We start from the raw sequence: 254,013 nt of genomic DNA, 5'->3' as shown, positions 1-254,013 counted from the left end.
TAGATTTATTTGGGTTCTCTCTCTCTCTCTCTCTCTCTCTCTCTCTCTCTCTCTCTCTCTCTCTCTCTCTCTCTCTCTCTCTCTCTCTCTCTCTCTCTCTCTCTCTCTCTCATATTAAGCTGTTCTTAATTATATTGCAAATAATTAGATATTTAGAGTTTGTGACAGGAATTATTCTCAGGAAATCTGCAAATGTAGTGCTTGTTTTTGTTATGTGTTATAATTCTAGGAATTCAATGATTTTTGAGGGGTTCTAGCCCCTCCAATGCCCAGCTTTGTGTGTGTTTGAGCATGGAATGTGATGATTTGATTGGCTGATGTATGATGACGAGTGTGATTCTTCTATAATTTGATTGTTTATTAATCCATCTTGTGTAGCCTACAAATTGAAATTGAAACAAAACTCAATTTAAATCAGTGGAATTATAAATACCATTCGTAATTTCAATAAAATATGGACGAGTAATGCAATGCAGTTTCGATGAAAGAATTATCTTCTGACATTGCACCTCAACACATGCATCCAGCCCTGCATGTTAACACAAGATCTGTGTGCGTGTGTGTGTGTGTGCGTGTGCATAGTCCTGAGCCCTGATGGTCCATGTGTGTGTGCACGTGAAATGTACATGCACACACACGCACACGTGTGTGTGTGTGTGTGTGTGTGTGTGTGTGTGTGTGTGTGTGAGTGCGTGCATAGTCCTGAGCCCTGATGGTCCATGTGTGTGTGCACGTGAAATGTACATGCACACGCACGCACGCACGCACGCACGCACGCACGCACGCACACACGCACACACACACACACACACACACACACACACACACACACACACACACACACCAAGGTATGACTATATACCTTTCTCTAACAATCCATTCAACAAGAGCCCAAGAGCAAGAATAAGTATCCACATTTTTCTTACTTGTCCAAAAATGCCCTGACAGGTTTACCGTTTTAGAACTAGGTTACCTGCTCCATATAAACTGAGGTGCATAGGAAAGAGAAAGAGATACTTTAGACTTTAGACTTTAGTGTGCAGAAAAACTGCCTGCCTTGTGAAAATGATTTATTTCTGTTTTGCTTTCTGTGCAGTTTTTGTACTTTTTAAACTTTGTTTCCCATCTGTTAAAAACAAGGATGCAAGCCACGGGGAATGGAAGTAGCGCCTAGAACCAGGACAATTAGGATTTGTTAGTGGGGACGAAAAGCACATTCAGTCACAGACTGTCCCCGGGCACAACATAAAGAGACTTGGATAGTCCTTTGTGCCAGTATAGCCATCAAGCTCCTCAGCCAAGGCTGACCCCCATATGTTCTGTTCTGTTCTTGGATTACTGACTCGTGCTTGATTCTGGCACATTCACACATGGACGACTAGGATGTACACCGATAAACCACGCCTGTTAAGGATAAGGTTTCATTGTTGATAGACTCTATTTGGCAATGATGTTCTCTGTTGATAGACTTTACATTGTGTTATCCAGAGACCCCTGCTGTAGGCCAGCTGACATTGTACATATAATATCAGTCTCAAACAGTATCAATTCATAGTCAATTATATTTTACTGTACTTATAACTGTTAAAAGAATATGCATTATGTTAACTCAGTGCAGACCAAGTGTAGATGGCTAGGGTCAGTCTGTCTGACTGTCTATCTGTCTAGGAGTAGAATTTATGCCACACAAATGGGGCCCTGGGCAGTTTAGACGAGGGGTTCTAAATGTTTGATGTTCCCAAGTGAACTCCAAATGGACTTTAATTAAGCAAAGCACAAGAGTTCTTAAAAAAGTTCTATACCTTGAGTCAATGTCACTGTGGAAGGAGATATAAGGTGGCGAACTTAAAAGAGGGTCCAAGGCAGCTCTGTCCAGTTGAAGTAGAAATATTAAAAACAAGGGTTAAAAACACGAACAACGCGTTTCGGGCTGCATGGGCCTTCATCAGAGTCAACTGACATTAATTAAGGCTTGGTCCCCATTTCAAATTATTCTGTCCCCCAACATGAAAATCTTTTTGAGGGGCTCTAATCTAAGCCCTCCAACATCTGACTTTCAGAAATGACATCACGTGGCAGCCAAGTCTATGGACATTTAATGTTTGTCTTTAAGCATGCCTCCCCCACAACGGAGACAAGAACACAATGGAGACAGTGCTTCTTTCACCTGACAAATATCACTAAGTGATACATTTTTTGCTGTTCTATCGTCAAAGTAAATTGAATTATTCAAATAATATTTGAATAATTCAATTAACTTTCATTATAATTCAATTCACTTGACTTGAGTTTATTATACACTCATTGGAACCACTCCGCGGGGCCACGAGGGCCCACTTCCAAACCATAACCTTAGACCATATGAGGTACAAAAACTGAAAGAAAAAGAGACTTTCAATTAAATAATTAGCAAAACTACATCAGAGAATTGTACATCATTATCATTAAATATAAACAAACGGTAGCAAAAGAACGAAAAGCAATTTATCCATTTGAAACCCAAATGGAACTAAATGCACCATTTAGGGTCCATTTGGTTACCTGTACTGTATACACCCTCAGAGTTAACATTGAGGATTTTACAGTGTATAGGTGCTATGGTTGTAATTATTAAGGGATACTTAGTAGACCAGGGTCCTCCTCCTAATCCTATAGCAGCAGTTTTGCAAGGCCGTGTGGTCGGCAGAGACTGATATAAAGTGGCTGGTAATGCGATGTAGATCAGTGGAGACTGGGACTGTCACAGTGAGTAATGACCTCTGCACTACAGCAGACCCAGGCAGGCGAGATACTCAGCCATGATGTTCAGCACAAGGCCAGAGGGAACCAATCTCATCGGAAAACATGGCGTTGCTTTTGTTTTGTGTTTTATCCGAATTAGAATGCTCGGCAGTCCCTGAAGAGACATTATTGATGGCTGAAATTTAAAAACTATTACCCTGCCATCGATCTGTTTTCAGGCATAAATATTCAGCGAAGAAATGTATACGGTATGCACGTGGCTTCTGTTAATTTAAAATGGTTCACAATTCCTTGGCAGCTTGATCCGCTAATGGGCGTCTGCCATGGGTGGCACAGAGGTAAGGTTCCTGCCCACGGCTATGGAGAATGGGGTTAGAATCCTCCATGGTGCCTCCGGCTTGGCAGGACGCTTCAACGATCACATTTAGCCAGGTTCACGGGTAGCCAAGTTCACTGTGCTACAGTGCTAGTGACCCTTACAGGTTGGTCGGGGAGCCTGTTGTTCAGCAGGAAGCTGTGTGAGGAAGTGGTATAGGAAGTTCCTCCACATGTGTTACTCCCTCCCGGTGAATATGTGTGTGTAGACCTTATTAATCCAGCTGATGGCTGCTCAGATGGTCATAATGAGCCATGTGGTGGAGCAATTATGGTTAAGTGTCTTGCTCATGGACACCACGACAAATACCCATAGGGTTGCAAATCAAACCTGGGACTGTGGGACCTTCTGTTTCCCATTAAGCTATGGCCGCCGGAAATCCCTCACAGGCAAAGATGTGGCCAGTGATCATTTTGATTAGAGTAGACATGGTTCGCTGCACCTTCCACAAGACCAACTAGTAGAGGTTGGCAGCCTGAAAGACACCTATATGGTTTTCTATATGGTTTTCTGGGCATAGAGGGGCTAAGGCTGACCATATCCCGGCTATTGGTTCACCAACCCCCCCACCCCTCTTTGCTCCCGACTCCACACAGCGGAGAACACCACCTCTGCACTCTTAATGGTTAACGGAAATACAAGGTTCTCTTTGGTTCACTCCGCTCATATGCCAGTTCTCATGCATCTCTCGCCCAGGCGTTCTTTTCTCCTTTGAAACAAAACGCCTGTGGTCTCCGAGGCTATAGGTTGGCAGTGACAGGGACTATAAACATGGGGAGAAAAGTAGAAAAATGTATAAAGTTACATGCATTAAGTATCTAGGATAGGATAGGTGTTTGTATTATGGACAGTACTGCATAGCTGCCCTTTATTTTGTTAAAGCGGTAACATTTCGGCATATGGTGCGCAGTCAGTCAGTTGATGTTGATGTTGATATTTACATATGATATCACATGACCTTATCTGAAGGCCAACTGAAGAGGTTGTGGAAACACTTACAGTCACAATGCTCTGGTTACAATCTCGGCCCCCAGTTGTCATGTGCATCGTTCCGCCCCTCTCTCTCCATCTTGTCATTCTCTATTCTCTCTATGAAACGAGACGAGCACTCATGCCACTAGTCTGGCAGCAGAGATGGAGAATAATGAAATAGGCTTCAGATACAAGCACCGACGGCCCCCCATCCCCCATGCCTGACAGATGAAATGCAATATTCTTCAAGTGCTGTGTAACATGAGCTCCATATGCAGATATCAGATAGTACTTTACGATGCCTCTATTACCATCCACAAGCCAACGCTTTGGGCAATTAGGCTCTCTCCAGTTACGCTGCCCTACGTACGTACATAAGCCCAGGGCCAGATAATAAAGATAAAAGCTCATTTCGCTTTTGTAAGGAGCTGGCCACTCTGAATGCCCTCAGTCACATATATTGTATTTTATGGCAAAGTGCAGATTCTTGAGACACCGGAATTTAATTGGAATTCACTCTGAGAAATGCAAATTCCTGCAATTCACTGGAGCATAAATTAATTGCAGGCCAAGGAGGCTTAACTTTAACATGGTCTCTCACAAATCCCTTCAACAATGTGGGAATAAAACGTGGACAAAGACAAAGACAGCTAGCCCTGTGGTTTAGGGGTCCTTGTTGCTCATGATGATTAGAAAATTGAGGCATTGTCAACCTACAGGTCCTACTCATATATTGCTCTAAGACTCTGATCACCTGAGCACTGCTTGGTATAGTTCAGAGCATATCATCCAAAGTATATATAGTGCAGACTTGTCTTCAGAATGATAGATTGCCTTATTCTGTCACTTATCCTTTGTGAGCACATGCAGGCCCCTGTAGGCACTGTAATCAATAACCGATCTGATATATACTCAACTCGTACGCTACTCAGAAACTAGCCCTGGGGTTCTAGCATCAGTACACTGGAGCTGCAGAACAACAGATACATATCCATAGGTAATGATGTTTAGGAAGAAACACTATCATGGGGTTTTTCATGTGTGTAATATGTGTTTTTAGATATTTTAGTCATGGCGCCATGTTCATGACCAGAATTTGTCATGAACATGTGGTCTCACGTCCCTCCTGGACTACAAGTCACACCTCCATGCAGCCTCCCCCTCTCCACAAGGAGGGGAAGTGCACTGAAGCATTATTATGGTCATTGTAGGAATTCAACAATCCAGTCAAACCTATAGTCAAACACACAGACTACATTATGTTTCTGGCCATAGGGTGCAAATACTACAAATACTATTAACATTGACTGCAGTTTCTTCCAGCGGTGAAATTACCCTCTAACACACAAACGTGCTCCTCAGAACAAATTATTTCCCCTGAAGTAATTCTTTCAGCCTGGCACTTTATACTTTCCCTTATTCCTATAGCCTGATTTGTCACCTTATATTCCGTCTCCCACTCTCTCCCCCGTGACTCAATTTAAGCTGATTTCATATACATTCTTATAGGCTCTAGGCCCACTGTACATCACAGCAACAGACAGAAAACTCTGCAATCATGTCTGTGGAGCATTGTTACTATAGTGCATGTCAGGACACCACAGTACAGTACTTTGTTGTTTAAAAACATTGAACTTCACACATAAACGGCTTAAGACTACAAGCTCAGGAAGCTTCAAAGGCACATACGTACACGTGCGTGCGTGCGTGCGTGAGTGCGTTCGTGCGTGCGTGCGTGCGTGCGTGCGTGCGTGCGTGCGTGCGTGCGTGCGTGCGTGCGTGCGTGCGTGCGTGCGTGCGTGCGTGAGTGTCTGTGTGCCAGAGAGAGAAATGAACAAGACAGAGCAAGCAATGTGACTAAGCCGGTACAAAGACAAGCTGACATCTGCAGTTTCCTTCATGTTGTGCCCATGAGCCAAACATTCAGATATCTCATCATCAACAATGATCCTGAACAGTGCTGAGGGACACAGGGCACATCACATATAGTGGCCACAGTGACAGCCTCTCTGGAGGCCTGTTTCAAGAGGGGGAAAACAAAAGAGAAAATAAAAACCAGGGATTCAAGTTGGTTTGCATCCATAATAGCATATTTTCTGCGTACTTTCAGCACCATGGACAGCTCAGATTGTAAGCTCCCAGATTGCCCTGCCTCCATGTACCGCCCATGGCATGCTTTGAGAGACTGTTAACTCTAGTCCTCATTATTTTTCTTGTTTATCATGCACTGTTGGTCTGGTCGGAGTGATAAATAATTGCTTATAGAATTTTTTTAGACAGAGAATTTACTAGTTTGCATTAGCTGACACTGTTGGTATATAGTGTTTGCACTTTGCAGTGAAGTAGAATTGATAACCTGCCTATACCGTTTCGCTGTGAATGTTGAGTTGCTTACTGGTTATAACGGCATTTAAAGCTTTGAATGAAATAATCATACAGTATAGCGTGGGTGAGGTTCTTCAATTCTTAGTCAGAGGCCCTCTGGGAGGATAGTGGTATAGTGATATCACAAACGGGAAAGTATAATGTAAGTCAGTTCTCATACAGACTGCACCCACAATGCAAGTGAAATAAATATTCATCTCTTTGTCGAGATCAGCGGTGACCTCTTGGCAGTATGTGTGTGAACTGGGAAGTGTCTACATCTGCGAGTAGATAATGTGTCCTTCGTAGCCGTTGGCAGCAGTAGGCTCTCTGACACATGACACAGAGTAATGTTTCAGCCCCAGTCTTGGGACGCGCTGCGCTGTCTCTGTATGTGATAACTGTTGGAAGACGAGACTGGCAGCATGCCGAGACAGAGATAAGCTGAACCCTCCCCGGTTCAATAATTCTGATGGAGACGCCGGCAACCTAGTGAAGTGTAAGTGTGAAGAGGCCTGGAGATGACAGGCAGCTGCAAAGTGACAGCCAGCCCAAAAGCTTCAGTATGGTAATGAGCATCAGCAGTGAGAATCTTCTCATCCCCCCTACGGAACGATGACAACTGAATGGAAGAATTATAATTGCATATCGTGATTCGTGGCACCTGTTTCATGCTCCTCGACCTCGTCCTGTAGTACAGCACATATGATACTTGTCAATGTCGGGAGTGAATAATATGCCCTAACTACTATATGTCGCAGACACCATTAGAGAAGACGAGAAGTGTCAAGATCCCAGCATGGGAATACCTTCAGACGCGTATATACACTCTGTGCTGCTTGCCTTGAACTGCCTCGTTTAACACGAGACAGCCGTTCACATTCAAAACTATAAAAACACCACTACAGCAACAAAGGAAATCATATTCAAGCTCAGGCACGGCATACTGACTCTGCTCTCTGGTGATGATAAGAAGGGAAATAAGACAATTATAGCCTGGAGTGGGAAGGAACCTGTCTCTGCTCACCGCAGTGGGAGAGTGATGGTCTTTGTTGTGTCCCAGTGATGATTCCATCACAGGATAAATGTTTTATACCTCCGAGACTGAGAGTAATGTGAAGAGCACTGGGAATATTCAGAACAACCAGACAGTGGTGTGGCGTTGGTGCAGCGCACGTCTAGACAAAAAGGCACAATACACAAGACGTGAGTAAGTAAAACGATGTGCATGCATGCATACCATATATAGACATACAGTATAGCCATATATGAAATTGCTTGCATGCATGCACACATGCACACAGAGCAGGGCTATTGGGAATATCTCTTGGAATTTCATCTTCTTTGGTTGTCTGGTCTCCATATTTCTGCTGAAAGATATAATGCCATGGTGTCCTGGGGGTATGTCTCCCACACAAACATATTAAGACCTTCACCCGATAGGCAATAATCAGCTGAAAACCAATGACACACGCACACACGCGCGCACACACACACACACACACACACACACACACACACACACACACACACACACACACACACACACACACACACACACACACACACACACACACTGACACACACACACACACACCCAAGTGCTTCCCCCCTTCCTGGCCACAATTATTGGACCTTTATGAAAAACCAAGATGATATATTTCTATAATATATAGCATGACTCCCCCCCCCACAAGGCAGGATCATATTATCTTTATATTTGGCCACAAATATCCTAAATGGCTGCACACAGCCACAGCACGGCTGCTCCGATGCACCCACGAGGCACACGGAAGAGACATGGGACTGTGTGAATTGAACCATTTGTCTCAGCCATGAGTGGGAACAGATTGCCCCGTCTTTAACATCCCCCCATTCCTACGTCTAGCCATATTTTATGCAGAGCTTCCCTGGAGCAGGCACAGCAGGCTGTCAGCGCAGTCAGGGGCCTAAACACCCAAGAGACGACCTCCAAATCTAATGTTTGAGACGCCTGACCAACACTTTGGTCCCTATTATTATACTGTATCTTGAAAGGAACAACATGATCTCTAGGGGGCTGCTATTTTTTTATTATTTTTGAGTGTACTACCAGGGTTATGGTGCATATCAGTGGACCCCCCCAGGGGTTCATTAGTTTGCTCATTCATTGATCTCTGTGATCTTCAGTGACAATCTTGTGAGCAAATGATGATGCCATGCCTGTAATCAAGAACCGGCATACCTTCAAGCAGCCCTAGGGTATGATGGGAGACAGCTCAGCTGCACCAGTAGTTACGAGGCATTGTCCAGAAACCGATTCAGGAATCCATTATGTATGACACAAGCACATAGTGACACCCCAGAAAACAGCTTACTCTTCACCAGCTTGCACAAACATTACATGTGTGACATTGTTTTTGCACATGCTACAATAATCACATCCCCAAGAGTCGTTATGTTCGTTGTTGCTGATTTGTGGAATATACAAAAGAGCTTTTTTAGTTTTAATCTTTTTTTGATTGATTTAAAAGTGGCTTGGGGGCCCTCTTTGCTCAGCCGGTTAATGCATGGACCATTTGCTGGGGGACCTTACAGGTCCATTTGGTTTAATTTTACACTCTCAAGAGTTTGGTTACCAACTCTCATTTAGCTTTATCATTTAGCTTTATCATTTCCTGATATCATTCCATCAGGAACCCCCTCAAGGACCACTGGTGGTCCCAGATCAGAAACCCACTGCACTACGTCTAGGAGACACTGGGGGAAGGGGGTAGGGGCGTGTGCACAATTTATTGATGACGTGGGCTTCTGCAGGTGGCTATAGATTCTGTGTCTGTGAGTGGCTGCTACATGTATATCTGCCTGTGTGTTTGTCCAGGATCAACTTCTGGAATGTTAAGCACACGTCTAGTAGGCTAAGCAAGTGGCTCCTAAAAAAATCTTTCACGTTTCATATTTTTACATATTTAACTTTCATTTTATATTAGTCAATGGTGGTCAGAGTGTGGGCTGAAATCGTTCCCAAATTTGAAGTCATACATACAGTACGGTCATAGATGTGGATCTGAGCTTCACATAATTCTATTTTAGACATTATGAATAATGAATGAGCCATGTGTCCTTGTGTCCTGCACACTCCACAGTCATCCAATCACGTTTGTTTTCATTTTGACCTCATGTTTGGAGTCATCCAATCATTCCTCACGGGTGATTCTTTGTTTATTCCTACTAACAACAACACTATAAGGCAGTGGGTGCTGAAAGGTTCTGCTGTTAGCAGAATCATTATCATGTCTGTAAACCAGGCATTGGCATACATTGTTTCGGGACACTCCGGCTGCAGTTACAGTTATAGTGCTCAGTGTGAATGGCCCTTTTAGGTCACCCAGCGGTATTGGCTGTTTCTACCCCAGACAGACAGATGTTGTATTAGACAGCTTATGTCTCCCATAATATGTCACATTGTTGTTTTAACTTTAATCTCCAAAACGACAAAGGCAGACGATGAGTCTAGGATTTACAGTTGTATTTACACTAGAGGTTCACGCTCCTTTTGGCGCGCTCACGGCTACAGTATAGCTTAACAAAACAAAAGAAGAATAATAACAAAATAATAACTGTCTTCCCATCGTGCATCTGTAACAAACTGCTCTCAAAGGGCACTTACGGACGGCTGCAATTCGAAACTGGCCCCCGTAAAATCTGAATCCCCCCAACCCCTTTTTCCCCTCACTGTTCCCTTTTTACCTCCTTTATGATGAATTCCTATTCTGTTCTTTGACTATATAGAAGTGTTTATTTGTACGTCTCTAAATGTTTTGATGAATTAAACAAGGTGGACCCTCTTGTAAACAAGTGTAAGGCTTAATTGGGTCGTCCACTCACAGTTAACAGTCTTTGTATTGAGTTTGTGCTTGAAATGTACTGTAATTCTGCAAACTGTTAATAAATATTTCAATCAATCAATCAATCAAACAATGCTAGGGGGTCATCTACACTACAGCCTTGACAACTCGCCGCCCGTCTCAAATGTGAAGATAGTTAGGGGGTTACCTAGGGTGACCAGGGACAGTTGTTATTTAAGCAGGCCTATTTTGCATACAAAGAGGTGCCACAGCCCACAGGCAGCTATTGTTTTCTTACTGACTCCCTGAAATGACTTTAATCTTTGGTTGCTATCAGAAACAGCCCTCAGACGTTTTGGTGTCATTTAAAACAGTGAAAAGAAAGCAGGGTTCGCAAATCTCACTTAATGATGCTCCAAACTTTGTTTAGCGACAAAAGTTTGGAGCATCATTAAGTGAGTTGCGAGCCCCTGCTTTCTTCTCATTGTTCACTGTTCACTGGAGGATGTGCGTTGCTTCTCTTACCCTGTCATTTAAAACAGTGTCATTATTATCTGTGTGTCATTACACACATAAGTGTAAATACAACTAGTAAATCCTAGACTCATCGTCTGCTTTTGTCATTTTGGAGATCAAAGTTAAAACAACAATATGACATATTTGGGAGACATACAGTAAGCTGGTAACAGATACTGTACATTGTACAGTATCTGTTACCAGCTTACTTACAGCTTACATGCAGACAGATGTTGTACAGTGTACAACATCTGTCTGCATGTCTGGGGGGGGTACAAACAGCTGCAATACCGCTGGGTGACCTAAAAGGACAATTCACACTGAGCACCGTACCTATAACTGCAGCCAGCCAGCCAGCCAGCCAGCGGTGTTGTTGAGCATGCAGACTCCACCGCTCAGTTCACACATTCACGGATGGCTGTGGAAGACTTAAAGAGCCACTTCACCACTTTTGCAACCAGATCTTATTTTAATGATGTTTAAGACAGTGGTTCTCAAACTTTTTCATGTCAAGGACCCCCAAATTGACACTACATTTGAAAAAGATATGCCAGGGACCCCCATGATTTTTACGCCTCTAGCAGTGATGCTGCTCAACCCGTTTTAATTTCAAGGACCCCTAGTTTAGGAAAAGAGAAGGGAACCTGCACACTCATATGCTCCAAAAGATCAATTTATTTACGACGTTTCGAGCCTGTCAGTTTGACCAGATGAAGAGCCTGGAAAATGTGTTATGTTTACCAACAGTTTTGTTTTTCAAACTCTACTTCTACATTTGATTATACTGCCGTAGTCAAATAAGTCCCTCGAAACGTCGTCAATACATTTATCTTTTGGAGCATAATTTGACCAGATGAAGAGCCTGGAAAATGTGTTATGTTTACCAACTGTTTTGTTTTTCAAACTCTACTTCTACATTTGATTATACTGCCGTAGTCAAATAAGTCCCTCGAAACGTCGTCAATACATTTATCTTTTGGAGCATAATTTATGAGTGTGCGGGTTCCCTTCTCTTTTCCTATATGTCACTTTTTGAACCCAGCACCTCCACTAAGGAGGAGTGCGTATTTTACTATAGTTTCTGAAGGACCCCCAGTTTGACATTAATTAGTCTACGGACCCCCATTTACTGGCATTTCTATCTCTGGGACCCCCGATTTATATTGTAAAATCAATGTTAATGTAACTCTGAGAGTGTACAAATGGAACCAAATGGACCCTAATGGTGCGAGATAAAACATGAAATAAAATAGCCTTTTTTTTCTCCACTTCAGAATGAGACAACAAGGAACAAGGAATCCTGACAAATGATACAAAACTTGAATGTAAAAAAAATTGGGGTAATACAAGTCAGTCAGGTATGAAGCCGAGGGCCGTATAATATCTGTCCCCGGGCCGCACACACACACACACACACACACACACACACACACACACACACCTGCATGTTGGATGTTTTTGTATAAAGCATGTGCCTGAAGGAGGAACAGAGAACAACTAGCGTCACTATGACTGGCTCCTGGCAGGCGCTGCCAGGGAAGGCCTGTTGCCTGCTGTCACTATGGAACAACTGAATGTCATATTTAACTAGTTAAGCCGTGTTGACCATTAACATTTATGGAATGATGAACAAATGCCTGGAGCTCCAAACTTCATTTCGGCAAGAGCTAAGTGAATTATAGTCAACAGCCTGGACGAGATTCATCACACACACACACACACACACACGCACGCACTCACGCACGCACACATGCATGCATGCATGCTAGTCATTGGATGTGGGCTGTTGTGCAGTAGAGTAGAGAAATATTATCAAATGTAGTTGGTGAAGAGATAATGAGAGGAGAAAATAATAATTCAGTGAAAAGAGTACATGGCAGGATCAAAACAACTTGGATTGGACAAAAAGATCAATTGGATGGAAGCATTGGAGTGCAGGGTCGTTCTTAATGTGGGAAAAGACCACAAAGCTCTTTACAATCTCATTAGATAGTGAACTCTAATGAGACACCACAGATTCCAGGATTGTGTTTGGTGGAATGACTTGGACGATTATTTGGCACACATCACTCATTAGGCCAGAGAGACTAAAATGGGAAACTCAATCTAATGCCTCATTTACTCTCCAAAGATCAGCCCAGCTTTATGGCTTAACCTCTCCCATTCCAAAATATCAGGGTGTAATATCACACATCGCTGTGCTGCTAAATATGAAAATAATATCAGTCCCATTAGAGCAGGCAAAGACCTGGAAAATGTGTTATGTTTACCAACTGTTTTGTTTTTCAAACTCTACTTCTACATTTGATTATACTGCCGTAGTCAAATAAGTCCCTCGGCATGTCTGTGTAAATTACATCCTGCACATTCTACATTCATTAAAACTAAACTCTGACTGGGGAGTCTGGGAAATAGGTGGGTTATTGCTCTGAGTCTAATGATCATTATAATGATCAGAAAATATTTACTAAGGAAATATTTCTTCAGAAAACTGTCAGGAAGACATTTTTAGAATCTGATCTCAGGTCAAAATGGGCTAGACAACACTTCAGCAATCTGACAGTGAGGAACAGTGAGCCTCCCTATTCTTCTCCCTGCTGACAATTGCATCCAGTGAGGATAGAGCACCCATTCCTCCATTCAATTTCATAGTGTTCCTGTTTCCATTTTGTCTGGTAATTTCATCACTTCCCATTCCACTTGTTTATCCTGCCATATGCCAGAGTTACTGTGGAAGTGTCCTTGAGCAAGTGTCCTGAACCCCAAATTGCTCCCGATGTGCTAGTTTGTGCCTTGCATAGTTTCCGCTGCCATCTGTGTATGAATGTGTGTGTGTGAATGGGTGAATGTAATGCACAATATATGTAAAGCTCCTTGGATAAAGGCGCTATATACGTAAATGCACCATTTACCTCCAGTTTCCATCATCAAGCAGAAAAGACCAAGAGGAGTTAGTAACACTTCCAAGGCTTTTGGGTAATGGTGTCTGTGTCTCCAAAACACAAGGCAACAGACAACAAACAGAGCTATTCAGGGCTTGCTTCATTTGCACTTGTGGAGAAAGGGCAGAGAAGATATGGAGACGCCTTGAAGGTTCAATCCTGGATGGATTTAATTAGCCAACTCACTCCGCTTTTCCGCCTGGGTGGGCACAATGCTTCTTTGTATTTTATAAAGGTAATTGTCACTTCAGTATTCGGCAGATCCAGGCATGCGTGCAGCAGTAGGAAAGAAAATTGGATCCCAACCACCGTCTACAGACTAGAGATACAGTAATACACTATTATACTGTTTTTCTGGTTCGATATAACCTACTATGAAGATGGAATGCCTTGCTATAAAAGTGTAGATTCAGCTCTACACTGAGCTGCAGGTCAATATAAATTAGAAAGATTGCACTCAGTAGCATGCATAATTATGCCAACACTACAGTATGCAATTGTTAATCTATGCAATGCAATTTCCACTAGATATGATCGATAATGTCATTTTGACCTTAATTGCATCCTTTGATATTTTCGATTAAACAATCCGCCCTTCCAGACTCAACTTTGACCTTGGCTTTGATTATAGCAGTGGCTTTCAACCAGTGGTCCTTGAGGGGCTTCCAGGTGGTCCCCAGCTAAATGATGGAGAGTTGGTCAAATGGATCCTTATAGATCTGTAACTCTTGAGTGTACAATGAAAAAGGGTCCATTCGGTTTCATTTTACAGAGTTACATTATTGTTAAACATCTGCATTACTTAATTTACAAGACTTCTACACAATTAGAGAATGTAGAAGAATTCTTATTTTGATCAACGTTTGCCAAAAGCATGGAATTGTAGACAAAGTCTTATCCAACGACAACAAAATATTCTCCAGTTTGGGGTCTGTGAGGCTAAATCTCATCAAATGGTGGTCCGTGGCTCAAATGCTAAATAGAACAATGGGCCTTGATAACTTGATATAACCACTGGATTAGTGTTGACTTTTTGACCCAAAAGTTAATCATCTCTTCAAAGTAGCCTATCCAGGGAAACTATGAAAATCTACCCATCCATTCGTGAGTTATTTTGACAAATGGACAAATGTTATGGAGTGAAAACATATAATCCCACTGGCACAGGTCAAAAATAAAATAAAGAAAAAGGAATAAGACTACTAGTAACTGCTCAGTGTGAACATCATGAAGCTTGGCTCTTCAAGCTCAATATGATTTGCCTCAGGCTGTGTATATTAATTTCATACCATTCATATTTCCAAGACAGTCAGTATAGAACTAGTCCGTCTGAGCCAGTCCCTTATAGTCATCCCTCTCATGGTACATTTGTTGTGCTTTTAAATGTAAAATGGAAGGTAATGTCTGAAATTAAAGCTCTGCTTTCATAATGCCTAAGAGTGATATAATAAATACCATTAGATCAGTGGTTTTCAACCAGTGGTCCAGGGACCACCAGTGGTCCTTGAGGGGGTTCCAGGTGGTCCCAAGCAAAATGATGGAGTGTTGGTAACCTGATGGACCCTTATAGATCTTTAACTCTTGAGAGCTCTCAAGAGTTAAATTATTGTTAAACATCTTACTTACTTAGACTTAGTTCCTCCCGTTCCTATTGGAACATTGGGCGACGAGTCCTCTCCATTTATTCCGGTCACTGGCGACCCTTCTTGCTCCGTGCCAGCTGACACCCATCTCACTTAGGTCTTCCTTCGCTGTCTGTCTCCATGTCTTCTTTGGCCTCCCTCTCTTCCTCTTTCCACCTTCTGGCATCCAGAATCCAAACATCTGCATTACTTAATTTACAATAAGTCTACACAATTGGAGAATGCAAAAATAATTGCTATTTTGATCAACGTTTGCCAGTTATCTCTCCCATCTATGGCAACACACATCAATACAGTTTTGGGTCTGAGAGGCTAAATCTCATCAAATGGTGGTCCGTGGCTCAAATGCCAAATACATAATGGACCTCGATATGAAAATGTTTGAAAACCACTGCATTAGATTAACAAACAAACCACCCAGCTCCATCCTTGTATGCTGTAATTATATTCATGTGAAGTTCACAATGTTGCTGTACCTTGGGGACACGGAGTGAGTGCCTCGCTAATCAGAAATCAACACGAACTCCAGAACAGTGTCTTGCCTGCATACAGTATCAACTAAAAGAGTGCTCTCAAACCAAGAAAGGAGAAAAGTGGGAAGACATTTAGAAATGTAGAAAGGTTTAATCTTCTTTGCAAAAGGATTTAAGAAAAATACAAAATGTTAACAAATGTTAAAAAAACATTTTCTGGTATTTAATGAGATTGATTTTATAATTGGATCAAAGCATTATCTAAATGAATTTGGTGCAGAGAGAATATAATTATTAGCTGTGTCTATATCAACAGTACAGTACTACCACGTGGATTATTGTTGGGTGCAACATGGTCATGGTCATGTTTGTTCAATGGCGGGCCGGAGGCACGGCATCAAACCTCTTCAGAAAACCAACCAGGCTGAACAAGAACATAAACACACCTGCTCTTTATTAGTTGAAATGTACACACGGTAGTCATGCACGGATTGCCTGGGCCAATGCAATACTTAAAATAACATAACAATGCTGATCGTTTACTTTGTCTATATTTCGTTTTTGGCATTATTTATTCCCCCATTTTCCCAGGGAAAAAAGCTAATTAAGTAATATTCCACAAGAGGGTGTGCTTTACTGTGATTATTGGCACGCCGGCGATGTGAAGAAGAACGAGGCGTGACTGACACACACACACACACACACACACACACACACACACACACACACACACACACACACACACACACACACACACACACACACACACACACACACACACACACACACACACACACACACACACACACACACACACACAAATCAGAAGGAGGAATGCTCTGTGGATGGGATCTGCTGATCTATGAACTCTCACAGCCTCAAGTACGCCACCTGTGGAGAACAGACAGAAAAGGGGCCGTTCTTGAAATAGACTAGCAACAAGATTAATGCAAAAGTGCTAATCTACTTATCTCTGACAGGCAAAGATACCGGTAATCGTATTCACCCCTGTGATGTTTCTGCAGCTTAACTCACAAAGTATTTCACCAATCAGCATCATATGTCATGTGCCACTATTTACAATAGAGGCAAGAGAGGCAGCTGCCTCCCCAATTCCCTTTGAAAAACACTGAGAAAAAAAAAGAAGAGGAAAAATAAAATAAAAACACTAAACCTGCAAACTATTAGTAGGCGGTGGATTGGCTCCTTGCCCATTCTGTAGCGCGACCCTCACCCATAGGAATGCAAATGTTATGCCTTTGTCTGATGGGGTGCCAGGTGTCCCCCACACCTGGCACGCCATGAGACAAAGGCATACATTTGCATTCCTTAGTGGGCCAACACCTGTACTCGCCTGGCAGCCAGGTACAATCTCTTTGAAAACCTGCTTAGGTGTTTCTGATTGTGAAACCACGAAATGCAATTGAAAAGTGTGACGCAAATCAAGCCCGGGGTGAAAAACAAAACAGTTGGTAAACATAACATACATTTTCCAGGTCTTTGCCTGCTCTAATGGGACTGATATTATTTTCATATTTAGCAGCACAGCGATGCGTGATATTACACATTTTGGAACGTGAGAGGTCCTTTGAGAGAGGTTAAGCCGTGAGAGGTCTCTTAGCATTTTAGAGATTTAACTTAAGGTCTTAACTATTCAGTTATAGATACCGGTAATTTCAACTGCAACCCCCGTCATCTAATGTTGCTGTTGTAATTGCAATGTTGAAATGAGTCACACATTTGATGAAAATAAATACATTGATAATACTTGCATATTACCTTCAACATTTTTAAATTTTGTACTGTTTTTTCTTCTTTTTTGTTGTTGCCTGTGCAGGGGTCAGCGGTGACACAACACATTTTCTCTCCCTAAAATGTAATTTCTGGAGATGCCACTGTACTAGGCAAAGAAAATTCCCAAATATATCTTTCAAATCTGTCAATGACAACTACTGTATGTTATATTTGTGAATTCATAATCTCAGACATAATCCCCGTCCCTCCAGGCTACGGGAAACATGTCTGCAAGGATATGGAGTGGAACAAGCCAATCAGGCATCTACTTCTAGCCAATTACAACTGAAATGCCAAAAACGGGAAGAGATACTGAAGCGCATTTATAAATATATGAGTAACAGTGATCAAAGCTACTGAAGCAACACGTGAAATAATGATTTGATCTTGATGCATGGTGGACAACAAAACATGCATTCTTTGATGGTGTGGAAAATACGCCCGTGCGCATACTGATTATCTGCTCGATACATGAGTAAATTCTTTAATAAAGGCAACATTTCTGTCCCTCCGGACCTTCCTCAGTACTGTGATGCACAAGATGACCTGCTTGTTTTCTAAACAAAATGAATAAAAATAAGTGCATTATAGAGAAATACAGTGTCCAATAATAGAGGCTATGTGCGTGACATCGTAACCGGAAGTTATGTGGGAACGCCTATCGAGTGTAAAAAAAACCCACTTCTAGCCTTGACTGACCATACATCCAAACAGATGTATTAAACAACGTTAAACTCACCAACATTGCAGGTGTACAGAAAGCTTGAATTATTCTCTTTCTATCTGTAGTTTTTGTTTCATAAAGAATAAAAATCCACCTTAGACATGTTATGAGCTACTCTGTTTTTCCAGAGTTTCAGGAAAAAAGGACAAGTTTTTGGGCTTGTTTTGATCATCTAACAAGCCAACATTTCTTTGATACTATAATTAGGTTTGGGAGTAGTGTGAATCGCAGTGACAGAATCGGTCTGGTGTCTCTACTTTTTAATGCCCTGGCTAAAGTATGTGTTGTAATGTTAAATGACCTAAACATCAAATATTAGTATGTATAATGATAAATGCATTGAATCTTTTTTATTAGGATTATATAATGGCCATATTATTGTGCTTGTTTTTCGAGGGGAGATTTGACTTATTTCTCTCGCAAGAGTTGGCTTGTTTTTGGAGGTGGGTTGGCTTATTTTTCCTCACTAGAGTTGGCAGCACTGGTGCATAGGATACAACATGACATCTGGAGGACGGAGGAAGGGAGCAGGCATTGGAGTACGAGGCTATATCAGTCCAACCTGCATCCAACCCTCACCTCCTCACACTGAGGTGGCACTACAACATTGTGTGGAGAACGCAAGTAGAGTATTGGATTTTGGCGAGAGAGCAAGTGAGAACATCAACAACAACATACACAAATGTAGCACTATCGCCAATTTGCCAGAGGAAGGAGATCGTGTGGTAATTGTGTTGTAAATCAGACATGGGGTTTAACTGAATAACGTCTCTAACCGCTCCACTGAGCACAACTTTGTAATTTAGCTTTGTGGTGCGCTGCAAATTGACGATTTCTCAGACTAAAAGCTGAGACGTCTCTTTCACGCTCTATTGGTTAAATATAGCAGCACTTCAACACCTATTACCCATCTTGAAACAAAAAGCCACAGATGGCACTAGTGGTTTAATGAACTTCATAACGTGAATTCACATAAAAACACAGCTAAAAAAAAAATCTCTCTCAAATTAACTCTCGTTCTCTCCCATCCGCTATTCCTGGGTCCTGCAGGGTCAGAACAGTGCTGGGTGTGCTCCTGTGAGAGCTCTATATTGGGATGATGGATGAGGGCATTTGCACACAATCAAGGCCCCCCCGTCTACTCTGCCTCTGTGCCATGTCTGCTCTACGCTCCGGTGCAGGCACGGTAATTCATACAAATGATAAACAGCGACCAAGAGGTGAAGCTCTGTAAGAGACAAAAGGCAACACATCAGAAGGAATACGTGCTGTTCAGCTTATGGCACACGAGTGAAATGCCAACTGCAAAGACACAGGCATATGTTTCTGTCTGCTACTTGTTCCTCCCATCTGTAGAAATGATAACCCTTTAGTCATAGAAGGAATGTACAAAACCTGGGCTTATCTCGCGAAGAATGTACCGATACAATATCAGGAGATGGGTATGAGGAGCCAGAGGCTCTATAAACCTTTCCCACAAACAGTCATTCTTTGACGCTCACAGGCAGGCATTCTGTTATCACAGCACTCAAAACTTGGCAACGTGGCAGGGGAATATTTCCCGACTTGAAGAGAGAGCGAAAACGAGAACTAGACAGAAAGGGAAAGGGAGAGAGAGATTGATATTAGGAGGAGGAAAAAAAAGGATAAAGTGTGAGCACAGAAATGTGGAAGAGATTCTAAACTCAATCCAGCTGCACAGAATACTAACCCTGCCCTGCCGAGGAAAACAAGTCAAACTGAATTTCTGAGTCATTACGGAGGTAGTGGAAGGTTTCAGAAGGCCAAGGAGATTGTCCCAGCAAAGTGAACATAGCCACTGACCCACATAACGATGTGGAGTCTGGGCCCAATGGTCCAATGGTCAGATCATCCTGGGTGTGAGAGACCATTACGTTAACACCGAAGGGAAAAGAGGGCCCACTATTCAATCCAATTGCTTCTGGGTTTGTGATTCCATGGGATGACTCAAGCATGTCATTAACCCATTCTGACCTGAGATCAGATTCATACGAGGTTTCCACTGGACACACACTGGGTCTGATGAACCCATTCTGACCTGAGATCAGATTTAAAAAAATGTCAGTCGTTCTTCGATTTTTCAAAAATAGCAGACCTACAAGCTCGTAGCGCGCCACTCGGTGGCGCGCTACGAGCTTGTAGATCTGCTATTTTTCAATAGATAAAGCATAACATGATGCCAACACCAAAATGGGTGCCCGGTCAGAATGGGTTAAATTCGGTCATTGAGTGCTATTGACCTGAACCGTGATTGATGTCAATAGGTTTGTGCACCTACAGTATGACCAACAGCATACAGGTAGCACTGCCTTGCCAGACCAAATCCCAGCTAATTTAGAACCCATTCCTCAGTGTTCATTTAATCATATTTTTCTGTTTACACTTTCAGAGTTAAAATATTAATGAGCAAGAAATAAACCAATAATGTAAAGGCTTTGGTGGGAGTCGGTGCAAACTGACAATGGGACATGTCATCCTCAAGTCTTCTTCCCGTTAATGTTGATGTAAACACTGATACGACCGACCCCGTGTGACAGCGGCAGCGCTTGCGATGCATTCCCCGTCCCTATGCATCCGTTGGGCCACGTCTAATGAACCCCGACGTGTTTCCCGGGGTTGGGGAGTAATTAATTTCAACGATGTGCACGCAGCGGCTCCGAGTGTGACGTCTTGTGGACTGAAGGAAGGTATCGATCAAAGTCGTCCTCAGTTTTAGCTGCCCGGGCTATTCCGGGCCACGTCTATCTTACTTTCCAGGCTGTCCTGTGTGTGTGGGTGGGGGAGATTAATGAGGTGGGGTGAGGGTGGGGTGGAGGGCAGTCTTCTCTCTGGTGCAAGAGTGACACTTCTGAGCGGAGACTACTTTACGCCTCATTATGCTCCCCATTAAGGACGGAGGGCAGACCACGAGCGGCCTGACCGGAGGTCATTACACAATACACATCAGGAGAGACGTGATTAACCCATTCTGGCCGGGAACCCGTTTTGGTGTTAGCATTACGTTATGCTTTAGCTATTGAAAAATAGCAGATCTACAAGCTCATAGCGCGCCACCGAGTGGCGCGCTACGAGCTTGTAGGTCTGCTATTTTTTGAAAATTCGAAGAATGACTGACATTTTTAGAATCTGATCTCAGGTCAGAATGGGTTCATCAGACCAGTGTGTGTCCAGCGGAAACCTCGTATGAATCTGATCTCAGGTCAGAATGGGTTAAACGATACGGAAAAGCCACGCGAATATAATATATTTCACATCAAACTTTTATTTTGGTGACGCCTCCATTCGCACAGGTAGAGGAGTTTACTTTAATCAGGCTGAACCGTTGACCTTGTTTCGAAACAATCTCCTCATTATAATCGCACCTCAGTGTGCATATACTCAGAGTCATAACACCAATTAATCGCACAAAATAACGCGTTTGCATTTCCATAGCGCTTTTCCAAGTGCTCAAAGCGCTTTACAATGGTTAATTTATTCATACATTGGGAGGTGAAGCGGTGAACAACAGTCAACGCCAGTGTCCTCATTCATACGCCAATGGTGGCGAGCTCACACCGACCGACTCAGTGTCTTGCCCAAGGACACTTCGACATGTGGACAGGAGGAGCCGGGATTCGAAACCGCCGACCCATGGATCATTGGACGACCTGCTCTACCTCCTGAGCCACAGCCACAGCCACCCCAACATAAAACACTCCCGGAGTCCCGGTGTACGGGTGCGGACCTCATGACAGCACATTCCATGCACAGTGTAATAACAGGCTGTTTTAGGCTGCAGCCTTTCATCTAGTTAAAGTAGGGAGTCTAGGGACTCAAGCAAAGACATGCACACGCCATTACATTAAACCTCACTCATACACACCCATGTATGTGCGTGTAATGCACACTTATGTTTCCATGGTGAGAGACAAACACACTTGACTTCATTGCTACTTTGTCTCCTCCTCTGTCTCTGTCTCTCTCTCATATCACAGATCCAGCGCTTCAGATCCTTATCAACCATACCCACAGTGCTATCCTGTTTAATGTCTCCTCCATGCCCGTGTGTCAGTGTGTTGGAAGTGATTTGAACAGCGGAGGAACCCAGACCATCTCCGGTAACTGGAGATAACTCTATGATCACATTACCACTATGTCCTCCTCCGTCTGCGGGCAGAGCAGGCTACTATGGAGCGAGTAGGAAGTGTTTGAGTGGATCCATTTATCACACTCTTCTCAGTTGTCCAGACAGACACCAGCTGCAAAACCTCCTTCCATTTCAGTGCACCGTAATAGCTACTCCCATTGTCGTATGGCTGCGGCGGGCTGCCCAGATGATCGAAGGCAATCCCAATCCCCAATATAAGGATGTGCTCATGGGTTCTACTTCTAGCCACAGGGGTTGATATTAGAGGCAGTCAGTCTGCAGTGAGACAGCAGGGCCTGTGAAATGTAATTAGTTTACCATCCCAGAGGCTTGTGGTACATAAAACACACTAGTAAGCATTCTAAGTATTAGCCTGCAGCGCAGCACCTTCATAATAACACAGCAACAACACAATGACTCGCTTTAACCCATTAAGAACCTGGCTGAGGACCATTCTACAAATGCCTTCTGAATCAGTGAATCTCATACTTTCAAGATTTTGTTAAAGTTACCGCGTGGGGGTCCCCACGGGGTCCCTATACTGTACTGGTCTGTGTGATGCCCCACACACACAATGAGTAGTGGATGTGCCTGCCTATGCCTAACCTTCATCCTGTAGGTGAGCCTGGGTAGGGCATTGGCCTGATGGCTGATGGGAGAGCACCTGGGCCCGGTGTCTCCCAGAGGCCATAAATACAACACGCATCCCAGTTGAGAAGAGAGATCCAGAGGAGGCAGACCTGCTGCCTCCACTCCCTGCATTTAGCCTCCATGCCTCCGTTCCTTTATGTTTGATTGTTCTTTCCATCCACACACGCACCACACCATGTATCACACATCCATACACTACACCTACACCACTGACTCACACTCCATATCATTTGTTATGTTAAGTACTGCAGTTCTTTTTAGTTCCTTGTATAGGCCTATTATTTAATAAATCATATATTGTTCATCTTTCGCACGTCTCCTGCTCCGAATGTTTGTCATGGCAAGAGCCAGCCATGACATCTGTCACACCCGAAATCATATTGTTAATATGTGCGTGTGCATTAGGTTGCACAACAGTGACCCTTGGTGGTGAAAACCAACCAAACGCTATGTTCGTGCTCGGACACAGCCAGGGACGGACTCAGGGACACACATAGCTGTCTATAGGAGTGGTTGCACCACTCAAAAATCACACCATTGAAGTGAGTGGTGCAACTCCGTGTGGGGGTCCCCGGCCAGGGTGCTGGCCCGGTTCCGGCGAGCCGCCCTGCGTCCGAAATGGTTGAGAAATGACCGTGTGAGGGTCCCTCTATACTGTACTCTACTGTACTGTAATGTCACTTTACTGTACTGTACTGTAACACCCCAAATCATCATATATATATAGTTAATGTGGGTGTGTTAGGCTGCACAACAGTGACACTTGGTTGTGAAAAACAACCAAAAGCTATTTTCGTGCTCGAACACAGCCAGCCAGCTTTCATGCTCAGACACAGCCAGGGACAGACACAGGGACACACATAGCCGTCTATAGGAGTGGTTGCACCACTCAAAAATAGCAGATGTACAAGCTTGAATATCTACTATTTTTGAATAGGAAAAATGTAACATGATGACAAAGACTCTTTCCCTGTCTTAACGGTTTAAATTTTGTAATTTAGATTAGATAGATCGGCTTCTATTAATGCTTAGATCAGCTTCTATTAATGGTTACGTGTAAAAATAATAATGTCTGGCCCGCTCAGATCCTCTCTAATGAGAGCCACAGTCCGTCCATAAGCTAGTTCAACAGACCAAATAATTGGAGCTCCACCCGACAGCTGCTGTGACAGAAACAGCTTACTGCACAGCTTTAATGTCACTTGGAAGAGAAGAAAGTGCCAGAAGTTACATCCTTAACTTTCTTCACAGGACGTAGCAGATAATGTGGTGGTAATTACTCTGTAACAGTCAGGAAGATAGCTGGAAGAATAGTGTTGTCAGCACAGTTTACACCGCTCATTTCTCTAGTCAAACACTTTTACAAGTAGCTCTGGCAAAGTTTCATTGCAACGGTAGGTCGCAGTTTACCATGAAAACCTGCATTTCGTGTCAAGCCCAACACACACACAGCGACGCGGCACAGTATTGCTGTGCGTCATAGTCGCACAGCAACACCCACAGGACGCGGCGCGCTCCGCGCGGCTGGCCAGCCACGCCCACGGATTCCCGGATGAAGGCCACGCGGCAACGCCTGGAAAATAGAACAGCGGCGTATCGGAGCGTCAGGCGAGGCATGAACGCGCGCCAGCACGCGTCTGCCTCCACCGGTGTGGGATAGGTTCATTGCAAATAACGGAGGCGGCTGTTTTGACACGCAGCGTTCACAGACGGTGTGTGTTGGGCTTCAGTCAGTCCGCCTCGTGACACGCTCCATATATGGCCGTCTCAATATATGAAGATCACGACACCGACCTCAAACCCTGCATAGCCATACATGGAGAAGACTGGATCATCACCTAGATCTGCATATATGGAGCCGGGCCAGCAACTCTACATCTGACCTCACGGACACCATGTTGATCTGACCTCATGATCAAACCCTTAGATCTCCATATATGGAGCTGACCTGTTATGACATTCCATATGTTGATCCCTCCCCACCCGTCCATCCTCTTCGATGTCTCCCTTTTGACTGTTACCTGTCCCTTTAGGGCGAGGTCGCTTCTCGCCCTCAGGGCGTCTTACTGGTTAATACTAATGTTTGTCATTGTTGTTAGTTGTAGAAAAGGTACGGTGGTTGGCTTGACGGCCCGGGTATCGGAGGAGACCCGAGGCATTCTTCACCCTCCCAATGACTGATTGTGGGGGTTAGCAGAGATGGAGTACTTGTAGAGAGGCTGGGGAATTGGGAATTGGCTTCACTAAATTGGGACTTGAAGGGGAGAAAATGTCTTTTGTCTTGAAGGGGCATGTTTTGCACAACAACATAGTCTTTTCATTATGTCTGCCCACGATCTCTGTGATTCATACAGTACGTTTGTTTACCTCAGTCACTGATACTAACATATGATATTTTATTTTTTCTATGAACCTGTGACTGTTAATAAATTGAGGAATAAAAACACTGTAAAACACTGGAGAGTTAGGGAAAACGACGTAAACAACAATATTGAGCTCTCCTCTCACCACCCAGAGTCCCTGCTGTGGAGCTATTGCTAATATAAAACTCAAAACAGAATAAACTTATCCGGTAGATTCTTTCAGATCACATTACATACTTTATCCTTTGGTTGCCTCACCTGGAACTCGTTCATGCAACGCAACGATGTCGGAAGAGAAGAGTTGCTGTCGTCCATCAGTTCTTTTAGCTCTTCACATGCCTTCACCGGCAGGACCAGAGGATGGCCAATGGCACTGACCTCCCAACTGGTTAGGATTCTGAAAACACACACATGTTACAGTTAGTGCATTAGCTTTCGCCCCAAACAACAGCTAGTCTTCCCGGTGTCCAAGACATTACAATACAAAACATTACAATCACTGTTGTTGTCATACATCATCCAATAGAAAATTAATATACTTAACGGAGAAATTTGTCAACTTACGTTATTATCTTTTAACCATGATACAATGTTTTAAAAAACTCATAGTCAATGGCAAATGTGACACTTGTTGGCACAAAGCTGTATATAGGAGGGGCTAGCGCCCCTCAAAAATAAGAGAGTGCAGTACAAGACCAAGACTTATTTTCAGCATTGTAACTACAAGAGTATGAAACCAATGCCAATATGGCTCAGTTGAAGCATAGAAGAGGCATATAAATTCAAGGCAGAAGCAATGAGTACCATTTTAATATTTTAATATCTTTAACCCATTTTGGGCGGGAACCCCTTTTGGTGTTTTAAACTTGTTATAATTGGAAAAATAGCAGATCTACAAGCTCACGAGCTTGTAGGTCTGCTATTTTTGAAAAATCGTGAAAATATCTATTTCAGAAAACTGGAGGATTTAGAAGATTTATTTTTATATTTAAAATTTTGAGGTCAGGCCTAAATGGGTTAAATCCCTCAGAAGACACAGAAAACCGGATGAATGGCGTCTTTGACGTGCACTGGTGCATGCATGTGTGTGTGTGTGACGTGCACTGGTGCATGTGTGTGAGCAAGAAAGGAAAAAGGGGGATTGAGGAGAAAGAAAGAGATTTAGAGAGGAGAGATCGATGGCCCGTCTGAGCATGAATGGCGCCGATCCAGTTTCACTGGGGGTGACATTTAGCCATCTGTGTGCCATTCCTTGGAGGAGCACACGTCTCACCCTTCTGGAAGAGACAGATAACGGCCTCTCTCTCTCTCAGCCTCTATGTCCACCATGGCAGACTGCTACATGGTGACATGGTGGAAACACATGGAAATCATACAGCAACAGTGGTAAACAACACCGCAGGACTATGTCACCCAGTAGATGATTACCTACCGACTGGCAAACCAGCTGGCAAACCAGATGGACAGTTATAGGGGATTGTGCCAACTAGTCCAGTGGGTTTCTTTGACAGTCCATTAGACCTTACGGTATTTGGAATTATTCTATTCCGTTTCTGTACCAGGTTAAGCAACACAGACCATGCCTGTGGCACAGAGTATCATGCTGTATGTGTTCATTGTGTTGGTGCTGTAACGATGATAGCGTCTTTCAATCAAGGCATAATTTAATAATTTGACAGTGGTTACAACTTACAACCTGTATTAACCTGGCTCATTGATTCTGCGATTAATTAGGGGTCAAACTTAACAGTGCCTCTGCAGTTAACACCCCGATCACCCAGAACGAAGTTTTATCCAAAAAGACGAAGATTATTGATATCAAAGCCGATCGCATCTATCCACAGCCTAGGAGCGCCTGTTGCGCAATACTCGATGTTGCGCAACAGTGGGACGTCATCGAAAATGTTCCCCTCCCGTTTAGCCGACTAAGAAAAGATCATGTGTTAGACGGCCCACCGCGGTCCCGTCGCTAGTCGCGATATAATTAATCATACCTCCCGTTGTTGTCGATCGGCTCTAGAGTGCTATGGCTACATTTAGCTGCTACATCCACATCCGGGATAACATCCGGACCGTCGGTAAAAGTACTCCGCTGCTATGAATTGCCGGGCGCTATGATTTAATGGATTAAATAACCCTGCTGGGCAATCGGAGTGTTAAGTGTGCCCCGATTGTGACGGCCTCGATCAGAGTCATCCACCTCCCTTCGCATCACGTTAGAATCCAAAAATGTCAAAGATGAGTGATTATGAGGTGTTATGTAGTCTCTCGAGACAGACCGTTGACTCGATTGGGTGGAATGGGAAAGTTACAAGGGGAAATGGCAGCTGGTCATAACATTCCCCGCAATTGAATGATGTCCATTCCGTGTCACTTGCTGAAAATGAATGGTTTGGAACTGAAAAACTGTTTAAGAGCCGACAAGCTCAACAACCTCAGCCCTGAATTGATGAAATATGTAACAACAATGTCCAGAAATTCTGTGTGGAACAAGCACATTTTCCTCTGCTCCAAATTGCTTCTTAATGGAGCTGTATCTCGATCGAGGACAAACAATTTAGTTGTCAACTGAATATAGTCACTTGGATAAATGTATCTCTTCTATGGTAATAAAAATAATACATTACAAAACCATTCAGTGATATTAATCATAAACAGGATTGTCATTGTTTGCTGTTTTCTCAGAGAAATGTGAAGATTTTTTAAACTTTTTGGGGTATTGGAATTTGGCTTAAGCATGCCCCCCCTCTGTGATGTACAAAAGCAAACAAAGGCGCCCCTCACTTCACACAAGTGTGATTTTAAAATAGAGGAGGAACTCGCTTAATGTCAGGACAAATTCAGGGAAATCAAAGTTGTTTTGGAAGGGGTTTTCAAGATGCCTCTTGAAACATTCTAGCATTCTACACTACAGTAGGACCAATATTACAGCTCCATCTAAAAGAAATCCAATTAAAATAATGAGGATGGAAGATTCCACCGGTGGGGTGTATGAAGAGATGCACTCATGTGCACACAGACACACACCTGCTATACCTTTCAATGTATGACAGCAGGCACACAGAGGCTTGCCCCTTTCATAACAAATCCTACAGTGCATTGAACGGACACCGTTAAATCTAATGTATTCTGACAACTTGGGAGGTGCCTTTGAATTGGTGGGCTGGGCTAATTTGCGAAATGACAGACAATTAGGTTTGAAGTAGTAGTGAGAAATGTATAGTTTCATCTCATGTAAACAAACTTAGACTGTTATGTTCCCTTCCTCGCTGTGAGCCGTGAGACAAGTGGTTGCTTAGTATGGTTTGTGAAGGAAAGATAGAAGGACAGGGAAGAGACATGGATTGAGGGGGAGTGGTGGCGGGTTGTAGAAAGTGGCCTTACTCTTTTTGCATGAGGTCAAGTTGATCATCGCAAGCTATGTAGAGGACTTTCTGGGCTCTGGCAGCTCTGCATGACAGAATGTCAGGCCAGAGCTGTTGGCCCGGGGTGACTGGTTCGTCATCATCTTCGCCGACATCTTCGCCGACAGCCTGTCTCTCTGGAATGGATGCTGTGATGGAGTCGCTGTTCAACAGCCAGAGCTGCGGAGCGGACAAGTCATTTAACCCATTAAAACCGGGAACACATCTGTCTCATTTTATACCGCGCTTTGATCTTGTAGATCTGCTATTTTTGAAAAAATCAGGAAAATGTGCGAAAATCCTTATATATATTTTTTTAAGCCAACATTTTTTATTAAAATATTTGCTTCTTGGGGTCTATATATTTTGAGATGAGGGTCCATGGCCAAATACATGATATACTACTGATATACCAACATGGGTTTTTTTCAGAAAACTGTTTCTACCCAACATTTGTAGAATTGGGTTCTCAGGTCTTAATTCGTTAACACAGACAGGTGTCATGTGTGCACCTGAGTGGTCAAAGTCACATTCAGCGGCACACGTCAATACATTCAAACCTTCACCGAGACAAACATCATAATACAGCATTCACGTTACTCTTATGCTGTGATCACTGGGAGGTATAAGATACATTGCGACGCAGCATATCTGTAGCAGCTGTTGATAAACAACCACAACAGGGTCCCACCGTGCCTCAAGCGAGCCTAGTCAATACATCTCTCATCTGACGAAGATGCATTGACATCGAAACCTTGTCGTTTTTACCCGTACCCTGTAAATAAAGTATGTAATTGTCTTCCTTCCACTAGTGTTGAAGATGAACAATGTCCGACGAGCGAGAAAAATATAAAGGGAAATATAAAGCCTGGGGTTTAAAAGAACACGGCCAGAATTGTGTGCGCGGGAAGGTGAGTGGAAATGGTTAAACATTTTTGTAGCAGCTAACAAGCCGTGTCGGGGGCCTCCACTGAAAATGAATGGTAGCCTGTAGCTTTGTCGCTGCCAGTCGGACTCTGTCTGAACACAGCATCAATGTTACGTAAAGCCTTCCACCATGTTGGTTTGTTCTTACTGTCTGAACACAGCATCAACGTTACGTAGATCCTTCTACCGTGTTGGTTTGTTCTTACCAGTAAGAAGGTCTTTTCATCAGGTGTCTGGATAGTGAAGCGAAAGGAACTCAAAGTACTGGACAACGCCAGCAGCCTGGCTGCTATCGTCTGTTCCAGGAAACGAGATCTAGGAAAGTCGAGGACAAGTGGACAAATAAAATGCCTGCATTTAAGCTGCACATTCCTCTGCTTTGATACCAGATGGCATGCCTGCCAACCTGGAGACTCATCTTTCTTCCAGTCATAAAGAAATCTCAGGGAAGCATCAACAGTAAAACATAGTCTTGGCTTTTCTTGTATACGGTATTCATCAGAACCAACCAAGATAATGTGTTCATTTTCATATTCAAATATTAGATGAAACTCACCTGGGTAGGGACATGTCAGGTATGTAGTCTCCAACACTAGACTCCACCACTACCTCTGTGATGTACAGTTTCAGGGTTTCTAATATTAAAAAAAGGAGAAGTCATCAAATACTCCCAAAAATAGTAGTTGATTAATACAGTATTCTACTAATACAGTATGCTACAGTATGTTACCACCCCCCCCTCCCTCTGTGTGTGTGTGTGTGTGTGTGTGTGTGTGTGTGTGTGTGTGTGTGTGCACGTGTGTAGAGCTAACCTGATGCAATAGCTTCTCCAAGTACTGATGAGCAGCTCTTACAGGAAACGAGCATTAGTCTGTGGCATGGCTTCTGAACACAAAAACAAACCAAAAGAACATGGAAAAACAACATAAATCCACATCAGATTGGGAGGAGGCAGTGGAGAAGATAAAGAGATAAACAGACAGAGAAATAGCCAGATGGCCAAGAAATCCATTTCCTATTCCCCCCCCCCCCCCTTCATGTCAGTGATACCAACTACAACATTATGCACAAAGAGAGTGAGTGAGTGATAGAAGACCGTCCAATCCACATAGACCGCATGGAGGTATGTTGGTGTGTGCCAATATATTTGACATTTTGAATGTGCTACCTTTTCACCCCCAATTCCTACTTGGGGGTGAAAAGGTAGCACATTCAAAATGCCACATGGAGGGTTTAGCTACAGTCATCCAGATACACAGATAAAGACACCTGATGCCAGAAAAATATTTGTGCAGGTATCTCATTAGGCCTGCATGTTAATTAATCATTACTGTATATGTCCGGACATCACTATGCTTTATAGCACACATCAATATGCTGCAACAGCTCGTAAAAAGGATGACCTCCCAAATCAAGTGCAGTCATCCAACTCAGAACTCTACTTTGGAAATTTGGGGTACAATTACAGAACTCAGATTTCCCTGCCCTGGGCACAACATAACGGCATAGCAACCGAAAACATTGCTTTTAAACATATAACTGGATCGCTTATACGAAAGCAATTTCTGGGCGTCCCAAATGATCTACAGTAGTGGTGAAAATAATGAGTTCTGATTTGTGCTGACTACAGCAATAAGCTCTGACATTTGTTCCATTTCTGCCATTTGTTCCCAGCCACCTGTTTCATACTTGCTCACTCGTCATGTCGAGCTCCAAAATGAGTCAATCTATAATGCGATGCATTGTGAGCCGATCTACTATTTGGGGTGCGTGACACAGGCATGCATGCAGCCATGTATAAATCAGTCTTAGAAGAGTGTCTCTCACCTTCCGATCCTGGCTGCCTTCTGCGCCGACAGGGCCTTGTTCCTGGGTGAGAGTCTCTTCACAGCCACTGTCTCTGGCTACAAGGATGAAGGTGTCACCTAGTAAACAGTCCTCTGGACGGGGCAGCAACTTCTTGTTGTTAGCAAATGGGTCTGGGTGACAGCACCAGTCATCTACAATGGCATTCCAGTTGCCATTAGGAAGAGGGAGCACTCGCTTAAACACCCTTAGCAGTGAAAGAGAATTAAATAACAAGTTATTCATAAGGCAACAGCCAATATTTGCTTCCATCTATTATAATAATCTGGGTATGTTGGCAAAGTACAGTTGTGTACATTAGGATTAGGGCACAAGCTCATATCACCAATCAAATCTAAGCCCCTTCAGATTCAAAGAAGCTGACTGACTTCACCAAATTAATGAGAATGGAGACCATTGCATTTCTTAGTTTGGAACTATTTCATGGAAGAGCAATAGCATGATTGTCCTGAATATTACTTAGCTTTTGTTTCCTATGGTCAAAGAAACAACCCTCAAACTACACCAACATAAGGTTGACTGACTGTACTTATAGACATTCTGACTGTTTCACGAACTGTAAAGGGCCTTGCAAGCGTGAAGCGAGGAACGCAGGCGTTGTATAATTCACTATCATTGATCAACACAGTATGACTCAGGCCTCAGGTGAACCCAGGGGTTTCATCCACGGCTCCAAGTAGACAGAGGAAGTCATAAATAAACCAAAATAAATTTCCCATCCAACAGCCTCACCTGTCTTCCAGTAGCCTGGTCTGGCAGCCCTGGCAATAGAAGCAATAACTCTCCTTTACCCGCAGTCTCTCGATCACATCGACTGAGGAAGCCTCTGAGAAAATACAAACAAATAAACAAGCCAAACTCAGTGAGTTACTAGAGCTTATACTAGAGCACCATGTTGATGAAATACTGGACGGGCAGCAATCAATCCCTGTGTGATTGGGTTTCTCCCCCGGATGTGCTTCACCGTAGCATCCTCTCAGGGCAAACGTTGGTGGGAGTGATTGTAAATGACCAACTTCACAACATAAAACAAGTCTGGAAGCACAGAGATGAAGGCATGGTTGTGAATTCTGACCTTTCCACTGGATAGAATAATGAGCAAACCATTGTTCCTACAGTATGTCATCCTCAGTGGCATGTACTTCGAATATATTTCACAATGAGCTCAAATAAAAACCCAGCCCTGCCCACTTCACCTTTAGGCCTATAACTCTTGAACCGTAGGTTGGACTCGGACAATATCCCCCCCCCCCCCCCCCCTTCCCTGGATTCCTTGGATCATGATGCAACTCCCCATATAGGCCCCCTGCCATTTGTGCCAGACAAGAAAACATATGTGGAGTCAGATTGCATTTCAATTGGCTACGAGTGCCTTCAAAAGGTTGCGTTTCCTGGGTAGGCAAACCCAGCTTGGTGCAGACATTTCTAGCCGTAGCCACACAAATATTTTTTCAGAACATTTTTGAATTTCACTGATTAGTGATTAGTTAAAAATAAAAAAAAACTAAATAATTCATAAAAACTACACTAAAACTAAGCCTTTGAATAGTCAAGTATAAACTAAACTAGCAAACAGTTAAAATCTGCTATAAAATTTTAAAACTAAAAAATACTAAATTAATAAAAACAAAAGCTAATGCAAAGAAATCTCAAATTAATAATAACTTCAAACGGAGGTCAGGTGAAGCGGTTTTGAATGAAACGTTCACAGCTAATTAGAGCAGAATGTTCTCCCCAAGTTAACTTCACGAGTACCTTCTCCCCAAGGATGTGAGTCTGGGACTTCCCCCCCTTCTTCTTCGTTGGTTTTTAAAGATTTGAGTTAAAAATGTTCGCCATTCAAAGAATAGCAGAGCTACAGGCTTTGTACCGCGCTACGAGCTTGTAGATCTGCAAAATTTGAATAAACAAAGTAAAAAAATAATGCTTTTTAGTTCCAATCTAAAATGACACATGCTTTCCTGGTTTTAATGGGTTAAGAGGATATTACCTTCATCCGAGTGTTGGTCAATGTTGATGCGCAGTCTAAAATGTATCTCTTCTCCTGCTGCTTCCCCTCCTGCTGTCTGGATGCTGGACTCCGGCTCATAGCTGACTCCTGCTGGCACCTCAAAGCGTACGGAGGCTCGAGGAGACAGGACGACGAGGGACGAATCTCCCGCTGTCACACGCACCTCAGGAGGGTCACCAGCCATATCTTTCCTAGAAGACAGGGCGAGCAGGCAGGCACACACACATACTTACTAATTTCTCTCAATACCAAATCTCGAATGTATGATTCTCTATGTATATGTGTAACGCCCGGGATGCGGCTCAGAGGCAGAGCCTCTGCTTGATGGCCTCAAAAGTCTAATATCTTCCCCGCTCCAGAGGGATATCCCTAGTTAAGTTGTTGGACTTTCACGCCGGAGGCCCGAGTTCAAATGCCGGGCGTTTAAATTGGTGCCGTGGCCCGTGACCCGGATAGTGTTTCCCCGTGGGAGGAGGTCAAAAGGGAGGTGAGTGTAGCAGTGGCAGAGCCTCTGCCTGATGGCCTCAAAAGTTTATAAATATCTCCCCTGGTTCAGAGGGATATCCCTAGTGTAGTGGTTAAGATGTTGGACTTTCACGCGGGAGGCCCGAGTACGAATCCCAGGTGTATCGAAACATTACATTTTTACTCATGTCTCATAAATCAACAATAGTTATAGACATGTTGGACTTTAATAAAAAAAAGACATCTAATGGTCATGTATTTCCATCAAAAAAACTAAACTGCTCTAAAAGATATATGTAATAGCAACACCGCCACCCGCTGGTGGTCCAGCTTTACTACCACCACTTTCAGTGATGGGTGCATCTTTAGCTCATGCTTTAGCTAGTATGCACGCACGGTCTGTCTTTGCCTTCATAATGCTCAGCAGGGCAGTACATAAATTAAGAAATCCAGATTTAGTTTTTAGCGTATGTATATTAAATATGCGTACATCTGTTTATTTAATTTCATTGATTTTGTTTTACTTCCAGTTCCCTGATCAGAACTACTGATGTTAGCTTAGCTTAGACTACAATATTTGGCTAAAAATGCTTAGACTACAATATTTGGCTAAAAATACAAGAGAACACCGTTACTATTAACTTACCCGACAATTAGAAGACCGGTTTGTAGTCGTTTCCTGAGCTCTAGGAAAAACCCAATTGTTTTGGCTGACATGATTGTCCCAGATGTGTGGGAAAAAAGAAAAGAGTAGAAGACACGTGTAGTCTGAAACAACACCAACAAAATGTGTTAACTAACACGAGACAGGGCGGCTAGTTTGGACAGATAGAATAATTAAAACACAATTCAAAATGGAATGTTATTTTTATTTGACTAAACTAAACCAATTCATTACACCGCTCGCTCATGAAGTCGGAACCTGTTTATTATTCCGCAGCAACAAGAGACTGTCGGACGATTAAGGGGAACGTGCAGAAAATCTGCAATGCAGCCTGGGAGCTCCCTCCCCTGTGCCGTAAAACACAGATTTACAAGCTAACAACGCGTCGCGATCACAGTCTATGGTTTCAACATGCGACGCGCTGTTAGCTTGTAGATCTGCTCTTTTGGGGGCGCTTGGGTCACGGAGTCTAACATCCCATGGTTTGGAAGGACGGTTGACTTTGATGTCACCACATCTAACAAACCATTCATCAAAACAGTAACAAAGACAAATTCCTGTGACCACAGTGAAGTTGCATGATTTTAGAATATAGAATTTCAATTTAGAATAAGGTAAAGACAATTACTAAGTTGGTGTGAGTTTTCGAAGAGGTAGCTAAGCTAAAACTATTTATCAGTCCAATGTTAATTTATTATTTCAAATTGTTCCTAACGTGGGCAATCTAAATTCGGAGACCCACACAGACAAGATCTTGTGAAATGGGGGTTATAACTTATATTGTCTGTGATATTAATGAAAGAAATGTAGAGAGAATCACATGGTTGCCTGACAACCAGGTATCATCCAATCACAACGCAGCCGTCCATCCGGGCTATAGTCTCTGATGTTTATAGGCTTTTGTACTGCTGTTTTCAGGAAGCCACTGTGGCGGTCCAAAGTTGTTTTTATTCATTCTTACATTTAGCGAAAAGATGAATACATCTTGAGATTCATAAAGAACATGTAGAATTCCAGTAGCTGCTTATCTAACCCATGATGAGTTGACTAGTTGAGTGGTGTACAGTAACAGTAGGGCTACTACACAGCTGCTTCTGAAGACGAGAGAGAGAGCCGGTGGCGGTGGCGGCGGCCCAGCCATAGCAGCCCAGCCTCATCAGCATCAGTCAGATGTCCAGGTTGCTGCTAACGTCGTTAGCCTGCTGGCCATATTGATGTTGCTGTCCAGACTTTGTGCTCCATCATCAAGCCGAATGACAGTGTGTCTGACATCTAGGCAACGACGGTAGGCGTTCATATAACGGTCTTCTTCCATCGTTTCTGTTATGAATGCAATGCAATGTTAGCTAAAAAAAACAACAGTTGTACAGTGCATGGCTAAACATTAGCTGTGTCTCTCACGTCAGGTGATGCGTTGACGTTAGGAGTCCTATAACAGTAGCTGTTGTTTGGATGCTGTTTTGGATGTATCGATTGGTTTGACCGTTAGGTGTGGCTCTTGTAAGGCATGTTTGTTTATCTGTACATTATTTGTGTTCGTATGTCAGATAGTTTGTTTCAGTAAAGGCCTACTATATAGCTCGCTCGCCTAGCTCAGCAAATGACAGGTGCCCAGGTGACGTCACTTACTTCCTGCTGTATACGGCAGGTGCGTCGTGTGTTACAGTCTCTCTAGTGTATGATTTCTATATGATAACGTACATGATATTATATACAGTAGCTTGCCACACCATACAGTTTATAGATTAAAACGAATGTGATTAAATACACCATATCACTGCTGATGACTTTGTTTTGTCTTAGTTTTAGCCAGCTCTCTAAACATCTCTGAAGTTTTTTTTAATGATTCATGTTAGCTTATTAGCATGGGTGTGACAGACACTAGCACCTGACTACACCCACTATGATAATAAAAAGCTGGCTTAGTTTCATCCGGCCACCTGGACTCATAATCACTTCAGTCTCCACCAACAAGAGCCCATTTCATTGTGCCGTTGTCAGGCCTGTCATGTCATGTGATGTTACGTTATACGTACCACACAGGCCCATCCCATGATCCCATGACTCCCTCCACAGCTCCACTGCTTATCATCCTCTCAAGGAATTCAGCCTTCTTGGCCTTCTGCGTGAATGTTTTATAAACATCAGTCTCTTCGTGAAAGGGTGGGATTGTAGTATTGTACTATACTGCAGCGTGCTGCAGGGGCACTCTGGCTAACTTGATTATCAGTATTGTCTGAGGAAGGCATCTGTCTTCCTCTGACCTCCCTCCAGGCGGGTTAGTTTCAAATGGCATTTCATCAGTGGTCTCTTTCTCAGACTATTGTACTGTACATGCAATATGGTTATTTACTGCTGCTAGTACCACTTAAACTCTATCCTTGATTTCCCTAGGGGGTTCCAAAAGTAGCCAATCTACAAGCTCACAACAACACTTAACATATCTACAAGCTCATAAACACGTTGGGTTGTGAGCTTGTAGATCTGTTATTTTCGCCGGCTGTTCGCCCTGGGAAAGGAGGCGATAAAGTTCAAGACAAGTCAAGTTCATGTAGTTAAGACATTGCTCCTCCCGATGTATGTTACTTTGTCAATAAACAACCCTATTCAGAGAAAAACAACAGTTACATAAGCAGTTGCTCACAGGACAAAACGAGTAGTGAAAAGTATCAAAGGTGCTCCTGGATGAAACAAGAATAGCAGGATTTTAAACGATCTACAGTATTGATTGTTTTATTTGGTGTGTCGGCAGGACATTTGAGAAATACTCAAAATATATAATATATAGAATATAACAAAAATACTTATACACATACTTATACTCAACAAGCAAGTGCGAAAAGTAAACCATAATCCTGAACCCTATTATGTGTCCTTCCCTCCCACCGCCTCTCCCACTCTGATCCCATCTCTGTTCTCTTGTTTCCTTTTGTTGTAGTTTGTGATGTACGTATGTGAGCCTGGTGAGCAGTAACATTATCACCCAGGAGGATGAATGCAGAGGAAGTGGAGCTGCTCAGTGACTCTAAGTACAGGAACTATGTGGCAGCTGTGGATAAGGCCCTCAAGAACTTTGAGTACTCCAGTGAATGGGCCGATCTCATCTCTGCGCTGGGAAAACTCAACAAGGTACGGATGTCTCACAGCAATTTGAGCACATAGTTACAAATTGTATTAGCAGTTTGTAGAATTGGTACATTTCAAAGAAAGTACAGGTCAATACAAAATCTGCTGCAAGGATAAATATTTTATAACCTTTTTGGCTGATTGGTGACTCTTCTTTTTAATGTTATTATTATTCAAAACAATTGGATTCAGTTTTAAAAGAAGCTGACTAAACAGATTGTGTTGTTTTACATCCCTTTTTTTGTGGGTGGGGGCGCAAAACTAAAGTAATATGTAATATTATAATATGTAATATATTAGTCTTGATTCCAAGTAATATATTACTTTGTAGTAATATAATATATGTAATAAATAACATATTACTCTCTTGAGTTAGCCTGGTTTCCAGCCCATAGACCCCGCCCACTCGACTGAGCGCTCTCAGAGTCTGACAATCAGGCTACTCTGCGCGTTTTTCGGAAAACAAGCTAAAAATCTGAAAAAGCGTCGAGTGTGCAGGGACCTGTCCTGAACGTCACCGAAGGAAGTCATCATGACGTAATTTGCCTTGCTGGGAAGTGACCACACATAGTATTGGAGGCCACCAAGTTTCTACGAATCTCTACTAAGACAAAGAGGACCATGGTTATTGCTTAGAATATCGCTCTTGTTGTTTAACTTAGGTATTGCACAACAATGCCAAGTACCAGGTCGTTCCCAAGAAGCTGACGATAGGCAAGCGTTTGGCCCAATGCCTTCACCCAGCCCTGCCCAGCGGCGTCCATCGCAAGGCCTTGGAGACCTACGAGATCATCTTCAAGATCATTGGACCCAAGAGGCTGGCAAAAGACCTTTTTCTTTACAGGTATTACTATTATCATTATCTGTTACTGTAGTATGTTGACAAAATTAGTATGTGAGTTTGTACTGGATAACTGCCTTAGATTTGCATTTCTTTGCTTTTTTTTTTTTGCTGGTCATTTTACTGTTTATCCTTTTTTATCCTAACAAAACAAATGTTCCTGATGATTCAGTATTAATTAGCAGACTTTTCATGTTTTAAGCATGTGGCTTTCAAAGCATTGTCTCACCTGGGAATCGGGAGGTTCCAGGTTTGATCCTGATTCCTACTGACATTTTGTTGAAGTGTACTTGAGCCACATGCCGAGCCCTAGCTCAGTAGTTCGGACATTTAGTTAGGATAAATTATGAGTATGTGAAAATTGTCCGTGGCCAGTGTATCTACCTACATCTCTGTTGTCCTGTGTCAACAGCTCGGGGCTCTTCCCTTTACTCTCCAATGCTGCTATGTCTGTGAAGCCAGTGCTGCTGGGGCTGTATGAGATGTATTACCTGCCTCTGGGGAAGACCCTGAAACCAGGTCTTCAGGGACTTCTCACTGGGGTGCTGCCGGGTCTGGAGGAGGGCTCTGAGTATTATGACAGGTAAGAGGGGGAGATGGGAAAAGAACAACCAGGGTCGTATATCCATCAGATTAAAAATAAATCATAACAAGTTTAGCAATTTTGCAAAATTGCATGAATAATACATGTTGTATGAATCATTGATTCTGCTCATTGTAAAGACACCCTGTGATGTTGTAGTGCATACTATATATTAGAGCATTCGGAGCCAGTATCCATCTTGCTAATGAGTGACTACATGATGACTAATTTAGTCGTGACACCACTAGTCAGAGGATATTAATACAATCTGGGAATACATTTCTTACCAAGAATTTGTTTGTTTGTTTGTAAAGGTGTCTACTAACGCATCCCACATTGGTTTCTATTCAACTGCCCTAGGGGAATTTTGACAGCTGCTGAAAGTTGGGGTACCATACAACCATTATAAGGCAAAATGTTCTAAATTTCATTATGCTTTAAGTAGCATGTGACATGTCAAACTAGGGTGTTTTCATGATTCTGAATCCAATCAAAGCATTAGTTTTGCACGAAAAACACTCCTTGGGCTAAAAATGGCCATAGCCGTCATCACAAATGTGATGAGGTCAGCACATTTGGGCATATTTGGGCAAGTGACTATGGCCAAACTAGGGGGTTTTCATGATTCTGAATCCATTCCAAGCATTAGTTTTGCACGAAAAACACTCCTTTCAAACGGGGGGCCAGCGGGCTAATTAGTGACAAGAAAAAGTTGACAAGAAAATGTTTGAGAACCACTGCTGTACACAATATACAAAATACTGTGCTGGCCACGTTGGCCTGCCTGTTTCCTTCCTCTCTAGGACCAACACCCTGCTGGAGAAGGTGGCTGCTGCCGTGGAGCAGTCGGCCTTCTACAGTGCCCTGTGGGGTTCCATCCTGACCATTGGTTTCTATTCCTCTCTAGGACCAACACCCTGCTGGAGAAGGTGGCTGCTGCCGTGGAGCAGTCGGCCTTCTACAGTGCCCTGTGGGGTTCCATCCTGACCATTGGTTTCTATTCCTCTCTAGGACCAACACCCTGCTGGAGAAGGTGGCTGCGGCCGTGGAGCAGTCGGCCTTCTACAGTGCCCTGTGGGGTTCCATCCTGACCAGCCCCGCCGTGCGCTTGCCTGGCGTCTCCTTTGTCCTGCTTCACCTCAATCGCAAGCTCACTATGGAGGACCAGCTCTACGTGATGGGCAGTGACATTGAGCTCATGGTACGTTTTCACTATGTTTCATGGTACGTTCTCACTATGGAGGACCAGCTCTACGTGATGGGCAGTGGCATTGAGCTCATGGTACGTTTTCACTATGTTTCATGGTACGTTCTCACTATGGAGGACCAGCTCTACGTGATGGGCAGTGGCATTGAGCTCATGGTACGTTTTCACTATGTTTCATGGTACGTTCTCACTATGGAGGACCAGCTCTACGTGATGGGCAGTGGCATTGAGCTCATGGTACGTTTTCACTATGTTTCATGGTACGTTCTCACTATGGAGGACCAGCTCTACGTGATGGGCAGTGACATTGAGCTCATGGTACGTTTTCACTATGTTTCATGGTACGTTCTCACTATGGAGGACCAGCTCTACGTGATGGGCAGTGACATTGAGCTCATGGTACGTTTTCACTATGTTTCATGGTACGTTCTCACTATGGAGGACCAGCTCTACGTGATGGGCAGTGACATTGAGCTCATGGTACATTTCAGAGACAATCAGTGACGTAGACTCCGTGGGGGCATCGGGGCTCGAGCCCCCAGGAGGAATTAGACCTGAATATGTACAGTATATTCGCCCAGTCAGTTCGTCCCGTTTGTACTGAACATTTCGTCTCTGGAGACAATGCATAATCTACTGAACTCCATGGAGGGATAATAGACTAAGATGCGTGGCATATTGGTATGGCACTCTGATCCTTTGAAGCGTGCTTTGAACATGGCTGTTTTCTCAGTGGAATAATCTAATAATAAGCTTGTAAAAAGCTGTTGACTTATTGTAGGTCACTTTTTTTTACATTCCTGTCTAATCCTACTAGAATGTTAATGCATTCATAAGTAGGGATGGGACAAAAAAAATCCTTTGATAAATTATCTATTTATCATACATTTCTGTATTATATCTATCTTGCAAGTTATATATTGTATCATGTCATTCATTTGTTGTTGAGAGCTTGCATTGCTACATTGAACCCGATGTTGTACCATCATACAGTATTTAACGATGTATTGGAATGCAGATTCAGAGTTTTTGATAGTTTGTGAATGCTTACAGAATGTTAACTTAAATGGTGCATTTATATAGCGCCGCTTTACATAGATTGTACATTACATTCACCCATTCACACACACATTCATACACCGATTGCGGCGGAAGCCATGCAAGGTACCAACCAGCACATCGGGATCAATTTGGGGTTCAGTGTCTTGCCCAAGGACACTTCGACATGTAGACAGGAGGAGCCGGGATTCGAACCGCCGACCCACTGATCATTGGACGACCTGCTCTACCTCTTGAGCCACAGTCGCCCCAGTGTACATGTTTATAGTATATATTACATGTTAACACCCCTGATGTTCAACATAGACCTGTGAAAATGTCCTGTTCCCTACAGGTGGAGGCGGTGAGCACTTCAGTCCAGGACTCCAGTGTTTTGGTCCAGAGAAGCACTCTGGACCTGATTCTGTTCTGCTTCCCCTTCCACATGAGTCAGGTAAGGAGTCAAGGACATCAAGATATCCAGTGTCAGGCTTGAACTACTGCCCTGTCTGGAGATTTAAAGTTGAAAAGAGCACATCCTCTGTAATGTTGAGGCTCCTCTCTAACAATATGTGCCAACTTTTTAATGTATTGTGCCGAATATAAGACGACCTTCAAGACTAATTTGTGGAAAAAGAACATTGAATGTCAAATAGTCTAGTCCCCGATTATAATATGATATATGTTTTTTTTTATTTACTTTATAAAAACATATCTTATAGTCTTATATTCAGGCCAATAGGGTTATTTACATTTAATTTACATTAAACGTCATTCATGTAATGTAATATATGATTCATGCTTAATAAATACAAATTTGACTTATGGCTATTCTGTATGCAGTTAAATATACAATATGACTATCACATTACAAATTATCTATTTTTTTCAGCTTCTGAAATGATTTGAGGCAAGAAATAGGCAATGCAGTAGCAGATTCATGTTTGTAAGCACTGCGACCGAGAGAAAAGTGTTTAATAAAAGAGAGTAAATAATTGTGTTTTTGATCTGTTGGTTTCAGGCAACTCGTCCGGATATGATCCGGATCCTATCAGCAGCGATGCATGTGGTTTTGAGGAGAGACATGTCACTCAACCGCAGACTGTATGCTTGGCTATTAGGTATAGTTCAGTATACACACACGCAGTGTTGCTGCTTAGGAGCCACAAGAAGTCTGCATTTCATGTTGTGTACTGTATATTTAGCTTCAAATCATGAGGCAGTTTATGTTGCATTGTTCATTGTCTTACTTTTTCTCTTATTTGCAACTTGCGTGTTATGGATCAAAAATGCTGGTAAGTGTCTGCTCGGCACAGGATGGATAATGATTGTAACAGCAGAAAAATAAAGATAAACTACCATTCGTCTTTTTGGCTTTTCCAAAATGTATGTATGTACTGTATGTATAATACATACAGTACATGCAGGGGGTGCTTACTGTGTTAATGTATCCCTGTGTATTTCACTGTACAGGTGTATGTCATTCTGTGTCTTTGAAGGTTTGGATAACAACGGCGTGAGAACAGGCCCACGCAGCACGAGGCAGAGCAACCCGGACGAGTACGCTACACAGTACTTCAACACCTACTCCAAGGACATGCTGGTCCAGGTACAGCTATTATTTAAATTGTTTTCCCAAAACTCTGGGCTCTCCAGTGGGTGCGGCGAGGGTTGAAGGAAGGGTAGAGGGTTCAAATTGGGGCCCTTTTATGTCTTTGCTCTTGGCCTCTCCTTGTTCAGGTCTGCAATGCATGTTGTCTCCCCCCTCCTCTGTTGCCCCAACGCCTCTTATTCCCAGTGGCCTGGCCTGTTAATCCGCCTCCCAGTTCTTCAGCACAGTTAGGCCAGGATATCTCTCTCTCTCACACACACACACACACACACACACACACACACAGATGTATGCTTGTGTAATCCCCCCGTCATGTTTTGGAGACCTCAACTGTCTGAGGTTGGCAGAGGTTTGGACCGACCGACCAGGAGAGAGAGTTGTATTTCTGTGTATGTGTTTTCATCCGCCATCTGGTCTGTAGCTCCCCCGGTGGGAGACACGGGTTACTGCGGGGACTGCCTGTCTCAGACCCGTCTTGTAGCAGACGAAGTGTGAAACATGAGACAGACACACACACACACACACACGCACATGCACATGCGGTTCACACTGGAAATACTGTATTGATCCTGCCAAAGATACGAAACAAAATCAAACAGATACTACAGTGATCTGTTATCCGTGAAAGAGAGAGATTTGGCCCCATATACATTTCACCCAAATACTCAAAAGTATGAATTGCCTAATCGCAAGTTATTTGTCATATCTGCCCTGTGCAATTTGTGATTATGAAGCCTAAAAACCAAAAATAAATTAAAATTCTATTCATATGTTCCAACATTCAATGCCAAAAACAATTAAATTGATCGTCAACTTGTGTGTGTGTGTGTGTGTGTGTGTGTGTGTGTGTGTGTGTGTGTGTCAGGCGATGGTGGGCATCCTGCAGGGCAAGGCCCGTGGTGGGGAGGAGGAGAGCGTCCTGATGCATGACCTCAAGCCTTTCCGCATCCTCATCAGTCTGCTGGACAAACCTGAGCTAGGTAAACCATAATGTCTCTATTGTTTACTCTAATCAACATGAAGTCATAAACGCTATGTCTCCGTAAATGTAGCTTACAGTACATTTACATTTTAGTGTGAAAAAGTGCCCTTCAGGGCACAGGTCTCCACCAGGGCAGGTCAGGTTGTGGCCTCCTGGTGGTGCTAGAATAAGCCAATGTGAAGGGTGCCATTTCTTCTTGCGCCTTTGATGGCAATTGAATGATTGAGGCATTTTGTTCAAAAAATGTGTTTTGCAAAAATCCACCTGTTGGTGGCGCTATAACAGGCCAATGTGAAAAGGGTGGGATATATCCCTCAGCCTAGTAGGAATGTCTGTGAAAGATTTCACGTAAATTGCACGCTGCGTTCATGATTTGAGGCTTTTTGTTCAAAACGGGCCAATCCTGTAAACTTTGAAAGCCAATGTTAGCCAATCAGGATGGAATATAAAATATCGAACTGATCTGTGTTGAGCACATGACTATAGAGATAGTGTGTAACGATTTGCAGTAATATAAAAAAAATGTTTTACAAAAGTCGGCCTCCTAGTGGCGCTATAACAGGCCGTTCTGGAAAATTTGGGTCAGAGGTTCATCTTGGCATCCAGGGAGTGTGTGTGCAAAGTTTGGCATCGACCAGGTTAACGGTGCCTTCGGCCTGGTGGAGACAAAAATGGTTTATGTGACTACTTTTTAACATTGTTCTTCATTTGTACTCACTTATACATTGTTTTCAATCTAGAAACACTGATTAGACAGTGATTTAAATATGCTTTGCCAATCAGATGTTTATTTTGTGCAGTGCAGTACATAAGTGGCCGGTGACTGGCACCATCTGTCGCAGGATGGCTTCACATCTGCATACATTCTGTTGAGCTTTTCCTTTGACAAATGTAATCTGTGTACCGTAATATTTTAAATTGTGCAAGAGGCTTTATGGTGAAAAATAAACAAATTAATAAATGAATCGATTCCCCACCAATGTCTCTTCAGGTCCAGCAATCCTGGAGGATGTGTTGATCGAGGTGTTCCGGACGTTATACACACAGTGCCGGACTGAGCTTGACCTGCACACCCAGAGTCCATTTAGCAAAGACCACGCTCATCTCAGCAGGCAGGTCCAGTCTGCATGTAGACATTGTTGTCTTGGTGTGAACTGCTGTGTGAGGCGATGCTAATTGTGACTTTCGTTCCTCAGCAAACTAAGAGAGAACAAGAAGACAGCAGAGCTAATTAAGACCGCCAACCTGCTGTTCAACTCCTTTGAGCCGTACTACATGTGGGATTACATCGCTCGCTGGTTCGAGGAATGCTGCAGGTTTGTTTCATGGCTTCATGATGTGTGTGTTTTGGAAGTGATAAGTCTATAAATCTCACCCTAAAGCGCTTTCTGAGGGAGCGACGCCTTGTCTGCGTTCTCTCACACTTGGAACCAGGACGTTTAAACATTTGTGTAGAAAAAAGCTCAACACTGTTGTCGCTAGCGGGTTGGGCATGAGACAGGCTTGTCACCCGCTTGTCACTCCGCCTGTCGAATTGCCAACACCTCCCTACCTACCCGCTCGCCTCTCATTGAAAATTGGCACGTCAATCCCTCCCCGCCCTGTCAGATGGCTTCTATAAGTTTAAACATTCAGTTAGGTTGCGCTGCTGGTCACTCCCCAATGGCCCCCTGCTAAACCCCACCCCGAAGGTGATTGTCCAATGCTAGCTAAGCAACCGTTGCTAAACTGGCATATGATCTGGCATTGACTAGCAAGTTTCCGTCACCTGTCATAGCTGTCAGTGTTATTTATCCTGGCACACACGCACACACACACACACACACACACACACACACACACACACACACACACACACACACACACACACACACACACACACAGTATGTACTAGTTTTTACTCATGAATGTGTGAATGTTTTTTGCAGGAGGACGGAGAAGGGCAGCCCATGTGTGCCACGGCACGCTGGGAGCATAGATTCTCCAGACCTCTCATTGGTGGAATTCTGTCAGCTGGTTGACTTCCTGCTGGATATTGTTTCCTTGGTGAGAGACAAGCGACCACACTTTCTTTCTTTCTTTTCTCTCTATCCGGTTTCTTTCTTTCTCTCCATCCTCTTTCTTGTGTTCCCTCTATCCTGTTTCTTTCTCTCTCTATTCCTGGTTCTCGTTCCCACACACGTCTTGCAGTCTATACTCTCATGTAGCCAGATAATCAGAGGTCCCCGCCTACTAATATGTTGTCTAAGGAAATATAAATCCAATATATGGGCTAGTGCCTCAACAACCTACCTAGACTCACTGCTTTGAAAACAAGACTCTGACGCCAACCCAAATCCCAATATTAAGGACCACCCTAAAGTCTTTGCATTGGTTCTGCGATGCTGTTATACATTTTTTTAACTGTTTCCACGTAGTTTTAGCCCATGCGTTGAATTTGATGTCTCCAGAGACATAGGCAGAGATCTATGATTATCTGGCAACGTGAAACTACTTGCGATCAAGAAATCTGTTCTGTCAGGAGTCAGGAGGACCAGAGAGCTCTTCAAGGAAATGTGAATCTGGTGTCACAGCCGACGCATCGTGCTGTTTCCCTTGTGTGTGAGTGTGTCTACATGCGATGTGCGTGCATGCGTTTGTGTGTGTGTGTGTGTGCGTGCCTCCCCTATGCCCTGTGCCTGTGTGCACACAATGCCTGTGTGTTTTATTTAGTCTTTCTGTCAGAGTATTTTATGCACTCTTTTAGAATTACGCTTCTGTCTACAGTATTTCCATTCTGAATAGTTTGGAAATGCTTCACACCTTTGTGTGTGTGTGTGTGTGTGTGTGTGTGTGTGTGTGTGTGTGTGTGTGTGTGTGTGTGTGTGTGTGTGTGTGTGTGTGTGTGTGTGTGTGTGTGTGTGTGTGTGTGTGTGTGTGTGTGTGTGAGAGAGACTTGCAGTATAAAGTGCGCGTGTGTATGAGCAAGACAGAGAGAGTACTGAATGTGAGCGTACAAGGGGTGGGCGGCAGCATGCACGTGTGTGCAGTGTGTACTATGTACACTGTGTACAGTACTGTATGCGTCTCTCTGCATACAAAGTGTGTTGTGTGTCCTTATGCTCTGCTCCTGTCTGTTCAAACTGTGCTCTCTCTCTCCTTGAAGCCTACTAGAAGCATGAGGGTAATCTGTCAGGTAAAGTACTGGTCTTTCCTGCTTTCCTCACCTCATCCTGCTTCACTGAGGCGGCGATAACATTTCCGCAACATCACGCCAAACATCCCCATAAAAACCCATCCCACCATTCTTGCTGTGCTTTCCTTAAGACATCCGGTTGATTGGCTGATTTGACCACTTAATCTTTGGCCACCCATTTTTTTTTACAGTGCTATTGATCTACTGTCTCACCATTTTGCTGTTTTCTTTTCTTATGTCATTTTTTTCTTTCTTTCTCGCCTATAATGTGGCATGCTCAATAAAGCGAAGCCAGCTCAGTGGACTTGTGGTTAGAGTGTCTGAGACTGAGACTGGGAGGTCCGGGTTCAATTCCCGGCCAGGTCATACCAAAGACTATAAAAATGTGACCCAGTGCCTCCCTGCTTGACACTCGGCATCAAGGGTTGGATTTGGGGTCCCTGCGACATACTAGCGTCATGTCCAGGGGGTGTACTTGTACATCAAGCTGCCTCATGCTACAGAAAACAGGAGATAGGCTCCTGCACTATGGGCCCCATGGCTCGGCAAGGCTACTTACTTAATTACAGCTTGAAAGTAGCTAATTCTGTGACCAAAATAAAACTAAAGATGATCCCAAGAATTGGGAAATTAGGAAGGCAACAGTCATGAGTGGTGGACAGCCTGATATGTCTACTTCATGGTGTGGATGTTGTGGATATGACATCTCAGCACTGTATGTACATGTACTGTCTGCATTGCATGCATGTTGTCATTTGCTTCCACATTGCTCATGTTATTTTAAGAAATATGAGTATTCTGAGTTGTTTTGGGTTTTTTTGCTCATCTGTTCATATATCTTGGTTCATTCTTTTCATTCTTTTTTCCTTTTTCATTTGTGTACATGTTTGTCCACTTAAAAACTCAAGATCAAACTTAGTGACAACTAAGTGCAAAGTAACACCAGTCCTGATTTGTGTTTCTGCTGTTCTCTAAAGAGTACAAATTATAGATGCAAAAAAGTGTTGATAATACTATTAACTATTAACTGCACCTGTATTGGTAACATCTGTAGCTGTACTCTTCTATAATTTTAACCTTTTTAGCAGTAAAATTAAAAAGAAAAAGATGAAGGTGTCCTGCTCTGATGTTACTGTGGACAGTACACTTTAAAATGCGTTTCATACTCATGTGTCAGGGAGATGTGAGGAACATTATTTTGTTCTGAACCATTGTTAGAAAACTATGAAACTCATTGATAATAAAATGCATTTATTAACCGTGAAGAAACGACAAAGAAATGGATACATTAACACTGAGGATTCAGTGTAAATTGATCAACTTCTTACTCTAAAGGTCCCTGCACACTGCTGCGTGTTTCGGAATTTTAGCGTTTTTCTGCCGGTTTTCCGAAAAACGAGTGCAGTCTGCAAGGACCTTAAGAGGTAAATTAACCCATTAAAACTGGGAAAGCATGTCATTTTATATTTTAGCTATATTCTATATTTTTTTGGCTATGATATAATATATGTATATGTGTGTAAGTGTTTATAGTTTGTTAAAGCGAACATTTTTAACTCAAATCTTTGCTTCTGGGGGTCTCTGGAGCTAAGAAAACTAAGAAGACATTGTAGAATCAGCCTCAGGTCTTAAAGTGTTAATAAGGACTTTACTGTGCAGTGTGCACTGATCATAGCTCTACTGTTTTGTGGTATATTGCACTCACAAAACAGTGCGTATACAGTACATTATGTCCTGTCAGGGTCACCTACTCCCTAATGCCCACGTCTGTCGACATGACTCACTCACTGTGTGTTTTTTTACGCTATGCACTCATCCAGGAGACCTACATAGAGATCCAGACAGAGCACCTTCCCCAGCTGCTGCTCCGCATGGTCGCCGCCCTCACCTCTCACCTCCAGAGCCTGGGCCTGGAGGAGCTCACCCACTGCCTGCGTCTCTGCTCCAAGATCCTCAGCAAGGTGCAGCCGCCGCTGGTGTCCCCTCTGTCGCTGCCCGCTGGGCCCCAGACGCAGGGTCTGTCCAACGCCACCGCTGCTCCCTCCACCACCACAAGGGATAAAGAGGAGGAGAAACGGGTAAGGAGGGAGAAAATGGACAAATAGACCAAACCTCAAACCAGGCACTGTCTGTAGCGGTAAAACAAAGTTCCCGTTTGTGCTTACCTTTCAAAGCGCAACCAATGTTTTCACGTCTGAGCGTTGAGGGGAACATTATTTAACTTTATGCCTCCCCGAGGTCCTCTACAACACAACATTAATACCATTAATAATAAATAATACCACAACCGCATAAACAAAATTGAAGCTTGGTACAACGTCCACATCAAGGGCCTAGCTTCGTTCGGAAATGACCGGGTTCTCGTTGAAGCTGCTGCTCCAATTCATGGCCCAGCAGATGTCGCTATATATCACATTTCCTGTTGTTTGCAAGACATAATCTCAATGGGACTCAATCGGGTTTTGGGGTGAACTTTACACTTGATTTCATTTACGTAGTAAAACTTTTCATAAACACTATGTTTTCAATCGCTAGTTTAAAGTCTTTGTTTATCATATCCATTTATTTAGTAAATTGTGATCACATTCATTTTAAAATGGATGATAAAGTAAGGCTATGTTTTCTAGTCATTTTACTGGTTCTACCGAGTGAAGAACCACCCTCGCTGCGGTTGCAGAGGTTGTATTTCTGTCCCTGGTTAATTAGACTATAATTAACCCATTCTGACCGGGAACCCATTTTGGTGTTTAGCATCATGTCATGCTTTAGCTATTGAAAAATAGCAGATCTACAAGCTCATAGCGCGCCACCGAGTGGCGCGCTACGAGCTTGTAGGTCTGCTATTTTTGAAAAATCGAAGATCGACTGACATTTTTAGAATCTGATCTCAGGTCAGAATGGGTTCATCAGACCAGTGTGTGTCCAGTGGAAACCTCGTACGAAATCTGATCTCAGGTCAGAATGGGTTAAACCTAAAATGATGATCCATTTTATGGATGGATGTTCTTTCTGTGTGGGTTTGACAGGAAAAATTACTGCGCTGTTCTGCCTGAAATGACCCTCATTTTTGCATTTGAAGATTATGTTTATGTATTTTGCTGATCGATAAAGGATCTCAGCATTTTACTGAATATTTGCATCCTCTCTGAGGACTATCAAAACAGTAACTGTCTGGGGTTATGTTATGTCTATGGCCATTGTTAAATTGTTCACAAACACCAAAAGATCAACTCTCTATAGTCTATACTAACCTCCAACCTTGATGAGCAAACATTTTCTAGTCTTTGAATTCCAACCCCTCCCATGAATGGACTTTTTAAAAGTCCTTAAATAAATAGACCGAGCCCTGTTATGATCACCTTAGAGACAAAACCCAGTTCAACGCACTCCATCCCACGCCCCAAAAACAGACCACCTCAGGCTGTGATGGTGCGCCCTGGTCCCTGAACGGGCCCCTTCTCCTCCGTCCCTGCTGACTACTCTCATTGGCTGGGTGATCCCATGCCCAGCCTCACAGGGTCTTTGTCCCTCAACATAAGGCTTTTTGAAGAAATATTTTGAGTGCTCATGAATGCCTCCTGCTCATTCCAGTCCACTACCTGACTGTTGGAGAGCTCATCGAGGCATGACTGAAAAGTTCAGAGACCAGACCTAGCAATGGATAGACAGACGGATGGATAGATGGAGGTAGATAGATGGAGCCCCCAGGGGCTTCAAAAAGCCCCCGCGGAAGGAAGAGAGAACAAGTAGTGAGACAAGGTGTTTAAACCAACAGCTGAGCCCTGCTCTCTGTCTGGGTCTCTCTAAGGAGGAACAGGGAGAGACTAGCTTCAGTAACTCTCGGGAGGGCCAACTTCACTGGAGCGGAAAACCTTTCCCACCTCATCCCTCGTACATCGGTTGAATATAACCCCCCCTCCACACACGTTTTCCATCTGAGCCTCCGGAAAGAGTGTCACTGTCACCTCGACTAAAATGTATCATGGGGAAGTATTGTCGGAGCTGAGCAGTCTGTCAGCTGGCTGCTAGCTTGGTATACAGCTATATATACATCTACACCTACAGAGACCCTAAGGTGTAAGCCCAACAGCTGTGCTTCATCACCCCTCGCTGAGCTGATTGTGTGCTGGAGCGAGGGAGGGGGGTTAGTGGATCTTCAGGGAGTTCATCACTCAGTTGAATTTATTGATGATTTGCAAGTACTCATGAAGGAAGTTTAAAACATGTCTTGTACCAGTCAGGGGAAATTGATTGTGTGTGTGTGTGTGTGTGTGTGTGTGTGTGCCCTGCCATAGGCCCTTCCCGCCGCTCTAGAGTCGCCTGGGGGTGGAGAGGTGTTCGCGGACACGGAGAACCCTCCCAACAGATGCTCCTCAGGCTCAGAGAGTGGCTTCACAGACTTTGTCCAGTACCAGGCGGACGGCTCGGAGGAGCCAGAACACCACCAACTTCAGTCTGGCCGTCGCTCCTCAGGCCAGGCCAAGCCACTGGACAAGCCAGTGATGCAGTGTTGCCTGGAGCATTTCCAACGTTTCCTCTCGCGCCTCATCACCCTGTATATCGTCCCTGGGGAAGGAGACGTGCCAGCGGCTGAGAGGGGAGAGGCCGCGCGCGCTGCTGGCCCCATCGCTCCAGACGCCATCCCACGGAGCGGCTGTGTGGACCAGCTAGCGCTGCGCTCGGCTCCTCCCGGGGAGGGACAGAGGGAATGTGTGCCCGCCTTCACCGCTGCCTGTCAGCTCTTCCTGGAGTGCTCCAGCTTTCCTGTCTATATCGCCGAGTGCAACGTCAAGTCTTCGTCCTCACAGGAAGAGCAGAATGGTAAGACACCAAAGGCAGTCTAATGTAATCCTCATTCATTTACTCGGTAAAGGAAACAAGACTTCTCTTTTAGCTGGTAATGACTGTGTGCACATTGTAGTGCTTTCCGTTACATGTCCCATTCCTTGCCTTTGTCCAGCATTTGTGAGGATATCATCAGCCAAAAGCTCATGCACAGGGATAAGCAATTTTTTACCTAAATTTTTATTGATTTTTCAACAAAGACAAAAGACAGAAGAAAACAACAGTACAAACAACCACAAACATACAAAAAATGAAAAAAATAAAAAGGGCATCGACATTGCGTTTCAAACTTTGCTTGTTACATTACATTTTTCTAGGCATTTGCTATTGTTTCTCATTCCCCCATACTCTTAAATGTTGTCCTCCAGGGATAAGCACTCTTAACAGAAACATTTATCAGCTATGTGCATATGCACATAAGATATATTTACCGGTATTACACATTCATCTTAATGCATTTGTTTTATCAGTAAGCTGAAGCTTTTATCTTGAGTGGCAAAAAAGAAATGGAAAGTAACTCAAACCTACCCCTCCCTGTTCTGTGTGTGTCTGTGTGTTAGGCTGCGCAACATTGCCACTTGGTGGTAAAACAAACGCTATAACGCTATTTCTGTGCTCAGACGGACAGACCAAGAGACTGACCCAGCCAGGGACACACATTACTGTGTCTGCACCACTCAGAAACATAGTCTGTAAAGGTTTTGCTGTGTTGATGTATGTAAATCTATATAATTATGTCCAGACGGCGAGCAGGTTGGGCCGGCGCCGTGGCTCCAGACGCTGATGGACGCCTGCTGCCTGCCGGCTGACTTCAGCATGCAAGGCGTGGCCATCTCCCTCCTCATGGACCTGGTGGGCCTCACCCAGTCTGTGGCCATGGTGACGGCCGAGAGCTTCGCCTCGGGCGCCAGCAGCGACCCCGGCCAGCCCCGGAGCCCCAGTCAGGGCCGAGTGTCCGTCGTGATCAGGCCTCCTCTCACTCAGGGAATACTGAAGTACATGGCCGACAAGACTGACTTCTTTAAGGTAGGGAATACTGAAGTACATGGCCGACAAGACTGACTTCTTTAAGGTAGGGAATGCTGAAGTACATGGCCGACAAGACTGACTTCTTTAAGGTAGGGAATGCTGAAGTACATGGCCGACAAGACGGACTTCTTTAAGGTAGGGAATACTGAAGTACATGGCCGACAAGACTGACTTCTTTAAGGTAGGGAATGCTGAAGTACATGGCCGACAAGACTGACTTCTTTAAGGTAGGGAATACTGAAGTACATGGCCGACAAGACTGACTTCTTTAAGGTACTGGAGCAGATTTGGTTGTTTTGGGAATTACCACTTGAACTCTTCTATTGATGTTGCAAGAGTATATATCGTGTTCGAATTACACTCCTGATGGGTCAGAGAGACAAGGAACTTTCCACCTTTGCTTGAATTCGGTCTCATGACGTTCGTCCTCTCTCAATCCTCTATTATTCTATCCTTTATTATAGAGACAACAGAAATGACTTAAAGTGCATATATTTTGCGATACAGTAGGTCTTCTCCGCTAGCAGTCAATTCATTATTGTGTTTCCAGATGTTATCTTACTTTTTATTTTTAAAGATTTGTTTTTGTTGGGGCTTTTGATGCCTTTATTGATAGGGAACAGTAGTCAGACAGAAAAGGGGGAAAGAGATGGGGAGTGACACGCGGGAAAGGCCGTCGGGCTCGGGAGTCGAACCCACGGCGTGCACGGCTGGCTTGGCAGCCTACTGTAGGTCCCCAGACGGTTGAGCTAACCGTCCACGCCTATCTTACATCTTCTGATAGTAGCGAACACCACACAGCGAAGGCAGGATTTCTCTCTTTCCACAACAAACCCTGCCTCCTATTACATTTGTCTGTGTCTCTCTGTATTCCTCTCACCCCTCTCCCCAGAACGTGGCAGTGATCCTTTGGGACCAGCTGGGTGAAAGAACACCTCAGCACCACCAGCGCAGCGTGGAGCTCTTCTACCAGCTCCACAACTTGGTGCCTTCCTCCAGCATCTGTGAGGACGTCATCAGCCAGCAGCTCATGCACAGGGACAAGGTCAGCGACTCAACTCAATGTTATAGTACATTTAACATGACAAAGTCAACCAGAGTTCTGCACAGGTTAAAAGAAAAAGAGCAAACAATGCAATATTATCACACAGTAAAAGACAAATATAAACACGCATTAGAAAAAAACCAATGGACAGTAAATGGTGAATTTATATAGTGCCTTTATCCAAGGTGCTTTACATACTGTAGATTGTGCATCGCATTTACCCATTCACACACACATTCATACACCGAAGGCACCAACCAACGGGGGTTCAGAGCTCAAGGACACTATCTCTGGGAGAGCCTGGGATCGAACTGGGAACCTTCCGGTTCCCAACTGGCAACTCTACCCCTGAGCCACTGTAAATCACAGAAGTCACCCCTTCACTCACTCACCCACTCTCTGATCTATTTGACAATTATTGTCCATGTCTTTTCAGAGAATTCGCCTTGAGGCCCATGTGAAGTTTTCAGTGCTGTGGCATTTGACCAGGGACTTGAACATGACTAAGTCTTCCCCTTTTAATCGCACCTTTGACAGGTAGGTTTAGTATGCGTCACCATTCTGTGCTCATTTCTGTTAATCTTATGTTAATGTGACGTCACATTTTCAGTTCATTGTCTGTTCTCCGTCTCGTACCTTAAACTACCATCTGTCTTACCTCGTCCCGCCCCCTGTCTTGTCTAGGTCCTTGTTCATCATGCTTGACAGTCTGAGCTACTGGGACCCGTCTGCCAGCTCTGTGGGTCGGGCCTGGCTGAACCAGGTCTTACAGAGACACGACATAGCTCGGGTCCTGGAGCCTCTGCTCCTCCTGCTGCTGCACCCCAAGACCCACCGCGTCTCCATCCAGAGGGTCCAGGCCCAGTGCCACTGGGCCACGGCCTTCCCCAACCCACCTGAACAGGACATGCCCTCGGAGGCTACCTATGGCAGAGACTCCGGCTTCGTAGACAGTGAGCACTGGCTTATTGAATGACCATTGTTCTCCTTGTGAATATGGTCAATTGGAGTTGAAAAGAGGAGATTGTGTGCACATCTAGTACCTGTATTTAGGACAGGTGCAGGAGATCCTTGCACTGGTTTAAAGCTCTCAAACAATTGTATTAATGGCGCAAAGTTTCGACCACATGGCTCGAAGATATGTGACTTCCTCTACCTACCGTATTTCAGTCAAATGTCACTTAAGCTAGTAAAGAAAGGATTTAACTTGTCTGTTAATGATCTGACTTATTCTTTAACTTATTTGAATTTTGTTTCAATTACTATTACCATTCACCCAGAAAATGCCTTTTTTACAAGTCCTTTTCTTGTCCTCTCAGACTTCAGCCAGATGCCAGAGGGTCTCAGGGCGGGACATGATCAGCTCCGAAGCCTCCCGTTGGGCGATATGGAACCCTTCTGTCTGACCGTCAATCCTCTGAGTGACAGCCTGTCCTTGCTTAGCCTGAGCAGTGAGAACCTGCAGCTGGCTGGTGAATATCAAACGTCTGACCAGCAGGGGGAGGCCCCGAGCTCCGAGTCCAGCGGCTCCCACTCGTCCACTGTGGACAACGGCAGCATCGAGGAGCCAGACGGCGACAACAGCACGGTCAACGGCTCAGACCAGCTGCCCAGCTCCTCGGACGCTGTGTCTGCAGAGGACGAGGACGCCATCGAGGAGGCTGTGTCCTGCATTTTAGCAGAGCTTATTAGTCAGGTTGTGAGCTTGGAAGAGGAGTTGGATGGCGAAACCCACCCCGAGGCCTGGCTACAGACGGATACGGACAGCACCTCCTCGGACACCTCCACGGGCCTCTGCGTCGACGTGGTCGACGCGGCCCCCGGTTCCCACCACCCGACCCTGCCGGAGATGCTGGCGGGCGGCACCCTGGAGTTCTTCTCCGTGGCGGCGGCCGACAGTGCAGCTGAAGAGGAGCCCAAAGAGGGCATAACGCGGCACAACTCGTACCCGTCCATCGTCACGCTGCGGGACGGCTCCGGCCCGGCCACTCCCGAACACAGCCTGCAGGTGGACGACCCCCAGGCACGCAAACGCAGCCATAGCAGCACGCAGCTCAGCCTGAAAGGGAAGATCCTGGAGAAGCTGGCGGACAAGTCTCCGGGAGCAAAGCCCAAAATCAAGAAGGCCAAGAGGAAAGAGGTGGAGAGGATGAAGAAGGCCGCTGGCCTGGCCGAAAAGCTACGCCCGAGCATATTCTTCGGGGACAGTCTGGATCTGGAAAACTGGTACAGCTGCGGGGAAGGGGAGGTGTCTGAGATCGAAAGCGACACCGGCTCGCCCAGCGGGGGCGCGGCCGACCCCGTGGACAGCGTCAGTGGCACGGAGGCGCGTCGCAGATCGACCGCGGCTCCGCCTCGCTTTAACATCCACCCGCTCTACCAGCACGTCCTGCTCTACCTCCAGTTGTACGACTCGTCCAGGGCGCTTCACGCCCTGACGGCCATAGCGTCCATGCTCAGAGCCGCTCCCTCGGGCTTCGTGGGCGCCATCTCCACCACCAGCATCAACAACACCTACACTCCGCAGCTGTCGCTCCTGCAGAACCTCCTCTCGCGCCACCGGGTCTCCGTCATGGGCAAGGACTTCTACTGCCCCATCCCCCAGGACTCGCACTCGCACTCGTTCCGCAGCGCCATGTACCTGGAGATCATCATCTCGCTCTGCCTCTACTTCCTGCGCAGCTACTACTCGGCCCACGTGGCGGGCGTGGGCACCCAGGACCTGGCGGGGAACCGGGCCATGCAGCTGACCAGCGTGGAGGTGCTGACGCTGCTCTTCAGCGAGCTGGCCAAGGTGACGGGCGGCTCGGCCAAGGGCTTCGCCAGCTTCATCAGCGACGTGCTCTCCAAGTGCAAGGTCCAGAAGGTGGTGCTCCACTGCCTGCTGTCCTCCATCTTCAGCGCCCAGAAGTGGCACGAGCAGCGGGCGGCGGGGGCCAACGCGGCCGCCGTGGAGGAGGGCCTGTCGGAGGACAGCGTGATCAACCTGTCCGAGGACCAGATAGACAGCTGCAGCGCCGTGCAGTCGCAGCTCCTCCGGCTGCTGCAGAGCCTGGTGGTGCTGGAGCACCGGGTCCTGGTGTCGGCCGAGGAGGGCGGCGAGGGAGGGCCCGGCGGCGTGGCGGGGGGCGCGGGGGCCGGCGGAGGGCCGGGGGGCGCCGGCGGGGGCTTCGAGCTCCTGGGCGGCGAGGTGGAGCACGTCAACCCCCAGCAGCCCATGACGTCGCTGCAGTACCTCCACGGGCAGCCCATCACGGCCCAGGGCATGTTCCTGTGCGCCGTCATCCGGGCGCTGCATCAGCACCACGCCTGCAAGATGCACCCGCAGTGGATCGGCCTCATCACGGCCACGCTGCCCTACATGGGCAAGGTGCTGAGGAGGGTGGTGGCCTCCGTCACCCTGCAGCTGTGTAGGAACCTGGACAACCTCCTGCAGCAGTATCGCTATGAGACGGGCATCACTGACACCAGGTACTGTAGTGGGCCTGCTAGTACCCCCATCTCTGTTCATTACAAATGTTGAATCAAATGTCAGACATACACATCAAATGACATTGCACTTTGATCGAAAGCACATTTTGTTGGACTATTTTGTAGATTGAACTACCGTGATGTTCTAATGAACATGGGTGAAGAAGCAAACCATGGCAAGAACCATTACCACATCCACACACATACCCACCCACTTGTTCTTTTCTTTCAATGCACACATTTTACAGTACTTGTCCAAAATGTGTCTCTGCAGACAGCGATGGGCATGAAGTAATGATTCAATAGGATCTTGTGTTAATGCTGCAAGTAGTGGTATCTGCTCAGTCTACATTTCAGTTAACATTTTGAATTATTGCAATCCAAAAATGCAATAATGAAATATGTAAATACCTGTATGTGTTCATCTGCGGTTATCCAAGAATAGAGTTCTTGTAGTCGGGCATTAAAATATCGGTGCAGCTCATTTCTGAGGTGTAAGTTTTAACCAAGATTATGTGGGTCCCAGGATATGGAGACACAGCCCTGCAAATGAGATCATATATAAAGTTGACAATACATAGTAGGCTTTAATATGATTTTTGTCACTAGGTGGCACTGTTGACCATCACATGCCTTGCTCATCCACCACCACTACAAATTACCATTATATTTACATGCATCATCTTAAAGCGTCATGACTTATTTTAATGAACAAAAGATTATTTTATTAATCTGTATGGTATGTTAAATTGTTAATACAATATACTAGCACATCTTCAGTGGTTGGAGGTGGTCTCCCTACTCTTCTTTGAGTCATTTGGACCCTGGTGTCGGGTATTTGAAGCAGAGTGCGCTGCCATCTTTATTGTATGTTGGGTTAGGTTTTTATTTACATCTCTTTGTCGCGAGAGGGAGACGATGGGCATAAAACGGACAGTAGTGTAACTTTGAACACTATAGATACAATTAAATGGTGACCAAGGAGAATGATTTTACACATTCAAACCGCTTTATTCTCTGGACATTGTAGACCTCAGTGGATGGCTCTGTGCATCCCTCCTGACCTGATGCTCACCGTGCTGGAGGGGGTGACCGCCATCATCCACTACTGTCTACTGGACCCCACTGCCCAGTACCACCAGGTGAGGGCGCTGCTGGGCACCACTAAGTGATCTCTGGCCCACTGTCTTTTCTCATACATTAACCCATTCTGACCTGAGATCAGATTCATACGAGGTTTCCACTGGACACACACTGGTCTGATTAACCCATTCTGACCTGAGATCAGATTCTAAAAATGTCAGTCGCTCTTCGATTTTTCAAAAATAGCAGACCTACAAGCTCGTAGCGCGCCACTCGGTGGCGCGCTATGAGCTTGTAGATCTGCTATTTTTCAATAGCTAAAGCATAACATGATGCTAACGGTTTCCCGGTCAGAATGGGTTAAAACACCAAACTAAGATGTGTATTTAATAAATCAACTGACGATGCCATTTTATGTTCCGAACCTTTATGTACTTGACTCTGGATTCGTCTGGAACAGGTTGCACGTACTGTACCTCATTTAGGCTTTAATTGGTTATTTTTGGCTATTTATGAATGTGTTAATATGATATGGTGATGTTGTGCATTCTATAGTATTATACAGCATATTTTTGAGGGGCACTAGCACCTCCTATGTGCAGCTTTGATGGTTTTTGCGTAAACACAAACATTGAAGACAAAAGTGCGGACGCAAATTGTGATTGGCCGGAATGAGATGATGTATGAGGATAAGAGCACCCCTCACTTCACATGGGGGTGATTTTTATCCAGTACTTTTACCATACAACATTGTTATTGATCAATATCGATCAAAAGTATTGACTGGCTTCATTGGGCATATATGCCACTCTGTCACCTAGTTGCAGGCAATAGAGAGCGTTGACCAGAAGCACCTGGCAGAGGCTCGCGCGGGCATCCTGTCCATCCTCCATACCATCATGTCATCGGTCACCCTGCTGTGGAGCGTCCTCTACCACGCCGACAGCTCCGACAGGCCGGTGGCGGCCTCCGCCGCCTCCACGTCCAACATCAACCTGGGCTCCACCAAGGTATGCTGGGAAAACGGCGCCTGAGAGAGAACTATTTCATTAACCCATTCTGAACGGGAACCCCTTTTGGTGTTTTAATTAAGCATTATGTTATACTTTAGCTATTGAAAAATAGCAGATCTACAAGCTCATAGCGCGCCACCGAGTGGCGCGCTGCGAGCTTGTAGGTCTGCTATTTTTGAAAAATCGTGAAAATGCGGCACAAATCTTTGAATATATATTCTTTCAGATGACTTTTATTTCGATGTCAGGCCTAAATGGGTTAAGTCAATGAGATCATAATAACTCTGTCTAGTTGGGAGATTAATACTCCCAGGCGGTGTTAGTGTTAATGTTAGTTATTCTTGGACTAATTTATTGTTGAGCTGTTGACTATAAAAAAATGAAGATGTGAGCTTCATCTCATAATGCTGCTGCTGCTTGCTTTGTTTCACATTATTGTGAGTAGAGCAGACGGAAATATTTTGTTATCATGGTGTTACAGGAATCTATAATATAATTTATTCCTAAATTGTACCTCCCTCAGGAACGGTTTGTGTTGTCTGGAGCCAAAATACAAGGAAGATGAATAACGGAGGACATCATTTTAATATAGTGGTGGTACTCTCAAAGGACTGCAGTGTTCTCGGGAAACTTGAGAACAGAGTACAGTTAAACACTTAAAAACACTTAAACACTAAAAGAATTATCACCACAATACTGTAGGGCCTACCCAGTGGAAGCTAAGTAATGAACTGTGTGTGTGTGTGTGTGTGTGTGTGTGTGTGTGTGTGTGTGTGTGTGTGTGTGTGTGTGTGTGTGTGTGTGTGTGTGTGTGTGTGTGTGTGTGTGTGTGTGTGTGTGTGTGTGTGTGTGTGTGTGTGTGTGTGTGTGTCAAAGAAGTTTTGGAACCGCTGTTGCCTAACTAAATAATATAAAATCGTCATGACATAGCAGCTACATACAATATATTGTTGCAGTCAGCCAGAAACCTGGTATCTCTATCTCCATAGTTCAACTATTTATATATTTTAATAAATAGCCAGTATTGAAAGTAACAAAACATAGCTGATCTACAAACTCATAATTCACCGTATTAAAAAATGTAAACATTTCAGAAAATGTAGTCTGTTGTTTTCATAAATATTTAACCAAGGAAATGTATTAACGTAAGTCTGTAACTACGTTGGATCATCCATTGATTTCCTGACAAGTTGCGGTTTTGGACATAACAAGGTTTTCAACCCGACGGGGACGATAATACAGCACTCTCCAGCTTTTAACCCATTTAGTCCTGAGGCTGATTCTAAAGAAATGTCTTCTAGATCCTAAACGTTTTCAGAAGAACCTGTTTCTATCAGTGGTACTCAACCTTTTTCATGTCAAGGACCCCCAGAATTATCTGCATTTGGCTGCAGATCCCCATCTGAAAAGAATTCCAGGGACCCCCCCATTTTCTAAAATAGCAAATATCAGATGTACACACTCGGTGCCACGCTATGAGCTTGTAGATCTGCTATTTTTCAATAGCTAAAGTATAACATAATGCTTAAAACACCAAAAGGGGTTCCCGTCCTGAATGCTTTAAATAAGTGACCGCTTTGATGTTTTCATCATTGACTATAACTGGACAAGCATCTTGGATTTAACATGTGTTTTATTTCCTCCCGGCTCTGTCTCATAGAACCTCCGACAGCAGATTCTGGAGCTGCTGGGTCCAATCTCCATGAACCACGGGGCTCATTTTATGGCTGCTATTGCCTATGTCTGGAATGAAAGGAAACATGTCAAGACTCCAGCAAGGATCAAGGTTGGTCTAACACTTTTAACTGCCCAGCGTGAGGCCAACCTCACGCTGGGCAGTTAAAAGTTGCAGCTTCAGAGCCCTTTTCAAGGTGACACAGTGACTCCATCTTGTTGTGCAGATACATGTAGCATAGCATCTAAGCTAAACATTCGTGGGGGGAATCGCAGACGACCCGAGGCATGAATTCTTCGACCACGATGAGCCGTCAAAAACGCATGTTTTGATTAGAATCGAAATCAGTTAATTAGATTCAGAGATATTAGCATTTTTCCTCCCGTCCGGGAGACAGACACGCTCAGACTGTAGTAGTGTATCGCTTGCCGATATCAAACAATTTAAAAGCTTAAAAGACGGAACTCCGTCTTGAATCTCCGTCCTGGGCAGTCAACGGGATAGGCTTCAAAAGACAGAACTTCCGTCCTGGGCAGTTAAAATAAAACTGCAGCATATATCAGGTTGTCTTCTTGGCAGCACGGGCAACACGGTACAGTTCTTGTGAGACTTTATTGCCACATAAACCCTAAAGTTTAGTGGGCTACTCCTCCAACGGTTCTTACATTATACACACGAGCCATATGTAAAATCGACCGGCTTCATCTGCAATCATGTGTCATTGATAGAGAAGTCCAGAGGCCTACGCAATAACTTAATCAGTCAGCCTCATGGTGGGGCTATAACACTTAGAGTTTTGTCCTATAACTCTTGAACTGTACAGGTCATAAACATTTCTTCCCTGGATTCCCCATATAGATCTGCTCCGAATTACTTGCTAGCGAAAGTGGAAGGGGCCTATGTCTTAAAAAGAAAAAGTTGTATATCATGAACGCAGGATCCGATCGGCACCAAATTTAAATGCCGTGTTGCTCGGCCTCTAACACAACGTCTCCCGGTGGATTCCTTGGTTCCCCAATGGCGAAACAACCACACTTTTCTAGTTATCGTACTGTATCTGGTTATCTATTTCCTTCTCTTAGTTTCTACTATTCTTACAATATACCATATGTGTGTGTTTGTCAGGTGATACCTGTTGCCAGCGAGGAACAGCTGCTACTGGTGGAGTTGGTGCGCTCGGTAAGCGCCATGCGCACAGAGACGGTCATGCAGACGGTCAAGGAGGTCCTAAAACAACCTCCAGCCATTGCTAAGGAAAAGGTTAGTCATTTCCCATGAAGGGCTCACAATATTATACTACTACCGCCTTTTGCCAGTGCAGACATCACAAAGGAAAACTTCAGAGTGTGTACCAAATGGATACACAATATCACACTGGACTTTATTGAGCATGAATTCCCTCATCTTAATTTAACTGTATGATGTATTTTTTCTCCAACAGAAGCACCTGTCTTTGGAAGTCTGCATGCTGCAGTTCTTTTATGCCTACGTCCAGAGGTGAGATCTGAATTCTCCTGACAGTAGGACCCTAGTCTCTGGCTCATACAGCAGGACCCTAGTCTCTCTCTCATACAGTAGGACCCTAGTCTCCTGCTGATGTTAAACCAGTAGACATTTCTGAAAATTCCGTCATGCTTTTTTGTTTAGAACCTCATATTCATCCAACCTTGTACCTGTGAATTATTGGCTATGATTACGGTTCATGCATAGTAACACCTCAGTGTTCACAGGAGTCAGACCCCAATGGAAACATGCCATAGTGCTTTCTGGGAGGCGGCCTTTTTTCCGACAGCATTCTAGCCGACGGGGCAACGGTCCGCTCCGCAGCGGGGGGACATTCGCTGCGATGCGAAAAAGCGATGGTCCGACATGCGCTGCTCCCGTGCTTGCGGTTAGGGTTAGGTTAGGATTGAGGTTTCGGATCAATATGCTGTCGGAAAAAAGACCTGCACCCGTGCTTTCTTGGGTTCAATACTTTTTGCATTGTATTTGTACTAAACTGTTCTTTCTGTGGTGGCTGGGGCGGTGGTGGCTCAGGGGTAGAGTGGCTGGATGGTAACCGCAAGGTCGCCAGTTCGAACCCGGGCTCCCCCAGAGTTGGTGTCGAAGTGAGCAAGACACTGAACCCCTAATTGCTCCTGATGTGCTGGTTGGTGCCTTGCATGGTTTCCGCCGCCATCAGTGAAATGAATGTAATGCACAATATATGTAAAGCGCCTTGGATAAAGGCGCTATATAAATGCACCATTTACCATTTATTCTGTGCTTTTTTGCGAACTATTAAAGTATTCAATCAATCAATCAATCAATGTTAAATTTAAAATGGACCCACAAGGGTCCATATTTAACACTTCATATTTGACTGTATAATGATTGATATGCTGTCATTATTGTCCCTAGGATTCCTGTGTCTAGCTTGGTGGACAGCTGGCCATCTCTGCTTGCACTACTAAAAGACTCTGTACAGCTGGGACTTCCTGCCCCTGGACAGTTCCTCCTACTGGGGTTAGTTTGAACTCCATTCTCCTCCCACTGTGGAACTAACTGTTCTCGCTTTACACTCCCAGCCCATCTGGAACTAACTGTTCTCTCTTTACACTTAACATCAAACTGTAACCAGCCAGTGTGTGGTTGTATACAATGCAGCTAATAACTGGTGGTTGAGTTACAGTAGCTCAGAAGCATTCAGTCCTCAGAGACTCAAACCTCTCACACAGTCACACCCCACCACGGCATGCAGCATAACTTGTTTTCTTCTCCTCTCTAGGGTTCTGAACGAGTTCATCTTAAAGAACCCCAATCTGGAGAGCAAGAAGGACCAACGGGAGCTTCAGGTAATTCCATCCCTGATGGTTTTTTTTTTAGTGGTGCAACCACTCCTATAGACAGCTATGTGTGTCCCTGGGTCCCTGGGTCTGCCCCTGGCTGGGTCTGTCCGAGCACAAAAATAGCGCTATAGCGTTTGATCACCACCAAGTGTCACACAGACACACACAGGCCAGGGAGTAGGGCCAGTACAGTACAGTACAGTACAGTACAGTACAGTACAGTACAGTACAGTACAGTACAGTACAGTACAGTACAGTACAGTACAGTACAGTACAGTTGTACAGCACTGTTGTACAGCACTGTACAGTACAGCACCACTCACTTCAGACGGGTCTGATTCTTTTTTATGATATTTTCTCATTTTCTGTTTCTCTCCATCATGGTGTCTTTCTCTCTACGTTGCACTTCAGTAGTTGCTCTCTAGGCATTTGAAAGCTTCCACTGCTGCATTGACTGAATATCACTCCTATACGCAGGACGTGACCCATAAGGTGGTGGAGGCTATCGGGACCATCGCAGGCTCCTCTCTGGAGCAGACCACCTGGCTGAGGAGGAACCTGGAGGTCAAGGCCTCTCCTCAGATAGTTGTGGAAGGGAACAACCTGGAGTCTGATGTGGAAGGTGAGGATGCTTCTATCTGCACAGCAGCCTTATGGAACCATACATTCATTACTGACAGCTGCTGTAGTCCGCTAAATGCCTAAATTGTAATTTAAATGAATGTTGGATAAACGTGCACACTATTAACTCTGTTAATACATGTTTTGTGGTCTGGACCTGCTGTGAGCTGACTTTATGAATATTGAAGTAGATCGATATTAAAAGGTGTGTTACTAGAGTTAAGCGTGCAGCATTTATTTTATTGTCACGTTAAGCTGGCTTGACAGCAAACTAGTCTTGCTCTATATAGAGCGAGAACACCATTCAAAGTAATGGGGCGGCTGTTTAGAACAGCGCGGCCATGTCCATAACAGTTCAACTGAGAAGTGGCGCCCTGTCCTATTGGATTCCTCAAGCTCTATAGCGGTCTCCAAGCATGATATTTTATGTCAATGAAGTGTGGTATTGTGAGTGGAAAACAGAACGTGTGTGTCTTTTTTGATAATGTGCGCTCGACATGTTGAAGTCATTTCAGCCCACTGTGGCGCCGTCTGCTCTCACATCAGCATGGCTGCATCATGGCATGCTGTGCTGTACTAATGGTCGCTGTGTGTCTTTTTAGATATAATGCTCACAGTGACGGAGATGTCCAGCTTCACTCCATCAGTATACAGTGTTCACGCACTCACACTCCTGGCCGAGGTAAAACAACACACTCCAGCCTGTCATCTGGTTCTGCATCACTGCGTCTTTCTTTTCTGTCCGCCCATTATTCATATCCTTTTCACAATGCAGCTCGATCATGTTTGTTTTACTAGGCCTGTGCACTTCTAAACATGTACAAGTCTGGACCGGGCCATACACTAATGCTGAACCCACTGAACCACCTAATGTCTGATTTATGATCATCTCCCCGCCGTCCCCGCCCCCACTTCAGCCATTATAAGCAGACCAATAGATCAATGGGGTTGGACTTGGAGTGGTGCTGAAGAATTGGGTCCCCTGGCTGACTGCTCCTAGCTTCTCTGGCTCTCTTGGCTGACTGTGTTATGGTGCGGCTATTTGCTGCCGATTGCAGCTCTTAGATTAATGTGTTTTTATTTAGCGCAATATATTTGATGCTGTGCTGCAAAGTGCAATGCCGTTATGTTTGTGTTTTCATATTGCTGCAGTGTTGTAATGCTGTGGGCGGCCATACTGAAATTTAATCTCCAACCCTGCAGAAAACAAGGGATGGGGAATTACACCTTGTAAATAGAGAAATATTGTAAGGGAACACTTTTGGCTGGTTTGTGAGTTAATCTATCTGGCCACCAATGTATGCACTTTCCTATTAAAGCAATGTCTCTGTGGAAATATAAATAATCCAAGTGTGTGGTAAGCTCTGACGTCTGCCATGGTGGTTATAAAAATACCTTTGGAACTGGATCCAGTTTGTGTAGTCAGTGTGAAGTTAACACGTGAACCTTACGGTCCATATTCTGGGCATGTTATAACAGGCAAACCTTCTGTGAAAATAGGCCAACATTCGCCGGGAAATAGCTGATCTACAAGCTCACAACGCATCGCATTGTGAACTTGTACTGTAGATCGGCTATTTTTGGCTAAGATAGTTGGTGTAGATCAGCTATTTTTGGCTAAGATATTTGGTTTAGAGGGGGAAAAGGAGGGGATCAACTATAGACCCCTGGGACCCCAATTATTGAACTATATAGGGTTAAAGTAGTTTAAAAGATCTCTTGCCCTATTTTGGAAGCATGGTGCTGTACATCCATGCTTCCAACTAACGAGTGACCAAATCCACTACAATGGCTACCGAACGTAGCACAAACACAAGCTTGTGAACTCCTACTCTCACTACTTTAATGTCATACGTTCTTATGACGAAGTGGAGCATTCATTTCGAAAGAATATATATACGTTGAAATATTCTGCCCGACAGTGGTGATGAAATGGTGCTTTGAGGAGTGAATGCTGAATTCTCTCTGTGTGTGTCTGTGTGTGTGTGTGTGTGTGTGTGTGTGTGTCTGTGTGTGTGTGTGTCTGTGTGTGTGTGTGTGTGTGTGTGTGTGTGTGTCAGGTGCTGGCTCATCTCCTGGACATGGTGTTCTACAGTGACGAGAAGGAGAGAGTCATTCCACTGCTAGTTAACATCATGCACTACGTGGTGCCCTACCTCCGGAACCACAGGTTTGGACTTATCTTATCTTATCACTGCTAGTTAACATCATGCACTACGTGGTGCCCTACCTCCGGAACCACAGGTTTGGACTTATCTTATCTTATCACTGCTAGTTAACATCATGCACTACGTGGTGCCCTACCTCCGGAACCACAGGTTTGGACTTATCTTATCTTATCACTGCTAGTTAACATCATGCACTACGTGGTGCCCTACCTCCGTAACCACAGGTTTGGACTCATCTTTGAATTTGAATGACCACATGAAGTTATATATTGTACCAGAGGACGATTTGATATTGATATTTTTGGCAAAGTATAAAAGAGAAATATTATATTCTAATGTTACTGGACAAGAATCAATACTTCCTCATTAAGAAATGAGAGAGATAAAGCGACTTTATTTGGCAAGTGTGACCATGAGTCACGTCGTAATAAATGGCAGCTCAGAGTGATGCATTAATGCCGTTCCCTTGGTCTTGGCAGTGCCCACAATGCCCCCAGCTACCGGGCCTGCATCCAGCTGCTCAGCAGTCTGAGTGGGTACCAGTACACCCGACGCGCCTGGAAGAAGGAAGCGTTCGACCTCTTTATGGACCATACTTTCTTCCAAATGGATTCCTCCTGTGTCAGCCAGTGAGTATAGGAGAGGGACGTGTGTGTGTGTGTGTGTGTGTGTGTGTGTGTGTGTGTGTGTGGGTTTGTCAGTCTTGTGTACCCACAATGGAATATTGGCCTGTTCATTTGCAACACAATTTACTTCTTTTTCAGTTGGAGAGCCATCATTGACCACTTGATGACTCACGATAAGACCACATTCCGAGACCTAATGAGTAAGCTTTGAACATCCAATTTTTATTCCAATCTAATTTCTTGTCGATGTGTACTATGACTGGGTATTATGAGAGATGAGAGATGAGATGATGAGATGAGATATACTTTATTAATCCCCGAGGGGAAATTGAAGAGTTACAACAGCATAATGTGACACATAAAAAGCTAAAACTACTGGACAGACAGAAGAACACAAAACAGACACAAATGGACATAACCACACAAGACCAGGAGGACCACCAAGGACCATATGCCATTTGGGGGGGAGGCAGTTCTTATGCATTCGCATTGTATAGTCTGATAGCATGAAAGAGAGTCTGTATCGTTCCGTGTGCATCGTTCAGTGTGAGCCTACGGCTGAAAGTGCTCACTCTATCCTGCAGCACACCATAGAAGGGGTGGGAGGGATTTGCCAGCATGGGGTTCAGTTTGTCCCCGATCCTCCTCTCTGCCACTGACTGCAGGCTCTCCATTCGGAGGCCAACAACAGAGCTGTCCTTCTTTATCATCTTGTTGAGCTTGTTGAGCTCACCGGCCTGTTGACATTGCAGATAATATTTTCTAATGAAATCAACAGGGCAGAGGTGTATGCTTTTTCTTGTAATATAAACTTGTTTTAGACTACTTATCACTCATCATAGCCATACAGAATCATATACTGCAACTGTCCTCTGCATTGTTGTCTCCACAGGGCCGAAGGCATGGACAGAGAGTATGTTTTGCACTCCGTCCGTCCGTGTGTCCGTGTGTCTGTCCGTCCGTCCGTCTGTGAACAGCTAATCTCCGGCACCGTTAACCCGGTCGATGCCAAATTTTGCACACACACTCCCTGGATGCCAACGATGAACCTCTGCCCCAAAATGTTCAACTCAGCCTCATGGTGGCGCTATAACTGTCCGAAAAGTGTTTTTAACTCTAACTGCGGATCTGTGACTTTGTATGCCAACTCCCTAGAAGCCAAGGAAAACCCTTTGCCTGGAAGTTTTCACATCTGCTCTTTATAGCGCCACCAGGAGGCCGACATATGTAAAACACATTTTCTAATATTACTCCTTCAGATTTTATCAAAGTTTTACGCAAATCGGTACACATGATCTCCATAGTCATGTGATCAAGACTTGTTTGTTTGATTTCTCATAATCCACCCTCATTGGCTACGATTGGCTTCTAAACTTTTCAGGAGTAGCCCGCTTTGTACCCGTTTTGTACAAACTACTCAACGCAGCGTCCGATTGTGGTGAAACTGTGCATGCATATTCCCACTAGGCTTTGGAAGAAATGCCACTTGACAGTTTTCAAATCAGCCTCATGGTGGCGCTACCACAAGCCAAGCATCACACACACGCACTCCTATCCTCCTGGTGGAGACCTGTGCCCAGAAGGGCACTTTTTCTAGTTTCTCTTCTGAAGTTCTGTGTCTCCAGTCTCCACTGCATAATTGGTCTAATGGTGTAAACGAGATACGCAAATCTACAAGCTCACAACGCTGCGCGAATGGAATTTATTAGATTTTTTTCCTTTATTTCTTCATGAAATTACTGAGAAAAGAATAATTAAATTTGTTTTTAATTGCTTTTTTGGGACTGTTTTTTTTCTTCTTCGAAATAATAATAATTAAAAACAAATGTGGGGAACAAAAAAATAAAGGGACCCATAAAAATGTGTCCGCGACCCACGAATGGGTCCCAACCCCAGTGTGTGTGGGCGGATCTGCACGTACTGTAATTCCGACGGAGCATTAATCTGACATGCGTCCCGCATGTCGGACATGCACTGCTCCCGTGCTCATGGTTTCTGTGTGTGTGTGTGTGTGTGTGTGTGTGTGTGTGTGTGTGTGTGTGTGTGTCCGTCCTTCCAGCCCGTGTGGCCGTGGCTCAGAGCAGCTCTCTGAACCTGTTCACCAACCGGGACGCTGAGCTGGAGCAGAGGGCCATGCTTCTCAAACGGCTGGCCTTCACCATCTACAGCAGCGAGGTGGACCAATACCAGAAATACCTCCCCGACATACAGGGTAAAGAAAAAGAGATTTTAAATACCTCCCCGACATACAGGGTAAAGAAAAAGAGATTTTTAATACCTTCCCGACATACAGGGTAAAGAAAAAGAGATCTTTAATACCTTCCCGACATACAGGGTAAAGAAAAAGAGATCTTTAATACCTCCCCGACATACAGGGTAAAGAAAAAGAGATCTTTAATCCCCCGTAAAATAATATATGCTGGTGGGATTTGAATAAAGGTCAATTAAATCAAAAGGAAAAAATAGTTCTCAAAGATGAGTCTCTTGTTTTTCCAAACAAACTTCCAAAAAGGGTATGTAATTCTGAGTATTCTGAGAACTGAAACATGGGTATTCTTACTTCATACTGTGTAACTTACAAATTGTTCCATGTGTTCTCACTGTTCTGAATGAAGTCGTAGTTTGTGTAGTTCAGTTCTAAATGTTCCCGCTGCTGTACAGAACTACAAAAGTATGTTCAGTGCTTGTACATACATACTGTACACGCACTAGGGCACAGCCACACACAAACATGATACATGCTTGCTTTTCTACAGTCATTGTCACAAAGTAGTAGTAGTAGAATTGGTGGTTCTGTTCACATGCCCATGGGGCAGATCCTTATCCTCTCTGTTGTGTTCATGTGTGGCTTCAGTTTCACTTTGTTCACCGTCCTACGCTGTGGAATGATTTACCACTCTGCTTGAGAAACGCCGTGTCTGTTGGCATCTTTAAGAAGCTACTGAAAATGCATTTGTACCGCAAACATTTTGGCTTGCTCCAGTGATTGCTTAATCTTTTTTTTTCTAGGTACTGTCTTTGCTGCTCTGTTTCTTATTTCATTGTTGGTTTATTTTTGATTGAGATGTTCTTGTTTTTATTTTATTGTACATCACCTTGTAATAACTGTTTTGAAAGGCGCTCTATAAATAAAATTACCTTACCTTACCTTCAGAGCGCCTGGTGGAGAGTCTCCGACTGCCTGCGGTGCCAATTCTCCATGCTCAGGTGTTCCTGTTCTTCAGAGTGCTGCTGCTGCGCATGTCTCCACAACATCTCACCTCACTGTGGCCCACCATGATCACCGAACTGGTCCGTAGTACTCGACTAGAGTGTCCCTTTACAGTCTTGTGCTCCGAGTGCTCTCACACTCTCACTAATTCTGTGCCTCATGCTGCAGTAAGTGACGGCGCTCATATCTCTGAAAACCTCTCTCTGCAGGTCCAGGTGTTTTTACTGATGGAACAGGAGCTAACGGCAGATGAGGACATATCCAGGTAACTGTTAACAATACTATGAGTGCATTATTTGCAGCAGCAACGATTGAGATCAGGGGATATTCTCCCTTCATTGGAACATATTGAATGAATTATCAAAATTGTATGTATACTTGTCTGTATTTAATGTGTCCTACTATTAACCCAATCATTTCCCCCATGTAATGAATTCTCCTTTCCTCTCCATCTCCAGGACATCAGGGCCATCTGTGGCCGGGTTGGAGACCACCTACTCAGGAGGGAACGGCTTCTCCACGTCCTACAATAGCCAGCGCTGGCTCAACCTCTACCTGTCTGCCTGCAAGCTGCTAGATCTGGCTCTGGCACTACCCTCAGAGAGCCTGCCTCAGTTCCAGATGTCAGTACAAACATGCCTCTTTCAGAAGTTGCTTACAATAGAGAAGCAATGAGAATGTGTCTATACAATTTAGGCATTTGGCAGTTTTCTGAAATACCTATGTCCCAGAAGCACCCCTACATTGGGAACCAGTGTCTTTAAAGTGTGCTATCTCATCTCAGGTACCGTTGGGCATTCATCCCTGAGGCCTCAGATGACTCGGGTCTTGAAGTGAGACGCCAGGGGACGCACCAGCGAGAGTTTAAGCCCTACGTGGTCCGACTGGCCAAGCTGCTGAGGAAACGAGCCAAGGTATTTTGACTGCCTCTGTCTGTTGTAATGAGCCTGCAGGGTGACTTGGCTGATTGAGACAAAGTAGATTTTTACAAAGCATTAACTCGTTTAGGCCTGACGTCGAAATTGAAAAAATGTCTTCTAAATGACAGTTCTTTGAAAAAGCTCATGTTTCTATGGTGGTTCTCAATATTTCTTGTCAAGGACCCCAAAAATGTTATGTAATTGGCCTCCAACCACCATCTGAAAATATGTTGTTCCAGGGACCAACCCCAGATTTCTTTTCTCCACGATTTTACAAAAATAGCAGATCTACAAGCTCGTAGCGCGGCACTCGGTGCCACGCTACGAGCTTGTAGATCTGCTATTTTTCAACAGCCCAAGTATAACATAATTCTTACAATACCAAAAGTGGTTCTCGCCCTGAATGTATTAACTGTTCCTTCTGAAGTGAAACCTTCTGCCTAAATGTGACTACGGTAATTAGGTGCACCCTGGCAGGGCCCGTGAGTACTATGAAGCAAGAGCACAATGTGCCGCAGTGTTGGTCAATGTCACAGCCCTGCTGTTTGTTGATGTTGCAAGTGCCTTTGTTTGTTCTATGGCTCTTCCATCTGCCCACAGAGTAAATCCTTCCCAGTCTATTAATCTCAGTTTCATGGTTCACATGACGCTGGAAGTGAGGACTTCGTAATAGAGTTGATCAGTGGCCTGGACTCCTGCATGATGCACTGCTGGCTAAGAGCCATTTGACAGCAGCATTAATTGGATTAAACGCAGGAGGAGGGAGGGGCTGCTTTTGCAAAGACCAAGTACAGTAGGTGATGGAGGTGACATTTATAGGAGCTTTTACCTTTTAAAAGTTTGATTCACCTAAATCTGTCATCGTCCCCTGCACCCCCCACCCCCTGGCACAGAAAAACCCTGAGGAGGACTGCTCCAGCCGCACCCTGTCCTGGGAGCCGGGACACCTGACGCTCACCCTGTACGTGATCCGCAGCATGGAGCAGCTCCTGCCTTTCTTCAACCTGCTCAGCCAGGTGTTCAACAGCAAGGCCAGCAGCCGCTCGGGGCCCGGCTACGCCCACAGCGGCGACGGGCCTTTCTCCGGACACAAGGACGCCGGACACAAGCTGGAGAGCCAGAAAGTGTTCTGGAGCCGCGCTCGGCAGGACATTGAGGAGATGGTGGAAAAGGACTTCCTGGAGGGTCTCATCAAGACGTGAGGGTGAAGAATATACAGGGACTTATTGGGAAGGGAGGGGAGGGGAGGGGGGGTGGGGGGGAATAAATCATCAACACTAGTGAAGAAACTCAACTTGTATATACGTAGTGAATAAGGGAATATCAGTGGGAAGCTTTTAAAAGTTTGTACATTCGTTTTGTTTGTTTTTGTATTTATAATGAATAATTTTACTTTTCAAAAAGCTATTCTATTTAATTTTAATTATTTGTATATAAGCAGCAGCTTTGACGGCTCCTTTGACATTTCGTGTGAGCCCTTCGGGGACAATGTGAAGATGCTGTGCCATTCCATTTCGATGTGACTTAATAAAATAAAGACTTATTAAGAGAGCAACATTCAATCTCTTCATGACATTAATCAAGTATTGAGTTGCGTTCTTTATTCTAAAAGGAGTCTTAGACCTTGGTAGCCTGACTGGGATGGTTTACCAGGCTACCACCTTGGACAACTGTTCTAAATTGTTAGGTCATATGGCGTTTCAACTGATCGCTGAAGGGCCTCACACACCGTCTGCGAACGCCGCGTGTCAAAACAGCCGCCTCCGTTATTTTCAATGAACCTATCGCACACCGGCGGCGTCCAACGCGCGTTCACGCCTCGCCTGACGCTCCGATACGCCACCGTTCTATTTTCCAGGCGTTGCCGCGCCGCTGCGCACCCGGTGTGTGTTCGGCTTCATAGAGTAGCCTGAGCTAACGTGTCAGGTTTCTGGTCTAGAGGGGAGGGTCGCGGCTGAGATTTGCGCACGCCCTGATTGGATCTCAACGATCTGTCCGTCAGCCCCTCCTCTCCCCCCCAGTGCAGCGCTATACGTCACATCATTTGGAGCGACGCCCACCCAGAAGGATCACTCCCACTTCTAGACCAGAGCGGCCAATGCGTTCCCCCAGGCTTTACATTTTTGCGCAGACAAAAATGAAAGCCTGGGTACCGAGGCTACTGATAGAGACACTAAAACCTAGAAGCAAGAAGAACCTGGAGGAGGTGCAGTGGAGTTCTCCTTTCCATGCCCTGCTGGCCGTCTGCAGACAGGTCCGTACAGATGGTCAATAACTACTGCTCCAGGGAAACACTACAAAACACGATCAATTATCGGTCACAGATGTTTTTCGACAGCCTGATTGCTTGGTGAGAGAGGCCTGAAATTCTAGCCTACAGGCTCACAATTCATCAATGTGATGATTTCTGAGCTTGTTATTGCTATTTGCATGTGCATTGTGCAACACTATTGTGTTCATCGTGTGACATTCAAGGCAGCTGAGTGGAAGAGATTGATTAGTTCAGATTCTAAGCCTGCTTCCTTTCTGTGACTATAGAACTTGTATCCCTAATTCCATGTCTCCCCCATTGTAGCAATCAACAACCCTGACAGCCTGACATTCCATTTTGTTTCACTTCATTAATCATTATACAGTCTGAAATTGCTTCCAATATTGCAGGCATTTCCTGAGAAGAGTGATCAGCAAGTTCTGTCTACAAGCCACTGCCAGTGAATTTCACAACGGACTGCATTTGGTGACACAGATATAATTTCCGATCTCAGTAGTAGCCTATCTGAAGCCTGAATTTCCAATTAATTTCACATTTCAAAATCGCATCAATAGCAACAGTCTATCCACTAATATTGTAGTCTGTCTATCCCCCCCCTACTCACACACCTTCAGAGGTCAGTATTTGTATTGTATGTATTTGGCCGTGGAACTGGAAACCCATCTGAAAATCTGGTGCCATGCAGGGAGAAGATAATGGTCTACATTTGTCAAAATGTTTCAAAATGGCTATTTTTTAATAGCCAAAGTATAAATTGTGGATAAAGTGGTTAAAAGGATTGTGATGCTATGACCACACACACACACACACACACACACACACACACACACACACATGACAGTGATGACACCTGCACCACCACTATAGGCCTATAATAGTATTGAAGAAATATTGATGTCAATAATCATTTTATTCTCTTTTTCTTTTACAATAGAATATAAATAAAATGAAACCTTCCATCTTTCCTCTGGTTTCCTTAATTGGTTCTCTGGGGAATAAAGGCTTTTAGTTAACATGGCGGGCGGGGGAGTTGGCGCTGATGCTGATGACGCACCACCAGTGGGCGGAGTGATATATGCGCGAATATAAATAAATTAATAACACGACAGAGAGGATGCACGGCGATGAGAACACACCAGCCATCCATCCGTCCACGGCGCACGGTACTGTTTGACGCTTCGCCGGTGGTTTGGGGGCTCTCGGTGGGCCTCAGCTCAAAGAGAGGACGCGACGCGTTGTGTGGAATTTAATAGATGGAGCCGGAGGTGGTAGTACTGTACAAGAGAAGCGATATTCTCCACTGATATCAACCCCAACCAACAACCCAGCAGCGAGTGTTGTGGTGCTGAGCTGAGGTGAGGAGGAGGATTATCCAGGAGGCGGAGGAGGAGGAGAGAGTTTGGGACCGTCGAGCAGCATCATCCCGACCGGAGCGCGTCGCCGTCGTTAGACGCTAGGCTACAGTAAGAGATGGATGCTATTTAAGGGGGTGGAAGGAATATTTTTTCTCATGAGCTACTCTTAATTAAATGCGTTTTTTTGTAGCCTAGTCTTCATATAAATCATTGGCCTCGTTTCTTCAGAGAACCACCTCTACATACCAATCAGTATCCATTAAGCTCATGATTGTGCGAGAAATGCATGTGAGCTATACAGCGATGGCCCACAGTAGCCTGCGGTGTAGACTGTAGTGGAGCAACATTCTATCCCCGATATTGTATGTCTAATATATATATATTGTATACCACCCCTCTTAGACAGTACAGTAAAGCAGGGCTGGTCGCCTATCCTCGCCTCGGCTCCTATAGTATATCGTGACGGCAGCCTGGAAGCCTGCCTGGGACTGCCTGGCCATTCATTGGTTCGTTGGGGACCAAATCTGACGTTTGATCCTCGGAGGTTTTGACGCGGAGGAGAGAAGATGTCGGGACAGACGCTGACAGACCGCATTGCCGCGGCGCAGTACACTTTGACGGGATCCGACGTGGCCCGGGCTGTCTGTAAATCCACCACGCATGAACAGACGGCACCAAAGAAAAAACACCTGGAATGTAAGTAACCCATGCATTCACTCCCCCCCCCCCCTCTCATTCCATTTGTATCCTATCCTACTTCCCTACCTCCATTAGGCCTGAACTAGGCCATGCACAAGAGGTGTGTGATGGTTACACACTCACTCACACGCGTGCATGCACGCACACACGCACACACACACACACACACACACACACACACACACACACTTTGGACTTTGGAGGCAGCCTTCCTTTACATTAATTTGGTTTGAGATTCTAATTGAAAGGCCCGCCCGCCAGAGTCAGACCAATTCCAGTACATTCTGCACTGTAAGTAATGACAGAATGATTCTGCCATTAAAGTGCTCCACCACCACCAAGGAGCACAGGTCCTCCCTTAAACAATTACAGTCCCTGCTGGACTTTACTGTACCTCCTTCCTTCTCATGTCTCTCTCAGCGTTTAGCACTACACAATGAAGGCCTAGTATTGCTCAAATGGTGGTGAATGCATTATTGAAAAGGTCATGTGTGTATGACTGTTGTCACACACGTGTGTGTGCTTGCATTGTCAGGCTGTATTTAATAATTAATACATTGTGCGCGGATATTCGGACCCAAATGACCCCTCTCTGGCGCCTATGCCTACAGGAGGTACTGTAGGAGGAACTCGTGATAGCTTTCTTACACATTCCAGTCTCTAGGTTTTGTTATACATTTTTAATGATGCATTAGGTAAAGAAAGAGATGCAAAATTAATGTACTATAGCGTATACATGTGTTCAAATTCAAAAGCATCTCTACAATATAGAGATAAAAATATTATATGTGCAGATGATATTTTGTAAGATAGATGTTAAGTTTTGAGCTGAATGGGTAGAGGGGCCACCTGGGAAACAGAAGGTTTGATTCCCGCCCCCCCTCTCAATCACAGCGACTACTGGGGGGCTTTCCCTAGAAGTTGAAGTCAAGGAGCCATCTGCTGGGTGAAGCTGAAACTGAATTTCCCCTGTGGGATTAATAAGGTCAATAACCCCAGGCCTAATCAATACAATGCTCTTTAGACCTTTACTGTATAGACCCTTGCAGCTGGCACTTATTATTAGACATTAGAATAAAGCGCTATCGTCCCCGAGGGGCAATTTGGCTTGCAAGTAGTCAATAATAAGTAAAAGTTTGAATCCACTTGAGGTACAACAGTAAATCAAACTAGTCAAATTAATCAATTGGTTTGATCCGGGCCGCTACACAGCCCTACTGTACGTCGCACTGTCGATCCGACTGATGGCCATTATGGAGATTTCTGTATCTATCAGTCCTTGTCCCTTTTATGCCCATACTGTATTTGGAGATCCCTGATGTCATCAGTTATATGCCCATATATGAAGATATCTGTATCTGTCAGTCTTTGCCCCTTCTATACCCATACTGTATAATATGGATGTCATCAGTATCCTTTTGTGCCCATAACATTGAGCTGACTGATTTGTTTGCCCCGGATGACGACATACTGAGGTTAGACAACACACTCCATATTTGGGTGTAGCTTCATTGGGAACTCCTTATAATGGTTATGGCTGAGTCATGGTGACATGAGTATAATGCCTCCTAGTTTGAACCAATTATCAACAATAATTGAATCAATAAAATTGATAAAGTCGATTAGCATGTGATTATATAGGCGCAACGTTTCAAAAATGAGTTGGGAGCTCGTAGATCAACATTGTGCTACAAAGTATAAAATAGGGTTTAAGTGCTTAACCGATTCTTTGACATAATATGATATTTTCTCATTATTCGATGAATCAAAAAAGTAATCAATAGAATAATTTCTACGGAAGTTGCAGCCCTAATCCATACAATAATAGCTTATTGACACATAGACACAACTCCATAGTTAAGCGTCAACCTCGATGACGATTGTCACTGCTGTAATCTCTAAGTACTGGACCCTCGTCTGGTCCTGGCAGACAGGTAGTGTGTGCAGGCTGGTCGTCGTACCAAAGGAATAATTCAACTGGATTGTCACACACCACCCAGCCTGCACAGTGCACACACTACCTGGTTGCCAGAATCAGACAAGGGTCCAGTATTTAGATATTACAGCAGTCACCAGAACCATATCAGAAGAGGTATAGCAAGCAAGAAAGAAAAGTGAGGGGCACCATTATCTCTTCCACAGATAGGCATACTCCAAATTTAGTTTAAAAGGTCAATAGCTGATGGAATAAATTGCATTCCGCTAAAGACCGTAAGGTAATGAGTCTATGACTATTACAGTAGGTCAATGGTGGCTTGTGGATCCACACAGTAAAGTTAAATAAATAAATTATCTATTTGTTAACTCTTTAACTCAGTCAATGTACAAATGGGACCAAATGGCACCATTAGGTCCATTTAGTTACATTTTTCAGGTAATTGGGCAAACAATATAACAGTGGTATGCAGAACTCAAATCCACTGAGGGTAAAAACTCCAGTCGGGCATCTTGCATTCAGTACTCTGATTCTGAATAGCTTTTAATCAGATTGCATAAGTGATTGAAAAGCACTGCCCAAATGTGTCAGCGTTATTTTGACGTCTCCAAATGCTGACAAAGCTTCCCAGTGCTTGCAGAACTGACATTGGTCACTCTTGTTTAGTGCCGATGTCGCTCACTATCATGGGCCAGTGAAGTAAAACAACAAGCTGTTGCAGACTACGTACAAACACCCAGCAATACAGCTCGAGACCTACAAAATATCTGTAGTGAAAATAAAATGTACAAGATCACAATGTGCCGTATCGCGCCACATTGTGAGCTTTCCCAGCAAGCGCGGTCAGGACCTGGACGAATTAGTGACGTCTCGATTGGGGCCAGATCAAGAGACTAGTCAGATCTGGCCCAGAATATCACCTGATTTCAACCAACATCAATTGACTAAGACGAATGTCCCTAGGTTGTAGATAGGCTATTTATTTTTATTTTTTATCAAAGTTTCTTTATTCATTTTCACACATGAAAATAGCATACAACATTTTTCTAACTTTTTCCCCCTCCCCTCCCCCCCAGAGTTCCCACTCTGAAAGAGCCACAACTCCGGTATCTTGTACCATATGAAATAAAAGGCACATAAAAATATACATAGACATAATAGAAGACTAATAGAAGTATGCAAACAAATAATAACATAGATCGGCTATTTTAACTTCATCTATTATGTCTAGCTCATTGCCGTGCAACCACAACCTCGTCTTTGGACCCATTTGGAAGAGGCCACAACAATAGATCCAAACACTGATCAGAAGAAGGTTACATTTAAAACAATAGATCCAAACACTGATCAGAAGAAGGTTACATTTCGGCCAAACCAGATATAACTGCTGCACATGCTTAAGTAACACACAGAGGAAAAAAAGATTGATGACTACTTACTACTAGACAGGGTGTTTTCTTTTCTACTTTTCTTTAAGCCACTTAAATGAACACACACACACACACACACACACACACACACACACACACACAGGCACAGTAACTATAACATTAAAAGTATAGTTGCACCGCTCACAGTTCTCACAGGTGCGATTTTCCATGCCGCTTGAGCAGCATAATAGAAGTCTTCTGAAGCCAAACGATCACACTGAGAGCAATTATTCACTACAGCCGTTGTTTCCAAAGATGTTTCTGAGATCCAGGCCTTGAAGAGATCTCTCTATTTGTGTGACGTCAATCTCTCCGTAGAAGTGTAAACATGTGTTTGGTTGGCTTCATATTTGAATTCAGTAATTTACACTACTCGTTACTGCATGGGGAAAGTAATTGTGTTACAGTAATATATTACTTACCGTAGTAATGCATTACTGCCCAACAATGAAAACTTCTGTAATAATATGAAGTGTTAATTCACATGAGCAAAGAATACTCTGGCATTATAGAACTCCAGACACGTCAATCAGACATTTTGGTTTCTCCAAAACAGTGCTTGTAGACAGGATTTGATGTTTCAAAGCTTTTCACATGAGATGTTGCAGGGTACCATACAGACATCTTTCTTTTAAAGATAGCGGAGTGCTCTGACCTCTGAATCACACAGATTCATGCTCAGAACGATCAAAAGCCTTGCCTGTTAATTTGTCTTGAAGCAGGCTCCTGAAATCTTAGAACTACACTGGCTGTGTGTGTGTGTGTGTGTGTGTGTGTGTGTGTGTGTGTGTGTGTGTGTGTGTGAGTGTGTGTGTGTGTGTGTGTGTGTGTGTGTGTGTGCGTGTGTGCGTGTGCGTGCGTGTGCGTGCGTAATGTCTGTATATCTATTTGTATAATAATTGATGTACGAAGGCCAAGCTTCTCTGGCGATTTTCTAAAGAAGTCAGTTGAAAAAGGCTCCTATACTTCTGTGTAGGAGATCAATACAGAGTTCTGATCAGAGACTCTAAAGGCTCCTATACTTCTGTGTAGGAGATCAATACAGAGTTCTGATCTCAAAAGGCTTCTATACTTCTGTGTAGGAGATCAATACAGAGTTCTGATCAGAGACTTTGTTGAAATGTTTCTGCAGCTTTCCACAACAAGTGTAGAGAAAGTTGGGCTGTATTATCGATTATCTTCATGGCGATTATTCTATTGATCACTTAATTGAATAATCAGTTAGTCTGATGACCTTATGTAAGCCATATATTGATATTCTTTCACCAAAATAGCTAATCTACAAGCTCATATCGCATTGCGACACCTCCAAGAGGAAGAAGCTGTTTAGATTCTCTCCTCTACCCATTGTCTAGGAGGCTAATTCAATAGAATGCGTTTGCAGTTGCTCATTTGGTACTCTGACCATCTGCCATGTTGGCATGCATTGGCTTGTGGGCACAAATCTGTCTTGGGATTCAGACTCATTCCAAAGATCCTCATATGGGCTTTGATAGCATCTTTACTGTCTATTGGTGCTGCATTTGGGATTGTTGTGGTGATGTGTGATGTGAAAGTGGGAATAGAAGAAGAAAACACTATTCAGTGCCATTCTTCAGGAAGAAATACTAGCTTTAATTAAATTAAAGAAGTGCAAGTAAGAAGTAAGTAAGAAGTAAAATAGTTAAATTATTTTGTTGAATGGCACAGTGCTGAAAGGTTTGATATCGTAGAGGTTATGGCATGTCAGAATTCTATTTGGCTACAAGCCAATGGAAACAAATGACTTGTGTTATGGGTCGGTCAGGCTAAATAATTATCTGCTTTCAGAGGACTAGATTTACGATCAGTGGACGTGCAGGTGTGTGAGCAAGAAATCTAAAGTAGATGCTCCGTTGATTAGAAGTTGATGATTCAAATGATAAAAGTGATATAAAGTGAAGAAGCGTTTGACTGTCTGCCAAATGAAGATGGCTCATATTCTAAGCCAAAGACGGGCCCCAAGTGAGCCTAATGACCTCCATCCTTATAGGCTGGTGATCACATTATCACTCCCTCTTAATCCTCTTCACTGGTGGTAACACACTTATGGAGGCTGTGTGAAGGCTGTGTGAAGGTTAAAGCCATATTTCCACAACTATTAAAATAGGGCTTGATATCAAGTGACCAATTTAATTCAATTACTCACCAAGATGCTCATGCCTCTTTGACGAAGAGGCAGTATTTGGAGGGGTGCATACTGACTAGACTAGTCATTGGTTAGACATGGGTTAAGGTTAGGTTTAGATGTGCTGCCCCGTGGGAGGTTAGGGTTAGGGTGAAGGTTTGAGATAGGTTGTAGTTGTAGGACTAATGACTGGTCTAACCAAATGACTAGTCTAAACTAAGTACTGCACCCGTATTTGGCTGGGTTTCCCAAAGGACATTATGCGTAGGGAGTATGCGTGTGGTTCTTCTCAACAACACCCCCTTTCATTCCGTGCATAGATGTGCCACGCAATGGTAGGCATGAGGCCTGGTATGGTACCGGCCTGACCGATCAATAAAAGAATGATTAACTAGCTTGTGGGTCCATAAATATAGGCCTATACAAGGAGGTTAAATGGGAGGCTATTGTGCAGTCAAAGTTACCAATACAAGCTAGTTAATTCAGCATTATTTTATTGATCGGTCAGGCCGGTATGGTAGGCTGATTGATTGTTGATAAATGTTAACATCAGAGTATTTTGGAATCTCCAGACTTAAGTTGAAACACGACACTCCTCGTTAGTCTTGAACCTTCAACCATCTATCTTTGAAAGATTTTGTTTAATTAAACTTTTGATTTTATGCCACTGATCTTCTCTGCTGTAGGTCCCCTGGCACAAAATATTTTCAGATGGGGGTTAATTTGGGTGTCTTTGACATGAAAAGGTTTGAGTACCACTGCTGTAGTAGCAGAACATCCATCTGTGTGGGTTGCTGCATTAATTATCACCATGTTTGTGTTGTGTGTGTGTGTGTGTGTGTGTGTGTGTGTGTGTGTGTGTGTGTGTGTGTGTGTGTGTGTGTGTGTGTGTGTGTGTGTGTGTGTGTGTGTGTGTGTGTGTGTGTGCGTGTGCGTGTGTGCATGCGTGTGTACGTGTGACTTTTGGCTGCTATGTCAGGTGCAAGACGCGTGTTACATCTGTTTTTAGGGGTGTTTAATTGTACACATTATTACATGGTGCTCTAGACCTGTTGAGTACAGTTCACTGCCATGTGCTTGCTAATCTGTTTATGCAAGTGTATTAAATATCAGTTTTTCTTTAACTCCTCTTCATTTAATAATGCACATGTAGCCATAGACAAGATTTGATAAATGAGCATTAATCCAGAATTATTAAACATATTATCTTCTGTCGCTATAGCCATTCGAGCTGCCGCTGTAACCATATCAATGGTTCGATTGCCAGAACACTGCTGTGACCCTGGCATGAAATGGCCGATTTGTAATTCCGGTTTTATTGTTTATTGTTTATTACGGATCCCCATTAATCCTCACTACAGTGAAGACTACTCTTCCTGGGGTCCAAACACTCATACAATCTAATTAAAACATAATACAGTGTAATTCTGCCATTACATAGTTAAAAACAAAACAAAACAAAAATAATTGAAGCTTTCAGTCTTCATGCATTCTAGAAAATATATTACATTACAACAAATTTACAAACTAAACATTGTATTATCCTATTATTAATAATTGAAATCAAACACTCAACAATCTAACTGAACATGATTTCTTTCATAATCACTGCAGCCTTCAATTTATTTTTAAAGCTTGATTTATTCTCTATGTTTCTAATATGTGGCGGGAGCTCATTCCAATGTGCTCCTGCTCTATACATTACTGTTCTCTTAAGTGCATTTGTTCTAGGTATTAAAGGTGGAGTAAAGTGACAACCAATAGCCTGTCTGGTGACATAGCTACTGTATGTCTAGTATTGGTGGGTTGTATCTGTAGAAACAACTGTGTGGTTTACCAGAATTATATATATATATTAAACAGAAATGTCACAAGGCTACAAGCCAACCTTTGATCCACTCTCATCCATGATAGTGCGTGATAGCATGCATCCACTCAACACTATAGTTCTCCCAGAACGGTTCAAACTTACAGAGGTCGTCCTATGATCCATGGGTCGGCGGTTCGAATCCCGGCTCCTCCTGTCTACATGTAGAAGTGTCCTTGGGCAAGACATTGAACCCCAAATTGCTCCCGATGTGCTGGTTGGTACCTTGCATGGCTTCCGCCGCAATCGGTGCATGAATGGGTGAATGTAATGCACTATGTAAAGTGCCTTGGATAAAGGCGCTATATAAATGCACCATTTACCATTTTTACCATTTAACACTGCTCATATATCTTTGCCTATTTCGTGCATTTCACTGGCACACTGGCCACTATCGCCCATATGGTAACCGCTGTTCAAGGAATTACAAAACAAACAAAATCTGTTGGATAATGAATGTGAGCTGCGTCTATCATGCTCCATTAATTTGATTGGATTGGAGTCAACACATTGCTGAGTGACTACAGTACATATCTCCACTGTAATCCACTGAGTGGATCTCGCGTGCGCACGTGTGTGTGTTTCCAGATCAGTTTCAGTTTGTCTCCACGTTTCCCCATTTACATTACTATGAAGTACATGTACTCTACCAGTCCAACCATCCTGGTGCTCCAAGCCCACGGTGGCTAGCAGAGACGCGTGCTGACCGAAAGCCTATCTGGGTTGTTCCAGGCCGCGCTGTGATTGGCCAATAGCCACTTTGAGTGGCAGTCGGGGCAAACGCTCTCGCCAGAACATGATTTACTATTCTGTCCTTATCGGGTCGCAACTCGAACGGCCCCCGAGTCGGCTAAGAGAACTTCGCAATGTTCGATGCGGAAGCTCGCTCGCTCGGTGCATGTGGCTCAAGTTCGCTTGAGGCGGCGGGTCTCCGTCGCGGTCTAGTCCATAGAGTAATATATTTAGGTCTAGTCAGTTGTTGTAGGCAAGAGGCCAAGAGGCGAGAGGCACTTCCACGTTGGCCACAGAAGCGGGGTGTGGTTGTAAGCACAACCCGGCTAGGATTTCGAATGTCGCAGCAGAGACAGAGACACCATGTAGTGTAGTAGCCTACTGTGCTGCGGTGAGCAATGTTTGATGAGTGGGAGAGAGAAAATGGGGGGCTTTGCAAGAGGTCTCGGCTGCAGTTAGTATCCTTGAAATCCCAGAATGCCTTTGGAAAGTCATACATACATGGCGTGGAAAATGGCGGAACATTGGCTGATGAAGCAGGTGTGCATGCTGCACGTATAAACCACACTGCTAATGTCAGGCCTCTATCTGTTTTCAATCTGAACATTGATTCAGTCTAAATCGATCGGTCTGTCCTCCTTTCCTAATATCCACGCTCTTCCCACCCCTTTCTCTCAGCCGCACGCATGCATGCCTGCACACACACGCACACACACACACACACACAGTCACATACGTGTGCGCACACACACATGACACACGCTATTTGGAGGTCAACATGACCTTGAGCCTGCCACTACAATGATAGTACCTCAGTACGCCCTTGTGTAGCTCGTCCCCCATTGAGGGAGACGCTTCCTGCTAGATCTGCACTTGATTTGAACACAAACATCTTTATGTCCAGAGATGTGCACTAGGGGTGCAACAGTTAATCAAACTAATGTTTGATGTAATCGATTAAGAAAAACAATTGATTAGTTATTAATAGAAGTATCGATTAATAATCAATCCCTCTTTTTTGGGCATACAGTATCATTATAGGTGAAAACTTCAAGCAATCTGCAAGCATTTAGATGCTATCTTCACTATTTCTGCACAGCACTGTTGAGTAAATTACTTAAGTGCGGAAAAGTAATCAGTAGAATAAAAATAAAAGTAAATAATCGAAAGTCGCAGGCCTAATGGTTGGTAAACTAAAGAGCAAACTGCTGCGTTAGCATAGCGGAGACTCGCCCCATCCAGTGAGTACAGTGTGTGGATGAACAGCGGCGTCCCAGTGCTACAGTAGAGTACAGTGTGTGGCTGAACAGCGGTGTCCCAGTAGTACAGTAGAGTAGGCCAGCAGTGCACAGCAGTAGAGAGTCATGTCTACACAGTACACACAGGCTGGTCATTAATAATGCAGGGAGGCTTGGATGTCCTCCTGTTTAATCAGCCTGTCTGCCTGGCTGCTGAGCACAGCCTCAGGACCACATCTCTACCTCTAATCTACACATCTGCAGCACGGCCATAACACCTAGAGTACAGTACAGAGGTGCTGATTGCATATGGGGGGAAAACAGGCAAAACCACAGAAGAGAATTATTTGACTTTTGACTTTGACCACAGTATATCTCCACCTGCAAATTCCCAGGCTGGCCCCATTTAGACTGGCAGCCAAATCCAGCCTGAATCAAATCTATGCCACATCCAGATTGGAATCCGATTTGTTTAAATATAAGTCTAAACACAAGTCTAACATGGAATCCGCGTTCAGATGCGTTCAGACTGAGATGGATCTCCTGAAATCAGACTTGAATCAGATTTGAAACCACCTCTGAATGTGGCTCAAGGATTTTAAATAGATCTTCTCTTGGTCATTTCTGAACAGGTTTTTGTGGATTTATTATGAATAAAAAGGGGACAATGTATTGCGAAACGATAATGAGACTGATTAAATAAACCATATATTGCATTCATATGAGGAAATGTGTCTCTATTCGGTGGACACTGCTTATGTGAAGGGAATGTATTTGACACATTACACTAGTATTTATATTACACATGTGACTTGTTTGTGTCTAGATTTATTTAAACAAATCAGATTCCAATCTGGATGTGGCTCAGATCTGATTCAGGCTGTGTAAATGGGGCCGAAGTGTTGAACGCCAAGAAAGGTTTCTGCAGTATAGCTGGTTTCTGGTACTTTTACTAATCCTGGTGCGTTACTACCTGCTTACTCTTATTATTTTGTAGTAGTATTGCGGTATTATATGTTATTACTTGCGCAAGCATTTTCGTCCACTCGACAGAGTGCAGTTCTAGTGGTTACTGTAATTGACAATAAGCGTCTCGACTTATCGTCCTAGATACAGGAGTGGGCCGACTGCTCTGGGTGGGTGGAGAGAGAGGCCATTCTGGGAATTTGAAGGTAGCCATTAGATCATGTAAAAGTGTCCCTGAGGTACAGTAGTATATGCTGAAACCCTAACAGCCTCCAACCCTTTGTGCACTTATCATAGTGATCTGAGCGGCCGTCAGTTGGGTGAAACCGAAAAGCTATTTTCCCTCCTCAGAGGACCAGAAATGACTCCATTTTCCTTTAGGACCAGCCTCTAGATATACATACATCAAGCTGATACTGTATACCGGTAGGCTTTAAAGGATGTGAGGCAAATGCTAATAAGCGCGCACAGGGAGCTGGAGCTTTAAATCGAATGTGCACAGAAAGTACAAAGTAGCACAGAAAGTAAATACCGTACCTTGACCCGAGCCATGTTTATCCCTTTGTTTGAGCAATTAGGAACACAACAAATGTGTGGAACCTTTATTCTTTTATCAGAGAAATGTATTGATCGGGGGAACACAGTGAGCAAAGGTGGACTGGCACCGTGGGAGGAAAGATTAAACAAAAGTCCATTTAGGCAGCGGGTTTTCGACCGGTGGTCCGGGGACCACCAGTGGTCTTTGAGGCGGTTCCAGGTGGTCCCCAGCTAAAATGATGGAGAATTGGTAACCAAGAACTTTAACTCTTGAGAGCGTAAAATAAAATGAAACCAAATGGCCCCTTACGGGTCCATTTCGTTAGGCCTATATTTGTAATTTTCGGAGTTAAAACAACACAACATTTATGTAGAATGGAGTTCCAACCGCGCCTCTAGCCTATAGCAGGCCAGTCTGGTGCATCTCAGGAGGCGAACAAGAAGTCACTGGAGCAGCTCAGACGATTTAGGCCCTTGATTTATTATGTAAGTTACATCTTCGTCAGGTCATGACCTGACGAAGATGTAACTTACACATCGAAACGTTGTCGCTTTTTATTTGCACCCTGTTATAATAAATCAATGGCCTAAATCGTCTGAGCTGCTCCAGTGCCTTCTTGTTAACACAAAATATACATTGTTATTTTCTGAGTTAAAATCACACTAAACATTGTATCTGTGTAGCAGCACTGCACGTCGTAGAGAGAATGCCAGGGTATAAGAGATACGATACGTAAAATAATTATGTTGATCAACGTTTGCCTGTTATCTCTCCTAATGGTACCGACATCAATACAGTTGTGGACAGAATCTTATCCGTCGACAACAAAATGTTGTCTTGGGTCTGAGAGGCAAAACAAATGTTGGTCCGTGGCTCAAATTCCAATTAAATAATGGACCTCGATATGAAAAGGAGGCACTGGGGCTTTCGGCTAATTTTTTATTTTATTTTTTTAAAGATGAGTGCTTTTACTACTTGTATCGGAGTACCTACTTCAATATTGTGGTCTTGCATCCTATGACGTCAATTGGGTTTGGCAAGCTGCCATACCTTGGCTCCAGGGGAAGGACAATGGAGGAAAATATGGCCAAATAATAGGCAAATAATCGCAAAAATGTAGGGAAATAGGCCAAAAAAAGAGGCAAATAACCGTGTGTAACCGCAAAAAATGCAAAATGCGCCGTGAGCTTGCCATACCTTAGCTTTAGCTGAAATGACACCACTGATTGCATCATCTGAGTACTTCAAGCTGCAGCCTTGGGTGGTAGATGGCAGCGTTCTCCTTGGACATGTAGTCCTTCCTCCACCAGTGTCTCTCTCTCGCTCTCTCTCTGTCTCCCTCTCTCTCTCTCTGTCTCTCTGTCGCTCTCTCTCTCTCTCTCTCTCTCTCTCTCTCTCTCTCTCTCTCAATGTCTCTCTCTCTCTCTCTGCCAGCTTGGCCGCCACGCTGGTGCCACTGCCACAGTACACTGGCCTGGCCTGGCTGCAATGCATTCTGGGTAAAGGAAAATATCCCCCTCTGAATGTGTGCTGCTCGGGGGGGTGGAGGGGGCGAGCTATAAATAAACCCGGGTTTTTTTCACGCTTCATTCATGTGCAGTCAGACCTGTGCAGCCTTGCGTTATAGAGCAGTCTGATAATAAAATGTTTTGATGGTTTCATAGGTTAACCTCATAAAGAAATGATTTAATGCGGCCAGGGGTTAACTTAATTTATGCTGTGGTATATGGGAAAGGCATACGGTTTTGAACCAACTGATGTATATTTTTCCGTAAGTCCAAACATGTCTGTTAATAAATACCCCCCTCCCCTCCCCTCCGCAAATTAAAAACATTCCCAATTGCATATATCCTCCACAGCTGCTCAGGTTATTTGAAGGTTTATAGAGACAGAAGGTCTTTTTCTGTGCATTTTATTGAATTCTTACTTTTCTTGATTCTCACCGGTTGCTTGATACCGTAGTATAACATAAACAGGTAGTGTTTATTTATCCATTCATAACTCGACGAGACAGTTTACCAATGTAATCAAATGGCCCTGTATAAGAGTCCCTTTGCCTGGCCTGTATACCCTCTGAGTTAAATCAACACTGACATCCTCTGACGCAGACCGAGTGGGTTCAAACAGCTCTAAACTCATTATGTGTGAGTGGAGAACTCCTTCAGCTCCCTCCATGAAAGCCTGGTTTAGTCGGCTTGGCCCAAATGGCCATGATAGTGGTTCTGGAAAGGCTCTTTCAGACGTATTGAAGTTGACACAGTAGCTACCTGTTAAAATGGGAGAAGTGGGAGGCATACACTAGTTTAAATGTGGACATAATTGACTCTTGTTGACTGAACTGTATTTGTTCCTTTATTTATTTTGACCATCGCCCTATTATTTTTCCTCCTTGATAAATCCTTAAAATCACAGTGTAGTGATTAAATGTTTTTTTTATTGAGGCTCTGAGATTTCACATTTGTTCAGTAGGCCTATACAGTGCATATAGAACCATATTAAACAGACATTATACCAGTAAGACGCCTGAGGGCGAGAAGCGACCTCACTTGCACGCATCCGCCTGGGTGACAGCAGACTGCTGGCCGAGCACTGGCACTTTGGCATGGGGGTCAACACGTGACAACACGTGATGCCACGAGTCATGACCATATATGGGGCGTGACCAACCAAACAACTGACGGGAAATGCGCGATTTCATAGTAAATGCGACCTGCTGTCGCAATTAAACAAACAGAAAGAGAAACAAATAAATAAAAAGGACCAGAGTCTTTTAAATTGTTCACATATACTGGTCAATATGGTAAATTTAAGGTTTTAATTTAAGATTTCCAAAACGTATGCATACGTACCAACTTCTGTGTCACATTTATTACAGTTAGGAGAGCTGAGACCAAGCTTGCTTCTCAGTGGAGGTGTTTAATGGAGTCTGTGCAAAAATGTATCACACATATTGCAGCTCTCATTTCCTATGTTGTCCAAGTCTTCTATCTGACATTCCAGATAGAATCCAAATCAATTTGCTACTGTCTTCAAATATGATCAGTGGAATAGTTTGAATTCAATTCAAAGCATTCATACAAATTAAATTAAATTAATCATTTCTAGGAAGCATACGTCCTATAGGCGGGGCTTGCATGTTCTTTGTTACATAATGACATAGCGGTAATTTGTAAAAATCTGAAGAAACGTGACTGTTTTATGAATATTTATTCTTCAAACTCCATTATGCCTCCCTCATAATAGTGTAGCAAGCTGGTCCAGTCCCTCATCTAGTCCTGGTCCACTGGACCTCATCCTGCCAGACCCTGAATACTGGGTCCTCACACACACAAGGGAAGAGAATCTCACAGTGAGTAGTCATAATGAGAAGTGTGATGGTGCACTGGTCATATGATCCACCCTGTCAGTCTGCAGTGTGTGAGAGAGCATGGACCTGCATCCTTGATGCCACAGACAGAGCAGCATTACAGCTAGTTGCCAGGGAAACCGCCTCGGTCTGGTCGGCCCTGTCCTCATTGGTACTCAGGTGCAGTCAGTGGTTCTCAAACTTCTTAATCAAGGACCCCCAGTTTGGTATGCGTTAAGGGAGCTCTGTTACAGACCAGTATGGGTCCATTTCAGTCCAGATGCTGCTCACCTTAGATTGAGTTGCTAGCTGATGTTGTCAACAAGACTGGGGCGCGCCATCCATTGATTATCGTTCACTACAGGAAAACCCTTGAGAACCACATTGAGGGTCTACTAAATTCACAACAATGACAAATGATGTGTGCGTGCGTGCGTACGTGCGTGCGTGCGTGGCTGTGTGCGTAGTTATCTATATTTAATTTATATGCATATTATCTGCTCCTGTCTCATGCATACATGCTTGGTTGCCTGTCTGCAGTTGTATCTTTGTCCAACCCGGTGGCTCATGGTATCAGTTACAACATATCGATGTGTTCGTAGTGATTTGAAATAGGAGTGCTCAGTGCTGCCAGTGGTGTGTCGGGTACCGGAGGGCATTCTGATGTGCTGTTCAGTAGCTGTGATTTGACACCATGCATGTCTGTCAATACTAACTCACTAGGTCACCAACCCATGCGATGCCACAAAGCAGTATAATGAACCACTTATACATACCTATTGTTGCTGACTTTGTTGTAAATTAAGACCCTACACTTGATCATACTTTGGCACCTTTTGGCACCTTTGCTTTGGAAGTTGGAACGCCCTGCGCTTGGCTCGTAGGCTAGCAGAGTCAGTGCCCTTTTAAACAGCTTTTAAAGACACATTTGTAGTCAAGTGTTTTTCCTAATACTGTGTCTGCTGTTACAGTATACACACAATTATGCACTTTAAAAGAAATGTGGGTACAAGACTTTTAATAATGATTTTTTTATATACAACTGAATCAAGGAATAAATGAATGAATATGTACTGTATGGTGAATGAGATAGACAGAGAGAGGGAGAGTTCATCATACTATACACAGTATTACAGTACACACACACACACACACACACACACACACACACACACACACACACACTCTCTCTTTCAAGCCGATAAAGCTCCCTTTGCTCTATTTTAGAGACTTGCCGCCACAGGCGTCTTTGTTCAGCAGATCAAGAGGAGGGGAGCGTTGTGGATATGACACATACGTGTGTGTGTGTGTGTGTGTGTGTGTGTGTGTGTGTGTGTGTGTGTGTGTGTGTGTGTGTGTGTGTGTGTGTGTGTGTGTGTGTGTGTGTGTGTGTGTGTGTGTGTGTGTGTGTGTGTGTGTGTGTGTGTGTGTGTGTGTGTGTGTGTGTGTGTGTGTGTGTGTGTGTGTGCGTGCGTGCGCTGTAAAGTGTGATGTAACCTTGCATAAGAGCTGAAAATCCAATGTGTGTGTTTGCATGCTTGCATGTGTGCATGCGTGCGTGCGTGGGTGGCTGGCTGTGTGTCACTGGCACTGCATATTCCTCCAAGCCCAACATGGATGCACAGCATATTGTATTGCACAGCATTGCTATACCGAATGCCATGGCTGTGGACGAACAAACATGTGGCTGTGTTACTGTCATGGCCAGATAGTACTGTCCAGATTACAGTACACTAGCGCTGTCACCTGTCCTAGGCTGTAGCTGCGTGGCCTGTCTGGCGCCGTCTCCACTTCAGAGCAGCCTTCCCTGCCTTTCCCCTCAGCAGAGCTACTCGTCACTTTCATGGCTGCCTTCATGCTCCTGTCCAAGCTGCCACAACGAATTCATCTTAATCATGTTTAGCATGGGGCTCTGTTCTCTTAAGCAATTAAACCATATATGCTCCCGTTGACTGGAGTCCCCCAGGGCGCTACACTAGGCCCTGTCCTTTATTCCCCCTCTACGCCAAATCTCTTTGCTGAAAATAGCCGATCTACAAGCTCATATAACGCTTTGCAAAGCATTATGACATTACTGTATACTAGACCTAGGATCTGCAGGTCAGCAGCATTTAAACACATAACTGAATTGGTCCTCCTCACTAATGCTCATTATAAGATGGTACCACTTTTGTCTGCTCGCTCTTGGTCTCAGAGGAGGCTGACAACGATGACATCGTCGGTAGACAGGTTTATAATGCAAGAAGGCTTTTATTTCAGCGCGCTAACTTTCCAGGAAGAGAAAGGCTTTGCTTTGAAGTTCCTGAACATCCACAGCCCCCCCGCCGCTGCCCCCACAGAGTTGACGTCACTGACTGTCAACTGATCTTATGAGCTTAAATGAAAACCAATTGAAGATAAGGTTGAAAATCAAAGAGAGCAACAGTGGCATCAGATCTTTGACCTTGTGCATGAACTGAACATTTTGGTCTTTGATACCATGACAGTACCACTGATCTACCTGATTATTTCACAGAACCTGCATCTCACTAACCTTGGTCGTGTCACCAGAAAGCCTGGTCTGTGTTTCTAAATCGCTGTGTGATCCGATCTAGACCGAATGGCTTAGATAGCATTTGATACAGACTTATAGCATACAGCATACAGCATACAGACTTATAGCATGTTATGTAGACAGCATAAGTGCATTGTATGTAGTCATAGCACGTCATAGTACATATGTGTAGCATAGTAGTATAGATGTATAGCTTATATGTATAGTTTCATTATAGATATTCCACTGTTACTTTCTTAGCTACGCATGTTTCATGATAAATGTCTTTATGTGATGTATTCCCATGCTTTTTGTTCTTGCTTAATGTAAGTCGCTCTGGATTAAGAGCGTCTGCTAAATGCCTAAATTGTAAATTGTAAATTGAATGGTAAAATCTAAAAAGGAAAAAAATAAACAATTTTATCGCTTTGTTTTGGTCCCCCCTGTTAGTTTTTAGTCTCGCCAGACGCCAGTCGCTACGAGTTGGAATAAAATATGGATATACCAAACAAACTATTCCAAGACATACAAGAAACGTGTTGGATTCATACACCGCACGATGCCCTTGATCACAGGGAATTTTGGGTACTTCTGATTCCTACAAATCAGTGTCAACATGACGTGAGTTACCATCCGCTCCCGACTGGATCATTAACCCGAAAAGGAATGCTTCCCAGGCTAGAGGTTCACAAACTTACCCCTATCCCCCAAACAAAAACAAGCAAGCACTCCACTCTGTGGAACTCTCTCTCCAATGGACATTTGTCATGCTCCCTTGAAAAGACACTATTCGCTCAGGCTTATGGCAAATAGTAAATACGGTAGTTGTTTGTTGTTGGTTGTTCATTGTTTGATGTAAATAAAGTGTCCTTGGGTTAATGAAAGCCGCTATATACATTTAAGCTATTATGTGTCCAAGATCTCCTTTTTTAGTTCTTCTCTTTAAGTGACATGAATTGTGAACCACATTGATAAATGAATGGTGGCTTTAGTATTGAACGGTCAGTATTGATTGACATGGTGTCAAATCAGTCACTGAACAGGCTGCACATCAGAATTCCCTCTGGTACACGATTGGCAGGACTATTTCTAATCACTATTTAACACATTTATTTGAAATTCATAGTTTTTCAACTTATTATATCATGGACACATAACCAATTTAGACATTTAACATAAGATAAAATGCTCTTATGCTAGATTGGAGTAACCGTCAAGGACCCTCGTCAACAAACATCAGGGTAAAAGGTCAAAAAGTAAACAAGAAACAGCCAAACAGGAATACACTCTGAAGCCGTCCTCACTGTATTGTTTGTAATTATTAGTAGTATTTTCATGATTGTTGTAGTTGTTATTTAGCATTATTTGGTATTAGCTTGGTTACTTTATTGGTTTATTGGATTATTTATGGGCACGCCGCCCTCCACAGGCCTAGTTGATTGACAGCATGAGGGTATAGGCCTGGGTGATTGGGGAACGGCATTCACCTGGGTGGACAAATGTTTTTTACCAGCACAGAGAGAACAATGCCATGAAGGAACTGAGAAGCTGTTTGTGCCAATGATGCACTTTAATAGATAGTGCATCAAACCAAAATGATATTCAACTTGTGGACAATTATTGCTGAACTCCAATACCCCAAATCTCAGGTACTCACACTCACTCTCTCCAGCATGGCGGTGTTACAGTGACAGTGGTGACCGGCTGAAATATGTGATAGACATACTAGACAACTAGACATCACATAACGTCTAACGTCATTCAAGACTCTGAACTTAAATCATTGCGGTTTGTTTATTAGCAGAGTTCAACCTAGCAGTATTCAGGCCACGTATTTAAAGACCTCCATATGACTTATTTTTGGCCATTGTGTATTTTATGCCTTCGCACAACTACAAGTCTGGGTGCATCAATGGGTTTGATTTGTTTGGAACTGACAAACGCCATTTCACACTCAGCCTTTACCCACAGGCTGCCAGGCTGCTGAATGAACAACCTGCCCCCCGCCCCCCCATCGCCAAGCCCCCTCTATAGTATTAAAAAGGTACTGAAAATAGACTTGTTCTTGCACTGAACTTTGCACTATTACGTTGCACCAGCACTATTGCACTTGGGTTATTGTACAGTATGGATATTTATTTGATGCCAGTGGTGAAGCTCTAAACTGAATTTCGTTGTTTCATGCAAGCAATGACAAATAAAGATCTATCTATCTAAAGTTTGGTCTGATGGTGGCGCTAGACTAAATGGTAAATGTAAACCATGATCAATAGTGCACACAGCAAATTTCATGTCAATCCAGCATTGTTTTTCGAGATAACAGAGAACTGACGGAGATAACAGAGACTGACAGACAAACGTCATTACGTAATCCCATGGGAATGAACGTATTTGACAGCCTTTATCCAAAAGAGGAATAGCTCAGTGATTCAAAAACAGCAGCAGAGAGAGACGGCATTATATAATAGCACATGTTTTGTTTTCATTTGGGGATACTAGATGCCATGTAGAATGTCATAGCCTTGTATCTGGTGCATGCTGACAGCACTGTGATCTTTGTGTACTGGGGTTGTTCTTCTTTTGGCATTGTATTGCACAGCATTGCTTTACCGAATGCCATGGCTGTGGACGAACAGACATGTGACTGTTACATGGCCAGATTGTACTGTCCAGTGTACTGTCCACTAGCGCTGTCACCTGTCCTGACTCCTGTACCTTGTTGACCACTGTACAGCACTTTGTAACATTGTTTTGAAAGGTGCTTCATGAATAAAATATACTTACGTACTTACCTGGCCTGTCTGGCGCCGTCTCCAGAGCAGCCTTTCCTGCCTTGTTCTTCTTTTGGGAGGGTCTGTCTGTGACACACGGAATACATTTTAGAGGCTTTGTTCGGAGGAATTGTAATAATTACCATAGGCACATGCGCGTACGCGTGAGCAAGACTCATGTATTATTAAAAAGAAGTGAAGGTGGGAAGACTGTGAGTCAGGGGTTCCTGCCGAGCGTTGTTCAGCACTTCAACCAGACCACCTGAGACTCTTTCTCCCCCCCTCGGTCCTCCATGTAATAATGGTGCTGCTCTCCGTCCGGAGTGAGATTATTGGGACATGATTCTGACGTGATTTGTGATAATGCATCTCCCTGCTGGTAGAGTTTTGTGTTGAGATGCGTTGTGCATGCCTCGCATCGTCTGACACATACTCAAATTATCACGGTGGGAGACAAGAGAAGGAGGTATAGGAAGAGAGGGAGAGAGAGAGATGAGGAAAAAGGAGAAAAAGCTCACACTGCAAAATTGAGTGTTGACACGTGCTGTGCACTTGTGCTGGAAGCTGCGATGATCCTTGCTACATACATGATGATTAGCAATGCATGATGATAGCGGAAGCCTTTAGCGCAGCTGGGAGCCAATCCAGGACATCGCTTTTACATGACTAACACACAGCAGCACAGTGACTGACCACGTCATCTCATCTGACTCTCTCTCTCTCCCACATTATTCACCCCTCTGTCCTCTCCTTTTCTCTCACTGCCGTGTGCAAAGGGGAAAAAAAGCTTTCACATCAACACCATTTGGCCCTGAAATGGATGTGTGCCAGGGGGAGGAGAATTGAATGACAGATGGATCTGGACGTGAGGTGTATTGTTAATGATAGTCTATATTAATCTGCAGTGGAGAATTAAATACCGGGCCTGGGTCTGTTCATTGTAGGGCTGCAACTATTGATTACAGTATCTTAGTGAATACTCAATCTATTGTTTTTGCTGTTAATTGAATAATCGAGAAGCACATTTTCGATCATTTTCTTTTTATATACTGTATATCAACGGTGAACAGGTTTTTTTCTTTTTACCCTTAATTTTTATCCCACGATTTTGAAACCCATCTTTTCACCCAGTGTCAATTATCCAATGTAATCCTGGGCGCTACACTTCCTCTGCCAACCTGGGGGGGGGAGTGGATTGGCCTCATGCTTCCTTCTATGCATGAGGAGTCCAAGCTGCTTCTTTTCACCTGACAGGGGGGAGTTTCCCCGGCCGGACGTAGCGCGTGGAGGAACACGTTATTCCGACCAGTTCCTTTCCCCTCCATCAGGCGCCCTGGCAGGGGGAGGTAGTTTAGAGACCAGGATTACTGCATGTTTTATGTGAAGGTACCTACTACCCTAGGGGACACAACTTGGTTGAACCTGACTGTAACCTACTGTAACTGTAGTCTGTAGCCTACCCTAACGTTATTGTAACATAATCTGAATGACAGATGCTATATGTATAAGAGTAGGCCTATACGATGCTAAAATTTACGTGAGATAAAGGCACCTAATTTTTCAATCCACTATACTTGTCCATGATGCGCGTTGCCTACAAACCTAATCTATCATTTCAGGGGTATGTCAGAGCGAGAGAGTGCTATAGGGTACACAGTAATTAGGCATTTTTATCATCCTAACATGACATGAAATGAAAGCAGTCATTGCGGAATTATCTGGCTGACTCTCTCGCTCTCTCTCTCGCTCTCTCCGCACGCAAGCAATTATATCTATAGCCCATATATAAATTGGAGAATAGCATTTCATTCACATGTTTTTCTCTCTCACACTTTCTGACAAGCAGCTAAATATTGTCCAATAGCCTACGTTTTGTTCAAATGTAGTTGATTGCTGTGATATCAATCAGACGGCAAATGATCATTGAGTAACGTTAGCTCTGACTCGCACATTATGTGAGATCACCTATCACATATATAACAGGCCTGAGACATCTGAGACATGATGATGCAAATTCTTATTGGCTGGAATGAGATGATGCATGATGATGTACGATGATAAGATCGCCCCTCACTTCACACGCCCGGGTGTGAGTTTTTATAATCTATGAAATTGATTGGTTTGAATAACTGTTGCACTGTTGTAGTTTTTATAATCTATGAAATTGATTGGTTTGAATAACTGTTGCACCCCTAGAATTCAGTACTGGGCCTATCTGTTTTCCCTCTGTTCATTGGCAGTGAATGAAGAGAACTATCAGTTATACTCTGTAGTGTACAGTATAGCCTACTGTACATCAGTCATACAGATGTATAGCACTATCTGTTGAATCCCAGGGCTTGAGAGCAAATTGCTTTATTTCCTGCACTGCTGATTCAAGGATTTACTGTGACTATCTACACCTCCCACACACACAAACACAGTACACGCACGCACACACACACACACACACACACACACACACACACACACACACACACACACACACACACACACACACACACACACACACAACAATAGCTTTCCTTCACTGAGTCAATGCTGCTATCTGATGAAGGCCGGGCTGCGGAGGAGAAAGGAAATGGCTTGAGAATCCTCTCTCCTCCTTCTGCCAAGTATCTATCCGTCGTGATCTCTCTATTTCCGTCACGCTTTCACTCTGTCTGACAACAGTGTGTCTGACTCTTTTCTTTGTCTGTCTCCACCTCTGTCTTTTTTCTCCGCCAGTCTGTCTCAGTTTAGGGTTCTCTCTGTCTCTCTCTCTCTCTCAATCTCTCTCTCTCTCTCTCTCTCTCTCTCTCTCTCTCTCTCTCTCTCTCTCTCTCGTTTATCTCTCCCTCTGCAACATGGCTGAGAATATCCCACCCTTCCTCTGCTGATGCCAGGTGGAAGCTGTGATTGGCTACAAAGTCAGTAGTCACTATGACTCAGACCAGACTAGAGTGATTCTCACTCAAGGCTTGTACTCATCCACAGCATCCATCCAAACCATTTCATATAGTTGAAATTACTAGTAAAGATAATGCTCCCATTAGGTCAAAATTATCAGGTGGTATAATGTCTCCCGCAGATGATAGAGCCGTAAACACCAAGCACAATAACACTATTGTTCACCATTGTCTTTTTTTTATAGTTGGTTTTATAGTCTTTTTTGATAGACTCTGTCATGCTTCAGCACGCCTCTCACCGAAGATGAATTACTAGGCATGTCAGTCGCTCCCTGTCTGAAAAGGCCTTAAGAACGTTTTTAAAACTATATCTTTATGGTTATATTTATGGTTATAGTGCTTGGTGTGAACAGCCCTTGTTAAAGGTTTTTTTTTTTTGTGGCTTTCGCCTTTATTTTATATTTTTTTTATGGAGGGACAGACAGTAGGCTGACAGGAAATGGGGAGAGAGATGGGGGGAAGGCATGCAGTAAAGGCCGTCGGGATCGGGAGTCGAACCCGTGGCACACAGCCAGGCTGGATTACCAGCCAAGGTGCCTAGACCGCTGAGCCACGGCCCAGACAGCCCTTGTTAATATGTATTATAATGGACAAAATAAATAAATAATAATGGACAAAGAGGCTCTATGCACAGTGACAGCTACTGTAGCAGCCATATTAAAGAAATGGGGCCTCTTCCTTAGGCGTTACCAATTATACTAATAAAGGCTATGTTACATTTAGTGTATGACAGGGGTTCTCAAACCTTTGAATTTCAAGGACCCCGAAATAGCACCCTGAATCTGTTTGACCAGAATGGAACAGAGCGTTCTCAATGGGTAATACTTTTAGTTATAGGAAGTAAGGAAGAGGCCCAGTTTCTATCCAATATGGCTGCTGTGCATAGAGTCGTGACAGGATCAAGTCAGTGTGTTAACGTGAAGTCTTGAAAAGACAAAGGTGGCCGCACACACTCGTAGCCAAAGTGCCGATACTTCATAGGACGCAGAGAGTAAAAACCAACGTTTCGGCAGATGCAACTGCCTTCTTCAGGGTATGTCGGAAGTCAGTGTGTAAAAATGTAAAACAAGAATTTGTCTTGGGGACCGCATGGTCTTATATACTGCCATGGTCTTATACTGCCACCTGTATAATGTAACCAATGCTACTTACACACAGTATCTAACGTTTCCATGGTCCTCTGTCCTTCGCAGTCCTGATCGCGGCCACCCAGGAGTCCAATGTGAACGTCCCCGCGATGGCCGACACGTTGTTTGAGCGTGCAGGCAACGCCAGCTGGGTGGTGGTCTTCAAGGCCCTGATCACCACGCACCACCTCATGGTGCACGGGAATGAGGTGAGCAGAACACACGCACGCACTCCAAAATACCGCAGGCACTGGGAAACACTTAATTAAACCTGACGCCGGCATACAACGAAAATAGACCTACCTATACGCTCACAATGCATTGCGAAGCGACAGGTTGTGAGCCTGTTCATCTGCGCAAAAAACAGACTTTCCACCTCGGAGGAAAGCCTGGTCTATGTTCCAATAACGCCTGTGTGATCCGGTCTAGACCAGATGATGAAAACAAAACAAACAAACAAACAAAAAATAGAATGCAGTCATTCACCAAAGTATAGATTTGCCTTTACAATCTATTGCATACACACATGCATGCACGATTGCACGCACTCACAGACACACACGCACGCATGCTCTCATACACACACACACACACACACACATGTACATCATGCATATGCACACATCCACACACAGATCCATACCCACTCACTCACCCAGGGTGTTGGTGTCGATGCCCTGCTGGGGTCAAGAAAAGGTAACTCTGACAGATAAGCAGATGTCGTCTGTAGCGCTAGTGCCAACTAAACACACTACATCACTGCCACTTGATAGAGACGAAGGATGTATTGATCTGAGAGAGAGAGGAGAGGAGGAAGGGGAACATTCCATAGAATGAGAATCAGACCATATATTCCTTTATTGTAATCACACGACAAAACTGTGAAGCAGAGAGAAGTGAAATAAACATTCAGACAGAATCGGGAATCGGGAGAAGGAAAAAAAAGAAAGAAAATCTGAAAAGCATCCACACCAATAATCACTTGCAATGAAATGAAGACGGATGAGCAGAGAGGAGAGACATGACAGTCTGTGACAGGCAGATGCTGGGGGTTGGAGATCCCGCTAGAGAGATGCGCTGATAAGGTGATAATCCTATCAGCCCCTGTTGTGTACAAATGGCAGCGTGTATTATTGACGTTGCCATTGGTAACACACAGTGACTGTGTCTCTCTGGTGAGATGCGCGCTCTCACAACATCACGTACATCTCAACCCACTGGGGACTGGTTGCAAATGTGTGAGACTGAGTGTATGCATTTTAGTAATTTAATTTCAGTGAGTGACAAAGGGTATTGTTTGTTTTTCCTGTGCAAATGCTCCTATATCTATGCTCCTATCTATCTACCCATGTGTATTCACTGTACATGCATAGCATATTATGCATAGCATACTGAATTATGTACCATATACTGTATATACAGTCTAATGAGTCTGTGTGCCGGAGTTAATTTTGCAAACCACTGGACAGCTCAGCACCACATTCCTTGTGCATGTTGCCACTAATCCAAAAGGCCGCAGCTCGCTTGGTCTTCAACCAGCCAAGATTCTCACAAGTCTCCCCCCTGTTCCGCTCCCTCCATTGGCTCCCGGTCGCTGCCCGCACAGAATACAAAACTCTGATGCTGGCATTCAAAGCAACCAAAGGAATGGCTCCCCCATATCTTGCAAGTATGATCAAACCCTACAAACCCTCCCGCACACTCAGATCAGCTAACGCAGGGAAGCTGGAAGTACCTTCACTAAAAACACCGGAACAACGCTCCACACGTCCCAAACTCTTCTCCCTTCTGGCTCCAAAACTATGGAATGCACTTCCCATTACAATCAGAACCCAATCTTCCACCGTAGCGTAGAAAACCCGCCTTTTCAGACTCCATCATGGCCCGGAGCACTTGCCCTATAGCCCCTCTTAGATAGCATTTTATACAGACTTTACTCTATGGCCAAATACACGTGAAGGGGATCCTCGACATGAAATCGTTTGAGCGCAATATCGGTTTTCAGAAAACTGTTAGGCTTAGAATCTGCCTCATGTCTTAATGCTAAGGATTAATGCTATGGATTAATTATTATTAATGCTAATGGCTTAATAAGCAATCACTTGGGAGGATCGTACTGTAGCTGGTGGTAACTAGCAGAGCTGGGACAGAGGAGGTTATAGGTTCACCTACAGTAGCATCGCTTTACATCTGAATTAGCCTTTTACAATGCACACATTGCTTACATGTGAAGTATTGCAAAGGCCCTGCTTAGCTGGAGTCAACCAGAGGTAATAAGTGACAGATAAGCATTAAGCAGATGTCGTCTTTAGCAGCTGTTTTGCTCTTGAACAGCCCCGCCCCCTGGCTGCATACAGACATGCCTGGCGTACAGTATACACTACAGAGGGTGTTGTGTGCTCTATTGGCAGGTTAATTTACATCTTCCCCCTGTATGTCAGTCTCCCTAGAGAGTCCTGTTTGTATAGGGACAGGTGTGGGGGCGATTATGTTTGCATGGAGAGGTGTTTGGGGATTAGCGTTATGTCTGTACCACTTCTGATGCTGGTTCTAGACAGACAGACACACAGACACACAGGTGGAGGGAGGGAGGGAGGAAGTCTCGCCCTATACTCCAGAGGGGATTTGCTTTCTCATTCTCTGTCTCACCTCATTTAATAGGGCTGCTCCAATTGGGCTGCTTCGTCTCACCTCATTTAATGGGGCTGCTGCTGTCTCCTAGCCTGGGTACACTCACTCCCCCTGCTAGCTGTCTCCTAAATCTAGAGCTAATAGTGAACGAGTAGGATGGAAGTCTGTGTGCCTGAGAGTGGATGCATCGATCCCTCCATCTATGCATGCTGATGAGTGTGTGTGCGTGTGTGTGTGTGTGTGTGTGTGTGTGTGTGTGTGTGTGTGTGTGTGTGTGTGTGTGTGTGTGTGTGTGTGTGTGTGTGTGTGTGTGTGTGTGTGTGTGTGTGTGTGTGTGTGTGTGTGTGTGTGTGTGTGTGTGTGTGTGTGTGTTGGACGCGTGTGTTCACTGTGTTGTACTAGTGTAGAGTCTTTGGAATAATGTTGTTCTTGCTGGGCTGTCTAATATCTCTGCTGGGAAGAATCCATTTGTCAGTATCTGATGCTTGCCATGTAACTCACATACACACTGTCTGCAGCAACTCACAATAAAGGCTGGGGCTTTGCTCCGTTGATGCCGTTTTCTCTCACACATCTCTCCTATTTCTGCTTTGATGCAGTTGTTATATAGCATCTCAAAGGTCACAGCTGTGTACTTTATATAAAAAATGAATTAAATTGTGAAGGTCTAAAGCATGTTCACATTTTGTCCTTTTTTTAGGCTTTGCATATTTTATATAAAATGTCCACCTCCTAATAATACACTATTTATTTGGCATATTAATAGTGGATTATTAGTTACTGTCTCTTAAATGAGACACTTTACATTTTGAATTAGTCTGTTTTCACCACCATGCTCTCCAGTATTGCTGTTAACTTTGGCAAATAACTAACAAGCTAATATTGGCTAGGGCTTTTTAGCCACAAACAAGCTGCTTTTATGTTAGGTTAAACTGTTTTCCCTTTCATGTGCGACAGTGCGGGGGAACAACAATAGCTAGTCGTGAAGGTAACTATAATAGTAATTAAAAGGTGGGATGATGAGACACTGATTTCCACATTATTTACTGGAGATTTAGCTTTTGCACTTCTGTATTTCTGTAACCACTAATCACTGTGTGGAAGTGGAGGGTGGGGAGTGCTGAACACCTGTAATTAATTTAGCTCATTGTCAGACTGTAAAGGATCATCAGTGAGCCAAATGTCTCTCTTCTATATCACACCACAGAAAAAACACTCACAGACTCATTAAGACCTCAGGCAGATTCTAGAAATACCTTCTAAATCAGTAGTTCTCAACCTTTTTTTCGAATAGGTGTCAAAAATAGCAGATGACCCTCCCTGGGCATTATTTTCTCAACATGACCGGCTCACCATTAATTCCAGTATCCCTTATAGCTGCCTAAAGACTCAACCTTTGCCTTCAACCTGTTGCATATACTTGATGTGTGTCTGTGTTCTCCTGCAGAGGTTCATTCAGTTCCTGATGTGTGTATGTGTTCTCCTGCAGAGGTTCATTCAGTTCCTGGCCTCCAGAAACACCCTCTTCAACCTCAGTAACTTCCTGGACAAAACTGGGTCCCATGGTGAGTACGGCTTCATTCCTCCATCTCTTGATGCTGGAATAGTGTAGTCACCCATGGTGATGTAAATGGCTTCCATCGTCCTGCTGATGTAACATTTCCTTGGGAGGCCAGTCACATTTCGTTGTCCTAACACTGGGGTTAATTTGGTGTGTGTGCGTGCGTGTGCGTGTATGTGGTTGTCTCCCTCAGGCTATGACTCGTCCACATTTATCAGACGCTACAGCCGTTATCTCAACGAGAAGGCATTTGGCTACAGACAGATGTCTTTCGACTTTGGCAGAGTCAAAAAAGGGTACACTTTTTTTTCTATAAATACACTGTGCTCTGTCCATTATCACTTTATTGATTTTAGGTATGAAAAGTGCAACATTGTGTGTAGTGTAGGAGGTTGTACAGCACCCATTAGTATTTGGCATCTGACTCCTACAAAACCCTTGTCATCCCTTACAACTCTCAGGTGCTTGCCAGTGCATGGGGGGGCCTGAGATAGGAAACCAGTCTGTCTCAGGCCAGAGTCTGTCCATGGCTGTGCTCAAGCAGAACAGGGGACCTGAATTCAGAGCACGCTAGCAAGCTACTCATGCATGCAACACTGACAGCTCCATTTACCCAACAGGCAGAAGGTCACAGCTGATATCCGCACTGGGTGGCAGTGCAAATACACACATAGACACATAGATGTCAGATAGGTGCTGCTGTGGGTCACAGAGTTGTTCACTTGTTGACAATATATAATATATAGTATCAGCTACTTTACTGGGACCACCCTGGAACCATTACAACTTTTATTATAAATGCATTATCTGTCTATATCCCCTCTCTCTCTCTCTCTCTCTTACATCAGAGCTGATGGCGTGATGAGGACCATGTCAGTAGAGAAACTGTTGAAAGCAATGCCAACCCTGCAGGGCCAGATAGACGCACTGCTAGAGTTTGAGGTAAGCAATGTCCACCCATGCCATGCCAATAACAATCATCTTTGCCATTTGACTCCATTAGTCTGTTGACGGATTTCACTGCTTTCCGATAAAAAAAATGCTGTGAAAATGTGCTTAAATCTGAATTCTATGATGAAATGTTTGTCATATCCATTATCGCAACAATAGCCTCGGGAGTTGCTCGTACTCCCATCAGTGATGTGTTCTTCACAAAACCACTCTGCATGTAAATTCTAGATTCTATCATCCACGCTTGTTAGGTTCTATTCACTCTCTTCACTCTTGATTCTCAACCTTTTTTTAATTATACGATATGATTTCTGGGACTCCAATCCATACTTTAAAATCCTCAGTTATTTTTACTCTGTGAGTATACAAGTGTAAAGCTCAGAGTTAATCCTCTTACACCATGGTGTAAGAGGTGTCCTTTGGGAAACCGGGCCAATTAATAACTCGAAAGGGTCCGTTTGGTTACTAACCTAACCTCACTTCACCAGGCTTTCCACCTCGGAGGAAAGCCTGGGCTGTGTTACAGTAAATCACTGTGTGAACCGGTCTGGAGCAGATAGTAATTTGCGTCATGTTGTCGTCACTGATTTGTAGTCATCAGGCAGGAAACCACAACCGGAATAATAAGAACTACCCAAAATAATTCCCCACGATCATAATTTTAGGGCCTACCCAATAAAATATAATTTCCCCGTGGGATAACTACAGACACTAAATTGTCTCTGGAAAGTACATTCACATTTATATTAAAGAAATCAGCAAACTATGCCGCATCATGGATTTTATTGGGTTTGATCGCGGGAATTATTTTGGGTACTTTTGATTCCGGTTTGAGGTTTCCTGACTGATGACTACAAATCAGTGACTATAAAACATGACGTAAGTTACCATCCGCTCCCAACCGGATCATAAACCTGAAAAGGAACGCTTCCCAGGCTATTTGGTTACTGTTAAAGTGCTGGGGACCCCTGGCGACTCTGCAGACCACATGTTGAGAAGCAACAATGATTTGACGTACAGTATCTCTTATTGACTCCTCTCCTTTGTGTACTCTATAGGTTCATCAACAAGATCTTAACAATGGGGTGATCAATGCCTGCTTCCTCCAGCTCTTCAAAGATCTGATCAAGTTATATGCTTGCTACAATGATGGCATCATCAATTTGCTAGGTATACAATATCTTCACAAACATGCCTATAAAATACTACACAAACTTGGGCTGGTTGTCTGGGTTATATGACCCGCCGCAGTGGTGTCCGGTGAGAACTTAACCGGAATGTCTAAATCTCAGACACAACGATATCTGGGTTGTAGGGTCAGGTGTCACTGAGAATACCTGGGTTGTAAGCAGTGGTGTGCACAGACATTTAGAGGGGCATGTGAAAAATGTGAAAAAATGGGCACCTTGTGCAGTGCGTGGAACTGACCGGTTGCCTTAATAGTGTGAGATTTATAGATTTTGGGGCATAAATAATATATTAGAAGCTTTTTTTTTTCACCATGGTCCACATACTGTACACTTTTTCCACCACTACAGTACATTGAATTGAAGTCGGTCCAAAATATCTGTTTTCCAGAGAAATTCTTCCAGATGAAGAGAAGCCAATGCAAAGATGGCCTGGAGATCTATAAGAGATTCCTGACACGAATGACCAGGGTTTCTGAGTTCTTTAAAATCGCTGAGGTAGGCTGCTGACTATACAGTACAGTGACTGTTGATTATGTTTACAACCGCCTTGAATGCCAATTGAAAAGTTCCTTTTATTTTACAGCAAGTGGGAATTGACAAAAATGACATTCCCGAGCTTACCCAGGTAAGACTATAATGTGCATGTTTATGTCTTCTTTCATTTTCTGTTACGTTGAATTTTAGGCAAGTACATAGTTAACTATAGTTTCCTTACTAACAGAGCATGTCGTGTTTGTCTAACTGTTCTGCATGTATTTTGTAACCTGTCTAAATGTCCCATTAACGTATTCTCCTGCAGTGCAAAAAGCAGACATTCGTGGACAACATCGTCTTTCACTCGTGGTGGTTGTTAAAGAAGGGGCATTATTTGCCATCACTGTCCCACGTGTAAATTCCATACAGCCAATGAGCCTGGTGATTATTGACAGGCGTTTTGCCCCCCACCCCTTCCCTTCTCTTCTTACTTCCAGAGATGCGGAATGATCATACAGGCTGAGAGTGTGAGTAGCGTGTAGCCTACTGTGTAGTGCACAGAGCTATAGCTTCAGGGAGCACAAAAACAGCCTATAGGGAAGATGAACGTTTGAACTCTGTTGAATGCATTGACTTGAACCACGCTGCACAGTGAGACACATTGCAGACAGACAGACATGCAGACAGACAGACAGACAGACAGACAGCAAGAGGCGCTGGTGAACATGTGACTGAAAGAACAGAATGGGCAAAGCTGCAATGCTGCTGACAGACCTGCTGTGGGGTCTAAATATGGTTTTAGCTCAACAATCATATCTTGGCACCGCAGAATATTCTACTGCACAGAACTGTGGAGTTTCCATGGCAGTTGGAAGGCTTAATTTATACTACTTTGAACGACCATGTCGCTCACTCGACAAAAATAACAGATTTCCAATTGAAAAACTTGCCGAGAGGCTTGGCAAGTTTATTTGTATTGCACATTTCATCACACAAAGGAAATTCAAGGCACAAAACAACATTTAAAGACAAAAGGTACTTAAACACATAAGAATAGATCAATTATATTTGTCGAGTGACATGCTTGCTTGAAGTATAAATTATCCTGAGGAATTGCAACATCAGCTTCTTGGGTCCTTGGTTAAACAATCAGAATAATTCAGTGTAGTTCCAGGCAGGTTGTCTACCGGAGACAAATAGATTTTCCAGTGTTTAGTTTCAGCCACTCATTAGGCTGTACTGTGTGGTAAACCTCAATCACCTGCTATGCTAGCCAGGTAACAAAAAGGTTCTATGGATTGTTTACCCTGGTCTTGTATTTAGACTGAGACCCATTTAGAATGAGACTGGTGGGCATCTACAGTAGGTGATGAAGAAGGTATAATTTAATGAATGATGATTGATGTTGAACTTTGGTAGAACCTTGAACTGGTCATGATACTGTATGTAAGTCCAAACATTGCCGATCGTGTTTTGCCTTTGCCTGCTTTGTAAGCAGTCTCAATGATGAATGGTGAAACGGGTCTCAAAAAGAATGTTTTCAGCACATAAATGTAGGCAAACAAAGACCATTTCTGCTAATACTTAGTGTATATGGTGTGTTACGCTGACATGGTGGTGCTAGAGAACTTCCGTCAAGGACTATATAACATTAATACAATAATTTAACTTTCCCCAAAATAAATATGAGGACTTATCGTATAGCATGTATTGGCAGAATCTGCTTTGTATTCATTTGAGTGCAAAAATGTGACTTTTAGACCTGTTTTGCCAATGAAAATGACATGGAATTGCTAGTTGCAGTACTTTGATCACAGAGCACAGAACTTGGAAGCAATAGATAAAGATGATTGACACTATTTGGACGTATACCATGCCCAGGTATAGCTACTGTACAACCCAAGTTTCTTCCCAAGTTAAACATCACTTTTAAGAACTCAAGGCCTCTAGACTGTGATGTCATGGAAACTCAACAGCTGAGTCTGAGGTTAAGTTAACCTTCGACTCTCCAACGTGACAGTAATGATGGCAAGCATTGACAGCATGTCACTATGCTCCTGTAGCCAACCTAAATCATGCTTGACAAGGTGGCTGGAGAGATATTGGTGTATAAAAGGGTTTTACAGCCCATCGCTGTTACATTTGATTCAGCATATTCAATTGTGCATTGTGTAGAGCTGGTGTGTTAGACCTTGGAGTTGACATAATGGTCACTATCACCAGCAGTTCTCCAGAATCATTAAAGCCATTAATTCAGCCCTTTTCGTGGGATTTTCTTTTTTTATCTCAGGCCTTTGTGCAGACATGTGCTACAGACTGATAGGACAGGTACATGACTGGCTTGAATCGCAGCTTCTTCACAAAAAGCTACGCTTTGTTAGTTACCGTAATTCAATTGGCACGCTCAGGCTAGCTCAATAGGCTAGCCAACTTGATCAATAGGATAGCTATTGATCACGCTGACGAGTCCCTGTGGAGGGACAGAGCATGAGGATGCAATGCTACAGTATGCCATGTGGATGTGTGAGGTATAACACTGTGTTCTCTACAGTATGCCATGTGGTTCTGTGAGGTATTACACTGTGTTCTCTTCAAGGTCACATTTTATCAGAGGTGCTTCGCCTGTGAGAAAAGTAGAGGAAAAGTAAATCCCAGACAGCATTTAACCATTACTGCCTATTTTGTCAAATCCTTTGCAGCAAAGCAAAACATATATTTTCCTTTTGTTTGGTTTTTTCTTCATGGAGAGGGGCACTTAAGAAATATTGTGTGTTCAGCCTCTCCTTGGTACCAGTCCACACAGTCACCTCCAGTGTTTATAGAAGTGATCAGTGACCACCCTAAATTAGTCAGAAAACACCATAAATCATCAAGGACAAGGTACAATCCACAAGGGGCTTAGACAGTTGTTCTTTAGAAATAGGATTCACGAGTGACAAAGTACAATTAGTGTTAGTGTGTTGTGCAGAGCAAACCTTCTAAATCTCTGGAATCCCTGGATTTACCTGACGATAGTCAGCTTGGTGGTTTAATCTCCTGTGTGGAGAGAGCAATTTGAGCTCTCTCCATGTCAACAGGGATTAAATAAGCAAAGATAACAGAGAATTATCTGTAATTCACTTTGTCAAGTTGATTAAAGTCCTAAGGGAGTAGAGTCTGAGTGAAGGATCAAGCAATGTGCTGAATGTTAACAATAATATGATCGTAATGATGTTGCTTGTTCATTCCAATAGCTATGCTCTCATGTTGACCTTCTCCACAGTGGTCTGTCCACTTTAAGAGAACTGCTGCTTTTCCAAGCTTGGCAGCTCTCCTCAACAAGTACAGTAATTGCGTGGACTCACAGCTGCAGATCCTCTGTTACAAAAACATAGGTCTTTCTTTATAGTAGAGGAGTCTACAGAAACAGGAGATAGGCTCCTGCCCTATGGGCCTCATGGCTCGGCAAGGCTACTTACTTACTACTTCGTCTTATAGGGCTCCAAGGCCTTAATTCTGGTCCCATTTTTTCGATGGCCAAGAACGTAAAGTTGAGAGATTTATTTATTTTTCATAGAATTTTGAGGTAGTAAGAGGAATGGGGAAATTAGGGTAGAGTAAAGAGCCAGAGGCACTTATTTACTTATTCATCTCAATTCTCAAATGTTTGGCTTGCTAACATAATAAAATGTTCTTTCCTGCTTGCATGTATATTAACGAGGATGTTCTATTTAGCATGCATTGATGCATTGTGGGTACCCGGAGCATTGATCTACACCTACAGTATGATCGACCTTTGCATGAAGATTGAAACTCAAAAGTGGATTAAACTGTGTGTGTGTGTGTGTGTGTGTGTGTGTGTGTGTGTGTGTGTGTGTGTGTGTGTGTGTGTGTGTGTGTTTTGATTGATTGATTGAAATATTTATTAACAGTTTGTAGAATTACAGTACATTTCAAGCACAAACTCAATACAGAGACTGTTAACTGTGAGTGGACGACCCAATTAAGCATTACACTTGTTTACAACAGGGTCCACATTGTTCAATTCATCAAAACATTTAGAGACATACAAATAGACACTTCTGTGTGTGTGTGTGTGTGTGTGTGTGTGTGTGTGTGTGTGTGTGTGTGTGTGTGTGTGTGTGTGTGTGTGTGTGTGTGTGTGTGTGTGTGTGTGTGTGTGTGTGTGTGTGTGTGCGTGCGTGCGTGCGTGCGTGTGTGTGTGTGATCAGTGACCCTCCATAAACATCATATAATTCCAGTCAAACACACATTCTATTGCAGTCTGCAGTGCCAACACGGTGCAGTTGCCCACTGAATACATGGACCATGTACATGGCAAATACATGGTTTCCGTGTGACTGTGTGTGGTCAGACCTGTGCCATTATGCTTTCCTGGAGCATACTCAACATTCTAAACCTCTACGGACTATGGCCATACCCAATATGTGACTCTCTCTCCTTCTGACCTCTGGCTCCTGTAGTAATGGCTACCTCATCTCTTTATCAATCCTCAGGCCCCAGAGAGCCTTCTAGAGTCCCTGGAAACCCACCTCAACACCCTGGAGGGGAAGAAGCCGTAAGTAGTCAGCTGTCTGTTTTGTTGCGTGTACTATTGTTGACTGGTTTGCTTAGCATACTGTAGTTTAAAATATCTCTGTTGCAGTGCATTTACCAGAGGCGTCAAGTACCGTGACACAGCCAACACCGTTGCTTTGGGGCCCGTGACATTTAGCGCCCACTCGTGCTGTCTGTAAAATTAAATCCTGAATTTATAGGCCTAATTTATAGGCCTACAGAGATGCAATTGCAGTTGACAGAATTGGGGCAAGCGTGGTGCTATTAATTATCAAATAATTATTATGTATGTACACAGTACACGTGTACAGTTTTCAGATTTTCTCTTCTTTTCGTCACAATATTTTGGTTCAGAATGCCAGGGCAAACATGCCTCAGAATCGTCCAGTTTTTTTTTTTTTTATACAGTATAGATAATATTGTTGGTCTTGTGAGTTGTGAGTGCACTTTTCATGAGTGAGCAGTTCCCTATTACTAGATTAATACTGTATACTTTACATGTGTTTTTCTCTATTTTCTCCTAACTCAGAGAGGACAAGTAAGTATGCTATTCTGTCAGTATAGTGAAGGGACTGGTTTTGTTTTGTGCACAATAATATTTCTTCAGCTTTTGCCCATTCATATTGTAGTTGTCATATTACAATTCAATAGAACTAATGAGCAATGAGTTTTGTACATACAGTCGTACACATATATATTTCTCAGTAATCTGTCACATCTTTATGTTTTCTTGTACTGTTGCTCAAGATGGAGTTCTATTGAAGCATTCATGTTGTGGCTGTGCTAGTTTTGTTAATCCTTAATGTATCACCTTATTATGACAAAATGAGGATCATTCTTGTCATGGGTATACAGATACACAGTAACATGGATTGTCCCATTACTGACGCCCTTTATCATGTTTTGTTATACTTTGTAATGAGCCCAAGCTTTCACAAGGCCAGAGGAACAATTCATTTCAACTCACCACCGTGTGGCTCTGAAAAGACAGGCCTTGTTGAAAGAGACTAGAGATGGGCCACTCTTGTTTTATTCAGTGATGAAGTAGTGTGAAAAAAACATTTTAGTGTGGGTGTTTTCTAAATGGAATCGCCTCTCTAAATGCTTGCCTGCCTGCAACTACAAACCGATATTTAAACTGTCACTTTGCCCCCTGTTTCAGTAACATCTCAGTCATTATGCCTCATCATGCAAATGACAACAAAAAATAACCTTTAACCTGTGTGTTGTCCTTGTTTTTGCAGGTCGCCCACCAAGGTAAGCACTGTTTAACGTCAACCATTTCACAGATTACAGATTGCAGTAGCGGTTTGTTGTGATTCATTGTGAATACGCATTAATATTGCCTCTGAATCACATAAGCTAATGTGACTGGCTTGGTCACCATACTAACGGGATGGGGCGTGTGTATGTACACTCTTCTCAGAAGGAGTCGACAGCCAACGGCTCGCCGGCTACCGCTGCCCCGGCTGCCGCTGCCCCGGCCGCCGCTGCCCCGGCCGCCGCTGCCCCTGCTAGGCCTGCGCCTCAAGCCCCTGCCCCCGCTAAGCCTGCGCCTCATGCTCCTGCCCCACAACGTCCCCCAGCGCGTCCCTCCAAGCCCCCAGTGACGCCCACCACCAACACCACTAAAACCATCAATAAGTGAGAACCACTCATCATTAGTACAAAGGGTTTCTGACTTACCCATAGATATTACATTAGAAATTACAGTAGGCTACGCAACACTTTGCACATCACATATAACACTGCATTCAACTATAGGCTCGTTCCCAGCATTTACTCCTGGTCACGGGTCACAACCTAATGCAGATTGGTAACAGATTGGTAACAGATTGGTAAAGCGTCAATGTAATTTCCTTGGACGGTACTTCCGCCTAATTCTGGTACTTCCTTTTAGACGTTCAACCGGCTAGGTCTTAATTGCCATGGCATTCTTCTTTGGTCTTTAATTCTTCGGTCTTCAACACACTGCATACAACACTGCATATGAATTATGAAACTCAACACATAATCCTGTTTCCTGACAGTCTCTCTCCGTTGCATGTGTGTCATCCCTCTGTCTCTCGGCAGTGCACTCCTTGACGATGGCTTCCTGTTGGATCTGGACCCCATGTCCTCCTCGCGAGGAGGAGGTGCTGCAGCAGCTTCATCCACCAGCGCATGGGGAGGTGAGACTAAATGGAACAACTCTCAATTAGCTGTTAGAATAGTCTAGAATAGTCTATGGGCCACATTGAATATTCATTCTATTCTATGGGCTACATGGCTCAAAAACCCAAGGCTACTTACTTAAACAACTTGAAGCTACTTTTTTTGCACTTTCTTTTTCTCTCATGTACGTTTTTTCTTTTTTGAGTGGTGCAACCTCTCCTACAACCAGCAATGTCCATGTACCTGTGTGTAGTGCAATGTCCGTGTACCTGTGTGTAGTCATGAGCACGAGTGAGCACGAGTATGTAACTTATTAATACCAGTAGTGGGCGCCAGAAACAGAGAGAGGGGTATTAAATTCTCTCTCTCTCTCTCTCTCTCTCTCTCTCTCTCGCACAGATCTTCTGGCTGAAGGTGAGTGTTACAGCTCATGTTATTGTGTGACAGACAGCTGCGTTCCTCTGGGAAAATAAGACCAATGCCTTATAGCGTGAACAAGTTGCAATGTACCTGGAAAATGCCCTTATATGGTCTTTGTGACGAGATCCTGGCCATCCTTATGAAGGGAACCCCCCCCCCCTTTTTGTTTGTTTTTCATCTTCCTCTCTCTCAATCTCTCTCTCTCTGTCTCTCTCCCTGTCTCTCTCCCTCTCTCTCTCTCTTCGTGGTTTTTGTGACTGGGGATATGTGGGGTTTGGGTGTACGTTGCGTCTGCGTCTGCTTCTGCAGCGCCCCCAGCAGCAGCAGCAGCCGCCGTTGACAATGGCACTGAAGCTCTCCTGGCGGAGGGTGACTCCCCCGCCCATGCTGACCATGCTGCGCCCGCAGCAGCCGCAGCCAGCGTGGCCGCAGCCAGCGCGGCTGCACCTGCGCCAGCTGCTTTGCTGCCCGCGCCCTCCACCGCAGCCAGCGCGGCCGCACCTGCGCCAGCTGCTTTGCTGCCCGCGCCCTCCACCACCTCCAGAGCCAGACCACCAGACATGGATCTGTTCGGAGGTCAGTGGAGGGGGGAGGGTGGACACTGGACAGGAACCCCCCCACTGCACACAGTGGTCTGTCGTGTCTGTCTGTCTGCAAGGAGCCCACTCCTTCTCTTAGCAAGCTCTTGTTAGACTTTCCGTCCGCCTCATACTACGCTGGACGCTAAGTAAAAAGCGGGAAAAAATAGTGGGTTCAAATGCTGTATCGGGATGTCAACAGCATCAAAATCTTAGCGAGATTATGTAAATGCTAAATGGCTGTCAAAGAGAGACGTTGCTTTTCCCATTGCTAAGCTTGACATTTCCTTCCTTGTCACAAAGAGTACAAGCTTGTGACAACGTCCATGGTAACCCCTCATTAACCCAAGCCTGCACCAGCAGCGTGCTCACTGAATGCAGCATTATGCAGCCTTCAAAACATACCATTTCAGCGATGGTATCAGTCACACCAAATGAGTTTGGGCTGCATATTTCTTGTATTCTCTGACTTTTTGTCCTCCCCCTAATGCTGATCTCTAATTCTTGTTTCATCCCCATGCCCATGTGTTTTACTCACCCCTCCTTTTCGTTTCGTTTGGTCCATCATTCCTCCATCCGTTCGTCCGGTCTGTGTTATGTTTTGCGTTCCTTGTCGTCCGTCTGCGTTGCCCTAGATGCGTTTGCGCCCTCCCCTGGAGACGGTCCTGTTGCTGTGGCTGCGGGCCCTGCCACTGATGCGTTTGGTGGATCTGGTGGGTGATAAAACAGCTTTGTATGCATGTGCGAATACATGCGTTTGTGCGTGCGTGCGTGCGTGCGTGCGTGCGTGCGTGCGTGCGTGCGTGCGTGCTTGCATGCGTGCGTGTGCGAGTGTATGTGTGTGTTGGACAAGATGACAGTACAACCATTGGCCATGTGGTGGAAGTTGAGGCCTGCTGTCTCGTCACAAACCCTGGTTACAAGGAGCCCCAGACATGGACCCTCTCCGCCTCCTCTCTACTAAAACTTTTCCTCGCAATATTCACCTGGTGAATACTCGAGGAAAAAGCACAGCACAGCTATTAACTCGGGTTTCTCCCAAATTAATATTGAAATGCCACTAACCTACCACTAATCCTACTACTAGATGACAATGCTGGTCATCGTTGAGACCTTGGTTTATTTATCCCATAATTAACTACGTTAATTCTCTCTTTGGCTTGATTGTGTAAGTAGACAAGAGTAAGGAAAGGATGAAGAGGCCGTAGTAAGTAAGAAACCAGAGGACAAGAGCAGTCAGCACTATATATATATATATGATCATATATATATAATATACAGTATATATATATTCCTTTACTTTTTTTGAACCTCTATGTTTAATAGCATACTGTGGAAGCCATGACATTAATGAAATGACGTTTTACTTTGTGACATGCTTCTTCGTTAACTTTCTACTGCACCCACGCAAAGCCTGCCGTTGTCTACATTCCCCATCCACGATGTACGTGAATTGAGTCCATACATACTACACTGTAGTGTGTATTATGTGTAGACTCAATTAGAATGTATGAAACACAGCTTATTGTTCACTGTGGTCTGTCTATGTAAGTCCTTTTACTATAGACAGGGCCTATTGTACACTGAGCTGATTCTTAATAAAAAGAGCCTGTGGATGCAGTACGAAGGTTAATGGGTAACGTTTGCATTTTAATTGATTCAATTACATTCCTTTGACCTTACCCTCATTTGAAACTAAGCTCGTAAGGCTTTTTTTGCAGTGTTTGTTATTTAACAAACCCCCCACCCCCACCTCTACCCCCCCCCCCCCCCCCCCCCCATTCCTTCTCTGATCATAACCCCCAAACCCCTTCCGGCTGCTTTCCTGAAGACCCCTTTGCTACGACAGAAGGGAGTGCAGACATTGCCGCTGCAGGGCTGGACCTGTTCGCTATGATGCCTACCGACGCGGGGGCCTCCGCCCCCACCCTCACCCTCACCTCTAGTGAGGCGGGGGCCATCGCTGCCCCCATCGCTGCCCCTGCCGCTGCCCCCACCCCTTCCTCCTCCACCACCACCTCCACCACTACTACTGCTGCTGCCACCACAGACTCTGCAGCTGCCCCGGCTCTAGATCTCTTTGGTGGTAAAGTCCTCTCGCTCTCATTCTGCCTCTCACTGCATTGCCCTGCATTATGCATTATGCATTATGGATGATGATATGATAATGATTGATGGTGATGATGGTTATGATTAATGTGTTTGCTCTTGTTAAGGATGATACTGAAGATGATGATAACTTTAGCCACTTCCCTACATTTTCCGATTTCTTTCTCCATGACACCTTTATTCCCCCGTTATATGGTTTATTTAATTTGATACACAAACCCAGTGGGTCGATCGAGCATTTGGACCACCTCTGCCAAAATGACCATCAAAAGTGAAATCTTGCTAAATAGTTTCAGTAGTTCCACTTAATTACCACTTTCATTGATTCATTGATAATCCAATTTTTTTCTAAGGTGATGATATTGAAAAAAGTCTCTATCAAATGCATATACTTTTATTCTGTCTATGCATACTTAGCTAGACATTTATTTATCCCCCCCCCCCCCACTGCTTTCATTGAGACATTGACAGATGTGGCTCAACTTGTCTTGACTGCTAACCTGCTAATAGCACTAACAAACAGGCTATACGAAGGAAGAAAGCAACACCAGTTTTGTCTGGCTAACTTGGCTTTCTTCTCTTCCTGCTTCATGTCTACGCTGTAGATATCGGCGGAACGCAAAAGCACATTGTTTTCGTGACAGTGGAATACCACTTATTCTGGGGATGTAGTTGCGCATTCAGCGAACATTCAGCAAAAATAACATGACTACAATCTCACAATGTGTCACAACACAATGCATTGTGAGCTTGTAGATTGCCTATTTTTGGTGAAGACTTTTGGTGTAGAGTGAAAAAAGGAGGAAGCTAATTATACAGACCCATGGGGGACACCTACAGTATACCGTATTGAAGATGGAGTGCCATGATTTTTTTGTTAGGGGAGGAGCTGATAATGTGATGTCACTATATTTGTGTTTTTTTCATTGGCACGTTTGACTGTCAAGGGTTCAGCCGCCAGGAAGAAACCCTAAATACAAAGGGAATACATCATTGTACATAAAAACCTCATAAATACAAAAATTGTGGCACTCCATCTTTAAGTATTTACATAATGCTGCTCCTTTCGTCTACACTAGCACAATTCCATATTATTTACACTACTTATGAGCATGTAAGAAAATAATTTATATGCTCAGCTAATATGTAATGTCATTGCCGTACAACTGTACATACGGTATTGACATATTTGACATATTATTCTACATGGAACAGTACAGTAGTGTGACATTACAGACTGCCCTCGCTTGTATTGACGGTAGTGAATGTTTGCTAGTGCAAAGTCAACTGTCTTGGGGTCTCTGGGGAATCATGTTTAGATGCTGAAATTGTCTGGAATTCCACTGATTTTTTTCTTCCATTTTTGTAACAAAAGTGGAAAAATAAAAAATAAAACCCAATGTATCGTTTTGTAATGCAACACAAATTGTTGTATTACCAAATCATGCATCTGTAGATTATGATCCCTTATTCTTTCTTTTTTTCTAACTCTCTTTTTCTTCATCATTCTGTTATGTTTGCACTGGACTTGAAAGCTGGAATGTCCATTATTATAACTGTGTGTCCTTGTTCGTAGATATGTTTGAGTCTATGCCTGAGCAAAGCCCTACCACAGAAACCAAAGCCGCTACCACTCCTAGCGTAGACCTTTTCGGTTCAGGTACAGGAGGTTCATCTCCCCTTTCTATCTGTGTGGAACCTCTTCTTCATCTTCCTTGTGATGTTTTTTTGCTCACACGTAATTGGTTTGTCCCCATAGTGGTATGACAAAATGTGCATGCTAAACCACCCGTCGACTATGACTTATTTGTTTCCTTTCGGCTGCTTTTATGTCAATGCTACACAGTCAAATCCACATAGTGTTCGTTTAAAGGAACATTCAGTGATTTGGAAAACCCCACGGTCTGCCCCGGTAACAAGATGTGCACATGCACGCACGCACTACAGTGGGGGGGACACGCGACAGGCCCGCCCCCACTCGATCATGATTGGCGGAAGGCCCCTCTCTATCCTGATTGGATGAAGGCTGGGCCACCTAGCCAAAAATTAAACCTACGTTTTTTTTTTACCCCAAGGGTTAACTGGGGACAGGGAGAGGGAAAAAAAGTGATATTTGAATTAAGTGAAATCACTGAATATACCTTTAATTCAGAAAGTGTGACAAGTAGTTAACCTAATAAGAGTTACCATGTATGTACACACGGTTACATTTGCACACTTTCTGAGTCACAAATGTAGAAAAAGGAACACTGAGGATTTCACTGCGTGCCGTATGTCAGCTACGCTAACGCTTTACTCTGCTCCCCCCGCCCTGCCCCCGACCTCTCTTCCTCTCTCTCCTCCTGCTCCTCTCGCCGCCGCTGCCGCTCTGCCTTATCGCTGCCGCTGTAGACCTCCCCGCCGTGTCTCGCGGGCCCTCTCCTTTGCCCGGACCCGCTCCGGCTGGAGACATTGTGACCGGTGAGTTTCGCTGCCTGACAGCTCAGCTCGTCATCTCATCTCATTCATAATAAAGTATAGGGACTATGGCGAGTCCACAAAGTGGTGCTGTCGGCCGTAACATGGACACCGAATTGAGATGATGGAACCCTCAACACATGTGACCTCATTTTCTGATCCGTTCCACCACGATCCTGGCCCTCTCTCACTGTAACAAAGCATGTCATGGAGCTGGGCTCACATTAATGTTCTTCCATGTCTCTCTCTCTCTCTCTCTCCACGTAGATTGTTTCTCCTCCCCTGCAGAGAGCCCAGCTCTAGCTGTGGCCCCTGCTCCAGCTCTGGCCCCAGAGGCAACCTCTCCACCCAAAGCAGAGCCTGCACCTGTTATGGATCTGCTGGGTACTGGACCTCAAAGCACACATACTAACTATGTCCCCATAGTCGTATGAGAAAATGTGCATGCTAAACAGGACAATTTGTACGTTTCGGCTGCTTATACATCTGTGCTACACAGTATAATTAAATCCTCCGTGTTGCTTTAGCGGCAGCCCATTACAACCGGGAAAGCATCTCTGTAACCACTAACCATATTTTATGCATTGGCTATTAAAACATAGCAGATATACAAATTACAAGCCCATAGCACGTCACTTTGTGCCTTGTTATGAGCTTGTAGATCTGCTATTTTTAACTGAAATCTTTGCTTCTGGGGGTCCCTGGAACAAAGTATTTTGAGATGGGGGGACGGCGGCCCAATTCATATAATTTTGGGAGATCTTTGACATGAAAAGGTTTGAGAACAACCACTGATATAGCAACATACGTTTTTCAGAAAACTGTCCTAGAAGACATTTTTAGAACCGGCCTGACGTCTTAATGGGTTAACTTTGAGAGTGTACAAATTGAACCAAATGGACCATAAAGCTGAACCTTTGACTGTGTGGTGAGTTGTGTCTCTCATGGTCGCGACTCCTCTGCCCCTGTCCGTGTCTCAGTGAGCTGCCCATGCCATGGCTGACCTCTAACCCCTTTGTACCCTTCATGCTGCCTTCTGGATTCACTGGACTGACCATAATGCAGACGGCTTCGGTGGTCCTGAGGAGCAGAGCCCGGGTTCTGTCCCTGCAGCAGTTGAAGATGACTTGCTGGGAGGTATGTGGGCTGGTTCATTTAGTCTGTTTTGAACATATACACAGCTCTAGCCTGGCCCCAGCCCTGAATCGCTAGCCAGGCTGTCAGGCTATAGCAGCTCACAATTCAAGCTCATAATGAGGTGGGAGATCAGCTATTTTCAAATTGCAGAAATGTATACGGATGAAGTGGTTTGGGTGGGAGTAAAAGTACAATGTTTGCCTCTGAGATGTAGTGGAGGAGTAGATGTAAAAGTATTTAAAAAATTGAAATACTCCACCAGTATATTAAAAGAACCTCAAAATTGTGCTTAAGTACATTACTTGAGTAAATGTACTTTTTTTATCTCCATCACATTATGGAAATGCTATTGTGTTTTGAAAAATGGCTCTCCGGCGAGGCTACAATTGAACGTGGCATCGCAATTGTTCATGCTTTCTGTTGCTGCTCCAATTGTATATCCAGGTTTGATATCTCCTAGCCTGCCAGCTACAGCAGCCCCAGCTCTCGCTCCGGCCCCAGCTCTCGCTCCCACGCTGGCCCCCGCTGCGGCCCCAGCTCTCGCTCCGGCCCTGGCACCTGCTGCTGCTCCAGCTCTCGCTCCGGCCATGGCTCCCGCTGCGGCTGTAGTCCCGGTTCAGAATGACCTCCTGGAGTCTGGCTTCGATGCCTTGGGTTCGCTGCCTTCTCCCACACTACCCGCTGTACCCGCTGTGCCACTAGTACCCGCTGCAGTGCCAGCTGTGCCACTAGTACCAGCAGCAGCAGACATGGCAGCACCACTGGCGCCCTCTGGTGGTTTTGATGCTGCAAGTAGTAAGTAGTAGTAGTAACATTTTATCCACAGTTTCCTCCCTACTGAAAAGGATTATTTTCAGGCCAGACTAAATTATTTCTCTGATCTGATTAATGGCCGATGGACCAGGGCAGTTATAGATCAAAACATTTCAAATACGGTATACTAAACTAAAGCATGGTAAAAGCATGGCTTTAGCAAGGTGCGCGTTTGTATCAGTCCTCACCATGTAGTTCAGAATGTATTTCTGTTTATAGTTGACAGTGAGTGATGGTAGGTCTTAGCCTAAACTAGCAGACATGGTCAGAAGGGAGCTAGCCCAGTGTGATCCTTGTTGCAGGGTTAATTCGACTAAAACTATGACAAAAAATGTTGGTCGACTACCTTTTTTCACTGACGAAAACTAAATAAAAACTAAGACTAATATTGGCAATTTTGTCAACAATTAGAAAATAGACTAAAATGTTAGGGAGGGACTAGTGGAGAAAGAGATCCAGAAGAACTAAAATACAAGTCATTTTTGTTTGGACAAGTGTTGCGCTTGGAAAATAGAGCTACGACACGCTGTGAGCTTGTAGATCTGCTATTTTCAGCATGCGACCACGTGTAAAATCAGCCATTACGAAGCCATCAAGACAAGCCAAAACACAAAAGGCTAAAAACTAAATGAAATGTAAAGACTATGACTGAGCTAAATAAACAAATTGGCTGTCAAAATGGACACTGCTGCTTTGTGTTGATCTGCTGCATGAGTGACGCTGACACGCAGTACTGCCCACGCACCGCTGCCACTGGCCTCCTTGCATAACACACAGGCCTTTACGCTCCCATAACACACAGGCCTTTACACTCCCATAACACACAGGCCTTTACACTCCCATAACACAGGCCTTTACGCTACCCGCCGCTGACGGCTCAACTCCTCCTCACTGCTTTGTCTTTGCTCTCAATTTCTCGCTCAATCTGTCTCTTTTTCTCCCCCTCCCCCTCCCCCTGTTGTTTCTCACATGCACACACTGATGCTTTCTCTGCTCCCCCACACTCACCTCTTTCGCTCCTTGTCATGGAACCCCCCCCCCTCCCCATTGCCATTTTCTCTGCTACCACCTGTCCCGTCCGCACAACTTTGTCCAAATCAATCTTCCACATCTGTTCCTTGCCCTCCTTTCCTTCCTCCCCCTCTCTCTAACCCCCCCGCCCTGTCCTTTCATCTCTATCTGCTGGGTCATTGCTTGCTGCTACTATATATAATTGGTGAGTTCAACCCCCCACGGTGCATCGCAGCATGAGCAGTCCTCACCTCCCCCTTTAAAAAACAATCAAATAAATACATACTGTACATATATACGTCCCAGTTTTGCATGTTGCAACTATTTAAACCCTTTTTTGAGCTTTATATGTATTCCTATAATGCATCCTCACCTCAGTATAATGTCAAAATAGGTCAGTGTGTGTGAGTTCATGAAGTATGGACGCATAAACTGGGTGACTAAAACTCAATTGGGCACCACCGCAACGTCCGTTCCAATGTTGATTCCGTTGTTGCTCCCGAGTGGTGCATGCAATGCTGTGACGACAACAAGGCTAGATGGGGCCCTGTTGTCGTACGGTCTGGTTATACACGTCTGCCCCCTTTGTGTCGGTGTACAGTAGATTATGGTATTATGGGTAGTACTGTAGTAATCCGCTGTTTCTCTCCCCTAAAGTGTTCGACGGATTAGGTGACTTGATGATACCGGCATTAACGCCCCAGAGCACCGGGGGCAGCTCTGCAGGCAGCACGGCTGGAAGCGCAGCGGTAGGCGGAGGAGGAGGAGGAGGAGGAGGAGGCATGTCAGCCGCTCCACCCGCCACCCCGCCTCCTACCAAAACCATCGGAGGAGATCTGGACTCGTCACTGGCAAACCTGATTGGAGGTAAATTGGGGAGATATTGTGAGTTGGAGGGGAAGCATAATGGTTTGATCAAAATAGTTACACAGGTTGACGTTTATATATATATATTTTTTTGTGTTCTTCTTTTTCAGATCTTGGAGTGAAACAAAAGTAAGTGTGTGTGTTGAGTGTATGTGTCTAATGTGGGTAGAATATATGGACGTGTGTGTCCCTTGTGTCCACTGTCCATCCTACAGTTCGTGACAACACAATTTGTTGTCACGAACTGTAGGATGGACAGTGGACAGCTGTTAGTACAGTATGAATAATACAATAAATATTATCCATGTTAATTGTAACATGGTTACATCTATTTATTTATTTTTGAAACTTTGTTTTTATTTTTATTTTTCTGTGCACGGTGGGTCATGTTGAGCATCACAGTACATTTCGTAATTGTCATTTGTTACAGGTCATTTGTTACATTTCTATCATTAACTTTCATGGTGTAACGGGTCTTACAGTTCCAGGAGAGTAAGGGAAAACACGGTTACATCTATGTTCGCTTCTAGGGACCCACAGAGTGAGAAGAAGCTAACAGGAGGTTCTAACTGGACGCCCCATGTCGCCACCTCAAGCTGGGGTACACCTGGTGCCCCCATGGTAAGACAATGAATTAACCCCCCCTCTTAAGTAATTAAGGCTTCCATTTGGCTTAAAAATGAACAAAACTCTTTAAATGCAAGTAATTCATAATTAAATAAAACGTGTTGCACACCATTACATTTATATTGGATTGAGCCTGTTTGCTGAGTGAATATCCTGAAGTTACTTCCTCTGTCCAGGGTGGAGCCATGCTGCCACCAATGGGAGCCCAGTCTGGCTTTGGCATGGTAAGCATATTCAGCAGTAATTCCGTAGCATCTCTGGATTTGATCACAGAGATGCTACGCTTGCTCACACCAAAGGGAGACATAAACAGTATGACGTGAAAAAAATATCGTTTTTTATGATCATGTGATTTTGTGACAAAGAGCTTGCTTGGCTTCTTAGGAAGATATGTCTGCTATAACTATACGGCCACATCATCCCTTTCTTTCTACCCAGCCCCCCGCCACGGGCCCTGGAGCTCCCATGATGCCTACAGGCCCTGGAGCTCCCATGAGGCCTACTGGAGGCCACAGGCCCCCGCCACCTCTGATGGGCCAGCCGCTGATAGGGCAGCCTATGATTAGACCAACCTTCGCTGCGCCCGGGGCTGCTGCAACGGGAACACCGGTAATTCACTACAGATATTATTAATCCCACGCACAAGCACATAACACAGTGCATGCCTCTAAACACGTCTTCAGGGTGTTGTGAAAAGCTGTTACTTTTGCAAGCGTTCATGGACATTCATGAATACAATACAGTACAAGTGTTTCCTCTTGCAACATGCAACACACACATGCACCCACATATTGTTACCACTTACCAGTATTGTTACCCCTCTACTTGCTGTCAGGCTCCATTAGAGCCTACTGCGCTCTATGGGGGTACGCACCTTAACCACTCAGCCATCGGCGCCCCCACTGCATGGTGTATCTAAAGTGTTGTTCTCTTTCATTTCGCTTTTCCTATAGCTGACTCCAGCACCTGCCAGCCAGAGCCCCAAGAAGCCTAAAGATCCCCTGGCAGACTTCGACCTCAAGGATTTCTTATAATCCCACAGGTGGGTAATCAATCACAAATATTACCACTTAGAAAGAGTAGAAAGAGCTTAATTGTTCACACAACAGGGAAACAAAACACCTTGAATGCTTTCTGTCTTTCTGTCTGTCCTTACATACAGTCATACTTGTCTTTCTCTTCTCTTCTCTTCTCTTCTCTTCTCTTCTCTTCTCTTCTCTTCTCTTCTCTTCTCTTCTCTTCTCTTCTCTTCTCTTCTCTTCTCTTCTCTTCTCTTCTCTTCTCTTCTCTTCTCTTCTCTTCTCTTCAAATAGCTGCTTTCTTTTCTGGAGCAAGGCCCCCTCAGTGTTTGCCTGGTGGTTGTGAACAGCTCAGGATACCAGAGCGTCAGCAATTTCACCTTAAAAGCCTCCCTCTTCTCCACCCAATCCATCTCTACCACTCCCAGCCCTGCCCTTCTCCTGTGTGATGTGTGTAGCACAAACTGTGAAGTGAACCATAGCGGTATATATATATATACGGTACATATTTTAAAAAAGCGGAAAACAAGCGTGTGCTTAAATGTAGATGTGATAATTCTTTGTCTAAAGAAGACCACATAAAACCCTGAGGGAAAAGAGTCCACAAAAGTAAGTGAGAGAAAGGTGAAGGTGTATGTGTTTAGATTATTTATTTCCAGTGTTGGCGTTTGAGTTGAATGATGTGCGTGTATGTCCTAAACTCCACCCTCAACCCTGTATTTGACCTTGCCTCTATCTTAGAGCAGTGATTCCCAAACTTTTTATCTGGAGACCCAAAAGGGAGATTTTGTCTTTTTTGTGTCTCCCCTGGAACCAGAATACATTCTAATCACTTAAGCCCTATTTCAGAAATAGTGAAAATATACAATATTTATATTTTATTTTATTTATTGTTTATCGTTTGACATAACTAAGAGAAAATATATAGGAAACGTAAAAAGCAGGACACTTACATGCGACCCATACAAATTGTTGCGTGACCCAAAAGTGGGTTCCGACCCATTGTTTGGGAAACACTGTTCTGAAGGGGCGGGGGCTCTTCTCCTGCCCTACTCAGATTGAGAGTGGTAAGTGAAGTGGCTTCTGTTAATAATAACATGAAATGTGTCATTTACAGAAGGTCTTATCTTGATGTACATATTTCTCTGGCAAAAATCTGAAGATTATGTCTATTCTGTATGTCTGTTGAAGAGAAATATAAATGTGAATCCAATATGAAACTGTATAAGAAGTCATGTGAGCGTTATGTTAATTCCCATCATCATATGAAAGTGTTTGGAAACAAATGATTACTGCTATATGATTGATATACTGTATAAGAACATGTATGGGCCTCTGAATAATCGCAGACCATCAAGTGATCGATTTTTATTTATTTATTTATTTTAGTCGTGAGTAGTTTTTCTAAAAACAAAAGTTTATTTTTTATTGTTTTTATTTTGTTGGTGCATCTGGTCCAGCATTGTTCATAATGGTCGTTTTCCTTTAGAAAGTGGTGTTGATGATATTCACCGTCATATCTGATTATGATACTCACTGTCATATCTGATTACATATAATCATAATCATATCTGATTACATATATTTTCAGAGGAAACCTATTATTAGGTGAATCTATACTTTGTCACACGACCCTTTTGACAAGTGTCGCTTTGACAAAAATGACATATTTTCAACTGGAAAGTGTCACGTTTTCATTGAATAAGTGACACCCCTTACTGTATATAAGTTAGCCTTTATTCATTGCAGAGGTGAATTCAAACAGTCTTAGCATATTATGACAATTTAACATAAGTGGTACAGACGTCTACCTACTATTTTCCTTATGGATCTATCTCTGCCAGCTCTCCTTTGTTTGAATTTCATTGTTACGGGTGATTTCTTCATTACTGTCACCAGTTCAGTATCGATAGGGTATCAATAGGGTTATTTTTGTATTTAAAAGGAAATGCAATAGATTCCTTTACCATTCACATTTCTTTGTTCTTCATTTGATCATGTCGACCCCTCTTAATAGAACCATTGTTGGTGAAACAGTGATGTTGTACAGTATGCTGCCACACGAGAAAGCCTTGGAACTGAGGCTGTTTACCCAGAGAAGGTACACTGTTAAACAGTGTGCCTTCTTCCCAAGGGCAGCATCTTTGCATCAAGTTATTTAATAATAACTACATTATCTTGTTGTTAAGATGCTATTAGTAAACCTCACCCATGTCTCTGTAGGCAGCCTTGTAGAACCATTGACCCAGTCATGTGCTGTAAACCCCCAGTTACCATAAAGAATACTCGGTGTGCGTGTTGTTGTCATCTCAATAAAATGTTTTGGCAATCGTGAGGGGGAAAGAAATATGGTTGAAAGACAATGAAGGAAGTTTTTTTTTCATGGCTGAGTTAAAATTGTATTTTGATTAGTTTTTAATTATTTTTTATTTACAATGGCCCTTCCCAGTGCATGTCTGCCCTTTGAGATGCAATAAACTCAATGACGGAGTGAATCCTCTGTAAATGCCTCTCCTTTTTCTTGGCGATTCAAAAACAACCAGACACATCCTCACAATGTTCTCTTCTCATCCTCTCAATGATGGTCTGAATGCTGCTTTACGTATTTGTCACGTGTACACGTGACAAATACACACGTGATAATCCCATAAAATCACAAGGAGTACAATCATAAACAGGCACACACAGAAGTAGTAAATCTTGGTTTTAATGGTTGGTTGGTTTTCCATCCGCATTATTAATCTAATGAATTTCAATATGACGTTTGTCGTTTGAGATTTGAAATTGACATTACACAGTATTGTGGCTTCTTTTTTCTTTTGTCATCGCTATACTCCTAGAATTACAGGAATCTACGTATATTGCTCAAGTAAGTTTTTAAGTAAGTCAGTCAGTCCCATTATCAAACCCCAGTATGTAGCCACACATTAAATACATAGTTACAGTTATAGGCTATCAAAATATATTCTGAAAAGTCTCCCCCCCCCCCCCCCCCCAAAAAAAAAACAAAACAAAAACAAAAACAAACAAAAGTGTACAATTTATTAAATTAGCACCAAGTCTCTGGATAAGCACCAATATAATTATGTGCATAACAATGAAACCACATTTCACTGCATTGCGAGAATTGACAAAGGATGATGGTAGAACTCAAAAGAATCTGATATCCAGGATCGATCAGGACCCTTTCACTAGAGAGAGGATAAAGTTATAAAAGGGAGGGACAAATTATATGAAATTCAAAGATCTAGATATTATATACACAATGCAACACCAGCCATTTGATTTAGAAAATGTTCATAAAAACAGGCATCATTTCAATATTCCTAAATGGTTTAATCGTAAGAAAAATATATTTATTTTTCCCGGGTCTTTTGTCAAGGCCAATGCACAATTGTTTCCTTTTTACAGACACAGTGGAGAACACCTCAATGTGGCAATGTTTGTCCGTACAAAACCTGGCCAAAGTACAATATAACAAGCCTTCGCTCATATGAAACAGTGACACAATTGCATCTACACCTTTTCAAACAATGTATCCAAATTGGTCAAATCCAAAACAAATCTCTCTGTCTGTCTGAACAAAGCTACAGACCTGGACGATCTTTAAATACGTTATCATGATATTCGGTATTTCTGTATAGGAGTGTTTTTTTATTTTTTAGCAAATAAATTATAAGAGCTGAAAAGCCACAGTTCTCTTTTATCTGTTGACGAAATCCTGTTGGGTGTCAACATTGAGTCTGTATGGCTGTGTGTGTGTTAGTGTGTGAGGCCACTGGGAGGCAGGCAGAGAAGAGGCAGTCAGCGGGCCTCCTGGTTGGTCACGGGAGAGGGTTAGGGTATTAGGTTGGGGGAAGGTTTGGGAGATGAAGGAGTCTTTTGGTTTTAAGGGAAGTGGGTGTGGTGTTTTTTAGGCCACCCGGCACTCACTGGAGTCCCCGTGGACCCAATAGCAGATCTGGGCATACTTGAGCGGCGTTATTCTCACCGCCACGTTGTAATCCTGCTGCACGCCGTTCCCACTAACGTCCACCCACTGGTGGCCCGAGAAGATGCCGATGATCTTCCTCTTCCACTTCTTCTTGCCGGGCTCTTTGAGGCGGATGTAGACCCCGGAGCCGCTGGACCCGGGCTTGGCGTCGCAGTACTGGTAAAGGAGGTCGTTGGACTCCTCCGAGACGGAGCAGAAGCGGTACACTAAATTGCCGGGTCGGTCGTCGTCAAAGCCAGAGAAGTGGATCCTTCCGGCGGGCAGCTTCTTCACCGAGGGAATGACGCCCAGGTCCATGTGCTTGACCTTTTGCGCTTTCTTCAGCTCCAGGATGGCGTAGTCGTAATCCGCAGCCACGCCCTCGGTCACACCTTTGAACCAGCCCTTGGGAACTTGAGTCTGCTTGACCCTGGTCCACCTGAAGGAAGGCTTCTCCGATTCAACGCTGCGCCGACTGCGGCTCTTTCGGCCTTTCCCTTTCCCTTTGCGTTCTCCTTTCCCGTCTTTCTCTTCTTTTTCTTCCATCTCCACCTCCTCCTTATCTCGCTCTCCCTTTCTCCCTTTTTTGCCTTTCCCTCGCCCTCCCCTCCCTTTGCCTCCTTTACCTCGCCTGGACTTCTCCTTCAGGACACCGACGCGCAGCTTCTGTGCCCCGTGCAGATAATCCCGTCCATCGTGGATACAATGGGCGGCTGTCAGCACATGTTTGGGGGAAACCAGAACCCCAGAGCAGCCGGTGGAGATCTTGACAGACGTGGAGAAGGGGTACTTGGCGGAGAACTGCTTGTCAGAGATGGTGAAGCGCGTGTCAGTGCCGTACACCTCCCGTTTGCGGCGGCGGGAGCTGCTGGAGTTGAAGCTTGAGGACCAGTTGGTGACCTCATTCAGGCCCTGGACCGACACGGAGGTGAGCGTGCGCGATCCATTCTCGTACACCGTCTCATAGGACAGGAACTGCTCCAGGTCTTTCAGAGACGGCGCGGGGAGGTGGCGCTGGCACTCGATTCCACAAGTGCCACTCAGCTCTGCCTGAGGCTGCGCTGAGAAGCTGGGGACGCTCAGAGGCACGGTGCGCCTGTTCCTCACCAGAGGGACCTTCCACTGCGGCCAGGTGTACTCGTCATCGAACGAAGCCTCCTCTGCCGCCACGGCCACCACCATGGCCAGCACCGTCACTGGGAGCAGGACACACAGGGGTACAGGGCCCATTATTATGGTGGGCCTGGCTCTGAAACACAAGAGAGGGATACTGAGGGTCAGGGATGGTGCAATGTATACTGTAATGTAGATGCTTTCATTTAATTTGCTGCTGATGTGTAGCGTAAGGGCCAAACACAGCTCCAGTTAAGTCCACACGGGGGCAACATAGACCACAGAATTTCGAGACGGCTTTAGTGGGTTAACCCCAAAGATATGCAAAGCAGCGTGTTTCAACCACAAAACAAAATGCACAAGTCTGCAGAAATGATGGATAGCATATACAGCACCATTTTCATTAAGGCTTAACTTTGGACACTGCTGAGCGAGAAGGAAAAATAAAACTAAATCTTAAGGTATTTCTCCTGAGGTGATACAGTATAGGCCTACTAGCTCTGTGGTTGACAGTAGATTTACTGTCTGCGAGCGTGGCTGGAGGCTGTGGGCAGCGAGGAGGAGAGGGTGAACCTTGACGCTGTGACTGGGCTGAGACAGTGGCTTGGAGGTTTGCCACAATGGTTAACCTTCCCTCCCAGTAATGACCATATCTGGTTTCCCCAGCCCGGCTGTTCCTTCTCTGAGGGCACAAAATGACATCACACGTCGTCAATTTACTGTGCACTGCTGCACTGCCAGAATACGGTTGTGTTGCGTTGCTAATGATCCCTGATAGTCCTACACAGGAAATTTGGTATATATGCCTGCATTTTGATGTATTCAGCAGCAGACCATCACTTTGTATACCGCAGAGAAGATGATCATTATTTTGTCAGCACTGCAGTGCTCCCACACTGGCAGTCACACAGTCACATCCAAACGCAACCAGAGAAAGACATTTTAGACTCGGTTGGGAGCAAAGGCTGATTTCAAACAGAAGCATATTGAGTGAAAAAAAAAGCCACAGTAATTCCATTCATCCTGATTGTTGTTGGAGTTCAAATGAGCTGTGACAGGAGGCCCATGGCAATTGGGGCTTGAGAGGGACACTCCAGGTTAATAGTGCATTGCAGCATTCCCCAACAATTTGATGTTAGTGTAGCGTGAAAATGAGAGGATGTCAGCTCTGCAACAGGCACTTCCCATGAACACAGCTGAAGCAAAATTATTCCTGTGCTATATGAATAAAAGCACTGCACTGCATGACCCCCCCACGCTTCTCCAAGTCACTCACACACAGTGCTTGTTGTCACAGGAGGGTTTTGAAGGTCAGAGAGTCAGCACTAGGCTACAGCAGCCAACTGCCCTGGCCTCTGCCTAACCAATGTCTCCAAATAATAAAACATGAATAGTGGTCTTCATCAAACTAAACTATAGTCAGAACCAGACTACATTAAATAAATGCAGGCCCAGAGAAGCTATAAAACTGTCCCTATAAAACAAGAATACAAAAGTTTCAAACCCACGCTTCTGGCCCCAACTTTCATCAGCTTCCCCCTCCACACTGACGCATAGCGCGCATTCAGCAGAACTGTAATCATCCTGCCCATGCGGGGACAGAGTGGAAACTGATATGCTGCCATTAGAATCTTGGTTACAGACGCCTCTCGTTTCAACAAAATATATTTTCCATGACTTGTGGCCTCAGAGAAAACGCAGCGCGCATGCAGCCGCGCACGTCGACCGTGCGCCTTGCCTTCTCCATTCAGCATCCCAGCCAATCTATAGCAACTCCAGTCCAAAAGAAACTGTCGCGCAGGACCTGAAAGCCACCAAAAGATGGCGCTATATGACGCAGTTCTATATCCTCAACCATCACATAGCTTACTTGAGTTAGATCATAGCCAAATGTCTAATTGAACTTCACATTCATTGGAATAGATGATTTCATCCCATTTGACATTTTCTCTCCTACAAAGTGTCATCCTATCAAAACATTAGGCCAACACACAGTATGTACTGTAGCCTATTTGAGATAATACTAGCTTTGAGGTTTGGAGAATGTAAAAAGAAAAATAACATGATTCAGTTTGTTTCTTATTAATAATTGAATATAAGCACTAAAACCAATTATTCTTTCTTCCATTAAAAATACATAATAAAAAAAAGATGAATTACCGTTAGTATAGGCCTATATAGCTAGTAGCTACTACCAATTAAACAGCCATATAGCCTATACCAGTCGAAATACATCAATTGAAATAAACAAAAGTTAATTTTAACCTACATCTGGTAAATGAATAAATGTATTACACTATACCTCTAATTGCCTATAGGCTAGATTTAGTATACATCGATTAGGAAGAAACTCAGGACAAATAATTCAGTTAATAATTTAAACATTTTCATGGTCTATTATGATCTACCGTATACTGATCATAATTGAATTAATTCTTAGAAGGTAAAAAATAAATAAATACAAGTCGATCTTGATTGAGTCAAGGCTAATTGTTTCTTCTTTTTTCCACTTCAAGTGCACCAGAATTAATCAAAATACACAGGCCTAAAAGAGAATGAAAACATTCAAGTAAAAACTAAATTCCATTATGATTAAATCCTTTGGGGGGGAATCCGTGCATCCGAACAAAACAATTGAAGCCTCGTGAAAATCTCAGAAAGCTATACTATTTCTAAGTTTAAAAAATATATATGATAAATGAGTATAGGATTCATACCTGCTTGCATTCGATTGATGTGCTTGCCAAATCCGCAAGGTATTGTTTTCTTCTTTAAATATATAAATATGATCCCTCTTTTCCAAAAAAACAAACTGTTATTGCATCTCAGTCGTCCTGTTATCAGTCGGTGATACTTTCCCTCTCCTCATTGCATTTGCAAGAGGCTGCGCGCAGTCTCCGACCGCTCCGCGCGGGCTGCACTTGATGCAAGGGAAGGGAGGGGGAAAAGAAAAAGTCTGAAAAGGCTTTTTCCCAGTTTTAGTTTCCCCCCCTTCACTCGCGACAAAAGCACATTATGGGTGGGACCAAACGATTTAACCAAACGCTGAATTGAAGTGAAGTCAGTCGCCTATTCAGCAGAGCAGCCGCCCGCAGGTCCGTGCAGTCCAGTAGGGGAGGTGAGATGATGCATGCCACAGGCAGCGCCCATGAGAAAAATACCAATGTAAAGTTTCGTTTGTGCTCGTCCAGAGACCAGCAATTAGAATCAATGGCACTTTCAGTGGACTGTGAACGAATTAGTTCCACGGGCTCCACAATAGCCCCTGCATTGTCTCAACATCTGCAGTAGGCCTACTTTTATTTTAAGTGCTCAATGAAGTGCATGGTAAACATTTTAGCAGGGGGGTATTGGTGGTGCAGTGGGAGCCCTGGTTTGGCAGCACACGGGAAAGAAAAACAATGAGTCATGCAGTGAGTAATTTTGATTGTAGAAGGAGTCAAGGACACAATCCGTCATTAGAAGATTCCGCAAGAATTGTTAAAAGCATATAGCCTATGATTAAGAGTCCAAAAGCCATGCTATAGCACCCCTAAAGGCTGCTATTACACCCAACTGGATACTTGAGTCAAAGTGTGGCACTAGAGGAAAGGCCATGGGGTCGCCAGCTTTATTAGATTATGAGATATCTTGTGTGAAAAGTAGTGGGTAGCATATGGGTCCCAAAAATTGGAGGATATTGAATTTATCCGACTGGGACTCTGGTCCCATACTGGACCCGATTCAGTGGTGTGCACAGACATTTTGAGGGCCAGGGGCTCAAGTGAAAAAGGGCACCTTGTGCGGCATGTGGAACCACCAGCGGCATAGTGTGTGACATTTATAGATTTTGGGGGCATAAATAATATATTAGACACTTTTAATCCAGAATTGATCAATGTCACCATGGGCCACATACTGTACACTGTACAAAGCACTGTACAACAAACAAAACAAAAAAACGAACTTTCAAAAGAGCACATTGCTTCCCAGAGGGCAAAAGGGCAGGTGCTTGAGCACCACTTGGTGTCTATCTGTGCATGCCCCTGTGCGCATTGAAACTAGCCGTCTGCGTGAGTCACCTCCACCGAGCCTCAGGAGGAGAGGTCTCAGTCACAGACAGAGTAGGCCTATATAGAGTATATTCAGTGCCGAGTATATTTTCAATGACTTTCTAAACATACTCAACACCACCACACCATATGATGTTCCAGGTGGTTTCACTCCACTAAAGAAAACCTCAATGCTGTTCAGTAGGCAGTGTACACATACTGCATTGAACTTGAGATTGGCTGCATTTGAATTGGCTGTAAACATAACATCGGGTCTTCGGTTTTTGCTACCCTCGAGTCTAGTGTAAAGTTGGCATTTTGGAATGAGGGTGAAAAGGTCACACTCAAATTTCATGATCTCTTTTAGATGTTCTGATAATTATGTGCACATTGTGTTGCACACATAGGCCTGCCCTACATGTACAGGTGCGCCAGTGTGCATGCGTCGTCAAATGCATTCTGCGCGGCAGATCAAAGGCATGGAGGCGCTTTTGCATAGAAAGATCTTGGGCCGCTGGGACAGGAATTTACTTCCTGAGAATCCTGACACAACATATTCCGCTGCATTACAGCAAGGTACTCATTAAAATGTCGAAGAATCAAGCCCCATTACGAGCTCTGGTGTCACGTACTGTACTACAAATGTCTATCCATGTCCAATTGTCCATGTCTTGTACTTTATATAACTAAATAAAACTATTGTTGACTAATCACAACAAGTCGCTCTTGTTTTGAAGAGTTTCAGTTGTAACCAAGCTGCCATGACAAGCCGTTTAAACGCTAGTATAACCAAGTAAACAAGAGCCCACGTGGATTAAACAAGCTTTTAGACAAAATGTATATATTTCAATCCATCCAGCTCCGGGTCGCGGGGGCAACGGCTCCACCAGAGAGCTCCAGACATTCCTCTCCAGAGCAACATTTGTAACTTCCTCCTGGGGGATCCCGAGGCATTCCAAGGCCAGTGAGTTGATGTCATCCCTCCATCTGCGCCTTGGTCTGCCCCGGGTCCCTAGGGAGACGCTCGAGATGCATCCTAACCAGATGCCCGAACCACCTATGCTGGCTCACCTTAGATGAACCTACGCCTAAACTGGAGAATTCATATATTTACAATATGAAAACCATGCATCTGTCACTTGTACAATGTACACACTTTTACAGTACATTAGGTGAGTAATTCTGGCTGCAGAGATCATGTGCACTATCTCATGCTGGCTAAAGTAACGCTGAGGTAGAGTAGAGACCCCCCCCACCGTGCACACCAAGCAACATCTTCAGCCGGTGCTCTGAGAACTAGCCCCAAAAAAGTGATGTGCACCCCTGGTTATGTGCCATTTGAAAAGTAGGCCATAAGGAAAGTCATCAGGGTCATCAAAATCAGTACGATTCATCTTCTAGGGAGCATGGAGGGAGACGCACAGCTAATTCCATTGCAATCCATGTTTTAAAAATCCTTCTAAATGAAGTGGTGCCTTTGATGAAGTGGTGACTCTGTGTGACTGAAAAGTGCTTTGGATAAAGATGCTACACAAATGTACTGTAGATAACTTATAGAAATGCAGACCATTCCATTTTGATGTTTCTTGTGTGCAAGCGGAATGTTTGGCCTATATAGTGTTCATGATATGTTGTTTAGGATCATAGTGGTGGATGGACAGATATGGATTGAGGGACAGATAGATGGAGACAGATGGATTAATGGATGGAAGGTTGGACACGTCCTCACAGGCACATTACCTGTCCTACACTATATGAAATAGGTAGGCCTAGGCCTAGCGTGTTTTTTAATAAATACATTTTGACTCCTGTTTTCTGTAGTCATTGACAATGTGATGTATAGGGCGGAAAGCCACTGAGAAAGACTGAAGTCTACATTATTGTGCTTTGCCTGCACATTATGCAAGGTCAGGAAGGCAAAACAAGGGCCACTGGCAGACAGAGCTGGATGGATCCATGGAAAGTATGTGTGAAATCCGGGCGAGGAAAAGTGAGGGTTATGGTTCAGAAGTGTCATAATACACCAGGATTCCAGGATAATGGGATGGATTAGACTCTGTCATTTTGATTTCAAACTGATGCGTATGCAATCGACTCTGTCACTCACCTTGAGCCACAGCCGGCTCCAACACACCCACTGTACTGATTTCAACACAGCTGCTGGCCTGATTCAACTCTGTGCGCGCGCGCGTGCGTGCGTGCGTGCGTGCGTGCGTGCGTGCGTGCGTGCGTGTGTGTGCGCACGCGCGCGTGCGTGTGCGTGTGCCTGTGCAATATGCACATTTTCATATTGAAGGGGTAGGGACTCGGGAGGTGCTGATAAACAATGTGGCATGACCAACACTCAGCTGTCAGTAACCATGCAGGTCAGGTAAAGGACTCCGTATTGATCACAGTTGTGGTCTCCCGTGCTCCCCTCTGAGGCTGGCCCCATCCCAACACAATAACAACCTGTGACCGTTGGCATGGCAACCCTGACACCGCCAGACAAAGGAACACAGTAGCCATTCCTGTTTTCAGTTAAGTTCAAGGTCAAAGGTTGCCAATGTGGTGTGAGAAATGCAACGGGGAGAGAGAGAGAGAGAGAGAGGGAGACCTATACATTTCCAACGCTGCAGCATCCAAATAGAAAAGCTCTGAGTGACATTTCTGGTTATGGTTGTATGCAGGGCGGATAGAGGGGCTTTTGTGCCAGGCGTTAACACCCTCACAGGAAGTGCTCCCTTTTGAGAGCTATGTGAGCTGAGGGCAGATAGGTGCAGGGGAATGTCAGCTTTAAGGATTTTTTGTTGTTGTGGCGTTTGAATGTGTTGGATGACACCTCTCCCAGTAAATCAAGATGATGATGCTCATTTAAGGGCCAAGTTCTACTATTAATCCCTGAACAACCAGCTGCACTTTGTGACCCGCACTCCGTAGATCAAGGGGACACATTCAGATCTTTATTTTGGATGCTCCCAGTGATTTAGATCCTTTACTTAATGTGAGAAAGGTGCAGTGGTGGAATGAACCATGGCAGTGCTAAGGTTACCTGATTTGTGTAGTCACAAATTTCACAGACTACAAAGCTTATTTCTAATAACAGAGCAGTGAAACTCTATCTGTGTCAGCTAAGGTCGGAGAGCGCCTCCAAACACTTTTTGCCATACATATAGCAGTACACATTAAAGGAAGCCTACTGTTTTTGGCATGCTGGACTAATAAACCAACTCAGAGCTGGTCTAATGACCCAGAGCTCACTTCCACACACTTTATTTTGACAACCGAATGGTCTTTTTAGCTAGGCTCCACACTAAACAGACCACCATTGATAAGATACGACTCTCTATACCACTCTCTCTAACACACACACACACACACACACACACACACACACACACACACACACACACACACACACACATGAACTGTTTTGGGACCACTTCACCACTTTTCAACCTATCTTGAATCCCTTGACTCCTTCAAAACCGCTCTCAAAGGGCACCTACGGACGGCTGCAATTCGAAACTGGCCCCCGTAAAATCTGAATCCCCCACCCACCCCTTTTCCCCCTCACTGTATATGTTTTTTCCCCCTTTTTACCTTCTTTATGATGATTTCCTGGTTTTTGGCTATATAGAAGTGTATAGTCTACGTCTCTAAATGTACTGTAATTCTACAAACTGTTAATAAATACTTAAATCAATCAATCAATCAATCAATCTTAATATAATTGGTCCTCATTAACGTTCATGATAAAATACCCCAATTATTTTATACTTTTCTCATAGGAGGGCAGTTCAGTCGTAATATTGATGAAAGGCTGACTACAGTCTACACACATTAATTTATGCTATTCATCCTGCACATGTAAGCTCAAACAAACATAAACCTCCTCGAAGGGGCTTGTGTGAAAAAGGTTTGTCGTGCTGTCCGGCAAACTTTCCAGGAATTAAAAAACGGTAGCGGATAAAAATTCTGCTATCCTACTTTGAGGGTCTGTGTGGCCTCACGTTTACTCTGACCACACAGTCCACATCACAGGCCTGTACGCACCTGAAACATCCCCCAAGTATGGCCCTAATTCCTATGAATATCTCCATTGAAAAAAAAAAAACCTACTCCACGCCACGTGTAGGAAACAGAGTGGCCTATATTAGCATACTGTTTGGACACCTGAGAATCTCTAACCACTGTGATTGATGAGCTCGTATACTTTCAGTAATCAGAACTTCAGAAGGCCTGGCTACAGCCCCTTTCAGGAAGACGGTATTGAGCAGACCGGCCACAAAAATGCGTGACTAAAAATAGGATGCCCTTGGTCCTCACTTCTATGAGGGTCTCACAGGGTTGTTTCACCGACCTCTCTCGCTCTCACAAATACACTGATTTCATTGTACCACTCCTTTACAGAAACATGCATTGCCATTGCCTGGATGTTCATCTGAGCATGGCACTGAAAACATGCAATCAAAGTGTTTCAGACAGAGCCGTCTGCCCCCATTCACACTCGGGAATGTTTCAAGAAACGTCCTCCCTCCACATCTGACCAGTGTCAAAACATCCAGCGCGGTTGAGAAGTTGGGGCTTGAAAACAGGATGCAAAACAAACATGATCTCAGTTCTGCACACAAAGCCCGGCCCTAGCATACACAATCCTTTATCTGCTATCATGGTAATAATGTGTACACTACACACACCAGACAGGCCAATGTTTGGGGCAAAAGTTTGCACAAGCAGGCGGAGACTGACATGAAATCAGTTCCTCCACTTGACAGTACACAAAACTTACCCAGCATATCTCTCAGAAAGTACACAGTATACATACAGTGACCATACCAGCGAGGCTTGGTTGACTATACCATGTAAGTGAAACCAACAATTCATGTCGATTCTTGAGCTGAGGGTATGAGAGATCTGGCTGGTGATGTGTCCTTGCTGGAATTAAATTGTTTATACAAGCTGAGAGTGAGACAAACAAAGTGAAACGTGACAGTTACTCCTGACAAGGCTCTTGTTTATAGAGAGGATTTGGACAGGGGTGGTGTTTTCATTGAGCAGTGTGCCGCCAGGATTCAGGACATGCGAGTGCATGTCGATGATTCATTTAAATTCACGTCAGGCTTTTCAGTTTTCATTATAGGCTAAAATCTTAAACAACTTTCAAACATTTTCACACATTTAAAAAAAAATGTCAAAAGTGCCCAATCTTCAATCTATAACACTAACACTACACTAAATTATACAGGGCTTATGTACTTAATACAGTAATACCACACGTGGTTAATACCACGCTCACGTCAGGTTCAACAAAATACACCCATAATCTATCATGCATACAAAACTTACAAAGCTACCACGGGTGTATATGCATTCCTTCATACACGCCTACGCACTCATACCCCCACACACACAAACATCAATACACACATCTAAAGGATTTAATAGATTGGAATGGATAAGTAGAGAATGAAAAGAGGAGGGGAAATAGAGAGTGAGATATATTCCATGGGGTCAGAAAGGTTATATAAACACACTGTGACCAGGTTAACCTGCAAGTCATCAGCCTCCTTTCTGGAGAAGAAAGAGGGTTTTGTTGAAGAGGAAAGAAAATGACACCTCATTGGCCCATTCACGGTTTGACGTTTGGTGTTACTGAGGAGAAGTTCCACTTTCTCTTCTGAGCTGTCTTCATTCTCACGTGTCACATGACCATTGTAAGGGTTGAGCTTGGGGAACCTTGACCTGAGAACTACAGCCAGCTATTCCAACAGTCATGGAGTTCATGATATGCCTTGTGCTGTGGTTAAAACCAACATACGCCCACACCCATACCCTCCCCCTCCACCCCCCCCCCCCCCCCCCCCCCCCCCCCCCCCCCACACACACACACACACACACACACACACACACACACACACACACACACACACACACACACACACACACACACACACACACACACACACATGCAATTAGACAAGACTAGAAGAGAGAGGTCTGTTGATAAATCTGTTCAAATAACTATATCTTACAGGCTCAAGATTGCCTTCCTTATATGACCTGTTCAGTGCTCCCTTGCCTTCATACTAGCCTAGCTTTTACGATCTCTTGTTGTAGGCCTATATGTCAAATCAGCTTTCTCTCACAAAGCTAGACAGTAAATCTCCAGCGTAAAGATGTCTTTTTTCCATGTCCCAAAAATATCCCTGGACTCCCAAACAGTGGGTCATTCTGAATGGTGATTAATGAAAGGACCCATTGATTGGGGAGGGCTGCTTGAAGGTCATGTATGCACTCACACTAGAGTGGTTGTAACCAAGAGAAAGCAGAGGGCTGAGGGCAGCAGTTGTATGATGGCAGGAGACCTGGAAGTGCACAACATCCCCTCAGGTCTCCCTCTAGTCTAAACCTTCCACAGACCTCTGTGTACTGCAGGTACTCAACCTACTAACGTGCTTTGCTGTGTGAATTCTGCCCCCAAACAACAATTGCAGTTTGGAGAAAATGGCATTGTGGTTCAATATTTTCTTTTCAAACACACCCTTAATTTGTGTCAGTTATGAATAGCTTATAACAAACAACAGATTGTGTGTCTGGACGGCGCAGGTGTATTTTCTTCCTGCCCACCAGTGTGGAGACGAAGAATTCTGCCATGCATGCCTCATGAAATCAGAAAATTGTATAAAAAACTAAACAAGACAATGCCAGGAATTTGTGGAAGGCATGGACAATTAATTATACCTGTGAGAAAGGTTGCTAAAGTGTACAAAATATATACAGTTTGTACACTTTAGAAACTACTACAGAATGAGTCATTAAGAATGTATTGTTTCACATCAGTGAAAATTGAGGAAATAGGTTCAATATACGCACCTCGAAATGTGACACTAATTGTTTCACCTTGACGTTTGCATCTTCAAAGAATTGCTCTGTTCCTTCCTCAATCGTATTCAAACCTGAGTAACCCACAGGCATACCTTTCATGTTCAGATCCCTTCAACAAGTCTCTCAACACCCAGCGCCTTTGCACTCCATATACACCCACAAAACCACTAAACCCCTCTCACATTTCTTCTCGTTTTGTTGCCCACCACAGACGTTCTCACCCACACCAGGGAACCTCATGATGTGGACGTCAGCCTGTTTAACTGACCGGAGTCATTTCCTCAGACAGAGAGGTTGGAACAGACCCATTCCATACTATACATATAGTCCTATATTCTACTGCTTATTCTTTCCATTGTATGAACTCTCTCTGCTGCAGTTTACATTGGCATGTGCTATACACCAGCCAAAAGGTATGATTTGCACACCTCATTCCTGGGAGTCTGGCTGTAATCTCACTTAATGCCCATGTTTGCAAATCCCTTACTATCAACTAACATGGGAGGAAGCCAGGTGCGGTGTGATGTATGTATGAATGGATGGAGGATGAAGGGAGTGTCTGTGGATTCCTTTGTCATTTGATTTTCCTCTTTGCTTCCCCCTCTTCCTGACCACAAAACCCTGCATGAGGCAAATAAAAGAGCTACTGTACATCTCTGTATGTATGGCAGAATTAGGGCATTTTAGATTGTATGTTATGGCAGGCACCTCAATGTGTGGGCCTGTGAGTCAGGACAGTGTCTGTTATTTCAAGAGATGACGTCTACCTGACATCTGGTCCAGCAGCTTCGGAGTCGGAGACAGCGTAGTTGATTGAGGTTATGCATGTGAGAGAAAACACACGCACGCGCGCGCACACACACACACACACACACACACACACACACACACACACACACACACACACACACACACACACACACACACACACACTATAATGGAAGAAGGAATTTTCAATATAACATAATTTATCCACCTAACCTTGTTTAACATCCAAGGAGCCGATGTACTGTGATACCCATATAATCCTCGTCAATCTCTTGAGAGCACTGACTGTTGACCCTGACCTGTGTTATCATCACTCTGTGAAGCAACTTTCTATTTCAAATGCCTTCTCACTAAACAGAACCTGTCTGCCCTGCTTTCTAGAGCAATAGGTTGATTGGTCACCTGGAAAGATTTACTTTGGGGCTTTGTGTGTATTGGATGAAGAGAGGCTCCTGGGACTTTACTCTCTTTCTAATCTAACCCTAACCTCAAACACGGAGCAGTGCATGTTCCACCGCATGTTCGACCGCATGTCGGACCTTTGGTGTGTCGGATCTGCGTGTGCACCCCCTCTTTATGTGCCTTTCTGTGTCAAACGTTAGTGCTTAGATACTGTATGTACTGTACATGATGTACAGTATGTCATTCCAGAGTGAGAGTGTACAGTGCACAGATACAGACAAAGATATACAGTACTGTACTATAGCCTGGCTCCAGCCCCTGAATCGCCCCCTGAATTAAAAAATAATAATGAATGCTGTGAAGTGACACTAAATGAAAATGCAGGTTGAGTTGACAACAACACATACTGTATTACTGGTCTAAAAAATGTGATTATCGAAAAATATGTGAGCCGAGCATCAAGCTGGTCATCACATTTTTGCAAAGTGATAAATGCATGGAAATGTAAGTGTGTAGACATTATAGAAGATAAAAGATGTAATGCTACAATCTGAAACTTTTTTGAATGAATAAAATGCTATTTTACCAATTCAGTGGTTGGAGGTGGTTTCCCTGCTCTACCATTGAGATGTCCCGGGTGTTAAGACACCTATCACACGCATGCACGCACGCACGCACGCACACACACACACACACACACACACACACACACACACACACACACACACACACACACACACGCACACACACAATCGCCAGATGTGTACAACTTCCTGCCAGTTTTTGCAGCACTGTGATCATTTCTTTCCTTTCCTTGATACCAACATGACGATGTGAGTGGGCGCCTTAAAGGTGGTTCCCAAATCCTCCCTGCATGCATACCACACTCCCTCCCTCCCTGCCTGCTGGCACACTTCCCAAACCTCAGAAGTAACTTCCATTTGCAGGCATAGCCAGAGACAGCAGATGTTTGACGTCTCGATAAGCCATTCACATCCTGACACAGTGGGCACTGAGTTATCTAGTGCTATTTCAGGGAGGGCTTTGGCTGGAAGGTCTACTTGGTATCAAGCTCTATAGGGGGAATAAAGGAAGTATGTGCTCAAGATTGACCCCTGTAATGGAGCTGTCACTCAGGATAGATCAACAATCCTGTGGGCATTCAAACCCTGCAGAAAAGAGCAAATATACTGTAGGTCTGGTATTTTATCAAACTAGACCTGTACGTGCCCGTCGCAGTCGGCCACCGGCCTACTTGGGACCGATGCAACTTGGGAACCTAATGATATACGTTGTCATAGCACCCGTTTTAACTGTAGGCCGGTGTCCCACATGGAGATCTGTGTATATGTGCCTGTGTGTGAAGACTGCAAACTGAAAAGTGTACTTGGCAATAAATTCGGCCCACTGGCATTTTGTATCAAGTTGTTTGATCAAGTTTATGTGAAGTCTGCAGTGCACTGTGGAGGGCCAAGATGTCACAGCAGCAACCAGTGATATACTGTACATTCTGATTCCTATTAAGATTAAGAAGACTTTATGATGGATTATTAACTGAATCTTACAGTAATATTCCACAAATCATATAAAAAACACAACAAGTGGCCTACGAACATCCCCGCTACGCATAGGTTAGTAAACATGAGTGGATGATGATTACACAGATCGGAGATTGAACATAGTTCTATTGTATTGTAATGTCTTGTATTCTAAAACATGACATTGCAGCCCTAGTGTGTGTAGCTCACAGTCATTTCTGCATGGTTGTGACCAGCTGTCTGTGTAAAGGGACTCTTGTCAGTTCCAGCCATGGTATGGACACAGGCCACACATGCAGCTGAAGAGGTCTGCGGTGTTGACTTGCAGCCAATGGCAGAGGCAGTCTGCCAATGAGTCTGCAGTCACAGTGATTCAGCAGAAGACCCTGGCTATCTGGCTGTCTGCTTTGTGATACAGCAGGAACTGACAATTCAATTCAATTCAATTCAATTCAATTCAATTCAATTCAATGGGCTTTATTGGCATGAGAAAAGATATGTTTACATTGCCAAAGCAGAAAGAAAGAAAATACAAAAATACAGCAATACAATCAAAACAAAAATTATGTACATTTGAAAGTCAGAATCTTCAATAGATCAATTTCTATGTACTGTACCAAGATCACTGGATGCAGGTATAGTGCAAGGACTATACACAATGATTAGTCTTTAGGGTGGTTTGTGTTCCGTTTGATATCTGAACTGACAGACTACAACCATGCAGGCTAGTGGTATATGTAAGTGACAGATAAGGGATAACAACATTCTGCTGCTGTGCCTTTTGTTCTCTCTCTGTCTGTTTCTCACTCTCTCTCTCCCTCCATCTCCCTCTCTCTGTCTAGTGTCTATCTCTCTCTCCCTCCATCTTCCTCTCTCTGTCTAGAGTCTATCTCTCTCTCCATCTACAATTACAATTTGGCCATCTAGAAGATGCTCTTATCCAGAGATAATTAAGTACAAGGTCAGTGTAACAAACAACAGCAGGTCACAATTTCAGAAGTGCAAAGCGAGTATACATCTAATCATGAATCTCTATGACACACTGATGGCAGCCTTCACACAGAGACAGGCAAGGTTGAGCAAGCCTGTTTCTTTAACACGAAGCAGTAAGACTACTGTAGCTATAGGGCTATACATTACGTGCTTCTGCACTCACACGAAGGATAATCTTCTTAAAACATTTGTGCACATGCAGAGGAGGAATCCCTTATGGCGGCTCCAAGGAAGAACATACCATAAGCTTGATTGCACAAGCATAAGGAGCAATGATTTATTGATGTGGATAACCAACAACACATGGGAAACTGATTTTAAAGTAATAAGTAAGGGTGAGGGAATTACCCAGAATATGGACTGGAGTGACTTCAGGAGTGGAGTGACTTGACTTGACCCACTCTCCCCTCATATTTCTGACTCCCATGTTGCCCAATATTGCATAAGTCTGCTATAAACGTGTGAAGGCTTAGATTTGACCTGGTTTTATAACCTTAAACAAATATCCACCTCCACTCTGTCTCTGACAGTGTGCCAAAGGTGTGCCATAAATTGCACGTGTGTCATAAAAACGCAGCATTTTATAATCTCCTGCTTTTTTATGATTATTGTAAAACGTGACCTATCTATTTGTATTGCCTCATAGTCGTAAACTTATATCCCCATCTACCCCCCTGGGAAAGCTTATATAATTACACAATGAATTACATAACTCATTGAGACATTTTCAGCCAAACTTTATAACTTTATAACGCAATAAAAGACATTTCGTAGATGACATCATGCATGACAATAACGAGAGCGTCCGTCCACTATATCTCTCAGGCGCGTCTCGTGTTCCGGGTTCCTGCGGGTCACGTCAGGAGGACAGGAGACATCATCACACGCTCCTCTTGCTCTTTCCATCGCTAGTCTCCACTGTCTCCTGAGTCTCCAGTCCCGACAGAGTGCGTTCGATCTGTTGCCTGTTACCCGCGGTCACTGACACTTGTTTGTTTGTTCTAACAACAGGCTCAACAAGCGAGCGAGCGGCGCGTCCACTTGTTGAGTTGTTGAACAGTCGCAACACAGTACAGTAACGGCTACTGTCTACCGTCGCTCTATTGACAAGCGGGGACCGCAACAACATGTCACACGGCACAGTCAGACGGGAGTCCGTGGAAACCGAGATGCACAAGTCCCAAGACGAAAGCAAAACCTTCGTTTACACCAAGAAGAGGGGCTATGACGTTACTCGCAACCCCCACCTGAACAAGGTAAACAAAACGAGCGTGTGTTGCGTGTTAATTCGTTTTGACATCTTTCTAAACGCGACACGGGGGTTATTATCGTACTGTTAGTCAGCAGGGTTCAGCTTTAGAGTTATATTTAGATTTAAAGGGACAAAACGTGCCAGAGAGTTATACTTTATTGGAAGTTTGTTCCGTGTGCTCTACTGTACAGTATGTACTCTGCAACTGTATGTGTAGCTTTCAAGAGGGGAGAAACAAGCAGCACGCTGCACGCCCCCATTCCAAACCGGCGGTGATTCAGCTTATTTTGACAGCTGGCTCGCAACAAGCTTAAAGTATTAGTTAACAAACATTGCGTAAAATGGGCATTTCCTGCTTCGGTATTAACACGCTAACCTGCTTTAAGTTTTCCTTCCGGGGTATCCAAATTCCAAGGAGTTAAGGCTGTACGCTATTCAATATTCACACACTTTCACAACAATCAAAATCGTTGAGCAGTTTCCTTCCTTCCCCATGCCGGTTTTCCTGAGTCAGCACTGGAGAGAAAGAGTGTATCTTGCTAATGTAGTGTAGAAAGGAAAGGCTGGTTGGCTAAGTCGTTGTTGCTATAGCTAATTAGTCGTTGAATTTTTCTCTCCCTCACTTTCAGCAGAGCAAACGCAAACCTGTGCACTGGCATGGCACGTACGGTGTGAGATACAGTGATGATGTCTATTTGCCTTTAGTTTCCAGTGTATTCGCCTTGTTTAGTCAAATGGAATGGGGGCCCTACAGGTCTTTCTGTCTTTCTGGTTCAGGTCTAGGCTGCTGTCCATGGTGCTGACTGGCCAATAAATACAGCTGCACAGGTCAGACATGGGTCAAGTTTGCCTGTGTAACAGGGTTAATATATCGTGTTATAATAATAATAATAGTCCTTAGTTTCAGGTTTTCTCTGACTCTGGAATATATGTCACAACTGGGCCAAATTAATCCTTTATGTTGGAATTGAAAGAAAGAGATGATTGAAGGTGATTAATTTGCAATCTATCTGCCTTAACATGTACTGTATAGCTTGTCATATCACTATCTACGACCTCAGGCAGAACACGGCTGTATTTAATAATAAGTATTTAACAACATTACAACAACATCTTTGGATTTCCGCTTGTACTGTACCAGCACATTGTCTGTTTTAAGTCAGCTAACTTGTGTTGCTGTCCCTGTGCCTGTCTTTTGTGATGGGCTGAATTGTTATTACATCAAAACTTGGCCAATTTGTGTTGCATCCTGAATTTCAACTTTCCTGACTTAATTATCTGACCTAATAACTTCCTGGTGGTGAACTTGTAATACACTGTAACTGTAGTCTCGCAGTTGTAGCCAGATGATTTGATAGATAGATATAAATAATTCACTACAAATAATGGCTGTTTGCAGGCTACTAACAAAGGGAGGCAAGCCGCCAACAACACACCTTTTATGTTCTGAGGCAATGCTCTCCACACAAGGCAAATCTCAGAAGGACTGTACCTTTTTGTGCAATGGTTGGTGGCATGGATCAACATCCCTTCACTCACTTTTCACGCATCTCGCCCTCTCTCTCTCAGTCCCTGTTTCTCTCACTTGCTACTCTCCCTTCTTTTTTCATGCTTTTTTTGTTTGTGAGCAGTGTGAATAGTGAATGTTATGAGAGCCACGGTTCTTTTTGTTCACGGAGAGATCTATATTGACACTTTGACACTAAATTATCACTCCACCCATCCATCCATCCAATCCATCCATCCATACATAGGGACAAGGATGTTGTCATTGGCTGATTCTTTTTAGAATAGGTTAAATATAAGCTGTGCTCATTTGATAAAGGACACACGGTGTCTGCTAATCAGCTAACCCGACCTCTGCTGATAAGCCAGTGGCAGTTGGTACTGTAGTTCAAACATCCTATAGTTACGGCTGGAGTCCAGGACCCTACTGTGTCCACAGAGTTATGTTCATCAGGTTATTGACTCCAGGGGAGAACACCAGCTGATGTGTGCACAGCACACACACACACACACACACACACACACACACACACACGCACACGCACACGCACACGCACACGCACACGCACACGCACACGCACACACACACACACACAGGCCTGTCACAATTCTTACATAATGGTCTGATCGCAAAAGTGATAATCGCAATTATTATTATATCATCAATCATAATCGTTTCCATGTTGGAAAATGTTCATATATTTCCACTATTCTTCTTAAAAGAAAAAAAAAAGAATAACGTTACTAAATATGTCTAATTATGTAGGTTATTTGTCATATCTCCCCTGTGTAACAACGCCTACATTTTGTATTCATATTATGCTCCAGTGTTCAAGAACACTGTGTGACAGTTCTCTACCTTCTCATGTTTGCTGCTATTGTGTGTGTGTTTTTTAGGTCAGGTCTTTATCCTGCAGAACTTGTTTTTAGAAAATAGAATATGAGAGATAGAAATATGATAGCTTTGCAGATGCTGCATTCAAATCCAGGCAGTCATTTAGGACTAATTTACAGTATTTGGTTTCTAATCCTGTTTTTGAGACAGTAACCTTTTGACTCCCCTCCTCTGACTGAGAGGCTGACTGTGTGTGATATGGGTCAATTTGGAGGCTCTATGCCTTTAGCTCTTAAACCACGCCCTGTAAATTGTTTGTTTATATCGCAATTTACACCTCAGGGTCCTGAATGGGCCTCTGTACAAGAGGCCCCATTCAATGCATTTCTTACATTACTTGACCCAAATTCATGTTGAAGCATGACTGGTCTACCACTTAAGACATTACACATTGTTTTGTCTACTCTGGTAAAATCCAATTAGTAACTGGACCTTCAACCAGGCATCGGGGACCCCTCGGTACATGTTTGAATTCGACATTGTGCAATGGTTGGTGGCATGTTATCAACATCCCTTCACTCACTTTTCACGCATCTCGCCCTCTCTCTCTCTCTCAGTCCCTGTTTCTCTCACTTGCTACTCTCCCTTCTTTTTTCATGCTTTTTTGTTTGTTTGTGAGCAGTGTGAATAGTGAATGTTATGAGAGCCACGGTTCTTTTATGTTTTATGATGAGGTTTTTCGCTCTACTTTTCATGTTACTTTCTAATGAGCCACAGGCAAAGAATGTGTGTTATTGCTTTGTTTTGGAGACTGGAGCTTAATGAGACTAATTAAGTATGCACAGGAACCATGTTAAGAAATCTTTAGCAGCAAGCATCTGCGTTTTAAAACTTGAGGGTCCTGGCCTACACTATATTTATCTGTACAAAATCTGAAATAAAACTGAGCAAGCTTGAAATTAGTTTACATTTCAAGTCATTTGGTTGAAATTAAGTGACGACTTTAAAACGTTACTTTGTCCTAAAAATATATATGTAACACTTTCTTTATATTTAATCGATAACAAATTCAGAATATTGTATTTATTTTATTTTTTACACCTTATGCCAAAGTTAATCCAGAGGCCACAATGTTCCTATTATTCTAAAATGACCCTACTTTACCGTATAAAGTGGCAAACCACAAATATTTGCAAATAGAGCACTGCAGTGAGGCACCCCACATCACTGAGGTCATCTTGGCTCTGCAATTGGTTGTGAAGGATCAACCTTATACCCTCATCAGCCGGGGCTGAAATGGACCTCAGGCAGAAGCCGCCCTCAAATGAACAGGTTAGAGCAACAGACGGGGGGAAAAAAGGCTTCTTATGCAGCAAGGTGAACTATCCACTGTCAACCTTGCACGTGAACCACGGTGAGGAAATTAGAGGAGAAGGTAGGAAATGACTCCGAAAGCATGTTCTGCTGCCAAGGCACAGGCAGTCTTCTGTGGTTCCACCAGGGGCACATTGTTGCCCTCCTCCTGAGTTCAGCGTGCCCTGTGTGTTTACATCCCTCACCTGGCCCGCTTCGGCCCCAAAAGGGGGGCCGGCCGGTCACAGCACAACCTGCTAATTGATGCTGAGGGACACGCTGCTGAAAGCAGCCTGTCCTCACATTGACAGGAGTCAATTTCGTTTTTTAATCTCCATACAGCTCAATACGCACACACACATACATACGCACGCGCACAGATTCAAGTGCAATATATGCATGTGCATACATATACATACACTCACTCTAGCAATCTTACATCTTCGCTCAACACTCCCTCCTTTTTTTTTAACAGATGTGGAACAGGATATTTCTAGGTGTGTTTGGGCTGTGTGTGTGTGTGTGTGTGTGTGTGTGTGTGTGCACCATGTAATAAAGAGATGAAGTGGGGGGGTTGATGTGGAGAAAGGGGTCTCTGTGGGGAGGAAGAGAGAGCTGGCCACGCTTCACAAGACGGCCTCTGTCTCTCTGCTTGATCACGCATTAATGAGCCGTCTGTGTGAATCCCGGCCCTCGCTACTACGTCTATCTGACGCTGGTTCCACCTGGAGAAAAACAACCACAGCCACCTTCCCTTTAAAACTCTTAGTGCCCTATCAGCAGTGCTGTTTCTCCATGAACACAGAGTTGAGCCCTTTGGTACGTATGTAGGTGACCAACAGATGCCCATTCACCGGGAGGTTATGTGCTGCTGTTTGTGTGTTGCAGTCAGCGTTGAAGTGTTAAGGAGAATGGGAACCGCAGCCACTCTGCCCTCCTGTGGATTCTGTGATCAGGCAGGTGTCTCAGGTTGCTTGTTTGCACTGCAATTTAGATGTCATCAACATCCTCTTTGCAATAGACCAACAGACTAGGGGGAAGAACAGTGCTGCAGATCCACAATGATGTGTTTGTCAGGCTCAATGTCTAGGCCTCCAAGAAGTGTGCAATTGTTCAATCTGTCATTCATGATCTCTTTAGCTATACAATTTTAGATTGAAACCCCAGATTAAATGGTAACGTTTATTGCGTGTTTTAGCTGGCTTTATGCAACATTTGAGACTAAAACAGAATGCTGCTTGAGAATGCAGGCTCAGACAGGGTTGCAATCGGATGCTCTATTTGCAACCACAGGCTCCACACATGACGCAAGATGAAAGAACTGAATTAAGAATATTTGTTCTTGGCAGGAGTTGAACAACATTGTATCTGATTGGCTGACGAGGATGTGTTGGTATGCCAACTGCCCAAGCCCTTTTAATGGAGTTGGGCTTATGATAACCCTTTTTAACACGTGGAAGTCATCAGGTTTTGGCTGCTTCACATCTTTTCTTTTTTTTTCCACCAAGCTTGCATTTATCCGCAAGCTTAAATAGATACATTTAGCAATAAACAAACGAATGTTAACAAAAACATCTACAGTAGCTTCCGATTCAGTAATGGAAAGATCTCTGGATGAACGTCTCTGCGTGCGGCTCTCTGAATCCTCGTCGGGTTTGTTTTGTTTTCACGGAGTGGATAGAATCACTCCTTTGTGTGTTGCACGCACTTTGGACAAGAAACGCTTCATAATTGGAAAACGGTGCCAGTGGACTAAAGTAGTCTGAGGATCTCGCCCTGAGTTCTGCCCTTGTGGAATGTGCTGATCTCTTTATGTTAAAGAGTGATGAAACTTTTATTTCCACTGAGTCACAGTGTCAGCTAGACATGAGGATAAAGTTCCTTCTCTGCCCAGGTCTGCAAAGGTTTAGTTCTGCCAGTTCTGTGTGTTTGCCAGGTTTTTTGGCAATGCTTTGTTTGTGTATGGATGTTACAAGCTCTGGCTTCCAGAGGCTAGAGTTAAATGGTGATTAATTACCTGCATGTAATGGTTTACAATGAAATAATGGCCATGACAAATTCTATCACACTACAGCAGTTTCACCACACAGACTTTATGGGTGGCAGAGGGCTCATGGAACAAAGACTAGAGCCAGATCAATGCCAGAGTTTTCGGTCCGATACCAGTCTGATTTTGGAGAGTTCTAGACTCACAATATATTTGTCATTGGACTATAGCGGTGATTACCGATATTTGGACCATTATCTTTTCAAAAAGTGCTGAATCAATTCTGTTCAGTTTCAAAAATAGATGATTTGATTAAAGTTTATCAAAAAATTGAAAATTCTAAATGGCTGATTTACACAAAATGTTTTGGGAAAACTTTTGAAAAATCACAACAGCCGCATAATATTGCAGATACAGATACAAAAGTGAAATAATGAGCGATGTACAGTATTGGTCAAACCGGTATAGTGGTCTGGCTCTTAACAAAGACAGGTGTGTTGTAGTTTGTTCAGAGGTGAATGACAGTGGTTAAATGAAGTTCAGCTAGATGATTGTCCACCGCAAGATTACAGGTCTCTGTTTAATGGAGCGGTGACAAGCCTTGTTCTGTTCAGATTCTCCGTGGGTCAGGTGTACTTGTCAATCCTTCTCACTAGGTGGGCCGTGGCTCTATAGCTGTGTGTGTGTGTGTGTGTGTGTGTGTGTGTGTGTGTGTGTGTGTGTGAGAGAGAGAGAGAGAGAGAGAGAGAGATGGCCCAGGTGTGGCCGGGGGTCTCCAGGTGTGGCGACACGTCTGCATGCATCGCTGGTGGCCAGACATTCCACTGACCGACCAGAGCATCTAGACGGAGAGGGTGTGCCCTCGCTGCTCTCCAATAACTCACCTCCAGTAACACCTGTCAAGACACACACACACACACACACACACACACACACACACACACACACACACACACACACACACACCCCCACCATTTCTGATTCTGTGTTTATTCAGGGCCAGACCTGTCTAAACTGGCCAAAGTCCTCAGGTTTTTGTGTGCTTTTTGGAAGACAGGCTTTATTCAAGTCCGGACAATGGGGAAGCCATTAGACTGAGGCAGGCTGAGCGAGAGAGAGAGACCGACCTCATCGCCTTCCTATCAAGCATGTCTCAAACACCTCACCTTGCTCAGCCCCTCCTCCATTCTGTCTTTCTCGCCACTTCTTTCATTCGTCAATGTAGCTTTTGTGTGTTATATTTGAGGAGAGGGGTGGGAGGGTGGGGGGGGGGGGGGGGGCTGTCTGAATCTTTTGGCAGAAATGTCCCCATGGTGATTCAACAACTAGCCTAGGATAACATGAATGGTGTGATTTGTTTTCACAAAGACAATGGCAATTTTTCATTTTCATTTCAGTCTCCTGCAGTATTCTGCATGGTGGAGTTATGCAAGCCTAGATAAACAGGGCCTGCCCTGCATACATGCCAAAGTGCACGCTGGAGAGCTTTTAATTTGAAATGACAGATTCAGGAAGGTGTGACACTCGGCCAGTGTAGGGTGGGCGGTGGCCAATCAGATTTCTGAATGTGACAGCGTAGCAACGTAGCAGCTGTTTCCTCTATGGAAACTCCTGAATATTGTTAACAACCCTCTAAAATAGCCGTTGTAGAATGAGCAACGGCATGGCTTATTTGTCGCTTAAACAGTTTTTGGTGGGCACGATGGCACAGTTGGTAGTGCTGTCGCCTCACAGCTAGAAGGTCCTGGGTTCGATTCCCGCTGGGGACGCTGTGGGCACTGGCGGCGTGTTCCCTCCTCCGCGTCATCAGTGCCCATACCCGAGGCGGGGGTTGGCGAAAGGGCCTTTCTGTGTGGAGTTTGCATGTTCTCCCCGTGTCCCCTAGGGTAGATACCCTCACAAAAACATGCAGTAATCCTGGTCTCTAAAACTACCTCCCCCTGGCCAGCCGGGGCGCCTGATGGAGGGGAAAGGAACTGGTCGGAATAACGTGTCCCTTCCACGCGCTACGTCCGTCCGGGGAAATTCCCCTCTGTCAGGTGAAAAGAAGCAGCTTGGACTCCTCATGCATAGAAGGAGGCATGAGGTCAGTCCGCTGCCCCCCCAGGTTGGCAGAGGAAGTGTAGCGCCCAGGATTACATTAGATAATTGGCACTGGGTGAAAAGAAAACTGGGTTACAAAATCGTGGGATAAAAATTTAAATAAAAAAATAAAAAAAATAAACCGTTTTTGGTGGATTGATCAGGTTAAAGAAATATTTATCTTCCAGATTCTGCATTTGTTCATTGTTAGGCCAACCGAGAATAGACTACGACAGTTGCTCTAGTACGATTGGTTGGTTTGTTGTTCGGCCTATATGCTGAGCTGACATTTTGTAACAGAGAAGGTGTTTGCTCTGCCAAGAAATCCTCCTTTCTTTGCCCCCTTTTCTCTCTTGTGAAAGATTCATTCAGAGACCTGGCTGCTTTAGGTGGCCTTCTGGACAGCAGAGATTACTGTCATCATAAAAGCCAACAGAGATACACATTTAACTGGTCCTCTTTTCAGTGGCTTTTTTTTTTTTTTTACATGTTCAAGTCATAGTAACCACGACTAGCCACTGACTAGCCGTTGATGCCTCTGTGGTCGATCTCAAACTGAAGAAGTCACAGAGGTCAGTTGGTAGGTTATTTTTGAGTGGTGCAACCACTCCAAGGAACAGCAATGTCCGTGACTCCGTGTCCGCCTATTTGACGTTGGCCTATGTGACGTTAATGAGCATGACTATTAGTGCCAGAAACAGAGAGAGAGATAGTGCTGTACTGTTGCCTGCTAATGAGAGAGAGAGAGAGAGAGAGAGAGAGGAGGGGGGAGGGGGGCTGGAGCTGGGGAGAGAGAGAGGGGAGTTGAACTTCTTCTTTCTTCTTCTATAATAAATAAATATCACCAATTCACCACACAAATCTGTACTTTCTTGCCCCATGAGAATGTTAGAGTAGAGACTGCACAAAGCCCCCCCTTGATCTCATGACATAAGCGATATGCTCCAGTTCTGACGGGACATGCTGACGATGGCCTTTTCATTTTACTAATGGTGGGGCGCTAAAGCTGTCTGTCTTCCTGTCCCTCTCTGTCCATCCATCCACCCCTTTGGTTCAAAACAAATTGAACCAGGGGAATGATGACAGCGCTGTTAGACTCCTTGACTCCTTTTCTGCCCTCTGGGCACCGAGTACAGCATTAGAGCGTTATTCTGAGAAGTCTCAAATTGGATTAGCTTCAGCTGTGAGATGGCAAAGAGATTAATTTGAGATTTCCCTTAGTATTTACAGTGAATTGCCATAGTAGAGGCTTTTAATTAAACTAGCGGGATCTAGGGAAATATCTCATTTGGGAAGTTTATTTATTTATTTTCTTTGCCTTTCTCTTTTCTTCTCTTTTTCTATATTCCAGAAGCAGACATAGTGGACTCTCCACTGTTTGGCCACTACTCTCATCAGAGCCTCTTGAAGGGTTTGAATTACAAGTCAGCATGTCCATGTTTTTATCAGAGAAAAAGCCCAGGGAAACCTCTGATTGGCTGGGCTGTAACAGATTGGTTCTTGGTTGGTTCTATGGTTGGTCTAAGGAAGTCTGTGGTTGGTCGATTCTGTAGGTATGCCACTGTGCTCTGAGTCTGATTGCCCGTGCGTTATCATAGTTGGCTTTGCGAAAGATCTGTTCAGTTAATTTAATTGTTTGACAGGCCACAGAACTGGCCCTCCAGTGTTTATAATTATACAGTGTTATAATTAGTTTGAAATGCATTATTATTGCATTGTATTTCATTGAAAGTGTGTGAGTGACTACCACCTGTATTAGGACAGATGTGGGAGATGTGTGAGTGAACACATGAACACTGCTGTCAAACAGACAGAAGGAATTCTGCTGCTAAAGAGTGCAGAAGAGCCACCGGCCTGCCCTGAAGTATGTGAACGGAACCCAAAGCTATCACAGAGATGCTGATTTGTTTAGAGGCCTTGGACGTTTGCCCGGCAATGCTCTGGCTCCTGAGGGACCTGGAACAGAGCATGAAAAGGCTGTCTCAAGGGGTCCGACTGTGCTTGAAAAAGCCTACATCTCCACTGCCTCCATCCGCCCGGCCTCCACCCCCCCCTTTAAATCAACAGCGGCTCGGTTTTCAAGGTTGTTTAGCCAACAAGCGTGTCTATACATTCACAGGTTGACACCTTTTGATTTAAAGTGCTCTATGTGAGCATATTTGCTCAGGACGAGGAATTCAAGATGCTCCTTTTTCTTTGGGTCAGAGAGAGTACGCTTACAGTTCAACAGTTACAGTTCAACGGTTACAGTACGCTTACAGTTAAACAGTTACAGTTCAACAGTTACAGTACGGTTACAGTTCAACAGGGCTGCAGCTAATCTGGTTAGCGGGGGAGTTTGGGACGGATGAGATGACTCACTGGAATGAGAAGTAAATAACAGACCTGGGCTTGTTGTTTTGTCTCTGATGGTGAACTTGCACCAGTGATGCAGCTGTGTTGAATATGCCATCTGGAAAACGACGTATCTACCTCAATGCATGCTTGTTTATATTGCTCAGGTCACCGCCGACCACTCCTTCTGAGATCCTGCTCTGCTCTGCAGAGTTAAACCAACAGCTGGTCAGTTACCATGCTGTAGAAAGTACTGATTATGCAAAATGTCCCTTTTCACAAGTTTTCAAATGTATGTAAGATTTATACACATCTTTTGAAAATGGCATATCTACAATCTCACAAGGCATTGCATTGTCAGGTTGTATATAGGTGTGAAGTGTGGGTAATGTAGGTTTACAGTACAGGTTACAGTAAGTAACTTTTAACAAAAGTTCCAGATACAAGTCATAGTCAGACAATAACACAAAGTATGACGGTGTTTCCTTGCTGATAAAGTGATAAATGCACTGCCTATTACCCTTGCATTCCAGTCTTTTCTGTCTGATATTTGCCCAAACTGGATAATATCCTTCCAGCACACTGGTCTGTAGCACTACTCCAATTATTGCTTGACAAAGTACAGTAAATGCATCCAGGTCGTGTGACCGTGATCTCTCGAAATGATCACACTCTACATACAGTATCAGTATGTTTACACACCGATAAAGATAAACGGCACTGATCAGCCTGATTAATGAACCCGTCCCTCCGAGTTTACAGCTACAGTATGCGACTCTCGTCCCCCTAATGACCGAGCCTGTTGTGGTATGAGAGTGCACATCGAGGCCCTCTGCACGGCACATTTGTTTGGAGGCATTCATTGGGAAAAGCCTATAGTCGAGTTGTAGGATTCTGAGAGGAGAGACGGATGGGAGGCCGAGCTGATGTGTGCTCTTTCTCTTCCTCCTGAGAGGAAGGGTTGGATTTGAAGGGCTTTGTTTTGAGGGCAATTCTCCTGAACCTTTGCAGTGTCGCGTTAGCAGGAAACAGATGGGGGGGGTCATGTTCTGCCTTCTCTGCAGAGTGTCCACGGGAGTCATGCTCAACAGGCACATAGTTGCTCCCAGGGCTTAAAGTTCTCAGTCCTGGGGACGGATTTCAGTCCTGAGGATTTCATAGGGGTCATTTAATGATCAGTGCAGATTTGCAAAAAAATCTTTTTCAGTCTTGGGAATGTTTTTGGCTTTAAGCCCTGCTCCGCACAGTAGAGCTGCCTGCAACAAGCTATTGTTTTCTTTTGTCGTACAACGGTATCGTGCAAAAAAAAAGGGAAAATTGTTCACACCGTGACTGTGTCATATACCTCATGCGTTGTGAGCATGTTAGATCTGCTATTTTTGCAATTTTTGTATATCAATTGTTTGATTAAAATCTATAGTTTTGGCCCGGAATGCTGGCCTAGCGTTCCAAGCACCTATAATATAGGCTACATTGAAGCCTGACAGCGTGCTGTGGGTTTGAGTCTCAATCCCGACACCCTTGGCTATATGTCACTCTCCATCTCTCTCTCTCCCTGTTTCCTGTCTATCATCACTTCAATACAAAAATACAATACAATACAAAATAAAAAAGTATAACCAATTCATCGATTAGTTTGATTTGAACTACTCCACAGGTTGACTCTAATAAGACACCTTTAACTCATTCGGCACGGTAATCGCCTTTTGACGAGGTCTTGCGGCCCAAACGCCCTCTGCGCCGAGATCGCCTTTTTGCCTCCTTTTTGAATATCAATTGATTCCGGTTCACAACTGTGTCCTGTACGCACTCATAACTCGCTATAAAAATAAATTAATACATTCTTATGCTGTCTATGGGGATGCAGTTTTTAGAATCATAATATCTCTGATTCTTCTTTTTGGCTCAAAACAAGCTACTGTAGATCTGACGCTAGTTTCTCTAAACGATATTATGATCCTCGGGTACAAAATGTATGTTTTGGGTGAATTAAATAACAATCGAAGCACCCGTTACATAGCGATAATTCACTTCCTGACTCTCGGCTTCCGAGTGAAACGGCTTTCAAACTAAGGGCCGATTCATACTCCTATTTTAGAGCCGAATAAAAGTCGGTTCGGCTCTGTAGAGCCTACAATGTGACGTAATTTGAGGTTCAGGGGGGGGGCGGGTACCGTCCTAAAGTCCACTCTTCGGTGCTACTGAAATTTTCTGACGAGCCGAAATAATTTCGGCACTACAGTGCCGAAACAGCAGTAAAATAGGAGTATGAATCGGCCCTAAGAGTCTCGCCGTATTAATAGACTGGTCGGAGGTCCTGCAGTAGGAAATTTGGGAATTAGGCCATAAAAGGTAATTTTTAGACAAAGCTCATATCGTGTGCAGAAGAAGAATACAGGCTACAGTAGTTCAACAGAACCTTTAGCTGAACTTTGTATTGAACTTTGTCTGCAGTACAGTTACAGTATGTGTAAAACTAAAAGTAAACTCTTCTCTATTGAAAAATATCTATCAAGCCTTCACAGAGGGCCTGAGGGTCTGTCAACAATAAGTGTAAAGTCAGTATAAATATCACAGATAAATATTCATTAGTCTATAGACAGTGAAACATTCTATAGTCTCCATTATGGCACCTTTATGAATGATTAACAGTAAGTCCGAATAGCCCATTTCATACTGTATCATATCCGTTCTCTCTCGACATTCCCTGAAGGATGATAAATGGTGGTGAAATAATGTAAATATTAGACATGGGCTATATATTTTACTGTTCCTGGAGGAACGCTTTAGGGAGGAACGGCGATTAAGCTGACACCTGACTAGATGAATGATTTATCTGAGAAACTTGAGAAGACTTAGCCTACTTTAGTGAATGAGTACTGTAGTCCTTTTGTTACGTGTCATGGTATGTTTTGTGGATTAGCCTATACTGTACATTGTGATGTACTTGTGTCTTTCAGGTATGAAATAGAATGTTTGCATGTGTCTGTTTGCATTTACGCGATTCAGATATTTTTTAGGGTAACATATTTTGTTTATTAGTCAATGAATTATTATGTTGAACTTCCCTCATGACATGGGAAAAGAAGCCCAGGGGAAATCTGCATACTGTATGTGTGTACTGTACACTCTCAGAGTTACAGTCCATTAACACAGGATTTTACTGTGTACTGTAAATAAGAAAGTGGACTGTCTAATATAATATATTGGACGGTTTCCATTTACACGCCGTTGGTATTTCTACATACCGTAGTTGTAAGTCTTCACGAAGGCTGTTATTGTTTTGATTTGATTCTCTGCAATCAGTCTCAGATATATTGCTTTACATGATTGAATGTTGAATAAGCTATCTTGTGTAAACAATACACGCAGTATGCTATTCGCAGCTGTGTCAGGTCCGACTGGGGCTCCGTGTGCAGTCCTGTCTGTCAGGGAGAGCTGTTAGTCTCCTAGGAGGGTGAGGGGGGAGGAGGAGGAGGAGGCGAGGATAGGAGAATATGAAGAAGAGGCCATGATGACCTGTCTTACTTGATTGTGTGATTATACAGTAGATTTGAACAGAGGCTGATGAACATCGATTGAAAATGTAGCTTAAGCCATTTAGGCCTGTCAGTTTTTTCATGTCAAGGACCCCCAGAATGATATATATTTGGCCGTAGACCCCCATCTGAAAATATGCTCCAGGAACCCCTCAGAAGCAAAGATTTGAGTCAAAAACGTTCGCTCTGAAAGAATATATATTCAAAGATTTGCACCACATTTTGAAAAACAGCAGATCTACAAGCTCATAGCGCGCCACCGAGTGGCACGCTATGAGCTTGTAGATCTGCAATTTTTTTAAATGTGGATTTTAGATAAAGCATGACAGGGGTTCCCGTCCAGAGTGGGTTAATCATTTTTGTTAATTGTGAGAGTAAAAGGTGAAGAATAGGGATGTGTGTATATCATGAATCAAAACAATGTTATTCTGTCTTAAAGTTGCAAACGTGTTATTCTTCCAAGAGGGATTTCCCCCTGTGGAATGTGGAGATATATCACATTTAAGTGTACCTTCAGTCAGTACTGCTTGTCAACCAGTAGGTGTCCTACCCAACACCGGGATCTACATTGCTCAATAGAAGAGTAGGGAGACCAAGCTCCAAACCACAGCACATGTACTTGTTATATTGTATAAACATACATAAACAAATAAGTTCCGGATTGCAGATTTAAATGCCATAACAATGTCCAGAAACTCGAGAACAGTTCGCCCCACCGACTTCAAATTCGACACACGCGTTCCAGTCCACACCGCCGCAGGGAGTGCAGTGCTTGGCCTTGATTGATCACACCTGATCACCCCTACTGTACACCTCCATATACTGTATGAAGCTGGCCTGTTCTGACACCACAATGACGTTCTGACATCTGCATAGATTCCATATTTGGGCATGCGGCCTGACAAAGAACTCCATATATGGATGATGCAAGTTGGAAATCCATGCGCATGCATTTCCAACTTGCACCGTTCCAAGTAGTAGTATGCAACAATATATCATGTGAAGCCTGTTCTCTAAATGTCAATCCATACATCCATAATGAGGACTAAAATGAAAATGTCAAGCCTATTTATTTCTCTTTTTTTGTAATATAACTTTCATGAATGGCACTTGCGTAAACATTGGTGTTACAATGGAGTCGCTACAGGAGAGCCATTATGGACGGTTGTAATGGAATTTCCACTAGAGCCCGGGACTTCCCCCGTAGGCAAGCTGCTGGGTAGTTCTGGAGTGTGTCAAGGTTTTCCCTGGCTGGACAGAGCACACACACACACACACACACACACACACACACACACACACACACACACACACACACACACACACACACACACTGACTGTATGCACTCACAGTCGCACACAGGTTGCACACCCTCTCCCGCACTAACGCATGCATTCATGCATCCAAGCACAGTGCTTGTATGCATGCACACATTGAGCTGTGCAGGCTTTTCTTCCATTGCACAACTGTACACCTGCAGTCAGAAGCCATAAATAAGTCCCTCACTCAGACTTGTGTGTGGAATCGGAACCGTTTAACACACAGGGTGTGTTAAATGGTTTAAATGGCTATCCCGCCATTCAAGGAGAAACACTTTAACGGCCTCTCAAGGTGGCATTAATGAAACGCTCCAACCCACTTCACAGGGCCTGTTACTGTGGCTCGATCGTTAGCTCAGGCACTCTCTTTAGGATGATGAATTGAAAAGGCGGCGATGTGACACGGGAGGGAGTCCTATTTAGTTGGAGGGAAACGGCAGACGGTGGGCGGCCGCGGCGGGGTTGGGGGGAAGCTGGTAATTGTACACGCACGTCGCTGCGTTCTCAACACAAAATCACTCAAACGTTTGCGAGGGCAGGGAGGTCAGTAGCATGATTCTTTGACATGCATGTGTAGAGTTATGAGTTGCGGGGGCAGGCAAGTCATTCGAGATGGATGGTAATTGGTGGGATTCTATATGGCACATATGGCCTTAAAAGTGTTTTGTGTGTCATTGCATAACCCCCGGTGTGGAGTATGAGGATACATGACCACATCCATACACTCTTGGTCTTGGAGTTACAAATGTACAAGCTATAAGTAAAAATCCAGTGTTGGCATAACTCTTGCGAAGTTGCGAGGACCCTCACAGATCTATTTTGACATTCTGTATTTTTCTGTGTGGACTCGGAGAGGAGGGAGAGAATGAGAGATAGCAGCAACAATCAGTCTTTCTGATTCTTCTGGCCTGCAGGAGATTAGTTGTTACTTTAGACTTGGGAAATGGGCCCATTTCACCCCACTGTCCTCTTGTACAGTATGTTGTAATATCTACTGTATAGTTTACTTTTGCTCGGACTGAAATATTTCATTTACAGTTTCCTGCATATTAGTGATATGATTCTGTATATCTGTGTATATATATGTATAATATACGGCTTTCTGTATATTATATAAACATACTGTACACATGCACATAATACACAGATTCCTGTATGTTACACAAGAAACGGCAAAACATAAATGGGGCAAACCAGAAATTGAGCAGGATTTCTTCCACGTTTTGTAAAGTTTTGTTTCTCGGAAGGGCTTGAGTCCATATAACAAAAAGAAAAGTAAAACCTAAATACATTCTTATCCACTCCGAATAATCACTGTAATTTCTGTATTGATAGTAGTGGTTTATTTGTGCATGTAGGCCAGGCCATGAGTGATCACTGTACATTTTTGATGAACATGAAAATGACTGCCAAGGCTTTTGAAATCACAAGATTTCACCTCAATCATTGAGATTTTGGAATAGCATCTGAGACACCACTATAAACACTACATATACCAAAAGGCTTTTGTGACAGGAGCGTGCAGTATCCCACCAAGAGGGTTGGTGGGATAGAATGTTGAACGTGTGCCAAGGTCTGAGGGCCTGAAGCTCTTTCTGTGGTTTATGGTGGCCCGATGGCATATTAAAATACACGTGTTTCTATGGTGCCAGTCAGTCACCTAAGGCACATAATTAACCAAAAGGACTGTTTTGACACATTGCTTGCATTCCCAGAAATTAACAAGCGTAGGATACCGAGGGGCGTACACGTTGTGTCAGACATACTGTACGGTTGGTCTCATGGTGAACATGTGCTGGCCGTGTGTCTTGTCTGCCTGTTCGGCCTGTTCCCTGAACAATCAGACGTGGTTTCCTGGCCCTGCTGCATGCAGAGAAAACCCCTGATTGAGCTCTTCTGGATCCAAAAGCCACACGGATGATGTGCCTCCTCAAGCATGTCCCCATCATAAACCTCTCAGACATATATCAGACAGACCAGGACTGCAATGCAACCTGAGCACAGTCATTCACATGAAGACAGTGAGTCAGTTGCTGCCAGATGGAAGCAGATGAGCATGGACTTTATCTCTTATCACAATGTGAATAAGTGATGAAATGTAGTTTATATCTTTACAACAGTTAAAAAACCATTTCAAAATGTCTTCTCTGCAGCACATTTTCTCAGTATACAATTTTCATCTGGTGTCAACTGAATTTTATTATGGTTGTTTGTAGTTTTAACTATAATCATTCACCCCTGGCCTAGTGTATCATCTCAGAATGACACTGCAATTCTGGTGTCTGGTGGACCAGGTTAAACAGCACATAGTGTCACTTTAAATGGTGGAGGCGCACCCAGATACAGTATAGATACAGTCTACAAAATCATACAAATGTGCTTTGTATATAAAGCATAAAATAATCAGTGTAGCATGGGGTTATCGTTGCGTTGTGATGCATCGGACAGCGTGTTCAGGTTTCAGTCTACCCTCTTAACTTTACGTAATACTCTAGAACATGCTGGTCTGTTTCACTTTGCTGTGAATCCCTCAAGCTGGAGAAATAAGCTTTTTATGCATTCTAACCCACACATGACAATGATTAAATACTTGTATCCAATAAAAAGGTTGTCATTACGCCCACAGATATATTTGGTTTGTCCTTCATGAAAGGCTTACTGATTGACCAACGAGATAGACTGAAACGTTGGTGGACTTGTGACTTTCATATTCAATAGTAATATATTGTACTCAAAGTGTGTGTGTGTGTGTGTGTGTGTGTGTGTGTGAAGCAACTAGTCGGTACTAGTACCTTACCTTGTTGGTACTAGTACTAAATATAAAACAAAGTTTATATTATTTTTTCTAGGCCTCAAGATCAGGTAGATTATAGCTATAGTCACCATGTATACAGTTGTTAAATGTACAAATATTTATGTGTGTGTGTGTGTGTGTGTGTGTGTGTGTGTGTGTGTGTGTGTGTGTGTGTGTGTGTGTGTGTGTGTGTGTGTGTGTGTGTGTGTGTGTGTGTGTGTGTGTGTGTGTGTGTGTGTGTGTGTGTGTGTGTGGGGGTGTGTGTGTGTGTGTGTACTCATTTGGGAGATTTATTTTTAAAGACGATTGCAGCATATGGATATCCTAGTCTGGACCCTGCGTACGTCCATCTGGGTAGTTTAACGGGACGACGATGAATTGAGCTTTTGAACTGAGAAATGCTTCTCATAGGACCGGTGCCAAATGTATTTAACTGTGTTTGTTATTTCATCTGGTGGTCTGTTTGAGGTGCTGTGGATTTATTTCAGTTTTTTTCCTTGACATAGACATGCAGCAAAGAGTCTGTGTTTGGATTTGAACCCAGGCAAGCCGCAGGATGGACTTTAGCCTTATTTAAAAGTATGTGATAGTATACTGTATATTATGCATATACACTGAGGCACCAGAGCACCCCTGTAGATTAGTTTTTGATGACTCTGTACGTCATCATCCCACACAAAGACATCAGTTTACCACTATTTCCATCGTACTGAGCATGTTGCACTGTAATTCTTTACCAAAAGAATGGTGTGCGGGCCTTACCTCCTTCCATCATTACAGAATCCACCCATTTCACCCCTACTGACAATATTTAAGCAATATTACACGAGAACGTGATTATTGCCACGACAGGGATGCGGTCAGGAACGAGACGAAGTCGAGTTCCGCAAGCATCACTGAAGCAATCAGATTGCTTCCTCGAAACGACCTGTGGTAGAATCAATTTTATCCAACCCATCTCTCCACTGCTGGGTGTAGTCTATACTTCCCTTCGTAAAAAACGTAAATTCTAACTAGAGATGGGTGTTGACAGACAGACAGACAGACAGACAGACAGACGGCCTGTCATTGCCAGACCCACCATTAGCGCCGGGGATACAAAACTGTCACTGTTTCTCCCTGGCTAAATTACCGGTTCTGCACCAAAGATCTGTCCTACAGTATATGGGCTAGATTGCGTACATGGGAGACCACTTCCATTTGATTAGTGATGCCTGTGGAATTCATATGGTGTAGGATGACTGGAATGACCAGTGGAACAATGAGTCCAGTGATGCCAACGGGCCCACCAGGCCACCCGTCAGAACCAGGAAATGCATCCCGATGAAGCGTGAGCTTATAGCCCATAGCTCAAAAAGATATACGGTATTAGTTTACAGGTTTTGCTTCATTTGAAACATATTCCATAGCTGTACAAAGTACAAACTATAGGTGACCCCAGTGATCCCGAGTGTGACCGGTATCCTATCCCGCTCTGCGGCATCCGGCTGGGTGATTGAGAGCAGGCAGTGTCCTGCTCTGTCACATGTGCATGGCTGCACGCACACACATACACGCACGCATGCACACAGACACACACACACATGCGCACACACACACACACACACACACACTCACACTCTGTCAATCTCCCTTCCTCTCACATAAAGGGGCGCGTTAGTAGAAAGAGCAGAGTGGATAATAAGAGGAGGAATGGAAAACACAGGATTTATGTGTCGGAGGGCCTAATGGCTGTGGAGAGACTGGGGGGAGTTCACATTCACGGGTGAACGCTTGGAGATCAGGGTCAGTATTTGTGTTGGACTTGAACCAGTCCTGCAGGGTGGGGCTCCGTCTAGATTGATGGCCGCTGTATGTTTTAGGGATCAAACGCAGGGAGTGAGCACGGACACACGCATGCATGCATGCACACATTGACACACACATCGCCCTGAATGAATGGATTCATATTTGTGCACTCTCTCTCTCTACCTCTCTCTCTATACCTCTCTCTCCTCCACCCACACTTGCTCTGTGTTGACAGTACAATGTGCCTTAGTTTCCACCGGCGGTGCTGTTAACTGTGACTGGGGGTGTTTTTCAGGACATGCAACACGTCACAGGGAGAGCACTGCTGCCCGAGCCCCCTGCACCCAGCCAGCGTTTTGAGCGGGAGTCTGACAGGAGTTGGGATTGAGACCCGGTGCCGCGTCTCTTCCAGCCAATCGGAGTGCGTTCCCCTGACCAGTGAATCTGTCACGGTTCATGGCATGCGCCAGTTTTGCTCATTGTGTAAATATGCGGTCGTCAGGATTCTAGTCATCGTCACCCCGAGCCTTTCTCTGCTTTGTCTTTCGTCCGTGGAGTTCGTGGAGTTGATCGTTGTCGACTGACCCGCAAGTCCAAGTTGCCCTTAAAGAGTGAGTCACTCAGAGGGCTGACAGTTTAACTGTGTTTTGGCCTAACGTAGTCTTGCGGGTGGCAAATGTTCCTGGCTGATGTCCAGCACATGAACCCCTGCCTGACTGGTGGTGGGGCTACTCCGAGGTGTTGATGCCTTATGGACCCATTGGTGACTGCATGGGTCACCCAGTTCAGCTAAAATGTGTTGTCAATCTGCTGCTCTCTGGCAGAGCCATCGATGTGTGGCCCTTCTTAAATGCTACGTGGCAGCATCAGAGAGTGGCCTGAAAGGGCAGGATGGTGGAGCGGTGTGGTGGTTTTGGACTGGCTGATCGCTCAATACTGCACTCACTACTGGCCTGGTTTGTAAAGCGTCTTTCCGCCAGCTAGCTAGCTGTGGCCCCTGATTGATTCTGGTGCCAGTTTGTCTCAGAGTGGCAGAATAACACTTACTCTTTCTATTCTATTCTATTCTCTCCTTTCTCTCTCTCTCTCTCTCTCTCTCTCTCTCTCTCTCTCTCTCTCTCTCTCTCTCTCTCTCGTCTCTCTCTGCCCTTTAATGTCTTGTTCTCCTGTCCACCCCCATGCTCTTCACTTCCTCTGTCTCTCTGGATTCTCTCGTCTAATCCTGCCTATGAAAACTATGGGCTAACTCCCCCAAACCCCCCCCCCCCCCCCCCTCTACTCCACCCTTGGCCCAGCCCAGCCACAGGCCTACTGTTTTCACTGCGTCTAGACACACATGCCAGTATTGATAAAACAAGAGTATGATGTGGTGGGCTGCTCAACAAGGAGGAAGTCGTGGAGTGAGACTTCCCCTCCTCCTTCACCATGCAATTCAATGGACTCAACGGCTGAAGTATGACAGAATGTTTTCAGGGTTATATAGGCTTTATGTGGAGAGGTTTTAGAGAGTGCAGTGGATTTCCTCTGTGTACCTTGGGTGTGCTGTACAGTATGTGTCTTTGTACTGTATATGCACTCTGTGTTCATTGAAACCCCCCCCCCCCGAAGGGTACATTTGATTACATTTGAGTTACAAATGGATACCTTTTTCACTGATTGTTTACCGTGCATGTGTTTATGTATATTGTCTTGTGTGCACGCGCACACCGTTGTAGACTTGTAGTTAGTGTGCATGCATGCAGCACCTACACTTCTCCCGTCTTTCTGTACAGGTGATTGCATTTCTAAACATTTGAGTGTTGTCTGCATTTCTAAACATGTGAGTGTTGTCTGCATGACTGTACGCATGTATATACATCTCTGCATGTGCAGTGCATGCGTGCGTGTGTTTATAAACACCGGAGCAGAGTAAAACACATGGCAGTGTTATGAGTCAGTCTCTCCCACAGCTGTTGGCCCGAAGTGCCCCTCAGCGTGGGTCAGCGTGGGACGCGCAGACACCTCATCATCAGAATGGGATGATAGCACGCTCTTTACATCTGCACTTTTCTGCTGACTCCTCTATATTTACTAGTAGTCTGTGGAATGGCGTTTGGTTTACTTTGCATGTTGTCGGTGTGCTGTTCCCACTTACTGTAAAAAGAATAGATGGATGTCTGTGATGTGGCAAAAGTTCTGGCCACGTCTTCTGGTCCTGGGAGATGAAGCTTTGTTTACCTTCAGGTGTTAAACAATACTCTTGCTTGTGAGGCATTCGTTTATGTTGCCGCAATGCCGACTATTTTCCATGACCACTGCGCTTCGTTTATTACAAACTTAACTACGTTAAGTGTCTTGGTCGACGCCCCAAATCACTGTAGCAAGTTAAACGAATGACACTCTGTACTGCATGCCGCCCATGTAACTGTATGGTCTGGAATCTGCCCATGTAATTGTAAGGTCTGTAAAGGGTTCCAATGGGTTGAAAAAGTCCCCGGGTTAATTTCCAGAAAGGCCTTCGTCAATCGTCGAGTTGCCTGCGTAGGTGCTGAAAATGGCGGATTGTTCCACCTTGAACATTCCCAGAAGTTTGCAACGCTATATGTCTGTATAATGTCCATGTAACTGTATCAGGCCTTCTGCTGCTGGGTGCAGCATGGTCAGAACATGTGGCAGTAATACAGTGCTGAGGGCAGGGCTGGGTGTTTGGTCAGGTGCAGAGAAGGGTCTGGTTAGAGGGTTGCTGCTCTCACATCGCCGACAAGATAAACCTTGGTCAGCTTCTGCAACCCGAGGCCATCCTCTGCTGTGGGTGACTTTCTCACGGTCTTCTTTACCTTGCAGCGTGTTTTAGATTTGCTGAGCCACGTTTCTTTTTTCAGCTTTAACTGCAGACTGGCAGACCTAGTAGTATATGCACCCATTTATAGAATATCATTACTTCATTGTTTAGAAGTTATAGCCTGTTACAATAAGTGGATTACTTTTTTTGTGGTAATTCACAGGCGTTTGGGGCTATCTGCAATTCACTTGCAAGAATGGTCTCGCAAACATTACTTGAGCTTAATTCTACTTTGGGTTTATACAGTACAGCACTGACAACAGGGAAAGGTCACAGACGCAGGTGTTATGTGTTTTAGGCCTACACATTATAGTGTATATACTTAATTATTCTTCATCCCCAGACCCTTATTAGTTTAGTTTGACCTTTTTTATAACGTTTTTCTGAAATTATGTGGACTCTCTATGAGCAGTTTCTAAACTCGTTGCTTGCCTATACATGTATGTACTGTACGTAATATAATACGGGAACTTCAACTGTCTATTACGATGGTGCTGATAAACCCAGTCCCAAACATAATATAGGCTAAATGAAAATAATTCACTAAAAATACTACAGTTGAATGAGATGTTGACTCCCCCACAACAAATATATCAGCCCATGAAGCCAAAAATTGCAACACTCAGTTCACACGGGTGTGATTTTTAAATAAACAAGAAGTTCTTAATTTGGTGGTGGTGCCGATTGTCTCCTTATTTCTTAATTGCTAATTGACCACCACCTGTTGATTGTTCTATTTACAGCCGTCAGCTGTGGGTTTTGTGTGTGTGCATGGTAATCACCGTAGTACAATACAGTACTAAAGCCACTAAGCATGGATCGAAATAGTGGAAATTAAATGGCCATTCAACCTAAATATGAGGCAAGATCTACTACTTTTTAGAATTTAGAAAAAAAAAATAATACTAGTGTCAGTGAGCCAGGAATGGAGAGAGACAAAGGAGAGGGGGGGGAGGATGACATGCATCAAAGCGCCCCCGGTCCAACTGCGGGTTTAGCCTTATTTTTATGGTATGCACTTTCACTCAGGTGAGCCCACAAGGGCATCCCAGACCTGCCACTTTTAAGTGAACAATTATTCCAAGAAGGTCATACCACCCAGCATTTCACTTCACTCGTATATCCCTCTGTAGGTTAAGTGCTCTGTGACAACGCGTATCGCTGCCAGGGAGAATCTCAATGCCAAACATTTGAGACCTTGCCTGTAGAAGGCCCTTTGTCTCTGTCTGTGATCTGTGACTGGGGTTCAGCGAGGCTGAATGGGGAGAAAACCTCCCTGTTGTGTCTGGTCTCCCTCAGTTGGAGGTCTTTTCTGCTTGAGTAGCGGGCACTTCCATTGGAAGCCCATACCCAGGGCACTTATACAGAGGAAAGAAAGACTGTGTCTGTTTCTCGAAGACGTTTTCTCTGGTGGTATGCAAATGGCACTCACCAGGAACGTTCATCCTTCATCTCGGCTCATCTGGAAATCACATGTCCCTGTGACATCATTTTAACATTCCTCTCGTGGTCATGGGCCATGGTAAAATGTGTAAGGGGTCTTACATTTTTGAGGCATATTTTATCTCGGTCTCTGAGAGTTTTACGGGACATTTACTTCACTTCAACTCCATTCGGGTTAGTTATTTGCTGATATTGTCAAGGGAGAGAGAACTGCAAAAGATTTAGTGATGGCTTTTCCTTTTTTCCTTTTTGAATGTAAGAAAACATAACAGAAGAATTGTGTGCAGTGCATGAAGACAGACTTCAGATAGAGTGGTCTTAATGCCGTGCTAAGTGGGCCACCCCTTAACGTGAAGAAATCCAAACCGTGGCATTAAGGAATTTAACTCTATACGGGGTCAGTTGTTATACTGTTAACTGTAACCAAGGGAGTGGTTTGTTGTCAGTCTCACTCTCTGCCTGTCTTGCCCTTTACAAGCCCGCTGTTTAGACAGAGCTATGTGTGGTTGCGACAGATGGAGATTACAAGGCTGGGGCAACAGCATGTTTAAGCTTCTGAACCTTTTAGACAGGGGAGGAAAAAAAAATCCCCAACAAACAAACCCTCCCTTTGATCTCTGTGGAAAAAAAGCACAAAAAAAAGGAACTTTATCAGTTTCAGAGGACTTTGACTTTGATCTCTACATGTTTGACCATCTGGTGAAACTAATTACCCGTTACCTTTATATGGTGCTTGGTTTTTGGGGTTGGGCATGGTGGCAGTGGTCCGAGGTGAAAGGGGGTGGCACTGCCCACTCCCAGCGGACAGATTACAGGTTTGGTCGCGTCCCACAGTGCTTCTGGAACATGGAGCTGCGGTCCAGCACACGTGTTGGCACAGGGCTCGGGCACTTCAGATGTGGTCCGCAGCATGTGGAAGCATTCTAGTGTGAAGCCTGCCCAGCCCAGCCTGTGGCTCCCAGGGGGACAGTCACAGTGAGAGAAAGCATTTTCGCCAGTTTATCATCGAAAACAGTGCAATGAACAAACGACAATGGGGAGTGTTTGCTGTGTGAACGTGCCAGACCGCATGTTTGTGTTTACGCACACGTGTGTGCAACCCTGGTCATATTTTGGGTGCATTATTTGTGTGATCTGATGTCACAGTTTGTTTTCAAGCAGAATATAAGCTGACAGCGTGAGTTTGTGTGACACATGTTCCATGTTTGGTCTATTAGATTAACACCAGCAGCCAGAAGGGAAGTTCTGTGTGTGCTCTGTGGCTTTCTCTATGACTGAATCTGAACCACAAGACCTACTTCCACAGCATCTTATCACCCATTCTCCCTTCTTCTATTTACCCTGGGCTATGTGAGGAGAATGGCTTTCATCAATGGCTGTTTAAGAAGGCTTTGCCCCGACGGACAAACAAAACATTAGGGCTGAGGGGTTGAGGGGATTAATGCCATGTCTGTGTATGCGCTGAGACCGGGGGGGGGGGGGGGGGGGGTGCTGAGCCAATATTCAAGTCACAAGTCAAAGAACTGCCAAAACTGGCATCACGAGTTCCCACGGTTCTGTTGCCAGGTTCTGCACCACCATTTTGCTTTAATCTTCCAATGCCATCAAAGCCCCGCTGTGGAAAGGCGGTCCGCTGCGCCTACCCGGTTGCCCAACCCTAACCCAAGCCAACCATCCGTGACCCCAATCAGAAAGTCACTTCACAGGCCAGTGTTTCCCCTCCGTCTCTGCCAAGCTCCATGCTCCATTGTCTGAGTCGTTAATTGGTCAGTTTTGGGCCGGGTTCCATTTCACATTATGACACTGGCGGTCTTTGAGGGCCCGCGGAGCCGTGTGGATAATTATTCTTAATGAGACCATGGGGCTCCATACTCACTCACAGAACCAGGCCGTGGTATATTAGGCACCTCTGACACAAGTTACAACAAGCCTTCACTGTGTGCATCTCACTAAAGATTTTTTTTTTTGTAAAGAAGAAGACAAAGAGAGCATTTTTTTGTGTGCAATGAGTGTGTTGGCATGTGTATAATAAATGTATGCGTTTGTGAGTGGTACACTGTCGGCCCTTTTATGTCATAGAAAGGCTGAGTGAACATGGCTGCTATTAAGCATGTGTCAGCGAATGCTGTATGCTAGCAACCTCCTCCGTGTACTACTGTGTGTGTGTGTGAGGGCTGGAGCTCGTTGTTACATATGTAGTCCCACATTAAACTCAGCTCGCATCATGTATTTTAAGGCTCCACTTTGCTCTGTCATATTCTTTTGGTCAGCTCAGGAAGAGCTGTATAATGGTCTAACTGCTGTCCCCAAACCTCTGAAGTGACACACACACACGCGCGTACGCATGCACGCACGCACAGTGCTGCTGTGTGATGTCAACCACACTGGCTCTCTAAAAAAATAGATTTTGGTTGTAATTCAGAGCTACAGTATAAGCTACTGTCTATTTGAGAGGCCTTTTAAGTACAGCCTCTGTCAGGCTTCATAAAGTCAAATGGACGCAAAAAAGGGGACCGGGTATACTTTAGTGGCTGAAAATTGAAATAACGACAGCCGACGTTCTTGTTTCAGCCATGCTCAAATGACTTCATAGGCTGGTATGAATCAAGTGTGTGTCAGTGTGTTCATTGTATTTAAACAGACCTGTTGATGTGACCCCGTAGACGATGACCACAGCACAAACATTTTAAGGAAATGTGCTGCCAACGCAAAAATGACACGTTTTGAATCCCTTGCCCTGCGAGGAGATTGAATGTCGCTCGTCTTAACCTTCACTGAGCAAACCAACTTGGTGCTTTGAAGATGTAAATCTGACGAGATTGTTTTTTTTCCCCAACCAAGGTTCATGTTTTAGCACGTTATTAGAGAAAGTAAAGGGTGAGTGTTTTTCATTTGCTGCTTTCTTTTATTTTCGTGTTTTTGGCTAGTTTTGACAGGGGGAGGCGGGTGCATTCGAACAAGTGGCTCGAATGCCCCCACCCCCCTGTCAAAAATAGCTACAAACGCTAAAAATACCTTTTACTTTCTCTAATAACAACCTAAAACATGAACCTTGGTTGAAAATAAAAATAGTTGCCCTTTAAACCGCCTAGAAATATATCTTTCTCAGTTGGTGACACAGACTCTCTCTGACATCACAATAACACCACTTCTTCTCCTCTGACAGATGTCTGTCTTCTTGACTTGGCGGAGGAAGCAGGAGGTTCACAGGTCTGAGCGTTCAAGGTTGCAACCCTGACACTAAACGTGTGTGTTTATCAATAGGGGGGTCAGCGGTGCGAGAGGAAGAAGGCAAAAGAGGTCAAGGGTTGCCAGTGAAACGGGTAATGACAGGGTTGGTCACAGGTGTGAGAGTTTTACGCGTCTATATGTTTCTGTGGCTGCGTGGGCGTTGTCTGAAGACGTTCAGAGAGCGGTATGTCACACTAGAGTGTGAGCTACCAGTGGCCTCTCACAGACACAGATGAGCCAGGCAGGGTTAATCTGCGAACCCTGGCTACTGTCCGAGCAAACAGCCCCAGAAGGACACAGAACAGAGAGAGGGCATGTTTAACGGACCATAACTCATCTTCCTGGAATGTTTGAATAGAATGGGTCGATGAATGTTTTCCTGATTACTGGACTCGACTGCCACTAGACAAAGTTCAGAGTGTTCACAGCGTGCCTAGCCAGTGATGGTATATATCAAGAGGCTGTCAAATGTTCCATGGAGACGTCTAGGTGGTGCACGGGCAAAGTTCCTGCCCACCACTGACTGTGGTTGTCTGTTACTAGAGTCACCGAGTAGCTAGTGATTCCTATACAGGTTGTTCAGAGCACCTGTTCAGAAGGGAGTGGAACTGGGACCTATAATATAATATAATATAATATTATAGGTCATAGCAGTGGGCGTGGTTTTCTGGCACCACTGGAAAATCTGCCATTCATTTTTCCCATAGAGAAGATTTACAAAAAATATTTATATCAATTATTTTAAGCCTATAGAATCAAGCCATCCAGGATCCTCGTGAATCATGATCATTAAAACCTTTGATGTTGTGAAAGAAAAGCTAAACAAAGCAAAGCAACATTTGATGTATTTACCTCGTGTTTTCCTTGCTTACTGTATAAGTCGCTCTGAATTAAGAGCGTCTGCTAAAATGCCTAAACTGTACTGTAATAGTCCGTCTAAATGCTTCACTCAACTCAATACTGATGACAGTCTCATACTTGTCATTGTTAAAACTTGCTAACTAACAATTATTGCATAACCAATCCAAAGTCTTTAGGACAGTCTTTCATGTTGAGACGCACGCACGCACGCACGCACGCACGCACGCACGCACGCACGCACGCACGCACGCACGCACGCACACACACACACACACACACACACACACACACACACACACACACACACACACACACACACACACACACATCCTAACTGGGCCCAGTTAGGAGCCAGTTAGGGCCGGGGCCTTCATTTCCAGGCCTGTTGAGAACTCTACTCTCTTATCTCTTCCTCTCTCTATATACTGTATCTCTTGTAGAGCTGTTATCATGTTGTCATGTGGGAAGCTAACGGTGGCTCATGGTGTGCTCTCTGCAGGGCATGGCCTTCTCCCTGGAGGAGCGTCTTCAGCTGGGCATCCACGGCCTGCTGCCTCCCTGCTTCCTCAGCCAGGATGTCCAGCTGCTCCGCGTAATCAAGAACTACGAGATGAAGAAAGACGACCTTGACAGGTGAGAGACTCGCATAGACAGAGACGACGCTTGTGAGCCGGCTCTCACACACATGCACGCACACACACGCTCGCACACACGCACGCGCTCGCACACACACACACACACACACACACACACACACACACACACACACACACACACACACACACACACACACACACACACACACACACACACAGATGTGCATACCACTCACTACCTCCTCCTGGTGTAGTGAGTCACTGAACATTCTTGTTGTCAGCCTTTTTTCTTCCTTGCTCCAAATCAGCAGTCCTTCTAGAGTAGGTCAGTGCTGCGTTTGGACGTCTGAGGGGATCCCCTGCCTCTGCTGAGAGGGAGGGGGAGAGAAAGACCCTTAACGGGGATCATCGTCATACATCTGGAAGCCTTCAAAAGAGGAGAGTGAGATTACGGATCACACCTCTGAGATCTCTGTTCTTCTATACTAACACCTTACTGTTTACTGAACAAAGCTCTGCTGCTCCATTCCTCCTTCTACGTCTCTCTCTCTCTCTCTCTCTCTCTCTCTCTCTCTCTCTCTCTCTCTCTCTCTCTCTCTCTCTGTGTGTTTCTCCATCTCCTCCCTGTTCCCCTCTGGCTTCCTGGTGGGTTTTGACAACTTCCACAGGGACCAAATGAATTTCATTTATTTTTGCATGCTTTATTACAATCCTAGGAGTTTTCTGGGGTGTACCGCCACATGCTAACATTTGAGCTTGGGCTCTTTGATGAATTGCTCCATCATCATAGATACATACCACATGCTTGTAGTTGGGTTTGAACTGAAATCATAATAGTTTACTGTTCTGGATTATGTTGAGTGCTCCAGTTGTTTTTATGGGTGTTTGAATTGCCAATTTGCAATCTGTCAGTCAGCCATTTCCATCTGCTGACTCCTAATGCCAAAGATTAGGGAGTTTTGATTTGCGATTGTGATTGTTGAGACAGGACTTCAACGTCAACGAGAGCTATCGATCTACTTAATATCAGTCTGATTTTCCATTGGAGTGAGGCGCGTAGCAACAGCATAGCGTCAGTGTCTAAAAACAGTCATTATGTGTCATTGCCATTCCCATGCCCTGTCAATGTCACTGACCAATCTGTCTCCTAGGTCCTGTCTGTGTGCCTTCCAGCCATGGGCTGAGGTCCAGTGGATTAGGGAGTACTATTTGCCTGTCATTGCTCAAGTCTTTGTTTACATACCCCGAGTAGAGCCATCTTTGGACTTAATGTTAGACTTTTATTTATTACCCTTCTTCAACCATGCACATGAACCATAGTGTTAGGTACACTACATTTACTACCTATTACACGGTTGGTTGCTAGTAACTTACTACCTATTCTGGGCCTTTTGTCATAATAGGCTAATATTCGCTGAAAACCTGCGAACATCTGGTAAAAAAAATAGCCGATATCCAAGCTCCATAAGCTTGCATTGTGAGCCTGTAGAGAAAGAAAGGACGGTGGCCAAGTTTAGATGCCCTGGGGGAACGGGGTCTACAAAGTAGGCTTTAAGTGTTTAAAAGAGTTACTCATTTCTAACATACCGTTCTGTTCCAGCCAGGAGTTCTTTGGACCACTGCTTCCCAAACGTGAGGTTCTAGGGAACCGCAGGAATCCCTCCTTGAGGGGCTTCCATCCAGAGAGTACACAGCTAAATGACTTCTAGAACTGGTTCCGTTTTAGATACTTGGAACCTTGGCGGTGCTTTCACTGAACCGGCAACCTTTTTTTTCTTTCAAAATTCCAAACTCAACTTTTTGGGTTCTGAACCAATTCATTTTCAGTGGAAACACTCTGAACTGGTTCAACATTAGGTGGGAAGGAACTGTTACAACGTTGCTACAGTCTTATCAGTGCTCATTCATTTTACAGTGTAGATTTGGGTCCCAGAGGTCCAATAAAATGGGGGTCTGTGGCCTCCTAATGCTTTCCTAACCAGGGGTCCTTGAAATTAAAAAGGTTGAGAGTCACTGGATACAAATCTCATAGTTGGCGTTCCTGCTGTCATTTCCTATAGGTCCTCGTATAGATGGAAGGTAAAAAAAAAACCAACATATGAATTCCTTCTGGAAAATACGTCAGGCTGTACGTTGCCCTCTGTTGAAACGCACTGTTAGTCGCTGCTCTTCTTCTAATGCATTCCTCATGCTTCTAAAAAAGGATGACATTGTGGCAAAGTGAGCAGTAGCAGGCCTTCTGACTTCAAACATTTTAGGAATTAAAAATGATCGATTGAGCAATGTACCGACAGCGAGTCCTGCATGTTGTCAGCGGAGGAAATGGTTGTTCAAAAATGTTGCCAACTAAAACATTGTATGAAACTGTACAACTAAAGTGAAACATGCTCAAAGGGGTTGATAGAGAGCTATGCTTCCAGTACAGTGATGTGCTTAGAAGGAATTAAGGAGCGTGAAAGACCTGTAAGAGACGGATCCTCCTGGGTAATTGGGCCATTCATCAAGGCCTGTCAGACGGCCGGGCCTTGATTAATTAGAACCAAGAACCAAAACAGTGTCTTGCGGTTCTTGTTGGAACGGGATTCATGTTAACTTGATTGGTCCAGCTTCAAATGTGTCAATACTATAAACTTATGTTCACACTCCCATACATAGCATGATACTTCTGTCATATCCCGATATTTAGGTGAAGTGTAGCGAGGAGTGGCTACTTGGGCTGTAGTTTGTACACCAACATTGTGTGTCATTTCCGTGAGTCTCTCTGTCTGACTGGACTAGAATCTTGTGTGACTAGCGAGACTCCTGTAGGAGTCACTGACGACGGAGAGCTCCATCGTTTTGTGTTTTTTGCGGTTGTAGATGAGTTAAAGTCCCTTATTGCGATGTTGCCTCCACTGTTGCAAGAGACAAATGTGCTGCGCTATTGTATAGGCTAGGGCGAGGGTGAATTCAAAGTCATACGATTTGTCACACACGTTACTGCAGTGAAATTTGTTCTCCGCATTTGACCCATCTCTTGGAGCAGTGAGCCGCAGCCAAGGAACGGTGAGCTGCAGCCGCGCCGCGCTCGGGAATCATTTGATTAGTAGATTTGCATCCATACGATGCTGTTGAACCTGAGGGGCGGGGGGGGGGGGGGGGAGTTTTTGTTTTGTTTGCTGGAGCTCTCCCAACCAAGCTGGAGGCACCATAGAGGAATCCAACCTCATTCACACATCACCATTGTGTTGGGCAGGAACCTTAAGTTACCCCGGCGCCACATGAATGCCCTGAGAGAGAATCTTTTGAAGACATTTAGGCAGTGTTACTGAGAGAAATGTCATTACATTTTTAATTTCAAATGAAATATCATGTTTTCATTAGTCGTACTGTACAGTACGTAGGCCTACAATGCAGTCAAATGTAATACCAATTGGGCCATAGCGTTAACTTCCAGGCACAGCAGCAGGGACCACCCAAAAACATTTGCGGCGTGCGCTTCTCGCCGCAAATGCTATGGGCTATGCCCCGGACCTTGTCAACTCCTAGATCCGCCCCTGCTGTGAAAAAAGATTGTGCTCATAAAAAACAATGTGCTAAGACTATGATTTCAGGAGGTTTGATTTTACAGGGCTGTGGGGAGCGTGAAAGGGCTTAAATTGGTAATGGCAAGTGAAGTCACGAAAATGCCCTAACGAATTGATTTGGAAAGAGAGACAGTGGACTTGATAGAGGAAAAATATTCTGTTCCCACAGAGAGCTTATAAGTAGAGTTCCATATGCTTGTTAACAATTCTAGCTCTTGTGTCTTAAGTGACTTGTTTTCTTTTCTCCTTGACAGAAGTTTGTGTGCATGTGCGCAGCTGTTTGTTATACCTTATGCTTGCCAGGTCCCCATTGTATAAGGAACAGCACTGTAGCATAGCAGTCTTGTTGATAGATGCTTACTCCAGAAATTTATGGATTTGACTAGATCTTAGTGGAAAAAAAAGTGGAAAAATAAATCTGCACAGTGCACACCAGTACTTCCAAATGTGCTCCCAAATGCAAATTTATTTCGGTACCAATGTCAAATTGCGTTTGCGGATTTCTTATTCTTATACACCGTCTGACTGTTTTGACCCAACATCCAGCCTATAGTAGGCCTGGGATGGGCGTGTCTTTTGGCTGTTTATCAGCTTCTCTCTCATTTTGACTATAGATCTTAACCACTTAGACTACTTACTGTAGTTGACTGGGGTCTCCCAAAGCTCTATACTTGGTCTTCTCCTTGTTTCCCTCTAATCTACACCAAACCTATAGCCAGCTCACGTATGCCCCAAAATAGGGACGCTATAGGGTTCCATGTGGCTAGTTTCTTAGAGGTGGTCACAGAAACGCAAACATACTGAAGTAGCGATATGTGGCCATCGTTGTGGCCGTCGCAATATATTGCCCATGGGACAAGCTGATTTGGATGTCTGGTAGGAAAACAGTTAATTTCAACAGGGAGCGTCAACATCATGTATGCTGCAGCCTATCCTATGGGAAAAGGGCAATGCATGCTTTTCATCTTCTCAACAAGAGGACCCTTATTCTCCTGCTTTCATGGAAAGATCTCTTGATTAGCCATAGAGCCCTTCTTGGTGTGGTCTGGTTAATTTGGGTCATAATGTAAACCTTTGGGCCTTCTGTCACCGAGCGATCACAATGACGAGCCTGTATAGAATGTCAGAGGGCTGTGTGTTTGTGTTCTGTGTGTTTTTCTAAGAGTTTGTAATATAAGCAACATCAAGTGCACCAGTAGTTATTGTACAACGCACAGAGCTCTCAGCACTCTCTCTGAAATGAAATTCATCTTGGCATGTTCTTTCCCTTCCATTCTCTCTACAGTAGTACGTCTCTTTCTCTCAGCCCCCCTCTCTCTCACTCTATATTTATGACTGTGTATTATAAAGCCTCATGGACACAGGAAAAAAACCTGGGCCGTGCCATGACAGTCTGTTCACACGGAGGAGGAATCTGTTGGCAACGATACCGGGCTCTCCTCTCGTCCAATGTCACACATTCTTACCCCTCACCTTTGGCACAAAAATCTGCCTGGAGGCTCCCTTTCTGTCTGCCTCTACCCGTCTCTCTCTCTCTCTCTCTCTCTCTCTCTCTCTCTCTCTCTCTCTCTCTCTCTCGTATAGGCTACACTGACTCACTGACTCATGTTTTTGACCTGGGATTTCGGAAGTTTCTTCAGGTAAAGGGGTTCTTCAGAGCTATACAGTAGATTAAGATCCCCTGTGTTTGTGCTCCCCTGTCCTTCTCAGATACGTGTTTCTGATGGGCCTCCAGGACCGCAACGAGAAGCTGTTCTACAGGGTGTTGACGTCCGACGTCGAGAGGTTCATGCCCATCGTTTACACCCCTACGGTGGGCCTGGCCTGCCAGCTGTATGGCCTGGCGTTCAGGAGACCAAGGTGAGACATGCACGCACGCACGCATGCATCATGTGCATGTCCATACACATGTGCACGCATGCTGCTACAATGACATAAGCAGAACAAAATATATAACCGATTTTCAAATAAAATGACTTTACTTTATTGAAAATCCTTGCAGACATTTGTAGATTCTCAATGCAGATCAACAAGACAAGTATGCTCATGATTTTGTGAGCACGCATGCACGCACGCACACACGCACACACACACACACACACACACACACACACACACACACACACACACACACACACACACACACACACAGTACTTACTAAGTTACTACTTACTGTAAATGATTTGGATCTATTACAGCGAAACATAAAGCTCAAGGAATCTTCAAACATCTGCACGCTTTGTTGGACTTGGCATTTGATGCTACAAAACCTGAGCTAAAAATCAGAGGGTGTGGTACTGGAGCTCTTTCAGCTGGGTTTTGGTTTAAACCTGGCAGAGCTCAAGGCAAGCCTTAACAGCCCAGGAAGTCGGTACACAGTTCACCTTGACTGGACGTTGCAATGATCTTTGCAGACAGTAGTTAAGCGGGTGCCTCTCCTACAACAAAAACAAACAAAGAGAGACATCTCCTACAATCTCCAGCAAAACACACGCATGTGGTAATATAGCCTCCGGGTTAATTTAGTTGAGAGTGTAAAAATTTAATGAATGGTTCCTTACAGATCCATTTGGTTACATTTTTGCACACTCAAGAGTCAAATTAACGCTCCGGATTTTACTCTGCACACATCAGCTGGGTATGTTTCCCCTCAAACTCATTCATTAGGGCCAAGTTTCTTTCTCAACCCAACACTCTGTTTATTATCCCTGTGTGGGATAATAAAGTTGATCTGAGTCTGAATCAATCCTTGCTAAATCCATTGGTGAGGAGATATTGAAAGTTTGACCTGGTTTTACACTCTCGGAGCAAAAGTACTACTGTAGGTTTCACGGTGTACTGTATACTGTATTTGGAGCTGAAGCAAAATCAGACTCTCAGTAGGGTGTCCTGGAGGTTGTGTCTGTACTTGGCTCTGCCTCAGTAGATAATTAGTTTTATTGAGATGATCTCAAGTATTGTTTGTTTTTTGGCTGAGTGAAATTGATATAAGCAAGACCACTCCAGTCAACTTTCTCTCTCCTCTGTCTCTGCCTCTATCTTGCCTCTCTCTCCCCCTAGAAAATAACCTTATATACCTTATACCAGGGGTGCCCAACCTTTTTTGCCATGAGAGCTACTTTCAAAATGACCAGCTCAACAAGATCTACCCACCTGAAAATAGTTTAAATATGTACCTGAGGGTGCTTTAGAATAGCAGCGCTGGCATTACATAATAAGACAAATGCACTTGGAATGGGAAATAGAGGGGGAGAAATGGAATAGGTTGAAAACAAAATGTTGCATTGTGGATTTGAGCTGTCAGGCGCTTTTTGATATTAATCAATCAAGTCTCAAGTGGCAGATTCCAAGAATTGTCTTTTATATATTTAATTGAAATGTGATCTACCTGCACAGCCTTTGTGTTCTACTGGTAGATCGCAATCTACCTTTTGGGCACCCCTGCGGGCTTATACCTTATATAACCTATATACTGTAGGACAGGTTCAACAGCATTGTATGGATGCAATTCAGCCTCGCCCTATACAATAGCGCAGCACATTTGTCTCTTGCAACAGTGGAGCAACAGCGCAGTAAGGGACGTATCCCCACCTCGGGTTCCTTTGAGTAATGATGAGTCCTAATTCTCCTTCCTTCTGTCCACAGTGTTATTTTAAATGCTTACCTTGGGTGCATTTAAAAATCGCTCCTCCACACACATAACACTGTCACTGCGTTACCCAACATCTCCCATTTCTCCCCTTCCCTGCGGAACTATGTGGAAAATATTCCTAGCATGTGCACCTCTGACTCGGGGCTGGCCTGAGGAGTCATTTTATACCCCCACCCGCCCGCCCTCAGTCACTGAGAGCAGTGGGCCAGGACCTGCTGCCTGCCAGAGCCCCCGGACTGGGACCTGGGACTGTTGTTAATGTGCATAAGGGGTGTCGTGAGTGGGATGCTCTGGAGAGACGCCTGGTTTACTCTGACAGACCATGGTTTTGAGCCAGGCTGTTTCTCCGGGGCCGAGCCCAGGGAAGAAAGGGAATGCAGGGAGACGGAAGAATTGCTGTGCCGGAACACCACAGATCACTTGGGCCTGTGTTGATGGTGTATAGATCACTCAAAGGCTGTGGCTTTTTGAATGATTGAGCAGTCTCTAAATCTCCACACTTTCTTTAACATACAATCTTGCTCTGTTTGTCTATGTCTCATGGATGGTCTCTAAGGCGTCTTTACACAGAAGCAACTTGTGAAAAGGCTTGTAATACATTTCCTTTGTGTGTACGCATGGGTGCACACCGGCACGCGCACATGTGCATATCTAGACCACCATAGTAGCATATAAGAGAAATGAGATTAGCTCCCTAATCGCTGGCTCTTGGCTATAAGGACCGCTGTGTGGAAAAGACAGGCTCTCTGTGCCCTGCCCGGCTCTGCTAGCCCTAATCTGCCCCATGCAGACTAAACACTCCAACACTGGGCTCCCCAAAGGTTATAGGTCAAGCGCCATTAGGTGTCAAAACATGGCTGATTTACAGATGCGGCAGAGGCAGGAAGCAAGCATAGATAAAGGAACACATTCATATCATTAGATTAGTGGACATATGCTAGTCTTTCGTTGGTTTGTGAGCTTCAAGTGGACACAGTGAATCTCTTTAATGCTTTGACAGAAAGAAATCTGTCTGCATTTTCTTTGCACAAGGTTTGTGCCTGTTCACGGCCGTAAACATGGGTTCTGTTCCTTGTGCGATATCTGAAAGTGCTCCAATGTGACAAATGATGATGTTCTGTTGCTCCAGAACTGATACCCCAGTATTACTTAAAAGTAATTAGGTGTACAAACAGTTCAATCACCGTTAGTGTCAGTAAATGCGCAGTAAAGTGTTTCAGAACATACTATAGAATGCTTATTTGGGAATGTCTAATAGGCCCTTTTACACCGAGATGAGCTCTCAGGCTAAGTGACAGCAGCCAATATATCTAGCTAATAGAGACTGATGATCACCATTAGTGAAGTTCCCAGGTAGAGGCCAATGGTCATGGTGGGTCAATGACTCAAGAGTTGTTTATCTGTAGCTCAATGGGTATCACTGCAGGATTCTACACCCATGTTTTTAAATGTGCTGTATAGGCACTGCGTGGCCACTATAAACACCTTTGCAAGTTTACAGTACATTCTAATAGTGGCCTTGAAAGCTTTTTAAGTTTAGAATGATGGAGCTTTATCCACATGAGGTATATGAAATGTTGCTAGAGCTAAAACACTGGCGATCTCATCAACTCAATGACGGACCACCTGACACGGCTTGATTAGAGCTGCACTTCCTACAGAGTTGAGAGAGGCTATACTCTTTGATTAAACCTGTGGGTGAGATCCAGGAGGTCACGGAAGGAAGCCTAATGAAAGGCATGAACTGATCCTGTGAAGTGGCTCATGTGTTTGATGATGTAAGTATGACTGCCTCAGGGATAAGAGGCTTTCACGCTGCAACCTCTCAGCACTGAGGAGGCCCACACGCAGGGTTTGAAGTGAGTAAGGAGAAAGTATATAATTGGGATACAGCACTACTGGGTCCGGGGACCCCAGGAGTCCTTTGGGCGGGCGTTGCGTTAATGATAATTTCTAACGAAATTGGTATCCCAGAGATAAACAAATGGGGGGTCTGTGGTCTAACGCATAGAGTATCAAACTGCAAGTTTATGAAATTAAAAAAGGTGGAGAATCTACTGTATTGTTATGACCCTCTAGGGTCAATTGCAACTAGGAATATAGACCAACTACTTAGCCCATATTACTTGAGAGTCATTTGTTAAATGTGTTGTTTTATTAGTGTTGTTTTATTATGTCGGATGATGATGATAATTGCTTGGCCTGACTGTAATCTATGACCAGTGCGATCTAAGAGCAGCTCATACATACATCAGCTTGAAGGCATCTAAAGAACAATTTCTGAGTTTAGGCCTTTTCAGACGGGGAGCGACTAATTCATCTCCAATGAGAGGCATGCGTATATTTTGGACGCGCGGACAAATTGAAGGGCGATTGCGCAAGCGTATTTTCAGGGGCGCGGTCTTGAGTCGTATGTGCACAGGCGACTAACCTGGATTGTGCACGGTGAGCTTTTTATTTTCACGCTATGCGTGCCGCGTCCCTCCATGAGCAGGCCTGTCCATGACCTGAGCTCACCCTCTGAAAAGGCCTTTAGGCATTCATGCAGATGAACACCATCCAACAACAGTGTAAGTGATGGGAGTAAATTGAGATGAAGGAACAGAAAACAAGTAGGCCCCTATGTGCTACAAAGTGGGCTGGGAGGAGGAGCAGTAGAAATGAGAGAAATGGTTTGGAATAACACTGACCTCATAAGGAGCGCGTGGCAAAGCATTTGGGGACATTTCTATTCTCGACTTTGAGGACTTTTGTAAAACAATATAAAGCTAATGTCTGAAGTCTAAGCTTTAGAGAGGTCTGTATACAGCATACTTATACAGCATATTGTAGTAGAAGAAGATACAAGATTACCGTTATTATCCCCGGAGAGGGAAAGTTGATTGAGTATGTCTCGGCCATGACCGAGACGGTCTTTTTTGAAAAGTGTAAAAAAAAGAATCGTTGTTCTACTTTTGTGATAGATGGGCTTGCTCCTGATCTATCACAAAAGTGAGGTGCTTTTAGACGTTGTGCTTTTGATCTTGGCTTGACCTTTTTGTCTTTCAACCCAAAAGTGAATCCTTTCTTCATGGCAGCCATGATCCCCACCAGATTTAACACAAATCTAATCGCTCTGTCTTTGCACGCACGCACGCACGCACACGCACACACACACACACACACACACACACACACACACACACACACACACACACACACACACACACACACACACACACACACACACACACACACTCTGGATGATACTGTGGAAACCCAAAAGTGAATCCTTTCTTCACGGCAGCCTATCCATGATCCCCACCAGATTTAACAAAAATCGGCCCATCTAATCACTCAGTTTTTACATGCACACGCACACACACACACACACACACACACACACACACACACACACACACACGGGATGATACTGTGGAAACCAGTTTATGCATTTCCAACAGACTGATGTATTTCGGGATGAAGCTAGACTACGTCAGTGCCATTTTCTTAGTCCCCAAGATATCTCAAAAATACATTTAAATCAATCAACCTGTCTTCTATAGGGGAAGTGTAGGGGATTGATGATTCCATGGCACATATATTAATTGAAACCATGCAGGTCTGTGCTATGCACACTTTGCTCTGTGGCACGGGACACTTTACAGTATGCTGTGAGTGTTGGACGCTAAGAGAAGCTCTATACTCGCTGTGGTGGATGTGTAAAATCATGGAGAGTTTGGCTCCAGTCGACACCTCAACTCTTTAAGATGTTTTCGATTCAGCAGATCGAGGAGCCTGGATCCAATTAGGGTCGGCAAGCACAGTGGTTGTCAGTAACAGGCTTTGTTCCCCGAGCTGTCAGCACACAGCAATGGTCTGAACAATCACCTCCTCTTTATCCAACTCCCTCTTGCACTCATCTCTGTCACTCTTTCTCTGTATCTCTCTCTATCTCCCTCTCTCTTTCATGATCCTCTTTTTTTTGCTAGCTGGACCCCTTCAGGAATACTCCCAACTGTCAAGATGTTAGCAACTCACTAGAAGCTTCGCGTTTGTGGCGCAGTGCGTTCTGAGTGTGTTGTCGTTTTTACGCGAATGTCGTTGTGTGTCCGGTGCTCTGTGTTGTGTCTCTGTGAATGTCGTGTGTCCGCTGTATCCGTGTATATTCTTGGGCCATCGTATCAATATAAGTTGCACTGAGAAGAGAAGTCGAGTTGCGTAGGTTGCCGTGGTCCAGCGCATCACGGAAACAGAAAAAGCTGGGTTGAAAACGCAGGTAAAGTGAGTGACGTCAGAGCACAGGCGTAAACGTTAATTCCGTACCGTAGACCTTGACATGGTCTATGCCCTGGCCACCCGATTGTGAACACAGGAAGATTCTCTCAAATGTCTACTGTATATAGATAGATGGTATAGAACAAAACATCTGATCACCAAGAGGGATGAAAGGCTGACTCTGATCATGTGACTTCCATTGAAAATGAATTGGAGTGACACACAAGACACGTGTTTGATATGTGTGAGTGCAGCCCATTTTCACCACACTACTAATTGATTGTTATCCCCATACAACTTTTTCTACTAGTCCCCATTCAAATTCCCACTTGTTATTATTTTCATGGATGTTGTTGATTATGGAACACATTTCAAGTTCCCATTAAAACCGCACGGGTAAGCATCTGTCATTTTAGCGTTGGTCATTTAAAAATAGCAGATCTACAAGCCCACAGCGTGTCACTTCGTGTCACAATGCAAGCTTGTGCATCTACTATTTGTATAATCGCCTCAATGGGTTAAATAAATCATGTTCCTGGCAGTGGTGCCACCTGCTTGACTCTGAATGAACACAATGGGCAGTGTTTAGGCCGGGGGTGGGGCTGGTCAATGTCTCTGCACTAGCGACCCCTGCTGATTGGTTGGGATGCCTGGTTTGCAGGGAGGGGGATCTGGGGGAGACGGTTACTCTTTCCTCTCCTCCACCTGACGCCTTGGTGTCAGGTGGAACTACGTGGCTGCTGGTGACTCCATGTGTATCCAAGGAGGCACGTGGTTGTCTACACTCTACACTCTACACCCTCGCCTAGGGGCAAAAATGGATGTTGGCAGCGGCAGGGACTGTGGTCAAACCATAACAACTTAAATTGGGGGGGGGGTGAATATATACGTTTCCAAATTTGCACAAAGCTCCTCCAATAAATTAATTTGACTGAATGGGTTTATGTTCCCTAAAACTCAAAGATGTTTAAACGCCTTCACCAGTAAATACCTTCAGCATGTGAATTCTGGCTACAAAGTCCAGTCTTTCCAGAGGTCTTAAAATTGAATTTATAGTGCCTCCTTTATATCCAGCAGGTGTACTGGAACAAGAGGAACAAGTTGTGGAAACAGATCTATGACGTTGATCCCTGACAGAGACGTACGGCTTGACACGGCCGAACACCCCGAGTTCAGACCCTATAAGCTGTTTGACATCTTTGATTTCGTACAGTATTTCACATGCTGCCAAAGACTCCTCCTCTACATTAACAGCCAGAACTGGCAGACATTTACATTAGGCATTCCTGCTGCTATCTTACTACAGTAGTGGAACCATTAAAATGAAAGTGTGAGAGCCCGGTGCTTTATGGCATACATCATGCGGGGCAAAAGGCGGTCACTTCCACTTAATGCATGTATATTTTAACGATGTTGTTATTTCTGGACTATTGCTGCCTCGCAAGGTGCATAACGACGCCTAATAAACCGCCGGGGGAGACTTGCAAATTTTAAAATGAAATGATATAATTTCTTTACTGCATCCGTCATGGCTGAAGTGCACTCTGCGAGGGTTCCAGAGCAGATGGCATGAGGTGCGTTTCTAAAAAAAAAAGGGTGCTTGTGTAGGATGGATGCCAGCGTTGTGCTGCTAGTACCCTGCAGTAGAGAGCCGTTTTCAGCCACTGACTTTCCCTGGCCTCGTCTACGGAGCTAAGGGCCAGCTGGCCGTGTGTGAGAGATGATTGAGATCTAATAGGCCACAGCATGCACATTATCCCATTCTGAACGGGAACCCATTTTGGTGTTAGCATCATGTTATGCTTTAGCTATTGAAAAATAGCAGATCTACAAGCTCATAGCGCGCCACCGAGTGGCGCGCTACGAGCTTGTAGGTCTGCTATTTTTGAAAAATCGAAGAACGACTGACATTTTTAGAATCTGATCTCAGGTCAGAATGGGTTAATCAGACCAGTGTGTGTCCAGTGGAAACCTCGTATGAATCTGATCTCAGGTCAGAATGGGTTATACTGTACGTACTCTATGAATACTGTACGAGAGGTGACCAGTGCTGAACAGATATACATGCACACGTACTGTGCTAGTGCACACACCAGCAACGCCACATTAAACTACGTACTGTATGTATGTCCATGGAAAAGCCTTCGATGAATCCTATCCAGCATTGTTTCCCCTGCCTGGAGTGAATGGAAAATCTCAACCAAAAAAGAAAAAAACGAAATTCCCCCCACTTGCTTTCCAACCTTATTGGCACAGCGGCGTCTGCAATCTCTGGTTTTCTCTTTCTAACTAGTCAAAAGATTGACAGCATAATGTCATAAGCAGTGTCTCTCTTTGTACGACATGCAACATCAATGTTGACAGGTACAAGTGGGCCGAACATATTTCTTTCTTTCTTCTTGCATGTACTACTGCAGATTGTTTTCTAGCTAGCCTAAGTAGAGGGGTGCTCCTACTAGGTATTGGCAGGAGGAAAGACGGTTGGGAAGTTCTCTTTGGACTGCATTCATTACTGAACAATGAACATGATGCGCCTTGACAGTCTGTGGTCATCGAGTCAAACAAGCCATGTGATTTACTCTGCTTCTTGCCTGTTTTTCCAGGTGTGGCACTTTGGCCTTCATTTTCACATGCGCCATTGTTGTTTCCGTTTAAACAGAGAATGTGATGATGTGCAGAGCAGACCATATCGACTTCTGCTCACCCATTGCACGTCTTCAAGTTCATGGATTCAACAGTTTCAAATCAGATGTGCAATTAATGGCTGGAATACCAGAGTGTACTTTACTGCACATCTCTGGAGAAATTATAATTGTCAGATATTAACCCATTCTGAACGGGAACCCATTTTGGTGTTAGCATCATGTCGTGCTTTAGCTATTGAAAAATAGCAGATCTACAAGCTCATAGCGCGCCACCGAGTGGCGCGCTACGAGCTTGTAGGTCTGCTATTTTTTTTTAAATCGAAGAACGACTGACATTTTTAGAATCTGATCTCAGGTCAGAATGGGTTCATCAGACCAGTGTGTGTCCAGTGGAAACCTCGTATGAATCTGATCTCAGGTCAGAATGGGTTAATGTCGGCCACATGAAACGTATAGTGCCCCTATTCTGGGGAGAACATTTGGGGAGCATTTCTACAAGCTCACAATACCTTGAGTGCTTAATTGTACTTTTCACTGCAGAGATATGAGCCCCAGTCAAAAACGTATATTGTATAGGGCTTAAAGGGACACTTCACCCTTTTTGCAAAAAAAAGTATGTTAATGACGTTTAGAAGCTTTAGAACACTTTCCTGGGGGTCTTTGTGTGTGTAATATGTGGTTTTAGATATTTTAGATTGTAGCAGTGAGCCTGTTGTCTCTGATGTCATGGACACTGGGCTCACTTCCTTCCTGGACTACATGTTGTCTCAGTAAGACAGATCTCCCCCTATCCACAAGGAGGAGCAGTGCACCAAAGAATTATGGGAATTGTAGTCCAGGAAGGTAGTGAGCCCAGTGTCCATGACATCAGAGACAACAGGCTCACTGATAAAATGTAAAATATCTAAAACCACATATTACACACATAAATACCCCCAGGAAAGTGATCTAAAGCTTCTAAACGTCATTAACATATATTTTTTTGCAAAAAGGGTGAAGTGTCCCTTTAAGTGGTTAACGGCTGAAATAACAGTTTATGCTGTACTGTTACTATATGTCTTTGGAGAATTTGGGAAATTATATTATCGGGTATTGATATACAGCATATGTAATTTTTTGTTGGCATGATAGTCCCTATGGCTATGCTGTATAATATAGCCATAGCTCTGCCTGCAGGCGGCCTGTTATGTCCAGCCAAATGGCTGATAAAACCTGCCAAACTAATGAGGGACAATAATTATTGTTTCTGCTGATAAGAGCCAAGAGAGCAGATAAGAGAGCAATCAGTAGGACTGGGCAACACTTGCATATCTGCCCAGAGATAAGGCACGTTTCTGTGAATGCCGTGACAGACGGGTATGTTGGGGAAGGTGGTGTACTGCAAAATGACACGAACTTTTTTTTTTTTTCACTTAATTTTTATTGAAGGAAGAACAGACACAAACAAAAAAAAACAACTAACAAGACAATACGGGAAAGAAAAAGAAAAGAAAAAGGACAAAAAGTAAAAGAAAAAGTCTGCATTTTTCATATTACAATAAACATTCAATGAAATTCTATTGCAATATCACTAGGCTGAGAGAAGAGATTCCACTTTTCCCATTTTTTATAGAATTTATCCTCTTGTAGTCTCAGTATGAATGTTAGTTTTTCCATAGAATACAGTTCCTCAATAATGTCCATCCATTGATCTTTCGTTGGTGGGTCCTGTTGGTACCAGCGTCGTGTGATTGCTTTTTTACTTGATGCTAAGAGGATCTTGATTAAATATTTATCATGTGTTAGAAAATCTTCAGGGATATTTCCCAACAGTAGAAAAGAAACATGACACGAACTTTAAAGGACCACTTCACCACTTTTCAACCTATCTTCATATAATAGGTCCTCACTAATAATCATGAAAGAATGGCGCAATTTGTTTCTACTCAGTCTGTGTCTCATAGGAGGGCTGTGGGCAGTTCAGAAACCGTCCTCCAGTGACATCATCGATGGGGAATACAAGCTAATAGAAACCGCAGGCTTTCTAGTCCTGAAAAGTTGCGAAAATGGAAGCCATCGTTCTCTCGATAATGAAAATCTAAACATTTTTGTAAAAAAATCTTGTTTAAAAAAATAAATCAGTCTAAATCTGCCACTGGAGGACGGTTTCTAAACTGCCCTCCTATGAGACACAAACTGAGTAGAAAATAATCGTGCCATTTTATCATGATTATTAGTGAGGACCTATTACATGAAGATAGATTGAAAAGTGGTGAAGTGGTCCTTTAAATGTTCATCATTGTGTCCCATATAAAATAGTGCTTGCTGCTTAAACGCATCAATGTGAATGTGGCCACAAAAAACGAATTACTTCTTGTTTTGACAGCGTAATTAGCTTGTAGCTTTGCTTTGGCTGTAAAGTAAACACCCATGGTACTGTCACACACTTGGCAAAAGTTGGAAAATGAAAACTTGTCCATGTGGTTTATGAACCTATTGGACATATCCATTTGCACGCACTCAGCCTCTGTGTGACAGAGCCAATCAAAACAGCCTCAGTCAGATCTCTGTAAACACACGACACTATAATGTTGCATTGCATCTATACCGCTAAGATTTCCCCACACGCACGCACCCACACACACAGGCATGCACACAATAATAATTATGCTAGTGTTTTTATATTAGGGTTCATTCTCTTTGGCTCTATATCTATATGGAATCATCTGCTATGTTACTTACCTCTCCTAAACATTATGATTACATATACTTTGCTGAGCTCCAGGAGACACAGAAACATTGCGTGCTTGGACAGTGATTAGAGTTCTTTATTAGCATTAAAAGGAATTAACAGTGCCAGAGTTAGCTTGATGAGAGCTTGTGAAATACATTATGCATTAACAAGTACATAACAACAGCCATACGTTGGTATCGTGATTCTATCGTGAAGTCTTTAGTGTTAATTAACTCAGAGTGCACAGATGGAAACAAATTGACCCGTATTTGTACCCTCGAGTTCCTGTAAATGGACACTTGTGATTTTGCTTCGTAGAGATACTTCTCTTAGTGTCTGAAAATGTGCTCCACCCAAGCTCACCCTCGATGACCTGTCCCTGTTACAGTATGTCCTTTTATGAGTAAATGTTGAACATTCTCAGTTTCAAGACGGCAAGACTTGTCCCATGGTGGAAAATATAGCTGTTTTAGAGCAGTCCATTTCTGGATATACTGAACATTTTGATCCTTATCCCCTGGGCCTTCAAAAGTGTGGGAAACACAAAAGATAAGAAAATAATTCCTGAGGTGCTGACGTGAGCATTCTTGTATTATTCACGTTTTATCTCGTTATCTTTATAATAATCAAGTGCTTTAATACACTTTGACACATTCAGAGCATTTATTCTCAGGAAATAAAACCCAGACCAACTCTGACCCAGTGTGTGCTGTAATAAAAACGTACACGTAAATAAGTATGACAAATGCAATTTAACTTGGACGACGCCTTGGCAGGCTAGCGTCTGAAGTCTATAATTTTAAACCACGACATTGCTAAGCGTCCAGTGATCACAGTCATACACTCTACTGTATTTAATCTGGTCTGTTGCTGTCTGAGAACTAATTTAACTAACAAGGACCACACCATCAATCAACATGTGTTTAACTGATTTATTATGAGAAGCTAAACGAAATGAATGAATGGGACTTGAATGACGTTTTTCCATTTGGTAAATGCACTGTTCGGAAGGAACTGAAGCATCATAGGGGAGTCTGCTATTGTATTCAGGCAGGCACCACTCAAAAGTCAAAGTCGTATGTCGTATTTGTCACACACGTTACCGCAGTGACATTTGTTCTCCCGCATTTGACCCATCTCTTGGAGCAGTGAGCTGCATGCTCAGGAATCATTTCATTCGTAGATTTGACCCCCCCAATCCAACCCATTGATGCTGAGTGCCAAGCAGGGAAGGCATTGGGTCCCATATTTACAGTCTTTGGTATGACCCAGCCGGGGATCGAACCCCGACCTCCCAGTTTCAGGGCGGACACTCTTATAACCACAAGGCCACTAACTGAACTATTCGACTTAACCTCCTCAGGGCCTTACAGAGAGAATAGTAGAGACGGGAAAAGAGTGTCAAAAAGTGAGTGACATTCTTTGTCGTACGAGCTCCGTCAATTCCAGTTTCAAGAATTGTGGAAAGAAACAAAACGGGTCAGATATGGGCAGTGTGAAATATTTACATAAGCTGCAAGATATACATAAGGTACATGGTTAAAATAGCAGTGGAAAGAGGGAGGGATGGGGCCGTTAAAATAGCAGCAGATGTAATAAGCTGCACTGTTTAAGGAAAATATCAATAACAATAACGAGGCAGTTCAAAAGCATCAGATATAACAACCATGACAGAGCATAGCATACAGTCATAAAGTGATATTTACAGAAACAATATCTATCCTGTGTGGTGGTCTGTGACATCAGGACTGGACTATGGAGCCATTTCAGGGCCAAAAGTTTTGATCATTTATTAAAAACAGTTGACGAAAAAACATTTAAATTGAAGTGGAAAATTAAGAATTGAAACCGAAAAATAAAAAAACGTATTCAAAAGTTTTTTTCAGTTCAAATGTAATTTTGATTTGAATCTAAATATATTTAGATTTTTGAGTAAATTATTATTTTTCAGTTTCAGATCTTATTTTTACGGATTCAAATCATATTTTTACGGATTCAAATCTTTTTTTTTCGGCTTCAGATTTTATTTATTTTTTCGCCTCTAACTTTTTTCACTTTCAGGTCGAAAACTTTTACGTCTTGTTTTGGCCCTGAAGTTGCCTGGGGGCGCGGCCTCAACCGAGAGGGGCGTGGAATCCTGATTGACAGGTCCCCCCCTGTGTAGAGTGTAGAGGCCTCTACTCTCTGTGTTGCACCATGATGCCACCCAGCGTTGGGCAGAGGCCTCTACTCTCTGTGTTGCACCATGATGCCACCCAGCGTTGGGCAGAGGCCTCTACTCTGTGTTGCACCATGATGCCACCCAGCGTTGGGCAGAGGCCTCTACTCTGTGTTCCACCATGATGCCACCCAGCGTTGGGCAGAGGCCTCTACCCGAGAGGGGCGTGGAATCCTGATTGACAGGTCCCCCCCTGTGTAGACTGCCCAACGCTGGGTGGCATCATGGTGCAACACAGAGTAGAGGCCTCTGCCCAACGCTGGGTGGCATGGAGCAACACAGAGAGTAGAGGCCTCTACACTCTACACAGGGGGGGACCTGTCAATCAGGATTCCACGCCCCTCTCGGTTGAGGCCGCGCCCCCAGGCAACTTCAGGGCCAAAACAAGACGTAAAAGTTTTCGACCTGAAAGTGAAAAAAGTTAGAGGCGAAAAAATAAATAAAATCTGAAGCCGAACAAAAAAAGATTTGAATCCGTAAAAATATGATTTGAATCCGTAAAAATAAGATCTGAAACTGAAAAATAATAATTTACTCAAAAATCTAAATATATTTAGATTCAAATCTTGAACTGAAAAAAACTTTTGAATACGTTTTTTTATTTTTCAAAGTTCAAGATACAAATGTGAGACTTTCGGTTTCAATTCTTATTTTTCCACTTCAATTTAAATGTTTTTTCGTCAACTGTTTTTAATAAATGATCAAAACTTTTGGCCCTGAAATGGCTCCATACTGGACAGCCTGGCGACAGGCGAGGCTCGTTCAACAGTCTGATGGTAGCCAGGTGGAAACGGTTCAGAACTTTCATATGGCATGGCTGGTCCTGCTCCTGAAATTCTGCTAGAAGCTCCAATTCTTTAGTTTGCATTGGGTTTTATGACGACTGATTGTGGATATATTTGGTATTTGTGGCTTGAAATGCTAAAGGACATGCAGTACACCGGGGTGTCCTTTCTGTTACGTAATTGTAGACCCCTTTTAGATCATTTCTTTACATGAGACCTGACCTCTCACCTCGCATTCTCAACATTCCATTTGATTTTGGTCTTAGCTTTAGGTCAAATTTCTTTGACCTGAACATTTTGACCAAACTGGTGACCACATATTCAAACCATATTATCTTGTGTAATATGTTTTGCAATAAAACAACAAGAACACATTCACTTCTACTAACTATACTAATCAAAAGAAGATTTCACAATATTACCCTCCAATCTTCCATGGCAACTGGCAGTAAATGGCATAATATATACCGGTAGTGTATGTACTGTATGTCAGCATCTTGTATAAAACACTTCCCAGTTATCTTATTTACAGTATGTTTTTCATATACTGTGGATGATCCAGGTTGTATGCATTAAGCAGACCCATAATACTGTCATCTTAACCGCTTTTTTATTACTTCCTTTTATTCTTACACTCTCTCTGGTCATGAACTGTACAGTATATCATGAAATATGTTTTTCTTGGCAGATGTTCAAGTGTCGTATAGACATAAACGGTATGTCTTCTCAATTATCTGCTTAGCTGCATAGTAAAATCCTCAGTGTTAATCTATCCATTTGGAACTCAGTACAAATGTAACCCTTCAGGACCCTTCAGGGTTAAATTAACACTGAGAAATCATTAGTTATACCGTATATATAGCGTCTATGTGCATACAGCCATCGCTCCATCCTCAAACCACAGACATCCCAGACTTTCTTTGAATGTTAGATGGAATATCATGGCTCATGAATCATAGTCATGCATACTGCGCCCAGTGATTCTACAGTATATCATTTTTTGACCTCTTCCTCCATTGTCATGGAGCTTTACGTGTATCCTCTCTGAGGAAGAGGCTCTCTTTGAGTTTTTGGAGAACATAATGGAGTTTTCCTATGTATGCACAACGTGATCCACTCATCGTGACCACTGTTGCTAACACAAAGTAGCATTTTCAAATAAACACGCTGCTTTAGGTCATGGCACAATTGCTGCCTGAGTCGAATAGCGAATCCAATGAATTGCAACCCACGCAAAACGTAATTGGCCTACCCCAAAATGTCAGGATCTGTGCGAAAATTGCAAATGAACGGAAAAACCTAGATGCATAATGGTTGAAATGAATCTAAATAGCCAGTTGGGTTCAGCAGGGCTGTTGCTCTGATTCATTTAGCAGGAACCTATCTGGAAGAGCTGGCTTTTCCCTCTGTTTCTTACGTCTAAGTTATGCAAAAACTGGCTGTTGAGAGAAACTGGACTCTCGGGGCACTCGTCTCTGGATACCTGGCCAGGTCAGGCAAGTACAGTAGGTGAACTCACAGAAACTGCACTGCCTGGTTGCTGTTTTCATCACATGCGAGTTGTCCAGCACGCACAAATCACTGCTCTTTCATGCTTTGTTATGACGCTCGGTGTGATGAAAGGCCTATCAAATTAGCCAATCACCATCCACTCGTTATTCTGCTTCCTGCCCCCTCTTTTCCCAATCTGGAAGGCTTCATGGAGGAAGATTTGTTTTGGCCAGCAGAGGTCTGTCTGGCGTGTAATGTATTCAATGGGCTGCAGTAGAAAGGGGCCATGGTCTACACTACAGGTTATGAATTTCCAAGGCCAGGGATAGGAATTGTCTCTCCCCATTGGTTTTTATAGAAAAAGAGGATGTTGAACACCTGTCGTGCAATGGAATTCTATCAAAGGCCTGCGTGCCATGGAGGGTGGGAGCCAGAAGAAAAGCGCATTGTCTTTGGAAACTATTAGAGAAACAGACAGACAGACAGACAGACAGACAGACAGACAGACAGACAGACAGACAGACAGACAGACATTTTCACAATGTCAGCTCAGTGTTGTACAACGGTGATGTTCATGTTAGCGCTTGGGAAAATACACATAACATACAATACATCCCTTAGAAATCCCTGTCTGTCAACTGCCTTAAAACTGGAGTTTACAGAGAGAGGGAGAGAGAGAGAGCGAGCTGCAGAAACGGACAGTTGGAGCTGTTTGTCCAGCTGAGGCTGAATTATTCCTCCACCTTCCAGATTCCCCTTTTGTCTCCAATCCTTTATTTCATTTATTTCGTTTTTTTCATTACCCAACACTTTTTCCATCTCGAGCTCTGCCACATATTTAGTTCCTTTGATGCCATTCTGTTCCATTGTAATTAGTTATTTTTAAACCAGGCAGAGCAGAGCTTGCGTCAGCAGCACGGGTCCCTGGCATGGGCATGCCTATTGATGGGCACTGCCAGGGTCCTGCCTTCCGCTGGCTCTTTCTTCTCCCTGCGCCACATGGCGATATTGGTTCAGTCGACCACTTGGCTGCACGTTATACCCTTAATGCATTACGCCAACAGCTACACTTTTGTGTGCTTTGTCAGTTAACGATCCTTAAAGGAAACGGCCAGCAAGTGGATGCACCCAGCCCATGAGTCCATTCTCAGAAAGGAAACTTGAATTTCGTGGTATAACTTTGGATTGCTCTTATTTCCTTCCACCGTTTCACTATTTTTAATTCAATGTATTTGTCGCTCTGCTGTGAAAGATGACTGTATGTGTCCGTTTCCAGGATGACCAGATTCACAGGCAGAGAGATCATATTTTATTTTACCGGCGTCTTCAGTGGAAGGCAAGGCATTAGCTAAACGTGGCTTCTACCGAGGTCCAGTAGAATCCATCAGCCTATTAAGAGCCACTTTAGTGGGGGAAGCAAGGCGGACAACCTCATGTCTCAAATATTGTGCAGTCAGTTCTTTTGTAATTGTGGTCAGATACCACATCCAGTTGTAGAAATTACTTGTGTGTGTGTGTGTGTGTGTGTGTGTGTGTGTGTGTGTGGGCACGTGTGTGTGGTGCACGTGTGTGTGTGTGTGTGTGTGGCGCGCGCACACACACACACACACACACACACACACACACACACACGTGCGTGCACTGTGTGCGTGTGCTCCTGAACGCCCTCCTCTATTCTATTTTCTTTCCCTCTCTTGCCTGTTAGTCCATTCTTTCGGCCTGTGCCTTGACCCCGTGTCGTGGCTGTCGCGGTCCACAGAGGATGCATCACCCCCTGACAGACAGGCAGCCTGGACAGCATGTGTTGCTATAGGCCCCACAGGGCCTCATACCAATGTGTTTTCAGTCTATTGACACAGGCAAAATGGGCTATTAATATTCAACACAAATCAAAGCACCAAGCCAAGCATTGCGTTCAGTCCGCGGGGAACCTTTTTAGACCTCAAAAGTTGGCGTGGGAAGTGATGCTTGGTTTGCCTTGAAAGCAACTTGTCCAAATTGTTTGGGGCATGTTGCGTATAGTCCAGCCCACGGGTGCATAGGTCACGTATGTGCCGTATTTACCATGTCAGTGATGTCACAAATGTCCTGACTGTCTGTTGCCCTCTGCTCAAAACTTAAGACACACTATTATGCAAGCCGGTACGTTATGATATCTGAGCTTTTGATCGCTTTCACACAATATTGTAAGGCTGTTGGCAAGGGTGAAATTACATTTATTGAACCGTCATCCAGGATGTCATTATCAGTAAAAAGTCCATTCACCGTAATCCATTCACGTATTCTGATCATTTTTTAATTACAAGTATTGTTTGGTTGAGTGTCATTTACTTCAATGAAGAGTGTTTTGCTGCTTGTCTGACTTGTTGTGCCCTGGGGGTGACGACCGCAGCCGTGCACAGGAACTGTAGCCTGGCGGGGCCGGACTCATAGCGAGGGTTCACTGATGTTTCCTCCCCGCATATGGGAAGAATCTTCAGTGAATCCTCGCTATGAGGCCAAGCCAGGCTACAGGAACTGTGCCCAATATGTCGTTATTTGAATACGGAAATATGCTGGGTGATTATGTTGTTCATTTGGTCATTTATGTTGATATGATTTGGTGTAACACCACGACTGTAATGTAAGGCTTTTTCCCATTGATGTTAATTGTGTAGTCATGTTTTATGCAGTTGCCACAATAAAGAGTCAAATCTGTGAACAATCGCTGGCATGGCTTGTTCTCCGTGTGAGCAGATTGGGTCATTAGAATACTATATAAACAAATATGGCAGCCAATATTTATAATTTTCTGGCTTGATGGTGACAGAAAGCTGCGAGGAAAGTTGCCGCCTATCCGGATCCTGTGTGAAGGTGTAACACGGGTTTAATTCCTTCTCTAATTAAATTTCCTGAGTTTTAGTCTCTTGTTTCTAGGGGTAACTTAATGTTTTGGTACTAGAATGCAAAGAGAGCTTTGAACAACATGACTTGTAATATCATGCATTCCAGCAGCTGATGTATAAATTAAATTCACTGCTAACGTTGGACTAATGCTTCAGCTTTAAATGTACTGGTCCTATAACTACTACGTACGGTATGTCTTATAATTGAATAAATGTGTTTGTTTGACTGAAGAAGTAAGTTAAGACATTGTTTTTTTTTAATCTGTTGTTGTAGGGTCCCCTCTGTATACTTTCACATAGTTTGGTTTCATTATAATTGTCTACCATGCAGTTCTCATGCATGTTTCATACATAGAATGAACTTGTAGTATAACAGAGTCCACACAGTCAAATCCTCAGTGTTAATGTATTAACACTGAGAATGTTACGGAGCTAGGATTACAGCGCATCACCCATAGAGAGGGTATCGGCGTCTCCCTGGCCGTCTGTCCGAGAGGCTGGTGTACGATTACCTGTCGTACCCAGTCTGAGACACTCGAGACTGCATGGCTTGCTGTCCTGTTGCATAACCATTAACTTACAGTATTTCAAGATGACCGTCGGGTCCACGTAAACGACAAAGTGAATGTGTCTAACGATAACAGCCAGCTGTGTAATGACAGCTCCAGATGTCTGATGGCTGGAACAGGTATAGGGAGTTGGACAGAATAGAGTAGAGTATGCAACACACTGTATGTCTCTGGCCTTTCCACACTGTATAAAGAGATTACATACTGACATAGCTGATTTTCAATGGAACCAAATATTTGTATTTTATTTAGAGTGAACAGTACTCTCAAGTCAGATGATGTAACGATGTGTAATGATGGCAAAACACCATGTTGTCTTTATCTGTCAATTGCAATTTTCTTACTGAATTAAAATCATTCGTTTGTATCTAGTGAGTGGGTTCTATTTATTTTCCAGGGGATTTATTCACATCAATTTCTTATATAAATAATACAGAAATATAGACTAGAGCTTTAACCCATTTTGGGCGGGAACCCCTTTTGGTGTTTTAAACATTATGTTATAATTTAGCTATTGAAAAATAGCAGATCTACAAGCTCATAGCGCGCCACCGAGTGGCGCGCTACGAGCTTGTAGGTCTGCTATTCTTGAAAAATCTTGAAAATGCGGCACAAATCTTTGAATATATATTATTTCAGAAGACTTGTTTTTGACCTTTTGATTGGTATGGGCAGAGTGAGGAAGTCCTCAGCCAGAGTCACTTCTATACCACTGCCAAATAGAGCATCCTCAGCTTGCCTCTTGAGTTCTGTAATGTCACCCTCACCCCCTTCATTCTGCACAGCACACGTCTTGTACCGCTGGCTAAAGTGGTACAGTACCAGTCTCCGTGCACAGCAAGCCCGGGCAACCGCTGCAGCCATTTTAGGCGTACTGTGCCCGTGGTCCACTGCTTTCTCCTGGTGCTCATCTCCCAGGGTGGCCTCGTGAACCAAAATGTCTGCTTTGTCGCATAGCCGCAATGTTTTCTCTCCGGTGACTGAGCTACAGTCTCCTAGAATACAGACTTTCCTCCCGGGAATGGTGTCTTCCAATACCTCACTGGAGGACACCACGCGTCCACTCTCTAGTGTCACTGACTTGCCGGCTTTCAGGCGCCTATAAAGTGGTCCTGGCTTCAGGCCCAGCTCCTGAAGCAGTTCAGTGTTCAGTCTCCCGGGCCGGTCCTGCTCCTGAATGGAGAACCCAAAGGACGGGACACGGTGGAACAACCTGAAGGCCTTTACCACAAACCTCTCGTTCTCGAGAAGGTGGTAGCAGTCAGTGGAGGCGTCCAGGGAAATGGTCCTCCCGGGACGCTCCTGAGGGAGGAGAGGACCACGTTCCGTTGTCATTTCAAGGCTTAGCTGTCCTTCTGGTGGACTCTGGTCTGGGGTCGGTTCCAGTTCGTGCACTGCGTACGGGAAGAGAAGCTGCGAGCCCGTCAGACCCAGAGTCACCCTCAGGAAGCGCCGAAGGCCCCTGGGTCCATAAATATCCACACAGGGTAGAGACTGGGTGAGGTTTGGTTTGGTGTTGATACTCATAGTACACAGGAGACCAGGCAGGCCAAACAGGTGATCCCCGTGCAAATGAGAGATGAACACCTTCGTAATGTGACCAGCTCTCCGCTGGCTCTTCATGATCTGGGTCTGGGTTCCTTCGCCGCAGTCGAACAGCCAACATTCTCCTTCGGTCCTCAGGACCAGCGCTGAGGCGCCGCGCTGAGGGGACGGATAGGCAGACCCAGTCCCCAGGAAAGTAAGATCCATTGTCATTTCCCTGCTGCCCTGTTTCGTATCGGCAGGCGATCCTTCTGCAAGGTCTGCTTGTAGTGTTCTTAGATCTAACTCCCTGAACTGGTAACGGTGCTTATTCCCTCCTGGAGATATGCCACATCATACTACTGATGTCACCCTGTCCTCGCTTGTCCACCGTGAGCCTCGTTGCCAATGACATCGCTGCTTCTGTTCGCTGCTATCTAACTCTTCCCAATCTCGTCTTATCGTGTCACACTCCTGACCTCACCAGACCATATATGGAGTGTGCATACCGTATCTGTTTATATGGGCTGATCTGTCTGTGACATCAGCAGTGGTGATGTCGGTCTCTGTGTACTTTCTATGACGTCAGTCTGTAGGTGATCTAAGTTGTGCCAGGCCTGCTCCTTGTATGGAGATCTGGGATGGCCCGTTGTTCCATGGTCAGATCCTCTCAAACACACTGCCCCCCATATACTGTACAGCGCTCATTCCTGGATGATAGCCCGGTGTTGTCCCTCGATCAATCAGAATCGCCACCGCTTGTCACACTCCAGGGCAGCATGAACTTTGCTCAAGCTCTGTTTTCTGACCCCTCAATGTCGCAACTCTCTCAGCTATATGGCTCTGATTGAAGGTATCCATTAGTTGCCACAACAAGCCAAGGGTCAAGGTTTACAACATGGTAAAAATCGAAAACATTATTAATATACTAAGAAACCAGGATGAGACTACTGTAGCACTGTAGGTGTAAGCAGGGCCTGTGACAGCAGTGAACAGAGAATCCACAGTTATTAGACCCTGTCGTGTCTCCTCAACAAGGCATGTAGCCTGTAGGCTCCAACATCTGGCTTTGTATTTTCCGCCCTTGACGTCATCTGTGTGGTGGCCAAGTCTATGGACTTTTTATGACAACTTTTGTTCCGTACAAACTTTCAGGCCAAGTCAATGGCAAACTACGTCACGTCACATGGCGTCTTTTGTGACGCCAATGTGGGTCAATATAATAAATACATCTTCGCAACATCGTCAGGATAAAAGCCGCCCCTCACATCACATGCTATGCGTGTGATTTTCGTTTATTATGGCTTGGCTCTGTAGAAGTCCGGCTGTTTATAAGAGGATCAGTTTGTAATTCTGTATGTGTCTGTCTGTAATAATAATAATATTTTCTAAATAAATACTGGGGAAACCTTTCCAAAATAGTGTCATGCAGTACTTCATATCGTCTATCTTTCCACATGAAGGCTGAGATGGACAATGGAGCGGCGCCTTGCCAGGCCAATGTGGATCCTGAGATACACTTTATTGGATTTTTTTCCCCCTCTGGAGTCTGTGGTAGCAAATCACTTAACATAATATCATGCCACCTTTATTTTAGAGTGCCGCGATTTCCTCTTCTGTGATTTACACACACTTGATTTACACACTCGGACCTTGCACCAGTTTGACCAGTTAGTCCCTTTTCCTCGATTTACATCTCCTTCTGTCGGTTGGACCCGACGGTAATGGCTAACGAGTGGTGAGAGATGAGGTTCTGGGGGTGATGTGAGGGGCTCATGGCGGATGTGTTCTGGGTGAGTGGCTGCCTCTCTCTCCCCTGCTGCTGGTGTTTGCTGAGGACACGGGTCAGTGCTCAGGAGGGGGCCGCCTTCTGGACTTCACAATGTGTTCTGGGGTCATGACGTGGGAAGCAGCCTGAACTGTGGCTTTTCACTTTGGCGGCTGTGATGGTGTTTTCTTTGCCCTCTGTGCTTTCACCACACAACCTCCTAGGAGGAGGACTCAACACCCGTGGGTGTGTGGGTGTGTGTGTGTGTGTGTGCGCGCACAAAAACAAGCTCAGACAAGCTCAGTGTTTCTTGCCGAAAGGACTCGCCCTGTACACTGCATATGTGTGGTTACAATGTATTAAAAATAATTATCTTGCTAATTTAAAATTATTGCATTGTAAAGGTTGCTATTTTCTTGAGCACAATGGTGATGGATTGCAAGAAGACTCGATTCCTGAATAGCACAACTCCAGATACCATTATGGTTCAGAGGGATGTCCTTCTGTCTTTGTGAGTCATGACTACGGGTATAACAGTTCACCAAATGTATGGTTTGGTTTGATAAGACACAATGCTGGTCGTGGGAGTGGCAGACTCTCTACGTCGTCCTCAGACAAGCCCTCCATCGGCGTCTCCAGTCATCTCGGTTCGCCATACATCTGGCCAGCTCATTTGTGCTTTCTGCACCAGTATCTTTCTGTAGTACGTCCACATAGGTAGGTGTGGGACGTCCTCTCGATCGATATCCGTGTGTTGGTTCCCACAGTGCAAGCTTTTTGGCCGGGAGTGGCAGACCGCACTTTGCAACTTACCAGTTAACGTAGTTTAGGCTGCCTAGTTGAGTGCAGAGTGCATCTTCGTTCTGTTCGTAGTGCGTGCCGAACCAATAGACTTCTACTGAACGGTTCAATACACCTTGTGTATTGTTACACCACTAGTAGTTATGATGGGTTGATGGAGGGTGTATATACACAGTATATTCCCGTCCTCACATTTCAATGGAGGTCACTCAGCCAGTGCTTGCATCCCTAGGGACAGCCCACCTCTGGGTATTCATTGAGTCTTGAGGTCATGATGACCACATGCACAACGGTGTCCTCTATGTGCGTACGACTCTACGTCACAAACTAGTACTACGTCCTCGAGCGAACGCCTTGCCTGCATGAGTCCCATGAATGAACTTGTTGAGGTCAATGGCAGTACCAGATTTGGCGAAACTGTGCTTCAAAAAGCCGGCCCCCTCCCTCCCCAGTCCTGGGGGCTTGATTATTATAGGGACAAAGCTGACATTCTTCTTCATCATCCCAGCTCTACCTCACAAAGCTCGTTAGGATCACGTACACTCGTACAGTCTAGTCAACAGCTTCCCTGAAAGCAATTAGCAAGTTGAGGTGACTGTGAGGGAAAAACAAATCAATTATGCAGGTGACAGAAATGTAAACTGTTAATCCTCCTGTAATATGCTGTATTTTGGGTTCACATTGTACTGGAAACAGAGATTAGGAGTCCGGCATTAGCCTGGCTGTCTGCTCTGATCCGTCTGGAGGAGTTGTTTTCCAACACCTGTGTTTTGGAATCAAGCGTTTATCCTTTCAGAACGGATGGCCCTCTCTCTCCCTCTCTCTCCCCCTCTCTCTCTCTCTCTCTCTCTCTCTCTCTCTCCCCGAATCCTTCATAATGCTGGAATTGGCAGCCGCTCAGGTCCTCTTGGCTCTGTGATCCCTCCCAAGCAAACACACACAGCAGGTTGCGCACGCTCCCCTCTCTCTCTCTCTCTCTCTCTCTCTCTCTCTCTCTCTCACACACACACGTACACACACACACACTCAAAGCAGCTTTATTGGCATGAAAAAAACATATGTCACATTGCGTCATTATATACAATGTTAGACAGGTTTACAGGGTATACAGCTTTTTGGAAAAGAATAGCAGCAATGTTTTTGCGGTCACTTTAGGACAAATAGAACCTTTTTTCTCAAGACAATTTAAATTGTTTACAAAAACAACCCTCAGATTTAAGCTGTGTTTAAAGGTAGCAGCTCTGTTTACATGTGCAGCAGGTCTAGTAGCGGTCTACTTGGCACGGATAGTAGTCCTTAGGGTGGTTGTGTTCCATTGGCTAACCTTCTTCTGTCGCAACAATTCAATGTATATGCTATCCACCTCAGCGCAGTCTCTCGACAGCTGAACAAACGCCATTCCGACGGTGGTAATGCTCGTGGTATGTGTGCTACAGGATGCTTGCGTGCGCGCGTGCTTGTGTTTGATCACCAGTGTTAAGTAGGGTCACCTTAAGCCGTTCCGAGGCTGGAGACGAGAGAAAGGCGTTCCTGTTTTAGTGCGATGGGCAGCATAGGATAGCATAGCATTAGGTCCTTGGGTCCAGCGACCTCCGTATGACCCTCACAGGTCTTGGCACTGAAAGAAACAAGGCTTTGTCTTAATACTATAGCTCCAAGACGGGCAAACTTCACTTACTATGCTTATCTCTCTCTCTCTCTCTCTCTCTCTCTCTCTCTCTCTCTCTCTCTCTCTCTGTCTCTCTCTCTCTCTCTGTGTCTGTGTCTCGCTCTCTCTCCCCTTATCACATAATTTCTGATTTGTCAATCAGTCCTATTCAATTGTGTCACAATAAATCTTTATTTTTTTTAACATATAACACCACAAATCCGGGAACAGCATACACATATTGTATATACATACATTGACTTTCCATTCCAACATGTTTACTTCCACTGCAAAACAGGTTGAGACCAAGGCACTCTTGTATATACAAGAGTGCCTTGCTCTCGTCTTTCTTTGCATCGATTCTGTCACCCAGTTGTACCAAAGAGCACCTTGTTGAAGATTCCTACTTTGGCCAAACAGATACTGCTCCTTCCTCTCTCTTTTTTTTCTACATGTTTACTTCCACCGTTTCTGGTTTCTGGTTTCTGGTTTCTCTCTCCTGCTTTGGAAAGACAAGCGCAAACTCATGACAGATCCAGCTATAAAGTGGGAATGAAAACACAAAGTTTGCGATTGTAGGCCAAATAATTATGCTGAGCCCTGTGGCTATAGCGACACATGGGCTACCATGTGTCTTGTGTCAGCCTTTTAACTGGGATCATGTGACCAGAACTATTGACTGATCATCAGCAGGCTCGGCAACTATTTACACATACGCGCGCGAATGTGCGCACGTATGCACACACATCTCATACATACGCCAAGACAGTGGTTCTCAAAGTGGGATCCGGGAGCACCCAGGGGTCCTTGAGGGAGTTCTAGTAGGGGGTTCCCAGCTAAATGATAGTGAGGTCTCACCCTTATTGGACTGTAACTCTGAGAGTGTACAAATGGACCCCTAAACGGGTCCATTGGGTTCCATTTGTACACTCTCAGAGTTAAATTAACGTTGATTTTACAACATAAATTGCGGTCGCAGAGATCGAAATGCCATTAAATGGGGGGTCCGTATAGCCTAATGCAAGTAAAACTGGGTGTCCTTGAAAATAAAATATTCGAGAGTTACTGCTAGACCATGTAAAAAATCTTCAAATGGGGGTCCTCGGGAGGATATGTGTCAATTTGGGGGTCCTTGACATGAACAAGTTTGACAACCTGCAATGCTCCAAAACACATGATGTGGAAACTGACCTGAAACCTATAGGTTTCACACAGTGGTTGAATTTCACAATATTATTATGTTTTAGGCTTAGAGCTTTTCCCAAGGGAACTAATAATATGACGCCTTCTTATGTCGAGCCTTGGTCGCCACTCGGCCCCTGCACTGCACATTGTGCTCATGTGCACGTTGACACCTGACCCTCAAACCAGCTCGGAGTACCAGTGGTGGAAAAAGTACTACATTTCTGTACTTAAAGTAAAAAGTATCAATACTGCAATGTAGGAATACTCTGTTACAAGTAAACGTTATGGCAAACCAAGGTACAAAAGTAAAAGTGCTCATTATGCAGAATGTCACAAGGTTATATCTATGAAAGGAATGAAAATGCACTGGGTATCTGCTCGGTATGTGAGTATTTTCTTTTAATAATGCAACGTTTCAGTCCCTCCGGACCTTTCTTCAGGCATGCCTGAAGAATGCCTGTATTTTCATTTCCTTTCATTGATGTCCACTGGCCTGGGCATAAGCCTGATTTATAGCTTTTTCCTACAATGTATAATATCTATAAAGTTTTCAAATAACTGTAGTGAAGTGGAGTAAAAGTATAGGCCTACAATATTTGCCTCTGAGATGTGTAGTAGTGGAGTGGAAGTATTGAAAATTGGAACTGCTCAACTAAAGTAAAATTACCTCAGAATTGTACTTAACCCATTTTGAACGGCAACCCGTTTTGGTGTTGGCATTATGTTATGCTTTAGCTATTTTTGAAAAATCGAAGAGCGACTGACATATAAGACATTTTTAGAATCTGATCTCAGGTCAGAATGAAAACTGTCAGGATGTAGAAGACATTTTTAGAATCTGATCTCAGGTCAGAATTGTACTTAAATACAGAACTGTAATTGGTTACTTTCCACCACTGCAAAGTGGTACAGTGTTGCATTACCTTTTATGCTGCGTTCACAGGCAGCTACAAAAGATAACAAAGCCACGCAGTTTATCTGCCGCTGAGTCGATGTTGAAGTGTTGATCAACTCGCTCGTTGACGTCAAGCATTCGTCGAGACAGAACTGGTTGACGGAAATAATTTGTTTCCCCCAATCAGGAATTGTGGAAAGACCGAAGATGAGTGTAAATGGTTGAACAACACTTCGTTTTGTAGCTTTGTAGCTGCAGTTGAAGCCAGCTCAATTAACTTGGCTTGTAGCTTTGTAGATTTTGTAGCGGCTACTGTACAAACGTTGAGCGTTGCTTTGCATATAGAGGGTATGCGCATGCTTAACGTGAATGGCACATCGAGTGGCAAATCGAGTGGCAAAGCAACATGCAAACTGAGTTTAACGTAGGAATAAAGGTCAGTAGGCATTCCTGCATAACTTCCGGGTTTGATAATGATGTCACACATATACCTCTATAATGGTCATTTGACCTAGTAATGGTCAATAAACAGAAATTAGGAATAGGAACTGACAGCATCATCAAGTCAATTTATCAAGGCGTTTTACATGACACTTTTACATTTCTCTCTCTTTCTTCTTGCTCTATTTCCTTCTCACATACCAGTGCCCTTTAACAGTGTTTTGGGCTGTTACCAAGTACTCGCCCACCCCCCTCTCGCTTTCTTTTTCCACCTCCGTTTGTCCTGGGATCCTGGATTTGTCAGTGTTTATGGGTACATATTTCTTTTTACAAATTGTGATGTTTTTTACTGCCGCTGGGCGCTGGCACACACATGGAGGAGAGATGGTGCCTACAGTACACATCGTAACCAGTCCAGATGTATTCACTGGATGGGGCCGAGGGGCCGGATCCCACACATGGGCCTTATCTCTGTATCATGGGATACTCCTGGAGCAAAGGACACATCTGCCATAGATACAGGGAGGGAGGGGGAGGGAGTATGGGAAGACCCGATGAATAAGAGCGTGGGTTGGAGGGTTCAGTGGTCCAATACAGACTCTCCTCTGAGAGCCTATAGCTTTGCTGGGCCTCAACGTCAGTCTTCCAAGTGTTATCAGCATTTTAGTGGTTTATGTTTAATACTGAAGTTTTGACAGACAGCTGTAAACTCGGTATACCCCAACTTTCCCTGAAAGGCCTAAAAGCTGTTTTTTGTTCCAGCGGATTAGTTTTTATGTCAAAGACAGAATTTTAGGCCTGGGCCATGGCTTAATGGTCCAGGCACCTTGGCTGGTAATCCAGTCTGGCAGTGTGCCGCGAGTTCGACTCCCGATCCCGACGGCCTTTCCTGCATGTCACCCCCCCATCTCTCTCCCCTTTTTTCAGCCTACTGTCTGTCCCTCCATAAAAAATATTAAATAAAGGTGAAAGCCAAAAAAAAGAAAACGTAAAAAAAGAAATAAAAGAAAATACATAATTTTTGTTTGTTGACGTGATGACTATTGGAAATTATCTCAAAACCACCTTCTGTCTTGCTGACTTTTCACTTTTCTCTGTTGCTCTATTTCAGGGGACTTTTCATCACTATCCATGACCGTGGTCACATCTCCACCCTGCTCCAGAGCTGGCCCGAGATGGACATACGAGTAAGTCATTCCTCCATCAGTGACCACAACTATTATGAATTTATGATCCTCTGTCTACTCGTAAATATTAGATCAAGAAGGCCTTGCTTGGTGTTGACACTGGTGAGTATGAAGTGTATGCAAAAGTGCAACCACTGACCAAATAGCAGCAATTTGCAATTCATGACTCGGGTCATGTTATGGCATGACGGAAGGTGCCAGGTATTCTCGGCATGTCAGACATGAGCCACCTGTTCACGGCTGTCAACAGGATGGCATTTGCGTCTCTGCTGCCACACTGCCTCTCACAGATCATAAACTCTTCAAATATGCCCTGACTTAACTTCCCAATAAAGAGAGGGCAAACCAGAGCCAAAACAGGGACAGGCCGTAGGCAGCAGTTCTGTCAAAAAACAACCACCCACGCAATCGCATTAAGGAAATGAGTGAATCCCCATGAAAGCAATGTAGCGCACCTTTTTTAATAAAATGAATTATGCACGTTGCATATTAAAAAGAAGTCAAACCGGAAAAAAGGGGGAAATAAATAAAATAAAATAAATTACAACATCCCCATAAAAGCTGTACGCCAGGGCGTTCTGCGTCACACACCGATCGAGCACAAAATCCAGTGCCTTTGGTGATGGCCTTGAATGTTACACAATCGATGTTTTCCTTCACCATTAATTACGCTCACGAGAACTGTTATTTGCCGCTGCTTCTGGTGAGGAGTGAGCACCCGTAGAGCCAAAGAGCCCAGAGGCACAGTGGAAGTGGAACTGGGATTGGGGGCAGAATTCTGCTGGAACCCTGTTATGAGTTAATGGACACACGCTGTGTGCTGCGCTGGTATTTATTTTCATGTTAAATCCTGTTTACTGAAATATCAAATAGCTTGGGTTGTTTTTCCCCTCCCAGTGGCGTGTTTTCACCAACGCTAGGTGTTTATCTACCGCTCTGCAAAGTCCCGGCGGTCCACTTATAGAGATTATGTCGTACATTAGCACTGTATGGGTTCTCAACGTGTGGGTCGCGACCCCCTCGGGAGAAAAAAACGCCATGAGAACCCCATTTATGCAATTGTATAGCATGGCTAACATGGCGAGCATCAAGGTCAAGGTCAAGTTTATTCATATGTCCCAAACTGGGCACTTCGTTTTACAGCAGATAAAAAGCTCACAGACATTACAAACAGTAGAACATACAGAACAACAGACATACGTGTATACATTATCACAAGATGATACCTTAAATATAAAGTGCAACCAGGGCTAAAGTGCATCAAGTGTAACTATACGTCTACCTCCTCCTACTTCCCTTGTTGATGGCTCGGATGGAGGTAGGTATGAATGAGAATTTATACCATTAGCATTATCACTAATAACCGTCACGGTCATTATCGACAGGCGGTGTGTGTGACGGACGGAGAGAGGATCCTGGGCCTGGGGGACCTGGGCTGCTACGGCATGGGCATTCCTGTGGGCAAGCTGGCGCTCTACACGGCCTGCGGCGGCATGCCGCCACAACAGTGCCTCCCGGTGCTGCTCGACGTGGGCACAGACAATGAGGTGAGGAGGATTAACTAACCCATTCTGACCTGAGATCAGATTCTAAAAAAAATGTCTTATACATCCTGACAGTTTTCCATTCTGACCTGAGATCAGATTCTAAAAAAAGATCTTCTACATCCTGACAGTTTTCCATTCTGACCTGAGATCAGATTCTAAAAATGTCTTCTAAATCCTGACTGTTTTCTTGAAAAAGCAGCTTTTCTATGTCAGTCGTTCTCAAACACTTTCATGTCACTTTTCACGATTCTTCAAAAATAGCAGAACCTACAAGCTCATAGCGCGCCACCGAGTGGCGCGCTATGAGCTTGTAGATCTGCTATTTTTCAATAGCTAAAGCATTACATAATGCAACACCAAAAGGCGTTCCCGCCCCAAAATGGATTAAGTAACACACCTGGTCTGACATGGAATGTAAACATCTACTTTTACATGACTGCGTCTGACAAGTACCAACACTTATGCGGATTAGCAGAACGGCTACTTCAAATTCATATACCCATGCTAAGTATTCGGAAATCCTTAAATGTTATAATCCGCAGGGCATATCGGAAGAGGAAATGAAGCCACGTGCATTCCTCATAATATTTCACAGTGAAATACTGAGTGTTGTTTAAGATTAATATTATCCACTTATATAGTTATATACTTTGTTGTACTGTAGCCCACACCAAATTGCGCAAATGACCGATCTGCAAACTCGACAACGTTTTTGAGGGAATGTTTACCTATTTTTGCTGAATGTTTGCCTATTTTAGCTGATAGTTTTATGACAATCCCAGAATAGGGACGCTACCCAGGGTTCATGTGGTTAACTTTAGCACTCAGGAGTATGCAACTTTAGCACTCAGGAGTATGCTGTGTATGACAGTTAGGAAAACCTTTTCACACGTTACAACCAGGAAACACCCTTGTACACGAGTGAGCTAAGCAGCTCCAGTCACATAAGCCAGCTAGGAAAGCACCTCTTTCCTTTGCCAGTCAATGATGGCACAATAACTAAGTACATTTACTTGAGTATTGTACTTAATAATACTTAAGTAATTGTTTGTTTAGTATCTGTACATTCATTTAGTATTTGTATTTTTTGGATACTTATGACTTTCACTCAACAACTCCTCGGGAAATGAATGAAATTTCCAGTACTCTAAAGCCCGGTTTCCACTGCCATGGCCGCACACCACTCCACACCACCCACTTGTGCCATCGTTTCCACTACACGGATTTGGGCTGAGTAGTGTCAAAGTGGTACTAAATGAGGGCCTAAAAAGTACACCATCTCCAGGGTGGGTCTCTGAGCTAGGCTAAGCGAAGCCAAACACTTAAAAATGACTCACTCACTGACCCACTGACTCATCACTCACTGACTTTTTATTTATTTATAGTTGTAGTATACATTATAAATTTATAATAGATTATAATGTATTATAATCACTCTCAATATATTGAGAGTGATTTATTATAATTACATACATGTATATATACACATACATAGTTGTAATACATGTTAATACTTTATAATCACTGTTATAATCGTATTTTAGTGTATTATATTGAATTATAATCACAGTTATAATAATAATAATAATAGCTCAGATTTATAAGGGTCCATTTGGCAACTTCTTACCAATAGCTGGAGAACTCCTGCACAGGTGATTTGCATGTGTATACAGTAAGGCTGTGTCCGAACATTCGGGGTTCGAACCTTTGCTCGTTAGGGTTGGCACTCAAATCTTAATTAATGGGCTTGAACCATTCGTTTTTTTAGCTCGAAAATATTTCTCGGTGAGAATGTGATATGCATAATAAGAGTACTATGTTCATGTTGTGTTTACATGTTACATGTTTAGATGTTATTAATAATCAGGGGGGGCACACAACCAGTGCGCATAATGTCGTCAAAATGTTTTCTGCGCGTAGATCAAAGGCATGCAAGGCGCATTTGCGCACCGACAGCTGAGACGGTTATGTAGAGAAATCTGACAGGCATTCAAAAGGAACTCGGAAGACATAGAAATAAAACTAGTGCTGAATAATCATTACATGTGGCTCTTATTTTGAAGAGAAAGTTATGCACAGGAAGTCCGTTTCAGTTGTAAACAAGCTACTGTACTATGACACTTTCCCAAAGTTACGTGCAATGCATCTACAATACATTGTTACCTCCACCTATGTCCTTACAAAGGGGGTGGCCATTCTCTCCAGAGGGGGAGGCGAGGGGGTACTTTATTTTAATGGCAATGGTAGATATTGTGATGCGTTGTACAGTGGTGTGGTGCTAAGGCTGCAGTTGAAATCCAGCTTAACTCAAGTACACATTTGACTGAGCAACTTTCACTTGACGGAGTAGTATTTATACTAGTACTAGTGCTGGGGTTGAGTACTTTTGTACACCTCTTCCAGCCATCCTAGCGGAACACATCACCCTCCACCCCTCTGTCTCATGGTATCCCTGCCCTGGTAGAGCCTTATTCGCTTTCACAGTGGTAAGATGATCCTCGGGCCTGGGCAGGACAGCACGTGTCTGTAGTCTTAAGCTGGAGCTTGCTAAGAATAGTCTGTGTACACTTCTATATATAAAGGTCGCTGTGTACTTTTACCAATGCCATGTCATCCTGGCTTTGGAAAAGGGCGTATAGCAGCACCAGATGCCTGCTGCCCAGTGCACTAGCTGCTGAACATATACAGCACAGTATATACTACTATAATACTGTGTTCATTTAACTGAATGTGTTCACACCGGAGGGTGACGATATTTTTACGTGGATGGCGCGAATCGCACGATTACATACAAAGGCCAATGGAAAAAGATGCAAAATGACGAGCTGTTGCACCAGGCGCCATGAGTGAGGCGAACCGGGAAATCCGCCTCTTCCTCGTGGTCACTCAAGAGTTCTCTTTTCGAATGAAGCGACTCAAAAATAGTGTATCTTGTGTGAACGCAGCTCAATATTTACACTTCTGAATTTGACTGTATACAGTTGGTGCCAAAATGCAGCCACAGAGAGCAAATTGCTTGAAACACACACACACACACACACACACACACACACACACACACACACACACACACACACACACACACACACACACACACACACACAGACTTGTGTTTACTTGTGGTCATGGGCAATATATGTTGTGTTTACATGTTACATGTTTAGATGTTATTAATAATCAGGGGGGCACACAACCAGTGCGCATACGTCGTCAAAATGTTTTCTGAGCGTAGATCAAAGGCATGCAATATATCAGATTGGAATGAGATTCCAACATAACTGTTTACATGGACGTATTTACAGAAGAATATAATTAAAGATGGAGTGCTGTGATTTTTGTTTGTTTCTTTCTTCAGTTTATGAGGTGACAGTACTTCATTATCGTTCATCGTTATCTAAACTTTGACCTCCTGACTTTGGTTACCCCAACCCGTGTAGTTGATTTCAGCCCAGGGTACTATAATGTCTGAAGGTAGATGTTGGAGACAAAGGGTATAGAGATATAAGGGCACAACTTCATTGATCTCAGACTTCATGTGGCCACTGGCCAGTGTATCTGAATGTGAGGTCTTGAAAAGACAAAGGTGGCCGCACGCACTCGTAGCCAAAGTGCACAGAGTAAAAACTAACGTTTCGGCAGATGCAAGTGTGCAACTGCCTTCTTCAGGGTATCGGGGCCAGTCTATGGCATCATTATGTCATGTATGATGTATCTATGACATAATAATGACTTCATATTCGAGCAAGCTTTCTGCCAGATCCAACTACCATTGAAGTCCATTATCAAATTAAAGTTACATTAAAAACAAATATATAAAATATAATGTGAATAACAAATGCATGGAGGCACTTCCTTGCCCATTGGCAGCATGCACAAGAGATTTTTGGGCTTGTTGGTCCAGCAGTTAGATTCGCCTCAGATACACAGACAAACTAGAAAAAGTGCCCTTCTGGGCACAGGTCTCCACCAGGAGGATGTGAGAGAGAGAGACTGTGTACCAATTTGTGTGATGTTTGGACAAAATCTGCAGGTGTACTGTCCAAAAACTTGTTTTGCACAAGGGGCCTCCTGGTGGCGCTATAACAGGCCGTTCTGGAAATTTTGGGGCATTGTTGGCATCCAGGGAGTGTGTGCAAAATTTGGCATCGGCTGGGTTAACGGTGCGGGAGATTAGCTGTTCACAGACGGACGGACGGACGGACGGATGGACGGACTGAGTGCAAAACATACTCTATCCCCATGCCAGGACGGAGTGCAAAACATACTCTCTCCCCATGCATTCGGCCTGGTGGAGACGACTTACAGACCCATTATTTCCTAGACTGCTCTACCATACAAATGATCTGTGAATGACATAGAAAAGACATGCTTTTCATACATTTGCGGCTGAAAAGGAGACGAACGCAACGTGCGAAAATTGGACAGAAACTAAGGCTAACCGAGGCCATGCCAATGCACCTTGGATGGCCCCCGGGTCTGACATATCCATGTCCTGTTCTGCTGCTCCGACACAATTCACACTTCATCATTCGGTGCTGTAACTCCAAGGGCCACATCAGAAGGCTCCAGCCTATATAATAAAAGAAACATTATAAGTCTCCAGTGAAATTTCATAAAAAGATATAGCATTACTTCAGTTGGTGGCATCGGATCTGGTGTTTCATAGAGTTATGGTCTACTACAGACAGACAGACAGACAGACAGACAGACAGCTTTTCACCCCTTTCTCTATTGGCATTCATGCTACGTTTTCAACTTCTCCACATTTAGCTCTCTTCGAGCGATTGTGCCCCTGGGTGATAATACCAACAACAGAGGAGAAAGCACATGCTGATCAGGGTTGTCCGGGAGTCGGAAACAATACTTTTTATTGCCTTTACAACATGACTTTAACAAGCTGTCTCTTGACGCTTTGATCCACAGCCAATTCTGCTTGTGTCCTCAAACAACTTTGTGCTGTACCTGTTGCCAGCAACGCATATGGAACATTGTTGGTGTGTGTGTTGCTTGTTGCTGTGTTTTTGATGCGCGATACCGGCGCACAGCATTTAGCACAAGTTTTAAATCACCCAGTAAAAACACTCTCTCAGAGGAGATGCGCCTGCAGTTGTTGTCCAATCGCTTAAAGTGGTTGCAGATGGAAAGCTCCAGGAGCACAGAGAAGCAAACCAATTTATCACCCACAGAAAAACACACACGCGCACACACATGCACATGGTGCGCGCACACACACACACACACACACACACACGCACGCGCGCACGCGCACACACACACCTATAAGGAACTCTTAGGGTTTACGACGCCCAGGGAAGGCACGCTCTCCTAACACATTTCCTTTACTTGCCAGAGCAGGAGAATGGACCAGAAATGGCTGTTTGATTAGTCATAAGAGACACCCTTGCTCACTGTTCACACACACATGCATGCATACACACACGCACGCATGCACGCACACGCACACACACACTGTCTAAAAAACTGTCTGTGTGCGTGTGCATGTGTGTGCGCTCTTGCACGTGCGAGCGCTTACTGATAATGCCACCAGAAGAGAGGTATTTATTTAAAAGTGTATTTGGCTGAGGCATACTTTAACATTTTTCTATTATTCTAAAGAGATGACAAGGCAAATGAGACGTAATGGGATAAATGGAGTGGCAGTGCGGCGTGGTTCTGACCTGCATCATATGGAAGGAACTGGAAGCATGCCAGTCCTTCAGCCATGTTACCCAGCAGCCCAGGTTGAAAGACCGTCATGGGGACTGAGAGAGGGAGGCAGTAGGTAGCTAATTACTGAAATGACTGTCATTACAGGATTATTTTAGAAAGAGAGAGAGAAAGGGAGACTGTTACGTGCGCACACAGCTTAAGATGACAGCTTTCAGTAGACAGACTATTTACAACAGCCTACGCATTTTATTTAACGAACATAATTCGAACTCAAAAGATGTCTGTATTGTTTATTTTCAGACTATAAATAAGCCTAGTCATTTAGAGTAATTCCTTTAAATCTGTTGTTCTTGCAACCTTAAGGTCCAGACGACTCACGTCACATCGATTTTCTCACAAAATAAAATATTTTTCCAGGTCTGTCTTTAAAACTCATTCACTGCCAAGAATATTTAATCAAAATGGAACCCACTGCCACAATATCACGCATGTGACAAAAAAGAAAATTCTCCATTTAAGTATGTGAGTAATTGAGATTGGAAATAAATAAATAAATGTAATTTCGGGAGTGACGTATTCCTTTAACCTCTAGGTTTCTAAATAATTGTATTATTTTCAACTATTACATCAACATACGTACAGTGTATCCCTGTGGCTGATCTCACCTGATATAATCGTAACACACATGCACGCACGCACGCACGCACGCACACACGCACACATGCACACATGCACACATGCACACCAGCACAATGAAATGAGAGCTGATGAAGTCATCCTAGACAATGTGGGGCTTGTGTGCTGGATAGACTTTCCTGTGTCCAAAGTGGGGAGTCCTGTACCTCAAACGGGTCTATCGCTTCATCTCTGGCACCGTTTCTCCTGAGCCAGTGCAGTTCATCTTTGTGTGACGCACTGTGAGCTTGTAGAATATATCATTAATGGTTTTTTTTTTTTAATATAGTTTTGGCCTTTAGTAGAGACAGACAGGAAACGGGGAGAGAGAGATGGCTAGAGACGTGCAGTAAAGTTCATCGTGAATGGCACTCAAACCTGCGAAACACTCTCAGAGTACATTGTGTCCGTACCGCTATTCGACAGCCGCCCGAGCCTAGATCAGCTACTTTGGGCGAAGAGATTTGGTGTAGACTGAAAAGGCAGAATTCCCGGGCCCGGCAAACCTTTGCTGCATGTCACTCCCCAACTCTCTCTCTCTCTCAACGCTTCTTTTCTCGCTACCGTGTGACTACCAGTAAAGGTTTTATTTTTTATGTTTTAATCATAATCAATGTTCAAAACGGTTAGGTATATCAGTGCAGTGAAACCGGGTGCTGGTGCTGCTAACAGACCCTAACTGTGCTGCCATGCACAATGGCTAATCCTCTCTGAAAGAGAAGGGTCTGTCAAACACAAAAGGACAGCTCAGCCAATCAACAGCAGATAATCTCAGACAGAAAGACAACACATGTCAACAGTTCACTCGTACGTCGACGAGGTCAGACTAAATTACTAGCTCTCAGTCCAATTCTGTTTATGTTTGAAGTCCGTTTGGTTAGAAATGTTAGCGTGGCTCAGTGGAGTCAATCATCAAAACCACATTGAAAGTGAAGAAACAAATACATGGAAACAAAATTGGAATTGGAAGACTATAACATTGAAGCTGATAGGCTATCATCCAATGTGATGCTCTCTCCTTATTGGATTTGTGACACACCTGAAAATGTTTTTTTCTTTTTTTTTAATTAATTACAGAACTGGAGACCCCTGTTACAGAAACACTGTAGCAATGATACCTATCACAGTGTAGAGCTTTAACAATTTTTTTGTTTTGTTTTAATATCACTTTAAGTCCTGCAGACTTCATTGTATGTCAAATAGAAAAAATAGCCAATCTACAAGCTCACAACGACTTGCAACGCAACTTGTTTTGAGCTTGTAGGTTTGCTATTTTTTGCTGAATAGTCAAGTTTTTCACCCAATAATATCGTTCATGTGATTTAATTAGAATAAATGGAATCACACACAAACCATTATATTTTCAGATGTCGGATTTTCGTTAGCCTGTCACAATGTTTTCCATGTTCACCTTTTCATAGGCTGTCAACTGAATAGGCCTACAGGGGTAATGGTACAGCATACACTAGTGTGATAGATGGATGGCCTAGTGTGCATATCAACAACAACTAAAGCCGACTGAATATTTCTGAACACTTTTTGGAAGCGATCCATCATCGTGGAGACGTGAGATTGCTTTCTGTTATGCTAACATTCCTGCTAAAAGAGCACGGAATGTTTGTAGCGGTGATGGCTGCCTCCGGTGACTCTTTATACCATTTGCCAAAGTGACCTCTGCCCCTTTTTTGTATGGAAGTTAATTACTAAAGTTGAACTGTTGAAACTTTTGCCCTGAGGATGCGGAGGACAAAAGATACTCTTAACTCGAAGAAGCATTGCCACACGTACGCAACCATGTTGTCATCCTTTCCATCGACAGCTCTCATGTTTTGAACACAGTCTAAGGAGAATGGAGTTTTCCCTGTTGAGGCATGGGCAAATACTGCAACTGGGATGGGTAACGGTGAAGGAACATTAGCAATTTGATTCAGATTTGTACATCATCTATATTAGACTCGCATTAGTCTCGCGTTGCCAGACTGTTGCCTCTCGCAATTTCCAAATGCTTCCGTCATACAGTCTGGAGCAACGGAAGCTCTGATCATGAGTAAAATATAATGCGCAAGTGGAGCCCCCACTTCGGTTTCGTCTTTACAGTCGCGCAAATTTATCCTAATATAAATCGAACTCATCTAAGGCAAGCATATATATGTTTTGTCTCTTTTTATTGTATTGTATTGTTTGTTTTGTTTGTTTCTTTTCCAATCTGTAACTTACTGGTTAATCATTCTTGAAATGCCTACTGTATATACCAAAAAGCATAATAAACAGATGTTAAAAAAGGCAAGCATATATAAAGTACTGTAGCTTGTTGCTTAGCAGAAATGGAAATAAAAGAATAAGCTCTAAATATATTTTTAAATATACGGAAATACGGAATATACGGAAATGACAAACGTATTACTCTGATTTCGGGAGGTGTAGTTCCAGCATTCAGAGATTGTGGAATAGTTGTCTGGCTACGCGAGACTAGACACGTATCCCCTAACCTGGGGGATGACTGCTCTGCTATTATAAATGTACAAAAATAAATGAAAAATATTCAATATTTAAAGTCCTTGGCCTGCCGTTGGTGTGCACAACAAATGTGACACTGATTGGTCCAGTAGTATGCGAAGATTAGCCATGGAGAGACACACGCGCAGACACACGCGCCAACCGCACAGACTCACACAGACAGAGTTATGTTGTGTCAGGGTGCTGAGCTCAGGTAAAGCTCTGATAATAATTATGTGTAGATCACAGATGAAATCAATCACTGCTGAGCAGCATCCACTTCCAACAAACTCTTCCAACTCTTCTCTCTCTCTCTGTCTCGCACGCACGCACACACACACGCACACACACACGCCCACATGCCCATTGACCTCTGCTTCTAATCTTGCCCTCTGCGCTGCATCCGTCACATCCCACAAAGTCCTGAAGTACTGAGGTTAGGGTTCAACCGTGTTCCCCCTTCATCTCTCTCAGCACTTCACTGTGAATGAGCAGAGAAGCTACAGAGATGAGAGACTTGCAACACAGGAGGTTTTATGAGCACACGTTCTTCACTCAATGTGGCCTTCATACCTTACATTCCATTTACTTCAGTGTGAGAGTATGAATTCTCTTTGTTTTGGCTTGTGTTGGACCGTTTAGTTCATTTTGTATTTGACATACAATGATACAATGACTTCTCCCGAGGCTGAGATACCGTAATCTCATAATTTACATTCTTTGAAAAATTCCCTGTCCTTTCTCTCCAAGATCCAACAGATGCTTGAAATCATTTACAGGTTTAACAGGTACATAGGATTACTCGCTTTCTAAGCTTTAGAGTGCGGGTACAGTTACTTATCTCAATGCCTATATCCAGATCTTCAATCTGGTCATCACTAAAATGATTACATGCCAGAATGGAACGCAACAGTTAACGACTCCAAACTAAATTGCAAGCATGAAATGGCACTAAATGAAGCCGGGTGTATTACATAATGTACACGGCCTCTGAACTCAAATCATGCAGTGAATATAATGGCGATAAATTCTTCATACTCAAGCAAGGAAACGAACTAAACCTCATTTCACCCTTTCCTTCACTTGCCCAGTCCAACATGGCTTTATCCAGGTTGGGCTCGGGAGGAGGATTTGGGTGTTTTTTGGCCAAAGTCATTCTAGCCAGCCAGCCAGCCAGCATTATTAGCATTTGAAACTGCATTAAGTGTGATTGTCTTGGTGTATTTCAATCACAGAGATGTTGGATCACACAGATTTGTTTTGCCACAGAAAAAGAAAACGGCCTATAATTTTATTTCCAAGAGGAAATTGCTGCTACGATTGATTCATATCAAGCAGAGAAGAGGGCGAAATATACCTCTAGCTTCAAGGTTTCTTTTGTATGACTGGTCACATAGTAATTCACTCATCACTCGTGTAATGATGATCCATGCCTTGAGGTGGATTCAACTAGTTGGATGCATTCAAAATGACAGTGACTGAGACAGGTTTACATGGAGACATAATGTTGATTTTATCTGAACTGATGGGAGGCTTCTCAAGGCTCTGGGATCAGGCACACATGGCACACATTACAGCATGCAGAGGTCACAGGCCTCTGGAGAGGTACAGGTGTGTGTGTGTGTGTGTGTGCCGTGTGTGTGCCGTGTGTGTGCCGCGTGTGCGCGTTTGCGAGTGTTGCGTGCGTACTTCATTCTACAGTATATCCTCTATCTATGTATTTGAGCTACTGTAGGACTGGTTTAAAAAACAAAAACTGTATGACTATGAGACAGTGATTATTAAAGCTCATATGTTCCCAGTGTTTCCATATCAGTCATTGCACAGGAGGGCATGTTTGCAGCTAAAGTATGTAATCTTGCAAATCACTAGTCTGATCTGTGGATCACTGGACTGGGATGTAAAAAAAATGATATTTACATTTTATAATAAAGTAGTTTTTGTTGTTGTTGCTGGTGATAGTCATGGCTGCCAGTTCCCACCTGATATGATGTGGGAGTCGAGCAAGACTGCTTCAGACCATACTGAAAAACTGCTGGCTTGCATAACGTCTTCAGACCAGGACTAAAGTCTAAGATGTACACGTCAGCCAAAACAGGCTATACTTCCAAAACGGGCTATTCCCCTTGGGTTCAGCCAGCCCCAAAATACAAACCTCTTTGTCCCAATGATGGTATCAGAGTTCCATGATGAAACAGGTGCCGGTGTAGGCTCCTCACTAGCACCTCCAGTGTGCCGTGACGGGTAGCTGTGACACCCCGTTCTTCATTTTGGGTGAAAGGACCACTACACACTACACTTATTATATGTATGCATGCTACACAGGATATTGTATAAACGGATTGATACATTATATCTGTCGTATTATGCTATGTGGCCAAGCCATGGGCCCTGGCAGATAGCTATAATTATGTAGCCTTTGTTTGTAATAATAAAAGTATTATTTGCATGTTTAGAAACCTATAAGCAGAACCAAAACAAAATATGTTTTTGTGGGTACAGTATATACCTGGCATTTTAGATTTGATTGGCTTGTTACGTAATTTCAGTACCCAAACCTATAGTCATAATAATCCATGATGTGTGAAACAAAATGGAAAAAGCTCAACTCTTCTCTCCTCTCTCTTCTCTTCTCTTCTTTCCTGTCCTGTCTCTTCTTTCCTCCCCTGTGCTGCTCTCACCTGTTCTCTCCATCTGGTCTCCAGGAGCTGCTGAAGGACCCTCTCTACATCGGGCTCAGGCATAAGCGGGTGCGCGGCCAGGCATACGACGACCTGGTGGAAGAGTTCATGAAGGCGGTGTCAGACAGGTATGATGATGGCTGTCCCCTAAATGTGTCACGTTTCTCCTTTATGATGTCTGATATTTTCACTTTGATAGAAACACCACATGGAGCTCTGAAACAAAAGCCTAAGCTGTCTAGCATGGTCCTATTGCGTGCCTAATAATATTTATATAGCACACTGATCCCTTAATGGAACGAATGTAAGTATTTATGAGTCATTCCTTCATTTCATCATTCACTTACTATGCGATCATTCAACTCAACCGATATTGTACTTGATCATGCTTTAAATTAATCCAAAAAGCGTGTGATTGATTTCCAGGTTAAAAGCCTTTCTTATGATATACTGTATCTTATGAACATTAATGGATCTGGAACATTATTACGTCTGCAGTATAATTCAGTTTTATCTTCCTTAAACTGAGTTTGGTTTCCATAGAATTGTCAGCCAAAAACACTGGCCGAAAATGGTATTCGTTACCAGGTAACGCTAAGCTTATTGAACATTCTCCAGAAACTATGGCAACTATTGGCACCATCACGATGGTTCTTTGATGATGGCAATAATTGATTAGACAGACGCTGTGCCTGTGGCCGCAGCTGTCCAGGCAGCGAGACCCGGTTGAAGTCATGCTTTACAATATCAGTTGATTACAGTAATAGGAATGTACTGTAATTCTGGTCTAGGTTGTGGTTTGTGGGGAAAGTCGGTTTGGACTTGAGACAGTATTGAGACCGCAGTCTCAATAGTCCAGAGTAAATATCTGACTGCACACTAGCCTCCATCCCACACGCACGCACACACACTATGCTGTTGGTGTTTTTTTCACATTCACATCGCAGTTTACGAAACTGAAATATGTAAATATTTATAGTAATCCACAATACACGTCAGTAGCCCAAACTACATTGAGTATGTTTAAAATACATTCTACTCTTAATTCGTCATTTAGAAGATTTATTAGGAATTATTTCGGGGATTTTCTGTATGCTTTATCTGAAGTTACTTCGGGTTAGCTGATTGGATATTTAGGTTCTGGCCTTCTGGGTCTCTCAGCGTGATTCTTCTCATTCTGTCTTGGAGGGTGGGTAGTGAGTGTCTTGGAGGGTGGGTACTGGGTAGTGAGTGTGTTTCGCAACTGGAATATGACCGGCAGGCACATTTCTGACCTCACGCTGTCCGATCTGATGAAGCCTGTGTCAGCAGGTTACCCTGCCACGCTGGGAAGGCGTCCTCTGGCCAACATAACCTAGATAATATATGTTGCCTTTTAATGAAATAAAGGCTATTCCTCTTTTTTACTCTTGAGTGCCAGGATCATCTGTTCTTTCTATAAGCTAGATATTATTGCCAGGTCTGAGGTTGTCACCACGTAGACCAACCTCAACCTCCTCAGGTATGTGTCTTGACAGCAATGTGATGGCTCCATTGCTTGTACAGTCTGTCTGACTGTATTCAGGACTCTCTCACTGTCACAGTGTCACACGTGTTGGCTACGCAGGAGAAGAGGAATGCGGGAGGTGGATCTATGCTGAATGTCACAGAGACGGTTTTGCCCTTAAGGTGGGTTGAGTGCCCTTTGGCTGGCCATAACCAAACAATCAAAGTTGTCTTTGTCTGAAAGGACAGTCTGGGGAGATGTTACTCGGTCAGAGTGACACATTATGGGATTTAAATCCCCCACATATTTCCAGATATGTTGGAGATCACTGGCAGCACAGTTGATGAGGGTCGAATAAGATGAGAGGCCTTGCTATAGTGTGTCTAGCCCCACCACCTAGCATCAGAGGCTTTATATATGCTTTTATCACACAATTGTGTGTGTGTGTGTGTGTGTGTGTGTGTGTGTGTGTGTGTGTGTGTCCATTTCAGCACGGACAGCTGCAGTAGCTCTCTGTGACATGGGGTTGCACTGTTGGGCGGATAGCACTGTGTGACCTGCACTACTGTAATAAATTACAGATGCGCATCCCACCAGTAATAAAGTCAGGTTGTCATTGGTTCTATATAGATTGCATGGCAAGAGATAGCATTTTGGCAAACTTGTGAACTCATGGAGTGTATATTCATAGAGTGCACCGTGCTGTATACACGCAGGACGTCTATTATCATGTCTAGGATTAAATGGGTGATGGCCAGCAGGTTCTGTCCATTCCGGGACTTCTTATTTTATTAACCCATTCTGAACGGGAACCCATTTTGGTGTTATAGCATCATGTTATGCTTTATCTATTGAAAAATAGCAGATCTACAAGCTCATAGCGCGCCACCGAGTGGCGCGCTACGAGCTTGTAGGTCTGCTATTTTTGAAAAATCGAAGAACGACTGACATTTTTTAGAATCTGATCTCAGGTCAGAATGGGTTAATCAGACCAGTGTGTGTCCAGTGGAAACCTCGTATGAATCTGATCTCAGGTCAGAATGGGTTAATGTATAACAGGCAACATGACCACCGGACGGACGCCTTTTGGCTACAAAGCCTTTCTCTGCATAATCGATAATTTGCACTGATGGAAGGCATTGTAGCCGAAAGGCGTCCGCTGGGCATGTTGCCTGTTGCAATAATGAAATAAGTGCCTGAATAGACAGAATGTGAGCGTTGGCTATGATAGCGTACATGATATCATGCCTCTGGAGCTTTGCACCGGAAAGTCTTTGGATATAGTTTTTCTTTTTTTTGTGTGTGTGTGTTCTTTGTGCTTGCATTCCTTCTAGTTTCTGACCTGAGATCAGATTCATACGAGGTTTTCCACTGGACACACACTGGTCTGATGAACCCATTCTGACCTGAGATCAGATTCTAAGAATGTCAGTCGTTCTTCGATTTTTCAAAAATAGCAGACCTACAAGCTCGTAGCGCGCCACTCGGTGGCGCGCTATGAGCTTGTAGATCTGCTATTTTTTCAATAGATAAAGCATAACATGATGCTAACACCAAAATGGGTTCCCGTTCAGAATGGGTTAAGATGTTAATCTTAAAGGATCACTTCAGCACTTTTCAACCTATCTTCATATGATTGGTCCTCAATAATGTTCATGAAAAAAATATTAAAAACTTTTTTTTTTAATCTACTCTGTCTGTGTCCCACAGGAGGGCAGTTCAGAAAACAATATTTAGATTTTGATTTTGATTATCATAAGAACGATGGCTTCCATTTTCGCACTGCAAATTTTCAAGAATAAGAAAGCCTGCTGTTTCTATTAGCTTGGATTCCCCATCGATGATGTCACTGGTGGACAGGTTTCTGAACTGCCCACAGACCTCCTATATATGAGACAGTAAAAAAAATTGTGCTAGTGAGAAACAATTATATGAAGATAGATTGAAAAGTGGTGAAGGGGTCTTTAAAGTCAGAGGAGAGAAGGATGAGGCTGGCGGGGCACTGCGTCAGGCACCCAGAACTTGAGGCCCGTACTGTAAATTGACACTATGGGAGCCAACCCAGGGCAGAGCCAGGAGGGGAAAGAAGCGCACCACCTACAGTACATACAGTAGACTGCGGCGTGACATCTTAGCTAACAACACTGTAGGGCCCAAGAACCTGATGTTAGATAGGAAAGTGTGGAGGGCAGCGATCCAGGAGTCTCAAGTTGGTGTCGGCTAGACCTCATTCTCGCAGTAACTAAGATGAAAGCAAAGAATGAATGCACATAAGTGTCCAACTGTACACATTTATGTTTTTTTTCTGTGCTAGCCTGTGTAGTTCTCATTGAGAGCATTCTGTATACCTTCATGCATGCTGACATGTCTGGTTGTGTCTCTTGTCCCTGTCTTGGAGCCATCGTGGCCACAGACACATGGCCCTGGTTAGGCTCCATCTTGGCCTAGAGGGGCCAGAGTCCAGAGACAGAAGCTGGGCTCTGGGCTGGGGCCCCTCCAGCTGGCAGCAGGAAGCCATGAGTCTCTAATAACTAGGTGGCTTTTCAACTACAGGGAACAGCAATGCCTTTCCCCGAAGAAGGAGCCGGATTGGCGGGAAATGAATAATTATGGGGTTGGAGATTGAATGAATGATTACAGTCCTAGAGTTTTTTATTTTGTATATTATTCGTCTTCAGTTTTCGACGAAACTGCAGAAAAGTGATGCTATTCGAAACCTCCCCTCACAGCTCCTGGCTAAGTGAGACATCCATAATGCTATGCTCACCAATTCAACACGTGAAACGAATTAAGAGCTTTGCAGGCATTTCTTTTTGTGTCTGATGACTTTGTGCACTTTTTGTTTTTATTCTCTCCAATTTAGCCATTGCCAATTCCAACCATGTACAGTATAATTGCGACTGCAGGTTGATTTACTATGGAATCGGGCATTTCTCGTCAGTGTGTTGGTTGGTTTTTTGACTTATACCTGTCCATTCAAACTCTAGACGGGCCCGCCCCAAAGTTATTAGTGCAGCCGTGCCCAGCAGCCGGCGAAAACTAGAGTTCTCAACAGGCCCGAAAATTAAGGCCCGGCCTACCTGGGCCCTCATCATACCCTGTACACTCAAGAATGTCCCCGCTACCACCCTTCCATATACTGTATGGAGCTGACCTGTTCTGACATTCCATATGTTGATCCGACTTCATTATATGGCCAGTACAGAATTCATTCCATATGTTGATCTGACCCCCCCATGCCAAAGCGACATCGCTCGCCCAGCAGTCTGCCGTCAATGAGGCGGATGCGTTCATGCGACCTTGGGCGAGGTCTCTTCTCGCCCTCAGGTGACTTACTGGTATAGTCCCTATCACTGCTCGTTGATGTTGTGGAGGGTGTAAACAACTACTGTCTCTTACAATACACGTCACATTTTGTATTCTTCTCACCTGACTGAGTAGTTTGTTTCTGGGAGGAGGCCCCTCCCATACGTGGCCCCTCTCAGTTCCTACTGAACAGGGACCAACCTGTAGAGTATAGAGCGTCGCAGTCCTGTCCCCAACGACCGAATAACCCATTCATTTTTCCCATAGACGTTTCAAAAAGTATGTATTTTAAGACCTTTTAAGCCTCGGACAAAGCCAAGTCTTGTTGTGACAAATCATGACAATAAACACAACGTTTTGGGCTGATCAAATTATTAGAACGAAGAAAAAAAGGGCAGGTTATACAACACTTTTGTTTTGTTTTTCTTCTTTCTAATTATTTGATCGGCCCAAAACATTGTGTTTATTGTCATGATTTCTCACAACAAGAGTTGGCTTTGTCCAACGCGTCGGAAACCCTGCTGGTTTCTGACCCTCGTACATGGCCATGGCCTGCTGGTTCCTGACCCTCGTACATGGCCATGGCCTGCTGGTTCCTGACCCTCGTACATGGCCCATTGAATTCTTTAGAGTGCCCGGGCACCGTGGTAGGCAGGAAGTTTACCCCTGAAATATGCGGATGTCCACTTTATAGTGAAATTACATTGGGTGGTATTTCCATTTTTGGGGGGGATTTCGGCCAGGATCCTTTTATTCAGTCAAGGAGGCCTATATCTAGAGTATAAAGATGAACAGGTGGTCTATATTACTTTTGTTTCTGGCCAGACTCAGTGGAAATGCTGACACGCTACACCCTCAAAACAAAACCAGCCAACAATATTCCAGACTCTTATGTGGGGGCGGTAGTGGCTCAGGAGGTAGAGCGGCCGCCTCGGAATGGGAATGTTGCTCCCTGCTCCCGCTGTGGATCATGTTGGTGGCGCCTTGATCTCCTGTGTGTGAATGGGCACTATATAAATGTACAATTTATTTCCGTGAATCCTCAGTTCAGCTTTGACTGATTGCTTTCTTCACGTAACATCCCAGAAGCGGTTTGTTGCTGCACTGTAGAAGTCCTCTATCCAATCCCCTTACTGACAAGTTAAGTCTATCGTATCTCAATGTTAAGTCTATCGTATCTCAAAGTTAAGTATATCGTATCTCCATGGTTTATGGGTCGGACTCGGAGAGTGGACTGAAGTTCAACTCAATAATTCAGCATCCGTCGTTGTGTTCTGTGTTCACAAAGACGTCATGCAGGTTTTGCCATCGGGCGCTTTAATGTTCATTCCACTGAAATCATGCCAAGTGCAGTGCCACGTCCTGTTCCGTCCTATCTGTCTCTCTGCATGAGTCTCCCTGTCCATCGCCATCTTAACAGGCCACCAGTGGGTCGGACTCTTGGGTCTGGGAGAACAGGGGTCAGACCGAGGGGCAGACGGATGGATAGAGGAAAGGAGGAAGAATGCAGACTGTGTTTCCGTCTTTAATGATGGGTTGGGGGATTTGAGAAATAATGTGCGCTGAGAGACGCCGGCTCTCTGGAGAGAGGGGCGAGGGGGCTTGGGATTTATTAAGAGGGACCAGACCGCAGCTCCCAAGCTCCATAGGGACATGAGAAACAGGCAAGCAGTGTGTGTGTGTGTGTGTGTGTGTGTGTGTGTGCGTGTGTGTGTGTTGTGCAGTGTTCATAGGTGTTTGTCTGTGCTACATGCTTGCAAGCATGTCTGCGTGCATTATACGTGCATGGCCGCTGCTTAGACAGCTGTGTTTGGACAGTACGCCCTTGTCAGCGACCCTTCTGTATGGAGGTCGCCGGCTCCTCGGAATGCGTGCAGGGAAGGCTAAAAGAATCATTTCATGCTCCCTCCACTGCTTCTAGTATAGCCCTCTCAGTACTGGAAGCCGAAAGGACTTCCGCCAAGATCCAGGGCCCTGCTTCAGGTTTCATCGCTGTCTTGGCGAAAGACAGATTAGATTTCTCGTAGACACACACACTTATCACACGCACCGGCCCAGACGCAATACTGCACATCCTCTGACACATGGGTGGGGGGGGGGGGGGGGGGGGGGTGCTGTCATCTCACATATTCTTTTTCATAGTATCAAACATAAAAAATAATAATGTCAGACACATTTACACTCGCTGCACAGTTTTCCGGTCAGCCAGTGATGGATAAACCTCTCCATGTGCCCCTATTTGAAAATGACGGTCCTAAGTGTTTTCCCTTGCTGGCAAGCTATTTCCTCCGGCAATATCCATGCGAGTCATGAATCATGGGCAGAATAGAATAGTAATAAAGAACAAAGGAGTTCTATGTTGTTCTCGTCATGTCCCTCAGATGATTTAAATAACAGTCCCACGGAACGGAAGGTTTGATCGGTGCCTCTATATATGCAGGCACCGATCCAGGATTCAATTAAAAGTTACTATGTCAAAGACGGAACACATTTTAGCTTTTTGCAAGGTGTCCCCTCACGTACCGTTTGTCTCTCTCTCTCTCTCTCTCTCTCTCTCTCTCTTTGCACGCCAAGTTTACGCATGACCCAAAGGCCATATCAGGTGCGTGTTGTGCCACATTTGCCTGCCATGGGAAAATCAAACGGCCATGCCACGGAAATATTTCACAGTTCGTTATATTGTCTCTGTATTACATCCAACAACAGGTGTAGGAAACCTGTTCGCGTTATGCCTGTGACGGATGGAGTGTTTTCCCAGCTGGACACTCCTCCTGGGTCTCCAATCTGTCTGAACAGTTACTGCTGCTGTTGACAAAATATTGGATGGAGGGGGAAAAAGGGAAGTGATGCTGCTGCCAGACAACGACTGCTTGGATAGAGAGTTCTCTTTCTTTTTCCAGCAGCCACCACCGTGTCCCTGTGTGCCATGAATCAGATGATTGTCACACAGAGACCTGATTTAGAGAACTACCAATCCGCACTTCTCGCGCCCATCCTTGTCTCTCAGTCCTTTTCTCTCTCTCTCTCTCTCTCTCTCTCTCTCTCTGTGAGTGCTTCATCCTTTCTTTTTTCTGCCTTCTCACTCTTAGAGATGAATTAATTCGCTCCACTTCAGACTTTCAGACTCAGTCGGTGAGGCAGGAATCTCATCTTATGCGCTTCGTGTGCCTTAAGGCTCATACATACTCCAGTTTTTGGTGATAGCTTATCACCGCTGTGTAGTTTTTAAAGTGTTGGAAAACTACACCATTACGTCAGTCACGGTGATGTGTCACTGCAGACACAGACCCATCTCTCTGTGTTTACTATCAGACAAGTCTTTTCACTCTGGAGCTATCACCCCGTTCACTGATTGGTCTAGAAGTTGGGTAAACCACAGGGAGGCGGGGCCAATCCTTGAGGACATCACCGTGAGTATGATGGCCTCAACTCTTATCACCGTTTCAGGTGATAAGCTATCACCTAAAACTGTGAGTATGTATGAGCCTTTAGATGTAGGTTCACAGCTCTGTCCTGTCCTTTAGTTGTCAAGAAAGAAAGCAAATCCAAAGCCTCATTGTGTCCTGGGGGGGGTTTAACAACTAGCAGAAATATGCATTATGGGATTGTGGGTTCCATTCAGATGGGCGTCGGGGAAAGACAACACGATGCTGGAAGAATGGACTCTATGAACACACATGACCTCCAAGAGGAGCTTTGTTCTGGGCGATGCACACACATGCACACACACACACACACACACACACACACACGTGCACGCACGCACGCATCCATAAAGTTCATGCAAGCATTCCCTAAAAGGCCGACAGCCAAAGCTTTGGTTATGAAACTGAAAACCTTGCTCCCAATCCAGTACCACACACACACACACACACACACACACACACACACACACACACACACACACACACACACACACACACACACACACACACACACACTGTAGTTTATAGCCAGTAAAGGCCTATTAATAATATTTATAGGCATTTACTTATGCATATGTTCACAACTAGTACTTCTCTGATCCTTTTCAGGACTCTCTGATCTTTCTGAGATTTCATATTCAGATGCTATATTCAATACCCTCCACGCTGACGTTTCCATCCCACATTAAAAGCCGTGACAGAAAAAAAGAACGATTTAGCGACATGCTAAATGTGAACTTGGTTCCTGACAGGTTTTCTCCATCATCTATATAGCTAGTGTTCAATCTAAGCTTCAGACCTCTAATCTAGCATAGATGTCATCTATGCTCTGCCACTGTGCCCACTGTGTCCAAAGCCACCTCGTTGGACTGTTGACATAGATGACTCGGTTTTGCCTGAACTCGGCTGACCTCTCTCTGGTTGAACGAGGGCGCACGGAACCACACAAGAGGGCTGCATGCAGCCTGTGTCGCTCCGGCAGGCAGGGCAGCATGTCGCCCTGCCTTCCAGTGACTCACTGAAAAGTTTATGGCTTTTGTTTGTTTATCCTCCATGTGGGCTTGTGGTACTTTAGCGTGCCTCTCTCTCTGCCTTGATAGAAAACCCATTTGCCTGTCATTTTGCTACCGCCATATTAGCTCAGACAGCCGGTGGCTGAATGAGGCATTGGTTTATACTGTGTATATACTGTAAGCTGTACGCTGAGACAGCCATGAATGATGACACTCTTTGATCAGGACATTTTAGTTTTTTTTTCTTTTTACTGCCACCGAACCCGTTTCTCCTCTCGACCCGCCCCGCCCCTCTTCTTCCTCCCAACCTCGTCTTCCACGCCGCTGGAGATGTGTGAGGCGTTTAGCAGTCGGCATCCGACTGCATGGGAAACCACTTTAGAGAATTACACAGTGACACAAAGTAAGAGTCCAGAGGAGGAATCTTTTCCATGTGCTCCATGAGGTGGGGCTTGATGAAACCGCTGAGAGAGAGAGAGAGGGAGAGAGAGAGAGAGAGAGAGAGAGAGGGGGGGAGAGAGAGGAGACAGAGGCACTGATACAGAGCAGAAACCTCAATACTAAAGCTAATGATGATCACATACTGTGAAAGGATTGAAAGGCATCATCACCTCCCCGTCTTGTCCCTGTTGTTTCCCATGTCTGTTTTACTATTTAAACCGTAAGATCCTAGTTACAATTTAACTGTGAAAGTGTAAAAAAAAGGGGGGGGGGGGGGGATTTCACTTTGTAGGCATCTATTTACTTTAGCACACGCTCTTATTCTGGAAGGACTTAAGGTAGGGAGTAGTAAGCTAGCTCCATTAACCCTAGTCAACCAACAACACTAGGGTAGGTACGATGGTGGTAGTGGTCGTGGTAGTGATAGTGGTCGAGCAATTAGGGCGCAGAAAATTTAAAATAAGTACAGTATGTGCCACAAGGTATATCTAGGTTAGGAAGTAGACATCAAAACTTTCCTAAACAGCCTTCTTAGCATATCTGTCAACATGTAAGCAACATAGCAATGATCTAAACGGTTAAAAAAAAGCAGGACGATAATAAGTAAGCGCGAGGAGATTGGGTGAAGTCTGAAGAGTCTGTGAGTGTCGTGGCTCTAATAAACATGCACTCTTTTGCTGTTTTGTCTGGCTTGTCCTCAATTTCCTCCCTCGCCAGCAGGCCACTGAAACGTGAGCCCCGGAGTTTTCATTAGTGGCTCACGTCGACCTCAACCTCTATGCCTATTGTCTATTTGCTACGGTGGACTTAATAAAAGGGTGCACGCTGGTTATACGACTCTGTTTTCATAGCTTTGCGAGGCAGCCAATGGAGCATCGCTTAAAAAGACCAACATGCTTTTTTCCCTGTCACTACAAAGGTCACAGTGGTCTGCTGTTGTTTTTGTAAGGGTGTTATTGGTTAAGGCTTTGGTGCTACTGGATTGTGTGTCAGGTGATAGGTGGTCCTGGTTCCATCTTGTAAAAAAAAATAGAACACCTCTGGGTTTTACTTGGAGACTGGGTGGGCCATGTATTCTTTTCCAACAGATTCGTAAATGTAATGGATCTGGTCCTTTGTGAGGGCACGACCTCCCTCGTTGCAGTAAAACAGCCGACAGGTGTCCGTTTGTCTGATGGCATTCTACCAAACCCGGGTTTCTAAAGTCTAATAATGTGTTACTTACAGTAGGAATGGATTATTTTTCGACTCGGAGACTTGACTGAAGTGCTGTCCATGTATCACTCCAATGTAAGACACCTACCCTAACAAGGTAATGATTAGAATGAAAGTAAGACAAATCAATTGATCATCATATTATACATCTCTGCTTACAAGATACTCATGGTTTTAGTATTGAACCATCTGAGTTTCAGTTTTTGAATATCAGAAATAACTTGAAATCCTTACATACATATTCATCAAACCTACAGTAATACTATGCATATGACCAGATTCATACTGTTGCGTGTTGCTTGCCGAAGATCAGCAAGATCACTATTTTCGGTGCATGACTCCGCAACACACAACTAAGTATGAATGCAGCAGTCAGTGCAACGCAAGGGTCTCTGTTTTCTGAGCTACTCCTCCTCTACTGTAATCTGCTTCATTTGCACAGTGGAAGACTGCCCCCTTCAGGACAGAACAGTCTAATAACTCCCTGCATGGCCCCCACTTTGAGAACCACTGGGTGCCATCTCTGTTTCAGCATCCCCTGGTATTCACATCCAGTTGTCAATCAGGCCTGATTTAAATGTGTCTGTTAACAGGTATGGAATGGAGTGTCTCATTCAGTTTGAGGACTTTGCCAATGTCAACGCCTTCCGGCTGCTGACCAAGTACCGCAACAAATACTGCACGTTCAATGATGACATCCAAGGTAAGGAACACACACACACACACACACACACACACACACACACACACACACACACACACACACACTTGGGGAACCTATAACCTTATATAACTATCCTAGTTACTTTGTTTCTCTGGGCCAATTGCTTCTTAATGAGGCCACACTTTGCAGGAGGAGCCTATTTGGACACCTTTCCCCTGAAATTAACCCTCATTACAGAAGCGAGTTATACACAAGTTTTTACAAGGCTAATTTAAGGCTTGTTTCTCCCTGATTATTTATCTGTAAATTCGTATTAAAATGTACCAGCCTGCCAGCAATCAAAGAATGCTGTATAGTGATGAGGTGGCTTAAACAAAAAAGAAAATCCACCCACAAAAACAATGTTATGAGCACGGAACGTTGCAAATACAATCTGTTATTTCTAATGTTGAGTTCTTGCAGTCTGAATTAGAAAACGCACAACTTACTTAGTATTCGATTTCCATTTGCATCCTTACTTTCCTTTAGCAAAAGGGAAGTAGACAGAGGTCTTTACCTTCACAGCCTGGTAATGCCTACCTTCTTGGAAATGCACATGACAGAACTGACATACATAATTGTGTCCATGTGTGTGCATGCATGTGCACATTCATTTACAGTAATGTTGCTGTACATTATGTATTTTCAGCATGTACAGTAACTTTACATGGTAAATGGACTGTATTTATTTATCATTTTCTAATCTTCCGACCATTTGTAGTCTTCACACACACACACACCCATTCACATAGACATTCATACTCCCATGGCATCTCCAAGATGCCAACCATCCAATGTGCTTTTACCACTTACGTACATACTGTAAGTCGATCAGCACACCATATAATGTGCTTTTTCATGCCTGAATAATATGTCAATAATGGGTTTTCATCAAATTTCGTCAATTTGGGGCGGCTGTGGCTCAGGAGGTAGAGCAGGTCGTCCAATGATCCGTGGGTCGGCGGTTCGAATCCCGGCTCCTCCTCCTGTCCACATGTCAAAGTGTCCTTGGGCAAAGACACTGAACCCCACATCGCCTCCAATGAGTCGGTCGGTGCTAGTTTGCCACCATTGGTGTGGGAATGTGGGAAGTGAGGACGCTGGCATCGACTGTTCGCCGCTTCACCTCCTAATGTATGAATGAATGGACCATTGTAAAGCGATTTGAGCACTTGGAAAAGCGCTGTAAAAATGCAATCCATAAATATGTCAATAAGCTTCTTGCGTCATGCTGACTTTCAAACATACCAGAAGTCTTCTTTCATTTGCAAGTCCAAGGTTGTTCCAATATGTTTGTTGATAATAGTGATTGACGCATACCGTACATGACTCAATCTCCCCCAGGTACCGCTGCAGTGGCCGTCGCCGGGCTCCTGGCTGCTCTCCGCCTCACCATGACCAAAATGTCTGACCATACCATTGTTTTTCAAGGTGCAGGCGAGGTGGGTGTAAACACAACACACAACACGCTCCACCACATCCATTACAACCCAGTGCGTACTCGTCGGTTAATTCACCAAGGTTACAGTATAGGTCTTAATGGATGAGATCTGCTAATGCCCACTTCCTCTTTATTGAGACACGATGGTGACAAATGCCAGGAATGCAGAGGCAGTCAGGAGGGAGAACAGGAAGTACAGGCAGTTATAGAAACCACAACATTATGGTTGTTTGGTTGCAGTATTAACCGTTCATACAGTATAACGCAAGCTGATCTTACGCCTAATATTATATATCTTCAATAGGGGGTATATATTATGCATGTGACATCATCATACCCGGACGTTACGTGGGAACGTCTACTGAGACACACAAATTAACACAAATTAAGAGGATTTTGCCATTATGTTACAAACCAATAAATGTAGGGGTAAATTGGATTGGTAAACAGTATAAAATTACAAAACCTGGTCATGTTCATTTAATTTAACTTTATTTTAATTAGCAAGAAGATCCGGTAGGTATGCTTCCATCACCAAATTACTGTAGGCTCTAGTCTAATACCTTTATCTGTAAACAGAGAAATAAAATGCTGAACCGGCTTTTGTAATTGTATACATACTGTACATCTAATTGAGTCAACGGGCAGAATATACATATTGGATCATCAATGTATTATTCAGCGGAGCAACTATTGAAGATATCTCGCCAGTATTTGGAGTTACATCATGAAAAGTAACGACACCACCCCAAACCTCTATCAGAATTTTATTGTGCTTTAAAGCAGTACGATGAATCACAGTCGACTAAACAATAAACTCTTTTATAACAACAGAAAAAAAGCCAGTTCCCTTAACAGGAAAATGGCCATAAATTCGACATTGGCACAAATATCTTCTAATAGGGAGCACTATTTTGTTTATTTGTTTAGCCTGTGGCCCAGGCCACATGGCTATGTGTACAACAGCCATTACACATTTAATCTTGGTATGAACGGCCATAAATGCTAGATGAGTAATTGAAACCATGTCAAAATATTCTGCAAGGATTGATGTGACTCTAAAGATACAAGCGTGGCTTAACAAAAATGACATTAAATAAGATTTTTTTATAAATTAATGTTTGCTGTCTGTATATATATATCTCTCTCTCTTGCTCTCTCTCTCTCTTTCTCTCTCTCTCTCTCTCTTGCTCTCTCTCTCTCTCTCTCTCTCGCTCCCTCTCGCTCCCTCTCTCCTCTCCTCCTTTGTCTCATCTCTTCTTTCATCCAGGCTGCCATGGGGATTGCTGAACTGATCACCATGGCGATGGAAAAGGAGGGACTTCCGAAAGAAAAGTGTTTGAAAAAGATTTGGATGGTTGACTCCAAGGGTCTCATCGTCAAGGTAACTATATCTTGACTTTGACCATGGTCTTGCACTCACGCACGCACGCACGCACGCAAGCACGCACGCACGCATGCACAGACAGACAGACAGACAGACAGACAGACACATACACACACACACACACACACACACACACACACACACACACACACACACACACACACACGCAGTTCTACACAGTAAACATCTCAAAATTGGGTAGGTTTTTGTATAAATTACCTCTGAGGGTTTTAGTGTGTACCATTGTTAAAGTAGGTCTATAAAAGACTACTATTCAAATGCATGACTTCCAGGAGTAGAGGCTGTTATTTTGTTCCCTCTGATTTAGTTTTGTTGTGCCACCAAAGATTAACACATACAATACAATCATATTATAATTAGGGTTCTCCTGATCTGGGCCTATCACGTCATTTTCAAATGATCGGATCGGGAGCAAAAAACGTGATCGGGACATCCCTAGTATCAATATTATACCCATATCATGATATTAGACTGGATACTGTCTGTGATTTTGGATATTGTACTATTGTGATATGGCATAAGTGGTATAAAAAAATATCTGTTCGGGAAAAATCGGTATCGGCAGATACTCAAAACCAAATAATCGAAAATCGGATCTGGAGCAAAAAAACGTGCCTGTTTTTACTTGGGTTCTCAGACTGCATAAACACATACAAAGGTTTTGTTGTAAATTGTCAGATTTCACATCTACCCAAATCCTCCACTGGGTTAACCAGCTGTTAACCAGCTGTTAACCAGCCTACAGCCAAACAGGAGACAAGAATGGTTGCAGATGATGGTAGTGTAGTAGATCCCTCCGATTATCTCTCAGTTTTTGTCAAAAGTTGAGTTTAAATTTACAGTACAAGGTTGCTTTGCATTTGACTGAGCTTTTCCTCAGCAAGGAACCTGTCAAGCTACAGACAGACAGACAGACAGACAGACAGACAGACAGACAGACAGACACTTTATTTGTTCTTGCGGAAAATCAATGTGTGCCAAGCAGCCATCAGGACACAAACATCACAAACACTGATTGAACACTGATTGAAAGTGTTCTCACCTTCTCCATGCTTGTCTGGTTTGGTCACACAACCTCAAGACAAATCAAAGCTGGAAAGAGTAGTACGTCGCGTATCAAAAAACATAGGATGCAGCCTCCCTACACTTTCCTCACTCTATTAAGGCAAATAAAATCATTGCAGACAACTCCCATCCTGCACATCACCTCTTCAATCTCCTCCCATCAGGCAGGAGATATAGAAGTATCCAGAGCTCTACATGTCGCTTCAGGGATAGCACCCGTAGCCATTAGACATCTGAACTCATAGTATATGCATATAGCACTTTAAAAAACTGGATGTAATTTCCTATGCTGCTGGTTTTTGTTTTTGTATTGTACTGTCCTTCTTGTTTGTGTATCTATGGTTGTCTGTATATGTTGAGTATGAACCAAGACAAATTCCTATCAACTTGTTGACATGGCAAATAAATTATTGAATCTTGAATCGTGAATCTTGAATCTTGAAACACACAATACATAGACACTAGATCACACAATACATTGACAATACTACACAACACCGCTCTTATTTACAGAGTGGAAAATAGAATAGTCTACATACTGTATAGTTCCTATCACATTTCACATTATGCAGATAACGGAGTTCGGGCCTGTTTGTTCAGAAGTCCTATACATGTGGGGACAAATGATCTCTGGTCTTCAAATGGTCTTCTGGGTGATAATAAAATATCCTTTTCTGTAAACATCACTAACTATCTCTATCCGTCTTTAGTCTTACCTCGTGGAGTTACGTGGAGTAACCACTCACTACCCATGATGCTACCCATCAAATACCGCATAGATTACAAGATCCTCCTCAACACATTCAATGCCATCCATAACCTCTCCCCCCCACACCTGTCTGATCTCATCCATATCAACACTCCCACCCGGTCACTTAGGTCTGCCTCCTCCACCAACCTCACTGTTCCCCCAGCTCGTTTGTCCACCATGGGGGGTAGAGCTTTCAGCCGCTCTGCCCCTCGCCTCTGGAACAGCCTTCCCCCCGACATTCGAAACATGGACTCACTCCCCACCTTCAAATCCCACCTCAAAACTCACCTATTCAGACAAGCTTACTCTCACCTTGAGTAAAAGTCTGCTGCAGGCCTTTGTGTGTATTTTAAACTTGCTTTATTGTATTGTATTTCTTTTCTGTTTGTTAGGCGACCTTGAGTGACCTGAAAGGCGCCATATAAATAAAATGTATTATTATTATTATTATTCACTCACTCACTCACTCACTCACTCACTCACTCAGTCTCACTCACTCACCTCTCTGTGTTCATCCACTCATTATTCTACTCTTGCTTACCTCATAACTCCCCTTACTCCTCTGTCTCCCCTCCCGTCTTCCCCCTCTCGTTTCACCTCCACCCCCCCCCCCCCCCCCCCCCCTGCTCTCTTAGGGACGAGACCACCTGACTCACGAGAAGGTGAGATTTGCGCACGAGCATCCGCAGATGAGGAAGCTGGAAGACGTGGTGCGGAAACTTAAACCCACAGCCATCATTGGTGAAAACAAGCATTTTTTAATTCTCAGAAGGGTCATTTCAGGCCATTTGCGTATATGCTTTTAGACGGGAGAGGCACCCTTTTAACTGAAAGTACTGTATTATTGGTTCTGTGTTACAGGCGTGGCAGCCATTTCCGGAGCCTTCACAGAGGACATTATCAAGGACATGGCCTCTTTTAATGAAAAGCCAATCATCTTTGCACTCAGCAACCCAACAAGCAAAGCTGAATGCACAGCAGAACAGTGTTATACCATCACAGAGGTACTTGCTCTGAACTGTTTTCTGTTCCTTTGTCTCGGCTGTATCGATAATATGCTCTGTTAGTCAGATGTTTTAGCTGTGAGTTTTATTTAACATTACAATTAAAAGAACAGAGCATAATAGTTTTTTTTTAACTGTAGTGTAATAATATTTGTTAATGACAATGGGACAGATAAATATAAACTCAACTACAGTTTTTCCTCAAATCTTTCTCAAACCTGTTTAGAGAATGAAGTCACACTTTTGATGTGTCATGGTGATTGACAAAAAACAAAAAATGTATTTCTATACCAAGTAATGTAAACATTAGGGAATAAATAGAGAAGAATGTCACAATACATTAATATTGTCCTTATTAGTAGCTATGATGTGCAAACTCAGACATAGCTAAACCTTTCCCAGTCAACCAAAAGATGGCACTATAATGTAATATAATATTAAAATGTTCTACTTTTGAAAGGCTACTGTATTCCTCGTACAAGGCTACTGTGATTTAGATTAAACTTGTTAAACACATTCAAAGGCATAATGTATTCTGTACAACTTTGCTAAAACACATTTTACCAAGGACGGGTGTTTCCAAAGAATCTAACATGATTAAAATGGCTTTGAAGTTAAAATGGGTTTTATATAGGATGGGGCTTGTCTGTTAAATTGAAATATGTAAATACTAAGTCAAGCAACTTGTATATAATAATGTGTTATTATTAACCCATTAAAACAGGGAAAGCATGTGTGCCATTTTAGATTTTAGATATTATATTTAGCAACATACCGGTACGTTTTTCAGAAATTAGGATTTAGAACATTGGTTTAGAACAGTAGTGACTAAATTGTGAAAGCAGGGAATCATAGCTTCAAATTGACATATTGGTTGTTCAGTTTGACCCAACAGTTTTGGAGATATGGCTTATAGAGTAATGTCTTGCAGAAAACAGCGAGTTGAGAAAACAGGCTTGAAAGGTTCACTTCTGTGGACTCTAACATTACACCTAGCTACATGTTTAAGCATTTATTTCATATTTACATGTCAATTTCAGCTGTTATTTCAGACATGCTCTAGTATGTGAAGAGTCTGCCTGTGCTATTAACTCATTTTGAGAAGTGTTTCTCCTCTGGTGAAAAGCTGGAGTTTGCGCGATGGCAGACTCTCAGTCAAATTTGGTCTGTTCTGTCTGTTCTCAAGCATAGCATAACAAAGCTCACAACTTGTACATCTGCTTTTTATGAACATTTTTGAAAAAGATCCTGAATGTGTTTGATTGAGAATAAGAACCAGTGATTTTAGAATGTGCCTGCAGGGTTAATGTAGCGCGTGTGACTCCCTCCATGTGTTCTGTAGGGACGGGGCATCTTTGCCAGTGGCAGTCCATTCGACCCAGTGACGCTTCCAGACGGGAGGAAGTTCTACCCTGGTCAGGGAAACAACGCCTACGTGTTCCCCGGCGTGGGCCTCGGGGTCACGGCCTGCTCCATACGCCACATCAGTGACGAACTCTTCCTCACCACAGCAGAGGTACCCTGCCTCTATGTTTGAATCATTTGGGGCCTTTTTTTAAACCCAACGATATCTCCACATCAATCAATCAATCAATCTTTATTTGTCACATACATATTTAAAAAAGTAATATCTTTAAAATGCAGTGAAATGTACGTCGGTCAACCCCTCAGAAGTGAGCAGTAAAACAGGACAAGTGGACTAAAAGCTAAAAACAAAATCTACCATTTAAAGCACTTCCAACCCTAAAAACAATAATAATGTCCATAGAGGTATGCGTCATGTCCATGTGTAAATCATGTCCTTGTGAAGGGAGGGGTTGTATGTGTACTCAACTGCCCTTCTCAAGTGCGTGGGGGGGGTGACCCGATCCCTGTCGTCTCCCAAGGTCCATGTCGTCATTTAAAATCCAAATGGCCCACTGATGTTAAGGGGGGCGTAGTTCTTGTTGCCCTTTAACCTGGTGTTCAGGAGGAGACTGTTCTCCTGACACCAGTGAGTCAGTCTCTCCACCTCCTCCAGGTAAGGGGGACTCATTCCCCTCTGAAATCAGGCCAATCACAGCCGTGTCATCTGCAAACTTCACCATGGAATTCGATTCCTGGGTGGTACTCTGTGTGTACAGAGAGTACAGTAGTGGACTCAGTACGCAGCCTTGTGGTGCACGTGTGTTGAGGGTCATGGTTGATCTTCCGGCTTTTACCGCCTGTGGTCTGCACTTTGTTTGTATCACTCTCCCCTCCAGAACTCAGAAACATTGCTTTGCGCTTTCCTCGCGCGTTTCGTCTCAACGGACCTACCTCCTTGCCCTTTGTTTACTTCATTAGTGTGGTTGCCCTTAAGGGCAACACTATAGTGCTTGGGTGACTTCATTTCTTTACTATAGATCAACTTTATTTTGTCCCTCTACTACTACTACTACTACTACTACTACTACCACAGTTTTGGCGGCACTCACTCGAAGATGACCATGAAGCTGACGATATAACAGTCCACATTACGTTTTTATAATAAAAAAAAGGTTTCCCTGGATTCCTTGGGCCATGACCCAACTCCCCATATTTGCATCTGTATAGATTTTCCACCATTTAAAAAATTCTTCAAACACAACACACTTTTTGCTTCTCCTCCTATAGATTTGTCCAAATCTCACAAAAATGGATGATCTCTGGACCCTTGCAATGAAAATACAGTACATGTAGTATTTTGATAGTCCATATCGTTTGACCATAATCGGCTTAGTGGGAGGAGCCTATTTAACAAAAGAATGTAATCCAATGAACCCCAAATTTGAATTACATGCAGAGGGTCGTGTAGACGTGTACTTAACGAATATCCAAAAGCATTTCCTCTTTTACCCGTAGGGGGTTTGTTTGTTTGTTTGTTTGTCATGTTTATTTCGAATATGCCAATATACAGAAACAATTCCTTGCATTTCACCAGGAAAACAAAAAAAAATTAGTAACAAAAAACAAAAAATAGCAAGAAAAATTAATAAAAGGAAAATAAATAATAAAGAAATAAATCTAAGCATATCCGAAAAGGAGTGAGAAGAAGTAAAAACGTATAAACTCCCACCCCTCTATAACTGAAATTACTTGCTGGATTCTGTGCCAGTTAAGCTGCTCTTCAAGACCCATATATATACTTATATACATACATCCATATTATACATATCCAAAGATTGTCTATTTTAATATATAGACAAAGACCAATATAACATAACATTCTCATTGCCACAAATGTAACCGTTTGATGCAAAACCAGTTATGTGACATGTTATTGGCTTGCAGAATTTGTGGGAGTGGCCTATTTCATAAAAACAAGACACCTTATATCACAAACACAGGATCCGATCAGCACCTAATTTGAATCACACGTCGCACGGCATCCATGAGGGCTATTTCTCCCAGCGTTTTCCTTTCCTTCCATCGTATGTGCAACCACACTTGCAATTTCCCCAAATTGCACCTTTCTTAACTTCAGACCATCTACGTCACAGACTAGTCCCACGAGACCAGTGACTGTTTGATTGCATCGATTGAAACAAGCCTTTAATCTTCCCTTCTCATCTGTGAACTTGTGTGATTTGATTGAATGCGAGGCTCGCCTACATTAATCTCACATTGCTGTAAGATTGGCCTCCCACTGTGATGTGACCTTACCGTACGAGAGACAAATGAATGACGTGGGCCTTGCAGAATCACTTTGAACCCTCAGATTTAACAAGTGCAATGCTGTTAGCCTTGTGGTTCTTTCTTGTGCACTCTTGCGCATGTACACACACTTTGACACCTTTCACTAATCCTGCACGATGAAGCTGAGCCTCAGTTTTAATTTCTAATTCGTTTAGATTTACAATCTCACACGTTTTCTCATACGTTTTGATGCCAATACTTTTATACTCTTACTTGTTTTACTTTTACTTGAATTCCGGACTTGATACTTTCTACTTAAGTAAAGATTGTTTGCATAACACTCACTCATATGACATAATCAATCTGACATTCAGCCCATGCATTACTCCCCAATTAGAAGACTTAAACATGTAAAGGAATTGTGTGTATGTATTGAACACATAACGGGTCAGAACAAAGGCATGGCAGACATAAAGGTGAACACAGAACAGGTCAGAACAAAGGCATGGCAGACATGCCAAAGTCGTAGTGTACATACTGTACTGTAAAGCCAAACCAAGGTCAGAACAAACGCTGCAGAGAAAAGGCATGATGAATAGAGCAATGGTGTTCGAACGGAAGCAAGAAATAACTACTTTTCAACTTTTAGAGTGGTTTGGGGGGAACATCTGATAATGAAATCAACTTCTTCAGAATGTCAGGGACGGAAATGGAAGAATATTTATTGGTTTTATTTGTTATGCTTGCTTGCTCTGTTAATATAGTATGTTTTTGCAATCATCCCAACCACTGTCAATTTAAAGCTTCAGGTTAATGGAGCATTCAATGATTTGGGTGATTTGGAGAGAAAAAGAAAAACGGTCCGCCCCGGTAACAAGATGTGCACATGCACACACACGCTTTACAATGCGGGGACTCGCAACAGGCCAACAGCACGTGCACCAAGGCCCGCCCCCACTCGATCATGATTGGAGAAAGCCAGCCTTCATCCTGATTGGATGAAGTCTGGCTAACCCTAGCCAAAAACGAAACCTACGTTGTTGTTTTTTTACCCCAGGGGATAACTGGGGACAGGGAGGAACTCCTTATATGGTATAGTAGGGAGCATTAACTCCCTTTTAATTAAGTGAAATCACTAAATGTATCTTTAAAGCAATGTGTCACCTATAATTCAACATGTCAGTGGTTTGGTTCCTAGTCCCCTAATTCCTGGTCTCTCTCTGCCTATGACTTCCAGTCTCTCTCCACTGTTGCCAACGATGGGGCAAAAAGGCCCCATCGTTGTCACCACCTAAAGCCTTTTCTAAATATATGTTCTATTGAAAGTCCGGGATCGAACTAGGATGTTTCCGGTTTCCAAACTATACCCCTTGGCCGCTGGCACACAAACACACACCAATACCTGACCTGACCCCCCCCTCACCCCAGTCTACAAATATAACAAAAATACAACCATAGTTGAAACAGTATTCATGTCAATGCACACACATGATTGTGTACTGTGCCTGCCTGGTATGATGTGCCGTAGCGCCTCCTGTACTGTACTGTACTGTATGTCCTGAGCCTTTCTGGTTTTCCACCAGACCATTGCTGATTTGGTGACGGACAAGGACCTGGCAGAGGGAAGATTGTACCCTCCTCTCAACACCATCAGGGATGTGTCCTTAAAACTGGCCGTCAAGGTGAGATCCTCCGTCACCGGATATAATTGGATGTCAGGTGTCAGCACACACAAAGCACTGTCAGAATGGTGTACCATTCTGCCAGTGCTTTGTGTGTCTTTCTCAAAGAAATGGGTGAATAAAATAATAGATTTTTGCACATCCCGAATAAAGAGAATATATAAAAGGGCAGACCTTTGGTTCCATTGTGGCTTGAATCACACAAAACGCCTTCGGCTAGCCAACCTTTCTCACATGCTTCACATTTAATGGAACATAAAACCAGGCAAAAGGATTTATTCTTTCTAACCGCAACACTTTAAAAAGAAAAAGTTCAACAGTTTAGGATAACGCAGGTTGGAGCGTGGTGGTTTTAAAAACTTTAGCTATTATTCTTTGGAAACTTGGTAAGCAGAATGTACAGAATTTGTAGGTACCTTTGGAGGTACAAAGCCTCCTTTGTAAAACTGTGTGTTTCTCGTAGATCGTCGAGTATGCGTACAAACACAACATGGCGACGCTTCAACCGGAGCCGGCTGACAAGCAGGCGTTTGTCCGCTCCCTCATCTACAGCACGGACTATGATGAGTTTGCAGTGGACGCCTATCGTTGGCCAGCGGACACCATGACCATCCAGAGTTGCAAACTGTAGGTCAAGTGGACAGAGAGACAGATAGATGCCCAGGGAGGCCGCCAGAAGAAGAAGAAGAGAGAACAAGGCTAACTACTGAAGTGCAATATCATCAACTGCAGCGATGTCAACGTTTTTTTAAGAGGACACGTGTAGAATTTTCTCATCAATATGTCGCTGTGAAATTGGCTGTGGTGACACATGTTGATGCTACTCGGCAAAGAAATGCACTAGTGTTTAAAGTCATAAAATAGAATGAAATAGTGCATTTAAATAATAGCACCTTCATCCAAATCGCTTTACAGTGCGCAAACATTCACACAAACAAACCATACAAGGCACCAACTTGCTCAGAGAAAGCAAAAGGGGTTCCAGTGTCTTGCTCAAGGACACTTGGACACTGACCCAGGGGAGCCTGGGATCTAACCTGAGTCACTGCCACCGCCATAGAGTGTTAATTTAACTCTCAAAGGGAACAATTCACTTGTTCCCTTTTCCCATTTTAAAATTAAAATGTTTAACAGTTAAATTAACGCTGCAGATTTTACTGTGTAAAATCTTTGATCGGTTTAATGCTTTCAATTTGGCCTTTTTAGGAGTTCTCGGGCTCAAGTTCCTACAACCGTCCCTCGTAATATCGAATAGAGCGGTAAGCTAAATCTAAAGAGTATAGCTTATCATGGCAATAGAATGTAGAGCCAATTCTGTTGTACGCACAATTCATTTTACAATGATATATTTAGAGAAAATTCACAGGTTACCTTTTAATTGTTCTGTAAAAGGGAATTATCGTTATGATTGTGTCAGCTAAAAGACAACACCAAACACTGTCAAATAAAACAAGTTTTGATTGATGTTTACAATGTGTTTTCGTAGTGGCCTACATGTGTTTGTTCAGCCGGTATAAACGTGTGTACACAGTACGGTTATAAAGGTCTGGGATTCCATCCAATAGAGCACAGCACGTTTGCAGAACATATGTTAGCTACTTTGATACGAGGGGGCCATAACAGGCTTCTATAATGACTTGGTAAACTATAGATCCGCCTTAGTAAATATCCTCCATGCACACACTATTAAATTGTGACGCATGCAGTCCCCTCTCATATTCCTCTTATATTACAATGTTGATATAGCTTGCCGTTATCAGGTGTCAGCGCGAAACAGAACATATACTGTATGGGAAAATAATGTTTAAGAATGCCAGAGACATCACTCTCGCCTGGTTGCAAGAATCAAGGTTTAACCCTTTTGGGACAAACGCAACATGTTGTACTTGCTTGAGTGTTTGTTAGATATTAATAGAGGCTTGGATGGTTAGGTTAGGTGCAGTGCTGCTGCCTAGTAGCATGTGTGTCTTTGACTCCAGTCCCACCAGTGAGGAGGATGTGAGTGATATTGACCATGGCCGTGATGTTGACACGGGTTATTAGCAATAAGGGCTGCCGTCATTGGAAGGCTGCATCGGTAACAACAAGGTTTATGACAGAAACCACAGGAAATCTCCATCTTGAAAGTTGCATAACCGTTAATGCAGCGCATATTTGGAGAGGGATAGAAGGACTATTATAGCACTGCTGTTGTCTCTGGCTTCTTGTCAGTAAAAGAAAAATGAGATGAGATGATTTATGCCTGAATCGTATGTAAAAGTATTGACCTGTGCTATTGATCTGTGCTACCAAGCAACCAGCACAGAGTTGAATACAATTTTGATGCAGTGTCGAGTATTGGTTTGTTCCATCATATTCCAATAGGGATTCTGGAATGTTATGTGAAAGAAACACATTGATTTTGTTTTTCTCATTGAACATTGCACTCAAAGGGAGGGTACCTTCAAAATTATATTTATGGTGTTTTGTGCATACATAATCATTTTGTACAGTATGTACATTTTACATTGTTTACGATCTCCTCATCCGGTGGTAATCACGTATATATTTCTAAATCAGTGACTGATGTACAGTAAATGTACAAAGTAGTGATGACTATAGTTTGCATTTGTAGGAGTACAGTATTAGTTACAGTATGTGATTGAAATCCGGGACATGACAGATGTGCTTTTATTTCAATGGATGTGTAGCCTGTGTGTGTGTGTGTGTGTGTGTGTGTGTGTGTGTGTGTGTGTGTGTGCGCTTGCTTGCTTGCTTGCTTGAGCCACCAGTACGCTTCACTGCTGCAGGTGCAACAGTTTCTACAGGAGTTGATGCAGTCGGATGTTTGCAATGAGGACTGGAGAAGGATATTTTGTGTGTGTGTGTGTGCCATGAACCACTTTACTTTTACTCCTGGCAACATGAACGAGACGATGGCATCACCTTCAAACCGTTCTTTGTTTCCGAACGTATCCTGGACCTGGAGTGATGACAGAAATTCCTCTGACTACTTTGATTTTGTGTCTTTTACGGAAACCACCATCCTTCCTGCTTTAATTGGATTTCTCTGCTCTACAGGACTCATTGGGAACATTCTTGTCATAGTGACAATCCTGAGGTAAGCTTCACTGAGTTGAACTGAATTATATAAAAGCCCCAAATCATCTGACCATGAACTTTTGCACATCAACATACTTTTTTATTCATCTTTTTTTATTGAATACTTGATTGCATACTGAGGTTTTCAAGTTCGGACTTATGATCACACAGATTAACTCGAGTCCCAGTAAAGATCTGTGGAGTCTTGCATTCTTTACATTCTTTAGCAATTAAATGTATAGGCTACCATCTTCAAAGGGTGTCACTGTCCATAGGGAATTCCACTCTCCATGGCTCTATTCTAGGACCCTTGTTTTCCATCTACATACACCATAGGTATTCAACAGGGGATGCGTGACCCCCAGGGGGTCCTCATGGTCATTGCAGGGGGGCCGGGAAGTTATTGTTTTGAAGTAATACAAAATAAAATAGACGTTACTATCAAATATTTAAATATGTCTGGAAAATATCCAACAATTTATCCAATCCAATATTTTTGGATATGGTAGAGAATTAAGCTGCAGATGGATTGCATGAAGAGCAATATGTTGTTGTAAATGGTGTATTTATATAGTTTATCCAAGGTGCATTACATTCACCCATTCACACACACATTCATACACCGATTGCGGCAGAAGCCATGAAAGGTACTGATGTATATAATATACCATACAGAGGAGGAATGTGCACGCAGCAGACGAAGTGAAGTTCCATGGTGTTTATTCAAACGGAGTACAGCATACACAGCAACAGACTAGGGGTCTGTTGACCTGAGTTGATCAAGGACTTTGCTACTAATAGATATGCACCATGTCGATCCCTTTGACCAAATGTGGAGTGTTTAAAAGGTGGCCTACAATGTTATCATTTTAGTCAGTCGAGGCGTGAGCCTGTGGAGGAGTTAGCCATGCACTCTGCCTGGCTGGCGTGAGTCTGTTGCTGTGTATGCTGTACTCCGTTTGAATAAACACCATGGAACTTCACTTCGTCTGCTGCGTGCACATTCCTCCTCTGTATGGTATATTATATACATCAGTACCAACCAGCATATCGGGAGCAATTTGGGGTACTTCAGTGTCTTGCTCAAGGACATGTAGACAGGAGGAGCCGGGATTCGAACCACCGACCCACGGACGACCTACTCTACCTCCTGAGCCACAGTCGCCCAGATATTATTAAAATGTGCATTAAATCATTCATTAGTAATCTGTGATCTTTATAGTGTTTTCTTTATCCCTTCCAGGACAACAAAGAAGACAGTGCCTGATGTGTACATCTGTAACCTGGCCGTGGCAGATGTGGTTCATGTGACCGTCATGCCCTTCCTCATCCACCAGTGGGCGCGTGGTGGACACTGGGTGTTTGGCAGCACACTATGTACTGTCATTAACTCTCTGGACAGCTGTAACCAGGTGGCCTGTGCTGCTGTGATGACCACCATCAGTCTGGACAGGTCTGTGCCTTTCCACTTCCTACAACACCACCAGTGCTCCCTCTGGTTCAATTGCACCCAAAAGACCTGAACTTTTTAAGATTCAGTAGATTTTAAGCAGTCTGGGGTTTTCTGGCTCAAACATATTATAGCCTATACAAGAGTATGAAAACCTGTGAGATAGAAATAATCTTGACTCTTGCTTTTACTTGCACTTGTAGAAAGAGCTTACGGAGTTACAAAAGTAGTTGTTCCAGTACAAATGGCTCAATAAATACGTGATGGAAGTTAATCGACTTTAGTACATTGGCTATCATTTATAATAAGAGTAACTAATAAGCAGTATCGGTTATAGAGAAAGATATTAGGGCAGGGCAAACTGTTGACAAGCACTTACAGTGGTAAACTGTAACTTAACCGAAACCGTAACCAATAACAAAGGGTTAACCCACAACTTTAACCCACAACTTAAGCCTAACGTCCTTCCAGAAGGGAGCTACAACTAAACAAAAAGGTACAAGCAAAGTTAACTAACAAAAGATAGTAACGAATAGCTGGAGTAGGATAAGCGATGTTGTCTCGTCGGAGTCCAGGCAAAGACTGTCTTTTATAGCAGATGCACTGAGGCCTTCAGTGCGTCACATGACCGGCTTTGCCTATGAGGGTGATCAGGCCCTCACATATAGCTTCTACTGGTTCTCGCGAGAGATGGCAAGCGAGAAGGGACATCTTAGTCTGTAGCTGGGATAAGCACATAGTCAACACAACAAACAGCTACTGTACACTCGCCATAGCGGCGCCTTAAGACTGTAATAATAATAATAATAAGGCTAAAATATGTTGTTTTGTCACTCTGATAATTCAATCGAGAAGTTTTCTCTGAGCTATACACAGAAGTGACCAGCATAATTATACATTATCTCTGGAGCTACTGCTACTTACAATATTACATAGTCATTGGTAAAATTCTACACTGAAGTGCCAGATGCAGTCTGCAACAGCAGATATGCCGCAAGACATTGATTTGATCATCACACGTTTGGGTACAAAATGAACACAGGAGTGTTCACGGGACAGCAGATAACGAGGCGCTATTCCTCCTACACATACCTCATGTCCTAGTATGAGCGAACAGGGGAAGGGGATCGACGTCACGTCAGTCCTTGTTTGACCCGGCAAAAACTTGGATGTGTGGCTCAAGCATATTCTAGTGTAGATAATCGAACCAGGGTCTCCCACATGGAAAGCCTAGACTAGACTTTTGAGGTTGTGAGCCACTCTGCTACGTCATGATCGTCATTGACAATTATTTCCAGTTTGATTAGATTAAGTTAGCACAAACATGTAGGTGAAAGGGCAATTTGATTATACGTGACAGCCATACAAATTTACTTTTTTTTTAATCTACAGTAACAATGATGAGTCAATTAAATTTGAACTCTTGATACCTGGACCTGAATGAAGGTCGTTTAGACGGAAATGTTGTCATTCAGCTGAATAAACTGCTGCTGCGTGAAGTGAAGTGAAGTGAAGACAGTGTGCTCTTTTTTTTCTTGTGATTTGCATTTGTTTGCAGGCTGAGCCAGGCTCCGACGCACCTGTCCTTGTAGGTGTGCAGTCTGTGCACAAGGACTTTTCTCTAGAAACTCTTCAGACAAAAAACACAAAAACATATGTATCAACAGGCCAAGAGGACAAGAAAACAGACAGCACTCAATGAATATTCTTCTAATCTGATTCGGTTGAAATGTTAAAATGTAGGACTCTGATGTAAACAATTCAAAGTGCTTTTTCTGCCCCCACTCACCTACGTATCTCCTGTTGGATGGATGTGAAACCCATAAAAACCCTATATACTTACCCAGATGACCTCCTGGAAGACGTCGAACCTGAAAGAAAGTAAAGACAATTTATGTTTTGATTAATGCTGCAACCCCCCCCCCCCCCCTCTTCCCCCACGTACCAACCAAAACTTGATTCTGCTGTGAAAGTCAAATGGGTTGGTATGGCTCCTGTGTCTTGGTCTGGTTCAGATACTACACTGCCAATAATCTTTTTCTTCAGCTTTTTGTTTTATTAACTTGCTCTCTCTCTCTCTCTCTCTCTCTCTCTCTCTCTCTCTCTCTCAGGTATCTGGCAGTGGTACATCCCTTCCGTCTGATGGCTCTCAGAACCAAGTCCAAGACCATTGGGATCAACGTGTTTGTGTGGGTGATCTCTGTTGTCCTGGTCCTACCTTCCTGGATCCACTCTAAAGTGATCCGCTTCCCCGATGGCCTGGAGAGCTGCACCATAGACCTGGTCTCTCCCAGTGCTGTTTTGTGGTGAGGCATGACGCAACTGAGATGTTATTGAAACTTAGAGGAGGTCATACGTATCATGTGCATGTGGTAGGAGATACGAGGTCTATGCGTGCAAATACAATAGGTACAAGCATTCCTTTGTCCCTCTGTCAATCACACTCCTCAAGCAGTGTCCTTGCAGAGGGCAGACAGGGTAGGGCTCGAAGGTTATGAGGTGATGTTCTTCTTTTCTTTTGCACTAGGTATGTTGGTGTGTGGTTTTTAAATGTTGTACGGGTCACTGTGTGCCTTTGTTGTCTTGCAGACAAAGACACATTTCTTCCTTGGGAGACAAAATAAAGAAACCTTGAACCTTGAACCCATATTCGTTCAGATGTACTTTAAATTACAGGGTAAATTATCATTATTATTATTATTATTATGTAGTATGCATTTATTTTTGTCATATACAGTAAGGAAAGATTTCCTTTTGTTTTGTCACTCTGATGTGCTGCATAAGGCTGAGAGGCTAGAAGTAGGGGGTCTGGGTCTATATTTTGCTGTAAAATATCCCAAAATGGTTGTAATAGCGGACACATCCAGTACTGATGAATGAGGGGTGCATCGTTACGTGGCCAGGTTTACATCTTTGGCAATTGGCACCGGGTGAAAAATGGGTTAAGAAATCGTGGGATAAAAGAAAAATAATCTATGTCCATTCTAACAGAAAACACCTGTCATACATATAGCCTCACCACTCAGAACCCAAATGTTCCGGATTTCTGTTAAACAATTCTAAATGAGCTAGCTCTGTCTGTCCGATAATGACTGCACCACCCCCTGTCTCCTCCAGGTATACAATCTATCAAACTATCACATCTTTCTTCCTGCCTCTGCCACTCATCCTTACCTGCTACATCCTCATCCTCGTCTATACTTGGAGAATGTACCTGAGGAACAAGCAGGCACGACGGTGAGACTATCAGATCTCTGCTATGGCTGTACTATCCTCATGCACTGTAATTATAATAATTATAAGATATATATATATATATATATATATATATATATCTTTTCTTTTACTATTTTGTAAAACATTTTTGAATAGTTAAAATTGCCACTCTACATGGACACGTTGTGAGCTTTAGATTGGCTATTTTAACTATTCAAAATGAGCTCTACAGTATGTCTTATCAGTCACCTTCTGATCTTAGAGTCTCAAAATGCTCAAAATCGATTACAAGATGTCAAGATCTCAGTGAACCGTGCTGTGAAATGTATTTCACGGTTTCTGGATCTGTTTGCATAATTATGCTATACGGCTCAGTTTCAGATTCAGGCTGACGGGAATTCATTTGGGCCTTGCTCAGGATGTGGCACTAACCCGTTGTTCTAAAAACTAAAATGACAAGTATAACAAGTTTGTTCATTGTTCAGTTATGATTCTTATCATAGCACAGTGCTATGATAAGAATCATAATTTTACGTTGATCTTATGATGATCTTTATGCGTTAGTGTTGAGCTTGTCCCCGCTCCAAATGCCAAGAGAAGTTCCTCCCATTGAGCTGTCACATTATCAAAGAAGTGCTTCCGTGTTCAGAAGAGACAACTCTCAACTCTCTCCAGTTACAGCACCAAGCTGCCCCGCGTGCACGCCATCCGCCTCACCAAGATGGTGCTGGTGTTGGTGGCGGTGTTCCTGGTGAGCGTCGGCCCTTACCACGCCCTGCAGCTGGTCAACCTGACCGTCCGCCGGCCCACGATGGCCTACCACACCTTCTACTACCTGTCCGTCTGCCTCAGCTACGCCGCGAGCAGCATCAACCCCTTCATCTACATCCTGCTGAGCGGTCACTTCCGCCGCAGGCTCACCAGATGCAAGAACTATCCGGGGGGTAGCGGCGCCAGCCTCCAGGTCCCCACTGCGCACTCCAGTTTCGGATAATCTGTGTACTTCTTCAGCTAGGAAGGTTAACTATAGGTTCGTAACATAGGACAGGAACATTAATGACTGTCATCAAGGCCATTTCTGTACCTCACCCACTGATATCATTGTGTTTTTGAGTATCTAGAACAGTGCTCTATAAGTTTGATGTATTGTTATAATTAGTTTAGTTGCTGTAGGCAACACACTTGTTCTAGGTCAGATAATTCTTATGCCAGCTGAGTTTATGTTAACTTTTTTTGTTCATTGAGTTCAATGGATGTTTTTTTGTAACCTTTTCTGTAACCCCAAAAGCCACATTTCTGTCCTTTTATCTGATTGGACAGTATACTGTAATGTCCTGCGGATTCCTCGTGGCTTGCGACCCATTATTTCACCTTTCTAGCTATTCATCATAACCATTGTCTGAGTTGCAAAATGCAGAAATGATCTGTTTGTGCTGGGATAGTGACGTTTTTAGAAGCGTAAGCTTCATTCACACCAAGGAAGCTAGAAGCAAGAAGCTGCTTCAAAATATTTTTGCTTGCTTTATTTTTCCAGCTTCTGCCGGTGTTAACATGGCATTATATTTCCTTCTTCTCAGTTAAAAAGCATCATGGGTCTCAGAAACCATAAAAGCTACAGTTCCAAAACTTGCCAAGATAGGTTGGCAATCTCACCGACACAGACAGTCATTACTGAAACATGAATGTAACCAAAATCATCATAACCCTTACACTTGAATATAGTAACCAGCATGACTTGAATTTCTGTAATACCTTTACAGCATGTGCTGATAATCTTCATTAACATTGCATTCACTTTTTCTTTTTCTTTTGAGTAGCAACTTATTTTTGACCAAAAAAAGATGTAAAAAATATATAATATACTTTACTATTCATACTTTCACTATATGCATGCATTTGCTATTTGTATGTACAGTTAAATAAAATCTTAAGATATCCCTGGCCAAATTGCTTAGGTCTACATGTTTTGCAGAATACAGACTTTGTAGTATACAAACTTAAACATTACATATTTCTATACATTTTGTACATATAGTCTATTTAATAATTGTGATTAAATAAAACAGTATAGGCCTACATGTGTAATTTATAAGAATGTATCTATATGCCATCAGTAAAAATCTAAGCTTCTAAACTTTTTTTGTCGTAACCTCTAACTTTGTCTTCCTACTGTAACATTCAACACTGTCTCCAGTGCTCCGCTCCTGCTGATTCCACTGTATGTTATTGCTATAGAAACCCCATCACTCCATGCAGCGCGTGACCCTCTCAGACTCTGCACAACGTGTTTCCAGGCATCTGGGTGAGGAAGATGCCACCGTTTCTCTGAATGATGTGTCGTCTTTCTGTTGTCCGAGTCGGGACAGAGAGAGCTTCCTGTGTGCTGCTGTGTTTGGATCCATGCAGTGTCATCCAGACATCTCATGGGGAAACAAGATAAAATACATACAGCAATTAAGGGGTATTTCACTTTCAAGATTAGATTAATTTAAACCACCCATCTTGGTTCTAGTCTTTCTATGTGTGAGGGCAG

General features: G+C 43.8%; 8 protein-coding genes across 11 annotated transcripts; 5 read left to right on the top strand and 3 right to left on the bottom strand.

Moving 5' to 3' along the window:
• Positions 1–16,108: 16,108 nt before the first annotated feature.
• ube3d (ubiquitin protein ligase E3D) lies at positions 16,109–35,148 on the bottom strand. 2 transcript variants are annotated; one of them, XR_013964405.1, is made up of 11 exons: positions 34,854–35,148; positions 33,722–33,933; positions 32,464–32,557; positions 31,693–31,918; positions 30,678–30,750; positions 30,422–30,500; positions 30,072–30,180; positions 28,919–29,118; positions 25,793–25,931; positions 16,609–16,746; positions 16,109–16,537 (listed from the first exon to the last, which is right to left on the bottom strand). XR_013964405.1 is itself a non-coding variant. In XM_080768812.1 (10 exons), the coding sequence occupies exons 1-10, from the start codon at positions 34,922–34,924 to the stop codon at positions 16,726–16,728; spliced, it is 1,224 nt and encodes a 407-aa protein (XP_080624938.1). In that variant the 5' UTR covers positions 34,925–35,148; the 3' UTR covers positions 16,538–16,725. The 2 variants fall into 2 exon arrangements, 1 of the variants encoding a protein (XP_080624938.1); XM_080768812.1 differs by lacking the exon at positions 16,109–16,537 and having other exon boundaries at positions 16,538–16,746.
• A 635-nt stretch (positions 35,149–35,783) lies between these two features.
• On the top strand, positions 35,784–73,184 carry dop1a (DOP1 leucine zipper like protein A). Of its 3 annotated transcripts, XM_080768786.1 has the most exons (38): positions 35,784–36,156; positions 37,810–38,000; positions 38,660–38,841; positions 39,251–39,421; positions 40,433–40,622; positions 42,022–42,120; positions 42,688–42,787; positions 43,166–43,275; positions 44,144–44,258; positions 45,252–45,372; positions 45,457–45,576; positions 46,189–46,306; positions 47,406–47,435; positions 49,256–49,513; positions 51,731–52,256; positions 53,023–53,306; positions 54,202–54,354; positions 54,791–54,891; positions 55,039–55,307; positions 55,674–57,825; positions 58,856–58,967; positions 59,730–59,918; positions 61,582–61,707; positions 62,722–62,856; positions 63,038–63,093; positions 63,997–64,101; positions 64,364–64,430; positions 64,902–65,046; positions 65,648–65,727; positions 67,106–67,215; positions 67,693–67,842; positions 67,978–68,039; positions 69,899–70,051; positions 70,994–71,130; positions 71,260–71,315; positions 71,509–71,673; positions 71,835–71,964; positions 72,864–73,184. In XM_080768786.1, the coding sequence occupies exons 2-38, from the start codon at positions 37,863–37,865 to the stop codon at positions 73,170–73,172; spliced, it is 7,524 nt and encodes a 2,507-aa protein (XP_080624912.1). In that variant the 5' UTR covers positions 35,784–36,156; positions 37,810–37,862; the 3' UTR covers positions 73,173–73,184. The 3 variants fall into 3 exon arrangements, with proteins under 3 accessions (XP_080624912.1, XP_080624910.1, XP_080624911.1); XM_080768784.1 differs by lacking the exon at positions 47,406–47,435; XM_080768785.1 differs by lacking the exons at positions 35,784–36,156; positions 37,810–38,000; positions 38,660–38,841; ... (1 more) ...; positions 40,433–40,622; positions 47,406–47,435 and adding an exon at positions 41,066–41,108.
• A 2,748-nt stretch (positions 73,185–75,932) lies between these two features.
• Positions 75,933–111,243, top strand: LOC308318859 (clathrin coat assembly protein AP180-like; the record flags this gene model as incomplete). The annotated part of the gene is made up of 9 exons (XM_080768544.1): positions 75,933–76,293; positions 99,941–100,083; positions 103,995–104,070; positions 104,260–104,362; positions 104,915–105,008; positions 106,076–106,187; positions 106,596–106,702; positions 106,791–106,832; positions 111,178–111,243. Exons 1-9 carry the CDS (start codon positions 76,164–76,166, stop codon positions 111,241–111,243), a joined length of 873 nt encoding a protein of 290 aa, XP_080624670.1. The 5' UTR covers positions 75,933–76,163.
• A 1,391-nt stretch (positions 111,244–112,634) lies between these two features.
• Positions 112,635–127,416, top strand: LOC308317993 (uncharacterized protein; the record flags this gene model as incomplete). The annotated part of the gene is made up of 15 exons (XM_080767341.1): positions 112,635–112,882; positions 113,312–113,409; positions 114,122–114,388; positions 115,026–115,103; positions 116,222–116,476; positions 119,224–119,340; positions 120,022–120,093; positions 120,538–120,888; positions 122,575–122,784; positions 122,895–122,913; positions 123,315–123,405; positions 123,588–123,635; positions 123,850–124,020; positions 124,365–124,453; positions 124,725–127,416. 14 exons carry the CDS (start codon positions 112,635–112,637, stop codon positions 124,443–124,445), a joined length of 2,106 nt encoding a protein of 701 aa, XP_080623467.1. The 3' UTR covers positions 124,446–124,453; positions 124,725–127,416.
• Positions 127,122–132,532, bottom strand: prss35 (serine protease 35). Its single transcript, XM_080768543.1, has 2 exons — positions 132,234–132,532; positions 127,122–129,652 (listed from the first exon to the last, which is right to left on the bottom strand). The coding sequence occupies exon 2, from the start codon at positions 129,631–129,633 to the stop codon at positions 128,344–128,346; it is 1,290 nt and encodes a 429-aa protein (XP_080624669.1). The 5' UTR covers positions 129,634–129,652; positions 132,234–132,532; the 3' UTR covers positions 127,122–128,343.
• A 12,385-nt stretch (positions 132,533–144,917) lies between these two features.
• On the top strand, positions 144,918–244,765 carry me1 (malic enzyme 1, NADP(+)-dependent, cytosolic). The gene is made up of 15 exons (XM_080768057.1): positions 144,918–145,026; positions 145,062–145,371; positions 173,761–173,894; positions 179,134–179,283; positions 208,013–208,088; positions 209,474–209,635; positions 221,182–221,285; positions 232,637–232,746; positions 234,091–234,188; positions 235,458–235,571; positions 238,047–238,152; positions 238,273–238,415; positions 239,758–239,931; positions 243,635–243,733; positions 244,197–244,765. Exons 2-15 carry the CDS (start codon positions 145,243–145,245, stop codon positions 244,362–244,364), a joined length of 1,767 nt encoding a protein of 588 aa, XP_080624183.1. The 5' UTR covers positions 144,918–145,026; positions 145,062–145,242; the 3' UTR covers positions 244,365–244,765.
• On the bottom strand, positions 199,270–200,397 carry LOC308317897 (zinc phosphodiesterase ELAC protein 1-like; the record flags this gene model as incomplete). Its single annotated transcript, XM_080767245.1, has 1 exon — positions 199,270–200,397. One exon carries the CDS (start codon positions 200,395–200,397, stop codon positions 199,270–199,272), a length of 1,128 nt encoding a protein of 375 aa, XP_080623371.1.
• Positions 244,766–246,636: 1,871 nt separating the features above from the next.
• On the top strand, positions 246,637–252,474 carry mchr2 (melanin concentrating hormone receptor 2; the record flags this gene model as incomplete). Its single annotated transcript, XM_080767340.1, has 5 exons — positions 246,637–246,833; positions 248,058–248,267; positions 250,376–250,570; positions 251,382–251,501; positions 252,156–252,474. The coding sequence occupies 5 exons, from the start codon at positions 246,637–246,639 to the stop codon at positions 252,472–252,474; spliced, it is 1,041 nt and encodes a 346-aa protein (XP_080623466.1).
• Between the last annotated feature and the right edge of the window lie 1,539 nt (positions 252,475–254,013).

This window comes from Protomyctophum bolini (assembly GCF_963924005.1).
Source record: "Protomyctophum bolini genome assembly, chromosome: 7".
NCBI lineage: Eukaryota > Metazoa > Chordata > Actinopteri > Myctophiformes > Myctophidae > Protomyctophum > Protomyctophum bolini.
Note: the sequence above shows the minus strand (reverse complement) of the source record. Positions and strands in the feature narration are given on the sequence as shown.

Coding starts and splice junctions, on each gene's coding strand:
- ube3d (XM_080768812.1), bottom strand. CDS start 34,924: ATGTCAGCCAAAACAATTGGGTTTTTCCTAGAGCTCAGGAAACGACTA. Junction 33,934..34,853: donor ACCGGTCTTCTAATTGTCGG/GTAAGTTAATAG, acceptor CCTGTCTTCTAG/GAAAGATATGGCTGGTGACC. Junction 16,747..25,792: donor GTTGCATGAACGAGTTCCAG/GTGAGGCAACCA, acceptor TGTTCTCCACAG/GTGGCGTACTTGAGGCTGTG.
- me1 (XM_080768057.1), top strand. CDS start 145,243: ATGTCACACGGCACAGTCAGACGGGAGTCCGTGGAAACCGAGATGCAC. Junction 209,636..221,181: donor ACGTGGGCACAGACAATGAG/GTGAGGAGGATT, acceptor TCTGGTCTCCAG/GAGCTGCTGAAGGACCCTCT. Junction 239,932..243,634: donor TCTTCCTCACCACAGCAGAG/GTACCCTGCCTC, acceptor GTTTTCCACCAG/ACCATTGCTGATTTGGTGAC.
- dop1a (XM_080768786.1), top strand. CDS start 37,863: ATGAATGCAGAGGAAGTGGAGCTGCTCAGTGACTCTAAGTACAGGAAC. Junction 40,623..42,021: donor GCAGTGACATTGAGCTCATG/GTACGTTTTCAC, acceptor TGTTCCCTACAG/GTGGAGGCGGTGAGCACTTC. Junction 44,259..45,251: donor GCTGGACAAACCTGAGCTAG/GTAAACCATAAT, acceptor ATGTCTCTTCAG/GTCCAGCAATCCTGGAGGAT.
- prss35 (XM_080768543.1), bottom strand. CDS start 129,633: ATGGGCCCTGTACCCCTGTGTGTCCTGCTCCCAGTGACGGTGCTGGCC.